Here is a 288,358-nt window from a genome sequence, read left to right as displayed (position 1 = left end):
CCACATATGACTTTGTTAAACTTTGACAAGTTTCTTATGCTCTCTTAACCTATTTTCTCAAGTATAAGTTTAGGAGACTAAGACTTACTATGGTACACTCAGTCTGTTACCTCTTGTCCAAAGAACATAGTGCAGCCTTCTTGGTCAGACATTCAAGGCCCATTCACTCTGGCACTAAGTATCTACCACCACTCCTAATACAAACTCAGTGCTGCCAGGTTACCCTATGCATAATGTCTATATCTGCATCCATGTCCCTTTTAGTTTGTGTGATGGGCACAAGAGTGGCTCTCCAAAGGTGTCAGTTCTCATTCCTGGAACCTATAAATGTGACTTGATGTGGAAAAATGGTCTTTGTAGATGTAATTAATTAAACTACAGATTTTAAAACAAGGAGCTTATCCTGTATTTTTGGAGTGGGCCCTAAATGACACCGCACCTATCCTTGGTGGAGGGAGACTATATGCAGTCACAGAGGAGAGGGCCACATGAAGAGGGAGGCAGAGATTGGAGTGATTCAGCTACAAGCCAAGGAATGCTGGCCGCCACCCCAAGCTGGAAGAAGCAGCAGTCAATTCTCCCGAGAGCCTCCAGAGGGAGCAGAGCCTGCTGGTATCAGGATTTCAACCCAGTGATGCTGATTCCAAACCCTCCAGAACTGTAAGAGAATAGATGGCTTTTGTTGTAAGCCACCAAACTGTGGCTTTTGTTATAGCAGCCATGGGAAACTAATACCATTTGGGTTTCCCCCTGAGATAAGGCTATGAGTCAAGTATCATTTTGGAAATGATACCAGGTCACTGTGAGGAAGTGGCGAACAGGGTGAGAAGAGGGGAGGCCAGTGAAGGGTGTCTGAGGGGGCGGCTGTGCTGTGGGCTGTTGCACCCAGTCTTGCCGATCATGCTGCAGAGGCTCTCACTAAGCAGAGAGATAACTGGGGTAATGTTTGCCATTAGGCAGGGGGGTCCTTGGGTCACTGGCATAGGAATGGACATTTAGGTCGGGATAGAAAATGGGAAGAGGGTATAAAGGTCCAAAGCAAGGCCCCTGTCATGGGTAAATCTTGGTAAAGAACTCAGGTAACAGGCCCAGCACAGGGGGACACTCCAGGGCAAAGGAAGACAGGTAGAACAATAAAGCAGTGACTGTGGAGGTCTGAAAGCTTTGTGTCAGGGAGGAGAGTCCAGCTAAGCGGGGAGGAATGAAGAAGAGGAGACAGGCCTTTGGCTGGCCCGCACGGCACTATTGAGAAGGGAGGGCTGGTGATTATCCAATTGATTTTCCACACATGGACCCATCAAACCCCAACTGATGGGCTGGTGGCCTTTCTCCACGATGCTCCATACTCACATATCCAAGCATCCACCTGAAATATCCACTCGTGATTTCTCCCTATTTCCCCCCTTCCCAGCTTCCCCATTTGAATAAATAATCCCACCTTCCGTCCAGTTGTTCAAGCCTAGAAGTCACACCTGACGCTTAGTTTTCTGTCACCCCATGCACTAGTTCTCCATTACTGCATAACAATGTTACTAGAGACTCCGTGGCCTGAACCACACTCACCTCTCAGAGTGTCTACGCATCGGAAACACAGACGCAGCTCCCCCTGTTTGGGCCTCTCCCAAGGCTGCAGTCAAGGTATCAGCCCAGCCGGGGGCACGTCTGGCCTCATATGGGGAAGGGTTTGGTCACCAGGGGTACTGGCAGGATTCGGTTCCTTGCCACATGGGTCTCACCGTATGGCAGCTCATAACAGAACCAGCCGCGCTGGGAGCCAATAGAGAATCAATGGCAAGACTGAAGTTATGACCTTATGTGACGTAATCTTGGAAGTGACCTCCCATTATTGCTGTCATATTGGATTGGGCAAGAGCAGGTCACAGGCCTGCCCACACTCAAGGAGTGGACATGAATACACAGGGGCATAAACACCAGGGGGCAGGGGAAGGCGCTGGGGGCCATCCTGGTGTCTGTCCGTACCCCATCACCCAGTTAATTGTTGAGTCTTGTGAAGTTGCCTACAAAATGGCTCCTGGATTTGTTCCTCATCTGTCACTGTCACAGCCACCACCCCATGGTCCTACTTGGACTATTCTCTGGTCTCCGTGGTTTCATTCTTTCCTCCCAAAGGTCTATTCCACACACATAAAGGATTATATAACTTCTTTCCCATGGTTTAAAAACCCTCCAAAAAGTTCCCACTAATGAGTGAATAAAAATGAACTTCCAACAAGACCCTACCTGACCTGGCTTGCTCACGCTTTGATTTCCTCTCATTTCACGGTCCAGCATTCAGCACACTTGGATGGCCAGGCCTCTTATGGTCCTCACTCGCCTTGAGTTAGTTCTTGCTTCGTGGACTGTTTCCTCTGCCTGAAATGCTCTTTCCCCAGTTGTAGCAAAGCTGGCTTTCTCTTGTCATTCTGACCCCAACTCAAAGGGCTTCTCCTTGAAGAGGCTTGTCCGGGGAGAAAGAGAGAAATCAAGGATAATACCCAATCAGCCGTCTGAGCTCTCCGTATCACACTGCCTGTTTAATTTTATTAAAGCCCTTATCACTCATTGTCTTTTCTATGTAACTGCATTTTTGTATTTAATAACTATCCTTCTCTTTAGAGTTTAAGCTCTAGTAGAGCAAAAAACCTTAACTTTTCTTGTTTTCTGCTATATATTTACATCACCTAAAAGCAGGCCTGACATATAACAGGCACCAGGTAACTATTGCTGAATGAATGAACAAATGGACAAATAACCAATTAATAAATAAATGAATCAAATTGCACATTCTGTTCTATGTTTGGATGTCTATGTGTCTTTACTAATGATAAAATTAGAGCCCTATTCTTGCCTTGACTTTAGTACTATGTAGACCCAGCCGGAAAACGTTTCCACCTCCATTATTTTAGGAGGATTTGCGTAGCTTCTTGATTGACCGCCACCCACTCCGTGCACCCTAACCTTCATTTGACAGCAGCTACTATCCCTGGAACAGGACACCTCCCCAGGTGGTGCTTTGTCAATGGCTCCAGGGAGCCCAGCCGCTTGAGTGAGCCCACAGAGAGAACATCTTTGTGATGCCGGAAGGGACTGAACAGCCAGGAAAGCAACGCCCAACCCAGGGAGCTCAAGGCAGGGAATTGAATGCTGCAAACTAGTGAGGAAGGTGCTAGCAGAGGGGCAATGACCAACAGGGGGCAGTGAAGGAACACAGAAATGAGCACCAATACCTGGCCACTACCACGAAGGAAGAAGGGTGTTATGGATTCAACTGTGTCCCCCCCAAAATGATAGATTGAAGTCCTAAGCCCCAGCCCTTCAGAACGTGAACTTGTCTGCAAATAAGGTTACTGTAGATGTTATTAGTTCAGATGAGGTCACAGTGGGGTAGGGAAGCCCCTACCCCAATATGACAGGAGTCCTTCTCCGAAGAGAAGAGACACAGTGACAGACACGGGAGGATGAGGCCATGCGACCATTGAGACAGGGTTGGAACGATACAGTTGCAACCAGAGGAAAGCCAAGGACTGTGGGAAAGGTAAGAGGATTCTACCCGGAGTCTCAGAGGGACCTGGGCCCTAATGACCAGAGCCTTGATCTTGGACTTCTATCCTCCAGAGCTCTGAAAGAGTACATTTCTGTTGTTGTAAGCCCCGCAGTCCTTTGTTAGCCAAGCTTTAAGAAATTCATACAAATGGGGCACTCAGAACCCAGGTTCACAGCCACCTGGGGGCAGTGGGCCCATGAGGCAGCCCAGGCAGAGCTGAGGACCACGGAGGGAGGGCCCATCTGGTGGTCACCTGGGAGCCCCGAGGAGAAGCAGCTGGTGCTGGGGGCTGGGGTCAGAGGAAGGAGAGCGGAAATACTTGGCTCGTTCCGTCCTTCCACTCTACTCTCCCCTGCCTGTGCCTCCTTTATTTTGAAACCAAGTTAAAAGCCAGTTGACATGGGAATCATAGGAATGTACTTGTCAGGGGCTGGGTGGGGAATTGATCTGAGTATAAAAGACCAAGACAGGCCCCGTAGGGGCTTGGACGCTCGGCCGGTGTGAGCAGCAGGAGCTCTGCAAGCCGGCCAAGCCGGGAAGTCCGGGGTAGCAAGCACTGCACCACCGCACGCTAACGTGGGATCGCTCACATTGTTTAAAGTGAAAAAGGTCCTAAACACAAAGACTAAGTAGTGAAAGCCACTGTGGCTGAATGACGGAAGGCGTTGCTCAAGTGATCTGGGGTCAAGAAAACCGGCCCAGGTTGGATTTTCAACAATATGGACATTTGGATTTCAGACAAAAGATTTTCTTTTTTAATGTCACTTGTTCTACCCAGTTTCAATCACGATTATGATAAGGAATTGAGACCATGGTATTAAATATGGTTATGAAGAAATAGAGAGGAAATTTAGGGCTGAAAACCTACAAAAATTTTAAAAGGAAGAGAACGAGAAGTTGCACCCAGGTAAAATCTATTACCAAAACCAAGATGGAAGAGTGAGGTGCCGGCGTGGCATTTATACTGTGCCCCTCAAGGACTGCCCGGGAGCCCTCGTCTTGCAATAAAAATTAAATCAGCATTTGTCCTGTAGTTGTTTCCAAAAAGATTTGAAATATTTATAGATTAAAACACATTAATATACCTAAAATCAAAATCCCCACCATGCTTTAAAAGAATATTTAATAATAAACTTGAGATAAAGTTTTCTTTCATGTAAAACAGAATATATTTACAGATATATTTGTGTATATAACAATTTTATATTATATACTTATATATAATATTTTTAAATTTAGGATAAAAGACTGCATACAAATCCATGCAGGGACAAAACCCTTCTTGGAACACAAAATTTAAACAATTAATTCTTGTGTAAAATGTAGTGGGCAATATCTTTAACCAATATCTTTCTTTGGCTGCTAATAAAAAGGGAGAGCATTACATGAAATGATTCATCAAAAATAACCTGCAAAAGGCTGAAATAGTGTAGTCTTTGCTTTCAAATTAGTATAGAAAGAGCACGTAAGAAATCATGCCACTGAATAACGCATGTGGCCTTAGCAAACCTGGGAGCTCCCGAGGAAGGCCTGGATGAGCGTGGGATCTTAGTCAATTCCCAAGCATTGCACCTAACATGTATGACAATTTGGCCTTGCTGACTGACCTGAGGCTGGTGTGTTATTATAAGTACGCTACTCTTGTTAGAGATAGAGATCGTTGAACAAACTTCTCAGTGCCGTGCCCAAACCACAGCAAACATGAAGTGAAAAATGGAAGCCCACATCAAGGCCTGCGAGGGTCCTGACCACTCTCGGTGGGGGTGCTGGTCACAGCACAGCACTGGCGTGGCATGGAGCAAGCAGGGCATGCAAACGCCTCTGCAGGGAAGATAAATCGCTCTGCCTCGATATTGCTTAGCTGCATAGCAAGGGAAGGGAGAAAAGACAGCCTCCACTGGTGATGGCACTCAGGAACCGAGGGCCACCAACTTCTTGGACAGAACCTTCAGACAAAAAAGGAATCTAAGCAGAAGAGGAAAAACAAATGTTAGTGGCAACTACAAATCCAGGATAACCCAAGAGAACAGGCACTGTGTAAGGAGGAGACTTTCTCCTTGGACATCCGTACCTGTCTGTCATGGAGTGTTATGGGCACTCCCCTCCCTCCGCTCCCCTGTGGGCTCCAGAGTGGATAGTGTATTTTAATGGTCAGGTGGGCATAGGGAAGCCACGTGTCTTGCCCCAAGCCACCCAACAGGCTAATTGTAGAGCTAAGGCTGGTCGCCCCAGCCTTGTAGTTTCAAGGCCTTGGGTCACTTAACTCAGTGGTCCTCAAGCTTTTTGGCACCAGGGACCGGTTTTGTGGAAGAGGTTTTTACCACAGGCCTGGGTCAGGGAGGAGGAGTCAGGAAGCAGAGCTCCAGCGGTAATGTGACAGCACCTGCGGATGGGGAGAAGGGAGGTTGGGGACCCCTGACTCTACAGCGTCAGGCTGTGGCTCTCGGAGGGCCCAGGGCTGTCTGGGTGCCTGGGCTTCCTCTGGGCCCTGAGCTCATTACCACCGTCACAAGTGACACTGTGAAAAAGCAGAGGCCACGCGGACACAGCTCCTGTTCCCCAGAGTCCTTGTGCCACTACAGCAAGTGTTTATTGCTGAGAGATGGAAGGGGGAGATCTGACCCCAAAAGCAAGTTGGACGGAGAGAGCACTGGTCGGTGTTTAATATATATTCCTGGTGTTTAATATCCAAATGCCTTATTGCATTTGTGTGTCTCTTGAGAGAACATTTTTGTGTGAAAGCTACGTAAAGGATATTCTGGCAATTTTTATGAAAACAATGAATCACAGTTGCCATCTCTTAGAGAGCTCAGATGCAGAGGCACCTCTGGGAGGGGGGAGAGGAGGGCATGCTTCCCATTTCACAAGAGAAAAACACAGCTCACTTACGGTTCCCAAAGGGAATGGAGCAAATACATCCTGAAATCTGATGACTGAGCACGGCCATAAAGTAAAGGTAATAGTAACCATACTAGGTTAGAGCTATTAAGGTTTGAGCAAAGAGGTGAATTTATCCTGCAAGTTAGTGGTAGACACATGTTTATTGAATATTTAGAGGGGAGTCCAGTGGAAAATGGTTACCCATTTTTCAGGACATCAGGGAGTTTGACAAGAAGAATCACTCCTAAGGCCCTGATGTCCTGCGCCCTTTGTGGCCACTAGGTGTGCTGCAGTTATTTTCACGAGGCTGCAAGGACAATGATGTGGGCTCAGGTGTGGGAGCCTCACCCAGGCTCCATCATGTCGGCCTGAAACCCAACCAGCCATCCACATCAGTGTACTTTTTCCATTATAAACACCAAAGCACCCTGGCTGGTGTGGCTCAGTGGATTGAGCACCGTCTTGCAAACGAAAAGGTTGCCAGTTCGGTTCCCAGTCAGAGCACATGCCTGGGTTGGGGACATACAAGAGGCAACAAATTGATGTTTCTCTCACACATCAATGCTCCTCTCCCTCCCTTTCTCTCTCCCCTCCCCTCTCTCTGAAAATAAATAAATAAAATCATTAAACATCAAAGGATTTTTTTCTTCCTTACATTCTTGGAATTTTACTAACGTAATGCTCATTAAAAAAAATCTTTTATAGTTATTCAGAAACATACAACTATGTAAGCAAGAAGAATTCTTTGAAGTGTTAAAAATGAGTAGCTGCTTAACCACATGAAGGTAAATTATCTCAAGTGATTTTTAAAATTCAGTAATTCACCCCAGTTGTCCTTAGTGAGATTAACCCTAATGGCAAAAAGAAACTGAGTACTTATTTTGTTACTAAGAATATTGACATTGTAGTTCTGAAACTAAAACCCATTAGGTAAAACAAATAAGTAATTATGTCAACATCGCTAGGATTAAGGTTTTCATCATAAGTGACTGGAGTTACAAATATAAAATCAGAGAGTAAAAATGCTTTAACTTCTATTTCAGTCTGCTACATTATATGTGTACAGAGGTTCTTTTCTCTTAAAAATGCTGATTTTTCTAGCTCTGTCTGCCAGAAGAGCCAGAGAAATGCACCCAGGGACAGCGACACCCTGGTGCCTGTACTGTCATCTCTAAGTTTCATTTCCTTTCACCAGGCTTTTTGGGGAAATGGTTGCTTCAGATCTGGTCCAGGAAATAAGCGAGATGAGCCTGGAACATCTTATCACAGAAAATGAGAAAATCTACCCCAGACCACTGAGACTATGGCAAAGGGCCTAGGATCCAACTTGAAGAGGCCATCACTCACCAAAGATGGGACAGTCTGATTTTCAAAAAGAATGATAACTGCAAAGAACCTAAGGCCATCAAACACCCTATTATTCCTGAGTCCAACATAATGCTGAAAAGGAAAAGCACCACTGGTTGCTGTTGGCAGGTGTCAGGGAACCAAGTCACTGTTCCAAAACCTGGAGAAGAGTCTAACACGTGTCCTGCTTTCCCTGTGCTCGAGGTTAGTCATACAGCTCACGAAGAAAAGTCTTTCTCAACAGCAGTATCCAGCTCAGAAATGAGAAGGATTAATATAACAATATCATTTCTCATGGTGCAGCAGTGGGAATCAGGATTGCTAAACTATTAGATGAAAAACTTTAAAATGATGGAAAGATCAATTTTTACATCACAGAAAGACAATTAGACGTGTGTGTCTCCTGATACACACTACGAATTATCCTTGCTAAAAAAAAAAAAAGGAAACTTAATCCAATAAAGTCTCCAATCTAACTGCCAGTTTTTAAGAAATATAGAAAACAGAAGAACATGTAAAATGACACCATGAGAAAAATTTATAGGAAAGGGGACCTGGTTTCTTTAATCTCATCATAAATTCAAAGAAAAATATATAGAGAAGAAATCTATAGGTTAAAAGAGACCTAAGAATTATGTCAACCAGCCCTGGCTGGTGTGGCTCAGTAGATTGAGTGCTGGTCTCTGAACCTAAAGGTTGCTGGTTTGATTTCCATTTGGGGCACATGCCTGGCCTGGGGCCAGATCCCCAGTTTGGGGTGTGTGAGAGGCAACTCATCAATGTATCTCTTGCACATAGATGTTTCTCTCCCTCTCTTTCTCCCTTCCTTCCCTTCTCTCTAAAAATAAATAAATAAAGTCTTCAAAAAAAGTTATATCAGCCAAATGCAATGTATAGCTACTGACCTTGATTCAAGTAAACCAAACATAAACACACTTTGAGATACTTTTGGAAATTTGAATAATGACTACATATTTTATGATATTAATGAATTATTACTATTTTTCAGACGTGATATTTATGTGTGACTATGTTTTAAAAGTTTTTCACTTTCAGAAATATGTGATAAAATATTTGCAAACAAAAGGATATGTGGCCAGGAACTTTCTTGAAAATAATCTAATTAGGGTGGGAGGGACTGAGGAGGTATTTACGCAACAAGATTGGCTATAAATTAATAATTATTGAAAGTAAGTGATCCATACATGAAGGTTTATTATATTATTCCCCACTTTTGTATGTGCTTAATAATTTTATAACAGAGGTAGTAACCAACATTGCTTAAATGCTTAATTTTTATCTTTATATTTTATTTTTATACTTTTAACTATATGCACATTATTTTCAGTTCCTGTCCCAATGTCTGTGGTCGTTTTATATATTCCAAATGCTATTAAGAAAAGTTTGATAACACCTCCCTGGCCTCTTTAATGATTAAACAATTGAATTGATGTGTCAGTGGCTTTTGTAAAGCCACAATGGGACAATCAAGGAGAAGATTGTTTGGGGCTACCTTCAGTTTGCAAACATAGCTTTTTAAGTAAGTGGTACCATAAAATACCTTGCTGTGTGGGTCACACTTTGTCGATATAAAATAAAATAATGAAACAACAAGCTTTAAGCTGTTGCAGCTGGGGTGGGAAGTATCTTACAGAATTATGCAGCAAGGACCATGAAACTGAGGGCTGCTGCCTCTGGTCAAGACTGTTCAGGTCCTTCTCAACCTGAAAGATGTTCTTATCCTGCTTCCCTCACGGAGTAGAGTGTGATCTGTATATGTCCTCCCCTCGCATCCATGTGCGGAGGGAGAAAGAGAAGGAAGGTCTGTTATTGTAAAGGAATGAGCCGAAGGCGAGGCCAGTGTGTCTGGGGCCCAGAGAACAAAGCCAGGAGGGGCGGGAGAGGAGACTGGGGTGAGAGGCGGGCGTGGGAGCTCATGGGAACTGTGGTCTGCAGGGAAGAGTTTGAAATTCGTCCCACATGCAATAAGAAGATATCTGCAGGGCTTTAAGTGGCGCGTGCAGGGAGCGGCGTTGCATTATTAAATGCAGCTATAAATCCACTCCGACTGCACGAAGTGAAAGGAATGAGAGTGGGGCCAGCTTGGAAGTGGCATCGGGAGCGTCCCGTTCTCACTGGACCTGATGGTGGCCGAGAGAGCTCGAGGAAACAGGGAGAAGAAGGCAGATTCGTTTTGGGGGTAGGGTTAGCAGGGCTTTTTGATGTTTTAGATGTGGAGAGTCAGGGAGAAAGCTTTCAGGGGTAGCTCCCACATTTTGTGGCATGATCAACCAGAAGGAGAATTGTGCCTGTAACTAAATGAGAACACAAGATAAGAGGCAGGAAATCATGCGTAAAAGCTCCAGGGGCCTATTATCTATCCAAGTCACAGCCACAGGACTGACGGAACAGAGCTGAGGATGTGGGACTTGGGGGGAGAAGCATCATCATCACACAATTGCACGTCTGACCACGCCGAGCAGAGCAGGAAACTGTGACAGACTGGCCGGAATTAGAGGGAGGGAGGTGGCTGGGCTTAGAACTCAACTGATGAGATCCACTCACCTGTTGAGGGTCTCAGGCTCCTAGGCACACTCGCATGGGACATGCCCCTGTGAGCTCTGCACCCTCCACACGTAGGAGCCTTCCCAACTTTCCGAGGAAGCTTTCCCAGGACGGAGTCATCCTTCCACCATTCTGGAGGCGTTGGCGCTAATTCCAACACAAGGAGGCCTGGGGAAGGCCAGAACTGGGACAGAGTTTAGGCAGGTCTTTGGCTAGTCTCCAGGAACCAAGCCAATCATTTCATCTTTTTTTAAAAGAGACCTGTTATCAAGGCAGTCACTGTGAATGATCTGGTGTACTATCCAGTAAACCTCAGAATGTTCTGGAAATCATAGTCATGTCAAGGTGGAGGAGTGCCACGCCCTCTTCAGAATCACTGGAACCTTCCTCAGCACGCACTGATGTGGCCCAGAAATCCCACCAGGACACTGTCACCCTCTCAGGTTTGGGTTTGGTGGTGAAGCTGCAAATGCGATCCGACCCCCTGGCTGCCAAAATGAGGGAAGCAGCGCAAGTCAACATCTGCTGTCAGTCCTCCAGCACCGCGAGCCTCTGACTACACTGCAGACACCGTGGCTGCCGATTGCTGGGAAATAAAACTCACAGATGGAACAGTTCACAGACACGTTAAAGGGATTTGAGGAGTCCTTGCTCTTTCTGGCTCTATTTGGCGGCCGACAGATTCTGGACCAGGACTCTGGGTTCCAGAGAATCATGTAAGATGTGCTTTAACAAACCCTGGAAGGTAAACAAGGTGATATGAGGACAAACAACACCTCCGTGCCTCATCTTCCATGCAGACTAGATCCCAGGAAGGTCTGTTCGTACCAAGCAGCGCCGAGAGCCCAGAGATGGTCAGGGCAGCGTGATCGTCACGGGTGGGGACAGTTGAAGGCAGGTCAGAAACAAGCAAGCATATCCTAGTTCTCCTTCACAAGAACCCCCCATATCCCCAGCAGCAGGAAGGATGAAAGAGAAGAGCAGGCGAACCCCCAGTATTTCTGTGCTCACCACGGGCCTGGGCACATAAGGACCCCCAGGTGGCGGGGATTCGGACTTGGGCTTTGATTAAAGTCTCTTGTTCCCAGTGGGACTTCTCTCACTCTGAAGACAATTAATTCTAAGGGACGTACCTTCTAAAACCCCATGACACAGAGGCCACAGGGACCGAGCTAGTATTGCTGGTCCAGGCCACTGTGAAGCCGGAGGGACGGTGGCTTCCTGCTGAAGGTCACATGCTGGGCTTGGCAATCAAAAGGACTGTCCTGATCATCTAGTACAAGTCTGAGTGAAGAAAGTATCAGATCGCAGAAGAAAGGGGACTTCATCCAAATGCTGCAGGAGGGACTGCCGAAGACCCCAAGCTATCTTGTCAGATGGAGGAACAGAAGCTTATTTCCTTCTCACCCAGAGATGCCAGGAAACCCGTAATCTTGTGTTTTTTTCATTCCTCACCCAAAGATGTGTTTATTGGTTTTAGAGAGAGAAAGGGAGAGAAAGAGAGAGAGAGAGAAATATCGATGTGAGAGAGATATATCCATAGGTTGCCTCCTATATGCATCCCAACTGGGAAATGCACCGCAGTGTAGGTTTGTGCCCTGACTGGGAATCAAACCTGCAACAGTTCGTGTACAGGATGATGCACCAACCAGCTGAGCCACCCGGCCAAGGCAAAACCTCTCTTCTGTCAGAGAGGATCAGTTCCGATGCTTTTCACAGATGGTGGCAATAAAGCAAGAATGGCCTTTGGTGATTAAGCCATTTCACACTCTTCTGAGTGAGATTCAGGTAAATCTGCTTACTGCTTTTTTGGGGGGTGGGGGTACATTTCCCAAGGAAGGGCCATTCTAGAAAGGCTCAAGTTATGTGCAAATACTGTGCCCGTTCTTTGTTTTTCCATCTTCTGAGGACCGCCCAAAACGGCAGCACAAGTCACCTGGGTTTTCACAAAGCAACGCGGGTGTGCTCACTTCCCTTAGGAGACACCACTCAGCATACAAGGCAGGACGGGATGACTTTTACTGAACTTTAAGAGAACTAGTTCATTTTTTAAAGTAGTTTATATTATCTTTAGTGAATGAGGAAATGAAAACTCAGTGGAAATGCTATTCTAAGTTTAACGGCCACTTTTTGGTGATGTCTGTGAAAAAGGATGAGCAGCTAGCACAGTCTGACCTCCAGGAGCAAAACTGGTCAGGAGAGATCCATGTTAACTCTGTTTTATTAGTGAAACGAACCTGGAGCTTCTTTCTGAGGCCAAATCCTTTAAGTTAAACACATACTGGAAGTAGTCTCTTCTCTTGGCTCAGGAAGTTAGGAAGATGCCCCTGAGGAGCTGAAGGCTTGCTAACGGATGGAAGGAGGCCAGGGCTTGTTGGAACTGATGGGAAAAAGGCTTCCTATAGAAAACCAAGCCTCGTCTCACTTTGCTGCTCTGTGGAGGCCCATCCCCGGGAACAAGCCAGCTCTGTGGTTCCTGACCTGGGGAGTCCCGTCCTCCCGGGGCCGGAGGAGGCGGTGAGAAGGCCAGGGTGCTACCCACACATGCGCTTTGTCGCTTAGAACCAACCGCCCAGGGAGCAGTTACCAAGCACACACCTGCGAGTTACAAGGGGACCGCTTCCTGGCACTGGGCGGTGAGCCGGCAGGGACGTCGGCTCCCCCATGTCCCCTTCGCAGGAACGCTTCGAGGTGGAAGTCGGGGCACTCTGGGAGGGTGTGCTTCACCTTGGGACTGGGCTCACAGAGTGTAATTCACCTTAGGGACGGAAGGTGTCACAAGACCCATGGAGCCTGTGAGCATGAGGAGGAAGCTCTCAGGTTATCTGCTCCCCTGGGGTCACACTCTCCCCTACAGTCTGAGAGCCTGTGACAGTGCAGGGCCTTCCCTTCCTCAGGAAGTGACGCACAACAGAGACCTTGCACCTGCTTGGTAGGACCCTGTGCTCTCTCCGAGGCAGAGGGCAATACGCACTGCGCTCAGTTCTTCTCCTAGGATGGATGGATGAGGCCCTGGTGCCAGTAGAGGGTCGGCCCTGCTCTGGGCACTGTGCCAGGTGCAGGGGCCGCACGGGGCCAGATCAGACAGCGTGGGCAGCCACACGGAGTCCTGGGAAGCAGGCAGCCTGCACTGGGACAGGGCTCTCGTCCTCCGCCAGCCCTTGGCTTCCATAGTCCTGCCATTTTGAAAGTCAAGGGCATAGAAGGCAGGCGCCAGTTTTGTTCTCTCTTTGTTGCAGTGGTAGCCCCCTGACAGCCACCCTAAGCCATGAAGGTGGGAAACTTCCACTCAGGAAAGCAAAGCCCACTTGTCACAAGTAGGTTGATAATCTGCCTCCAAGGGTGGATGGCCTCAGGGCGGGCCACGTGATGAGGACCTGGCCAGCACCGGGCGGTGGCTGAGTATCTGGGCTGCTTTTCCATGTGCTGCCTAGAGGGCCCTAGGATTAGCTTCCTGTCCCCGCACCCCGCTCCGGGGCCTGTCATGGGTGCCAGTCACCAGCTCCCACTGATTTCTCTGACCCCCTGTCTGAGTCAGTCAGCTGTGGACGGGACCCACTGAACAGAAGCAGAAAGGGCAGTGACAAAAGTTACAGAATTGCTGATGTCTTCAGAAGTCACCTGAAGCTCTCTCTGATTTTGTAAGAGGATTCCAGCAGATACATACCTTTATTTTAAGCATGGAAAAAAAAAAAATTGCAGTTCAGTATGTCATCTTATGATCTCATTTTTTTTTGCTCAGTAACACAAAATAAGGAATTAGAAAATGACCAGAAAGTGAGAGAAAATGGAGCATGCCAGAATTCACTTCCTTCACCTCCCTCGTGTGTGTCTAGTTCTTCATATTATATTTTGAAGCCCTTAGAGAGTCTAATTTCAAGAAATGCATGACAGATGGTCTCCGATCTTTAATCATTGTTTTTATTTACTTTGTTAAATATTTTTAAATACTATGGTAACATCAGGTAAATTTAGAAAATAAGATAGGAAATGATCCAAAATGCCACCTGACATGCTCTACAATGCCCAACGTCACACAGTCCTGCCCTCCTTTGTCTGCATCTCTACTGTTTTACCTAGAAACAGCTGTCGGTGATGTGTGTCTTTGTGACCACTGATTTTTTTTTTAGTTATTATAATAGATTATATTATAAAACTTCCTCTATTGCTTAATAATCATTAACTACTTCTAACGTTATTTATAGCCACATATAATTTTACATAATGGAGCAATAGCACACATCTTGGGTGTTTTGTATAGCCTACTTTTCTTTGTCAAACTGCTAACCAAGCCTCGAGTTTAGTTGTTTTTGTTCTTGACGAGCTCATTTTTATTGTACTTTTTCCATTACTATTTATGGCCCGCATACCCTCATCCACCTCCACCCACCCCCACGCCCTGCAATCACCACACTGTTGCCGGTGCCCGTGAGTTCTTTCTCCTTTTTGCTTGATCCTTCAGTCCCAGTCCACCTCCAGCGCTGCCAGCCTGCTCTCTGTCTCTGAGTCTGTCTCTATATTGCTTGTTAGATCAGTGTGTTCATTAGGTTCCATGTATGAGTGAAATTATATGATATTCGTCTTTCTCTTACTGACTTATTTCACTTAGCACAACATTCTCCAGGCGCATCCACGCTGTTGCAAAGGGTATATTTTCTTCTTTTTTACAGCTGAGTACTATTCCATTGTGTGAATGTACCACCGCTGTTTTATCCACTCATCTACTGATGGACACTTAGGTTGCTTCCAAACCTTGGCTGTTGTAAATAACACTGCAGTGAACATAGGGACGCATAAATTCTTTCAAATTAGCAGTGTGGGATTCTTCGGATAAATTCCCAGAAGTGTAATCGCTGGATCATAACACAATTTCATTTTTAATTTTTTGAGGTAACTCCATACTGCTTTCTAGGTTTAGTGTTTTTACCAATGCAGCATGAATCCTGCCTTTCTTTTCTCCAGGCTCATAAAGATTATTTGTTTGCATGCACACATACACGCGCGCGCACACACACACACACACACACACACACACACACACACGGTTTTTTTTTGGCTTTGTTTTACCAAAATGCAACCATAGGATGCCACTGTCTTTGTATCTTCTTTTCTTGCTCAGTAATAGCTCTAGTTTTTTGTGATCACTTTCTGAATATGATGGAGTGAATGCATCATAAATTATTTAACAATTTCTCTATTCATAGCTGTAAACAAAGTTTACAACTTTTAACTCTACAAACCATACCTTATATAAACATTTATTACATCTAGCCTTATGATGTTGGTACTTTTATCTCTATGGGAAACATTCCCATGAAAGGGATTGCAATTTATTTTACTTTTTAATAGATGCTGTCAGATTGCATTATAAAAAGGCTATAAATATTTACATTTCCACCAGCAAATGGGAGAGTATGATCTTCTCTTCTTTCCTGCCAGCAAAAGGCTCTTCCTTAAACATGGCATGACGGATGTCCCAAAATTGCTTGGTGTAGGAAAAAAAACCTCACATATTTGGTGACCAGCAGTGTCAGAGTAAAGTGTTCTGTGTGAAAGTAAAGGAGAAAAAAAAATTTTTTTTTTCTTCAAAACACTGACAGATACAGTTTTATTACAACTTGCCATGTGTTTTTGCTGCAAAAGAAAAGGAGAGTGAATGATGGAGGATAAAGCCCTCTGTACCACAGGATTCTAATTAGACTCGCATTAACCGTGTCGGATAAAATTGGGAAGATATTCATTTTATGAAACTAATTTTCTAATTCAAAAAATATATGCCTTCTCAGTCACTTTTCAGCATTTATGTGATCTCCTTCAATATGATTTTATAAGTTTTTAAAATGTAGGCCCTCTACCTTTCATATTAAATTTACTCCTAGCTCTATTATAAACTACTGCAATGAAAATATTTTTGCTATTTTTATTTGTAGGTTTTTATTGGTAATATAAAAGAAAGCTGTTAAATTTTGTATTTTTATCATGTATCCAGCCAACTTTTCAATTTTTCTTTCTCATTAAAGCAGCTTTTTAAAGAGAATCCTCTGGGTTTTCTAGCTATGAAATTACATTGTCAGAGAAAACAGATGCTCTGTTTCTTCTTATAAATTATTATATTGCATTGTATGACTGTGTTCACCAGAACATACAATATCATATTGGTTTATAATACAGATTTCAGGAACCCCAAGGTACTTATGACTTTAATCATTTTAGATCTTGTTTCCCCATTTAGAATATTTTCTGTTGGTTTTTTATAGGTAGGTTTTTCAAGTCACCATCAAGTGGGTACCATTTATTCTGAATTTGTTCATCATTTTTATTAAGAATGACTATTAGATTTTTCCAAGTCCCTCTTAATAATTTATTGATATGATCATATTTCCCCTTAATTTACTAGTGTTATGTTCATAGATTTTATAGTATTGAAGCATCTTTGCAATACATAAATAAATCCAAAATGACCACAGTGTATTCATCTTTAGGAAAACTGGAAATATTGAATTATATTTGCTACATGTTTATTTATAATTTTTGCTTTTTCAGTCATATATAATATTGGTTGAGATTTTTTAAATATTGGTTGAGTTTTAAGAAATGATTATCTTTGCCAGAATTTGGTGTAAAAATCATGCTAGCTTCAAAACTTTAGTCATGGCGGACTTTTATCTTGTTTTAAGGTTTAGAGTTGACAGTTTACAAAACAGTGAAATCATCTGAACTTTAAAGATGAAATGAAAGTCAGCTGTTAAAGCACCTGGATATGGACCCTTTGGTAATGACAGCTCTTTCAACACCTTTCTGAGCATTCTCTGGTGATCACTCTGTATTATGTTCACTCCTTTATCTGGGGTCAAATTTGGCAACTTCTGTTTTGTTAGAAAGTTAAGCATTTTCTCTAGATTTTAAACATTTGTTATCAATAGATTAAACAACATATTATATTAAAGTTCTTTTTAATTTTTTTTGCATCTATGTTACCTTCTGTATATTTTCCCCTCTTCTTTATTTCAACCTTTACTATAATTTTTAAAATCATACTTAAACTCATAGGGGTTTGTGTAGCATATTGGTAGTTTCACAAAACTAGTCCTTAGATTTATTTATCCTTCTGGTTTTTTGTTGTTTATTATTATTATCTTCTTTACTAATTACCTCTTTATGTTTTCTTTTGATTCATTTTATTGTTATTACTCTAATTTTCTATGATGTAGATTAAATTTTATTATTTTTAATCTTTCTCATTTAAGTTTCTAAAATTTCATCTTAGTATAGCTTATGCTATCTTTCAGTTTTGATTGCCTCTTTGTTTCAAGGTTTGTCTAAGGTTGTATTTTCTTAATTTCTAAATGTTAATTTTCTATCTCAATTTGATGATGATAATAAACATGGACTTAGATCAACTTAGAAAATAATTTTTAGTATCTACCTGAAGGGTTATGGGTTCATAAATGTCTTTGTTGTCTGTCTCTTGAGATTGATTGTGAGAGGGTTGTATTAAAATCTCCCACTAACATTTCCTTTTTATATAATTTCCCTTCTATTTCTAATAGGTTTTGCTTCATATATTAAGCTGCTCTTTTTGTGCACATAAGCATATGAGTCATGGTGTTTGCTTGGGCTGTCTGAGAAGCAGACACCAAAATGGGATTAAATACAGAAGAATGCTATTGGGGAAAACGCCTGGGAGCGAAAACGGGGAGGGAGATGGGAAAGGCTGGAGGAGGCGGCAGACCAAAACGCAGGTCCCCAGAGTCAAGGAGAGAGCGAGGAGAGGGGGAGAGAAGGTCGAGTGGACATGCTCTACACAGCCCTGCAGTCTAATGGAAAGTTCAGCGAGCCTGCCAGGAAAGAATGGGGCCGGAGCTGTCTCTCAGAGCAGCCTTGGGTCTTGCAGTCACAGGCTCACCTTGCTTCCCTGGTGCTCCGGCATTGCCTGGGAGCAGCCTCTGGGAGACCCGGCCTCATCGCAAATGGACGGATTGATTTGGAGGGCAGCAGCGCCTACTGCCAGTCAATTCTGCTCCCTGCAGTTGCGCATCAGCTAGGTGCCCTCTGATGACAATCCGTTTCATGCCCCCTTTTCAAAAAGAAGCACGTTCCACTTTTTCTAGCTGAGTGTTCTAGTATTTCTCAAACCTATTAGAGCCTAGACTTTTCTTTTTCCTGAAGAAGCATGAGCAGACTCTGGGAAACGCTCTTCTTGCTGCATGTCCTTAGGCACTGACCTTGGTCATATATAAAATATTTTACCAATGATGAGCGCGGAGACAGAGAAAGCAGTTATAGCAAGTGTGCAGCTGAACCAGAACAGAATGGAATACAAATTCAATAGACCTACACAAGTTATTTTTCTTACATATCAATTCAGTTCTAAAAGGCATTTTGAAAAGCATTTGCTCGTAAATCCAAGTGAGGAACTTTAAAATTCCTGGATACATTCCCATCAAAATGGACATGGGTCAAATTTTAGAAGCTTGAAAATCAGGCATACAGCTTTCCTGGCTGATATTTGTTCAGTGGGCAGTTAATCCCCATCCTGAGCCCTGTGGGTCCTTGAAGGTGCTCTGTTAACCCCTCAGATGTCATGCAGTCCCACGCACATGTCACTTCTCACGTTGACTTTGTGCAGATAAATGATAGTAAAGCCACTCACTGTTCGTGGCTTGTGAGAGAAGTCTCCTTGCTTTCCCTTCAAGTTCTCTAACTCTTACCTTTAGACTACTTAGTCTAATGAGCCAAAGCCTGAAATGTCTACCTAGCAGACTCTTAACACCTGATACTGAAGTTGGTCTTTCTGATACGTAAATCTCTTCTCATCTTTCCTGTTTTTGTCAGTTGCAGGGGCCTAGACTTTTCATTCATTGGTGATTCACCTTTTATCCTTGAGAATAATTCCTATTGTCAGATGATTCATCTCAGGTGTGGGTGCTGCATTTGTGACCACTTTCAAATTTTACAAGTCACTTCCTCTGTGTCCCTTGGAACTGTAAGTCTCTGGGACGATCACTTTCAATATTTCCTCAAAGGCACTTTAAAAATATTATGGGTTCAATGATGTTCTCAAAACAGTTTAGTAATAAACACAGACTAATGAACAGTGTGAAGACTGAGTCAGAAATGATTATGCGGATCATTGACATCATCTGTTGGTAGCAGTGAGACTGGAAACAATTTATTCTGGAAGAAAGTTTTGCCTACGTCTATAGAAGTTCTTTGGTTGAAAATGGTAAAGAGCATCAAGTTTATATTAAACTCTATAGCTAAAGAGGAGATTTAGGCACTGCTATGTGTCAGCTGTCTGGTACCCTCTAAGAGACAGATCCTTTAAGTGCAAATAGGCAAAAAATGGCAGCCATGGACTTTAGTCTCCTTTAAACCAGTTTTGATTGCCAGTCCTGACTAACTAGTAATCTGGGTTTTATTTCTGTTTTGATTCAGGTAGCTTTAGTCTATATCCAAAAGGTACCGATATTCTACTAATAACCTGACATTGGTGAATATGATTCCTGACTTCATTCTGTATACAAATAAGTCCCAATTTCAATCAAGTAGTGATATCTTACCTGAGGCACTTTTACTAAAAGGTTAAAGTTTTATTAATAGAAAATAAACTTAACCTGGGCACCTGGTTGTTCTAGGACCAGCATTTGGTTGGATGGCTCATAGGTGCTCCTCAAACACCTGGTGGGACTTTCCCAGGTACTTCTTAGTACTTAAATGGTGGTCCAATTTCCTTGTAGAATAGATGACATTAACCTCTAGTCTTCATACATGTGACTCAGCCTGGCACCTTTCTTTCACCACTGCTGGGATCACTTGGCCATCACCCATTGGCACCGGCCCACCTCAGTCTTCATAACAAATCTTTCCTCTAGGCAGGAGACAAGCAAGTACCTCCATTCCATGGCATTCTCATGCTGCAGAACTCGCTAACTGTGCTCTCAAAGCTGTCCTTTGACCTCACGTGTTGATTCTGATAACTGGGCCTCCCCCTGCCTGCATTGCAGTGAGCTTGCCTTGTACCACTCTGTAAAGAATGCTGTGCCCTGGCTGCTGCGGCTCTGTGGATTCAGGATCAGCCTGTGAGCCAAGTGTTGCTGGTTCGATTCCCAGTGAGGGCACATGACTAGGTTGCACATCAGGTCCCCAGTTGGGGGCGTGAGTGAGAGGCACCCAACCACACAGTGATGTTTCTCTCCCTCTTTCTCCTTTCCCCTCTCTCTAAAAAAATAAATAAATAAACAAATTAATTAATTAAAACAAACAAACAAAAAAACTCTGTAGAAAGTAAAGTCAAAAGTACCCAACTAGATCACTGAATACAATGAGTTCAGTGAAAAGGCCACCTATGGAATGGAAGAAAATATTTGCAAATCGTATATCTGATGAAGGGGTAATATCCAGCATATACAGTGATACAACGAGCAGTCCAATTATAAAATGGGTCAACGACTTGGATATGCATTTCTCGAAAGAAAATATGGCCAACCCGCCTAGGAGAAAAATCTCAATATGACTAATTATTAGGAAATGCAAATCAAAACTACACTGAGGTACTATCTTACACCCATTAGGATGACTACTATCAAAAAACAAACAAGCAAACAGAAAATAACGAGTGTCGGTGAGGACGTGGAGGACTTCGAGTCCTAGTGCGCTGCTGGTGGGAACGTAAAAGGGTTCAGCTGCCGTGGAAAACAGTATAGCAATTCCTGAAAAATTAAAACATAGCTTCATCACCATATGACCCAGCAATTCCACTCTGGGTATATATGCAAAGCAATCCAAAGTGGGAACTCGAAGAGATACAGGATTCCCTCACTTATCATGGGTATTACGTTCTAGACCCCCCAACCCCTGCAGTAGGTGAAAATCCACGAAGTAGGGACCCTACATTTATTTTAGTATTTATATGTATTTTAAGGCTTTATAAACCCTTCCCACACACTTATAAACCGTTACCAGTCTTTTATTAACCTTTCCCACTCCCTTATCAACCTTTTCCACACTTAATAAACACTACTTATGTTCTTAAACATATTCTACACTCTTAAACCTACGTAACTTTAACAACGTGCGTATACGGTACCGCAAAATCCCATGATATAGCAAAAAGTCCACGGTAAATAATTAAATATATTTTTTAAAATCTTGCAATACAGTGAGGCCATGATAAGTGAACCATGATATAGAGAGGGACTACTGTATTTGCATACCCATATTCACAGCAGCGTTATTCACAATAACCAAAAGGTGAAAGCAACCCAGATGTCCATCAGTGGATGAACAGATGTGTGGTATATACATATGATTAATATTATTCAGCTTTAAAAGAGAAGGAAATCCTGATCTGTGTTACAACATGGATGAACTTTGAAGGCATTATGCTAACTAAAATAAGCCAATCACAGAACACTTAGAAATGGTTAAGATGGTAAGTTTATGTTACATTTACTTTGCCACAACTAAGAGAGAGAGAGAGAAAAACAAAAACAAAAAGAATACCTGATTGGATCAAAAGACCTAAACAGATGTCCTAACTCTGCTCTTACTATGCATATCACTGACTTCTTTGAAATTTTACCATCTCACTGTGGAATGGGGAATCTAATTTATTCCTACTTATATCCAAGGAATATTGAGAGAGTTAAATGAGATAGTCTGTGGACCATTGCCTTGTAAACGATATAGGATTATTTTAATGTAAGATGTCAGTAGTAAAGTGTAGAGAGTTGGGGGTGTTTGGACCATCTCTAACAAGCCAATGAATGAGGAATTGGAAAGAAATGTGTAGAGTTAAAAGAATCTCAGGAATCTGCTGCATGGGATAGACATGCAATTCAAGTCAACACGTTTTACTGAGGATGTAGCCTCCATTGGGCACATCCTAGACACAGGGCACAAAAGTAGCCCTGGCCTTGGCTGAGCACATTGAAATCAATGATAAGACAAACCTCTTTATAACACCACACAGAGCAGGAGACACAGGCAGTGAGGGAGAGCGTGGGACTCCTAACCATGGCAGGCTTCTCCGAGCAAACAACATCTAATCTGAGGCTTGAACGTTGAGTAAAATTTTACCAAGGCAAGAGGAAGACAAATGTATTCCAGGAGAAAGAAAGGACTTGTGGAAAAGTACAAAGGTTAAGAGAAAGCCTAACGTGTTTGAGGAGCGAGAAAAAATTCCTCCAAAGAATTTGGGAGGGAGAAGCTAAGAGCTAACAGGAACCAGATCCCACACGGACCTGTGAGCCATAGTAAGGCATTGACTTTCAATCCAAAGTTCAATAAGAGGCCATTAAAGAGTTTTAAGTAAATAGTAACTTCATCAGATTTTCGTTTTATGAAGACCACTCAGATTGCAGAGTAGAAGAGTGTGTTAGGGTGACAGGAGGGAAGAAGCCTAGACATAGATCACTAGTAATCTGGACATGAGACATGATGGGAGAACAGCACAGGCCTTTTAGGAAGACTTGACAGGACATGGCGCTGCATTGGAAGCAGTAGGAGAAGGAACGAAAGAGGAGTCAAAGTGATAGTTTGGGCAGCTATGAAGATGGTGGTACTGTTCCCAGTGGTACCATTTCCGGAGGAAGGGCACATGGAGTGAAGGGGTCCATTTGGGACATGCTAAGTTTAAAATACCTGAGGAACATGCAGATGGGATGTCTGGGTCAGTTGAATGCACGGGTTTAAGATTGAGTCAGAAATCAGAGCCAGAGACGTAGCTGTGAAAGTCATGAACGTATGCAGGGAGGTGAAAGACATCTTTTGTAATAGAAAGTTAATAGACAATGTCTAAATTTGATCAATGAAACCCTTTCTTTATAGGATGCTATTTTGAAACCGCGACATACAAACCACAAGAAACAGCTGAGAGAGTTAAAGGTGATTCCATCCGGGGAGGGGTAATTAGGAAAGAAAAAGGTGTGGTGAGGGAAGCACTCTTATGATAAGCCTCACAGCCCTGTTTGACTTGCTAAACTGTTTCTGAGTTACTTTAATGAGAGATTAAAATTTAATTGCCATGCGATGAAATCATGGGATTGCTGATAATGAATCATAGTGGGAATCCAAAAATACCTATCCATAAGGATTCTGATTTCTAGAATAAAGCAAAGAATATAAGCCTTAGCAGTGAAGGAATAGATGACAATCTGGGAGGGTGATGAGCTGAGCCCTGGAAAGGAACAGCTGAGCAGGCTTCTGTGTTCCACACCCACATGGGGCACCAACCAGTCATTACAGATGTCCTGTTTCCAATGAAATATTGGCAGAGGAAACATTGATTTATCCCTACTTTACAAGGAAATAAACTGGCAAAGGATCTGGACTAAAGAGTATGCAGAACATAGGTCTGAAACTGGAATGTTTCCAGCTGGACTTGAAGAGCATTGTAGCTAAACGGGATAGTTGCTTGTCCAATAAGGACAAAATGAGTATCTAAGTGGAAACACTGTGCTACACTTTGGGTGGGGAAGTGCTTCTAAAGATGAATGGGTTGCAGACTGAAGAAACTTAATCTGCTGGGGACTATCTGACCTCATGGCAATGAAATAAGATGTCACAGTCAGTATATCAAGTCATTTAAGCAGAATGTCATGAGCAGTTTAGTTTGGCCTGATAGTCTCATGCGTTTTGAATGAGGAGGGTACATATACAGGGATGTGGTCTTAGATTCCTAATTGTGTAGGTCTCAAGGGAAAGAAAATGGGAAAGAATAAGGACACATTCTGTGAAGCTGAACTGATCTTTCAATGCTTGCATTGAAGGAAGGAGAGAGAAAGCTAATGTCTGGAAGACAGAAAAGGAAGAGGAACCAAGAAAGAGAGAGGACATAAAGAATGAGGATAAGTACTTTGAGACCTGAGGGTTGCTAAACCAAAGGTTACAACCCACGGAACCAGTATTAGGAAATAAATAAGCCGTCGTGCCTTGTGTATGTGGATATTTATTTCCACAAAGCGTCACAAAGCGATGTGATATAAATCAAGTCTCGCCACTGTGGAGTTGTGCGTGGGGTGGTCTGTCCACACCTTGACATTTTTACTTAGAATAAACAGGCTATAACTGGGTGCTTGCCATGTTGATGTTACTTCTGTATTTTTGTCATGATAGATATTTTTATTGGGATTTTAACTATTTGAGTTGTATTTGGAAAAACTCTTTTCACTGCTTTTTACTTAAGTAAAAATACTAGTTAATGGTGGTTTTTAGCAAAGCAGACACCATTAAAATGGTAAAACTTGAAAGGAAAACTAAAGAAAAGTTGATAACTGGTAAATCAAGATGACTTTAAAAAGAAAGAAAACATCACTGCTTGTTGGGTGGGCACCATAGTGTTGGAGACCCCGAGAACTTGAGAAAACATGTGTCTGCCCAAGAGCTGCTCTGGATTTGGGGTGAGAGAGATTTCTCTGCTGATGGGGAGGCTCAAAGAAGAGTAGCAGAAAGAAGGTCCAGCATTTAAGATTTGCCAAAAATACTGGGGCACTTGTCCTGTAGATACACATACACGGCAAGGGACACGGCAACTTTGAGAAAGGACTGCAGAGAACTTTTAAAAATCGACGTCTCATTGTACCCCTGTCACTTCAGAATAACTGAAATTATGGAGCTATTGAAAGGCATGGCCAGAGTGGCATCAGTGTACCCAAAAGGGAGAGTTCAGAAATCAATTTAAAAAAAAAACAATGAGCATGCCAATTGGGACGAATAAAGCAACAGTGAGCTAAGTAAGACAGGCCACACTGGGGACATGTTTCGTGTTGGTTTTTGTTCTGGTGTAGTGCTTTGGTTTTTCTCTGTGGTATACAGAATCTAGGAACAGAAATACATGGTCATTCGCTTCAGTAAAAATTCATATTGTATTGATAGCAGCTGAGTTCCTAGTAAGCAGTGTGCAGAGCTGCTAGGAATCTGACCTGAACCCCGTTTTATTCCTGCAGTTAAAACCTTGACGGCTTAAGGAGCATCTCTTCAATCTATAGATCCACCTTGAGGCAGCTGGGTAAGCACTAGACGAGATATTTGGGGGGACCCGCAGATTCTATCTTAGCCCCAGAAATCAGGTACATAGTTAGACTGGGGGCCCAGGAAGCTGAATGAAGGGTCCACAGCAACCGTCTCCGATCGCCTGAGAATAGGGAAGTCATTGCTCAGCTTCCCAGTGTCTTCCTTGTTCTGGCTCCCTCCATGTCTCCCCATCCCCACCCGCTCCTCTAGGAGCCCTGCTGCTGTCGCCATGGGGTGCACCTGGCCCCAGTACTCAGCAGTCTTCCTGGCAGCGGTCCTTGATGTTTCTCCCACTCCCTGAATGATGAATCAGGCCAGGAAGTAGGGAAGAGCCTTGTGGAACATTTAACTGCACGACCGGCTAAAGCAGGTCACACAGGTCAAGGGATGACTCACACTTTGGAGCACATTTCATCCCATTGGGAATATCCACACTTTCCCTGAATCCTCTGAAATAAATGGCAAAGGTTTAGAGAGTCTAAAAATAAATGTTTCCCCAGTGCAGAGTTGTCTCTAGGAGTAAAATCCCACATGGGTTTTAATTTCCTGTCTTGTAATATTTTCTAAATATATTCTTCCCTACGTCATCTCTTTGCAAGTGGCCATTAAACTTAGATTTGTGTGTAATGAAGAAACTGAGTCATAAACGATCAGGTAACATCTCCAAGGTCCCACATAAAGTAAGGAACAGGGCTGGGAATCTAGTGCTCACCTGTCTGCTTCTGTCCCTACATTTTCTAGCTACCATTCCCAGTGGCCTTGATCTGTGTCATCCATCCATCGTCTAGTAATTCTTGGCCCATGCCAGGTAAGTCAGCTTCCAATGCTGTGCTATGTTTTCGTCTCTTGAGTCTGAGGACATAACCAAAGCCTAAGTTAGATGCACTTGCCCAATCTGAGGCATTAGCTGGTCCAAACTCAGAAGTAGGAGCCAGCTGGGGACAAGTGACTATCTAGCTAAACTCCAGTCCCCTCAAAGGCAAAGACGACCTCCCCTTCCTGTATATACTCCTAGGTCAGCCCTGTGCAAAAATGTGTGCAGTTAATATTTCCATGTTTGAGATTTAGATTATTATTATTCTAACTCTTAAATTCAAATAAATTTCATTATTACTCTAATGTCAAAGAAACATATTGACTATTTTCTGAGTGGTTATCTTATTACTGAAGATGTCTGTGGGTTTTCTGAGGTGCTGCATTTCAGAATGACCACTGCCGTCACCCGGGAGGCCTGGGGTCAGTCTCTCCAAGGGCAGACACAACTTGGCCTGTAGTGCTTGGGGCCTCATGGAATTTCCAGGGGGCAGGGAGGTAAAGGGCTTCCCAAGGAAGCTCCATCTGCCAGTTGGTCTGGTTAGTAGATACCTCCCTCCAGCTTTTTTTGGCTGTCCGATTTTGGGGAAAAGGATGCCCAGAGAAAGATACAGGTTTCCACTGAACCATGGAAACCTTGGTCCCCAATACTGGCAGTTACATGTAGTTTCATATGCCAATGGAAATGCAACTGCCTCGCAGCACTACCAATAACTCTCTCCACAGGACATCACGCTGATGGATGTTCATCCAGTTGACCTTCTTTACTGCCTAGTCTCATTCAGAGCTCATAGGTGAGGGATTGGGCTCTTGAAAGACTTTTCATTGCTCTTTAAACTCTAGAACTATCACATCACATTATCACACTCTGATGGAGGACAAATACCAATAGTGACAACTGGTTACTGCTTGTGATAATAAATGTCCTGACTCTGTGATGGCCGTAAGCTGTAACTCTTTCCAGAATTCCCCTCAGCCTCACTCCAGCCCATGGCAGCATCTCTGTCATTCTGTCCCAACTTTCTGAATACAGGCCACATGTCTTCCAGGGACAGGTGCATGTCTTCAGGTTTTCACCTTTATAGGTACAACACACTATTAATACCTTTTTTGTTAAGGGGAGCTCATCTTCTTTCCTGTTGGGACAACACTGCTGGGCCCATGACCACCTCTCATGAGGACACACACTCCCGGTTACCCTTGTCTCGGGGGCCTCTGACATGGCCAGCACATGCCCCCCTTTGATTCCACACCTGGTCTGTTCAACTCCGGGTCTGTGGTTCTGATGCCAGTGCTCCCAGGACTGACCGGGTTTGCAGCCTCTCTTCCACCTTCCTGTCCTTAGATTCTGGAAGCTGACCTTGACCACTGGCTCAGGCCCTCTACCCTTGGTGCTTATGTCTCCATTTCCCATTCATGATGGATCCTCAGAAATGCATGTGAATCACACTTCAAGTGGTGTTTGGCATTATTTAAGGGGCCCTTTTATTGCGTGAAGCATCTTATTAGTGATAGGAAAGTCCTTGTACTTAGGCTTTTGTCAACTTATAGCTATATATGCAACACTGAATTTCCTTTGAGAGGAACACATCTGCATGGCTGAGTGCCTGTCACACCACAAGGGTCACACCAATGCTGATTGTCACTTGTTCCTCACTTTCTACCTCCCTGCTGGGGCCTGCACCTGTGGGCAAACCCGGCCCCAACTCTCCCAAGCCCAGCTGTCTTCTCTGTCCCACACCCGAGGCACATGGTAAATAACAGCACACTTTCCATAAGAAGAAAGATGACATTTTCGAGTTCACTGGCCAAAATTCAAGTGTGAACATTCTGAAGTGAGAAAAAAAACAGCAGAAATTTTGATTATTCCTCTTGGATTCATAAGAGTTGACAAAATAAAATAGGTTTTTTTTTTTTTTAATTTCTCCCAGCATAATTGAGGTATTACTGATCAATAACATATGTAAGTTTACATAATTGTGAAATAATTACCACAATATATGTAATATATTATAAAAGTGCTAACTAACATTACTGTAATCATATCTCAATACATATATATATCATATCATCCCATTGTATATTTTATCAGTAACATCTAAATTAAGCAGAAAAAGAAAAAAGAACCCACCCCCCAGTATAGTATTTGTCTTTTTCTTTTTGATTTAATTTACTGGGCACAATGCCTTCAAGGTCCATCCACATTGATACAAAAGCCAGGAGTGGGTTCTTTGAGGATGGGATAGCTTAGGTCAGAAGTCCTTAGCAGAGGCCAAAAGGGACAAACTTACAAGGAAGGACACTGTTTTCTTCCAGCAGATCCAGGGAGGAACAGATCTGCTCCCTAACTGAAGCAATGATGAGTCACTGCGCAGCAGGGCCATTAGCAGCCATTAGCCAGCCCTCGGTCACCAGAAAATTAGCACAGTTGTGCAATCTTCATACAGGAGAATTTACAGATTACAGCTGACAGCCAAACAGACAGATCCGGGACTGTTACTAAACAGACAAAACTTTCGGCAGCTGACTGTGACGGAGGCGTGAACCAGCAGCGTGAACGTTTACAGCAAGACACCATTAGCCATGAGCCGAACAAGACTCCTCTAAGTGACGTTTCTCTGTTTGCTCCTCATAAGAGACTTTATACGGTTACACTCACGTGCTCAGCAGACAGGTGATACTCTTAGGGTCCGATTTCATGCGGCCCCTTAAAGAAAACACTACTTCGTAATGGGGCTTTTTAAACACATATTGACCCTTCTGTGTGTCATTCCAAGGCACAGGTGACAATGGAAGAGGGGCTTGGGGACTTAACTGAGTACAGGTAGTCCCTTAAGATGAGAACAGGAGGTCTTTCAATTATGGAGAAGAAAATGTGATGAAGCCAGGCAAGGAGGTACAGGCGCTGCCCCGGCCCCTGGAAGTGTGACGCGCTGCCCGACAAGCCCCATCTCCATTTCTCTCACTCTGGTGGCCAGCTTGACCAGCACTGACCTTTTGTTGGTCCGTAGCCACTGGGCTGAGGCCAGGGAGTGTATAAGGATTCACGGGGCTTCCCTGGTCATCAGTCAGATTGGTGACCGGTCTCGCCTCTCCCTTGGTAACCGGCTCCCTCCATGGTTGGCTTCCCTGTGTGATCACCATGTCTCTGAAGCTCTAACCTGGTAGGTAACAAGGGACTTGTCTAAATCCCAGGTCTTTAATGATAGGTTCTCCTGACATCTAATTCAGTCTTACCTAGTGAAGGTATTCTGCTGAGTAGCATGGTCTCCTAGATCCCTCTGTCACTTACTGGTGGCACACAGTCACATTCTTGATCACTATTTTGAGCCTGGCATGGTCCTAGGCACTAGACGTTCTTGGTAGACTATTAGCTACACTGACAAAGTTCATGCTTTCAAGGAAATGAATTTATGCATTATCTAAGGTGGGATGGGGCTGTGGGAGATGGAAAATAAGTAAACAAAATTATACAATAATTTCTGATAGTGATAAATGCTAAGAGACCAAGAAATGCAGACTAGGGTGATAAGGGAGAGTGAGTGGAGAGCAGTGATGCGATTTCAGGGTACGGGGAGGTCAGGGAAGGTCCCTGGAGGAGGCAGCATTTACAGTGAGGCATTGTGGAAAGGAAGCCCGCTTTGTGGGGACCTGCAGGCAGCAGGAAGGGGAAGAGCAGATCACTGAGCTTGAACTGCTGGAGGAACACATGTGTGGGGTGTAGGGACAGGGGGACACATGACAGGGCATGTGAGGGTAGATGACATCAGAGGCAGGGGTCTTGGAGGCTGGGCTGAGGAGCCTGAATCTTGGTCTGCGTGCTGTGGTAGACTAGGCCATGGGGGAATTTTCTGCAGGAAAGTGACATAACTCGATCTTCCTTTTTAAAAGGTCGTCCTGCCCGCTTTCGAGGATGGTGATTACAGGAGAACAGGGATGCAGAGAGAACAGATGGGAGACGGTGTGCTGTCAAGGTAAGAAACCTGGTGGTGTGGCTTGGACTGGAATGGTGCACAGAGATGAAGAGAGGTTAACACAATGGGGATTCATCTTGGGATAAAGCAACAGGTTGTGTTGATGGGTCAGAGGGGAGCAGAGGAGAGGGGAAGGAATTAAAAACGATGCTGAGATCCTTGGGTATGCATCTCAGTGGATGATGGTAGCTTTCTCTGAGATGGGGGAGACTGAGTCAGGACTATAGAGGGAGAAGGGTCATCTGTTTCCAGGGCCATGTTATTGGTCATTCTTCTTAGGCAGCCAAGTGGGGCTCCCAGGTGGGCAGTTGAATCTGTTTATGTTTGCGGGTCAGTGGAAAACTCAGAAATGGAAATGGCTAAGTGTATAGGTTACTTTGGGCCAGGCGCTATATTAGACTATTTGTGCATCATTCATTCATTCATCCAGTCATCTCTTCACTGAGCAGTCTCTGGTCTAGGCACCGGGTTTACAGCTGTGAACAAAACAGACAGAAGTCCCTGCCCTCATGAAGCCGACATCTGAGCTGGAAGAGAAGAACAAACACACACATGATTAGAACGTATGTCATAAAAAGAGCAGGGGTGATAAAGACAGGAGTGGCGGTTGGGTTGGGGAGCACATGGGAACACAGTGGTCAGGGAGGGCATCCTTGAAGAGGCGAACACCTGGAGGCAGTGTGATGTGTCACTTGGAGAGCCGCTTCCAGAGGACCCTGCCTGGGGACACTTGGAAACAGGCCCTGGACATGAAAGGAAAAGCCACAGCTGGGCCTTCGCAGGGCTCGCTGGCTGGCTGGCCAGCTGGGCAGACAGTGTCCCCAAGGAAAAGAAAACCCAGCCAATCGTAGAGTCTGAAGCCCCCAGGCTTTCTGAGCACACTTTTCCATTCAAAGCCAGAATAACAGAAAGAAATGCGTTTGTACCTGATTTGTGTTTAAGTGTCTCCTCTCCTCCATCACAGCCAGGACTTGGAGTCTGAAGGTGACCTCGCAGGCATTCCCACCTGCACAGCTGTGTCACAGTCGGTGGCCTGAGGGGAACCTACAGGAAGGAATTAAGAGATGTGTGGGTGGAGGTGGCAGGGAAGCACTGTTCCAGGAAGGCTGAGTAGGCCTCCCAGAGCAGCCACCTGTCTGGCTTCCTGCTTGCTCTGAGCTGCACACCTGGGAACTTGTGGGGGGGTGCAGGTGGGGGTGAGTTCTCTCAGCCCCACCCTCCCAGTGGCGTTGGGCCTGCTCACCAAAGCTCTTCTTTTATCTGCTGTCAGCCCAGGGTCAAGGTGCAGCCTGTGAGTGTCACCACAGGGAGCCATCCAAGGGCTCCTGTGCACTGGACAGACTTGCTCCCTATCTGATGGTGGCTGCCGGGCTGTGACCCTTGCCGTAACTCCACCTGCAGGTGTGAGGCGCGACTCCCACAGCCCACAGATGGGTGTGCCGGGTCTCACGAGAGAAAACAGCACTGCTGTGTGTTCAGCGATACCCCCTCTGTGGGGAAAACTCCAGCAAAGAGGTAAACAAGCAACAGAGTGGGTCCCTAAACCTTTGGCTTGACTGTCTCCCTGGTCCTCTTACCCACCCTCCACTCCTGAGGCCACAGCTGCGGTGCCTGCCCTGGTAACCCCGCTGGGATCAGACAGATATCTTGCCTCAGACACTTGGCTTTGTCACCAGCCTGGCTGGTCCTGCCCACCAAGCCAGCCTGGCTCGCAGCCCGGGACTCATGTCTGCTGCTTGCTGCTTCCTGGGCAGCCTCAATTGACTGCACTAAGACTGGGCATCAACAGAGAACTTTGGGGTCAGCCTGCCTGGGTTTGATCCCGGCCCTCGTCCTTATCAGCCCTGTGACCCTGGACCACTTTCCTTCCTCATCTGTAAGATGGACAGAATAGTAGCTCCATTGGTGCTGCTGTGAGGCCTATGAGTTACTATCCTTGCAATGATCAGACCTGTACCTGCCATGCGTTAGGTGCTCAAAATTAAGTGTCATCGTTATGGCCCAGTTACCTCCTGCCTTTTATAGTGAGGTCTGTGACAACAGCAAACGTCTGTCCCGGCTGTGCCCCAACTGTGACTTTTTAATGCTAATATTTCTTATTTAAGAGTGTATATCCAAAATACTATCAGTTCAATATGATATTACTATTGCGGTAAAATAGACATAACAAAAAATGTACCATTTTAACCATCAGCCACATTCACATTGTTGTGCAACCATCACCATCAACTGTCCACAGAACGCGTTTAATCTTCCCCCCAAAATGCAGAACATGTGCTGAGTTTGGGCATCACCACGTGCCGACACCACCCTAACTTCTCCGTATCCTTTCAAGTGTCCGCTGCTGCCCAGGTGAGCATGGCATCAGGACAGTTGAAGGACGTGGACTGATGGTCTGTGAGTGGCCCATGTGTTCAAACACCGGCCTTCAGAGCAGCTACGCGCCGAACACGGTGTGACTTTTTTCACGTAGGAAATGTCCCCAGAAACTCCGCACCATGGACCTCGTAGACAGTGTTTCGGAGTTGCCATCACCAATCTGCTTTCTCACAGACGATTCCCCATGAACTGGAGCCACCATGTGAACACATTCTTCCCCAACAAACATATGCTTTCCACAGATCTTAGATCTGAGTCCTTGGACAGGCATTTTAAACTATCTGTTTTAAATATGGTTATTCAACTCCAGATCAGGAAAGCACAGTTATTTTGATGAAGCACAGAAACACTTGTTTTTGTTTCTTTCTATGCCATGTGACTATTTTAAACTCAGCTCAGGACAGAAAGCTGATGTCTGGGACCGGATTCAGAAATTGATCTCTTAATGAAATACCACCCAGGGCCTCCCTCTGGGTGCAAATCCCTGCCTCCCTCGTAGCTGGGTGCAGACTTGCTGTGGAGGCTGGGACAGATGGCTTGCCCTGGGCAGCCTGGGTCCCCTCACAGTTACAAAGAGCAGAGAACCTGCTAGTCAGTGGAGGTCAGGAATTTTAAGCAGAAAGGAAGTTCTGTGGCATTAAACCCCTGAGACTGGGGGATTATTTCTCACAGCAGCATGATCAAACTTATTCTGACTAATATAGGGTCTGATGGAAAAATTCACTGAATCACCACCGACCTCTTCCCCTCATCCACCTCTTCTAATGTCTCCCCAACCACCACCACCAGCAGCTGAGAGAGTCCTGAAAAAGCCCTGCCGGACATAACCTGACACCCTAGTCTTGCTCTTTGTTTTCCAGTTTAGAGTTGGAGATGGCATGAGTCTGCAAAGCTGACTCTTCTGAAGCTGTGATCCTCTAAGGTAATACAGTTATTAGCAGCTGTTAATGTCTGCAAGCATCTGTCTCTCGCTCGTCTTCTTGACATTCCTATGTCATTCTCATTCGACAGTTATTTTGGTGCTGAAAGGTGATTTGCTTTGTTTTTTTCAAGTCAGAGAAAATATGTTCCTATATGAGTCAATGCTCCAGTTTGGAACTCTAGGTTAGACACTTTTCCAAGGTGAAGATGTGAGCGTAGGGAGGCACTGGGATGCTATCCATTCAGAAACGAGTGAGGGAGGATCTTCTGAAAACCAGAGAGCCTCTCTCCTGAAAATGCGCAAACAGAAAAGTTGGCATTCAACTTCAGGGGGGCCACGGTCCCCATGCCCCCAGGCGACACAAGTCTGCCTGCCCTAAAGAGACCTCAAAAGGCAGAGCAGAACAATAGAACAGAAATTTTATAGAATTAGGAAAAACAAAAACAAAAACCCAAGCCCCACATTGCCACTTACTGGCCATGAAACCTGAGCCTCGTCTCCCTTTGGTGGCGAGAAATCTCTCTGAGCCTCCCCTGTCACCAGAGTGTTAGGACAGGGACGGAGCTACAAGAATGGGTGAGACTCATTCCTGCCCTCAGAAAGCCCAAGGGCTGGACAAACAAACACAGAGGAGAAGACGCCTCCTTGTCCTCGTCCTCCCCAGCCTGAACCCCAGGACACCAATGGGTAGGGGCATTGCGTTTTCAAAGGTTCTGTTTAGGGGAGTGGGAGAGGGTACAAGGGGGATAAAGGTGGTGGAAGGAGACTTGACTTTGGGTGGCGAATGCACAATACAATGTACAGGTGTTGTGTCATAGAGAATTGGACCCCTGAAACCTACATAATTTTATTAACCAATGTCACTCTCATAAATTCAAAAAATGAAATAAAAAATAAAAATAAATGTAAATTTTTTAAAAAATAAAATGAAATGAGTGGTTCCATCTGGGCACTCCCTCTGACTGTCCTGCTCCTGCACCCAAGCTGGGGACCACGCTGAGTTCACTGCGCACCCCCCACTGCTGCTCTCCTGGCTCCAGAGGAAGGCAGAGCCCACCCCACTGGGGAGCAGCCTTGTGCTCTCTCCTATCTTCTTCACACATCTCTGGGCTTGTCCCTTGGGGTCCAGCACAGGGGTTATGCCTGGGGAGCAGGAGATGTCCCCCGCCCGGGCCTAGAGGCTCACCCATGTGTTGTAGTCCCAAAGGAGCCCAACTAAAAGCATGTGGGTCTTCAGGCTCTCCCCGTTAGCCCAAGCACGGACAGTCCAGCCCCTCGGGGCATCACGAGGAAGGCAGCATTTTGGGGGGGATCATGTTTAGGTGCTGAGTCCTCTGTCCAAACAGCAACAGCACCCAAATGCCATGTGGTGCTTTAGAAACACCACCCAGAACACAGCCTAGACAGCGCCCCCGTGACCGCTGAGCTGCAAGCCCTGGAAGCAGGGGCAGGCAGTGCATCGTGGGTAAGGATGCCCAGAGCCAGTCTGACGTACCTCTCAGCCATGTGAGGAGGGCGCGAAATGAATCGTGCACAGGTGCTGTGCAAACCATAAAGACAAAACCAAGAAATTATTGTCATATTCCAACAGCGACATCAGTCACCCCAATTTACCTCAAGAGGAGTGGGTCTGGCTTGGGCGTGTGCCCTGTTCCTCTCCCGACACCTGCGTCCCTCCCAGGGCTGCAGGGCTGTTCCTCATGCAAGGGGAAATGAGTACCTACCCTTCCGTATCCTTTCCAGGCCCTTGGAGGAGTTTGCGTTTTTCTTTTCCTTGGGGAAATAAGATTCTAGGTCAGAAATTCTTCTGAATTCAAAGAACTTCCTTGGAGAGCATCTTCTTTCTCTGCTCAGGCTGAGAGCAAGCCTGAAACAACAAGCTAATGAATCAGCAGTGCTGGGTCACGTTTGGAAATTTCCCAGGAGGAGTGGGTGTTAAAGGAAGGTCTGACTTCACTGGAAGTAAATTTTTCCCCAAATGCTCTGCAATTCATTCGAAGTAATGTGTAGCTCAACTACAAGCTTTGCTCGTCTTTTCTCCGCCTCTTCATCTGCTCTTCCACTCAGGGTCCCTGGACTGCCAGGTCACATGACATAGCAACGAGTCCCATCACATCACAAACGCAGACAGCCTAATAGCCAACCACCTGCACACCAGCCCGGCCTCCCTGACTCTCACCACCTGGTCCACAGAGCCAAGAAATGTGCAGGCTCCTCCTCTCTGCCTTTTATCTTTGGAAGGGCTCCTACGGATCCCTTGGCCTCTAATTTCACAGACCAGGGGGCTCATCATTTACGTGTTTGACTTCCTACCCTCTGAAGTGTTCTTGTGCTGTGAGGAGCAGGAGCCCTGTGTCTGTGTGCCAGGCGGGAGAGCCAGGACCAGCAGTAAATAAGATCACACAGGTGCCCGAGTCTCAGACACTTCCATGTGAGCCCGCAGCCTCCTCAGCTGAGCCTCCAGTGGAATTGCAGCTTGTCTCACTCCTGTTCCGGGCAGAGGAAGCCTGAAGCTTGGGACCGTCCTGGTGGCCTTGGGCTCAGGCCTAAGCTGACAACACATGGCAGAGGCGGAGGGGAAATGGTTCGATTTTCTCATCTCATCTTGCAAAACAGGATTAAGCCTTCCCCTATCCTTTTGAAATGAGATGAGGAGACTAGGATTGATGTTATTTTGTCCCTAACCAGTGTGGCTCAGTAGGTTGGGCATTGCCCTGCAAAGCAAAAGTTCACTGGTTCGATTCCCGGTCAGGGCAGATGCCTGGGTTTTGGGTTCAGCCCCCCTCGTTGGGGTGTGTACAAGAGGCAACCAATCGATATTTCTCTCTTACATCTTCCTCTCTTTCGTTCCCTCTCCCTCTCTCTAAGAATAAATAAATTAAATTAAATACAATAGAATTCACATCAGTTTGCAAGTGAATTGTCTAGAATAGAAAGAGAAGCCGTGCACATCAGGCATTTCTGAGGGAAGGAACAGAAGACGAGTGGCTAGGAGCACAGTCTAGGGGGGCGAGAATGCCCTTCAGTGAAAAGTGATTGGGATCAAAGCCATCCTGGCTCTGCTGAGAACCTCAATAAAAGCCTAAGACCCCACCTCTGTTACATTACACATGGCACCCACTTATTAACGGATGCAATCAAAACTCTAGCACCTATGTGCGTGTCAAGCTGGAAACAGGTTTCTGTGCAAGAGATGTTATCTACCCCCAGTCTTGGGGAAGATCTAGATGGGTGAATAGAAATTCACAGTGCAGCAAGGTAAGAAGAAGAGCAAGCAAAGGGCAGAAATTTGGAGTCTTAGGAAGTGACACAACCCATTTTTCATAATTTAAAGATCTCTGAAGCCAAGAATCAATAGAATGTCCAAAGAATACGTGAGGTTAAATACATATCCTCTTACAAATGTGACTTACAGGCAGGTATTTTTCATAGATAATTACTTAGGTATTTATTAAGATACTCATGAGGTTTCTGAGGGTCAGAGTTGTACTCTGTTTCACACCATACATCATCTTCCTTTTATTCAACACTATAAACAATCCCACCCAACACCAACACAAGCATCTTTAGCCAAGGTTCTAGAACAGCATGCCATGGGCTTGTATGGGGCTTACAGGTGTGGAGCCTGAAGTGGGGAAGACAAACTGGCCACATCCCCAAACAACTTCAGATGGTCCTTTGCTCAAACCAATATGGATGATGAGCACACATTTGCCCAATGGGAGCCCAGGAATTGCTGGCCAGGCAGAGCGCTCTTCTCTCTACTACTGGTACTGTGAGCACAGCTCTGCTCAGGCATCCTGGGACACCTGCAGTGAGCACCCGATCCTCAGCCGGGGCAAGACCTCCTTCCGCAGTCCTGGATCCCCAGTGGTCGCCCCCTGGTCGCTGGCTGACGTGGCTCGTGTCTCATGGTGGCCTTCCATATTTGCTCACACTCAAGAGTACTACTGCGATCTGCACACAGACCTACAGCCTGGCCGTCGCTCATGTGTTTCCTCCTTTATCAAGTTGTGGTGAGTTGTCTCTGTAGCCCTCTGCAACTTTTTCCTGATTCAGCACAAGGGCCTCCCTTCTATCAGGTCACTTCTATCACCAAGGTGGCCCCCATTCCCTAGGCGACGCGCCTGCCCTGGACACATAGCCTAGCCGCAGGCACGCGGCTCCAGGGAAGGCTGACCCAAGAGAACAAAGGACTGAGTTTTGCTCAAGGGCTTCAGATCTAGGGTGGGATAACAAAGGTTTACAAACTAAAAAAAGACAAACTAAAATCCACCTTCACCCCACGAGGAAATGAATTGTCTTCTGTGTTGCCAGCACCCAAGTTGCTGCCCTAAGACCACGGCAGCGACGCGCTTCCTAGCAGGGGGCTTAGTTCCTCTGTCTCCTTACAGGACGGGCCCTGCGAGGTTGGGAACCACATCTTTTCAACGTTGCACCCCCAGTGCACATCATGGCGCCTGGTACCCACTGTAGGTCTAGAAATGACACTGATGTTTTTGAGTGCTGAAGGGGCTAAGCCAACTTTTTCACACTGACCGTGGTGTGTAAGTAACTGTAATACTTTCAGTTACTTAACTACGTATTCAGAAGTCTGTTACACATTGTTGATAAAACAGAATAATGTGAACAACATGATGTTAATGTCAGCCAATAGTTCCTCATTCTTCAGGAAGTAATGCTTGAACATGTTCAGGGTCATAGACTGGCTAGGACAGTTCTATTCACCAACCATTATGTCTGTCCAGAAAAAGTCCAGCCATTGTTAACATAACGAGACTGGTTTGCACAATATCAGTGTATCTTGGCAGCCAAGGAGAGTGGACTGGAATGCATATGCATGAACAATGACGACTTCACTGTACTAGTCAGTGGGGGTGGTAGATGCCATTGAGTGAGCCTGTGTACTGCGTGGCCATCACATGCAAAATAACTGAGTGAGCAGAGCAACAAATCTGCATAAAATTTTGTGTGAAGTTTGAACATTCCTCCACAGAAACTATTCAGATGATTCAGAAGGCTACAGCTATGGGCAGCTGGTGACTGGCAGCTTCATCACGACGATGCACCTGCTCATGCATCATGTCTCACGCAGAGTTTTCTGGCGAAACATCAAATCACGCAGGTGACTCATCCCAGCTACAGTCCAAATTTGATACCCTGTGACTTCTAGCTTTTCCCAAAACTAAAATCACCTTTGAAAGGGAAGAGATTTCAGACGGTTGATGAGATTCAGGAAAATACGACGGGCAGCTAGCTGATGGTGATTGAGAGAACTGTGTGAGGTCCCAAGGTGCCTACTTTGAAGGGGACTGAGGAGTCATTGTCCTGTGTACAATGTTTCTTGTATCTTGTATCTTCTTCAATATATTTCTTATATTACATTAATGGATACTTTCTGGATAGGCTTTTTATATGTGTGTGTGTGTGCACATGTGTATTCACATATAGTGGCATTTATATGCATATATATACACATGAATAATGTGATTTGAGGAATTACTGAGACAACCTCTAATAAAAGTATTTTTTCCGATTACCTCCCCCCAGCTGAAGGGTGAATGTGAGCAGTGATTCAGGAAATGGCTTTTCAGAAGTAGAGATACCATCCTGGGAAATGAGACTAGGAATGAGGGGTTTCAGAGTGGAATATAAGCCGTGACCCCTGGCCCCAGATTCCATGGGCCCAGTCAGGTCTGACAGCGAGACTGTATTTGGAGGACCCTGGAAGAAGAGGGTCACCTGTGTGGCCGCTGAGGGTCCCTGACCTCCTGCATTCATTCACCATCTGCTCCAGCCGGGCAGCCAGGCTGGGCTCCTGGCAGAAAGTGTGTGGAGTCATTAAAATCTCACACTTCAGTTTGACGAAACCTTGGTTCAAATTTCAGCTCTGCTATCCATCAGCTGGGAACTACCCTTTCTCAGACGTTTTCCCCTCATTTCTAAAATGGAGCTACTGCTCGGCCTCATAGGCTGTTGAGAGAATTAAATAACAGAAAACATGCAATACAATGCCCGCCACATAGAAAAGTGTAATCTATGGGAACTCTTATTAAAAGTTATAAGTGCAGGGAGAGGCAGGTCCTTGGAGAGAGTTGGATTCTCATTGTGAAAGGCTGAAATGGGGCAAGGCCTGGCCAGCCGCAAAATTTCAGGAGACATTCTGTATTTACTCACATTTAAGCCCCCTGGGAAGGTTCACAATGTCAGCTTCTCAGGCACTAACACCTGGGTCAGAAAGAACTTGTCTTGAGAGCTGGTTTTGCTAAAGAATTGGAAAAAGAAGTGAGAGGATGCAGGCATTCATGGGGGTGGGTGGGGGGGTGCCACAGGAAGAATCTGAAGTTACAGGATGTAAAGGGTTGCGTTGTCAGAAGAAAAAGTATGTTGCTTGTCAGCTCCTCCTGCTTCGCCATGCTGCGGCCCGGCCCGGGAGGGGCTTCTGTGCGCTGTGCCCACCCCCCAGCCCGTCCTGCCCCAGCCTCCCCTGAGAGGTGTGACCAGAAGCCCCGCAGCATGCGTTCCTCTACAGCAGACAGAAATGGTCTCTTCTTTTTCTGCGGCCCAGATGTGACTCAGATGCTTCGGTTCCCCTTCGTTCTCTTCCCCCCTGTTAAAATTAGGGTTGAATAGATGGAACTAGCCCAACTTGAAGCCCGGTCAACTTGGGAGTCAAATCTCAGGCTATTTTCTGGTGACCGTGATGAAAAACCCAAAATACACAAAAGACAGCCCTTCTCGGGGTATTTCTGATTTATCCAGAGCCAGCAAGTGGAAGACATTTATAAAAGGCAGATTTCTATGGAAAAAAAGATTTTTTTAATCATCGCTTTACCTGAAAGCCAGATTGTGTTTAGAATGTGCAAATTGGAGGCAGCTTGAGAAAGTGCTGCTGCTCACGGCTCAGGCCTTCTGAAGTGGAGAAAAAGCCCAAATATGAACCAATCGATCCGTCTGCTCTCAGGAGGTGTATCTGTCATTATCTATTATCTCGTATTGTGGCAATAAACACGCCTTGCCTACTGAAGAGGGAGGTGTGGAGTTCTGTAAACTTCCAGGAGGGTATTCACGGGGCAGTGCTTCCCAACATATGGTCCCCGAGATGATAATGCATTATCTGTGCTGCTCAGGCTTGGAAAAACACCACAAGAAACAAAATTAACTCAGTGTCTTCTCCTCACAACTTTTCGGTCTTTCATTTAAACTTAATGTACATTATTTATTATTCCTTCATTGTGATTTTCAAGGGTCAGAAGTTAATATCGATCATTTCCTAAACTTATTTGACAATAGTCTTCTTCTCTGAAAATAGCTTTCACAGATCACACATTGGGAAAGATGGCACGAAGTCATTAATTAGCTGACTGATGGTTCAGTGCATGGTTGGCTGTTGGAAATAATAAATTTGCTAACATGCTAGGATCTTTAGCCCTCAGTTCTTTGGGAGACAAAGGTCCATCAATAATTCTAGCAAAATTAAGCACCTCTTATTAGAATTAAAATATAAAACTGGCATAATATCAGCATGAAACTATATAAAATATATACAAAAGCAATTCTTGTTGTTTTGATGTGTGAAAGGGGTGAATAGGACCTGGAGATTATCAATTGAGCAGTAATTTTTCTTTATAGAAGATTTAGGGTAGAAAACTTTGAAATCCAAAAGGTAATAGCTTTCTTTATGTTGATTAATATTCATTTTCATCGAAAAGCAGAAATTCAGTGTAATATAGAAGATTTAGGGTAGAAAACTTTGAAATCCAAAAGGTAAGAGTTTTCTTTATGTTGATTAATATTCATTTTCATCAAAAATAAAAAATTCAGTGTAATATAATATATATTTCTGACCAAAGAGAGGAGTGTAGAGCTCTTTAAACTCCCAGGATGATATTCATGAAGATGATATGGTCTGAAGATTTAAAGACCCTCAGATCACCATCCTATATTGAGAAATGACACCCACCCACGCCACACCATGCTACATCAAAGATGAGAAAACAGAACCTAAACAAGCTTGCCGTTCTTTAGAGGGGCAGGAGCAAGAATTGTAAGCTCAGAACTTCTGGTTCTCATTTCACCGAAAGCAGAGTTTTTTCACCTATAGACAGCCATATCACAAGAAGTTTGAAACCTGTGAAAAGTGAGAAAATCAGAGTGTGCTTTTCAAAAGTGAGAAAACAGGGGTGTTTCTTAGTTTTCTGTTCAATGGATTACTCTCCTCCAACTTAATGGTCATTTTACTTGGCAGCCTCAGTTCCCATGCACAGGAAAGGCTGCTGCAGAAAAAAAAAGTAAATAAAAGTTGGCTCTGAAAAAAGGTCCAGATCTAGAGGTAAAGTATCTGGAGCTGGTCACACTATTTCAGCAGGGGTACATTATGTAATAGAAACATAAACACATTACTGTATAGAGAAGGGACAGATTAATTCACACATGAAATCTGAGTTTGTCTTTGATGGTTGGGTAGAATTTTTTTTTTTTTTTAATTTTCATAATTTATTTGAGCCAAACTGACAACACATGCCCAGGGAGCGAGATCTCAAATACTCTGGGGAGTAACAGTTTTCCAGGTTCTTTTTTTGTTTGTTTAAAATTTTATTTTATATTTATTTTTAGAGAGGGGGGAAGGGAGGAATAAAGAGAAGGAGAGAAACATCAATGTGAGAGAAAAACATCAATCTGTTGCCTCTCGCATGCCCCCACCTGGGGACCTGGCCCACAACCCAGGCATGTGCCCTGACTGGGAATCAAACCGGCAACCTTTCGGTTTGCAGTCTGTCACTCAATCCACTGATCCACACCAGCCAGGGTTTTGCAGGGCCTTTCATGCATGTGAAATTAAGGAGGAAACGTTTGGAAGATCACAGGAAGGTGGGAAAAACCAAGGCAGAGATTATAGGATAGTTAACAAGATTATGTGCTCTCTTGTAGGTGGTTAATTCAAAGATGTGTTAACCTAGGTGGGCAGAAACAATGGACAGCGCCCACGCAGGAAAAGATAAACCTGAAAACTTATACGCCTAGGGGGTGACCGCCTACCACAACCTGCCAAACCAGGAACCGATGCTCAAACCACCCTATGAGGTCATCTTCTCTAGAACCCCCCCTTTTTTTCCCAGCCACAATACACAGGGCAAGGCATGGGGAAAGGGTGCTGAGCTTCTGTGCCCTCTCCGGGTGCCCTCTGCCCACATACCCTCAAGTTCACCCGCCTGGAAGTCTCCGAGCCTAGTCCTTCCGAGATTTTGTAGAGGTTTTCTTACATAGGCTTTATTAAACTATTGGCTGTTGGTTATTTATCAATCCCCAGCCCTTCTGCCTTCCCAGGGGTCAGCGGGTGGGGCTGGAAGTTCCAATCCTCTAGTTACATGGTTGTCTCCCTGGAAAACAGTCCCCATCCTTAGGTGCTTTGCAGAAGTCACCTCGTTAACACAACAAGAGCCACCTTTCCCGCTCTCAACACATAGACTGTTCCAAGGATTTTAGGAGCTCTGTGCAGAAAGGGGACAAAGACCAAAAATATTTCTCATTATAATCACAATAATATACAGCCAAAGTGCATTTTTTCCCCAGAGTTTTCATTTTCCTTGGAAAATAGTTGCTGAAAAACTGTATTTCAGACCTTAGGTTAAAATACTGCTCTCGGGTCAATCCATATGTGAGCAAGGCAATATTTTTTTAATCCTGGCCCTTCCTCTATCTTGGCAGGATTTAAAGTCCTCTCTCTAAGGGACCTTTGAGGCACCGCTGGGAAGTGACAGGGCAAAGCCTAAAGAGCAAAGGCACAGAGGCACAGAGGCAAGTAAATGTCTCCAGCCTGGGGGCAGCTGATGTATTTGGGGATCAATGAGGAGCACTGGGCTCTGGCCTCCTCTGCTCTAGAAAAGACCCCTTGGGTATCTAAAAGAAAACGGTGAAATTGGGCACCAGAACCCAGTCTCTGCTGAGGGAATGAGCCTCCCGAGGTCAGACCTCTCTGGTGATGAGCCAGGTTGCACCAGAGCCTCTCCCAGGTGAGCCTTCACCAGAAGCAGCTGCCCTGGTCATGCATGGAACGACGTTCATACGTGGACCGGATGTCATTTGTAAGGGGCAGTGAGGCTGATCCCCAAGCAAGCCTCTCCCTTGTGTGCGAGAGGTCTTGAAGAACAACCCAGATTGCCCTAGATCTTTTCTATGTGGAAAAGACATGAATTATGGATTATCCCTGAATTCCTAATCACTTCACAGGACAACTCTTATGGGTATTTTGTCTGGGAAGAGAGCAGAGAAGAAATCAAGGAATGAATTTCAGTAAAGGACTTTTAGGCATTTGACTTCTGTGTAGGAGCGCTACCTTTGCATTGGCCCTCAAAATACAGCAGGTGAGCCTGCCAGCCCCAGAACAGATGCCGCTCCCCTGCCCCCCCCCCCCCCCCCCCCGGCCCTGCTGCTGGGTGCACAGCCTCCGCACAGGGCTCCCAGGTGGGGGAACTTGGCGACCAGAGTTTAGCTAATGAGCTGCGGAGCTGAGTCACAGCCCTGCATTCTCAGCCAGCACTGACTCAGGGACAGGTGGCCCCCAGGGAAGCCTGGGGCATGAGGACCACAGTTTCCTCTTTGTTCTGAGTTAGTTCAGATGACTCTACTCAGCGAGTGTTGCAGGAGTCACAGAATGTCACAGAATATCACCATCCAGCCCAGGTTCTGATGACGCTGGCTGGGAAAGGTCATCAAACGGCCACATCCTGAGGAAAGGAGTCAGGACAAGAGGGGGACATGGGCCCCGAGTCAGCACGCAGTGTGCCAGCCAAGGGGACTCTTCTGGATCTGTGAGCCAGCTTTCCCTGAGGTTTGCATCCTAGTTAGAAATGTGTTTCTGTCATGGCCCAACCAAGAGACATTGTCATCAAAAAGTCTTGCAACTAGGCCACCGGACACTTGGTTTCTTCCAGGCTTTTTTTTTTTTTTAAAGGCTGGAAAAATCAGCATATGGCTGGGACATCTGGCTGCCCCTACTGAGTCTTGGAAAACACAGCCGACCATGACGAGCTGTCCCCTGCAGTTAGAGTCACATCTCCGCCAAGACACCGCTTTCCCTTCTTGAACATCTCATGTCAAGAGCCATTTTCCAAGTAAGTCAGTGTTTCCTTGGAAACATCCACCAGACATTCCCCCAGACAGTGTCTGATTTGGGGGAACAGTGGCCTGGTGTTACCCCTGAAAGGCCTCAATGCTCCTTGGGTGACATCATATGGAGGTCTGATGAGAAGCTATTCCCATGGATTGCTCAGAGGGGGCTCCCAAAATCCACACAGGGCAGGCTCCACTGAAATGAGTGGGTCGATGTCTTCATTCATCCACTCACATGTTTTATAAGCACCTACTGTGTGCCAGGCACTGTTCTGGATGGTAGAAACTCAAAGATAAATAGAACATAGTAGGTCTGGAAACAGCTGACATCTATAGACTTTAAGAAGGGAACAATGCCTTTATAGTAAGAAAGGCATTTGATGATGCAGACCAGGGCTGGATTTGGATCATGGGAAGTACGGTACTTGTTCACTCTGTGACCAGGATAAAATACATGTTTTACAACCTAGCTTCATCCTCTTTCTGAACAAGGGGACTGGACCAGGTGACCTACTTCAATCTCCAATCTCCAGCTTGGTCCTCGGGGAAGTGGCTGCCCAGACAGGGCTTTGTCACTCTCTCAGAGGGAACTGCCAGCCCCCTGGAGCAACACTGAACGTGCAACGGGAGTGTTATGTCATCTTAGCCGTTTGGATGTGGCCCTGTCCTCTCCTTGGACAGAGGATGGAGGAGGAAGTCTCAGGGGCTTCCAGCAGTCCTGAGACACATGAAGGGTAAGCTGTTGAGAAAATGAACGAAGCTTTATTTCTGGAGCCCCCTCTGTGTGCCAGACCCCCTCCTTTAGTTTACTTACATTAACATCATGATACTCTTTCAGCGTCTTACTTCCCTCATTGTGAAAGGTAAGAAAACTGAGGTCAGAGGGGCCAAGTCTCCTGCGCAGGCTCATCCAGCTGGGAAACGGCAAAGCCTGTGAGGCTCCAGAGCTCAGCAGGGGTTCACGTCTGAGCAAATGAATGAACGAGCAATGATCCACACACAGACAGGCTTCCACCGTAGCTGCGTTTAGTGTGGGTTGGGGTACAAACCGGCATTAGGCTATTGGGTAGGAAGAGCAGATGAAGCCGGACCAAGAGCACCAGCTGATCTTGACTTTCTACAGTGGCCATGGCACTCCTGAAGGTTATGCGAGCCAGTGGGGAGGATAGGGTCACTTGCCATATGACATACTGGGTCGGAAGGAGGTGAGACTGGGGACGTTTTCAGCAGTTGTGAGTAAAGGAAAGAGGGGCAGGCAAGGAAGAAGCAGCTGGAGCTAGGTGCATCGTGGGATAATTAACGAGACTTCCTGCGTGCGTGGGGAGTACAGTGGAGAAACGGAGTAAATCTAATCCTGCAGTTACTACTTCTAGCTTACGCTTCTTAGCGCTTGAGATGAATCAAGCACCAGGACAAATACTTTACTTACTTGTCTTATCTGGCTTCTCAATAACCCCAGGAGATACGTTCTATCATTATCCCATTGTATAGATGAGAACACCGAGGCATATAGGAGTCATGTGGAACTTCTAAGTGCCGGGAGACATCTCCACCCACATGGTTTGCACCTCACCCTCAACACTTCATGAGCTAAATTCACCATTGCCCCCCAGAATCCTTAGTTTCCTTATTTTAATTAATACCCTCACATTCTTTGAGTGACTCAGGGCCACAGCTTGGAAGAGACATGGCATGTCTATTCATTTATGTATCGCATGTGCCTCTTATGAGTTAGGCACTGTGCTAAGTGCTGCAATTACAGGTCTGAAAGGTCCTGGCCCTCAAGATGTTTATGGGATGTTGGAGATCAACTTGGGAAGGTGCCTCTGTCTGGCTGGGCAGAGGAGAGGTGGGAAGACCTCCCAGGCAGGCTAGCCACTCTCTTTACTGCCTCTCTTTACCCTCCACCCCAACCCCAAAGTGTGATGAAGATGGTCCCAGAATTTTCACCTGCCCAGCTTCACCCCTAATTCCATCCCGTGAAGCAAATCCCACTAGAAGTCTAAAAACGATCTGTGGATTTTTTTTTTTTTTTTTTTTTTAAGTTCTGAGCAGTTCAGATTCTTATAAGAATGTTGTTCCTAGCAGAAACACAAATTTGATGACGAGGGAGCCTGGGCTCTAATGCCTTCGATGCTGCTATGCTGCTGGGAGACACTCATCTGTTCTTCCTTGCACACTTCCAAAAATGTAAAAGGCACAAGACAATAAAAGTATTTGAATGGCACATATGGGTTAAGCTGTGAGAGTGGGCAGGGAGAATGGGAATCCCAGAACTCTAGAAATAAGAGGAGACTACTGAGCATGGACCTTAACTCCAGCCCCTCAGCAGCCAAGAGAAAAACAGGACAGAGAAGCCTTATTTTTTCCACTTACTAAATTTAAAAAACGTTACTGTGGTAAGAACACTTAATATAATATCTACCCTCCTGACGCAGGCGTAAGTGTACAGTGCAGTACTGTTACTACAGGGACAATAGCAAGGGGTCCAGACTGGCTTGACTTGACGAAGGCAAATGTTATGATGGAAGAAAATTAAATAGAGCCCGGTGGGGCTGGGGAGAGTGAGAGGAAGTCAGTGCCGACTGGGTGGATGGACAGAGAATTGGGGCAGAACTTTGAGGGAGGGAGGAGGGGTGCCGGCTGCAGTTACCAACCATGTGAGAGAGAAAGAGCGGTAGCTGTTTTCTTGAGTAAAATTAGTCAAATTTCCCATAATATTTGGCAAGAACATTAGTAATTAATTTAATTGATGTATAAAATTTGAGGTGTCACAGAGTTTTTATTTCTTGCATTGAGATTTTGCATGAAATCTGGATCGACATATGTTTATCAGACAGGGTTCTTGGTGTTAGGTAACAGATGCTAACTTCCATTAATTAAGCATCAAAGGAGTTTAATAAAAGGACTTGGGTCCCCTCACAAAAATGCTGGGTGAGTCAGGCAACCAAACTCCCAGGAACAATGGCCTGGGACAGGCTTGATGAGAAACCATGGCTACCTTTGCCCCACTGAGCACTAGGGAAAACCACAGTTGTCACCCACTGATAGTACTTCAGCCCAAGGGTCACAACCTTACTAATCCCACTTTCACAAGCTGATGACCCAGCCTCCATGTGCACTAACAGATAGGAACCACAGGGTGCCCCTTCTCCAATGTCCAAGTGGGTGGTCTGTTCAGTGAGGCCTGCATCTCACACCTATACCTTAGCTTCCAAGAAGGAGGGAAAGATGGATTTTCTAAGTTCTTCCTTGCAAAAGCAGGGTCCGTAACACTGGATACTCCCCAAGCATAGCTTCCAGGCAGCCCACAAATGCCGAGACCCAACAGACCAGCTGGGGCCTGAAGTCTCCTGTGGAAAGTGGGGAACTAGGCAGATAGCTCTGATGCTTGCGTTAGGCCCACGGGGAGTGAGCAACCCTGGCCAAAAGCAATGGGGGACTTGTCACAACCTGAGAAAGAGCAATTTTGCTCCCCAGTGCAGCCACTGGCCTCTAAGCTTAGACCTCAGGTAAATTCTTGAAGGGGAGAACTGCGAAGTGGGGCTGAGACAGGAGAAAGAAGGATGGTGGGGAAGGGCTGGGCCCTGTGGAGCTGCCTCTCTGCTCAGGACTAATTACCAGGGAGCAGCCACCTGCCCACATTGAGGTTGAAGCCTCAGTTGCACGTTCCTACACTGCAGAAATGATTTCCATCATGGGGTACGCTGCCCGTCACTCTTCCCATCACTGAAAGCAAAGGGAGTAAGGCTCTATCCTCCTTCCTCTTCTCCCCAACTCTTTTCTCTCCATCTCTATGTGCCCAAGAACCTCATTCTTGCTTTGCAAACCCCCTCCCTCAAGAAAAAGAGAGAGAGAGAGAAAGAGAGAGAAATCACTGCCAACTTCAAAGCATTTTTCAAAGGGAAAGTCTTTCATGAAAACGTCTCTGATGAACGCAGCCAGAATGAATTACCAACTTCCTGCTCTGCCATCTTAGGGTTTTTAAGTTATTTTTTTTTTTCTATCTTGTAGCACGTTCTGGCACTTATGGAGGGCCCTCAGCTCTCCCTGCTGTAACTCAGGTGTCCCAGGCTGGAGGAGTGTGGCCAGGCCCATGTTTACTCCCTACGTCAGTCTGCCATTCATTAACCTGGGGTCAGAGTCTACTTCACTATGGATGCTCAAAAGAAGGTGATATAGATTTCAATGTTCATTCCTCATGAGGAGTTTCAAATTATGTTTTGGAAAAGGTCAGCACTTTGAGATTAGCTAGTGAACTCCTTATGATAACTCTTTTGGGAGATGCATTGTTTATCTGGATATATAAGTTTTTGGTGTGTTTATCTGAAAAGAAAGATGTCTTCATACCTAAGGTCTCTATTATCTTGGGGGGTCCATCCAACTGAAAGGGTGGGGGTGGCCAAAACCCTGGCTTCCAGCCCCAGCGCAGTATGTATGATCTCACCCCCATCCCGACCCCCCTGCACTCCCCAAGGGACCCCAGGGTGCTCAGGCTTTCTCCCACTCCCTATGTCAGATCCACTCGGAGGGAAGGATGGAAACAGGCCACGTGCACTGAGGTTTCAGGGGCTTGCAGGGGGCACAGTGCTCTGCTCCCCTCGCATATAGGGGAGGGGCAGACAGCCCTCGCATCTCTGTGTCTGCTTTCTTTGGAGTCAGGAATTATTCCGGAAGGGTGAGGCTCCTGGGCAGCTCCCTAGGGGCAAATCTGAGCAGGGCATAGAATATCACTGAGATAAATTTAAATGATGTTGAATAAATGAAGTGAACAAACTTGGGTCTCCATGCCCAGCTTCTTATCTAGCTGGTGATATGTGAGTGGGTCCTTTTTCATTGAAATTTGACAGACCCTTAGGGAAGAAGTATTTTAAAACAGCCCTTTCCCACGCTATGACGACTGCTAAGACTTTGGGGATGAACATGGGGCAAATGAGCTTGAGTCCAGCAATTAGCTAAAACTCGGAAACCAAGTAATGTGTGGCAGCGTGTGCAGCTGGGAATGACTGTCTATATGTTCATCGACTCAGTGTGCCTGCCAAGAAGTGCTCAGATCAAAGGAAATCTGAGATAGATTTTCAGAGTAGTGGAAAAGTCTTGCCAACTGTTCTGAGATTGTTGATTCTGTTTTGGTCACTCAAAAATGTATGGAATAGCAAACTAATATGTTTGTATATAAAAATTTTTACTAACAGAAAACCAGTTTCTTCCCATCCCCCATCACTAAGTGCTGAACATGACTTAAGAACATGAGGGTCCAAAAGCACATGACTGGCTGGAGTCTCAGGACGCCTCCATCCCATAACCCACAGCTGCAGGCCAGGACCGTGCAGGACAGAAACACCAAACCAGACAGGGCTGCAAAGCTGAACTCTGACCTGCTATTCCTGCCACCCACCTACAGCCTGTGGACCTGTCTGTTCTGATCCACGAACCTCTCACCTCCCACCAGTGTGTCCCTGCTGTGACTTACTCATTCTTAGACTCTCCAGTAGTTTGCTGTCACACCCTTGTACACATGTCTGCTGGCTTTTGCCCATTTATAAGCTTTCTGAGGACAGGGATCCTTTGTTACTTTTCTTTATACTACGCAAGAGCTAGCACAATGTCAACAACATTAGGCATTAACTACATGTATGTTGAATGAAAAAAGAAGTGGGTGAATCAGTTAGACAGACTGACCCTTTGTCTGTCCACACTTGTAGCTTCTGCCAAACCCACCGACGTATTAGGACTTCCAGTTCTGGCTCCAACAACCTGCCTCTCCTCTCTGCTGTCTACACCCTGGATAAACACACAGTCCTCAGCCAGAGGAAGGGTGGGACTTCAGTCACCACTTCAAAGGTGGGGAAGGTTGGGAAAGGGGGAAGGAAGGAAAAGTGGAGCAAATCTTCCAGGGTCCCCTGGCGGCCGTCAAGGTATCTACTGCTTCCTCTGGTTTGAATGCATATTACATCTCCTCCCATTACCCCCCCCCCAAAAACCCACAAAACAAAACGACATTACCATCCCTCTGAGCTCTTATGGAGGACGACTCCTTCACAAGCCTTGCTGATGCCCCAACCGGACTTCTCCCTAGCCTCCTTCCTTGGCACTCTTGGTATCTTTTTGAACCTTCATTCTAGCACTTTCTAGCACTTGTTTCAGGGCCTTAGTTGTTTGTGTTCACATCTCAGCTTCACAGCTAGAGTGCGGCGTTCCTACGGATGAGTATTTCTTTCATCTTTTTATTCCCGTAAGTGCCTAGCACAGTTGGTGCTCAATAAATATTTATGGTATTGGAGTGAGTAACTGCACAGCCTTCTGATGTGACTACTTTAAAGGACAACCCTCAGCTGAACGTTAATTTATGTGCTGTTTGTTTAAACCTTCCTTACCTGTGCACCATGGACCTGATTACCCCACGGCTGAGTTATTAAGGTTAGCCCATGCGTATTTTAAAGAATCTGAAGCATTTTAATTATTTTTGGATATTGGGTTAGATTTGCAAATGAAGTGACTCCCTTTAAAATGGCAAAAGATTTTCTGGTGGCGCTGGGAACCCAGGAGCCCTGCCTGAGCATCCGGAGCTCTCCCGCCTCCGCCGCCTCCTGCGGCAACTGCGGCCTCAACAGTGACAACGTCCTCCCCCGAGACGGCACCTTTCCTGCAGGCTTTCCACGGAGCTCTCGAAACAGCAGTTAATGCAGCTTAGACAGTAGACTCAACTGTTTACCCTGGCTCCCGATTAATTAGTTAATTGTTGAGCTAGGAAGCCATGGTTGCAGATCATTTGATCAGCACCCGGGTGACTCAGATCGGCAGCCCTGTTCTTTGGGGAAGCACAAGACCCACACATGCTGTGGCAACAGAAAGGGCTCCCAGCCAGCAGAGCCTGGCAGGGGCCTCGGCAGTGGGGTGGGGGAGGGGGCGAGGGGGGAGGTGGTCGTGAGCTCTTTAGTATAACTCCCCGCCTTGCAGTGGACAGAATGAATCACCCAAGGCCAAACAGCTTTTCCAAGGTGTGAGGAGACCGCTCTCTAACTTTGTTTAAAGACGGCTCTGTTTGTTCAATGTGTTTGAAAACGCTCAGAAGAAAGCGCTTGTCCTCTTAAAACAACCTGTGTTGACAGAAAACTAAACTGCCCGGTTCCCACAGGGCCTTGCGGAGCACCGAGAAGGGAGGGGGAGCGGCTGTCAGGCTGACTCCTCTTCCCTGTGTCCCGGCTGAGATGGGTCAGGCTCGGGGGAGCTGGGGGGGGGGGGCCTCGCGTTCTGCAGATGTGGGAGGGAGGGTGAGAGTGAACGAGAGGAGCGCCCAGCGGGCAGGGCAAGGGGCAGAGCTCTGCCTGCGGGGGTCTGTTAAAGCAGGATTGTGCTGAGTGCAAACGGGCGGAACAGAAGGCTCTGGGAAGGTCAAGGTGGGAACCCCCAGCCCTGGAGTGAACGTCAGGGGTGAGGGGGTGAATTCAAATCTTATCAGGGCATCTGTGCGCTTATAGGCACGTGCGCTTCACTCGCAATACCAGGTATTCACTATATCAAATGGATTTTAATATATTTCATGTTGACCATTTTTAAGAAGATTTTCTTTTTTAGAGAGAGGGGAAGGGAGGGAGAAAGAGAGGGAGAGAAACATCACTGTGTGGTTGCCCCTGGCAGGCCCCCACCTGGGGACCTGACCTGCAACCCAGGCATGTGCCTTGACTGAGAATCGAACCAGCGACCCTTTGGTTCACAGACTGGCACTCAATCTACTGAGCCACACCAATCAGAGTCATACTGACCATTTTAATGTTAATCATGAAGAGAAACAAGCTGTATATATTTATATATTTAATATATTTATTATTTTATATAAATGTAATTTATATATTCAATAAAATGTATTATATTTATATATAAATATATTAAATATTTATTCATTTAATATATATTTATATATGAGTATGATGTGTAATATATATTATTTGTTTCTCATAATGGTTAGGTATCTTTAGTAAGATATTAGGGCATCTGTCATCTCCTCAACATGTATTTTTTATTATTATTACTAAGTTTTTGATTATTGTTTCTACTTCTTGCCAGCATTCTGCATACAGTTCTCACTTAATTTTATTCCATTTCATTTTGTAACCAAGCAGAGAGCCCTTTCCAGTTCCTTACTCTTTGGGATCTATTTATGAACCAACATTGGGGGTGGTTATTGCTCTGGCAAGGGTGTATTGTTTTATAAATATTGTCAAACCATCTGCCTAATAGACTATTGTGTCATTTTCTAGGATATTTTCGTAGCTTGGGCACACCCGGTTGTGTTCAGGGTGGAACCTCAGGGGCCTGAGGAGGCAGGGACACTGAGGAGGACCGCCAGGGCACAGCCGCAATCACAGAGCCCGCTCTGCCACGGGCCTGGCCTCCGATAGAGTGGAGAGCCAGGCTGGTGGCAAGTGTCGCACAGGGGCAGGGGATCGGGCTTACTTGGGCTGGCACCACATCTCAGTCGTTCAAGTCAGTGAGTGGGTCAGCGCGACGTGCACTAGGAAAGGAAGGCATCCCGTCTCAGGCAGATAGCATCCACAGGGTTCTGCGTGACCAGTCCTCGGAAAGCGGGACCTCAGCCTGTGGCTGCAGTTGCCTGAGAAGCGGGGCTGGCAGGAGTTTACAGGTTCATTTTGATTCCCCCTGTATTGGAAAACTGGGGTTCCTAATCAGAAATGAGACACACAGGGTCAACAGGTCAGAAGTTTGGGTAAAGATACAACCTAGAGGGCACACACGGGCCCACAGCTTGCTTTTGGGACCCTAGACACCAGGCCCCACTCAGGTTCTAGGTCTCAACTCAATCCCTTCTGATGTCCTGGTGAGAACTGGTGAGAAATGGTGAGTGCTGGCAGGCCGGGGGCCACCATCCTATGAACAGAGCTGGGCAGCTGGAGGAGTAGAAACCCCAGAGACCCACATCACGTCTAAAGGCTCTTGCCTTTTGGCTGCCTTCAGAATCAAAACAGTACTTCCCTTGCTCGATGCAAGTTCTACACTGTATATTTCTTTAAGGGTTGTCAGTTAAATAAAGATAACAATTAGTGTTTAGTTAAAATTATGTTGTGATCTTAATGAAGGTTCTATTTTTATAGAGTACATAATAGCGGTAGAACTGCCGACTGTTATTATCTCAATGAACTGTGCCTGATGAAAACTGATTTGCTGATATGTGGGTTCATGGACAGTCCCTACCTACTGTCTCCTCACCTGGGTGAAATCATCAGCTTCTTTAGAAATGGACTTCAAAATTAAATCTATTAAGATAGCAAGTCTGAGTGTTCAGCATGCCTGTCCTTCTTTTCCCCCCCTTTTCACTCACATTTTCTTCCTGACTTCCACTTTTTCCCTCCCGTCCTTCTTTCCTTTCTTCCTTCATCCTTCCTCCCTCCCTTCTTATTTTTCTCAGCCTTCCAATGCCTCCCACAGGCTAGAGAATGACATCCCAGGGGCGATGGCTGCCTGATAAGACTGGCAGAGGCAGCGCCTCACTCAGCACGACAGGGAAAAGCACAGGCCTATGCCTCTCAGCCTGAGGCCTCAGAGAACAGGTCCCAGGAGAGCCAAGTCCTTCCGGGTGCAGGATGTGGCCAGGCAGAGAAGGCATTCTCAGCAAAGGACATGAGCAATGCGGAGGCCCGGCATGATCTCTTCCAAGAAGGGCCAAGCAGGCAAGGCCTGGGCAAACCGCAGTGAGAGGGAGCCGCTCCGGGCATCCAGCTTGTGAGCAGGCGACTTTAAAACTAGTCCTGGCGGGGCCTCCTCACCCCCTTATAGTACCTGAGTGTAAGCAATTATGATAAATAAGACCTTTTCTGTGTCACACTTACTCATAAAAGACAAAACACAAAGCTTCCACAACAGAGGACAACTTCTCTTGCATCCTGAATTTTCCTCATCTCAACAGAGGGCTCTTGAGAGGTCCCAGACAGGGGCGCAGAGGACGCTGAGCCACCCCACCTGGGAGCAAAACCAAACACGCACGTGCATTGGTAGCAAGTGCCTATCTAGTAAGGCAACCGAGTGCTGATGAGCAGCTTCTGACAACAAACAAGAGGAGCACCAGACAGGCTGGGAAGCCAGAGGAACCCTCCGGGAGCTGTGGGAACTCTCCTGGGGGAGCAGGTGAGCACCAGGTGTCTGTCCTCTCTGCTTCCATAGGGTGGGCTCTGGCCTCCCCGCAAGATCACCACCAAGTGCAACTCCCACTACACTGCCTGGGCCTGAGTTTCTGAACAGAACAAAGGGAGTCAGTAGGAAAAACAGGGTGATGGCACCCACCTGGCATCCCAGCCCAGACATGGTGCCTGCACAGAGGTGGCTTTTTCTGGACCATTTCCTGTACAACAAACCAGAGAGAGACTATGTACAGAAGGCTGCAGAGCCCTGGGAATTCTCGGGATCAGAGGTGCCAGCGAGCATCGTTGCCACCCCCGCCAACTGTACCTCCATGGGCTGAGTGGGGTCTCTATCCTGGTGCTCTGGCCTACCTGCTGGGTCACTGCAGTGTGTCCCAGAGACATCACCCAGCCCATTTCTACCCTGAACAAAGGAATCAAGAGGGATCAACAGGGAGTGACTACACATCCCTGATCTCCCAGCCCAGAGCTGCTCTACTAAGTAGGCCAGTATGCCAAATGCCTTGGGCACCCACTGCTACTGGCCTGGCAAAGCCACCTGGCACACAAATGCACAGATTGCTTCTATAAAGCCATTTTTCTAAGACTAGGAGAGACAGCTATTACATCTCATTGATATAAACAAATCTAAAAAGTCAAACAAAATGAAAAGACAGAAGAATATTTCTCAAATGACAGGACAAGAAAATCTTCAGAAAAAAATACCCTAAGTAAATGGAAATCAGTAATTTGCCTGATGAAGCATTCAAAGAAGCAAGTGGTCATAAGGATGCCAATAGCAGTTTTTTTTTTTTTTTTAAGAACTAAAACACCTAATCCTAAAATCTATATGGAACCACAAAAGACCCTAAATAGCCAAAGAAATATTGAGAAAGAACAGAGTGGGAGGTATCATACTTACAGATACCAGATGTCAAACTCTCCTACAAAGCCACAATAATCAAAATAGTATGATACTGGCATAAAAACAGATATATAGATCAACGGAATGGAATAGAGAGCCCAGAAATCGATTGTCGGCAGCCGTCTGTCTCGAGAGACGATGGTGTAGCTTCTCAAGAGTCTATCTGCACCACCGAGAATGGCTGTGCAGTCCGACTCGGGAGTGACACGGTATCTGTCTCCTCCCGTGTTGAATCGACATCTTGCGATGACGCTGGAGTGTCCTCTCCAGTGAAGCTGAAGCTACAGAGCCTGGGCAGGGTGATATGGAGGGTCTGCTGTTGCCCATGCAGCAGACCCCCCCTCTCTTCGCAGCTGAAGGGTCCAAGGGAAAGACGGAGTCGATACAGCTTGGCTTCAGGTGCGCCGCAGGAGTTGCCGGTGTTGACTACAACGTCAAACCGCCTTAGGGACTCCGGCTCCGGATTTTCTGTCGGGGTTTACTCCCTTAGCCTTTCCCCTGAAGAGGTATGCCGCAAGGCAGTGGAGGTTTTTTGGAGTCAGAGTTTTCCTTCTCTGATGTGCCCTGACTGGAAGATCGAACCAGCGACACTTAGCTCGCAGGCCGACGCTCAATCCACTGAGCTAAACCAGAAATAAACCGCTGCTTATATAGTCAATTAATATATAACAAAGGAGGTAAGGATATACAATGGGGTAAAGACACTCTCTTCAGTGAGTGATGTTGGCAAAAGTGGATAGATAATGCAAAAAAGAAAAGAAACTGGACCACTTTCTTAGCCCATGTACAAAAATAAACTAAAAATGGATTAAAAACTTAAATGTTAGACCTGAAGCCATAGAACTCTTAGCAGAAAACATAGGCATTAAACTCTTTCACATTGCTGAGTAATAAATATTTTTAGATGTATCTTTTTGAACAATTGAAAGAAATGAAAAAATAAACAAAGGGAACAACATCAAACTAAAAAGCTTTTGCACAGCAAAATAAACCATCAATAAAATAAAAAGACGACCCACTGAATGGGAGCATATATTTGGAAATGACAGATCTGATTAGGGGTTAATATCATATATGTGTATAATATCATATATATATACACACACACAACATAACACCAAAAAATAAAATAAAACCACACACACAAACAATCCAATTAAAAAGTGGGCAGGGTACCTGAGTAGACATTTCTCCCAAGAGGACATACAGATGGTCAACAGACATATTAAATGATGCTCAACATCACTAATCAGCAGGGAAACACAAAACAATGAGATGCCACCTCACACCTGTCAGAATGACTGCCATCAATAAATCCACAAACAGCCCTGACTGGTGTGGCTCAGTGGATTGAGCAGCGACCTGTGAACCAGTCAGGGCATGTGCCTGTGTTGCAAGCCAGGTCCCCAGTTGGGTGCATGTGAGAAGCAACCCATCAATGTTTCTCTTGAGCACATCCATATTTCTCCCTTTCTTCCTCCTGTCCCCTAAGAATAAATAAATAATATATTTTAAAAAATTAATCCACAAATAACAGGTGTTGACAAGGATGGGGAGAAAAGGCAGTGGGATCATAAATTAGTGCAGCCACTGTGGAAAACAGTATGAAGATTCCTCAAGAAATAAAAAAATGGAGCTACCTTATGATTAAGCAATTCTACTTCCGGGGAATTATTCAAAGAAAACAAAAACACTAATTTCAGCAGATGTATGCCAACCCTTCATTGCAGTATTACTAGTAATAGCCAAGATAAGAAAGCAACCTCGATGTCCATCAAAAGGTGGATAAATAAAGAAGATGTGGTATACATATACAATGGAATATTATTCAGCAATAAAAAGAGGCAATCTTGCCATTTGTGACAACATGGATGGAACTAGAGGCGTTATGCTAAGTGAATAAGTCAGACAGAGAAAAACAAACACCGCATGATCTCACTTATATGTGGAATCTTCAAAAACAAGATAAATGACTAAACAAACAAACAACTGAGAAAGGTGTCTGGTACATGCGGTGTACCCTGTTGACTTTGTGTATGATTAGGACAAACTGAGGCCATGACTCCTTTCCCACAGCACGCTGTAGGATTTGTGTAACCTGGACAAGTTCTTGTTTATTTTAATGTGTGGATCTTACATGCTGGGAAAGGACAGGCAGGGACTTGAAGAGTGTTCTCAGATCCAGGCATCATGGCGGTCTCCATGCCTTTAGCCCTGATGGGTCGTGTTCTGAATATCTAGATGTTAATGGCCCCTAAGACACGAGAACATCGGGAAAGCACTGAAAATGAGTAAGTCCCCATCTTTCGCCTCTCTTCATGATGTCTCCAACTCTGATTGGGTGTGAGAAGTGCTGTTGACAGGCAGGCTGTGGATTAGGAGGGAAGTGGAGAACTGTCATAATGTGGTCAAGGATGCCACCTGCAAAATCTTTGTGAGAGTTTCCACCTCTCAGTATCTGAGCTGTTGCAGTTTCTGCTCTTTTGTTGTACCTGGCTGTACCAGAAAATTAAACTTTTAGTGTCCCTTAAGTTATCCCCAAGACGCAACAGAGGTCAGGACCCCTGAAAAGACAGGAGGTTAGTACCAGTAACAAGGTTTTGGAGCAAGGGTTGCAGGCAAAGTGGTAAGAGATACACTTGCAGACAACGCTAGGCTCCAGCCCTTGAAGAAGGGTGTAGGAAAGAATGCTATTCTATCAGCATCACACTTTCCAGAATGCTAAAAATAGAAAATGGGGTTGCGGCAGGAGTGAAGAGGCTCATTTCTGGGATAACATTGCAGGGACAAAGAGGAAAGGACAGGTACTGAGACCTTAATGTAGAATGTCCTTCAATACAAATGACCCATTACTTTGGCCTAACATTTCTTCAAATTATTATGCTCACTCAAAAACCAAACCAAACCAAACCACAACAACAAAAAAAATATATAGGTTTGGTTTAATTGGCCCAATGTTTTATTTGAGGAACAAGTAGTTTTTAATAATAACCACACCATTGGTCATGGTTACATTTTCTATCCATTTTTAGAAAAATATGAATAGAATAACACAAGATAATGCAATGTTTAATGACGTCTCATCATGCTTTGGTTCTGATGCCAGGAAAGGGGTGTCGTGTTTCATGCTAAGATAGGCCCTGAATTTTGATGCCATTGCCCATGTCAGGATGGGCCAGAGCAGACTTCCGATACCAGGGGTTAATCACCGGTGGCGTAAAACAAGGCTCTGTTGCTCTCCCTTTCATTTAACTTCCTTGTTAATAGTCTGAAACTACTGTTAGATGAACTAGACACATAGCCTCTGCCATGGAAAAATGGAAACAATATTCTCCTCTACCTTCAGGTTAACCAAGGCCAAATTCAAAAGACATTAGATTCTGGTAGCTAACTTGTCACAAAGATGGCTTGGCACTAACTTTTTTTTTTTTTTTTAAGATTATTATTCAGGAGAGGCTTTGAAAATCCTGTTCGTTTTAATCAAATACCTGCCTGCAGTTGTTACGTGCTCAGTTACCTGGCGGTGGGTTGCGGCTAATCCACACGGGCGGCTCACAAGCAAGCCATTCTGCTCCACAGACATTTCACAGAAGCATTTTAAAGATTTTCCCATAGCCCTGGTAGGGACAGATTAGCAAAGCCTATTTGAACATTTTCCAGGACGATGTCATCTGAGCCGTGCTCTGCACAGTGGCACCTCGGGGCACAATCAGGCTCTTGTCCGTTTGCTGAAACAGACCCAACACGGCTTCCTGAGCAAAAGCGCGGCTTTACCTGCAGAAAGAAAGGGTAAAGGCTTGTGGGCCAGGAAACCTGAAGCCCAGAGTGGATCGTGTATACCAGGGTTGATAAGAGGTTTAGAAGTGAGAATTTTATCATGCATTTCTCAGAGGAAGAGGTTAGTATTCTCTACCAGGTATAATACCTCAAAAGTTAATCCGTCACGGCAGTAATAGAGTTCTTGATTGTAGGTGAGACCACCTGGAGCTGCACAGGCTACATAATTTGCAGGATCCAGTGCAAAATGAAAATATAACCAAAAGCAGGGCCGGCTGCCTGCCGCTCCAAAAGCCAATACATGAGAGGCAGGTGTTGCTCTAAAGGAAAGTGGTTTCTCTGCAGATGTTGGCCATCTGGAAGATGCAGGACTCACGTCTCAAAGCTTATCTCCCTGGGAAGATGTGGGGGGGGGGGGGGGGCTCATGTCTCAAAGCCCAGTTCCACCTCTTAGTGGAGGCAGAGGTTTTTTTTCAGGAGGGAGAGGGGAACAGAACAAAGAGATCAAGGGAGGGGGTTGCAAAGTTCTCTACATGCAGACAAGCATAGTCCATTCCAATAAGGCAAGTGACGGTCCGGTGTGCGTCATCCTGGTTTAATCATCCTGGCTTCACGTCATCCTGGCTTCACTTCATCCCGATTTCATGGTTGAAGGTCAGCAAATCTCCCGGAGCTGGTATGCCTGAAGGTTAGGGTCTGTATCTTCTGAAGTTAGTTCCTAGGATTTTTATGCAAACATGCTGTGCATCTACAAGCCACACATTAATCAGCATCAGCACTAGCACAGGCAATGTCAAAAGAACGGTGGGTGGGTTACCATTCTCCCTTACAATTTTCCACTGTTAAAAAAACACAAGGACTCTTGTTAAAAAATTCAGAATTTCAAGTTCTGGCCGGATGGCTCAGGTGGTTGGAGCCGGTCAGGGCATAAACCTAGAGTGTGGATTTGATCCCCTGTTAGGGCACACACAGGAAGCGACTGATGGATGTTTCTCTTTCTCTCTCTCTTTCTCCTTTCCTTTCTATCTAAAGTCAATAATAAAAAAATATCCTTTAGTGAGGATTTTTAAAAATTAGGAGTTTCAAGACAGCATCAGGAGAGCATTGTCTAGGGGCAGGGCTCTTCTAAGCCCTGGTCTTTCGCTACCACACAGGCCAAATGCCCATGAAGTGGACCCCACCTGCAGGAAGGGGGAAGAGCAAAAACAAGCGTTAATTACTAAATTCTGGGGAAAACCAACCTTGAAGAGAGAGTGAAAGAGAAGCCAGGAGAAATACTGAGATAGGAGGTCAGGGGGGCAGAAAAAGAGCGAAGGACTACAAGCATCTCAGAGGCCAAGAAAGACACGCTTCTAAACAGAAAACGACGTGAACCGTCTTCCAAGTCCTGGTACCTCCACCTCTTCCATGCATCCAACTGCTGCAGAATGTAGCCGCCTGTCTCATGTCACTAAAGGCCACAGCATAGATGGACTCAAAAGCATCTTTTGCATTTTATAGCTAAGAGGTCATCACCGACCTGATGAAAAAGTAACAGTCAGGTACCAGATTGCAATGTGCTGAGAAAGGACAGGGAGGCGAGACTGTGGAAACAGCTCCCAAGTCCTTGCTGATGAGCTGGAGGGGAAGAGATTGAAGCAGGGCAGTGCCTGGAGGGAGATGTTGAGCTGGGGGGCAGGGAGGGGTGTTTTTAAGGTAGAAGGGCCTTAAGCCTGTTTGTATGCTGAAAAAGGCCGTCAGTAGTAGACAGTGAAAGGTTGGAGGAGGGAGGAAAAGGAAAAAGAACAGAAGGTGGAGAAAGACAGAAGATTAGAAGAGAGACTCCCAGAAGGGTTGAAAGGCGTCAGCTCTGGAGCTGTGGAAGCTATTCACCTTGGAAAAAAGGCAAAATGGATATTCAAGGAAACAAAGTGTATGTTGAGGAAAACAAAGTAAGAAGGGGGGGTAGGGGGGAAGTGAATGTAGACTATGTATTTAGGACTGTGCTTACATTTTGGGAGAGGGGACTTGAGGTGGGAATTGGAATATTTTGTGTCTTTGTTCTTCCTTTATCTTCCACATGAAGTTGGAGATGAGGTCATGTGCTGAGGATAAATACTGAAATTCTTGCCTAGCAATAAAAAACCTACTTTGATTTATATAGTTCCTTTTCTCCAATCACTTCAAAGTCCTTTAGCATCTACTCTCAGGCAGCTTGTTCTGGTATTTTGATAGACCCTTTCATTGTGGCATTAATTTCTTTTCCAAGTAATTATTTCTTTATATCAAAGAAAAACTTGGAAACTTAACGACAATCAAATAGATTTTCTTTCTCTATCACTTTATAGGGCAATCATTTCAGAACATATAGAACTCAGAATCACAACATGATGTCTGGAAATATAAGACTATCAGGACAAGTGCCTTGCAATGTTAGCTTTCCTGGGAAAGAATCTTCTCTTTGAAATATAGCTCTGGATGGGGAATATGTTTTTAAATTTTACTCCCATTTACAGTTGTTTCAATTTTCTTTCTGCAGGAGGATTATATCTTAGTTCAAGTGGCAATTCATCCACCATGGTTTAATATGCTCATCAACTAAGTAAAAATTCTAATGTAAAGGCTACCCTGCCAGAATTGAGTCTTTATTATTATTAATTATTATTATTATTAATAGAACATTGTTCATAAAGCCCAGAAATATTTTCAACTTTCCAACATATTTAACATTTATTCATTCAGTACTCCAAGCCCCTTAACTGTGCTATTTTAAAGATTTATTGCCTTTACTTCTATATAGTTTACCCATTTATTATGCTTGTTATTTTTCTCCCCCACCCCATGAGAATGTAGGTTCTATGAAAGCAAGGATTCAGGTCTGTGTCCTTGACACCTAGAACCATTTCTGGCTATAATAGGTATTCAGCGAATATTTGCTGAATGAATAAATGAAAATACATGTGGAATATTTCTAACTCAATGTATCACATTAATTCACATATAGGTCTGCAGGATAATTTTCTATTCTGATTTCAGTTCTCTTTGCTTAAATGCATGGCAACCAGCCTTTTGTAAACCTTGTGTTTAGGTCTGAGTGAAGAGGTAGTTACCCCCAAGTAATTTGCTCACCTCCAAATCACAAACAGTAAAGAACAGGTTCTACTGGGAAGGGTGCTGGGTGTTTTACATTTGTGAAATTCTTTGTTTCTCATAATAGCGTTACAGGGTAATTATTGTTATTTTCATCTTGTAGAAGCAGAAACGGAAGCTCTGAAGTATTAAGTTGCCCAAAGCTAAAAAGCAAAAGCCTGAATTTGAACACAAACTTACTCCTAAATCAGAGCTCTCCCCAAAACTGTTTGAGAGTTATTCAATGACGTGTATTGTGCTGTGAAAGAAATAAACAGAACAAAACAAGATGTATTTCACCTTAAAAAAAAAAATAAAAAAGAGGGGGCGGATTTATGCCTGCAGTTTTCGTTAGTAATTCCAACATGAAAAACAAATCTATTTCCAAATTGGCAAAGTACCTAGCTCTCTTAGAGAACCGATATCTTGGCTTGGATTGAGAAAACATAAATATAGTTCAAAAATTATGAGTAATTGAGAAATAATTTCTAGATCCAAAAAAAGTCTGAGGCAAACTTCCATTTCTCCTCAACACAAGGAAGGTCACTTCTCTTTGCTTAGGGCTAAGTTCCAAAATTGATGATCCCTTTCCTTCCACCTTCTCAACAGTGATTCACACAGTTTCGCTTCCCACAGACTGGGAGGAGGTGGAGAATATGCCCGGGTAGCTATATTTTAAGTCTCTGCCCACTATCTTACCCTTTTTTCTTTTTTGGCTTTGATTTCTAAACCACCAAAACATCTGGCCGATATACTTAATATCCAGATGTTTTGGTTTCATTTACATTGCTAATTTTTTTGTGACTGAAAGTACTGGTTTAAAGGGTAAATATAGCCTAAGTGAAAGTGAGTGAAGGTTGCCAGCTGATGGAAAATGGAACTAACTGGTAATCAACAATCAACATCTGCTCCTCATTTCTCTATTGCTTCCTGGCTCAGTCAAAAATGATGTGCCTAATCTTTGAAAAAATTCCTAGAGAAGTAAAAAAAAAATCACTTGACAATCTTTATCAGCGTCACAACCATAAAGAAGCAAGGCATGGCCAGCAGCAAAAACAGGATCCATATCAGGGAAATGTCCTGAGTAGACTCACACATAGCACCATGGGGAACAAATTAAGATAAGAATTCAGGTGACAATCCTCAGAACCCTCTGTCACACTGTCTCCACTATTCACGTTTCCTTTCCAACTTATCCCATGCTCAATATAAACTTCATTAATTACCTTGATACATGCCATCGTGGGGGAGCCATAAACAAATGCCTCGCACTCCTCTTGGACAGTGACTCAAAGTGCCAATCCAGCCTTCTGGAGTCATGTTGTAACAAGAGTCTAGTCCTGGGTTCCATGGTGACCTTAATCCCTCACCATGCAGCCACATCAGACCACGTGGTAACAGAGAGTTCTGAGCTAAATCATACTTCATGCACCTCTAGACACTTGAAAGGTGATCACTAAATTGAAATATCTGTGCCCATTTCTATCAAGCGCAAGTTATCTGATTTCTGGTTGATGGGTCTCAACTCATTTTCTATACATACAATGTTTTTATAGTTATGGTCTTAGAAACATGTTTAATAGCACAAATACACCAAACTTGATGGCAAAAAGTCACAGGGAGAAAATACAAATATATGATTTTACAACTATGTCATTCATTATGTAAAACGAAAAGCTTTTATTTATGTAATCTATTTTTGTGTGTCTACAACATATAAGCAGAGAAGGGCAAAAGTCATAAATTTGTAGATTGAATGATCATAACAACACATCTGGCTAACTACCTCTTAGAAATAGAATATTACCAGCCCCTCAGAAGACCCCTCCCCTTGAGCACATGGTATATTCCTCCATTTATTTAGTTCTTATTTAATTTCTCTCAGTACTGTTGTATAGTTTCTGTGTAAAGATCTTGCACATTTTTCTTTATATTTATTACTGAGTACTTATTTGAGGGTTTTTAATGCTGACGTAAATGGTATTATTTTGTAAATTTTACTTCCCACTTACTGTTGGTATAAGAAAAACTAATTTTTAATATTGAATTTAAGATCCTTGGTAAATTCATTTATTAATTTCAATACTTTATCTGTAGATCTTTTTGGATTTCCTACATAACAATCTTGTCACCTATGAATAATGAGTGTCCCCCCCCCCCCCCACTTTGCAGTTCTTCTGTCTTTCCTTATTCCTCTGGCTAGACCATTCAGAAGAATGTTGAATAGAAGTGGTGAAAGTTGACATCTTTGTCTTCTTCTGGATCTCTGAGGGAAAGCTTTCAACATTTTACCATTAGGTAAGATGTTTCTCTGGGACTTTTCTATATAGTCATGGTTATAGATATTGATGTCATGTAAAAAGCTTCCCTGGCTTTCTGTTATTGAGAGCATTTGTATGTAACGGGAATTACTTTTTCTCTTAATGTTTGGAGGAGTTCACTTGTGGAGTCATCTGTATGGTAGTTTTTGTTTGATGAAGATTTTTAACTATGAATTTCTTTTCCTTTAGTGTCAATTTTGATAGGTTGTATTTTCATAAGAATGGGTCCAATTCAACTAAGTTGCCAAACTTAGAATTGACTAGAATAAGGTTGCTCATTATATCCTCTTTTGATATTTTAATGTCTGTAGTATATGTAGTTTTGCCTTGATATCCATTATTTGTCCTCGTCATTCTTTTATCTGTCTTTTGCTTGGGATTTATTAAATCTTATTATTCTGTCCAAAGAGTAGAATCTTGGCTTCCTGATTCTCTCTATTGTGTGTTTCTTTTCTTTTTAAGTTCTGCCCCTGTCTTTATTATTCCCTTCCTTATTCTTTCTTTGAGTATTTCTAACTCATGAGGTAGATGATTAAATGGTTTTTAGCCCCTCTTCTTTTCTAATGTTAAACCAGGTTTCCCTTTAAGCATGGATTTAATTCCATCCTGCAAGTTTTGTCTTGTAGTGATTGTATTTTACCATTTGGTTCAAAATATGTTCTATTTTCTAGTGTGATTTCTTATTGTACCAATGTGCGATATCCAGAAGTTATTGCTTAATTTTCAAATAATTGAGATTTTCTAATTTCTACAAGGTCAGAGGACACAATCTGTATGATAGTCCATTGTAATTTGTTGAGATTGCTCTGTGCCCCGACACATATTGGCTTTGGTGAATGCCCCATGAACTTGAAAAGGAAGTGCATTTTTCAGTTGTTGGGTCAGGGTTTTACACATTGGGAGGTGAAGTCTCTTAATTATGGTGTTCAGATTTTCTAAATCCTTGCAGATTTTTGTAAGTTACTGAGTGATTCTCAGCAAAGTGTTAAAATCTTAAAATCTCCCACTATGATTTCAAATTTTTCTATTTCTATTTCAGTTTTGTCAGATTTTGTTTATGAATCTTATCTTTATGTGATATAAATGTAACATTTTTATATCTTCCACATTCCTCTTTATCTTCAGTAATACTTCTTTCCTTAATGCCTGTTATGTCTAATAACACAATAGTTAATCCACCTTTCTGTGGCTTTAGTTTGCATAATTTGTTTTTCTCTACCCTTTTACTTTCAATATCTCCACTCCTTATATTTAAGATGTACTTCTTATAAGCAGGAAATATACTTTTTATCCCATCTGAATACTTTTGTCCTTTAATTGAAGCATATCATCTATTTAAATTTGATGTAATTATTCTTTTTCTGTATTTGTCCCCCTTTTTTGTTATTATTTTTTCTTTATTGTTGACTTTAGGATTAAATATATTTAATATCCCTGTCCCCATCATTTCATTGTTTTACTACTCTTGTGGTGGCTACCTAAAGATCAGAACATTTCTTCTTGATTTTTTAAATCTAACATAAATCAGTACTGTTCCTACTTCCTGGAAAATATAAAGGCCTTAGTATTTTTTAACATCTTTTACCCCATTCCATTTTATTTATATACTATTGTTTTAAAATTCTCCAGATATTTTAAACCACATAAAACATTATTATTGTTATTTTATAGTGAATATTCATTTAGACTTAGTTATTAATTTATCATTTATTTTGCTGTTCATTACTTCCCGAATCTCTGAGATGTTACATGAAATAATTTTCTTCATCTTAGAATTGCTTCTTTTAGTGTTTGTATTATTTGGACTTACTGGTCATGAATTTCCTCAATTTGTTGTTTGTCCAAAAATATGTTATCTTAATTTTTGAAGACATTTCTACTGCATAGTTTCTTTCAGCACTTTGCAAATATAATCGTTTTCCTGAGCAAATGACGGACTGAATAAAAGAGATACTGAATGTCGATTCCCAGTCAGGGCACATGACTAGGTTGCATGTCAGGTCCCCAGTTGGGGACGCGAGTGAGAGGCAACCACACAGTGATATTTCTCTCCCTCTCCTCCTTTCCCCTCTCTCTAAAAATAAAATAAATAAGCAAACAAACAAATTAAAAAAAAGAGATACTGAATGAATAAATGAATACAATAGTGAAGGGATGAGGTTATGTAGGTCACAATGAGTAATCCCACTTGGCTAGAACATAAGGAATTCAGAAGAGAGAAGGGAGGCCGAAAGCATGTGGAAATGCACACACACTCACACACACACCACAGCACACACTCAACAACAAGGTGACATATTCAATGTATTCCCCAATAAGTGTTCATTAATTTATTAAATAATTCATATTTGTAATTAGAATCTTACTACACTACATTCTGGCAATACAAAATGTACAAAATATTCTTTTAATTGTCCTCAGGGAGCTTAACATCTCGTGAGAAGTACACATTTGCTTATTTAAAAGGTAACTTTATGCTACTTTGAATCTTCCTTAAAGACCAATCACTTTCTTTGAAAAACAATAATAAATTGTTAAAGTGTGAAGGAAACAAAACAATAGAATGAAACAAAATAGTTTTTAGAAATGAAAAATAATGTGCTTTCACTTAGCTTTTAATTTTACTATGGTTTTATTTATAATAATAATTTTTACCTATACTTATCTTGAGACAATGTGGAAAAATCTGGAATATTTATGCTCAGGATATATATGTTCAATAACTAACTCACACTTACTCAGATAAACTTTAAATTGGGCAAAAATTTGCCCTGGTAGGGTGGCTCAGTTGGTTGCAGTATCATCCCCTACACCAAAAGATTGGGGGTTCGATTCTTGGTCAGGTCACATACTTATGTTGCGGGTTCAACTCCTCAGTCGGGGAGTGAATGGGACACAACCAACCGATGTTTCTCTCATATCCATGTTCCTCTCTCTTTCTCACTCCCTTTATTTCTCTCTAAAATCAATAAACATAGTTTTAAAGAACTTAGATGATACATACTGGATATATTCATGTTGAGGAGTCAGGGCATGAACATTCAGGCCAAATGCAAGGGAGTTGTGAGAAAAGCACTCCTAGAGAGAATGGATTTGGAGCAGGATTTTCTAGACAAAAAAGGACCTTGTAAATAGAGTGTTTCCTCCATCTTGTTTCCTTTCTAAGACTCTACCCTGTGAATGACTTGCTCCTGGAAGTAATGATCATCCCTGTCAAGCACTGTACAGCTGCCCCTCCATTCTCACTTGCTTCATTCACAGGTCCTTGTCTTGGTTCTCCAAGCATCGCCAGCCTTTGGCCCTATATTCTAGCTTCCCAAACCAAACCAGGCCGTTGCTTCTCTCTTTCTTATTTGTCAGCTCTTGGTATTCTCTGTTGGGTACAATTTGGCATTTGCTCTCTGGCTCCATGGACCGTGGCTGCAGCTGGTGATACACTCCTGTTCTTCTGCTTACCCACACATACTTCATGGAGAGAGGGAGTGGAAAGTGGGGACATGTGTGTGCAAAAAGCTTTTAATAACTCCATAGCTTACATATGACAAAATTAACGCTACTCCATTTTTTGCTTATCGTTTTCAAGTTTATAAAATTAATCCCTTTTTTACCAGACCCTGCTCAAAAAGTGTGTATGTCAGACTGTTATAATTCCTCTGTCAAAGATATGAAATCATAGGAAAAAACTTCAGTAAAAAAGGGCTTAAGTGATGGAGTTGTTTTCTTTATAAGTAAAAATTCATGTGAAGAAGACAGAGTAGTCTTTAAAATTAATCGTCATTGTTTTCTTCTACCCTATATTTAAGTTTTAGTGAGCTCCTACATAAGTAAAGGATAAATATCTATAAACCTTACTTCACGTTATTTAATAGCCTGGATTCGTCTGTTTTCTCTTCTCCGTGGCTTTATGGCTCTCTCAAGGCCCATAAATTACATGGTCATAATAGATCCTGCCAGAAGAAAGGGACAAAATGAGATAATTGACATCTCCCCCAATCTTAGAGCACTTGGGTTCAATTATTCTCTTCTTTAATGGACCTTTCCCCCACCCTCCCTTCCCCCAACATAAATCATATGCTCTATGCCCTTCCAGTGAGCTACAGGGAGGTCAGCTTCTGGATCTAACTCACAGTGAGCAGAAGAGCTGCCTCCCAGACTGCTGTGCACAACAGACCCATAACAGTTACCCAATTGTTGGCTCAGTGTCCCCCAGTGTCAGGTCAGACATGCTTTTCGTTCAGTGCATGTGTTGGGAAGGTGACCCCCAGGACAGATAGCATAGCACCTTTGGTATTGGTCCTTGACTGTCCTGCCAAGCACAGGTGCAACAGCACACAGACTTGGGAAGGACTATTCATTACAAGGAACTCTAATTAATTGTGTTGACTCTTGCAGCCCAATCAATGATAACCATTCTCCAAGTGGCTTGCCAAGTTCTACATAGACAATTTCAAAGCTCATGTTTCTCTCCTGAGTGTCTTATACTCGAGGGGAAAAAATAACCACTCCTTTTTTATTAGTAATGTAATGTGACTTGGCTTGTGCCCGAATTTAGTAAGGTAATTGTCTCTAACTTGAAGTCATTGATATATTAGATAGTTCCATCCATTATAATGAATTATAGCTGTTGGCCAAGGAGCACATTATTTAGAATACTCTTAAACTCAATAGTGGCTGTACCACAGAAACCCCTTAGGATACTTGAGGGCAAGCTGAGTCAGGTAGACAATTCCTTTATAATCACTTACTAATAAGCTCATATCGATGCAATGGTCCAGGGCATAATGGTTTATAGCCTGAGACATCATTGGTTGCAAAATCACACATGTTTACTGGCTGAGATCCCAGTTAACATTAAGTCACCGTAAAATGCTGGGACTAACCAAATCAGAGGTCACAAAGTTACAAAATGGCAGTTAATACTTAAAACTCATAAGGTTTCACATGAAAGTTTGTGTTTATAGCTTGTCCTTGAAAAATGAGGAGTTCTGGTAGCATTCGGCAGCATCAGCTGAGGAAAAGAAGACACCACCTTCTTCAGTCAGGCCTGGGCTCTCAGGTCATATGTCTCATTCCACTGGACACTTGAGGTTGTGATTCTTATCACTCCCTTCCTAAAGTCCAGTTACAAAGTGTGAACTTAGCTGCACAGAAACAGGAGTCCCCAAGGTGTATGGGAATGGACAGATGGGCATTAAATCTAGGACCAGGACTACTTGAATTCTATCTCAAGCTCCACCCATAGGATCTGGCCCATTGGGACCTGTTTCTTTCATGGAATTACAAAATCATGGCAATTACTTCAATCTTCTCCTCCCGCCATCACCTGTAACTACTAATTTTCCTGATGGTTAATGTCACTTTCATTCTCTGCCATAGGATTCTGTGACACTACTTTCTTTTTGTTTGTCTGTTTGTCATGCATGTTAGTCTTGTCACCTTCCAGCATAAATGCGAGCTCATGTGGGAAGTGAATGTATCATACACTTTCTTTGTAATTCCCATATTCGTCGTCGGCAGCCGTCCGTCTCGAGAGACGATGGTGTAGCTTCTTAAGAGTCTATCTGCACTGCCGAGAATGGCTGTGCAGTCCGACTCGGGAGTGACACGGTATCTGTCTCCTCCCGTGTTGAATCGACATCTTGCGATGACGCTGAAGCTACAGAGCCTGGGCAGGGTGATATGGAGGGTCTGCTGTTGCCCATGCAGCAGACCCCCCCCTCTCTTCGCAGCTGAAGGGTCCAAGGGAAAGACGGAGTCAATACAGCTTGGCTTCAGGTGCGCCGCAGGAGTTGCCGGTGTTGACTACAACGTCAAACCGCCTTAGGGACTCCGGCTCCGGATTTTCTGTCAGGGTTTACTCCCTTAGCCTTTCCCCTGAAGAGGTATGCCGCAAGGCGGCGGAGGTTTTTTGGAATCAGAGTTTTCCTTCTCTGATGTGCCCTGACTGGAAGATCGAACCAGCGACACTTCCCATATTATTTAGAACATATTACATGTTCACTATTTATTGAGCAGATCAATTGAAGACTTACTCTGCTTTCCAATGTCTTGGTTTATTCATTCACAGAAGAGAATGCTCCTTTTCAGCCTCCTGGATGTCATTTATTTTATTGAGCCTACTAGGGACACAGTGAGGGATTATTTCATAGAAATTGCTTTTTTACTGAGACCTGCTTCATACATGCAATGCATTGCATTAAACATAAAATCCTGGTACATTTCAGTAAGAAGCTCTGGCCTAAATGCTATAGAATTCTCTGCTGGCTAGAGTGAATCTGGAACATACAGGGAAATGTGATTTTTCTGTTCATATTAAAGACAGGTCAGTTGACCTGGAGGAAATAAAGTGTAATAGTGAGGGAAAGTGCCTTTCTGGATGTGCTGGTGATTTCTGTGTGGGTTGCAAGGAGCTTTTCTCAGGGAGAGAATAAGTGAGAGCAATAAAAGAATTGCTAAAATTTGGTGAAGCAGTACTTTGTACTCCTCTCTTCCCAAGCTTTAGTTCCTTCTGGGTCTAACTTGGATGGTGACTATAAACTTCGGTGTGGAGATTTATATTCTTCTGTGTTTTAACGTGTGAAGCGAAGAACTTAGACTGATTGGGAAATCTCCTCCGGTTAACCAGCTCTCTCCAAATAAGCTGGACTGTTATTATTATTAATAATAATAATTAATTATTATTATTGTCAAGTCAGTTTGGAAGCTGGTAGGAGGCATCAGTTACCATTGAGAAAACCGATTTACCGAGCCAGCAGCTGATTCAAAATGTTTCCCCTGTGTTAACTCAAGTCATTTTTCTTTTCATTTAGACCATGTAGCTTTTACTAAATTAATAAATCAAAGTTTATTTCACTTGTTAACAAGTTGGTAGTTGTCAGAGATTGGGGAGGAAATGGAGAAAGGGTACATCTTCCCTGGTTTCGTCGAAGGGACTCTAGTTACCATCCCCTTGGTCTACGGTCACATTCTAAGAAGATGCCTGTTTCTGCCTAAGTCCCTCTCATTTCTGAAAGTGAGCAAAGGGTCAGCTCAAAACAAAGGGTTCCAAAAGAGTCCGTTTTGAATCTATTCTATTCAGTAATATTAACTATTTGACTTATATCCCAGAAAAACTCACTTTGAAATTGCCTTAAAGAGAACCAAAGTCCTCATCAGCCACCCGCACTGTTTTGTGGAGCACCAGCTTGGTTAGGCCAATCAAATCCTCTTCCTTGACAAAAATCAGCCAGGTATCTCAGCTTCACGGAGACTTTCATTCTGGACTATGTTCTATACTAAAATACTAGGCCTACATGAGCTAAGTTACATAGCTATTAGGCGATCTTACACATGATAAGAAATTGACATAGAAGAGCCATACTTTCAAAATAACAATACTAGCTTAAAATTGCATAAGTGTTGTACTGGGGTACTGGCTGTAGGACCAGCCCTGCATAACCCCTGGATGGTGGAAGGAGAGCATCCTTCATTAGCTTTGCAGTGAAGAGTAAGACAGGGGAGACAGAGACTTTGGAACATGGGAATATAGGAATGTAACATGCCCTCGATAAATTGGCAACTTGGGTAAGAAAAGTACATCAAAGACAGAGGAAATGCATGTATACAATATGAAACACTTACATGCATTAATGTCAGGAAAAAACTGAGGAGTTAGAGTAGATAAGGAGCTGATACTCTGTCGGTAGTACAAGAAGTCCAAGAGAACTACAAGTGGGAACCAAGAAGTGCTGTATCCGAATGAGAACCGAATGTATACAGAGCTGCAGGCCCAGGAGAAGATGAGCTAGAGAGATGGGAGGCAGTACAGTACACACCTACAGGCATGATTTAAAGAAACGCTTTTCAGGGTTGGCAGGATTCTGTCTCTAAAAGAAATGGTGAAGGAGCGATGCTACAGCTTTTCCATCTTCCGTGAGATGAGAAGATAGGAATAGGGACTTTGACTACGATGTGAAGGGTCTGCATATCCCAGACTCGGAATGTTATTCCTTAGAGATTCTTCTCTGAACCTGTTTCCTCAGTCCATGAAAACTGAAATGTAACTCTGTTGAGAGTTAGAGGGTGGTTAATATGATTCTTCATGGTCCTTTCTAGACCAATATTTGCATACCATTTCCACAGACTTTGGGACCTTTAATTTAATTGTCAAGATATCTCCATTATGTAGGGATTTATTAGTCCCTTGTCACAGATGTGGGTACTGAATTTCTGAGAGACAAAGTTTTTCACATGGTCTTGAACCCAGTTTACTGGCTGCAGTTCTCATGTATTTTCAACTGTGTCACATTGCCCACAATATGTGAAATATGCATTTCTTTCTCTTCTTATAAGTCCTTACAGAGAACAAATAAACTGTCATGTATTTCAAGAGAGAAATTGCTTTCCAAAGGCTTCTCTCTTCATGACAGAGATAGAGGTAGCTGGAGAAAGTGGATGGGCCTCTGGTCTAGGGCAAGTGCTTTGGAGAATATTATAGTTTATTTGATTTTGGTTTTGGTTTTGTTTTTTCTCTAGCACAGTTTTGTCCTGGACCAGTCATATTCTCTATTCGTGGAGGGCATTCAGAAACAAAATACATATTGCCTATATCTTCCTGAGAGCTGTCTTCGCCTTCTCAATTTGTACTCTGTTTGTCTTTATTTTTCTTCATGTCCAAATCTAGTTACAAAGGTTCCATCTTGCTATGTGGTGTAGAGATGCTCAGTCTGGCACGGGTTGCCCTGCGCATAACAGAGTCGTGCGAACATCACCATGTCCTATTTATTCACTTGCAATTGATGTGAAGTTATTCAAACAGGTTTTTATCTTTATTTTTTTGAAGATTTTATTTATTTATTTTTAGAGAGAGGGGAAGAGGGGGAGAAAGAGAGGGAGAGAAATGTCAATGTGTGGTTGTATCTCATGCACCCCCAACTGGGGACCTGGCCTGCAACTCAGGCCTCTGGGAATCAAACCAGCAACCAGTTGGTTCACAGGTTGGTGCTCAATCCACTGAGCCACACCAGCCAGGGCCAAACAGGTTTTTAAAAATTGTCTCCACAATTATTTTATGTAATTCAAAGTTTTATACTATTGATTTTGGAGAAAAATCTGTTTAAAAGAGGCTTTGGTTTTTGGCAGAGAGAAAAGTACACCTTGAAATATAGTCTCATCATATGTATGGGGAGATTATCTGGTGGCAATTTCCCAATCTACAATATGTGGATGAATTTGCTTTCCATCCACAGCTTTCCTTTCTAATATGTATATTGCAAATATTTTAAATTAGCAATAGGCCCTTCTCTTAAAACCATATCTTACATTATTCCTATTGACATAGAACCTTTTCTGAATGCTTATATTTTGCTGCTACCCTGGCTGCCTACTGCCCCTCATTTGTTTCTAGGAAGTAGCTACTGGCCGGAACAGAAGTAAGCTGCTTCTCCTAAGTGCACAACAGCTTCTGTGCACTAATTATTTTCTCCCAGGACCATCCTCTATTCTGGATCTGGGCTTGGCCTCCAGCGAGTACAATAGCTGACCAGCAATTTAAAATGGCAGTTGACTCTTCCTAACACGACACAGGTCTATACATTGTGTCTGGACATCTATGGGGAAAAAATAATCAACAAATAATGACTATTCCTTTTTAGGATTTCATCCAAATCTGAAAATTGATCATGCTTTAATGAATTTGTTAGGAACAGAAAGTAGAAACAAATTGAATATCTTCCTCCAACCTTCCTCAGTTTGGGATCAGAGAATAATAGACAGTCTTCTCATTTTATTTTTTAGGATATTGTTCCATAATAACATGGATACCTCTTGAGAAATGGCATAGTTCATTTGCTCGGAGGAAGCTGGGTCAATAACACCATTATCTATTTATGTGGTTTTGTGGGGAAGTAAAGATCAATCGAGGTCTTTCCAGCCATGTGACTATAATGATGGTTTTCTTTTCCTGCTCTATTTATTATTTATTAAATGCCTCTTTGTGAACAACACTGTCCTCGATCTTGAATGTGATTGAATGAGAGGACTGTATGGGCCTCAGTGTAGTGATATCACCATGACAAGTTGGTTTTTACTGAAATGTGTTTAAAATTATAGACGGTGTGTCCATGAAAAACATTTTATCAGCACTATCATGTTTCAAGATAACATTTCTGAAGCCATTACATTACACTGCATTCAGTGTAATACATATCTTTATATCCTTTGGAAAGGCACCAAATTTAATTAGAAACACACAAGTTTCAGAAGGATGCTAAATGAGCAGGATTGAGCTGCAGTAAATCTCACTTCATGGGTCAACCATCTCATAAACTGTGTACATTGGATTCATTTACTGTGACTATTTCCCCAAAAGGCGGGGGGCGGAGGGTCATGGTGGTGGGTCTTCAGTGTGAAGGCTGGAAAGCTGGAGTCTCACTCCGAACATACCAGTCGTGAGCTTTCATAAACCACTGGCTGGGTCTGTCAGTTTGAGACAGAGAAATTCAGGAACTGGACAGCTTCCGGAATTGGCTGGGGTTCTTTCCCACAAGTAACTGAAGAGTTTCACATGGGAAAAGAGACATGTACGAGGTTGGTCTGAGCGCTGGTTTCCATTAGGTGCTCAGATGCTCTCGCTGAAGCCTTCATCCTCGGTCATCTTCCCACCTGCTCTGTGCAGGAAAAGAGGGAGCTTTGCGTCTTGTCCTCACTGAGATGATAGACTGGTGCATGTCTTTGACAAGTTCAACTTCACCAACTGGCAGCTGAGGTCCTGAAGGCTCTTGTTGCTGCGTCGTTTAGAAATTGCATGGGGAACTGGAGGTAGCAAAAGATGATGCACGGTCAGACCTGGAAGTCAGAGGCCGCTTGTTCAGCTTTATTAACACGCAGTGTTGGTGCTGGGGGGCGGGGGGTAGGAAGGGAAGATAGTCTCCCCTAGGTGACCTCATCAGTCACTTATGGCCTAAGGGAAGGGGAGTCCTGCTGATGCTGAGCTTATTCTTCTCTGGTGATGGCTTCCCCGGTGACAGGGGCATGTCCAGTATGTCCTCGGCATCCCGCGGAGATACAGCAGACTTCCCTGGGGCTATTTGCTCCGCCCCGTGAGCGTCTCCAGCAGGTTCTCCGTGCCTGTGTTGCCATGGTTGCTCCTGAGTGCACACAAAGTGCTAAAAATAGATTCCCAGTGAAACTTCCCAGCTGCCTAGACAAGAGTTTTCTGCTTTCTTTGTACTCCCATCCAATTGGCTCCCAGCTGATCTGCTCTGAGAAGCTGGATCTAATACAGATGCCACGCTCAGAACCAGCAGATGGGCTGGGGGTGGAGAGAGGCTTTCTAGGGTGAAGGCTGCCAGGGCAGTCAAGAGCCCGGGTTCCGTGACCTTGTCTAACCGCGTGCCTCTGGGCAAACTGGGTAATTTCTCAGGGTCTCAGTTTCTTAAAATGGAAAATGCAAAGCGCATCAAAGGAGCGTTCTAATTTTAAAAGCATGCTTATGCTTCCTGACTGTGAGTTTAAAACATCTCTGTGTGGTAGACATACTCTCACATCAACTGGGTGAGCTTCGGCGCCGATCACCATTACCTCAAATTATTACGGAAAGAAACTTAAAAACTACGCTTTGTGTGACGTGACCTTAGAATTCATGGGACAAAACTTATACACAGACACACAGACCCTGGGTTCTGTTTATGTTTTCATTCACCCACTTCTTTCTTAATTCAACACATGATGAGACTTTACTGGGCATTAGGACTTTATACAGCAAGAACTGAGCTCAGTGCTACGAAGAAAAGTAAGTGCTGAGAAGCCTTGGAAATCAAACGAAGAGAATAAAGGCTCAGGAATGAGAGGATATTAACATTAGAGGAATAAAATAAACAAATAGGTGTTTTGTAATTATAGAAGATGTTTGTGTTAACTCTTAGGTTGGAAAATAAAGTTATTCGATTCTCTACTAGTAGTAGTTCTGACATTACGTTAACTAATTTCTGAGTTATGGGAATTTTATTACCCTGCGCTATAAGAAGAAAGGTCAAAACAAAACATGGAAGAACAGGAAATGTGTTTATGAGTGCAGTAGAAATCTCACAGAGACTTTGTTATGTACCAAAAACACCTAATACACATTAAATGAGGAGAACTCGATGATTCCACCAAAATCCACTTGGTCCTCCTCAGCATGCCTCTCTGGGCAGCAGCTGCTAGAATTCTCTGGTTACAGAAAAGAAACAGAGGCAGAAAAAGGTTCACTCAGATTCTAGATCAGCAGATACTGCTTTCAGAACGCTGCGCTGTCATCTGGGTTTACATGCTCTGTTTCCTTACGTGGAGGGAGCCATCGTTTTAGACAGAGTGCAAGAGGTGCTCTTTTGTTATCCGCTGCATGTAATTTTAACACGGTAAGGCTGCAGCCTTTGTGTTCTAAAATTAACTCCCCTGAACTTGGAGGTTCTTCCTAAATTATGAAGACACAAGATAGTACAGGAATGGAGTCGTGAGGCAGTGTAAGATCACAGGCCTTAGGAAGGATGGTGCTCAGGGAGCTCAGGGGTTTGCAAGCAAATTCAGAAATAGAGGGTTCCTTAGCCACTTAGAAAGATATTCGAACAGAAGGTCATGCTTTGAAACAGGGAGGAATGGAAGCCTTCTGCCAGCTGCTGATAATGAGGCCGAGAAACGGCAGGAAAGAATGAATGCCGGCATCCACTGTGCCTCATCACCACAAATAAGCCAAGGCTTCCTCTTGGCTCAGCTGAGAACCGGAGGGGAATACCTGATTTAACTTCGGGTGCACCCAGTTTAGGAACAGGCCAGCGATTCTACGTCTGTCACTGAGCAGGTCAGGGCCAAGGCTGTAACTCAGAGGGGCCCGAGGTGTGGGCCCTGCCTGCAATAGGCAGAGCTGTGCTTGTGGGCACATGTAGATACCTTCCTTCCAAACCGCCCCTCTATGTAACTTCCGCTGTGGCATTGGGGCAGAAACGAGAGGAGGTACCAGAGGTATGATGTGAGTTTGCAGAGGTATGCAGCAGTGGGGACCTCAGCAGCACGCAAATGACCACGCGTGGTCAGTAAGTAGTTTATGTCACTGTTGGCATTGTACACTGTGATGGTGAACAAAGTGGCAGGTGGCACTAACATGACAGAGAGGGTTTAGAGAACATTCACACACAGGCATCCCTTTTTTACAGGCAAGATCCTGCTGTCAGTCTATGTTAACTAAGGTAGAATTTCTTTCTTACACTCTTAGAAGCTGGAAAGGTACTGCAGCAGTTAGAGTCACTCTGCCTCTCCGCAGCCTATGCTTCCAAAGTATTAAAACCGAGCCCACTGTTGTACCCTTAGGCCGTGGCCCAAGACCCCTCGATGAGTAAATGATGAGTTTATTTACAAAAGGGCAGCCAGTATTGTGGGAGAAACCCCTCATGTAGCTGACATTATCTTCCTAGGAAATTACAAAACCATATCAAACCCTATAAAAGTCATTTCTAATATCCCAGCTGAGGATAGGATGGATTGGAGGGGAAAGGGGTGGACATGGAAAAGCCAATAAGGAGTTTATTGCACCAGTTCTAGAGAGAGTTAGCAGGAGGCAGACCACGCTGGTGGCAGAGATAAGGAAAAGCAGAGACGTCTCACAAAGGGAGCGCAGAGGGAGCGGGAGAGCGAGCACAGGGCTACTGCCCACTGAGCTCAGCGCTGCTAGGAGGTGAGGTGGGACCCGGTCGGTGGGCAGGCGGTAGGTGTCAAGGACATTTGGTTTGGAAATGGTGGGAGGCCGGCCGACTTGAGTCAGAGGCCAATGTGAAGCTGAAATTTGGGAAGAACCTGGGCGGGCGGCAGAGAGAGATTTGGGAAATGTCTCCAAAGAGATACCTGAAGCATTTGAGGAAATACCCACATTAGTCATATGGATGTGGAGTTTTGCCAATTTTTGAAAATACTGTATATGTGGCAACAAAATCAATACGGTACTTTTTCCTGACTGGCAACACTGACCTGACTTCGCCCCTCACTCGGAGCCTCCCCGTCCCATGGGGGACCCTTGTGAGCCCACAGCCAACACTTTGATCAGCTGCCCCAGAGGCCACCCCAGCGCTGCCACAGCGGCATAAAAGCCAATGCTCGTTCTTTCTGCCCCTCTTCTGCAGGAGACACACGGGGGACCCAGGGCCTGAGGGGAGGCTCACGGAGGCCAGCGGGCCTGACCCGGCCCCTCCCTCTCTTGCCCATCCTGCCTTGCACACAGATATGGTGCCTGGAGCAGGACCGCTGTCCTGTTCCACAGAGACCACAAGCACTAGGGAAAAGGACGAGAGATTTTCAGAGGCATTTCCTGCTGGGCTGAGCCTCCAAACCAATGCCACACCCTCTACCTCCTGTCCTCCCGCTCTGCGAGCCTAGTACACCCCTGTTTGTGTAAGCCACTCCGAGTCAGGGCTCCTGCTCCGTCCAGCCAAGCACATTCCTAAGCCAGCTACTCTCCTCCCACTTTGGGGGTGTCCCCACAGGCTGTGTTCTAGTTTCCCATCATTGTGTCACAAACCACCTCAAAGCACAGTGGCTTGAGCAGCAACAACCACCATTTATTTTGCTCACAAAGCTGTAATTTGGACAGGGTGCGGTGAAGACGGTTTGTCTCTGTTCCAACTGGTGTGAGCTGGGGAGGCTCCGTAAGTGGCCGAAGAACACATTTCAAGATGGTTCATTTACACAACTCGTTTGTCTGGGCACTTGATTGGGCAAGATCGGGGTCCAAGGCCAGGGGCCTCTGTTCCCCTGTATGCAGGACTCTCTGCATCTGCCTGGGCTTCCTCACAACATGGCGGCTGGGTTCCAAGTGCGAGTCCAGCCAAGGAAGAAGGGGCAAGTGTGTGGCACTGTTACCATCTAACATTTAATGTCACATAGTACCACTTCCACCATACTCTGTGGATCAAGGTAGACACAAACACTTGCCTCGGTTCAAGGGGAGCAGACATAAACACCATCTCCTATCGGGGTGTAGCAAGGGCCTCGAGCAGATAGGAGGAAGGATATTGCTGCAGCCACCTTTGCAAAAATACAGTCTGCTAGTGGGTGTCTTATGCTATCAGCTGGTCACGCTCACTGTTACTTCTATTGTTGCGATCTAGTGATATGTGTTCACTTGTATTATAGAGAAGAATTGAGTCAATCAAAATTAGAGTATTGATTTATTGCATAAATCATGCTAAAACTTTCAAATAAGGGCAGTTTCAATGGACTCACAGGTACCCACCTTCTCTGTGAAGTATTAACCAGGTATCCCAAGACTTGTCTCGATTACCAAATGCTCTTTGGAAAGGTACAATTAAATCATAACCAGTTAAAGTTATCCTCTCTGAGGTATCAGGGTACAGGGGGCTAAGTGTGTTTTATTTGTCCCCAACCAAGCAAGAATTGAAGGAGTGTGTGTGTGTGTGTGTGTGTGTGTATGTGTGTGTGTGTTAGGGGGCTGTTTGGTGAGTAGGAAGTTTGTAATATATCTCAGGGCTACCCCACAAGAGAGCAAAAATAATGTCCTTTGATCCCAGAGAGAAGCACAATTACCATTAATAGTTCTCTTTAAGCAAAATCCTCTTGTGTCAGAAAATATAAAAGGCTACTTTGCTGGCAATTCAGCAGTCTGCTCCCATCCCTGCCCTTGTCCTGTGCTACTACAGGGCACGGAACTACATTTCCCAGGCTTCCCTGCCAGCTGCAGGCCCTAGTGGAAGATTAGAGAGGGAGATCAAGGAGAAGCCAAGGTCATCCTGCCCCTCTCTGCTTCTCTGCTGCCTGGCATCTCTGTGTCTCCCTGCGTGGCTGTCTGCTTCTGTGACAGCCTCCAAGGACCCCGCTTTCTTGGTATTCACTCTCTGGTGTCATCCCTTCCCCTTGGTACAAGCCAGCATCCTCTAATGAAGAGCACCTGGCAAGAAGGATGGGTGTCACGTCTGTGATGAGGTGACTTCTATCCTGTTCACACTCTTGCCCTGTCACCTGCTTGCTCTGATGAAGCCAGCTGCCAACTCCATGGGCAAGAAACCGAGATGACCTCTGCCCCACAGCTGTGAGAAGCTGTGTCCTGCCAGCAATCGATGACGTCAGCCTTCGGATCACAGCAGAGCCAGCCAACACTTAGATCACGGGACCTCGAGACAGCTTGAGCCTGGGGCCCCCGCCAGGCTGGGCCTGGATCTCTCCCTCACAGAAACTGGATGATAACACATGTGGTTTCAAGCCCCGGCATTTGGGGTGATTTGTTACTCAACCACAGATAACGAATACCCGTGGCTCCAGCTTCCTGCAGCAGCAGACCCTGCCTCTGATGCCTGCGGATGAGCCTGGGCCTGGGTGCTGGTGACTTGACTTATTGTCACTCCAGCCCCAGAGGTGGAAGTGGCTACCTGCTCTCACAAATTGCTACGCTGCCTCACTGTTTAGGTTTTTAGATCCCTTATCATCTGTATATGGTCTCACTTTGAATACTTCCTGTTTTTCTAGGTGAGTCCTCCCCGAAAAAGTTGCAGCTCACCAATTTGGGAAAAGGCCTCTCTTTGGTGTCCATGAGGCTTTTTCTCTTCCCGTAAAAGTCAGTCTTGAGGGTGCAGGGCTATGAGGTTTGTATCTCAGTACGAGTGAGTGCTGCAGTGTCCAGCCTAGGATTACGCAGACAGTGGCAGAAGCACAAGGTAAGACTTTCACAACTAATTTTGCATTTGTAATTGTGTGATCTTTTTCTTAAAGGGAGCACACACATTTATTTAAGCTTCATTTCCCATGAACCTGGGTCTGCTTCCTCATTCAAACACATTGGACACATACGCCAAAATCCTTCAAGGCCTGAAAACATCCCTTTAATTAGAAGAAACAAAACAAAACAAAACCCTAGAATAAATGTTTTACTGCCACTTGCCTAAAGGTCTTTTTCTCTTCTTATCACAAGGCTTCCAATTTCTGTTTTCATTTGAGTTGGTCTTAAAAAGAGGCATGCTACACCATAAAGATAAACAGGATTAACCTTTGTCGTAGAGGAGATAAACCCAGTTGCTCTAGTTGGTCGTTTTCCTTGGATGACCAAACACACAAGCCTTTGCTCAGAGACACAGGCCCATAAATCTTCTCTTACCTGTCAGGTACCAGGGCTGATTCCTGAGCATAGTCCTCCCTCCCCTTTCGGGAGAGGTCGGTCACTAATGGAAGAGGAATGAGAGTTGAAACTTCTGTGGAGAAAAGTGAAAGTCACTATAGAAAACATTTCTATAAGGCAATCGATCGTTTTATCACTGATAGACAAGGTAGGGAGTAGCTGTGACTGTTCAGAGCCCACTACCCTAAAAAATGTTCTTGCTCCAGCACCATCAGCGGGAGACTGATGCAGAGCAACATCAAGGGAGAAGCATTGAAAAGACACATGGCCACCCCAGTAAAAAGGTTTTGATTATTCTATCTTATTGACTTGAGAGAGAGAAACATTGATTTGTTGCTCCACTTATTTACACATTCATTGGTTGAGTCTTACATGTGCCCTGACTAAGGATCGAACCTGCAACTTTAGCATATCAGGGTGAAACTCCAACCAACTGAGCTCCCCAGCCAGGCCCCATAAAATTTTTTAAGGAAAAGAACATTTAAAAAAACTTAAAAACCCAACAACACGATAACAACAAAGGTTTTTGCCCGTCTCAGATCGTAGTGGGAGAGACCAGAAAACCTTTAAAATTTTCTTTCATATTTTCACATTCTGTGATTTGTGTTGACTTCATTGCTAAGAAATAGTTTCCACTCCACTCAACCGACCTTCAAAATGACATAAAAGTGACTGCAGATTCTAGTTATAACTGCCTTAATTTGTCAAAAATAGCACGTTTCAAAGAGGCAAATTCAACTCTTTTTGAATCATTGGTTTTTAGGAGCAACATCCTGCCTTCCATATGCTTTTATTGGAACAAATGCAGAGGCACACCAAATTATATTTAGAAAGTGGTGTTGTGTCAAAGAATCTATAATTGACCAGAAACCTCTCAGAGCAGAGTGGCTTCTGCTCACCTGAAGGATTGCATTTGCCCCTGCCTTTGTGAGAGACTCCTACAAGGCAAGGGAAAGAGGATCTTAGAGATTATTAATTCCCTGTCCATAGTTGGCAGACAAACAAATTGAGGTGCTCCGTGATAGAGCCAAGTCCCTAAGTCCCTAAGTCCCACAGCAAGTCTGTGGCAGGGTCAGGCTAAGCCTGGGACCACCTGGCTCACCGTTGAATGGGAGAAGCTATTGCATTTCATTGCCTGACAAATATGATAATTACATGTAAGGTGGACTTAATGGCTTCATCTTTCCTTAGAGGAAAATTTGGGACTCCAGGTAGGAGGGTCTTAATCGTCAAGTTTTTGGTAGTAGGACCTGTCTTACCTGATTGATAAATGTTCTGTCACGAAGAACAATGACCATGGAAGTGGAAATGGTCACAGGTGAATCACCGGGTTGCGACAAAGATGAATGAAGTTTTCGCATCCTCTGAGGTATCCAAACCATTCCCAAACTAGAAGTCAGATTTGCAGTCCATTTCTGTGCTTCTTTTTTGTTTGTTTGCTTTTTGTTTTAAGTAGCCTTATCTATTTTCCTACTTTCAAATGGGAGAAACATTTATTTCACAGCAGCTACAAAAGTAATATAGTATGTCCTGATATAATACCTCATTTCCTTAGGAAAGAGCCAGAAAGGCTTAGTTAGCCATGTTTTATGTTCTGAAGAAGGATGGAAAAGCAGGTTCAAGTTCTGTAGAACCTGCATCCAATAGTAGTAATGGCATCTATATCCTCTCAACTTAAATAGAATTTCCCTATACAGTTCAATAACTCTGTTAGTACAAATGCTGACTGAAAATTTCAAGTTCAAGTGATTATGCTAAGGTTTTTTTGTTTTGTTTTTTAATGAAAAAAAAATGCTTATTCAGGTTGAAATGACTGAATGGATCATATGGTATTTAAGAATTCTAAAAGGATAGAAAATTATGTCCATGCTATGTAGATGGGCTTATATTGCATTCAGAGACTTTAATATTTCCTCATATCTGTCAATTAAATTTTTCTTTCTCATCCTTGCAGTTGGAATGTAAAAATTGATGAAATAATAAAACAATTTAAAAAAAAGATGTAACCCTTAGTGAAACAACAATTTTGGATAAAAAGACCCCTTAAAATCTTTAGGTTTAAAAGTAAATGTCAATTAAGGTTCTGAAGATTTCATCTTGAAAAGTAGAAAAATTCTTTTTGCATTATCTCTAAACTGGAAAATACTTCACTGGATTTGGTTCAAAAATAACCTTGAGATGCAGTAACCTTGAGCTGAGGCCAGCAGAAAAGTTAAAATACAGGGAAATATTGCCTTTATCAGAGTTAGGGAGTGAATAGGTGAAAATCAGAGAAGTGACAGCTAAAAAAAGGATCTGAGAAAGGCATCTTAATCCAAAACAGGCTTATTCCCCACTTGCTTAATATCTAGCATTCTTTGGGGCTGACTTTCAAGCTGACTTTAGCATCATATCCCTTCTTCTTCTTCTTCTTCTTTTTTTAATCCTCACCGAAGGATATGTCCATTGATACTTTTAAGGAGAGAGGAAGGGAGAGAGAGACAGAGAGAGAGAGACATCGATGTGAGAGAGAAACATCTATTGATTGCCCCCCATATATGCGCCCCAACTGGGGATTGAACCTGCAGCCTTTTGGTGCACGGGACAACACTCCAACCAACTGAGCCATCTTGCCAGGGCTCATATCCCTTCTTGACTGCTGGGATGAATTCAAGTCCTAGCAACAACCTTATTTTTGTAAAAGAATTATTCATCTACTTGTTATCTCTTCGACTAATGACTAAGCTCTAACTTATCTCTGAAACCGCAGTGCCTAGCACAATGTTTGGCACGTACCAAGAACATCTGATGGATGAGTGGATGAATGGATGGGTGGATGAATGGAAGAAAATGAATCCGTCGTCGGCAGCCGTCCGTCTCGAGAGACGATGGTGTAGCTTCTTAAGAGTCTATCTGCACCGCCGAGAATGGTTGTGCAGTCCAACTCGGGAGTGACACGGTATCTGTCTCCTCCCGTGTTGAATCGACATCTTGCGATGACGCTGGAGTGTCCTCTCCAGTGAAGCTGAAGCTACAGAGCCTGGGCAGGGTGATATGGAGGGTCTGCTGTTGCCCATGCAGCAGACCCCCCCTCTCTTCGCAGCTGAAGGGTCCAAGGGAAAGACGGAGTCAATACAGCTTGGCTTCAGGTGCGCCGCAGGAGTTGCCGGTGTTGACTACAATGTCAAACCGCCTTAGGGACTCCGGCTCCAGATTTTCTGTGGGGTTTACTCCCTTAGCCTTTCCCCTGGAGAGGTATGCCGCAAGGCAGCGGAGGTTTTTTGGAGTCAGAGTTTTCCTTCTCTGATGTGCCCTGACTGGAAGATCGAACCAGAGACACTTAGCTCGCAGGCCGACGCTCAATCCACTGAGCCAAACCAGCCAGGGTCAAAGAAAATGAATACATAGGCATTTATCCCAGTTTATTTCACATCCTTGTCACACGCCCTGTACTTTTTTGGAGTTTGACATTCCAAACCAGTTATGAACCAGTCTCAACTATGAGATGGGCTCAGGCATTACAGCCCTCTCCCCCAAGAGGGTGTCCAGCATACAGTAAGAGTTCAGTATATACATGTTTGTTGAGTGACAAGCTACAGAGATTCTCTGATCTTTAAATGGAATGTGAGAAACCAAGATTACTGATGTTACTTTACAGAAAAGAGGCAAAACAATGTTTGGAACAAATGAACTCAGTGCTTAAACTACAGGTTTACAGTTGATACTTTCCCCTCTGGTGTTCTCTCCACCCCTCCACCCCGCTGGTGCACAGTGACTCCCCTCCATCAGAGCCTCTCTTTACACCCATGAATTGGGAGTAAAGTGCCAGCAAATTTGATTTTATTGTTCCACATGGATACCAGTCAATTTTCCAAGTGGGAATTCTAAAGACGATAATTGTACGTTGTCAGTCTTGTCTGGATAGGCCCTCGCTAGTGGTTCCCCGCTGCTAAGTCACCGAAAGCATGAAAGAATTGAAACAAGACAAGTGAAATGTAATGCAGTGTATTCTTTGAACTAACAGGACCCCCTGTTTAAAGGGTACCACTAATTTGTATACAAATATATAGACAGGCATAAACAACACAGTTACAATATTTTTCTTTGGGGTTAGGCTTTACCCAGAGAGAATATTGAGCACTAGTCAACCGAAGGTACGGTAATAAATGACCAGGCTACATATTTTAGGCACTTGACTAATGACCTTGGTCTCTGGATGTTGTATGACACCTGGGCTGCTGCTGTAAAGCTTCAGGTGTCACTTCTGTTCCTTTCCTGGAGAACACAGGCTACCAGAGCTGGTCCTCAGCAGGTGATTACTAGGCAATCAGAAACAGTCTTGACCAACACACTAACATCACAAAATCATGTCTGAGACTATGTTGCTTTGTGTTTCATTTTATATAACTTGTTTTTGGAGAGGAAACAGTCATATTCTATTATTGATGACTTGTGCTCCTGCATGGAGAAGAGGTACAGATCATGCGCATAACAGGTGACCCTAAAGCAATTGCTTTTTGTCATTAGAACAGAGTTGGAGAGGTCACTGAGTCATAATTACTTTCCCACATACACCTTCAGCACCCATCCTTCACACCTTCCCTGGTTTTCTACGGGAAATAGCTGGGTAGATAAAGGAGAGAATAGATGTAATGGAGAAATGGCCATGTTTAAAATATAGCAAGATCGTGAAGAAATTGGGGTTCTGGCCCTAAATACTCAAGAGACAGTAATTCCATTTGCATTTTCCAGGTTTTACACCCTCAGAGGTGCAAAAAACGTATGAGTATAGCCTCCCTCTGTGCTACACTCTCAGAAAATATCATGCACATATAACAGTCCTCAAAGCTCCTTGAACAGTGGCCAAGTTGCTCAGACAGATTTATCTCCATATCTTATCAAATGTGGTAAGAGAAATGAGATATAGATTGTGCCTATTACAGTAATAATGAAGACTTTGAGATGCTATCTATAAAACCTAGCAACATACACACTCAGTTTGAACATGACCACAGATTCCCCAGACTGGCTTCAGGTGTGGAGGGGCCAGGCTCAGGGGAATGGCTGGTCTTTTTTTTTTTTTTTTTTTTTTGGTTCTTGCTTCCATCTCGAGTATGGAATACCCCCTCCCTACGAGATTATCAGCTGGCTCACACATTTCTGGACAAGTTCAGGGGCTGAGTCTCTCAAGTGCACCAGACTCCTTCTGCTGGAAGCTCTGTGTTTCCACCATGTGTACCATGGCTCCTGGGCCACTGCAGCCAGTAGGAGCTGCAGCTGCCTTCACTGGTTTGATAAAGCCCCACCTGCCGGAGGCACTCTGTGAGCCTCTTTTTCCCTCCTTCTCCCAGCCCCAGGCCCCTTACAGCCCTGCCGAGGCTCCTGCCACCTCCTGCAGGGCACAGCCACAGAGGTGCTGGGGCTGTTTGCAGGTCTGTGCTAAATCTGGGGACACTCTTGCTCTGTTTGGTCACATTGTAGTAGAAGAAGACAAACACAACCTGCTACATCCTAGTGCCACACTGCATTTCAATTGATGATAGTAAAGTATGGCCCCGTTTCTCCCTACAGGTAGATGAAGACAGGTTCCAAGGTGAGTTGATAGGCATGGTAGCTGTCATTTGGTCCTGAGTGGCATGCCTCTCCTCCAGATCTGAGGTTTTCTAAGCGGCCAGGTGTGTCCTTTCCTCTGGAATGAATGGGTTCTCTGTAGTCATGTTTGACCCCCTGCAAGGGCAATAAACTGCCACTCGGTCCATCTCCCCACTTAAGAGATGCACAGCAGAGACATGTCTCGGGCAAATGGTGGGGTCTTTAACAAAAGCTATAAGGAATTCAGATGTAGGTTAGGCTTGAAGGAGTGTCTCATGGAGGATGTGATCAAAGCCTCCACATACTTTTTGCCTTTACAGGGTTTCCATTCTAGTGGGAAGGACACAGGCCACACACACACACACACACACACACACACACACACACACACTCTGGAGCATGCATGCATGCGCCTGTGAGCAGGAGGAGGTTGATGGTGGGCTGGTTCAGGGTGCCTCAAGGAGACATAGAGGTGACCTCACTGAGTGCAGGGAGCAGGAGGGCCTTCCCAAGGGAGATCTCTGAGAGCTCAAGGGTGAACAGGAGTGAGGCAGGTGAAGGCAGACAGAAAGTGAGCTTGGGGGCAGACAGAGAAGTCTGTGTGAAGGCTCAGAGGTGAAGTGGGAGGAACAGGAGGAACAGGAAGGCTTTTGGATACCAACTGGCTGGGCAAGAGGAAGCAAGGCTGGAGGCTGGGGAGCCAGGAAGGCCCAGATGGAGGATGTAAGGTTTTATCTTGGGGCCACTGGGAGCTTCAGGAAGGGTTGAAGCAAGGGAGGGAGGTGAGCAGATTTGTGGGGTGAAAGATGGCAGTGGGGTGGATGGATTAGAGAAAAGCGAGACAGGAGACAGGAAGACAGACCATTTAGGAGGCTGTTGCTACTGTCTTGGCAAGATGATGGTTCAGGAAGGATGCAGAGGAGCAGATACAGGCAAGAGATAGTTAGGAAGAAGGTAGAATTAAAAGACAGTCACTGATTGGCTGGGAGCAGACAAAAGAAGGTTGAGTTAAGGTAAAGCCCTAGGTTTCTTTTTCTTTCTTTCTTTCTTTCTTTCTTTCTTTCTTTCTTTCTTTCTTTCTTTCTTTCTTTTTTTAAGATGTTATTTATTTACATTTTTTAGAGAGAGGGGCAGGGAGGGAGAAAGAGAGGGAGAGAAACATCAATGCAAGAGAGATACATCAATCTGTTGCCTCTCGCATGACCCCAACTGGGGACCTGGCCCGCAACCCTGGCATGTGCCTTGACTGGGAATTGAACCAGTGACCTTTCAGTTTGCAGGCCAGTGCTCAATTCACTGAGCCACCCCAGCCAGGGAAAGCCCTAGGTTTCTGATGGCAGTGCCATTCCTGAAACAGTGATCATCTGAAAAGAAGGCCTTTGGGCAGGCAGGTGATGATTGAACTTTTGGGTAGATTGTGTTTGGGGTTTACTGAGTTTAAGCTGCCATTGAGGTGCCCAGGCCGAGATGGCAGGGCTGCCTACGTTGGTTCAGGGGCAAGCAGCATACAGATAGAACTGTAAACACTGGGAGGGTGAGGCTTCTTGGGAGGCGGGGAGAAGCCGGAGGTAATCCCAGCAGGTGAATGAAGACGGGGGAGGAGAAGAGGAGCTTCAAGAGGCAAGGGGAGGGCAGAGAGGCAAGAGGAGCTTCAGGGGAGGAGAGCCCCTAGAGCAATGAGAAGTGAATGTGCTAAGAAGGGCTCCGTGGTCTGCAGTGGCCAGTACTCCGCAAGATCCAGGAAGCTCACAGAGCCAGATCGTGGAAGGTCTAAACGTTAGTAAGGTGAGGGGACTCAAGGCACAAAGAAACTTACAAAGGATTTTGAGCTGGAAATTCATATACTTAAAGTAGTGTGTGTCCAGTGGTATGGAAGCCGAGGGGCAGAAGACAAGGAGCTCATTTAGGACCGTTGTCCACATGTGAAGAGAAAAACACCCAAGGGCGGGGATGGCGACAGTGGAAAGGGGACTGGTGTGCGAGGTCTTTGGGGAAACCCAGAGAGGCGCCACGCTGCATCGTGGGAGGCAGAGAAAGAGAGACGTCAAGGAGACCCCACTGTGATGTCTAGTAATCAGCAGTGACAGTACTGTTGTGACAAATGTCAAGGTGAGCAAGAGGAGGCAATCTTTGGGGGAAATGGATAGATTTGTTTCTAGACACACTGGGAGGTAGGCAACAATGTGATACAGCGTTGGCGGTTTCTGTAGGCGGAGGAAATGGTGTCTGCTGCAGGGTCTCAGCTCAGTCTCTTCTCTGCGTTTCTGGAAACAAGGAAGTAATACTTTAGAACAGTCGAAGTTCATTTTTGCAACCTCTGTACCTGATTTTACAATTTCTGGAAACACTGGACCTAGGAGACCTGAGGTGTTTTGGTTTTGTTTTATGGTGCACTTTGCCTTGCTTGCTCTTTCCACCTTAAAACATGGGCTTACTGTCTGCATATGAAAGACCAAAAGTTCAGATTTTGTGGAAAGAAGATGCTCTGTTTATTCTTGGCCTCTCTTCTCATATTTCTCTGATTGCCTCCTCACCCGCCACTCCTTCCACTTTCCTGCCTCTCTCACCCCGTTCTCTCCCCACCTACGTCTCTCCCCAAGAATGCTCAACTGTAGCTGCTCTCAGCCTCATGGCCGGCCACACACACAAATGTCAGATGAGGAAACCCAGCCCTGCTCACCCACCCAGGACCCGGGGAACAGGGACTGCCTAGTCCTGATCGGTCATTTTGGATTGAGCTCTATGTCTCCCTTATAACTCCTAACAATTTCTAAGAAACATCTGCCCCCTTACATGATGTAAATATCACATTGTAAGCATTTGTATCTTAATATTCTGGTAGTTTTTCTAGGATAGTAAGCATGTCCTCAAAAGTTAGTCTTATTTATCACTCTAACCTCAGTGTTTTGCACACCGCTAGGTGCCCAGCCCCTACCTGTTGAATGAATGAATGAATGAATGAATGCTAAACGCAGGTGGAAGAGTCTGTCTGCCCTTTTCTTTTCTCCCTATTGCTTTCAACTTTTTTTTTTCCCCTCAGAGGGTGAGCTTTTCTATCAACTTTTCAGAAAGACTTGGAGAGTAGTCACCAGTACTGTGAAATGTCTTGCACATTGAGGCTCCTTAGGGTTTAATGAACAACTAAAAATGTAACAGGAGACAGAATTAGGAAAGCAAGCGTTTGCCAAACTACAGGCAGCTCCAGATTCATGATCAATGTTAAAACAAAATTGTATGTAAAAGGTAACTATATATGTATATATGCGTATATATACATTAAGTGTGTATATATATGTACATACATATGCTTTTATTTCTGTATTAATTTCTTTACCATTTTTACCTAGCAGAGTATGTGGCGCTTCTGTGTTATTGATAGACGCCATCTAGTGGTATAGAATAGCAACCTCTCATAGATCAATTCAATTTACATGTTATTACTTCGTTTTCTTTCTTAAAAGTAGAACCAAAAACACTGGTTAAAAAAAATACTGTAAGTATCAAGTCGGAATACAATTTGGAGGATTCAGATATAAATCTCCTCTGGCAGAAGATAGGAAATGATGCAGGACTTTCTCTCTCTGCACGGTCCATCCACCCAGTCCTTGATTCACCCACCAGTCATTTCTCAAGCCCTCCCCTGCGTCAGGCTCTGTGTGAGTCCCTGCATGGAAGGGTGAGAGGCAATGGGCTGCAGGGAGGATCCACGTGTTCTCAGTCCTCCTTGAGTGCTGGCCCTGCTGCTGTGCTAAGCACTTCAGGCCCAAATCACGCAGCATCGTCACCACAGCCCTTGCAGGACGGAAACCCCCGGTTTTCAGATGAAGAAAATGGAACTTGGAGATGTAACTTGTCTATAGTCATGTGTCTAAGAAGCTTCCAAACAAGCTAGGGTTGTCTGACACCAAAGGGCTGCTAAAAAAATCCACTATTTGGGCTATCAGAGCAGGGGAAAGGTGGAAAGGTGGAAGGTGCTTTCGAATTACAGGGTGTTTTTTTTTTTTTTTTTCTCTTTTAAGTGCGGTGAAATGAATGAAACAAGAGGGTCTAAGACAGCAGTAAGGGTGATAAGTGTGTGCAGCCATTTAGCTATGGGTCTGGACTGGGGAAGGTGAAGGGTAGAAGATGTCAGTAGCTATGGCTGGGGGTTTAAATCACCAGGAAAGAAATAACCCGTCCGTCTTGGAAGATTCTTGGTGGTCCATTATCACCAAGACCACCATAAAGGATTTCTTATTTCTGAAATGTACCATTGAGAAAGCAGGAAACCATTCCTTTCGAAAGGATATTTGTCACTAATCTCTGATCGCTCCATCAACACAGCCTTTCTAAAAGATTTCCATGGTACACGTCTGGACAGCACTACAATTTTAATGCATTGCCTTTGCACTGTTCTTAGAATTGTCACCTCTGTAAAAACCCCAGTTCGGCTGTGCTGTATCTCCTTGAGGGTGGTCTCATTATTTATATGTAATAATCTTCTGCACCCCCTGAGCAGAACTGAGCACTCAGCAGTCCTCCAAATATAATGATAGAATTGATTTTTTTTTTATTAGATAGATTTCTTCTTAGGCTTCTATGGATAGTATCTGATATTTAGCACATTACTTAATAACTCTTGCATGATTCTATTGGGTTCCACTTGAAGAAGAACATGCACTTTATTTTTATCCGGACTTCTGGTATACCAGTGCCACTCAGCTTTCTCAGATGCAGCTTAACTATTTTTTTAAATTGCAACAGAACTCAGCATTTCTTATTTTACTTCACAAGACCATACCCTAACAAGTTTCTGTCCTAAGAGATTTCCATTAAAGAAAGGCAAAGCAGTGCCCATGTGCTCATCCACAGTGGAGGGCAGTCCCTCTAAGAGGACAAGAGGACCAGGCGTGGCTGCAGCACCATGTAAGTGTTGGTTATGTAAGTGAATAAGCCTGTGATTGGCCAAAGGTCATGGCTGTTTCCCACACACACACTTGGCACAGTTGGTTCCTGCGTCTTTGCCCACTGTGCTTCCTCTGGCCAGCACCGCTCTTTTCTCCTCCTTGCTAGGCAGGTTTAAGATCCCAGGCGCCATCTCTGCAATTGGCCCAAGCTTTGCCTGCTGACGTTAGCTTTCCTGCGCCGATTGGTGGTCCTGGGCACCTCTTCCTAAAGTTCAGTTCCTGATGAAATGCGCTACTCTGATGCACAGCCTTCTGGGTCCTTTGGGTCTAACGTAATGCCCTGAACAATGTATACAATCAATACATGTTCGTTCCAAATTATGAACATTCATTTGACTTCAAAGGAATACTTTTTAAAAGAGGGCTAAAAGTAGAAAAGAGAAGGAAATGAGGTGGGACTCTAAATCCTTATTTAATGTAGGGAGGCACTCAGGTTCGTTCTAGTACATGCATGTCATCTGTAAGTAGACTTATTGAAGGGTGTCAAGGAGATAAAATTCCTGTTTTGCTAAATTCGAAGGTAAATGAATACAACTACCCACCAAGGTCAGCCAACAAGCTCAAAATCTTGGAACAGGGTAGACACCTGGTATGTCTTTGAATTCTGTCTCTTTATACCTTTTAGAGAAAAAATGGGTAAGACAAATGTTGGAGTTACTTCAGAAGGAGTGGATGTGCTGAGTCAGAGTTGTAAAGAGAATTAATTAATCCCTTGAGTCTGTTTCTTTAGGAACCCCGAGAACATGATGACATTCGAGGAGAAAAAAAGGACTTTTGTGGGTAGAAAGTGAGGCTGGAAGAACAAGAGGAGAGGATGCTCTGACCTGAGGGAAGGTGAAGGAGGAATAGACCCGGGAGAGTTCACTCTAGCTTTTAGGCAAAAAACAGTTTTACACTTTAGAGTTGATATTTTTTTCTTTAAAACTTTGGTGAAATGTATATCCTTGATAGAAAAAAGGTATTTTTCAGTAAGGTATCCTAAGGCCAAAATGATACACTGATATTTAACAGTTGCTGCAATTCCAGTTTACCTTTTCCTAAGAAGGCAAGTGAGGAAGGACAAAAGCATTACATCTCATAGTATTTCTAGAATAGTCTATTTGGCAAGAAAGATCCCAAATCATTCCTAAACTCTGTCTGTTGAAAATCTCTCACAGTCTGCCATAAGACAGCCACTCTGTGGGTCTCACCCTGGGCCATATGGCCATTGTCCAACATTGACCAGGCACCACAAAGGAGCTCAGTATGTTTGCTGAGGCCCAGAACATTCTGTGGAGGGAATGACCTGGGGGCTGGGAAAGTCAGAAACTCTCATGGACTTTTAAAAAATGCTGCCAACTTTGATAGCGGCCAAAGGACCTCCAATATTTCCGTTTAGGTTTCCAAAACCCAGGAAGAGAGTGGTAAGGAGGGGCAGAAAGAAAATTGTGGCTAATGTTGTCATTGAGAGTGTCTATTTGGACTTCCTTTGAAGATCATTATGTATGGGACATTAAGGAACACACCAAAGGTGCCTATCAGACAAGGGACAATTGTAGCTTTAGCAGCAAAAGCCACCTCAGGGACAATCCAATGACCCAGGCAGTCACTGCCTTAAGAGTCAAAACCCTGGGGGAGATGTTCGTCTTTCCTTGTGGCCCCTGTGGTGGGACAATGGGAAAGACAGTAACACACGCAATTATGGGAAGTGTGAGTACTGTGATAATACGCTGTGGAGGGAAGTATGTTCCTCCATGGATATCCCTGTGGGATTCATTTCATACCTGTAGTGAACTCCTGGACAGTGGGGCCTATGCCCTATGCAGTACTTTTTTTAAAAGATTTTCATTTGTTTTTAGAGAGAGGGGAAGGGAAGGAGAAAGAGAAGGAGAGAAACATCAATGTGTGGTTTCTCTCATGCCCCCACCTGAGCCCCTGGCCTGCAACCCAGGTATGTGCCCTGATGGGGAATCGAACCTACAACATGACCTTTTGGTTCGCAGGCCAGGGCTCAATCCACTGAGCCACACCAGCCAGGGCCCTATGCAGTTTTATATCCCCTGCACCTAGCAAGTTCTGCAATATCTCAGGGTCTCCATAACTGTTGAACAAATAAGTAACAATCTTGTAAACGCTGAAAATGAGGGAAACCCATCCAAACCTAGAGAATGCAGGAATTTTGCCATATCATTGTATTGTTCTCTGACAGGTTTTTATTATACCCATTTCCACATACACCCACATATTTCACAAAGAGGTTTTAAAAATTATACAATGTGTAGAAGCTTTAGATCATGGAGGGACTGCCTCTAACGTTTCAGAATTATGTTCTAGGGCGTGTTTGTGATAGGGAAGTACAGACATTCTCTCTCCAGGAAGAATTCTGACTCTAGAAAGAGAACTGAAAACCCTGAATGCAGTCTCAGGAAGCTCAACGCGCCATAAACCCGGCTCGGGAACCCCTATGGCGGGGCTGGATGGTAAGTGAGAGGCTACCTACACCAATCTATTTCTCCTGGTAGGCTGTGAGCCCCCACTGTACCGTTTAGGCAGTCAACTCCCGTCTAGCTTAAGTCTCCTGAGATCCTTTAATCTTTCAGCAACCAATTCACATATAAAACAATTTACACGAATAGTTTCAGGTAATGCTTCCCCCTGGGTGATCAACATCTTCCAGGAAAATAGAGAAGCCGGGTGGAAAACGTTCATTTCCTCCTCGTGGGGACAGATCCAAGAGCCTTTCTCCCCGGGGCTGAGGCCTGCCAGGAGGGCGGGGTGGGCGGGCCAGGGTCGCCTCTCGCAGTCTCCCTCCTGACTCCGGAAGGTCTCGGTTCCCGAGCGTTTCTGAGCGCCGCCGCCCAGCGAACCGCAATCTCAAGTTGTATTTATGCGTTTCTCTGTGCAACCTTCCACCCCAGCCACCGGACGCAGCGGCACCGCCTGGGAGGTCCGGGTGCCCCACCCCATCCCCGGGGCTGGCACACAGTAGGGGTACCGCCTCGGTGGTTTCGGAGCGTCCCCGGGGCTGGCACACAGTGCGGGCTGCCCCTCTGCCGTCTTGTAGTGAACACGGATGCGGCGACTCGGCAGCGTTCAGGGCAGGTGCCCGCTCAGCCCCCGCGGCTGCCTGAGTCTCCTCGCCCGGCGACACTCGGGGCTTCACGGCGCGCGTGAAGGCGCGATTCTCCCAACTTCAGAGTGCAGGCCTGGCGGGGTCGCGACCGCGCAGGGGGCCACTCGGAGCCCGCTTAGGGGGTTCACTTCTCTCTGCTAGAGAGGCGGATGAGTCCCGAGTAAGACGGCTCTCCCGGTAGGCGGGCCCAGGTAGGCTGCACCCCTCTTCAGACGGCAGCTGCATCGGGGGGAAGGGGCCCGAGTCCTTAATGTTCGCACCGCTCCCGTGCACCCGGGCCTGGGAACCGCGCACCGGCTGCGCCCGGAGCCGGAGAGCCTGCGGGATGGACGGAGCCAGCGCCCAATCGCGGGGCGGGGCTGAGGGGGCCTGCAGGCGGCGGCCAATGAGAGGCCGCGGCGCGGGCCGGGGGCGGTGCCTCCGGGCCGGCGGGCGGTGGCGTCGGGAGCCGGCGCGGCAGACCGGGAGCCGGGGAAGAGTCGGCGGATCTCGAGAAGGACGCGGACGGCGGCGGCGGAGGAGGAGCTGCGCCGCGCGCCCTCCGCGGCCGGCCGCCCGCCCGAGCGCAGGCTGACAACATCAGCGCAGCCCACGGGTCCGACTGACTCCCGCTGGAGCCCGGCGCTGGCAGAGTCCGGGCCGATGGGCAGAGCGGGGCGGCGGGTGGCCAGGCTGCGGCCCCGGTAGGCGCTGCGCTCTCGAGGGCTGTAACCGGTACCGGAGCACCGCGTATCCGAGGTGCGTGTCGGGCGATCGGACGGGCTCCTGCGGGTGGTATCTTGGGGACGGGTTCGGCGGTGGACGTCCCGCGGGGCCGCTCCTGGGGGCACCTCCGGGGGCTGACGGCGGGGCGCTTATGGGGCGCGGGGGGCTCAGGCGCCGGGGTCCAGCTCGCTGACGTGCCGGCGCTCCCCAGCCGGGTGGAAGCGGAGCAGCGGAGGCTCGTTCTCTCAAAGTTGTTGATCGGCTGAAAGGTTATTTCCGTCTTGGTGACACGCACACTAATGAGACCCCCTCTGGGTGTCCGGCGACGACTCTGTGACCAACCTCCGAGAAAAGATGAAAGGTTGCGCGATGCGGTGCCGCGGCGCTCCGGGCGGGGTTGTTGCCGAACTTGCCGCGGGTGACTCGGGGGGAGGCGGTGCCCGAGCCCCCGCCGCGCCCGGCCCCCCTTGGTAGGACCCCGAGCGGCCGGCGACCCCTTGACTCGGTGCGACCTCCCTTCGGAGTTAGACCCTCTGCCGCCGCCCCAGCGTCGAGGTTCGCCGGCTCCTCGGCTCTCGGTCCCGTTCGGGTCCCCGCGCTATGGAAGCTAGTTTGACCGTGTCCTGGGAGGATCCCCACGGGCACCTACGATGAATTTTCAACCGTGCAGCAAAGCCGGAGAATCAATTCCGGTTCGTCGTCTCGGAGCGGGGGCCGAGGCTCCTCGGGAAGGAAAACAAGTTGGCATGACCCCTCTGGGAGGCATTTGTCATCATTAACCTGCTTCGGTTAAATTAATCCAGCCCGAGATGACTCCAGCGTGCGCGCTGGAAACAGCAAGTGCGCTGGTCACAGAACGGCGGCCACCGAACAGGATTTTGGTTTAACATAAAATCGCAGAGATTTTGGATTTTGCTTAGACTTAGACTTGGTTTGCATTAGGGTGGCTTTTTTTTTTTTTAAACAAAGAACCTTGGTGATTCTCATAGATTTGCTCAGTAAGTTCAAAATAGTCACTCAGATATCTCTTTTCTTTGCCTCTTTTGTCTGCAGTTTTCATTTCTAAATGTTAACACTAGATGGCTTTCTTAGGACAGGCGTTTAGTGCACTGGGCTTTTGAGGTGCCTATCTGCAATCAGGCTTAATTATTTTAGTTTTACAGTTAGTAAGGGGGGAAGACTGCAACACTTACTTTTTTGACATTGTTACTTCCCTATAAATCAATATTTAGTTATCAAAAGGTGGCCTGTTATTTCTGCTTTCCTAAAGCTGAATTTTACAAGACTACTTGGTTAACTGTTTCTAGTCACAAATTGAAGATGTCTGTTACATGTTTTGACTTATTGGAAGAATTCCAAGTTCTCTGGTGAGATTTGTAATTCTGTTGAGACAGCGTTTCCACTTGTGATGTTTACCACTGGGTTTCGTAGTTCACTGCGTGATTCGTAGGGGAATGAAAGACTTTATTCACGGGAAAGTACACTCTTTCTTGAGCTTTGGGGATGCAGATAGCATTGATCCTGGCTGAAACTTCCACTGATGCATTTTGGGAAGAGGTGTAGTTCAGTATATGTATGCATGATTGATACCCAAGATCTTTCTTTTTTCCTAGCTGATAGTCGACGTTTGGCTTTCCATTTTTAAGCACTACCCCTTTTATGAGAAGTGCAATAGCCTGCAGTTGACCATTTCAACAGCAGCAAGTTCTCAGTTATGCATTTTAAGTGCCTTTTTTCTTAAAGCAAGATCACAGCAGCCTGTCCGAATCTTGCCTAGGTAGGCAGACTTATTTATAAGCTGGAGAAATATCTTGAAGTCATTTTATAGCTGTCTTTTATTGTGCTTCTCGCTCTGCTTAAAATATAACATGTCGAATTTGTTTGTTCTAAATCAGAGCGTATTCATAAATAGCTGAAGGAAAAAAAAAACTCTAGCAAACATCTGGGAAATAGAAAATGGAATTAGTACAGCCTTTTTCAGTACCTACATGCCACCTATAGATGGGGTGAAGTGAACTTGGATAAGAACCAGTGTAAGCATTTCATCAGGAAAAGAAAGCAGGAGATAAATTGTAGGTGTGGAGGTGAAGCTGCTGATTTTCTCCAGCTTTTTATGTTTTTTAATTTTAGCTTTTCCCAGAGGGCTTTACTTTTATGGACTGTAATAGGAGAATTATCAGAGCATCATGATTTGGCAATTAAAGCTGTGTAATATGGGTTTGTAAGTCTCCCCCATCCCCCACCCCCAGGACTGAAATGGTATTTTGAAGAGTTTTTGATATTTGAGTTTAGTAAAACACCTGTCTACCTTGGGGGATCTTTTTACCTGAGGCAAAAGGAGTAATGAGTTACTCATTTTGAAAATCTACCTGTTCTTGAAAATGAGGAAACACTAGTGAGCTGCCTGAAAAGGCAATTGTCTGGTAATTGAAACTGGTTTAAAAGTAGTTTGAAAGGGATTGCACATTTACTGCACACTTTGCAAAGAACTATGTGCTTATGTGGATATAGCTTTCTCTCCCCCAGCCATAATGGTAAATGCAAGGTTGTCTTGTTTTTAGATTGGGGAAGACGTTGAGTCTTTGAATTTATGGTCTACTTACGGTGGGAGTTTAGGATTACAAATCCTTTCAAAGACATGCCGAATTTGAAGAAAATTTAGACTTCTTGTGACTGAAAAGCAAAGGTTTTTGTTTGTTTTGAACTTGCAAGAAATATGCAGTGCAGTCCTAAAGAACAGAGGAACCCATATTCCAGATTTTCTACTTCTGTTTATGGTCTCTAATTCCTTTGCAGGGTGATAGAATAGAAAGAGCACTGGGCAAGAAGGACAGGAAACTCCAGTTTTGCGACTCTGCTGCCTGTCACAAATGAGTTTGGATAAAGTATTTCCATGATGTCTTTCAGCACCAAAATTTTAGGTTTCTTTAAACATTTAAAATAAATTATTAGAGTGATGAAAATGACCGACTGAGATAATATACATTGTTTTCATGATTGTGTCTTTTCTTTCTTTGGCTTATAGTAAGCTTGTATGTGAACGTTAATGAGCATTATAGCTTACTTGGTTTACCTTGAAGTCAATGACTCAGAAATTGCTTTTCTGTTCCAATCACATTTAATTGTGACTCCTTTTAAGGGAGTGATAAGAGTGTGTTAGAAATTTAAATGCTCCAAACTTGAGATAAATTATTTTGATATTTTCTGAACTTGGTTCACCAACTTTGATTCCAAAGAATGGTTTTAGGGAGTCAGATCTAATGCACAGTAAGGATTCTGTTTCTTGAGCGATTTCACATTTAATGGAGCCCAATCCCTTGTTCCTTTTTAAATTTTTTTTCGTTTTCTTTTTCTTTTCACGTGTACATCCTTGTATAGTCAAGTTCCATGATAGGAAAGAAGAAAAGACGCAGTTGAGAAAAGTGGTGTCTGGTCACAGCGTCTCTGTACCAGAAAGTGCCTACCATGTTGTTCCTCTGCTTTTTGTTTTCATCCTCCTGTGAAATTTAAAAGCAAGTTTTAGTGATTGTCATATTTGTCAGTATTTGATGTTGCTATGTGAAAATTAACAGCAATTACTTTTAATTTCAGCCTTTCTCAGAGAGCTTTACTTTTATGGAATGCAATAGGAGAATTATCAGAGCATCATGATTTAGCAGTTAAAGTTGTGTAATAGGGGTTTGTCAGTCCTATCCCTGCCACTGCCCCCCACAACCCCAAAAGGAAGAATATGCATGCTGTTAGAGTAAAGGTCTTCTCTCAGAGAGGACATTTGTTAAAATTACCTCTACACATGTGCATGTAACCCCCCCATATGTGTGTGTGCTCGTAACCCCGTATACATGTGTGTGTGTGTGTACTCCCCATACACACATACATGTACCCACCCACATACAGACACTTTTTCCATTTGTATGGACCAGTGAAAACTTAACTAAGTACCAGGACTTGGGAGTCACTGATCAGCTCAACTAACCGTTCTTTGATGATTGGAACCCTTTATACTCATATACTGGGCAAGAGGTCTTCCAGTGATACCTGCAGATTGCCGGGAACGGGTGGAGAGTTCCACCCTTCTGATGCTTTTGACTGCCAGAAAGTGTCTGGTATCTATAGGATTGAAATCTAATTCCACCGACTTAATCGAATTCTGCTCCCTTGGTGGTCTGCAGAACAAAGCCTTCCATAGAGGTATTTCAGTTACTCATTGAACAGTACCTGTCAGAGCTGGGCAGGGCACTGAAGTGTTCTCCTACAGCCTGTGTCGAATAGCGTGTCCTTCCTGCCTTGCATGTCCCGCTTGCAGTGATGTAGTCCCAGTTCGCACTCATTTTCTGGTGGCCATGCTACTGAGGCTCAGCGAGTTTGCCCTTCACTGAACCCCCACGTCCTTCATGCCATGCTGCTGTTACAGCTAGTCTTCCCTTCCTGTGCTAGCATCATTGCTGGGCCTGACTTGTCCTGTGCTTCGTTTCGCTTTGCTTTAGCTCATTCTTCCGACTGTGTGTTTTGGAGTTTGATTCTATTATTTAGCGCCTTTGCCTGCCCTCCCACAGAAATGCTGCCTGCCCATTCGATCGGACTGTTTTTTTATGTCTTTACCTAAGTTGGTGATAAATTGTTAAACTGGCTGAACCGTGAATCATGTCTCTGGAAGCTTCCTTCTAGGTTTACAAGGAGTCACATTCCTTTGGTTATAGGTAAGTATTAACGTGCTTAATATTTTATAACTTGTCCGTATCTCCACCTCTTCCACACGGGTGCCCCATAAGACCATGTCGCTCTTCTCTTGCTGGTTCTGCCAACCATGTTATTCTAAGACAGAAATACAGTCAGATTTCTTGTGTCCCTAGTGACTAGAACCATGCTGTGCACTTGCTTGGTGATTAAGAACTATTTCATGACTCTGAACGACTAGGGTCACCCTGGGATCTGTAACCTTCTGCAAGATCTTAGGCACTGGAAGATTATGAAAAAAGTCAGAACGCTGGACTTTGCTAAACTTATTTTTGCAGGATGGTATGTCTTTATTCTGAGTTGTTGCAGATATTGGGGAAGGGAACTGTAATCTTTCCTAACTTTCCCAGTGTTTTAATTAGTTGCTGCTCTTCTCTTCCTGTTGCCCAAATAAACATTTAGCCATGGGCACCTCTCTAGCTCTGCCAAGTACTTTACTCCATATTTTTCATTTTTGCATGGTTACTAAATCTGCTGGAAGAAGCTTCCAGTTAGTTGAGCTGCTCAAGAAATCAGAGTAATCTAAAGTAGTGTTCAATTACTCTTAAGTAAAATGAGCTAAGTAAAGAGCCAATGTTAAAAATTGTTACTGTGGGAAGTTAGAACTCTTGGCTGAGTAAAAAAGGATGTATGCCAAGATAAAACTATTGTGTAGACTTTTAAGACAATTTCTGACTGTAATATTAGATTGGCCAAAAAGTTCATTTAGTTTTTTCCGTATGATGGCTCTAGCAGTGCTTAGTTGTCTTTAACTTCATTCAAAACAGTTTTGTTAGATTGTATTGTGACACCTATCATATCAGCGTGCATTTAAAACATTATCAAAATTTGTGAATTTTTGTGCAGCCATTAAATATTGAAGATGGAAAAATATATGCAAAATTTTTGGCATATTATGATTTATTGTTTCAAAAAAGGTAAAAATGCAGTTGAAATGCAAAAAGATTTGTGCAGTGTTATGGAGAAAGTGCTATGACTGATCAAAGATGTCAAAAGTACTTTGTGAAGTTTCTTGGTACTATTGACATTTTGGCGAAATAATTCTTTGCTGCGGGGCTGTCTTATGCATTAAAAGATGTTTAGCAGCACCCTTGGCCTCTACCCACTGGAAGCCCATAGCAGGAGATAGTCAACATACTGAAAATATCCAAATCAGTAGCTTTTGGTGCAAATGAAAAATGTGTCTTTTATTTTATGAAAAAAACTAAACGGGCTTTTTTGGCCAACCCAATGCTTTAGGGCACAGTAGCCTGCATCATCTGTGTGGGGGAGGGAGCAGCTCCCCTCTACCCTTGAAGGCTCTTTCGGCCAGTCTAATAATTAAATCTACAGGTGACAGATTAGCTTAACAAGAGAAAGAATAACAAAATTTAATTACATATGTACATATGGTAACCCCGCATACATGAGAGTCAGAGACAGAAAGGGAAATGATGTATCTATGATGTTCTGAAATAAGGATGAGGTGAGGCACTTTGGGGCTTTAGAGGGGAAGAAGGTCGTCCTCAAGACAATAAGAAGAACAGATTTTCAGTAATTAGAAGCTTGTCCTGCCCTATAGATAGATAAGTCATAGAAAGTTTTTTCAGGTGATAACTCTTATTATGGGCAAAGCCCCTAATTTAAATTCTTTGAAGGAGACAGGAATGGTTCTGCTGAGCCTACAGGGTCTTGATTGTCTTCAGCTCAAAATAGTCCACATGCCGGAGTGGCACCTTTGGGGGAGGCCTGTTGGGAACAGCATGTGGCTGCTCTCTCAGGCTTCTCACGATGCTTTGCTAATGCATTCGGTTCCTTGCTGAACAGTGCCTATCCCATGGTTCAGGAATAGCTCTTGTATTGAAGTTCCTGGTAAGTAATTTTAAGAAATACTTCTGATTCTTCATACAGAACAAATGCTTTGTTTCACGTGTTTAATGTAATGCCTTAATCCAAAGAACAATTATTTCCTTATAGTAGGGTCTCTGAACTTTTTCAGTGTGCGTCCTTTCTCTATAAAACCTGTATTTATCTATGTATATGTACATATATTTATATATATATGTGTGTGTGTGTGTTAGTGCATATGTACACCACATTATATGTATGTGTATACCTTTACTTTGCTGAAATTGAACATTATAAAATTATAACATTATAAATTTTAAGAAGGGTGATATTAAAAATAACTAGAAGTTGGAGTATTTTCTTTTGCACCTCGAGGGCACTTTTGTTACCCTTGAAATGTGCAGCCCCGGTTCTTCTACCCTCTCTGTTTGGAAACAATTTTTAGGATGCCAGCAAGGGTCTCATGAGGGAAGCTCGGACAGGCTATGCCCTGAATAGGCCCTGTATTTACTATATATCTTCCTTTTATGTGGGCCTATCTTCTTCCGGAATTGGTTGTGGGTTGCTTAGTTTGAGGTTTCATATTTTGGGGGGGGGTGGTATAATGTAATGGGGGATACCATTCTTCGAATGTTTCTAGTTGAACTCAGCTGTTTAGGAAGCACCGGACTCTCACACATAGCTGACACCAGATCCAGGATCAGGGTAGAAGGACACATTTTATCAGTGCAGATCAATAGGGTAGTTACGCTGGCGTGTTGTTGGCTGGAACTGGAGCCCACAACAGCCCCCCGTGCAAGGGAGGCGAGGGGTCCCAGCCTCTCTGGAGAGCCTGTGGTCTGGGAGGGCCACACCACAGCGTCTGTGCACAACAGCCGCAGGCTGAACTGCACACCCAGCCCACTCTTCCCTCCCCCCGGTGATGCTTGATTTTAATCTGTAGCACTTATCACTGCCTGCCGCTATTGTATATTGATTTTATGTGTTATCTTTGGTCTCACCTCAATAGAACAGAAGTGCCCTTTGGAAAGGGATGTTTCTGGCGTACTGTGGTACTCCCTGCACTCCCCTGGTTCTTGCCACACAACAGGCTCTTAGCAAACAAATATTTGTTAAAGGAATGATGGAGAGCCATGCTTTGCACATGGAAGCATCGTGCACCTTGGCTTGGTTGCACTAAGTAGTGTTGCCTTAAAGTTCTATTTCTGTTGTCAATGATCTAACTAAAGGACCTTTTATACCTGGTCTTATATCTTTCCTGGGTTATTTGTAATGACCTGTGATTCAACTCTGACATTGAACTGGTCAAAATGGAGAAGTCGTTTTGAAGACGGTAATAGTAACAGAGATCCCTCTGTTCCATCAGAGCCTGTATAGCCCACCAGAGGGGTAGCTCCAGGGAGACTGGGTTCCCTCGGCGGAAGTGGGGACCTAGCTTTCACAAGCAGGTGTGGGCTACACCTTCCCAGTTTTCAAAGTCTGGTCCCAACTGACAATTGCCCATCCTTGTTGGGATCAGATGGGCTTCAGTTCACTTAAAAGCCCAGGTTTTGGCTTGTTAATAAAGATGACTGTAAATGATTTCTGGGTTATACAATGTCACCTGCACTCTTATTTCTCAGCTTATTAGCCATGATAATTTGTGCAGGAAATAATGACTTTTTAAAACCCACCAGTAGTATCTAGTGCACCTTTATTGAGTCAGTACTTTTAATTTAAGGATAGCAAGGGACTTTAGAATATCACTTATGCCTTAAATAGTAACCACAGTTTTAATATTACAGATGGAAGCTTTTGTCCTTGGTATCCTAACGTAGTAATTCCTATATTACATGAATTTAGGGGGATATCCTGCTAACTCCTATTTGTGGAAATTTGTGTATTAAGATACACTATGGTGAGAGCTGTTGGCGAGAGATTAGCCTAAGTAATAGTAAAATCACCTAATTAATTGGTCAAGCTCAGTGCTTTATTTGAGAGTTATTGTAAGTCATTTTAATGGAATAACTGATCCATTTTCCTACAGTTTTAAATGATGATAGGAGTGAGGGAGGGAGGCTGATGTTTTTGACTTAGGAACAGGGTAAGGAACGTGGGAGAGATATTTCTAAAGGTAATTTAAAATCGGCTATTGTGTTGAACTTTCATTTATGTTTTTATGAGAGAGAACCTCATAAGGCAGGTGGGATTATCCCTTGACTGATGCAGAAACTAAGGTTTAACGAGAGAGACCATGTTCTCCCTTAGTTCTTAGGGTTTAAACCGCTTCTTTGCTCCAACTCTAGGGCTCTTTCTTCGTCTCCACAGCTGCCTTGTGAGGTATGGCTGGTTTCAGTGAATCATAAAAGGAATGAATGGAAGGAGGAAGGGAAGGAGGGAGGACCGAAAGAAGGTGCCTGCATATGGGAATGGTGGAATTATTCAGCTAACTGCCCCTGAAAGGTGGAAATGGCAGCCCAGGGTTGGGCTAATGAGCTTATTGTTCTGGTCTAAAATATGCCCTGTGCTCTCTGTCAGTGGATTGCCTGTCATCAATGGGAAATTTTGTCATTTGCTGTCTGTCAGTCAGTCTGCTGATTGAGTCAGATTATCTAGGCTTCCCGGGAAGTGGTGGGCTCTCCTCAGATCCTGCGGAGCACATTTCTTTAGCTCCCGAGTCCTTGCCAAGATGGAAAGAAGTACCATGAGGGGAAAACAGTTTTTATTTTGCATTTATGCTCTGCTAGATTTGCATGATCTTTGTTTAAGCCCACGGCCTGTGAGTCCCTAAAGAAGTTTCATGCATTTACATATTGAAAGGGATTCATCCACAGTACTTTACTCACCCAGAGAATAAGTGCTTATAACAAAGAAAATACCCCCCTGGCAGGTGTAGCCCCTACAGACTTTGTTCACCTTGTCATTGAATTGTAAAACATGAATAGCAACGCTGGAATTGGAACATTCATTGAAATGCTTAGCTGGCTCTGTCCCAGAATATTGTTTCCCTGTAGAGAAAGCAGGGCGATTTGTTTAAAGCTGGCAGTCAGCCAGGCGGAAGAGCTCTGACGCAGTCATGGCAGTAACTACTTTGCTCCGACTGCTAATTTTAGGGCAGTTAAATCTGGGTGATGTCTGCTGGCTGCTGTCGCCCTGCGTCTGGTCCTGTGGAGCTTTCTAAATCCATCGTCTTAGCCTGGCACCTTAACGCTCAGCTCTTCCCGAAAGGAGCGGCGGGGGCGGGGGCACGGCCCCCAAGGCGGCTCCGGGGGACGCTGCCTTTAATCGTCCTGTTTTCTTGTTATTCCTTCCACAAGCGCCCCCCCCCCATGTCCTCCCCAGCTGCAGCACCCGGGAGCTGGGGGCGGGACGGAGGGGAGTGCGACTTGAGGCCCCCACCTCTGTGGAGCAGCACAAGGACAGCATTGACAAGTTCTCTGTGCCATCCCCGCCAGCTTCAGCTGTTTGCAAACTGAACTTCCACCTTCTCCTTTCCTGGGAAATGAAAACTAAGGAGACAGCCGATACTTTTTCAAAACTAGTTGGAGCGTTATATATAGAAGAGCCCAGTAGGATCTCCTTGCTGTTGGAGGAGAGGACAGAGGTGGGCTGAGCGGTGCTTTGGTAGCAGGGAGTATGATCCAATTTTAAGATGAGGATATTTCTTCCACCTCGGGCATTCTAAGAGGCCCGAGTAAGTGTGAGGGACCTGTCGCTTCATCCCTATCCTCTCTGCCAGGTACCTGTCTGGCACCTTCAGCAAATCAACAGACTGGTAGCATTTCAGGCCTCAGAGGAACGTTCTGGTTACCCTGGAATCAGACTTCCTCCTGCTGCAGATGCAGGAATGTGAGAAGTGTTGGCACAGCCAGACCTACTGCAGGATGGAACGGGCTGCCTTCTTAGGTGGTGCGCCGTGACCCGTGTATGTAAGTGTGGTGGCTGAGCGCACGGCCAGGCCTCAGTGTGCGGGGGAAGAGACCTGTGTGCGTGAGACCCGGACGGTGGGCACCGAGTGCCCCAGGTGAAAGGCTCCATGGTCCCCGAGAGTCTGGTGGGTTTGCCTGGTCAATTATATCTCAATTTTAAAAATCAGGAGAACATTAGAGGACAAGGTAGGAGCAGAGTTGGGCCTTGGAAGGGGGTCAGGATTTGAATTTTTCTTGAGTGGCTCTTGTGTGCAGTGACATTCCTGGCTCTGTGGGGGGGGTGGGCAGCAGCAAATACAAATGAAATACCCTATGGTTCATTTGATCACAGTACTGCTGCCATCAACCAACACTGCCTAAAACCACACTCATTTTCTTGGGTAGGTGGTTACTGTCCTCCTCCTGACACCCAGGGACCCCGGCAAGCCCATTGGCACATCTGCTGTCGGGCTGGCTGAAGAGGGAAGGGGCTCCCAGGAGGGCCCGCTAAAGTCCCCAGGGGGCCTGCACCATGCCGCCCATTCCTCTGGAGAACCTAGTGACCTGACCACCCCAGCTTCAGGGGTGCTGGGACTGTCATGCAGGCGACTGTCCCTGCACTTCTGCTCCAGTACCGTGCACCAGGCTTCCCTGTTTGACAGCGGGCGCTCAGGTGTTTGCGTACAGGTGTCTGACGCTGACTGTGTGCTCTTCTGTGCAAGAGAGGGACTCAGGTTGTGGTGGTGCGTGCAGACAGGGGCGCTTCCATTCTGGAAATAGAGGGAACCTTCTAGTAACTCTTTCTCAGTTGATTTTTTTTTTAATTGGAAGCAGTGCAGCTTAGGTCTGGGTGAAGGAAGGGAGGGTCAAGTCTGATAACAATGAGAATGCAGATGGATTCTACATCTTTGAAAGAAATGTTCCTGGGGATGTGGATTAGGACATGTAGTAAAGGGCCTAGTCCCCTGTTTAAAATTCAGACTCATAATAGAAGGTGTACGAGACACTTGACAATTGGAATAATGGTGATCGTTTATTCAGGAGCTGGAGCATTCCTGGGGAGCAGACCTTTCCAGGGGCTGCAGGGTTCTCTGGCTTGCGTGCCGTTCAGAAGGGAGGTCCTGTGGCGTCCAGGGGCCAACTCCAGCTCTCGGAGGAGCAGCGATGGGTCGTGGGGCAGATCCCACTGTGATGTCCACGCCTTCCTGACGAGCTAACGTACTGCTTTCATCGAAAGAACTTTGTACAGACTTTGCCACCACTTTGAAAGACTCTTGATGTGACGTAGTGAAGTGGCCTGCTCTCTGGGCTCAGGGGACAGGGCCATGTGCTGGGAGTGCCAGAGCTGTGGAAGTGGAGAGGGACCACTGTAATTGGGCCTGGCTCTGGGTTCCCTCGACTTGTGCTGTGGGTCTGCACTGCTGATAGCACACCCGAATCTTCCAGAGAGGCACCTCCTCGCATCCTGATGTGCTGCGATTATCGCCGTATCTCCCCCAAAATGGGTGAGAGAAGACTTCCGCTCTGAGCCTCGGGACTGTCTCTGGCTTTGGGCTTAAGCTCTTATTCCTGGCTGGCGTGTGCGGGTTCTTGAATGAAGGTCTGCAAGGGAGTGAAACTTCATGCTAGGCTTGCAAATGTTCCTTTCCACTGACAAATTCAAAGCGGGGGACAAACTCCTCGTTCAAATAAGGGATCCTTCATATTTCTGAGGGTGGCAAGGCTGCTCAGGCGCATCATGGCATTTGCACCACCCAGAAGTCGTCCTCATTCCTTCTCAATTGCTGTTATCTGCTCAGGATGTGTTACAGATGGGTTCTGCTGATTTTGCTAATTTTTGCCACTCATTTAAGCGTGGAAGGATCCAAGGAATCTCCTGAGCGATAAGAACACAGCTGCTAAGGATAACAGAGAAGAGGAGCGTTTCTTGAGACTTCATTTGATTGGGAGGCAGGAGCTGGAGCTGAGCAGCTGCAGATGGGGTGTTTTCAGCTCACACTGTGACAGTGGGGGAGTTTTTTACATCTTTTTGTTTGTAGTGAACAAAAGAGCAGCGTGGAGCTTAATCAACGAGGTCAAGTGTATGTACATTCCGAGGACGGGGCGCTATCTCAACTGTAATATTACACTGAGGTGCAGGGAGGAAAACTCACCTGTGATTTATTGGTGTTTGACTCAACCCTGCATTAACATGCCTCCAAAATGTGTGTGCTTTGACTTACCAGTAATGGATAAACATTTACCTTGGCCTTTGCCCTGGTAATGCACTATCCCATCCACCCAGCCTTCATCGTTTTCTGCTTTCGCTGTTTGGTGAAGTATTCGGCAGCCCTGGCAGGGAGCGCGGGCCTGTATCACACATGATATCAAGTTAGTTTGCTGGTCGCAGGGTTTGAAGGAGGAAGGGAATGCTTCCAGAGGAGGAAAGTTTCCCAGGAGGCAAGTCTTCATGGGAAGAGGCGGAGGAGATGCTCAAGAATTGCGAATATTCTAGTGATCTTCACAGAAGTGATTTTCCACAGCACCCTCCTACTCAGTTTGTGTGTTGTCGTTGGACTCAGATAAAGGCCATGGGAAGAGCCTTGAATCCTGTGGGCGATTTGCACGTGGTTAGCTCACACCCCGTTGGCTTCTTCCCACTCCGGTGCTGGGTCTGTTCTCTGGAGTAAAAAGCACGTGGCATCTGAAAGGTCATATTCTGTGCTCCTGAAATGGAGGTGAACTGTGCTGACTTAACTGTAGAATTTTTTTGTCATTATATTTTTTGTTTCTGGAATTATAACTTGGAGGTTTCTAAAAGCCTGACTCTTCTAATCTTTTCTTTATAGTTGTATCTCTCCTTTGTTCAAAATTTTTAGTCCTTGCTGCATCCTTCTGAATGTTTAGAGTCCAACTAATTTCCAGAATTGTTGGATGATGTTCCATGTTTGACACCTTCAGAGAATGTATAGGGTTAACTCCTTGACTCCATGGTGGATGATTGCTAGAGACCACCTGTAACTCTGTTTTTTACGTTTTGTCTGGGATTTCTGCAGCCTTTACCATCAGGATAAGGGGCTTTAAAAATAGTTTTATAAGGGACTTATAACAATATTTTCAATAATTTCTCTTCTGGAAGAGAGACATTGTTAAGTTCATCCTCTCAGTACTATTTTTAAAAATGTATTTCATTAAAAAAAAACCAAACTACAAAAATAATCAAGGATTTTGCCTCCTGACCCTTCTGTAACCCCAAGTTTACTCTCTTCTTGTTGTGAGTACTATCAGTGTTAAAAATAACACAAAATAAAAAAGCTCCAACTTTTATTAGATTTAACACCTAAAATTACATTCCTGTGAATATAATCACAAAAAAATATAACATAGAAAGAAATAAAAGCATTTAAAGAATTGTGCCATTTGTTCACAGAAATCATGTATATAATAAGATTAATATAATGAGTCACATTTACCTACATAACTTTTTGTTGTTTTGCATCATAACCAAACAAAAGTTAGGCATAAAAGAGCGGTTCCGCATATTAAATGTTCATAATACAGTCAAGAGCCTGACTTTCCACCCTCCTTACTGGCATTACAGGTGGAGGACAAAATGGAAACCAGTCCCCTCCATACAGAGCAGATGCTCTCAAGTGTGTCGGGGAGGAAGGGACAAGCTCCTTATCCCATGAGACTAGGGGCCTGAGCCCACCTTCCTCTCCACACAACTTCTCCTACCCAACTCCACTCTTCTTGACGCACTGGAATCTATATAGTATATATATTTTTAAAACAATGCAACAATAGTTGTCTGGTTTTGTTGTTTTTACAGGTATTGTGGAATAAAAAAATTGCAAGAAAATTAAGTATTTAAAATGTTCTGATAAAATGGGTTTTTTTTGTTATTCTAATATATTATTGTGTACCTATTGTAAATATGAAACACTCCTATTTTGCAAGTCAAGGACACAGTTTGTACTGTTATATATAAATAAAGTTTACTGGATAAAGAAATAAAACTTCGTATGTCAGTAAAGATTTTTTTTTAATTATTTTATTTTGTTTATTTAATTTTAGAGAGAGGGGAAAGGAGAGAGAGGGAAAGAAACATTGTGTGGTTGCCTCTCACTTGTGCCCCCAACTGGGGACCTGGCCTGCAACCCAGCCATGTGCCCTGTCTGGGAATCGAACCAGTGACACTTGGTTCGCAGGCCGAAGTTCAATCCACTGAGCTACAGAGTAGTTAAAGATTTTAATGTGATAAGTGATATTAGTTTATCTTGTCAGGGTCAGGTGAATGACATACTATTTGCAGGGGATAATATGTATCTAATAGTTTCTACATTTCTTTAATTGGTCTACAAAGTTCAGTGTATTCATTTAAAACTTTTATCCACAAAGTAACTGAGTGATTGAATTCAAAATTTATCTTTGATCTGCCATTGGTGGCCCGATCTAACAATCTCTTCTGTAAAGTAATTGTATATTTGTCTTTTGATGAACAAAAGGGATTCTGGACTTTGTGTGCTTTGTGTTATGGTTAACTACTAATCATAAAATATCACAGTTGTAATACGGCCCTAAAGGACTTGATTGGTCCTGGAACTCACCAAACCAGTTCAACAACTTCCAAACTGGTCTCCTGTAGTTTGATGTGGGTGGTTATCCAGAATTGTTAGCTTGCAGAGAAAAGGAGATTAAAATTCTGGAATAGAAACCATTAGAAAAGTTTTTTGTTTTCTGTTTTTAACAGCTGCCTTTTCTTTAAAGGGTAATGTTTGACTTCAGTAAGGTGGCTCAGCATGCGGAAGGAGCTAGAAGATAGGGGGTCCTTGGGAGACTTATTTTTGTGCTGTGAATTTAAGACAGAGTAATGGGACATCAGAGTCCCTCTGCCAGGCTGGCTTGCCTGGCCCTTGGCGGTTATTTGCGGGCATCCTGCCTCTGTTGCCTGGAGGGCTGGTCAGCCACCTCCTGCACACAGACCACCTCGCATTTATAATATGTGCACGAGGATATGGGTGTGCAGCGTGTCAGGAAAACGTTTATTAAGTTAGGTCACTTGAAAACTTCAAAATGTGAGGATAATTTTTTTTAATGCGAGGAAGACGGTACAAGTGGCTGATGCTCTGCGGACAACGAGATGATGTTGAAAACGGGGCCCAGACCTGTGGGTCTGGCCCATCTCTCTGTTTTCAGTTCTTTCAGAGTGTTTTGTGGGTGTTGCAGGAGGCCTGTCCTCTGCAGCAGCCCCGCTGGACGCTTGTGCTCTGGTGAAGGATGGGGTGTGGGCAGGAAGTGGGCGCATCACCTGCTGCCCTACACCTGTACCCGCAGACTCCACACAGAGCAGCCCTGCAGTGGCACTGGGTCAGCGGTTACTAGACCTTCTGGGTTAAGATTTGCAAATTTCAGGGAAGGAGAAGGCTAATAATTGTGTGGGGATTTGGGGTTAGGCATTCACCCCGGTGAAAGAATCACATTTGGCCCGTAAGATGTATGTGTAAGCGTGCTCAGTGCACTGTTAATTATCATGTGGGAAACTGGAAAAATATTGCAGTGAGACATTAAATTATGATTTCTCATATGATCAAGTAATTTAAGTCAATTAAATATCTTGTTTTATAAGGCTATTTAATGACATGGGAAAATGTTCACAGAATATTAAATGAAGAAATTTTCTTGCTAAGCAGTATATATAATAGATCCCAATCTCATGGGGAAATTAAATGTGCATATGCATTAACAGGACAGGCATACATTAAAATTTTTACAGTGGTTATTACTTGTGGTTGTATTATGTGTAATTACCATTTTTTCTTTTGCATTTGTTTTACAGTTTTTCTAAAATGAACATATTAATTTTCTGAGAAGAAAAAGCATGGCATGAAAATATTTGAATTATATGACTCAGTTATATCTGTCCTTTAAAAACTGTTAGCCTCTTTCAAAATAGTTTCCTGGCTCAATATCGTTTAGATTATTTTATTATGTAACCTTCCTTGATTTGTTCTTCTGACTATATATATTTAACAGAAGATTTCAAGGTGAGTAATTAGCAAACATTTCTTAGGTACCTATTATGTTTAATAAATATGTTTTTGGTACATGTTCCTTACCATGAAAGCACTTATAATCTAAATATCATGTAGGTAGAGCTCCTTTGAAAATTATTTGCCTATCTTGTGTGTTAGCATTTAAATGTTATATATTTTTTAACCTTGTGCCTACTGTCTTTCATTTCAACTTGTTACATATGAAAAATACATATATATGTATAATTTAATTTAATTTCAGGAATTTACTTTTTATTATTAATATAATTTATTGGTCAGGCACTGAATGACTTCCTTTTACATACATTATTTTATTTAATCTTCACAGATACCAGTCCTTTATAATGGGGGCATCTTTCTTAGTTGGCATGAGTTAAATTATAGACTTTGGCATTTACTTTAAAAATACCATTAATGCTCTTTTTTAAGTTTGAGAGCAGAGATCCCTTGACTTATTTTTAGCACTATAATTGCTACACATATTTTTAGCAATATAATTGCTAACCTTTGATATTATGCTTTTTGACATTTACATTAAAAAATAAAAATTAGCTAATTTGTAAGTTATAAGGTCTCACAAAGACAGTTCATTCTTCTTTCACACCTGTTAATGGTTCTATTAAAATTCTGAAATGGCTTATTAAATTAAGTGCAGTGTCAAAGGCTGATTGTCTCTCTCTGAGTTGGTCTACGTGACTTATGAAGAATTATGTTGGAATAGCAACTCTGAAGTCAGCTTTTAGTATCTGTCAAATTGTAATGATTGTAGATGAAAAGCATTAATAGATCAGGCAGGCCATTCTCATGCTGTTACCCATGGTGCCTCTAAAACAGCTTCAGTGTTACGTTCTTGACGTGACTTGTGCTTGTTCACGTCACAGGCCTGAGACCCAGGTGCGTGGTCCGAGTGTGCCCTGTCCCCTGCGCTCTGCCCGCTGGACCAAAAAGCGGTGACTGAGTCTGACAGTGGGACAGCCTGTGAACACATGTGACCCATGTAAGGAGGTGTCATGTACTGTTGGAGACTCAGAATCCCATGTTTTTTCTTACACGTTTAAAATTATATTTCACTAGCCAGTGTCACTTTGGTGGAATGAATGCGAGGTTTAGAGTCACTTTTGTTTCAGCGTGTCTCCTGAGCACCTGCCGGGGTCAGGTGCTGTGGTAACCCAGTGCCTGAATCTGAGCTCTGTGTCCCCTTGGGCGAAGTGCACCTTGATATCCATATCTCTAAAAGGGACGTAAGACCCATTGTGACAGGAAGTTGGGAGATGGCCAAGGATGCTTATACAAGGGCTTTGCCTGCTCCCTGGCAAGTCAGTGCTCAGTGACCCTCATGACAATTCCTCATGTGCGTTACTGAGTTCACTGTGTACCTATATGAGGGCGCAGGGAAGGGAGGTGGCTGGAGGTGACAGGATACCGCTGCCTATGAAGGCCAGTGAGTTTTGAATGAATAAAAAATTGTTTTTAAGTCAAAACAGTAAAGAAATCAAGTTTTTAGTCTAGAGTCATACTTCTCATTAGCATAATGAGAGGCAGAAGCAAAGTTGCTTTGAAGACAGTCGGCTGGGACTCTGGGGAGAGGGCCCCGGAGGCCTCGGCACCTGCTGGGAGCCTTTGAAGGTTCTTGAGCTGTGATAAGGGAGAGGCTGGAGTTCTCTGCTTGTAGGGAATCCCACTGGTGGAGTCAGGTCAATTTGTCTCAAAGGTGCCATTCAAGAGGTGTTAAAAGACATATGAAGGTGACAAATGCAAGAGAGGCTTTTAAAAGTGGATTGTGGGTTGCATATGTATCATGTCCATTTCTGTTGAACTGCCTGAGTTTAACTTCTGGCTTTCAAAAGGTATCATTTTGCTGGATATCCTGTTTCTTAATAGGCAAAAATACGTAACTCAGATCTTTCCTATAGATTCTATTAGGGCTTGAAACAAAGATTACCTTGGTAAGACCTGCAATGTGTAGTCTTGTAGCTGTCGCTGCTGCTAGAGCAAGGCCTGAACGCCAGTGTGACCTCACTTGTCACCAGATGAGAGGTGAGTGTCCGGGCCTCACCATGTCCCCATGTCCACCAGCCCTCCGACCCCTCACTGCTGTGGTTCCTGGTCCTTTGAACCCTCTGGCTTGCCCTCAGGCCCTGTCCTTCAGACTTCAGCTCCTTTTGACCTTGATGAATACCGCTCAGCACACCCTTATCTCTGTCCCCTTGGCTTCGGCTCTCTGACTGCCTCTGGTCATTTCTTCTCTGCCATTGCTGGCCTCTTCAGCCCTGAATACCTTTGAAATGTTGGGGTTCCTTTGGTCTCTTCTTCTGCCTTCCTGAGTGGCTTCTTTTGCTACCTCTGTGTTGGTGACCCCAAATCTTTACCTTTCCGACTCTTCCCAACTGCCTGTGGCCATCTTCCTTAGATATTCTTGGCACATTTCGAAGTAAATGAGTGTGTTTTGGATCTGTTACCTTCCGCCACAAATATTTTTTATACACTCTTCTGCTACTGAGGATATGATATTACCATCAACCTAGTCTGCCAGTTAGACTAACCATATGGCTTCCTAATGCAGTCCTTACGCCACATCTGCCCACTTTGTCACCAACATCTGCCCATGCTGCTTGAGAAATGCCCCTTGAATCTGTCTTTTTCGTATCCACTGCTCCCGCTCTACCTCAGGGCATACGGCCTTTGAACTTGGAAATAACGCCCTGGCCTGTGTCCAGTATGGTAGCCACTAACCACATGTGGTGATTGAAATCTAAGTTAATTAAAATTAAATAAAAATTTAGTTCCACGGTCTCACGAGCTGCATTTCAAGTGTTCATTGGCCACGTGTGGCTGGTGGTGGCCGTAAGGGACAACACAGGCGGGACATTCCCATGGCTGTAGCAGGTTGTCGGACCTCGTGGTCTGGCCACACTCCCAGCCGCCCACCCTCTCCACCTCGTCCTTTCTATCACCGCCAGCATTTTCTCCAGGGAAGCAGTGATCAGTTGTGGCACCCACTACTTAGAAACATCTGTTGGGTGCTTGGGTGTCATCTTGGCCCCCCGGGTGGCACCAGGCCCTCACTGTCGGGCTCCTGCACTCCATCGTCTCCCTGTGCTCCACGGTCAGGACTCCGGCCCTCGCTCTCTGGTCCGTGGGTGTCCCTGTGCTCTGTCCCGCTGCACAGCCCCCCTCTGCTTGGAACGCCTGCTCGGCCGTGTCTTCTGCAGGCCTCCTGCCCTCCGCCGCCCGTCACGGCTTCCCAGCACGGGCTTGCTGTGCTGGCCTCTCCAGTGGAGAGGGTCTCTCGGGCATGGTCTGCAATGGTTTTGTACTTGTTAAAAAACCATGTACTCATTCCTATGGTGTTTTTCTTTCTTTTTCTTTCTTGCTTTTTTTTAAAAAAAGATTTCATTTACTTTTACTTAGAGAGAGGAGAAGGGAAGGAGAGAGAGGGAAAGAAACACTGATCCATTGTCTCCCACATGCCCCCAACAGGGAGCTAGCCTATAACCCAGGCATGTGCCCTGACCGGGAATCGAACCAGTGATCTTTTGGTTCGCAGGGTGGTGCTCAACCAACTGAGCCACACCAGCCAGGGCTCTTTTTCTTTATTTTTTATAAGTTCAAATGATTTATTTTGGTTACTAGGAAGCAGAAAACATTTAATATCTTATAAGATGAAAATAATATGAGGGTCGACTTGTTTGGAATAAATCTTCAACAGTATAATTTGAGAGAGTTGTTGAAAATGTAAAGAATTCAAGGAAGTTTCTCTAACTCGGCTTGAACATTTTGGCATTTGGGGGGAAAATTCTAGGTATAACAAGAGAATTTATCATTAACCTCTCTTTCTTTTTTTTCTGAATCCAGAACTATCTGCAAATGGTTCACCCCTAACAGAAATATGGCTAAGACACATAAAATGAGGAAGCCTTATGAATTCAAGGGGTTATGATTACTTATTAAAGAAGACTTTCCTGATTATTGGCTTTGGAATGAGTCCTCTGTGCAGTGCCCTGGAAGTTTTTGACTTGGATAGAATGAATTTTAAACTTGTCAATAGCGCACGATGGTAGGGTTTCAGTGAAAGGAGCCATTGGGAAAACAGGGGTGTTCATGGGTTTCCAGGAGCAATGCATGTGGGGGTGAGGATCTAGAATTTGTTCTCTGAAACTTCCCTTCACCTGTCCCCTGGACTGTGCACACAGACTCTTGGGAGCGTCTCGGCAGGGCCCTGCACCTCAGCTGGAAGACCGCACTCTAGCAGGGCTGTCTTTGTCACTGTCTGTCCCAGTGCCTGGCCTGGGGGTGGGCTGGCCTCGGGCTGGGCCACTGTCCACTCCCACGGCACCCCTCCCCTGCTTCCCTGGAGGGGCCGTCCGGGACTGCTGCTGGAACCCCCTCCTCCCTGTGGCTGTGTCTTGGGCACCACTGGTCACAGGAAGCAGGTTGCTTGCATGGTGGCTTGGGGAAGAGTGGAAGTATTTTTGTCACGAGAAACAATATGTGCTCATAGAGGCCTGCATGATTGGCTCGCTCATTATGTAACCAGTTTTCTGGGGTGGAGCAGAGGATTGTGGTGGCCTGCCCTGGCTGTGTGACTCTGGCCTGTGTGTCCTGAGGCTCCCCTTCCTTCCCGAGGTTCCTGCGGCCGTCTGCCCTGGGCTGGAGAGCTGCATGCGCTGCGCTTGGGGTCACCCTTCTGCGGCCGCCGCGGCTCGCTCAGCAATGGCCGCACTGTGTCATCCAGCAGGCGTCTCTTTAATTCACGTTGTCATCTCTTTTAGGAAATTACATGAGCAGACACTCTCAGGACAAAAAACAAAACAAAAGGCACCAGCCAACCAGAGTCAGACGGCAGGGGTTTGGTTCTCAGTCGTCCTAGCAGCTCATTTGTCCCATCTGCTCACACTCAGCTCCCGTTCACGGGGTCAGGCCTTTGCCCGGAGGAGGCGGTCTCGTCCTCGCAAGTGTGGAGTAAACAGAATAAGCTCGACGTACTTGATTGAAAATAAAAGGTAGTCTTTATTTTGGCCCTAACTGATTAGGGAAGGGAGCTGGAAAAAAAAGTTGATTTCATAATTTTTGTTTGCAGAATGAGCTTTCTTATTCTGCTTAATAGCGCGTAGCACAGATATGCAAAGAAATTGTTAATTTTTGTTTGTTTGTTTGTTTGTTTTTTGGTAACTCCTGTCACCAGCACTGCCCCTTCATTTGAAAACCCGGGGTGGGTATCCTGTCGGTACCTCCTTCCAGAGCTTAGCCTCAGGTCCTCCCTCATCCCTGGCAAGTATCCGGTGAGCCCAGTGCCTTATTTCAGGGCCTGTTTGGGGCTGACGGTGCCCCTTGGAAGGTGGTAAATGCCGGCGTGGATTTGTTGCCCAGGGTTCTGGCAAGAGCCTTGCATATTCTGATCGCTGGCGCATTCCTTGTTACAATTTTTCATCTGATAAGCCTGAGTCACACACATTCCGGAAGCTGCTTCTTATCTTGGACAGGAGATGCCTAGGTAGATATGGGTGTATTGAATGGTTTGTTGAGTACTTCTGAGCCTGCCTGTCCGCAGAGCCTCCTCTGACTGTGTCCTGGCCTTCTTCTGGCCTTGCGGTGCACTGACAGTCACTTCAGTGGAAGGCTCTGGCCTTGTCCAGACCTGAGCTACAGGACTATGCTCAGGGCCGTGGGGGGCACTGGGAAGGGCTGGTCTCAGGGCTCAGGCGAGGCAGCCCTGCTCCAGGGTCCCCACCTTTACAAACCTCTCCAAAGCCATCATGTGCTTCCTGTTGGTAAGCCACTCGGGGTGGGCACATAGGGGTGCACACCGTGGACTGGGGTTCCCAGGATAGGTAACACATTTTGATCTGATCATGTACAGAGGATGATGCAACTTCATGCAGTGGGTAAAATTTACCTTTGGCCAAAATTCTTTCTGGCAGAGCTTTGCTGAAAAGCTATCAGGGTTCTGCTGTCCTGAGTCCTTCTGCCAAGTGATGTGTCAGGTGGGGCACCAGCCACAGGAAGCGGCCACTGGGTTCTGTCCCCTGGGAGATGCACTGAGCTGCTACCGGCTTTGGTATGGGCGGCTTGGTCACAATGGTTGTGTTCCAGGTGACCACCAGCAGCTCTGTTGTCTACTTAAACAGTATGTAATCTGAATGCAGGACCCCCTGCCCCATGCTGTTCTGTTCCAGGTTTTAATGTACGTGACCAGGCGTTTTTCCCCAGTGGAGCCACTGTTTGCTAAGGGAGGTAATGATACTGGATCTGATAGATTTCAAGTTGTCAAGAAATTGCTTGGTCAGCAATTGTTGCATTAAATTTAAATGAACAGGCTAAAAAATCCCAAGGTTTTATTGGGGGGACAGTGTTACGTACTTGGGACCAGCTTGGAGTCAGAGAACAAATTTGTTTCACGGAGGCATCTCAGTGCTACTGACTTCACTGCACAAGGTCAGGCATGTTTCTGCTGCATCTGAGAGCATCACCTCGGTCCATTGTCTCAGTCTGGCTGACCAGTCTCTACACCTTCTGTCTGGATGATATTTCTGATGCCTTCTGGATGAACCAAAGGACAACAGGTGTCTTTGAGTTGGGCTCAGCTGCCTTTTAAAGGAGCTTTGACTAAACAGAGCGAGTTTGTCTTTGAGAAGCAGGCGATGAACGTGATGGGCTCCCAGCCAGGTCGAAGCTGAGGCTCACCAGGCCAGCCGTCAGCTCAGGAGCAGCCTGCAGCCCACGTGCAGGAGTTCCTGGGTGAAGGGATGGAGGCCGTCATGCAGAGAATACACATTCAGGAGGAGGAGCTTCTTTGCATGGCAGAGTGTCTTCTCAGCTGCCTCAGGCTCAGCCTGTCCAAAAGGAATTTGTGTTTGGGTTCTGGTTCCACCTCTGAAGTTTCGAGTCTCTACTGCCCCTGCATGGCCAAGAGCAGCCTCTCTTGCCTGGACCACGTGGACAGTGGTTCAGCCAACTCCCAGATAAAGTCTTGTTACTTCTTTAGGTGGAAGTCGAGGCCCCTGAGTGCCATCCTAGAAGCTTTTGTCCCTTGGCCTCTGCTGAATCCACTCTCCCCACCTTGAGCCTTCCCACCCAGGCCCTTTTCTCCTGGGCGCTGCCACCGCTGCGCGCCTGCTCTCCTTTCCACTTCATGCCTGAGTGGCCAGCTCTGTCTCCCTTCAGTTCTCAGCTCAGACTCCGGGGCTGAGAACACTTTCCTGCTGCCCCTCCCGGTTCTGGCCTCAGCCCTGTGCTCCCTGAGCCTCCCTGTCGGCCCAGCAGCATGTGTCACAGCTCCCTGTGCCAGCTGTGGAGCCACCTCCTTCCCTCCTAGGCCACGCGCTTTGGGGGACAGAGACCAAGCGACTGTCTTACTATTTGAGCCTCAGTTTCCAGCACACTTCCTAGATATACTAGGCAGTCAGCAAATAAGTTTTTGGAATGAATGAGAGAGTATGAGCATTTCTTTTCAATTGCAAGTGTGTCTAATATATTAACAGCCAACTTTCAGATAAACTAATTATGGTGCACACTCAGGTGTCCCAATGGGGGCTAGTGGATGCCATAATTGTAATTTTAGCTGCATTCACAAACTCAAGAGTATTAGGCTGCAATGTCCTTTGGAAAGTGAATGAATGGATACTGCCCCCCATTCACAGATGTTGGGGGCTCTGGGATGCCAGTAAGTAGCACCCTCTTTTCCTGCCCAAGCTTTGACAAAGTTGGAAACTACAAACAGTAAAAGTAGAAACAGAAACACTCCTTTGTTGTTGATAGGGACCAAGTTGGAAGGCTCAGCTTGTGGTGACACTCAGATGGCCCTGCTGACAGATGTCAGGGTTCAGTCATGGGGCCTGGGGGACCATGGTCTCTTCAGGTTGGTCCCTCCACCTCCTCAGGTGAAAGAATCCTGGGGCGCACTAATCCAGCCCCCCATTCCAGGAAGAAATGGGAAAGCACTTCTCAGGAGCACTGGGCTTCTTATGAACTCCCCTTCCCTTTAGTTTTAACATCAAGGACAATAAGCTGTTTCCTTTCCCAATACATAGTCCATTCTTTATACATGATTTGTTGAACTCATGTAATGAAGCACCCTACCCTTTCGCCATACGAACACAGATGTTTTAGAATATATTAGTTAACCCAAAAAAGATTAAATAGGAAATGTCTCAACAGTTTTTCTTTTTTGGAACCAATTTAAAAGGTTTCATTTTAGCATAAATATATGCAGTGAGCAAAGGATTATATTAGGGTCCTTCCTTAGTCGTGATTTGGGGCCCAGATGTACTGATTTTGTTGAGCTCTGACTTGGAGTTACTTTTAGCAACGTAGGGACAAGTGGCAAAGTGAGTTTGGAATTGGTTTCAGGTACAGGAAACACGGAGGTGGGGTGGGTTTCCCTGCAGCCATGTGAATGCTGGAAGATTCCTCTTTATGTCTGGTGCAGTTTCGTGAGGGAAGACGGTGAGAGCGAGAGGGAGTGCAGTGAGCTCCGGCGTGCGGTCTTTCCGATGGGGACCTGAAGTGAGCCCCGGGACCTGCTGGCACCTGGGCTGGTTCAAGGAAGACTTCTCTCGTCTTCCTCCTCCCCAGTCTTTGTGTCTGGCCACCACCCACACGCCATCTGCAGCTTAAACCCTGCCTTTAACTTTCCTTTAGCGGGGCACATTCTGACAGCCTCCTTAGTGAACGGAGCAGTTTGGGAGTCCACAAGGGGGTCACACTTCTTTTTCACCCATGGAACTTTCCAGATAACCGCCAGCTGTTGTGGAAGACAGTGTTCGCATTTGTTCTGACTCAGCGTTTGGTTTGCTAGTGTTTGTGGACCCATTTGATCCTCTAAACTAGTATTGGAATGACGATTTCCATTTGTTTATAATGAAACGAGGACTTTCCCTTTGACATTTTTTAAAGAAAGCTCAAATTTCTAATATCTCTAAGTCAGGTTTTCCTTTTTAAATAAAGCGCATTGATCGGAAGAAAATGGTCATTCACTGCACAGACTCTAACCCTGAGGATACATGTAAGTCTAAATGTAGTCCCTTTCCCCTTTGGAAGTTAATTTAGACAGTTTATATGAAAGGCAGGGTTCTGGAAACCCCTATCGTGCGTGCAGGAAACACAGTGGACGACTTCGCAGCCGCAGCCGTGTGAGCTGGGAGGGACGAGATTAGTGTGCCGGGAGAGAGTCCAGACCCCTGCCGCCTCGCCTTTGTGAGGAAGGTGACAGCTGACAAGTCAGGTCGCCCAGTGGCCGCGGTGACCGCCGAGCACCGAGAGTGGCGTGCTCCTGACCTTCGCCTGCCCTTGGCCCCTGTTCCCCTTCCCTGGGCGCAGAGCGGGTGTGGGGGTGGACGCGGGGTTGTTTCAGGTTGAAACTTTTTGCTACGTGGTTAGGGACCCAGACCCTTTTGTCTTTTGTGGTTTAATTTTTTTTTTTAAAGCCAGTTTATTCGAGTAAAAGGCCTTCTTCACTGCCCTGAGGCTTTGTGCTCTCGGACTGGAAATTAAATGAGACAGGTGAGTGTTCTTTGTATGAATGAAAGGGAGTAGTGACAGGAAAAGACCCTGTTGAGACCCCTCCGTCACTGCCTTCCGCTGGGGACCCCTCCAGCAGGGTGGCTTTATGCTCAGTGACAGGGCAGTTGGACCCTTGGCAGGGAGCTGATGCGGGGAGGGCAGCGCTCCAGGGGAGTCAGACATGTCACCTTCAGAACATGCGCCTCCTCTAATGTCCTTTCTTGTCTTCTCAGACTTGGCTGTACTTTGGAACCATAAGCAGGGGAGCAAAGCCACAGGTGTGGGGCCCCACCCCCAAGAGTCTGGTTCAGTTGGAATGGGTGCAGCCTGCACTTCCCCGAGCCCTCGGTGGTTCTGACCTGCGGCCTGGGCTGCGGGCCCCTCACCTGCAGGGCCACCTGCGGGACCGCCTCGCTCTCTGAGCATCAGGTTTATCGTAGTCTCCGTGATTTGGGGGACTTGTAAACTTCAAGCGGCATTAGGTAATTTCAGGAGAGATTCTGACTTAGATCTAAGAAAGAGTCTCTTAAATTCAGGAGACTCAGCCCTTAGAGCCGTTGGATTAGAAGAGACTGGAATGAGAGAGAACAGTGGAGCCTGTTGGTGTTCCTAAAGCCTTCAAGGGGTGGTGAGGAGGAGGCTGGGAAGGGAGCACTGAACTCAGCTCCCTTTGGCGCTGATCCCAGGTGTTTCTCCCAGGAAGAGAATGAATGTGGAACTTTCAGGAACAAAAGGTACGTGGCACTGTTTCTGCAGACAGAGCTCTTGGACTGTGGTTAGAAACCCGGTTCAGGGCAGAACCGCTGCCGGGTGCAGCGCTCCTGTGCTTTCGAGTCTCAGCACCGGCGCTCAGTTGTACTCACTCCCTTGCCACACAGCCCCTCCCCCACTCAGCCACTCGGTGGCCCTGGCTACATTTTCTCCCCTCTCCTTCGATTCTGTTTTATATTCTTCTGTTTACGTTATGGGCGCGTTGGAGAAGCGGTTGCCATGCTCTGTGAGTCTGCTGTCCTTGGGCTGCAGGATGCAGGACAGTGAGCTCATTGAAAGATCAGAGGGGTGAGGGGCCTGCGGCCTGGAGAAGCAGTGGGGGCTGGGACCAGTCCTGGGAGACAAGAGTCAGAGGTCGGACCCTCAGTCCAGAGGCTGGGGAGCTGCTGAGCAGGGCTGTTCCGGGGGCCTGCGGTTGCCGGGGTGGTTAGCATTGACCAGCAGGTGGACAGGACAGTGACTGCCCAGGCAAGGCCTCTGCCCCTGCTGCGTCCACAGAGGACCAACACCCCTTCAGCCAGACAGTCCAACTGTTGGCTTGCTAGGAGTCCATTTTCCTAAAGCTCATCATCCAGCTCCATGGATATTGCTTATTTCCCTTGAGGCTTTTTTTTTTTTTAATGGGGTATTTTTATTTTGCTTTCTGTGTTGCTAAGAATTTCTATCTTTTCGTTTTATTTTGACAACTAGTTGGAAAAATCTTGCCACTTTGCTAACTTTCAAGATGCCTAGCAACATTTTACAGATCGTTTGGAACGTTTCTCTCTAATCATTTTAGCGAAACCATAATAAATCATTTTATGAAAAGCGCCCTAGAGACAGCAAATCTGTTCTAAGAGTTATTCAGAATTCCTTATTCTGCAGAGCTACATTTTTAATGTAATGTGGTCTCTAGGTCAGGCCTTGAAAGGAACGCCTCTTGTTACTATCCAACGTCTGTGCAGGAATATCTCGAAAGTGGGTTGGTGTTAGCTCAGCCTGCAGGCTACACGCGCACAGTGGGGGATGTCTCCCTGCCTCGGGCCCTGTCCCAGGCCACAGCCAGGACTCATAAACATGGTCCATCATTAGGCCTGCCATGAAGCAGATGAACGTTTCTTGACTGTAAGACCGAGTTTGACCAGACAGTTGAACATTTGAAAAGCCTCTTTATGAGACAGTGGAGTATTTCACTTAGAACTTTCAGGGGAAATATCTCCTTGTTTTTCTTAAAAGTGTTCTTTTGTGTTTAAGTGTGTGATATGAGATGTAATAGTATATGCAGCCCCTGAAAAGATGTGTCTTCTGAGACGTTTTGCAGCTGGTGTTTCCTAAGTCATCTGGATTCACCTGCACGTGTCCAGCTCTACAGTTGGGCTGCTCTTAAAACTTAGAGTCTCTTGAGGTTAAGAATGAAAAGAACTGATTTTCTTCATTTCTTACAACTAATTTGGCCCCTCTTTCATTTTTTCTAGTTCTACAACAGAGAAGTGTGAAAAGTAGGACTTGAGGAGAAGGGAATTTTCATTCGAGTATAAACTGAAGTTTGACATATTAGTGCTCATGTTTATTTTATATTAAGAAATTCATCTTGTTGCTAGTTTTCTAAGGTTCTTTAAGGAAAGGTTGAAAAGGTTCTGAAAAAATAATTTTTTAAAAAATTCCAGAAGCCTTATCAGTTGACCAAGTTTTTGGTTAACAATGAACATTTCTTTTTTTTTTTTTTTTTGATGACTGAGGAAGTTTTTCTTCCTCTTCTAATGTATTAGGGCCAGTAGTTTATAGACAGCATGATAAATCAGCTTTTGTTTTTTTTCACATATAAACCAGAAGTTATTTTGATTCAAAACCAGCAGTCATAATTTATAATAGGATATGAGTATTGTGTTTTAGATGTGAACATACTCGGTGGCCACAGCCCTATCCCACAATGAAGAACCTTTGAAAAACAAGTGGCAGGTGGCCCCACTCAGCTCCCCCGGTCGAGATGTGTTCACCTCCGAGATGGAGTGAAAGTAATTGTATCTGGCAGAGAATGGAGTAGACAGACCTGTCACCCCTGCCAGTTTTTCAGTGGCTTCTATCTGTGCAGCTTCCCGTTTTAATTCAGTCAGTAAGTGTCTGCAAATGTCTGTGCTAAATATTCCTCTTGCTATCAGACTCAGGGTGTGTGTCTAAGAACGGATAATTCTGCATTCCTCTTTGCCTTCCCTTTCTCCCGTGGTTTATTTTCAGTAGTAAATCAGTGGAAATAGAGAATCAGCCATCTCTTTTTCCTGGTCCTGGTAGCTCCTTTTCAGCAGTGACACATGGGAAAGAAGAGACAGAGCCCAGGTCACTGACTCAAGAGGACGATCTCCTAGAAGCCCCCGTGGGAGTGGCCCTCAGTGGCAGGTGGTTCCTAGAGGCTCAGGTTGTTGCCATTTTAACTGTCTTTTTTTTTTTTTTTCCTTAACATATTCCTAGGATGTTAAAAATTAAAACATGAGAAATGACTTTAGGTACCGTCAAGAGGGAATCATTTGGAACAGCTCTTACCTGTCAATCATTCAAGTAGAAATAACCTCTGTTCGGTGGAAGCTTGATGGGGGTGTTTTGGCACCAGGCCCTAAAGCATTTTGCCTCATTTCCATAAGGGACAGTAGCTTCTTGACTGTCTAGACCTCCTTAGATTCTTCCCTGTCATGGCCTCATTGGGGAGACTGGAAAGAGGAAAGAAAGCGAGTCAGGGGGTTAACTGCACAAGGACCCTAAAACGAGAGAAGAGCTTCAAGACAAAGGCCAGAGGCAGACATTCTGGACAGTCACGCAGGTTACAGGTTCAGCCAGCCTCTGCCTGAGGACACAGCTGGACAGAGCCTGTCCCTATACTCTGTTGAGGGCAGTTGCCGGGGAGGGCCTCCTCGGCAGGTCCTGTGCTCCCTGCTGTCCTGGGGGTCCCCTTGGAGCTCTGAGCTCCACCCCCTCCCAGTGCCCACCAGGCCAGGCTGCCGCCCTGCACCCAGGACCCACCCAGCCAGGAGCGGCACAGACGGGGCGAGGAAGAGTGGCTGCATTACCATCCTAGTTAGCCACACATGACAGGATGGGTTCCAGTACCCCCCTGACCAGCGTGGAAAATTTCAGCACTCCTTTTTAAACCCCCTCCCTGAAATATAAACAGAATTATTTTCCAGTTTGGGCAAGGAAGTAGAGCATCACATGGGAAATATTTTTGTAATAGGCAGAGTTACTCATTTTGGGGTTGCTAAGTCTTTCCATACAAATGCACTTGACTGTTTTCTCATGGTTCCCATTTGGGCTGATACTTCACGCAGGGCGTTGGAGCGTCGGACAAGGCAGGGGAGCCATGGTGAGCAATGCCATCCCCCTACCTCCTGCCCCCCGAAAACGAACCCACACCTACACCCACCATGTTCTGACTCTTACTGGCTTGTTCACTTCATCAAGGTTTAGTACCTTTGTTTGTTCTAAACTGCACTGAGGAATCCCTTGCACAGAATAGTTCTTCCTGTTGTGCTCTCTGTTTTAAGCTGATGGATTTGAGTTCTCCCTTAAAGGGTTACTTCTCTCCCAGGTTCTTTGCCTAGTGCCTGTTAATGAAGTCACTGTTTGACACTGTGACTTTGACCTGCTGTTCTTGGAAGATGTCACGCTCGTCACTGCAGGGCCATTTTCCTGTTCTGTGGCTGTGCAGGTGCAGGAGGAAGGCAGGGATGTGTGGACCCAGTGCGGCCTGCTTGTCTAAGCCAGATTTCCCTGCAGTAGCCAGGTAGGCCTGGGTCTGAGCGAGCATCTGGTGTGAGGTCCGCTGGGTTTTCCCCCTTGTGCCAGCCCTCTTACAGAAAGAAATGTGCAGGAACTCAGCGTGTCTGTCTTCCTCCAGGGACCTTGATGTTGCTGCTTTCCCTGACTTCAGTTCCTTTCTTTCCTTCTTCTCCTCCTTCAGCTTCTAAACTTTAGCTTAATTTTTGGTTTACTTTCCCCAGACTGAAGTTGTGCACAAAAATAAATTGAGCCTTATTGAATCTCACTGCTCAAAGTGGCGGCACCATGTTTTAGAGAAACCGGGAAGAGTCGTCATGGGTGTTCTTGACATAAATTCTTGCTTGGAATAGTCTGCCTGGTAGACGTAGAGGCAGGAGGGTGTGGGGACGGGAGATGAGGATGGGTGTTGCACCCTTGGGTGTCTAGGGATCTGTTTCCCTGGTGGGGAAGGGGTCGGGAGAGGCGGTGTTCCAAAGCCAGGGCCGGCCGGCATCACTGGTTGCGGAGACATTCCACTGGCCTTCAGAGGAAGCCTGTGCTGGGAAGGGATGGGCTTTGTTTGCTGTGGGGTCTTAATCCCAGAGCGGCTGATTTTTGAGTCTCTGTGGGGGAGTCATTTAGCTGTGTGAATCTTGTTTCAGGAATTAGAAACCATTTTCCCCTTCTCTTAGGCTCATATCCTTTCCTAATGAGATTTCAAAAATTGGCCACTTATGAATGAGAGTGTACATGTGACGGCTTATCAGTCTCTTCCGGGTTCATTACATCGGATTTACAGAACTCTAGGACTCACACGGTAACGTGGCATTCACGGAGAATCGAGGGAAGATCTAAGTGGAATGCATCAGTGTCCGGAATCCAGTGGAAAACAGCTCTTTGTCCATTTAAGTGTCTGACAACTGGCTTATTTGTGAATGCTTCCTAAGACATTTTTAGAATTTAGTACCTCGCCTTAGGTTTCCACTTATTTTGATCCCTGAACAGACTCTAAAGGGTACAGAGAAGTGAGACTGGAAAAAAAATTTCTGCAGAGCTCAGCCCAGCTAAATCTCACTACAGTAATTAATTGGCAGAAATTCAATAATTCAGCGAGAAGTCTCTCAGCCAATGGTGGCAAAAGACAAGGCAGTGGATTCGGGAGCCTGTACCAGTGTCAGCGAGCTAATTGGGTGAATTTGCATATGGTGTTACCGCAGCGTCACCCCAGACTAGTCACCTGGGAAACTCATAGATTAATGGAGCCCCAGTGTTTAAATACTGGAAACATTTGTCCCTAAAGAGAAACCGCAGTACGTGTGCATTTGGCTTAATGAATTAAAGTGGAGCTGCGTTTTGCATTGTCACCTGATGACTAAGAGATTTTAGCTTCCCTGCTGCCTTATTTCATCCATGCGTTTCCCTGTGGGAGTTGCCTTCAGAAGGTTCCGTTAAGGTTGTGAATCTCAAGTGTTTCTCTCAGGACATTTTAACCCTCTTAAAGATTAGTGAGGCCTCGAGAGCTTTTCTTTATGTGGGTTATATTCATGCATACTTATCATATGAGAAATAAAACCCAGAAGGTTTTTTAAAATCATAATTAAATTAAAAATAATACTAAACCTACTACATATTAACATAAGTACCATTTCTATGAAAAAACATCATTTTTTTAGAACAAAAGAAATCTTATTGAAAGTGTGTGTTTTAACTATTACAAACATCTTTGCTATCTGGTTTAACAGACATCTGGGTTCTCATCTTTGCATCTGTGTTTGTTCGGATGTGATATGTTGTTTCAGTTACCACGTGTGAAGAAAGCCAGCTTCACACAGCCACGCAGCTGGAAAAAAGGGGATTAATTTGTTTTTAGATAATTGTGGATCTTCCTTGATCCTGCAGTAAACAAGTGCTGGTTTCCTAAAGGGTTATTGGAATGTAGGTTCTGAACTCATATCTATGAAATTTTTTTTTTATCTTTGCCTGAGGACATGTTTCCATTGCTTTTTAGAGAGAGAGGAAGGGAGAGAGAGAAATATTGATGTGAGAAAGAAGCATCGGTTGCCTCTTGCACACGACTGGACAGGGGGACGAAATCCATAGCCTCGGTGTGTGCCCTGATCAGGAATCAGACTGCAACCGTTCAATTATGGGATGACACTCCAACCAACCGAATCACAGTGGCCCGGTCTTACCTATGAACTTTCAAAACTCTGTTCCATGTATGATTTTAAGTGTCATGCATTGGTCACTTGAAAAATCTCCCAAACATTGATACATTTCATTTTATAATATCAAAAAAATTCATATCACCAATTAATTAGAAAGGTCTTTAAATATAAGGAAGTTGTGGACTTCACAGTGGATCTGGATATGTGAGTTTCAAAAGGTCTGATTTTTGCACGAAAGCTTGCATCTCATTTTATCAGTTGCTTTCCTTGAAAACAGGTCCATTCTGTCCCTGTTTTTGCCCATAAAATATCTACCAAATAGCCATGTCTGAGTAACTAGTTGTGTGTCATGCTTTTCAGCAGAAGGTGGCTTGTCCCGTCTCAGCTCCACCTCAGGTGCTTCTCCTGGCCACACCGGCGCCTTGTGCAATAGGACTCTCCGTTCCTTCCCTTAGACTGTTTAAAAAAAAAAAAAAAAAGTGTGTCCTCAAGGACAGTGATTAGATAAAGTTAATTATCTATCTTTTTATTTCGCAGCAAAGACATTGAGACCATCGTTTCATCTGCTTCCTTATTTGCAACTGCACTCGGCAGTACAGTCACTGGTACAGGGGCCATTGCGTGGCTTTGCGCCGAGCTGCCGGTGGTTTTCCATACGGTTACTTTAGAGTTACTGTACTAGCCGTGGTCTGTGCTGGTGGGGTATGAATGGAAATGGATTGGAACATGGTGCTCTGGTGGCCTGGGGCAAGTGACCTGTGGGGCGAGGGGCTGTCCCTGAGGGTGTCAGCCGCTGGTCCCCCCCCACCCCCCCAGTCTCAGTCAGTGCCTGGGCTTCCAGTATATGTTTAGCAGGCTTTTGAAAACCAAATTTACCAAGGAAATTTTTTTTTTTCCTGTATTATAAAAGTAATAAAGCTGTGACATGTGGCTGCACAGCCCCTCCCCACGCCGTCCTGTGATCTGATAATCCTCCTTAGTGGCCTGGCCCTTCTAGGTCTATTTCCTGCTCCATCAGGGTCCCTGCCACCAGCTGGGTAGCCCCACTCCAGCAGCAATGACTGTAACCTTTGTTGATTTTAGCTTAAAAAGCTGACCTGAGTTTTCCCCAACTGGGAGGTGTGTGCCCAGCAGAAAGGACAGAACTGGGCTGGTTAAGAAATCGGTTCGGCTGTGTGTGTCTCCAACTCCTGTCTTCTCAGTGTTTTTGCATCCTGACTACGTGGTGAGGCAGTTTGCTTTGTTTTCTGCGTGAAGTGTCAAAAATGTGTTCTCCCTGTGGGCTTCTAGAAGAGAAAGCTGCTTGTGCCTGGAAGAGTAGCTGGTCATTTCTATCAATGAGTTTCTTTTTTCTTAAATTTATCTGGGACTAATTGATACTTTGATGGGTTAGAACTACATGCTTTGTCTTTTTTATTTGCTTGTTTGTTATACACTTATGTTACTCAGGATGGCTGGAGTTGATGTCTTGCCCAATTTGGTGTTTCTCTTCAGCTCTCTGGTTTCATGGGCTGCTGGGAGGGGCCCCCTGGGAACCTGGACTGAATGCTCAGGTCCTCAGGTCTGGGCAGGGCTTTCCGAGCCTCTGAGATGAGTCAGGGTTCCTTCAACTGCTCTTTTCCTTAGAAATCCCCAGTCGTAGAGGCATTGCGGAGATGAGGCACTTGTCTAGATAAAATGAAAATGTCTGATAAAATATTAATAAATACGTTATTGAATGTCTGCTCCTGAAGACGGGGCTGAGAGAGATGCAGACATCTATTTTATGACTGTCTTTTTAATTGACTTCACCATGATAAAAAGACCAGAGGACCGCAGTGAAATCCAGGCCCCTGCCCCGTTCCTGTGCCCAGCTAGCGGGGCTCCCGGAGGAACAAGCCCGTGGGAGTTTCCTGGGTTAGCCAATGAAGTCAAGCTAAGTAAACGTTACCTTCGTTTCATGCTGGCCTTTGTTTTGAAATACGAATCCAACCCTATTCCCTATGTGGTTATCTTTTATTACTGTTAGTTATTATTTTAGAGGCACCAGCTTTTCCAGGCTTGCTCATCATGCTTTTCTTACTTTGAGCCTGTGAACTATTTCATTCAGCTCAGGCGTTGACGGGTGTGTGCACTCCAGAGGCTTTCCGCAGTCCCTCTAGGTGCTGTGGCTTGTGTGCTCAGTGCGGTCACCTTGGCACCCCCAGCGCTCTGCTTCCTCCTTGTTCGGCTATTAAGTTTCAGGGAACCGTGTGATCCAGGGAGGAGTCTTCCAGGACCTTCTTCCTCCTTTATTCCCTGTGTGCGGTTTCGTTGCTGTATGTCTTTATTTTTTATGGGTACAGAGAGCTTCAGGTGTGAAGCTGTTGGTTCCTTTGGAGTGGGAAGAAGTTTTGAAGGTGAGTGAAACAGGAGGGAAGGGAGAGGAGGAGAGAGGACATTGGAGGAGATTATTCTTTGATCAATTTCCATTCATGCCAGATTCCTAACCCCCGGCCTGTCTCTTTCTTTCCCCCACTTAGAAACTCTACCTCTTCCCGTGTGCGGGTATAATGAGGCCCGAGTTGTTCTTTGGTGACAGGATGGCCATGCCCATAGGTGAAGCTGTCTCCTGGGCAGGGCAGGGGATGAAGGGTCTCAGCTAGACAGTAAGCATTACCCTCTAGGAAAGCATACTTTGCTGCCTGCTCCTGTAGAATTGTCATCGAAAGGTCTATGTTGGTATTGAGAAAAGGGATAGACGTTTTCTCGACTGTAGCAGATAATTGGGATGGATAGTTATTTATGCTCTTTTATTACATTTCAAATGGTTTCACTGTATTTTCTTTCCGAAGTGCGTATCAGTTACATAAGTTAACTTTGCGTTTCTGCTTTTAGATATATAAAATAAAGATCTACATCTCAATGGAGCAGATACGTGATTGTCTAAAATCTGAGCGATGTGAAATAGTGGGCTGAAATGAAAATAGCCTTACGATTGACTAAATAATAAAAACAGGTCAGCTGGAATGATGTCCTCTTCCCCCAGACATGACAATGTAGTGATTGTATAACTGCACTGTCAGATTTATTTCTTCTCTCCTAATTGTGGTCAAGCCTGTAATTGAAAAATCTTTACCAATTTATTTTCCCTTTCCCATTTTTCTTCTGTCTGGTTTGCCCAGCTCATCATAGATTTTTATCTGGCATTTTACATGGTAATATTTAAGTATGACTCAAGAAATTCATCCAGTAATGGGCTCTGTCCCTTTCAATGTCAGAAAACAGGCACAGTATTAGTAGCCAAGTTACCAGCTGGGGCATTTCTACCTTTTGTGGACACCCGTAGTCACTTGTTTGAGTTTAGACTTTCTTACTTTATGGTTGCTATTAGTACTTGTCCTTAAAATACAGAATCTGCTCAATTTCACAAATATGTTCCATTCTTTCCTTTCAGTGATTTAATGAATACTATTTTAGATATATAACTGGATTCCTCAGTCTTAAAATGACATTGTAGCACCATTTGGTTAGAACGTTGTTCAACCTGGACTGAGAGTGCAGGATACCAGGCTGTCTGAGAACGTACCCTTCAGTCGTGGGTGCATCTAAGGTTGGACCACTGTTCTGCTCTTAGCATAACAGATACAAATCACCACGTAAAGGGATGCTCTTTTCTTATTTGTGATGTTTTGCCAGTCTACAGGGAAATGATAAAGCAAACAAACAAATGATGAGGGAGGACATTTGTCCGCTCTGCATGCCAAGGTCAGTGTCCTGTTTGTTCCTGGACAGGGGTGCTTGCGGTCGTGCATAGGAATCCACCACGTACACCTTCCTGCTGGTGAAACGGTTCCTGCTTCCCACATTAAAATTGTATCGTTATTCATCATGTTGTGCACACTGGGAAGAGGAGATGGATGTTCTACAGGCAATCTCATGACTTCTCTCTGCTCCACCCGCTACCGAAGCAAGTCTGTAAAACCACCCTTGGGTGTGTGAGTAAGAGTGGCCGAGCAGGAGCCAGAGGGCGAGGCTGGAGAGGCTGTGGTGGCGTGGTTGTCTCGGCCAAAAGTTTGGGCTTTGTGGTCACTGTGGAGCAGTGACACCCTTTCAGTTTCAATGTAGCAGGGGCGGGTTGCTTCCACGGAGTCTTCCTGATTTATCTTATTTGTGGGAAATCCTGAGACGACCCAGACTGTTTCCTAAACCACATCTAGGCCATCCCAGTAGTCATGGTAACTTAGTTATTTACAACTAAAAAATGAATGTAATAGAGAAAATTAATGTAATAGATTTATGGAAAGGGATAAAGTCTTTGAACTATTGTGCCATCATCATCAGCAAATGTTTTTGAACACAGGAAGCTGGCCTGCTCATGATTATTCATTTGGCCAACTATTTATTGATTACGTGTTATGCCTACGGCTCTGCTCATTAAGAACTCACACATGGATGGTAGCAGACATCTCCAGATGAATCCTGTGTGAGTATGAGTCTGACTGAAGCAGTGAGAGCCAAAGGCCCAAGTAGTGTCCTCTGGGAGCAAGGGAGGACAGGAGACGCTGTCTACCTAGGAGGCTTTAAGAAAAACTTTCCCCCTAGAAATATCTGGGAAAGTTTTGTGTGAGCGAAGGCCTTTGAGGCTGTGAAGGATGCTGGATACTTTGGATGTTGGGGACATCTTGATACAAGGGACAGAGGCAGGAGACTTGAGGGCATATTCATTTGGGAATGATCATTTATTGTGTCCTGTGACTCAGGTAAAAGCTGCAAAGTCATCTTATGGAATTATTTGAAGGCTGTTTTGAGATTTACGATGTATGTGCAGGTTTGAACGAGTGTATTTGTCTGGAATGTTGGTTATGAGTAAGAAAACCAACTTAGATGAACTTCAGAAAAAGGAAGGGGTTGCCCAAGTCCCTGGGTGTCTAGGAGAAGTGTGCTTTAGCCATTGGAGGAGCCAGGGGCTCACACACTGTCCGGGGGGCTCTTTCTGTCTCCGCATGTTGGCTCTGCCTCCCCTGCTTTACTGAGTGCTTCACTTCAGTCCTTTCCCTGTGTTTGGCAAGATGGCTGCCAGCCGCTCACACCCCCATCTGCGTACCCTCAGTAGAAACCAAACTTCTCTCCCCCAAGATCCCAGGAGCATCCTTGAGAACTTGTTAATGACTGTTCTTCACGTGTGTACACCCTTGAACTAGTCACTGGGGTGTGCCCTGAGCAGCCTAGTGGACGCACGACCGACCTTAAGGGTGGAAAGAGTTCCTCCAACAAGCCAGAAGAAGTGGGTGTGGGAAAGGTGTGCTGAGCAGATGGGGCTCAGTCAGCAGAAGGAGGCAGGAGAGGAAGAATGAGGCTGTTGGCCAAGGTGGGCTGAGGAGGAGGTTTGTTTGGTGTGCATGTTGAGTCGGTGGGCCACGCATGTGGCGGCGGTTGGCTGGCTGGGCACAAGAGGGACGGGTGAGGCTAGCATGGTAGCAAATAAGAGATTGATGGTAGAACGAGGCATGAAGAGGTAAGCTCACTGAGGAGGACCATGCATTAGGTTGAATCCCATGAAATCCCTGCCTTTTTAGGTAAAAAATGGCAGAATGTTGGTAGTTTTGTATGGTGCAGCCTGTTCTCTGGAAAATCCCATTTAGAAGTGCCTGTGTCCTGTGTTACTCTCACGGCCTTTAAGACTATGGAGAGCCGGTCTTTTTCTCCTTTCTTCTTCCATCCTTTCCCCTTTCCTTTTTCCCCTCTTTCGCCTCTCCTTCGGTCCTTCCCTTCTTTCTTCTTTTTGTAGAAAACATTTATCAAATGGTTTTTAAGTGCAGGGCATGGTGGGCAGAGCATGGTGGTTAGTACTGGACATGCAGCTTTGAACCAGACCTTGTCCCTGCCCTCCCAGAGTCTCGAGTGTGGGCATGAAAGACACAATCTGCTGTGTTCCCAGACTCTCTAGGTGTGACTGGCCTTTTGCATGTGGCCCTGATGCCATATTCGGTTATGTGTGTCCTGAGGAACGTCTTCTGAGGTGTGCGCTGTGCCTTTGGCGTGGCTGAGGGCTCGGGTGGGTTCCGGCTCTGCAGCCCACGGCTTCAGAACAATGCGTTGGGTATGATCGGGCTTCACAGATATGGCGAAGGAACCATAGCCGCCTGCTGGCCCAGAGTGGGGGGAGAAACAGAGATTGCTGGTGCACATTGCCAAGTTCACAGGTGCAGGGACAGAAATCAGCACTTACGACTTTGCCCCCAAAGAGACCTCTTCAGTTGGAAAGGAATTTTATTTTTAAAATAAAAAAACAAAGCCAAAATAGTAGCCTTTCTCTGATGCTGGCTTTCCCTGAATACTACCAAACCCATCCTAACAGCGGATGGAGAAACGTGCTTTTGAGCTGGATGGACTAATTTTATTCTTCTCAGTGGAAAGACAATATTTGCCTTTACTCTCTCAGAATCCCACCGCACTGGGAAAACAGCCGGCAAACCTGCTGGTAAGAACAAGAAGCCAGACCTCTGCCTGCAAATCTGGTTCTCTGACAGAGCCTCCTCTTGGAGTGTGAGGTGGCCCCTTTCCGCAGGGCACGGGGAGCAGGGAGCATCTTCCTTTCTGCTCCCCCACTCCCTGTCACAGCCCAGGGCCCCAAGCTTTGCTGCTCAGAACATGGGCCTGCTGAAAGCTCACTACATTTTTTCTCTGAAGCCAAAACAGGGCACAAGACAATAGCCAGTTTTCTCGTGTAAACCACCTGCTTAGTAGGAAGTGAAGCAAAACGCTGAAGTCCTGATGCCACTTGGAGAATTTGTGGCTTCCTTTCCTGGCAGTAAACAAAGCGGTCCTTGACAAGAGGGGACAGCCATTGTTGACAGGATGTTTGCTGTATCAGAGGAAGGAAAGTGCCTGTTACCCAGTCCTGCTCATTGTGTGCAGGTCTCAGCATCGTCCATGTACCTGCTGGAGAAGAGAAACGGACCACGGGACGTCCATGGGACACAGGCTGTTTGACCAGCAGGACTCCTAGAGACTTTTCATAAGTTGTATCGGCATTAGAGTTAGAAAAAGAGAAAGCCCCTTCAGAGAAAAGTATGGGTTCTAAAACTTGGAAAACTATGGATCCTTTAGAGAACTTGAATTTTTTAACAATTGTCCAAGTTCATGCTTGGTTTGCAAGAACTGTTTATCACTTACAGTGCACTGACTTGTCCCTCGTGGGCCTCCCCCAGTGCTTTCGGTGTGTCTGATATAATACTGCATCTGGGCCCCTGGTGGCTGTGCTCCGTGGCCAAGGCCTTCTCTCTCCCCCGGCTTGTCCATGGAAGGAACGTCCAAACCTGTAAGAGTTTTTATGAGTTTATTTGAGCCAACCTGACAACAATCACCAGGAAGCAAAATCTCAAGGATTGAGAAAATGCTCTGAAGAATGAAACTTCTGCACTGTATTTTATCCATCACAGTCAAAGGAGGAGGGCTAAGGTGATTGCATGAAATTTATTAGTGATGGATTATGGAGGCGGGAGAAAGCAAAGCGGGAAAACCTCTGGGATCAGATAAAGAGTAAAGGGAATAGATACATACTTCTTTTACATTTATCAATATAGCATAGTTAACAGTTAACAATTAGTATAATAATAATAACAATGAGGAGAATTACTTTGATATTCCAAAGGTATGTTATCAGGTGTGTTATTATAGATGCAAAAAAAAAAAAAAAAAAAAAGGACAACCAACAGGCTCAGTTAAGGTGAAGTGCTTCCCTAGGACATGACTACCTGCCACAACCTGCTTTTAGTTACAAAGTTTTCATTTCATACCATGCTGTGAGGTTACTTTGGTCTCTGGGTTTGTGAGGCCACCACGCAGGCCTCCCCTGAGCGTGTCAGGGTTAGTGTGTGGCCCCTTTTTTGTCCCCAGGGCTTACCAGCAGTTCCTACAGGAGCTGATAACTAGCAGGTGGTCAGTGAGTCTTTGCTGAGTGGATGGACACTTAGTTGGATTCAATAAGCTAATGAAGATTAAAGCCGTGCCATAAGATGCCCCATAATACATTCTTTTCTGATTAGTTCACGTTGGTAAATCTTTCTGATAAGTATTTTGGAGTCCTTTTTCATGGTGGTAAAATATACATAACAAAGTTTACCATCTTTATCATTCTTACGGGTACAGTCCAGCGGCGTTTGGTGCATTCTCATTGCGGCCCCCACCCACCATCCATCACCAGAGTGTTTTCATCTTCCCTGACAGAAACTCTGTCCCCATTAAACGCCAGCTCCCCGTGCCCCCTCCCCTAGCCTCCAGCACCCCCATTCTGCTTTCTGTCTCTATGAGTTGGACAACTCTAGGGACCTCATGTAAGTGGGATTATGCAGTACTTATGTCTGGCTTATTTTACTCAGCACGATGACTTCAAGGCTCGCGCATGTTGTAGCGTATGACAGAATTTCTTTCCTTTTTAAGGCTGAATAATATTCCGTTGTTAGATGTATAGCAATTTGTTTATACAGCCATCTGTTGATGGACACTTGGGTTATTTACACCTTTTAGCTGCTGTGAACAATGCCGCTATGAACGTGGGTGTACTTTCGGTTCTTTAGGGTCCATACCCAGAAGTGGAATCGCTGGAGCAGAATTCTGTGTCCAATTTTTTGAGAAGCTCGCCACATTATGCTTTACCTCTTTACATTCAGAACTGGCTATATTGGATGCACAAGTTATGCGAGAATTTCTTCCCCCTCCCTTTCCCCTGCACATCATCTTAAATTCAGATACAATCGCGTGATTTCTAATAGTATCTTCATCATCTGTTTCAGTGTTTCATAAAAGTAGAGACAGGTTGAAAAGGTGGGCTTTCAAAAGCCAAGCCAAGGACAGCCTTCTTCATAGGGGACCCTGTAATCTATCATCGTTTAAAGTGAACGGGGCACTGTGGATACTCTGCTGGGAGGACAGGGGTAAACGGGTTGTTGTGGACACCCTCCCTGCAGAATTTGTCCTTGTAGGAAGCAGAGTGCAGCACTTGGCCAGGATTTAGAGAAGTGTGGTGACAGCCTTTTATCCGCGCTGTGCACTGCTCGCAGCTGCGTGGCACGTCCACGTGATGTCAGGCAGGAGCGAGGCCCCATGCGCACCTCACCCCTAATCTGTTGGCAGAAGTTCTCCTAATTGCTATTTTACAAAGTGGTGGAGTGAAAAGATCACAAACTTGAATTCACACCGCTCCGTGTGACCTGCCGGTTCCCTTTGGGCAGCGGACTTGTCCTTGCGAGCGCCTGTCTCCTCCTCCAGGGGCGGAAGGGGCGGTGTTGAAGGGCTGTGAGTTTGCAAATAACATGAAATGTGTCGTTGAGTCAGTGCTGCCTCTGACGCGGACACTGCTGTCATTATTTAGAGCCGATGTGGTTTCGCAGAGGCTGTTGCCAAAGTGCATACCGCGGCACACGCACCCCAAGTCGTGGGCTCCCGCCCCCGACAGGTACCTAAGCATTATTGAGGGTCCCGAAGAGCTTTTGGTTATGCAGCTTGTCTCTCCTGATATTTATGGTATTAGAGTTAAAACTGAAAAGTTTGATAAAACTATTAATTTATGTAACATGGCAACAAGCCCTTTACATTTTATTACAAATAACACGTTTTACGAAAATCACCATTTTCCACGCCCCTCCCCCCAAATGAATGCACAGGTGTCCGTCCTCTTATGTTTGTGTGGCTCTCGTTACTCTTTGCTTTAAGAGATGTCAGCTCAGTTCTTGTCTCTTTCGTCCTATGACGTTACCCATGACATGTTACCCTCGGGAGAGAAGGAGAGGAGAAGGTAAATAATGTCTCGGTTTTCTTGTGAAAGTGGCTTTGACCTGGTGGACCCCTGGAAGGGTCTCAGGGACCTGCATCCCCTGCCCCCACACATGCTTTGAGAACTGCTGACCAAGCACCTCCTGTGATGTCTGACTGGTCGCTTTCTCCTCTTGTAGGTTCTTGCTCCTGGCTGTGTGCGTGGAACCTGCTCTTCTCCCTGAGGTAAGTATCCTTACCCGAGACAACGCTTGGGGTTCCCACTGTGTCCTATTGTTGGTCTTTTCTTTCAAGATTGTTTCTCTCCCCCCTTGGTTTAAGGTTTGAACATTTTGGTTTCTTCACTCCCCACAGCCAACATGGGTGGGCATTGCTTTAATTCGGGACTTGCTTAAGTCAGGGGCAACTAAAGGAGTTGCTGGAAGGCTCCTGTGAGCGTTCCTTAATGTGCTTAGAAGATGCGATTTTGGAAAGCGGGTTTGGACGTCTGTACATGAGTGTCCCTTAGATTAGAGAAACAGCGTGTGAGTGCAGTGGTGGGTAAAGGGCGACCCGAAGCGCTGTCCTGGGGGAGGAGTGTGGTGTGGCAGGTGTCCTGCGCTGAGGGAGGCCACTGTGAATGGGGACAGGGAGACACTTGCCTCCAGCCTTCCCAGCTCTTTCTCTGGTCTAATAATTAAATCCACGTGAGACAGATTAACAAGAGAAAGCAACCACATTTAATTACGTATGTGTGTATGGGAACCCCACGCACGTGAGAGGTTCCGAGACAGAAAGGGGACATGATGTATCTATGCCGCTCTAGGTGAAGGCTGAGGTGAGGCACCTTGGGACCTCAGAGGCGAGGAGGGTCATGGCAACGGGAAGAACAGATGTTCGGTAATTAGTAGTTTTCTCTGCCCCAGAGATAGGTCATAAATGTTATTTCTGATGATAACGCTTATTATGGGCAAAGCCCCTAATTTAAATTGTTCTAGGTAGTTAGGAGGCAGGCATTCCGCTTGAGCCTGCACAGTCTCAGTTTTCTTTGGCTCAAAATAATCCACATGCCCCAGAGGGTGGCTTGTTCTGAACCTTTCATGAGGAAGGTCATGGATGGAGTGGGCTGGAGGAGGCCCGGGCTCCCAGGATGAGGTTCAGTGGGCTCTGCCCGGGGCCCAGTGGTGTCGCCTTAAATACCTTCCCCAGACGTGGAACAAAGGCAGAGCCTGCTGCTCCCTTATTGTGTGTGCTCACAACCACTGCAGTTTCAGTAACAGGAGGAAGTACACTTTTTTAAAACCAAAAACAAAAATGGGTTATTTAATGCATACTATTTTGCTAATTGCTTTGTTCCCATCTCCCTATATATTTCGTAGAGATCTTTTCATTGTCAACATTTAGGTAGTTCCTACTTATTCCTTTTAATATAAATTACCTTTCATCGTGTGGCTATACTATATTTAACCAATCCCTTATTGGAGGACAGAGAGGTACTTGTCAGTATTTGGCTCTCATTAACCAAATGCTTGTATATACACTTATACAACTATCAGCTGAACTTTGGCTGGAAATAAATGACAAAGATTTATTCAAGGGTCTTAGGACTTGCAAATCAGAAACACAAAGTTTTCCAAGCTAGCTGGTATCATTGTGTTATAGGGCTGTGTATTTCAGCCTTCTGATTTCTGGTACGAATTTTTAACTCCATAGACATTGACTAATCAGAAAGGTCCCATTTTCACGCCTGGAATGTCTTGTTTCTCCTGTTCTTCTCTCAACTTGACCTTCAACCCTCTACCGTTTTGAAATCAAAGTAAGTATTGGCAGGGGTGCTAGGCTTTCTTACAATCCTGTCCTTTTTCCTTTTTGGCCAGTTTCATAAGGACTTGGGAACCTCTAGGGCGGCCATCATTTATCTCCATTTACTTAAATTGTTCTCAAACTGATACATTTCTCATTGTCCCACCCAAGTCTCTGAAGAAACAGTAGAGTTACAAGACCCATCTGCTTGGGAACAGCACTGGGGTGGGTGTCATTGGCTTGCTCACAGCAGCAGGGTGCCATCTGTTAAGGACATGTCTGGACTGGTGCTCATTCCCTGGCTCTGGAGTGTGGAGCTTGGGAAACGCACTGGCCTGGACAGAAAACATTTACGGGACCTCCCGTCAGTTCTCTGAGTTCGTTTTTTTGCTGCCAGCCCTCATGGAGTTTAAAGTGGGTTAACACAAATATTTTGCAGACGATGTTAGAAAACATTTCGTGTCATATCCCACTCTCAGGAAGATTTAGAAAGGTTAGGCACCTCAGGCAAATGATCTGAAAGCCTGAAGACCTCAGGGGAGGGAGCCAGGGCTCCCCTGCCCTGTGCATCCTGGAGGCTGATTTAGTTCAGTAAGTAATTACGCAGTCATTTCTGTAAGTGGAGCACTCTGTTAAGTGCCAAGGGAAACAAGATGATTAAAATGTGGCCCTTCCCTGTCAAGAGTTTATACTCTCCCGGGGAAGAAAATGTATACGCAAATCATCCTCATAAAAGATTCGATTGCTGTAGTCAGCAGGTGTACGGTTGTATTGGTGATCCGGGATGACCGTGGGCCTCTGCGCGTGCCACAATACGTGGTGTAGGCACGCAGCGCACACGGTTGTATGAAGGAACACGTTTAGACACATACCTTTTGGTGTCCTTTATCAGAGCAAAACGATATACAGGAAGATAACTTGATGGATTTGCGGATGGTCGCACCGGTCTGAGCATTTGGTGAGGTCCCCAAGGGCGAAGGGCAGGCTGAGCGAAGTCCACCACACACGCCCCCTTTCTCCTCCTGTGCCGGGGACTGCGCTGCAGGATCCATGGCCCCCTCCCGGCCTTGGAGGGCTCTCCACTTCCTGCAGCCCCTGAAGCCATCGCTTGGAGAAAGCAGGATTTGCTCCTTAATTGGACAGGTTCTGCACTCTGCTTTTTTGTGGACTGATCCATGTTGGCCAGACTCAAAAAATTTACTTTGCACTTGGATTTATTTTTCTAAATTGACATGGTAAGGTATACTTTTCTTGGTAATAATGAATTTCTTCCTTTTCCCTCACTTTTTTTTTATTTCTGTTCTTACCATTAGGTTCTATCTAGTTGCATAAATGTCATGTGCTTTCGGTTTGTTATATTACCAGTAATTTTTCCCAAAATGTAACTGATCAGCCTCACCTCTTGAGAGTGACTTTATGACTGATTGGTCTCATTTGCAATATTTTTGCAGGCCGTTTTCTCTTATTCTTAATAATTAGTGTTGCGCAATATGGCAGCGTTATTTGCTTGTGGTTTACTACATAGTACATAATATTTTAGTGCTTTACTCTCTGTTTACACTCCCAACAGATCTTTGAAGTAGCTGTTGCTAGCTACATTTTAAAAATAAGGAGACTGAGGCCCAGGGAGGTTAAATGATTTGCTCAAGGTTACATATTGAGCCTAGAGAAGCGGGCCTTTCAGACCTCACCTGTGCCCCAAGGGCAGCTGACCATAGGAGATAGCTAGGTCATCTAGGTGGTCTTACTTACAGAGATTTTGGGATGTGATCTTATTTTCTGCAGGCAGATATGAAAAGAACCAGAAAGAAGAGTTTGTACAATTATATTGATAACACCCATAAATCCATAATTGATAAACATACTGCTACAGTAAAAGACCGGATGGTATCCTAACAAAACTTGAAGAATGTGTACAAGAGGAATATGAAACAATTCTTGTGTGTTCTGATGCTCAGGTGAATGCTGAATGAATGCCCTATTTGTGGCCCGCAGCCTATCAACTTGGCCCTCGTGTCATGGATGCCGAGTTTTTTCCTGATCAGCTGAGTCTTCAACTTAAGAAGATTCTTAGTTTAAATGGTGATTCTGCATGACCTGGGCAAGGCGACTGTGACTGATGTGGAAGTCTGTACATTTTGAATTGTCATTACAAGATGTTTAAAACACAAGGCCAAACTCTGTAAGTCCTCCATGGTGTTATTTGAAAACATCCACAGTACCGTATTATAAAGATGGGATTCTGTGTATTCCCTTAGTGAGAAGCTGCTGCTAATATGTGCTCAGCCAGCAGGGTTTTTCACAAAGCACATTGTAATTTTGTAACTTAAGTCTCAGCACGCTTTGTTTTCTTTCCTTTGTTTGTTTGTTTCATTAAACACTTCTCTGGAGGGAATACCAGTGGAAGATTTCATAAAGGAAGCATTCAGGCAGGAACAATGGGTAGTGTAAAGATTTTGATTCTGAAGTCAAGTAACTGTTTTTCCTCGATAACAGCACTTTCCTTGGAAATCAGCCATGTGTCGGATAGAAGCCAAGATGGAACCATCCCATTTTGAAAGTCCATCCAAACTCACACAGCCCCTCTGCCTCACCTTGCTGCCATCCAGGAGGTTCTTGGATGTTGGGTCACTGGGTCCCTTTCGCACCTTGAGACACAACAGAAATGAAGGCATGGCGGTCACCCCTTCCATAATATTGTTTATTTAGAGAGAGAAAGGAGAGCCTGCGTGTGCAGAGAAACGTGCTACGTTTTACGTTTGATTACCTACTAGCAGACGTGACAGGTATCTAGGATCGGATTCTCTGATTCTCACCTCTGCTCAGCGGGGTGATGAGTGTAACTAGCGGTTGCGAGCCCTTCCTGTTCTCAGGCTGGCCTGTGCGAAGCCCTTGGCAGGTGCCCTCCCCTGTGACTGTCCCCTGCCCTGCAGGCTCAGGCCGTCCCAGCGCAGAGATGCCCCACGCCTGTTGGTGCCAGGGCTACAGAACTCAGTTCTAGTCGCATCTCGTGCCCTGCCAGCTCCCTTGTATTTGCAAACAAAACAAAACAACAAGAAAAACATCTGGCAGACGGGCTCAATGGCAATAGTATGATTTAGTGACGCAAACTCAAAAGAGCCTGCATTTTACATTGGACAACGGCAGGGTTTGCCATCAGGGGGTCAGATTATTAACTTGATGTAACCTCGGGCAATTGACTTAAGCTTTTCTGTGCTACAGTTTTGATATTGGCAAAGGGAGATTTTCCCCTGAATTCAATGAGGCAATGCTTTAAAACAGATCGGTTTATTTCCTTTTGATTTTGTCTGAAAAATCAACTAAAGCCTGTAAGACACCGTTGTCACTTCTCCCATCTCAGCTTTGTCCTTGACCCCACACTGAACATCCCAGGTAGAATGGTTTTTATACATATATGGGAGAAGGAAATGATAGACTACACTTGGGGATTAAAGAGTGGTACAATTTAGGTTTTAATTCTTCACATCATATGATCTTGTCTGATTCTCTTGGTAGCTGCCTATTGGGACTTGAGTTTTATTCTGTCCGGCGGTGGTTTCTAGAGCAGTGCTGGAGGCCCCTTGGTGGCCTGTCCTCTGCAGGCGCAGTCCCTGGTGATCCCGCTCCCTGCCTCTCAGCCCGGGCAGGGGACCTCACCGGGCCTCACAGCCTTTGTTGTTAGAAGCCGTGGTTCCCAGTGCTAACTACCCATCCAAGTCGTTCAAGAAGCTTTTAAAAAATACCGGTGCCTAACATTTAAAGCCTGAATTGGAAACTGAATTGCTGACATCTGTATGTTTAAATACTTCCCCAGCCCGGTCGTGATAGGCAGCGAAGGCTGAGATCTCGGCTGCAGTGTGAGGAAATCCAAGAGCACCAGGTTCAGCCGTTAGAGTACGATCATCAGCTCCAGGTCTGAGAAGGGGCGTGAGGACTGTGGACACCGCAGTCAGGTCCCCCCGCCCCGCCCCCTTTCCTGCATGGGCGGGGAGGTTGGCTGGGTGTTCCGACAAGGTGAGGAACCAGGATGGATCCAGGGAGAGAGGCGGCCATGGGGGCTTGGCCCAGCCTGCGACCTTCTGGCATCCTTTCTGTCCCTGTCTGTTGTTTGGCAGTGGAGTGTGCAGAAGTTATTTCTCAGTGTGACCTGCCTTCCCAACCATGCTATTTTTAGGCACTAACCCGCACAATAGGTTTACAAAGGGCTAACCTCTTGAGGCTGCTGGGGTTTGTCTGAGTTATAAGTCTCCAGCCTCGCAGTGCAGGCATGTAGGATTTTTCGTTTGTTTGTTTCTGCTTTAGAAAGCAGCTGACTAGCTCAAAAATACAGTGGCTTGGCAGTCTGACAGGTGATGCCAGATGTCTCCCTAGCTCTCTGCCGGTGTCCTGGCTCTCCAGGCACATCGCTTCGCAGGTGTTTGTTAGGGTGTTAATTTTTATCTCGTCTCCTTTTTCTTTTAGAATATGCTAAACTATGCATAGTTAGTCGTGCTGGGAAGAAAAGTGAACATGTGAAGCAGTTTCTTGTTCTTGAATCTGTCCTGTGTCTAAAAAGATGTGTTTTGCTTCACCGAGGGCACCTCCTTGTCCGGGCCTGCTGCACTGAACAGATCAAGCCAGTGCTAACGGTTCTTTTCACTCCGTTTAGAGTTTCCCAGGTTCATCCATTCTCAGAAGTGTGCGTCCATCCACTGGGAGGCAGAACCATGAGGCTCCTCGTAGTTGCAATGGAAAAACAGCCTCTCACTATGAAATAATGTGATACCTTAATTCGTCCACAGAACAGATTGGGTGTTATTTATGGTTCTTTTCTTCCTTCCCTGTATCTCCCTCCATTAAAATGCTTTCACAGGCAGTGTTGTAGAGTGACTGCTGTGTAGCTTTGCCTCTTTAAAATCCCCATCTTCCAAAAGATCATTCCCAAACTAATTTCGACCAGACAATTAGCCAAGTGAAGATTTTCTCCAGCAGTGCTTGGTGAGGGGATAGACTCCGGGCTTCCTTGCTGGCTTTCACGGTTGATACCGACAGCATGGGACTCCTTTCTGGTAGTGTAACAGATCGCTGCTTCTCCTTGGCATTTGCACTGCGCTGTTGGATCTGGGTTGCTCTATAAGGACAACCCTCGCCTGGCTTGGCAAGGGGAGTATGTTGGTTTCCTCTGCCTCTCATTTCTTATCAGCATTTCTCTAGGGTCCCCTGCCCTCCCAGCCCCTCGGGGGATTTGTTGCTGATCTAGGCAGCTAATCCATGTTCATGCCATAGCTTTTCTCTCGGAGTCTCTTAAAGAAGCTGGGGCAGAGGGCTGGTGCCTGGGTTGCTTGGTGAAGCCAGGCACTCCGCTGCCGTACGTCCTGGAGCTCACCCACCCACTACTGGGATGAGGACTCTGGAGTGTGAAATTAACACATCAAGTGAATTTTCGATCACGGTAGCCTTAGGCTGGTTTTTGCAAATTAAATTTTGCAGAGACTTGCCCCAGCCCCACCAAGGCGTTATTAATTTAGTACTGGTGAAGCTGAACTATTGCAAGTCTTGCTCAGTAAATTGTTCTCTGCTTGGTAAAAACTGGTGATAGTTTGGCATTCAGAAAAGATTTCCTTTTTCAGTGCACTCAGGTGGATCCATCTCTCAGCCCTGTAATCATGTTAAGTGCGCTCGCTAACCTGAGTGTGTAACAAGAATGTCTGCCTAGTCATTTACAAAAATAAATATAACCGTCATGGGAACCTGAATGGCGACCTCTTCTCAGCCCCACGTGCTCCACCTGAAGGTAGCATGGTCTGAAGGCTGCGTGTTTGCAGTCGAAACAGGGAGAGGAGTGATTTGGGCCGTCGCTGGATTCAGACTAGGACGGTATTGGAGGAGACCGCCTGGTGGCTGAGGGTCCTTCTCCCTGGATGCCAGCGTTTGCTCCAGGATTCTTTTCTTTCATGTCCCCAGTCCCTGACCAAAACTCTTTTCTTTAATTACATGTTGCCATTAATTAGGATACAGTCATATCTTGAAGACCTGGAAGCTCTTTCAAGTTTCCGTCTTACTTCTGAGCTCCCTGGGGAAGACTAGTAAGTGAAAACCCAGGGCCGCCGGCCTCCCAGGAGGGTTCTGTTTGAACAGTGCTGTTATGACTTGTCACCTTTTCCATGAAGGTTGCTTCTTTGTTTTGGCTCATTGTCCATACCAACGATGCTTTGTTGATGTGAACATAATAATTTATTTAAAAATATTCTGCCTAAATGTTGAAATGCATGACTTATCTACCGGCTGGTCACGTGGCAGCTACTGTCATGCTAGCACCGGGCGCAGGGCCTCCTGACCCTGCAGCTCGGGGCTGGCCTGCAGAGGTGTTTCACTGAGCTGACAGTTTCTATTTTTTATTTTTTGTATCTTCACTGTGCCAGCCACCTTGTGAGGCAGGGTGGGAGAACACAAGATTGAAGAGGTTTCTCCAATCTCTCGAGTCTCAGTCTAGGGAGAGCGACGAGCATGTAAACACGTGATAGTGACGTTGGGTGGCGTCCGGGGGAGCACGGGAGAGGACAGTGCCGTGGCTTCCCAGGGGCGGGCCGGGCGGGGAGACGGAGAGCAGGTGTTCTTGGGGAGCACCGAGAATCCGCAGTTCCTGTGGTGAACAGGCTTGGTGGTGGGATGCAGAGTGGCTGCCTGGAGTCACCGCTTGGGAGGGCCGAGCACGCCGCGGAGTTAGGGGAGTCAGGGGCCGGCATACGAGGGACGTTTCCGTGGGCTCCTGACTACGTCGCATTAAACACCTGCCCGCACACTCTTTGAGCCCCTTGCCTCACATTTGACAGTGATACCAGCATCGACATCATAGGGTGTCTGAGATACCATGGGTTGGCCAAAAAGTTCATTTAGTTTCTCCATTAAAAACAAAACAAAACACATTTTTCATTTTCACCAATAACTTGATTGATTTGGATATTTTGAGTATGTCAGCTTTCTCCTGAGTGGTAGAAACTTGATTGTTCTCAATTAATGTCTTGATTTGATCGCTGTCAGCTTTAACTGGCCTGCCCAACCGTGGCGCACCATCCAGCGAGGAATCTCCAGCACGAAACTTCGCAAATCACTTGTGACACATTCCGTCAGTCATAATGCCTTCTCCATGCACTGCCCAACTCTTTTTGCATTTCAGTTATGTTTTTACCATTCTTGAAATAATAAAGCATAATATGCTGAAAATGTTGCATATTTTCTTCCATCTTCAATATTAAAATGGCTTCACAAAAATTTACCAATTTTGATAAGTTTCTTTTAATGAACACTGATATGACAACTGTCACAGCACAATCTAACAAAATTTTTTCTAATGAAATTAAAGACAACTAAGCAATACTAGAGCCATCTTATGGAAATAAGCTGAATGAACTTTTTGGCCAACCCAATAGAATGCTGCCCTGGAGCCAGGCCCACGGCCGGCATTCGCCAGAGTCACATCCTCCCATCCCCGCTGCATGCCTCCTGTCTGTGGGATAGGAGTGAGACCAGTGCAAGAGACACTTTCAGCACCAGCTGCCATGGAGTTGACCAGGACTGTGCTATGCCAGCTTCTCTCCCCTTCGGTCCCGGTGCCGGTGAGCTGCCCTCTTTTTTAACATTTGCTCATCAGCTTTGACTGCTGGAGGACAGGGGAAACTTTACCTGAGTTGGGTGTAGGCCCTTCCCTCTGTTCCTCACTGCTGTCCCAGAGCTGTCCCAGTGCTGGCTGGCGTCTCTCTGGGTCCTTCTGATTTCCTGTGTCCTGTAGTTGTTGAGATTTTGGTGTCTGGGTCTGAAAAATTGAGTGAAATGGAATAAATGTTTTTAAAAAGTGTACTTGATCTTTTTCTGGGTGAATTGCCTTATGTTATTTTGCAGACCTAAGTCTGACCCTAGTGCTCCTTAACCTGGAGCCCTTCAGTTTTGTTGCTTTGGGCTACTCATAGGAGAGAGGCTAAGAGGCCTTGTTTTGCAAAGCCAAGTGCCCAGAGACTCTCACATGCCATGGAAAACAGCTCCTGGTGACACATTTCTTCTGACTTCATCTTGTCTCTGTCTCTGTTGGTTTTTCCTGGAGCACAGACTTGCTGATTTGGGTTTCCCACCTCTGAATGAAGTCTGTGAGCTATTACTTAGCTGCCTCTGAGTTGCAGGGTACCAGCCTGTGAGTGTGGCAGCATTAGAGCACATTCAGAGAATTTATCTTCACCTGCTGTACTTAACTTGTCACTGAAGGGAGGGAAGAACAAGGGAACCACTGGAATTCAGTATTGCTTTTAAAAACTGTGAATGAGATCAATTATTTGGGTATCTTTGCTTAAGCAGCAACACCCACAACAGCACCAGCAGAAAACCTGGGGCTCCAAAAAATGAAATGCATGCTGGGAAAACTGGGGGGCTGGGGGCTGTCAGCAGAACTCGGATGCTGGGAGCTCAGTTCAGTTCAGTTTGTTGCTGTTAGGGTGTGGAACAGGCAGAGGTATGAGCTTAAGCAGCAGTCCACACAGGAAACCAAGTCTCGAAGCAGCCCAGCGAGGCAGGTATTTCAGACTGAGCGCTCTCACTATCTTTGGCTCTGAGGTCATCTCTGAGGAATCTCCTGCAAGCTGCTCAGGGGCTATCACCAAGTGTCGGTGATCTTTGAATGCTGACAGTCCACTGCGTTCACTGTGGCTTGCCTTTACTTCAAAACGCTACTTAAGGCCATTGTCACAGTATCCGGGTTGCTAGGGAAGCAACTCTTTAGTTAGGACCCTTGTGAGTTAATACCCGCGATGGATGGATGACTCCCCGCAACCCACACATTTTTCTTCGATGGAGCACACAGAATGGTTTTGTTAGAAGTGCTTTTTGCGATGTCCAGGACTGAGAAGGTAGACTCCTCCCTCCCCTGCTGTGCTTTCTGTCCTTTATATCCTGTCATTTATTGGGAATTTCCAAAGACTGAGTGGGCAGGTTGGTTCTTTTTTGCATCTGTCCGTTTCCTGTGAAGCTGATGTTATGATCCAGACCTTGCGCCTTACATATGCTAATTACTAGATTACACTGAGCAGCCGCGGCTTTGTTGGGGTTGAGAAAGCTGGACTATGTATCAGCTGTCTGAATTGCCTTGGACTTGGTAATATTTCAGTGAGCCTGCGGAGCAATTTTGGGTTCTGCAGTCTGTGGCACTTGGTATGATATTCGGGACGTCGATGAGAAGTGAGCCTGGCTGTGCTCACCACGATGGGGGTGATAGGCCAGGGTGGGGCTCTGGGGCCCAGTCACCCCAGTTGTTTCTCCACCCACAACCGTGTTCCCACTCTGGCCTCCATTTTTGTGCAGGTGAATTGTGGAGTCTGGAATTCTTTTCTGTTCAATTTCAGGTGGGGAGGTAACAGAACTGCAAGGTAAATATGTTTCGCTGGGTGGTTTTATCTGTTTGAAGCCAGCGGGGCTTGTTTTCTCTGTATTGCTGAGATTAGTGGTGGGACTTAAAGGTTTGTGTTGCATCTGGTGTTAGAGTCAAAACCTCTGCCAGAATTGACTAATTATTGTCCATGAATTTGTAAACTCGGTGTGCGGTTTAACTTAATTTGCTTTCATTCCATAGGGAGTTTATTATAAGGAAACAAGCCAAATACGTCACAGAAACAAAGGGGACATTGATTTTGCTAATTACAGACACATGTATGTGGCGTGCAGACTGTCTTGTTAAGGCATTATTGTTGTTGGAAATTATTTCCTTATCGTTATTTTAATAAAAATAGTTGAACGTTTTTAGTCCGTTAGATAAAATTAAACCGACAAGAATGCCTGGGAACAGCATCCAGCTCCCGGCGACAGCTGCCAGGCCAGGCTCACCCCAGACACGCTGCACGCAGATCACATTTCTAGGAAGAAAACATGCCCACGTGTGCCACCGTGTCAAGATACGTGCACCTCACAGAAATAGTGCGCGCTGGTTAAAATAAGAATTGTTTCAGTCTTATCAGAGCAGCGATGTCTCAGCCGTCTCCTGAGGAGGAGGAAGAAAGGAAACTATTTTTAGGGAAGGGCCGTGGAAAGAGTTTGCCTGTTGAAGGCTGTGGTATTTGAGAGGTTGGATTAAAGTAAGTTTGTTAAAAATAGAACTTTAAATGTAAACATCTTATTTCATAATCCTTTCTTTGGACACAGCCTCCTGCCCGGGTCCTTCCTGGGGGAGCCCCTCTGTGTGGGGGGGGAGGGGCGGGGGGCAGTTCCGTCCCATCACTGACTGCAGACGCGCTGCAGCTTCTGTCTAGCCGACTGCCTCCCACCGCCTCCTCCTTCCCTCTGATGACGGCATTTAAATACGTTTGGTACTTGTCAACATCTGTCTCTCAGAGGCCCAAACAGCAGATCAAGACAGAAATTTAAAATAGAATACCCATTTTGGTCCTTCATAGTCATTCTGTGGGAAAAAAACAAATCTTTTCTTAGAGTGAAATTGAACCCAGTGTTGTGGGAAGATAGTGGACATTAATCGTGCCCCTTGGGTAGGTGATGAACTCCCTGAAGTCAGGGTCCCCGAGCATCGTGTCTTTCAGCACCAGCCGTGGCCTCACCAGTTGTCAGCAAGTAAATATGGAATGCGGCCATTTTCAGCCGCGGCGCCGCAAGAATTTTTAAAACGAGCAATACCTGACTATTTAATCCCTTAGATTATCCAAAAAAAAGGACAACAGCCGATACAACATTAGCTGTCTGCTGTGAATGAATCAAAATTATACCTATTTCTTTTTTTGTCAGATTGACAAAAAAATATAACATGTTTGGGTGTGCTGCAGAATTTTAGTAATTAGTTTACGTGTGCCGTGAGACAGCAGGGTTGAAAATCTCTGGCATAATGGATGCCCGAAAGAAAGAATGAACACAGGTCACCAGAAGTTGGGCTTTTGTTCTTATTCAGACAACTTTTGTCAGGCCACTCACTGACGGCTCCTGCCAGCTCCATAGTGACTGTAAGTGTGTACTAGATAGTGTAGGAATTCACAGTCTGGTAACTGAAGCAGGAAGTATTCACAAAGCACAGAAAGGATTGACTTTGAAAATGAGTTTTATGTCGAAGAGATTTAAACACATACATTTTATAAGGGGAGGACAACGTTAAGTAGGTACCCAGAAGGAAGAGGGTATAAATATTGGAGGCGGTGGGACAGCTCCTCTGTCAGAAACCTTGGTCGGCTCTCCTTAGGCAGTCTGGCCACTTCCCACCTGTCGTTGGCCTGAGACAGGACTGGCACCGGGGAGCAGGTAACTGGTATTAAATATAGGAGTGCAGCCCTGACCCGCAGGCTCGGTGGGTTGGGCATCATCCTGCAAAGTGAAGGGTCACGAGTTCGATTCTCGGTCAGGGCACATGCCTGGGTTGCGGGTTCCATCCCCAGTAGGGGGCGTGCACAAGAGGCAACTGATGGATATTTCTCTCGCTCTCTTTCTCCCTCCCTAACCCTTTCTCTAAAGAAGTAAAATAAATAAAATAAAACTAAATATAGGAGCGCATTCTCCCATTTTTCCCCCCAGCCTCTGTATTTGCTGTGGTAAGTCATCCACACGTGCATCCCTTCATTCAGCAAGTACTTACTGATGACCTCGTCTGTGTCAGATGCCGATTCCGTAAGTCGGTGAGAGCCACGAATCTCACGGCTTCGACGTCGTACTAAGAAAAACATGATGCTGTTTAAATGCATAGTAAGCATACTGTTGTTGTTAACAGTATTAATGAAAGCTCCCATTTAATCACTGCTTTCTCTTTCTCAGGCACTGGGCTTAATACTTGATAAATATTAAACCCCTCTCTGACTTAAAAACCTGTTGTTTTCAAGATAAAGTTAAAGTTCCTTGGCCTGGCTTTTAACTCTCAACTCTTCAGCCCAGAGAACAAGTCTTTCCAGTTTTTGCTTTTACTGTTCACTTAATTATGAATCATTTGCTCTGGGCACACCCGTGTGTCCCTCCTTGCCTGCCTGCGGTGCTTTGCCCTTTTCCTCTCCATTCTTTGGGGCACTCCTCACATCTCCCTCACCCTGCCCCCACCAGAGCTTTTCTTCCACGTTTCTGCAGCTCCTGCTGTGAGCACCGCTGTTCACCAGTGTTGCCAGGTGACCTTGGTTTCCATTTAGTGCTTTTAAATGCTTGCTGGCAGCTCATCCTCAGTTACTCAGGTTGTTACCCCCACCCCCGTAACACCCGCGCCCCGGCAGCTGGGGAGTCACCAGGGCTGTGCCCACACCCAGTGCTCCTTCCCACCTTTGGCGGTTAAACTTGTAAGGAACCTTAAATTACGTGGTGTTTCAGATCAAACCTTTTCACCTTATAGCTGCAGAAAGAGTTGGTTCTGTGTCATATTCAGGGGGGACGTGAGAGAAGGGATTAATTTTGTACTTGTTTGTTGGAGTGACTGTTGGATCCCAAACCCATGCATAGTGCTGTCTCCTCGATCTTCCCAATCCCACCATGTCCTTTGTCTCCCTTCCCGGAGGGGAAAGCAGGCTGGGGGCAGGGGGAGGGTACAGTGGCTGGGATGCACCCCCCCACGACCTCCCACAGCTGATAAGAGGGGTGGACAGGATTTTCACTCAGGCTTTTTCCCTCCAAGTCCTTGCCCTTTTCAGTGCCCTCACCTGTCTCCCAGTCTGCTGTCTCGTTTACTTGTTCTCAGCTGCAGTCGCTGCGTTGAACAGGTGCCTGGAGAGTTGACTTAGCGCTATCTCTTCTGTGGTGCCCCTTCTTTTTCTTCTGAAACTATCCTTGAACATTTTAAATAACATTTTTAAAAACAGTGTTTTCATGCTGGTAGAGGGATGGAGGAGAGCTTCCCAGCCCCGGACTCTGCTGTCTGCATAGGAAGATGGGGTGGGCCAGGTGGGTGGGCCAGGGCAGTGCACACTGGGGTGTCGGCGCCTTGACATGGGGCTGGCAAAGCTGCTGCCACTCCTGATTCTGACGTGAGCGGCGGGAACAGTGGCTGCCATTATTAATGCTCAGAAAGGCATAATCAGCTGTTTTTCCAAATGTTTTCCTGATTTGTGTAATGCTGTTTAACTGCTTTTCTGGTTGAAAATACTGCTGCTGTCAGGGGTATTTCTTGCCTAAATGAAGGTGCTGCACAGCCCCTGAGTTGGCGATCGCATTTGCTTAAGTTAAAGCTATCTTTTTATTGTAATTCCTATGTTGGTTTGAAAATACAGAAGGTAAAAATAACCCCACAGTGGCATAGTAATTAAGTCTGACTTGTGGTGGATGGCTGGATCAGAACGTTCATATTTAAAATACTGAGAAATGTAAATATTTGACTTGATATAATGTGACCATACATTCTTCACTGGATCGCGATTATTAAACCTTCTGTTGAGCTCTTAGACAGATGGTCTTTTGAGTAATGAACACTCCTTTCAGTACAGCAAGATGCCATTTGGTACAGTGATGAAGTGACATTATTAATAAATTTTTTATGCAACACAAAAAATCCAAAGTGAGAGAGGGTGGCTGCAGATTAGAAAAATCCTAAACTTCACCTTACGGATAGCTAGGAATGTAATGCCTCTCCAGGCATTTCAACAGCTTCCCTCTGCTTCTGCACAGGAGGGAAAAAAAGAGAGTCACTGTCACGGTTACCATCATCAAAGCGTATTCACCCGGCGTCTCTTCACCTGTGTGTCTGGGCTTCACAGTGACTGAGAGTCCGCCTTCCTCCCTGCTAGTTATCGTAATTTAGGACAAGTCATAGGGTGAGTTAGGGGCACAGAGAAGCAAAATTAAGATGATCAAGAAGAGAAAGACTATTGATCATTACTTTTGTATGTTGAACCTTGAAATGTATGTTTGATTAGCAGATTTTTCGTTAAAAAAGTACGGCTTAGCTTTTCCTTCTGTATTTGTGCCTCAGGCTGCTTCCTTCAGCCCTGAGAATTTTATACACAGAGTAGGACCTCACTGATTTGTAATCATTAGGAAACAAGTTTCCCACTGAAGTGAATTTCCCAGATAATGGAAGCTCTCACCCAATACCTTATCTGTCGTGATCATATTATAGTTTTTAAGTTCTTCCTAAGACATCTCTTATCAACTTGCCTTCTTTAGTAGTTCTCAGTAAGCCCCTACTAAGTGCTAATACTCTGATGTGGTCAGATTTTATCTTTTTTCCACAACCATGAGGATTTTGCTTTTAAATCTCTCCATTTGGGAATAAATAGAAAAAAGATAATGGGAAGAGCGAAAGGCAGGTCAAAGAGGATGGTGGTGTAAGACCAGAACTATCTGCGGTGGGTCCTTCAGACAAAGAAGGGGAGTCTTGCATGAGCTGGAAGGGACGGAGGCGTGAGGCGTGCCAGGCAGGCTGGAAATGGGGGGCGTGGGCCGGGGGTTTCCCTGGCTGCTCCTGTCACCTCTGGTGGCGTCATCGGCAGCATGGCCGCAACGTTCTCTGACTCGGGGACCCCGAGTCGTGGGGAGCACAGGCTCAGCGACATCCAGGTCCCGTGCTCCGTTTGGCATGCAGGTCCTGGCTAGTTTGAAGAAATGTTGTCTGTTCCCAGACTCTTTCCTGAAGAATGTCCTTTGGTCAGTTCTATTCAAGGATCTTCAGATTCTGTTACAGTATTTGTTCCTCTGGCCTCATGCTGGCCCTGAGAGATCCCTGAGGTTCCTGCTCCTTGATATGGTTCCCTTCTCCTCTGCCCCAGGTTTTCTGCCCCAGCTCCTGCACAGACCAGGCTTCCCCTCCCCTCCCCTCCCCTCTGGCCTTGGCACATCCTGCCTACAGTCACGCCCTTTCTTCACACCTGGCCAAGTGATGTGACTCTCCACTGCCCTGGTCTGGGAGCTGGGACCTTGTAGGGTTGTGCGTACGTCTGCTGTCACCAGATTGTGGGAGGCTAGTGTGCCCCTCCGCTAGGACACTCCTGCGGAGCTGCTACCTGCCTACCTAGGGGTGCATAGTGTTTGTTGAAATCATAAATGGATGAAGTGTATTTATTGAGCGATTATTGTTTGGGGTCATAGGAGGGCATTAGTATAGAAGGGCATTTATCCTAATAATTCTGTGAGTCTTATTAGTGTAAGAGGGTAAATGCCAAACTATACAGATATTCTGGGTTTCACACTAATTATGATCTGGAGAAAAGGCACAGGGGTACGAGGTGAAGGAGGAGGTGAATGGGGTGGTTTGTAGCCCCTGAGCATGTTCCCCGGGGAGAAGGCAGGCCCTTCAGCTGTGTCTGATCTTCATACTAAACCTTCCCCTGTGAGCCTGCTCATGAGGCAGCCAGGAGGTTTGGGAGCAGATATCCAGCTCCGCATGTGTCACAGCGTGCGGCCGGCCCTTGTGACTTCAGCGTGGCCTGACTCCTGGAGGGGTGTTCATGCTCACATTTACTCTTGTGCTCGAGTCCTCGCTGCGTAGGGCCGTTGTCTGCAACAAGTGGATAATGTCATGACTGCTGTAGAAAATGGGCTTCCTGCTCACTCTTCGGGTCAGCGTTTGAGGAGAATGCGGGTCACTCTGGGACCTCCTGTACTGTGTCAGCCCTGGTCTGGGTTGCTCCATCCGGTCTTCGCACAGACAGGTTAAGCCAGCCGCTTGCGGGAGCTGCCTGCATCTTTGTCGGCACTGCCGCCACTGCTCTGCAGGTGAGGATCTCCCGGGTCTTTAGAATTTGGGGAAAACCGCCCGAAGACTGAGGACTTTGGAAACAAGATAGGTGTTGTCTCAGTAAACACTGGGAGGGCGCCACAGGAAGTCTGTGAGTGACTGGGTTCACGCAAGGCTGGTGCTGCTTCTCCTTCCCACATCGCTCCCGTTCAGGGCTTGTATTTGTCGTCACTCTGCTCTGCCCCTCCCCACCACAGCGACCGGGGGACACATTTCAAAAACGATGGTTCTGGAAGCACATGCGTAGAACGAGACCAGAATTCTGTCCCCAGGGATTTCCTGATTGTCACACTGCAACTGCCTGGCCCAGAGGGGCTCCCATGTGGTCACCTCTCTGGGACCTGGGTACACTGATCTGTTTGTGATTTATTCCCGCTGTGTGTCCTATATGTAAAAATCTGGTTTCTTTGAAGGGAGAGCACAAGGTTGTTTGCTCCTGTGTTTATTTATTTAAAGTTTTATTTATTTGAAGAAAAGTATTGATATGGTCCAAAGCATATTCAGAAAACCTTTTTCCTCCTGCCCTCTGCCCGCCACCCGCCTCCTCTCCTCAGTGTCTCCTGCTTCTGTGCACCTGCTGGAGGTGTGTGCTGTGTACGCAAGGAGAGGCTGGTGTTCGGTGTTCGCAACACTCAGCATCGCTAAGTGGACTGGGGATGCTTCTGGACTTATTGACGTGAAAAGCAAGCGGATTTGGAAAATGGCATTCGTTGACCATTCTACTGGGTAGACCAGGCGCTCCTCCCCAGGCAGAATGCCACCCTCTGTAGAGATGACCTTGGAACCTGATACCCCAACAAAAAACAACCAAACGCCTCAAGTTCAGAAAACCTGTCTTGACTAACCTGAATTTTTATTCCCTTCTTCTCCACTTCCTCAGAAACTGATTCTCTGAAGGAAAGTTCCAGTATGTTTTTCCTCCTGCCCCTGCCTCCCTGCCACGTGTCCTGTGCTGGCAGCTCACTTGTCCTCTGACAAGCTGGCCCGCAACAGACCTGGCTCTTCACAACTGGTCTCTGAGTTTGAGGACAGATGCCCCATCTTACACTTTTCTGTCCCCACATTTTAAGGTAGGGTGATTTTAGGGTAAATAGGAGTTCATCAGTAGGTCATTTTGGAAGGACTGGTATTTGAATTCTGGCCTCTTATCTTTCCCATCCTGGAGATGACTCTTCTGAGTCACCCTCAGGATCCTCCTTCTGTAACATCTCTAGTCCCCTACTCCATAATTTGCTTCCTCTTCCCATTGCGCTCTGCCCTGCACCCAGCCTCACGTTCATCCATTTGTTCAATAACTAGTGCAGACCCTTTGTGATATTTTTATGTGTCACCTTAGCTAGGCTGTAAATCCAGCTGTCGGCTCAAGTCCTCTAGTCTCAGCTTTGCTGAGTAGGAACTCTGTAGGTGTGACTCATACCTACCGTCAGTTGATATGAAGTAACAGATGATCCAGTTGGGCTTTGTCTGATCAGTTGAAAGGCTTAAAGAGCAGAACTGAAGTTGCCCGGAGGGAGAAGTTCTGTCTGTGGAGACCAGCCTTGGTTTTTGTCTGAGTTTCTAGCCTGTCCTGCGGACTTCAGACTTGCCACTTGCTGCACTTGTGTAAACCAAGTCTTGCCTTCTTCCTCCCTCTCCTTCCTCCCTCCCCTCCTCTTCCTGCTACCTACACACACATGCGCACACATGCATGCACACACATTCTCTCTCTACTGGTTCTGTTTCCCTGGTAGAACCCTGCTAGAGACAGCATTTTAAGAAATATCCAGTCTCATGAGCCAAGTGTCGCTGGTTCGATTCCCAGTCAGGGCACATGACTAGGTTGCACATCAGGTCCCCAGTTGGGGGACACCAGTGAGAGGCAACCACACAGTGATGTTTCTCTCCCTCTCTTTCTCCTTTCCCCTCTCTCTAAAAATAAAAAAACAAACAAATAAATAAATTACTTAGAAAAGAAAAAAAGAAATATCCAGTCTCAGTCTCTTCTTGATGGACAGTCTCCACCGACTCCCCACTGCCTACAGACACACAACGCTGATGTGAAATTCTAAGTCCTCAACCACCCGGCCTTAACTCCCTCTGCCTCTTCTGCTGCTCCTGAGAACGCTGGTCCTCTGTGTTGTGGCCGTCCATGCCCGTCCATTCCCTGGGGCTCTCCTGACTTCTCCATCTTTCCTCTTCTTTGCTACCCTTCCTGCATCCTGCCCCTTCCACCACCTGGCGAACGTGCTCTTCCGTAGGATCCATGTAGGTTTCCCTTGGGAGAAGCCCCACCTCTCCCAGGGGCCGGTTTCCTCTGGCTACTTCCACAGCTCTGGGCAGCTCTCACTTTCATGTGACATTGACGCCAACATTTTTAACTCTTCGCATGCCTCCTTCCTTCCGTAGACTGCACACTGCTTTTGGAGCTGGGCTTTGGTCTCCAGGATGCCCGGTGCCTCCCATGGTCCTGAGCCTGAGTGAGCCTCAGCGCTGTGTTGTGGGCGCACCGCTCTGTGCAGTTCCATGGGGCTGGGGTCCGTTGTCCACGCAGAGGAGGTGAAAGCACGTCCTCGTCACCCCGGGCCCCTCTTTCAGAGCCCACGCCGGGTTCTCTGGACCAGGTGCTACCGGTCTGCATCATTGACTGCTGGCTGGGCAGCGCGCCTGTGACGTCTTTTACTCGGTGGAAGTGGGAGGTTCATGAAGTGTATTGACTCTTACAAAAGAGGAGCGAGCCCTAAAAACTCTTCTGTAAAATGTATGAAAAATGATAGTCAACAAGGGTGGAGTTTTAGTTCCCTTCTCAGCTCAGCGGAAGGGACATTTTTATATGCAGAAGTAAGATTATGTTTTATATCCAGCTGGCTACCAATAGCCTGGAAATGCCAAATGCCTTTTTCGAGTCTTCAGTTAGGATGCAGTTTATGTGTCTAAATCACTCCAGCTTCCGTTAAGCTCAAGATTTAAACAGGGCTGTGGGTCTCCTGGAAGCCAAATATGGCTTTTTCATGTTCGTGATCTGAGTCATGTAGACAGAGTTCCCCTTGTCGTTATGACGGTAGCATGGTTGCTGGTTGTGCTTCTGTCAGTGACACCAAGAGAAGAAGGGACGCGCCTGGAAATAAATAATTTACGTTCTGAAGTGCTGTCTGGCATGTTTGCTTTGCAACCTTAGCTCTTAAAGGAAGCCAGAAGGACTTATGGAAAGGAGTTATAGATCTTTATTTACTGCCATGGAAGGAAGTCATCGATACATTAATGTAAAAAGTAGGTTGTAGAATAATATTGTACCTGTAGTACAGCATAATATTGTGTCCATTACTGTTAAGTTATAAACATTTTATTATATTTGAATTAGGAAACTGAAGGCCATTTATATACACACACACGTAACACATATATGTACACACACACATATATTAAACTCTTAGTTAAGAAAACGTTTTCCTTTTTCTTGACAGTTTGATTTTTTTTTTTAAATTCTCATGCTGTCAGGCTTCTTGTAGCGCTTTCTACAAATGGATAGACCTTGTTTCAATGTGCGGTTGGCTCCTCCGAGCTTCTGTAACCGTCTCATTAGCTTGGCTAATTTTGCTCAGGAAGGAGAGGTCTGAAAAGGAGCCAACAAGTCTGTGCTGGGCCTGTCCTGTTCCTGTCCTGGTGACAAACGTGCCAGTCCTGATAACGCCTGGAAAAAAGCATTCCTCTGTGCTGCTGTTCACTGCAGAGGGCTGGGGGGAAGGCAGCCTGTTTGAGGAGCTGTTGTGATTGAGATAAGAGCAGAATGAGGACATTTTAGGCACGTTCTGGTGCTTATTCCTCTTTTCCTGTGAGAAGGCTCGGTGCTGCTGTGCTGGCCTTTAAATAATGAAATGGGAGGCGGAGGGGCGGGGTGTTCCCAGCAGGCTGGTTTATTCTTTTCTTCTGTGGACCATCACATTTCCTAACGACTTTGATCAAACGCGTGTCATGGATGTTAGAGTAGATATAATCCTTAAGAGGTGTAGTTCATTTTTGTCATTTACGTACTTTTATATTAGAAAGTCTATACAATCATTAAATTATATAAAGCATTCCTTGTGCCCCAAGATGTCTCCGAACATAGAGCATGTCAGTGTCTATTCAGAGTTTAAGAGGATAAAAATTCAATTTTTATATCAGAACAAAGGAAGGTTTTTTTTTTGGGGGGGGGCGGTTGTTCCATAAATGCGTGTGTATGCTTTTCTGTATACCTCTATGTGTATGCCCATACTGAAGATGTTTGTTATGAAAATATTAATGGTGGTGGTAGAAATTCCAGTCCTCTGAAATACTGATTCTTTATAATAAAAAATTTTCAGCACTGGCCAGGTGGTTCAGTTGGTTGGAGCATCATCTCATGAACCAAAATGTTGCAGGTTCGATCCCTGGTCGGGGCACGTACCTAGGCTGCGTGTTCGATTGGAGGTCGGGGTGCATGCGGGAGGCAACCTGTCAATTTTCTCTCTCGCACGTTGAGGTTTCGCTCTCTCTTATTCTCTTTCTCTCTGAAATCAACAAAACATACCCTTGGGTGGGGATTAACTTTTTTTTTTCAGTAAATCATTCAAGTTATGTTTACTTACAGTGTGTTTCTGTCACTAGTTAGGTAGATGAGAGGTGAACACGGGAAGGCTCTCATGGTGTTGCTGTGTCTCTGTTCCCCTCACGTATCCGGCTGTGTGACCACAGGGCTTTGGACACAGGCGACCTGCTAGCTCTTGACAGAGCCACCCCACAGGGAGGGATGCTACCAGTACAGGGCGAACCTCCTGAAGGACCACAAGTCATACAGTTACTTGAGATTGCTCAAGGATTTTCTGAAAACTTAGCTGTTTTGCTGTAGCTGATGAACCTGGCAGGTGGCAAAGCCTGAGTCTTGTCCTCTGCAAATACCAGTGTGTCCACACAGAGCACGGTCTAATCACAGCCCCAGGTGGTCTCATGCACTTGGAGGGTAGGAGAGGAGGGTGTGAGAGCGCAGGCCATGGGCGGCGGTTCCTCAGGGCCTCCGCTGTCTCCCTGGAGACGAGGTGGGTGTATGCGGACCGCCAGCTCTCTGCTCTGTCATTTACAAGCTCTGTGATCTTAGCTACAGTTTCCTCATCTGGTTAAAGCCTGTTTCTTCCGTCTGCACAAATGACGTTAATTCTCATTGCACTGGATTGTTGGGATAATTAAAGGAGATAATGCAAATGCAGACGCCTTCCCAGTGCCCAGCCCACAACAGACCTGGGGTTAACTAGTTTCTTCATCCCTGTTTGGGGTTTGGCCTGAGTTCTTTTGACTTGGTATCTGGCTTCTTTGGCATGAAGTCAGGTGGGTTGGGGGCAGGCAGTGGGGGGCCCTGATTGCTAAGCTGAGAATGTGGCATTTTTATTCCGTGGCAGAGGGAAAGGTCTAAAGGTCCTGAAGGGTACGATCAGATGTGTGCTTCCTGAAGGTCATTCTGGTACCACATTTACAATTAGAGTTGGATGCATTTGAGAACTTTATGACAATAATTACACACCATGTGTAAGAGACCTTCTTTAAAGGTGTACGTGGGTTTCAGTGAATCATCATATGATTGGACCTATCAGACGGGAGTAATTCCTGGTCGTTGAAATCCCACCTTGCCTAGCACAGCAAAGGAGCAGCTCCGCCTGGAGGCCGCAGACTGAACGAGATGCTAACTGGGCAGTGTCTCTGGTAGGTGGGGTATCTTTGAAATGATCTTATTTCCGATTAACTACTAAATGAAATTCGCCCTTTTCAAGCAGTGAAAAGATTACTGTAGCCCAGAGAGACTTCCCCAAGGTTCCCTAGGTGGTAGGAGTCCAGCGCTATTTATATTTTTCATAATGATAACTTCCAGTTATGACATCTTTAATTACAAATGCTAAATATTCAGAGGGCATTTTTATATATCAGATATGGTGTGATAAAAAAAGAAACAAAAATATTTTGTGTCTTCTGTTATGAGTTTGGGGAGGTGTTTTTAAAAAATAATATACAGAGAAAGAGGGAGGGAGAGAGAGGGAGAGAGATGTCAGGCTCAGCTAAAGACCTAACATTCTTTCCCATCCCATTTGCTTTCTGTGAATCTGTAGGATCAGCCCCGAGGGTCTGGGGATGGATGTTTTCCTGGACACAACAAAACCGGGCTTCTGAAAGTGTCAGTGTGATTTCCTGTCACAGTTTTGTTAAAATACCAATATAAAGCATCAAGCAAGCCCATAAAGTTGATGGGAGATACAGTTTAAATTTAACTGAACACTTCTATTGTATGAGAGTTATTATATTGTGTTGACATTATCTTAACTTACAGGTGGAGGTATCAGCAAGAAAATCATTTAGGTTTGTTCAACATCAATAACCTGAAGTTATAGGAGAAAAAAGAAATCGGTCGGATCGTATTTGTTAAAGAAAGCCTTCTTGGTTGGCACTTGGGCCCTAGAATGCAGGAAACCCGTAGAACCTGCTGTTGAGGGTTTTACATCGCCCTTATTTCACATGTATTTCGTTAAGTGTGTCTAGTGGACACTTGAGCTGTTTTCCTGCTGAAAACATGAAATTATTAATAAGTGGCAATGCTAGAGATAAACTCTTTAAGAAGCGGTGCTTTCATGCGTCAGTGTCAGGCGCCTGGTGAAAGTGGTCACAGTTGCTAATACTGTTCCAGTCAGATTTAAAATTCCGTCACCATGCAGCCCCCAGTGGATGCCTGTCCCTCCTTCCCTCCCCTCCTCTTCCTGCCCGCCTCTCCCCCCTCACTGGCCTGAGTTCTTCCTTTTTTCTCTCCTGTTTCCCTTTGCATCTCCCTGCTTCCCCCTCCTTTGCTGTCCCTCCTTTCTTCATTTTCCTGCTCCTCTCCCCCAGAGACACCGCTGGCTGCTCAGTCCTCACACTTCGTTCTCAACCCACTGAGAGCCCTCTGCCTGCGGCTTTCTGTCCCGGGGGAGTGGGCACTGGGAAGCAGGCAGTGCCTAGCAAAGCAGCACAGTCCAAGGGGTGGAAGGAGGCTCCAGGGAGCTTAGACTCGGACTTGAAGGTGCCAGTGCAGTGCTGTGGCTTTCATAACTGGTGCTTTTGATTTGACCTTGTAAGTGGGAGAGGAAAGAGCCTGGTGCTCCCAAGCGCAGCCTTGGCCTCGGGGCCAGGTCACTTCCTGGGACAGTGGGCACCAGGCAGTGCAGGGCCTTCTGGTCTAAGCAAAAGTGAGACTCTCATCCACGCTTCATCAGTTAGCTCAGAAACTGGCGGAATCAAGCTCACAGGAACCAGCTCTGGGGTGCCAGGTCGCTGGGGCCTTCTGACGAAAGAGCTGGGTCCTCAGGCTCCGGGCAGACAGGTGTAGCTGTGGACAGCCAGGTTCTGCTTCCAAAAGGCTGGGGGAGGGGTTTGCAGGGGGGGAAAACTGTTCCCATTCAGTCCATTTTCAGCTACATAAGTGGAGCCGGATCCTTCTGCTTGCTGGCAGATCGGAGTCGAGTACACTGATGCTGAGCAGGGATCTCTAAGCTTACAGTCTAAGGCAGGGCCACTGTGCCCAGATCTGCACGGGGAACACAGAATAGGCTGAAAAGTTTCTTCTAAAAGAAGCAGAAAGGGTAATCTCTTCCCAGCTCTTTAACCATCCTTGTAAAAGCGGCTTTCACAGCTCTGTCTGATTAGGGAAGCCACTTGCCTTTTACCCCAAATATAAAATGAGGAAGTTAAACTAAGTGATTCTGATTATTCTGGCCTGACCTTTTACATTTGGAAGTCCTGGGAAGGACTCATTCCTTGGAACCCCTCCTGCCTTGGCTCAGGAGTTAGTCACCAGGAACCATAGATAAGACTCCCAGATAGGACCTGGCCCGAGGCCTTCAGCTGTCGGATTAGCCTTTTACAGACATGTTCACAGACAAGTGGAGGAGCTGGGACTGCAAACTGAAGATGCGCGTGCCTGCCTGCGCTTCAGTTTGCTAGACCAGGAGACTGAGACCGGAAGGAGAGGTGGGCTCAGATTGGGGTGCCCCAAGAACAGTTTTAGGGTGCCTTGAAAGTAAGGAAGGTAAGAACTTGCATCCCAGGAATATTCCTCAGCTAGTCTGAGTAGGCAACAAAAATGGGGAAAAGAACATGTTATTCTGTGTACCTGCAGATTTAGATGCCAAGGTCAAACTTTGTTTTTCTCTCTACCGGTGGGTCAGCCCACCTGCTATCACCTTCTTGGTGGACTAGTGAGTGGCCCTATAAGTCAGGGGAGAGTCTAAGCCCTCTGTCTGAAATGTAGGCAGCACCTGTATACCTTCTTATAACCAGGAAGCTTTATGGGGATGTTACCTCATTGCGAGTCAGGGAGCATCTGTGTGTACATGGGAACTGTAAAGAAAGGCCTGGTGTTACTTTTGTTCTTTTAATGTCACTCTGGTGTTTTGTTGGTTTAGATACAGACTTGAGTATGTAAAATTATTGCCTAATTCCATTGATCAAAAGTGGGATCTGTTCCAAGAAATGGGACATTTTATCACTGTAAAGTGCTTGTTCCCACCAAGTAAACACACAATTAAATTAAATGTAAACATTTTAAGCCATTAGACCTCCCAAGTATTTGGACACCTAAGAATTTGGTTTTTAATCTGTCAATCTATGTCACCTCAACTATTCCTCCTGTGTATCATCTTAAGTTATTTATTTTTTAGGCAGAAGAGCTTTTTATTTATTTCTTTTATAGTAAAATCATTTGCAGAAATATTATAGTTATGAGTGAAGAAGGAACTTACAGACTTCTGTCTATGTCTACCATCTACCTAGATAACTCCTTCCCCAGTCTGTGCACAGATTTTTATTGGTGTTGTGGGCTCTCTTTTAGTTCAATTAAATGGCTTATTTATGTTGTAGCCCGATTCCTCTTAGGTTTGATTTTTCTTTAGTCCCTGGGCTTCCATGACAGGAGTGGAAACACTGTTTGAAGCAGAGCGAGAGAAAAGGGGCTCTTCACAAGCAGTGACAGGAGAGGCAGGGAGAGCATTTGTTCCGTCCCTCGGAAAGAACTAGAACCTGGCCTTGAGCATCTCCACACCCCTGGGTGTTAAATTGGGTTCCCTGTCTCCCTTGCAGAGTCTTTTGTATGCAAAAGCCATCCACATGCATAAGACGTTGGTGGGAGACACCCAGACAGGAGCTGACGTGATAGCACTTCTTCGATGACGGCAATCTTTTCACATGTGTCCTGCTCCTGCTGCTCAGATCTCAGGCTTATGCTCTGACTCTGACCGAGTGGGCAGAGTCCTCTCCACCGCGGTCCTTGTAGGTTCTCAACAGCTGTTGCAGACAGAGCGTGTGTGTCCTCGGCCTTGACCTTGGCTGCTCTCAGACACTGGGCTGTGAGCATCAGAGAATTCTCTCCTTAATTACAGAACACGTCCTGAAAGAGAAAGTCACTCGAGACTCCAGTATTTATAACTTTGACTGAACATTAAATCGCTTTTATGTGGAGTATGCCTCACTTCTTTTTCTGTTTTAATATGCATAAAATTAGTAACCCTGATAAAGATAACTGATAACATTTTTTATTGTTGCTTTTCAACATTTATGGTGCACACTTCACAGAGTAACTTGCTAAAAGAAATGTCATGATGTGCGGTGCAGAATTTCTCACTACTGGGTAAGTGCTAGTGAGCGTAATGAGTGCCATTCAGCAGCATTGGGACAGTTCCATGGTGTACGTCCACGTTCAAGAGGCAAAGTCAAATGTGGTATCTTCAGATGGGTAGCAATTTATGTAAGTCATATAGTAAAAAGAAAGCCTGGCAGAAGATTTTATTTCAGTAACCTGGGGGAAAATTTGTAACTGAAGAATATTCTACAGAATGGTATTTTTTATTTTGCTTAGTAATTTTGGTTTTGCAGTAAAACCTTGGTGCCAATGAAGAGCACTAAAATCCCGGCTTCTGCTTGTTTCATGTATCCGACCAAAGACGTGTTACAGCCCAACCAGGGGAATGTGCGAAGAGATTTATAATGGAAATGCTGATTCAGTCTGAGCCGAAGCCAAACATTTATGAGGGAAAATTAGATTAAACAGGAGATGTTTACAGAGACTGTAAATGGTGACAACTTAAAACACACACACACACACACACACACACACACACACACACGTGGTGTATTTTTCCCAGCATTATGCATGCTTTCTCTGCAGATTAGAACCTGGCTTCTTAATGGTTCAGCCACTTTCTAAATTCCTTTCTTTGGACCGTTGGACCCCAAACCCACTGCTTGGAGTCTGGTGACTGGGGACTATATCTTGATCATTACTGTGGGGTCAAAACCTGATGTCAGCAGAAGTAATTCTGCCTCATCGTATTATAGTATATCGATGAGTGTAAATTGCCACTTTTGATAGTGAGTATAAAGCTATCAGTTACAACTGATTTATCCCATTTGTCAAAGCCTACAGGTACTCTGTGCAACTAATTTATTTTCATATACTATTCAAATAGGGGAGGGAAGTGCTCGAGTTGTGAGAAAGTGCATGGTAGAGGGGGGTACATTGAGGGGCTGGATGTAAATGCTACAACAGTGTCTTCTGAACGCCCCAGCACCACCAGACTCTGCCTGGCTGCGGTGGGCAGGACCCGTCCACGGTGCTGAGAGCCGAGCCTAATGCCGGCAGCCAGCTCAGTGGGAATGCTGGGTGCTTATCAGATATGGCATTTGCACATACCTTCTCCCATTCCAAGTTGCCTTTTCACGCCGCTCTGTTGATAGTGCCCTTCGATGCACAGGTTTTGGTTTGGTTGAAGTCCAACTTAACTATTCTTGCTTCTGTTGCCTGTGCTGTTGGTATCATATCCAGTCAGTCATCACCAAATCCAGCGTCGTGACGCTGTTGCCTTATGTTTTCTTCTGTGAATGTTTTAGTTGTAGCTCTTACATTGAGATCTACTTGGTCTGTTTTAAGTTAATTTTTATATATGGTGAGAGGTAAGGGTCCAGCTTTATTCTTTTGCATGTGAATATCCAGTGGTCCTACTACCATTTGTTGATAAGATTATCCTTTCCATCTTGAAGAGTCATGGCATCTTTGTTGGAGAACATTTGACCACATACATGAGCATTTATTTCCTGGGCTCTATTCTAACCTGTTGGCCTATGTGTCTGTCTATATACAAGGGCCACACTGTTTCCTTTACTAGAGCTTTATAGTAGCTTGTGAAATTGGAACATGTGAAAGGCCTCCAGCTTTGTTCTTCTTTTCAAGATTCTTTTGGCTATTTGAGTGCCCTTGAGATTCCTTGAATTTTAGAATGGATTTTCCTCCTTTCACAAAGGGTGTTATTGGGGTTTTGGTAGGGATTGCCGTGTATATGCAGATCACTTCTGGTTGAAGCAATCTTAACAACACTAAGTCTTCCAGGCCACGAACATGGGATGTCTTTCCATTTATCTGAGTCTAACACTTTTTAATACATATTCCTAGACGGCAGGAGCACAGATTCGGGTATGGCCGGGCAGACTCTTGCCATGCCACTTAGCACATCGTTCGACTTCTAGATGAACCTCTGAGGTCTCGGCTGCGGCCTCCTCTTCCAGTGGAAGTTGTGTGAGTGTTAGTATATCCGGTGCGTCGGGGTCGAGCAGAGTGTGTGACCTTGTTCTCTCCCCTTCGTGCCCACTTCAGACATCCATATGTGCGCCAGCTTCACCCTCTGACTGAAGCCATGTTATGTCTGTTTCCTCTCCTGTTTTTAGACTGAACTCTGCCCCCAGGACACCTCCTCTGGCTTAAAACCTGGTCCCTACTTTCTCATTCAGTTTACCCACCTCACACTCGGACTAGAGCTTCTGGCCAGTGGTCACTACAACCCAGCTTCGCAGGAACCCTTGACCCAGAACTCTTTATTCTGCGTGCCTGGGCCCCAGGGCTCCAGCACAGGGAGAAGTGTGTCCTTAGGGGGTGCGGTCATAGGACCACGGGGTAGCCCCGCTTTGGAATTACTGGTTTAATTACACCGCATGCTTGTGTAATGTTGTATGTTTCCCAAAGTGCTTTTTGACCCCGTGGGTCTCTACGATGAATCAACACCAGAAACACCTGAGACTTGTTAAAAACAGTCTGGGGGCCCCACACCCAATCTCGTGAGCAAGAATTCCTGGGCGAGTAGCTAAGGGATTTGTGTTTCTAACAAACTCTCCTCGGCCAGTTTTCCAGCAGCTGGCCTAGCAGTGGTCCTCGACCAGGCTTCTAGGACGCCTGACTCACCCGCCCCCCCCCCCGCCAGTCTGGAATTTTGTATTCAAAATCTGCAGGCCAGCCCTGGACACGGCTGATGGCAGAAGAGAATTGCACCCAACAGGCAGGGCTGTCTTGCCCCCAGTCTCATCTTCTTGTTTTCTTCTCCGGGAACTTGACCTCCAAAGTCCTCTTCAGCAAGGGGATTTTAAGGATGGTCTCAGTAGAATGGAACTGCATTTGAGAAGGGCCTTAAGTGCCATATTGGGGTGGGGGGGAGAAGTTTTACTTTAAATTGGGGATAATAGTAATTCCTGCCACACAAAGTTATTGGCGTTAATACTTGAAAACTACTTAGAAAGTGCCTGGTACCTAGAAAATGACCATTAAGTGTTACAATTTAAGGTATATCTCGACAGCCCAGCAAACCCAGGCTACTGTCACTACAATAGAAACTTCTAGTGTTTGGACTTTATTCAGTGGTTTCTAGAGCATTCTCAATTTCAGATTTCATGTATTTTCTTCAAAACTAAGTAAAAAACATAGTGAGTTGATAAGTTGCCTGGGATTCAGCCCTTGAAAGGGAGCAGAAGATATTTCAGTACTCGAGAAAGGGGAGACGAGGATTTTAGCATCATTCATTTGACTCGATCTCTCACCTGTTAGAGCTGGATTCAGAAAACAGAAGCTTCTCATCCAGTTGTGCACGAGCATCACCTTTGAAAGCTCTGGGCCAGGGCTCACTCTGGTCATCGCTCGGGACCAGAATCTCACGGGGCTAACTCCAGGAATCTAGGTATAAGTATCTTTCAGGTAATTCTGGAAATTGGGAACCACCGGTCAGAGCTACCCCCAACTTGTTCTTAGAAAGGATTATTGACCTTTTGGCTCAGGTTTTAAGAAACCTTCCTAGTTGTGCTGCATCTTCTCGGAGGGATGCACCTGTGCTTCAAGAAAAACTAGGTGGCTGAGGTATGAAGGGAACTAACTATAAGTGCAAGCAGAATAAATGGAGTTTCCTTGCCCCGGGCAGGATGAAAGCTCTGGTTCTGCAGGAGAGCAGACAGGCGGAGCAGGTTGGTTCACCCCCAGGGCAGAGGGTCAACAGGAGTTCCGTCTGCATCACAGTGAGACTCCTGCTGAAGTCTGGGAGCCAGCAGCCTCTCCCCAGCCCTCGGGGGAGGGGGGGTGAAGGGAGTCTTAGTGCTGCATATGACACACTGCCTGCCACAGGCCAGGTGCCTTCCAGAGCAGGACACAGACCTCGGATGGCTTGCGCTTTCTTGCCTTCTGTTGGTCCAAGTCTGCAACACCTATTTTTTTTTTTTTTTTGCCCACGAGAGAAAAAGTAACATTTGCAAGCCTTTTCTCCTTATAGGCGACAAAAGAGAAAGGAATTGTGGTGTCTTCTGCACCCTTGTGGTAACGTGCCCTTCAGTCCAGTTTTGTAGATAGGTGGGCTTTTAGTTTTAGGGCACGGAAGGGAAGGTGCGCAGCCTCGAAATGTTATTTTAGCCCCTGAGCCCAGAGCACAGCAGGAAATCCTTGGGGAGGGACACTGTTTTGGCTACGTTGCCCCCCAGCATCCCTGAGCCCTCGGTCATCAAGTTCACTTTACCCAAAAGCTTTATTGGTCTCCTGCAAGCCAAGAGCCCATCCTTCTGTGCCCAGCTCGGCACTTAATGGGTAAGTGTTGGTCGCATGGATGGATGTGACATAGACCACGATATAGTCGAGGAACAGAAAGTACTTTCAAGGTGAAGTTTTGGGGTAAAACAAGAGTGAGTGAGAGGGAGAAGGAGCCAAGAGATGATCGATTTTGTCACTTGTAATGGAACAGGAAAGGCTTCCCTCACCAGCGGACCTGTGTAGTAAGCAAGGGCGCGGTGTGGGAGCACACAGGGGGGGTTGTACAGACACTCTTGGCCAAGTGAGATGTGTGTGAACCAAAACCGATCCTTTGCGTTAATACCACGTTGAAATAAAAAGGAAAAAGAACAGTGAGCATCTTGGGACCTCAGTAGGAAATCCATTTTGCTCCTAACTTGTCATGTGACCTTAGGCAAATCGCTTCACTTCTGGGCTTACAAAGTCAGGGTGTCAGAATAATTCTCTATCTCCCTTAAGATCTAATGTTGTGATTGTGAGTCTAAGTGGGTGATTAATACTCAAAACACTAGACAGTGTTCTCTGGTGCAAGGAAAGAAAGGATGTTTTTGTTTGAGGCAAAACCAAAGGATCAGTGAAGATGCTATCGTTAGTGGTGGTGCGGAAGTTTTGATGTTATTCGGCGTATTCTGGCTGGGATAGTGTCCAGTTGGCTCTGCTGGTCAAGCGCTTGAGATGCTCTTGGGATGTTTGAATAACTAGCAGGAGCCAACGGGGCTCAGAGTACTTGATTTGAGCTCTCAAAATCAAGTATTTGATTATGAACTGGGCATCTGAGGAGATCGCTCTGGTCATGCTGGGCTGGAGGAGCTGCTGCCTTCTTCAAGGCCCATATCCAAATTCATTCTCAGTCTGGTGCTCACATGGGCAAAGAAGCAGGTGCTGCCATTGAAGGAGGAGCCCAGAGAGACATGGCGATGTGGCCCTGCTTCCTACTCACACGGGGACCCTCAGACTGGCCCACTCTGGAGGGCGGGGCAGGCCTGAAAGCATACTCCTTCCCCTCCTGCCTGCCTTCTGGCCCTCCTTCCTCCCTCCCTCCCTTCCTTCCTTCCTTCCTTCCTTCCGTGTGTGCCCTCACCTTCTGCGTTCCTCCAAACTGCCTTTTCCTTAGGGCTGGAAACAGTGGAGATGGCTATTTTCCTTTGTGCTCGAATTTAGCAGATTTGTATTAGTGTGGCTTGTTTTGACTGACAAAGTCCTTAATTTTGTTTTGTTTTCATTCCTGATATTTAAAGGCCACATGTAAATGTGAGAAGCTGCCCATTACTATAGAAAGAATGAAGCAGCCTGGGTTCTACTCCTGTCTCTTGATTCATAGTCATTTGATTGAAGGCAAGTTACTTAATGTCCTAAGGTTTGTTTTTTGTTTTTTCCCTTAAATGGGAGAGCAGGCTCTCTCTTGTTTCTTCAGAGGTTTTCCTAGGATCCAATGAACATAAAATATTTTTGGAAATAGTAAATCCCTAAGTAAATGTAATATACTAATGTGCACATTTTGTGGGGAAGGACACGTTATTAGTGAAAGAAGTGCTTTGAGTCTGCTGGCTGACACATGAGATCCCTTTTTTGTGATTGAGTTTCTGTTGATCATAACTGCAGTTTCTGCATCTCTTTTTATTAACCTAGAAGTAAAAAGTAATGATTTCCTGTAACTATAATTTTTATATGGAAACTGGGTTCTTACTGATTTTGTGTGTGTGTGTATGTCGTAATAAAATAGTAGTGACTGTGTTAGGTGATCATTCTTCTACTTTTTTTCTTCAGGCAAAGACCTTTGGTGTTGGGAACTTAAAAAAATAAGCCAAGTTGATTAGTGTGCCTTTGTTACCGAGAGTGATTTCACTTCCCTTTCACACACAGCACTCAGTCCATACTTTGGAAATCCTGAAGGAGGTCCGTTGAGGAAGACTTTGCATCTTTGTGTGCTGGCTGCGTTCTCTCTGGCCAGTGAAACAAAACGCACCCCTGGAAGCGAATGCCTTGCTAAGGAAGCGCGTTGCGGGGGGAATTCCTGAGCACCATTCTAACGGGAGTCCTGAATTTGGGTCTGGAGGAAGCTTTGTTTTCTGGAGTGCTGAGTGTGCTTGTCTATGGCTGGCCCCCACAGCGAGCACTATTGTGGGCAAACGCAGACTGTGAAAAGCATGAACAAAGCCCTGCTCTGTCCCAATTGCTGGGTCAGCTGACCCCAGGGTCCATGCCCAAGCTTCCTGTTTTCTCTTAGGATGGGTTCATTACCAGACAGAGGGGAGAATTTGGCCTAGACTCAGTGGTGGCCATTAAATCAAGTGATTATAACCTTCTCACCCACGAGATCATTCGTTTACTGGGGTCCCTGCCTTCTGGGAAGCTAGGTTGTCCTCTGTCGGCGACAGTCCCCAGTAGGTTGCTGCCTCTCTGATTCTGTCTGGGTTGCTCAGCCCCTGGCAGCCAGGCCTGCAGCAGGACAGAGCAGCAGCCTTCACTGTCCTCGCTGCAGGGATCCGGGGACCACACTCCTGGTGTTGGGTTGCAGCTGCCGGCTCAGCGGAGGATATTAATGTCCACTCATGGCTTCTGTCTCTTGCGGGGGCAGAGTCGGGGGCCTGCAGGGACAGGTGGGACTCTCTGCCCCGTCCACCTTTTGAGAATCAGCCCAACTTCAGGATCATCGAGTCCAGGCAGGACAAATTCAGGTGCCTATACATAGATTCTAAAATCAAAAGAACCTTCCAGCAGTGGGGTAGGGACACCATAGTCGAGGGTCCCCGGTTCCCATGCGCATGCCGTACAGGGACAAGCTTGGGGGCCAGGTCTGCTTTTTCCTGCATCTCAGTGGAGCTGTGGACCCTTCTTCAGAAGCTTAGAAGTACAAGGTCAGTCTAAAACCCAGTAGCAACATTTTACACAGATAATAGGCAGTAATGTTCATGTCCTCGGAGGTTTGCCAGCAACGTGGCCAATTTTACTTCCTGACCCACCTTGCTCTCTGGGCTTCTGATTCCTCCCTTTTTTAGTTTGCTGAGGTGGAAAGAACATTAGTAGAGAATTCCAGAAGTAGATGGGAGCAAACCACATAGTCCATCCGGGTTTCCTCACGCTTGCTTACCAAACGGGAACCTACTCACCGTCCGCATTTGCGTGGTGTTGACTGCCCTAGAGCGCCTCTGTGCGCTTCCTCACCAGGTTCCACAGCACCTGCCTCGGGTGCCAGGCAGACAGGAGCCTCATCCTGCAGATGGAACGAATCTCAGTGAGGGCGTGCGTGTCCTCGGAGGGGGACACACCTCTCTTCGCTCTGAAGCCGTGTGCTTTCCACTCACTGCTGCCTTGCAGTGCCCAAGGTCACAGGAGGTGCAAGGCCCAGGGCAGTCTATGCTAACCTGAGGCATTATTCTAATGCAAGTAATCTGCAGTGTATGGGAATGAAGGCCAGTGCTTTTGTGAAATCCTGCTATAAAAAAACATAATTTCTCCATTAATCAACAGCAGTATTCACTTTCATGGGTAGGTATCTGAGCTTCAAAGGAAGGGGAGGAACCTAATTCACTCATTTCGTATAAAGAAGGGCAATTTGCTCTGTGTAATTTAAATGCGTTGGTTTTACAAAGCATTATTTTCAAAATATTTTTTATTTATTGAATTTAAAGTGTTTTTATACGTGTGTGGATTTACAAGTTCATATATAGTTATGTAATTTGGATTCTTCAGAAGAATACAGAGAAATTAAGCAAAAAGCACCCAGAGGCCTACCTGTGGTACATAACCATTATTATAACATGAGGGTATTTCTTTGTAGTACTTTTATGTCTGTAGATTTTAAACAAAGTATTTGGCTCCTTTCACGTAATATTCTCATATTAATGTACATTCTTCAAAGAAGCATTGTGTTAATATTTCCATATGCCATATTTACCAGATGCATCGTATTTGCGCCTGGTCCCTGGCTATTAAGACTCTTTCAAGTCCATTCTTGTAGTGCTGGAGTGAATAATTTCTATGTAAGTTTCCCCCCACATCTCTTATTTCTTAGGTAGCTTTTTCAGTTACACAAGTATTGAGTCAAATAACTTGTGTTGGGTGTCTTTATTGGTGTCCGCAAGGAGGTGCTGTGTGCAGCACTTGGGGGTATCCACTCCCCAGACCCTCAGCGGCACGGAGCATGTACGTGTGTGCACGTGGATCGCTTCATAATGTGCTAGTCACGGTGGGATCCTATTCCCTTACCTTCATGTCTTTTATTACTTGTTACGCATGTGCATATCTTACCCAGCTGAGCTTGGAGGATTAGGAGGCTCTGTCATTCATCTTTAATGCCCCCCCAGGCCCCCGCGTCCAGTACAGAGCAGAGCAGAACTGAATACACTTAGTTCCTAGACTCACAAAAGGTTTTTTGTATCAGATAATAAACCTCATAAAGCTGTTCCACAAAATTCCGTCTCCTGTGACTCCAATAAACACAAGAACAATGGGAAAATGGCTTTGAGTGTGTGTGATTAGTGGATGAAGTTGTTATATATTTGCTGCTAAGATTACTAGTTTTAGGTACTCAAATGCTGCACCGTCCTGCTGCAGGATTGGCAGGTTTCCTTTGGTGCCCTTTGTGCTCGGCAGGAAGGAAACTTCTCCAGATTTGATGGCTTTTGGTTTACATGTTGCGTTTTCACAGAGCCCATGTGGACGGTAGTTGCTGTGTGTGTTTAGTCCTGTTTTCAACGGTGTTGACTGGTTTTAGTTTTGTGTTTCCACTGTGGATTCAGTGCTCGATAGGGTGAGTGAGAGGGTTCCTCCCTTTGAGGTAAGCAGCAGGAGGGATCCGCAAGGGTGGTTTTTATGCTCTGCATGCCAGGTTTGTATTAAAATTGCTCAGGTTCCAACCTTCTTGGTCACCTGATGTCACCACACCTTTATCTCAATAATAGAACGGATTATTTTCTATGATTTTGAAATGAAAATAACCAAAGTACAATCCCAGTTGGTTGGCACGAAATAGAAATTCTTTCTTCTTTTGCTGTGTTTTCCTAAGACACAAATGCCTCAGCTTCAATTATTAATTGGAGCGTCTGACTTCCTACAGCGTCATCTGCAATTCCAGGCCACGTTGCTGAGAAATGCAATAACTAATAACCTCCTGAGGGAAAGAGGTGCAGGGCTCTCTCTTTTTATCCCTTTCTGATTTAAAAGATGTCATGGGAACAGTCAATACCCACAGCTGTTCTTCTGTCCTCTTGAAAGAAATTCCATGATCAGAATATCCCATTTAACAAAATAGCTCTTTGTTTATTCTACTTTTGACATACAAATGGATGGATGGATGGATGGATGGATGGATGGTTGGATGCATGAAAGAAGCTTACTACCAGGAGTTGGTTTCTGTTTTTTATTGACATGGAAAGTTAAAAACTCCAGAATAATCTCGTTATAATACAATGAAGTTCCTACACTAATTTAAATAGAAGCTGTTGCTGGGAAGAGAGCAGCGCCTGACTGCTGATTGGTTTGGGCATATCCTTCACCTTCTGAAAGCGTCTGTTGCTTCTTACAAAATCAGCGTAACTGTTGCCAGCCAGTTATTGTTTCGCTTTACTATTATTCTTCTTGCATAAATCAGTTAGCAGTTACGACATTGTATTTTGTAAACATGATTGAGCTCCTTACAGATAGTTATTATGTATCTTACTCGTTTTAATTGCTCAATTTTAAGTCAGTTAACCAGTGAATAGTTATTCATATATGAGCAAATTTTACACATTCATAAATCAAAAATTTTAGCTAATATTTTTAGAACTTTTTATATAGGAAACAGGAAATAAACACTTTGTATCTGAATCTCATTGGATCTTTAAAAATAGGTACAAGTGTTGCAACTTTACAGATAGGAACTGAGGCTCAAAAAGAAGTCACTTTGCTACAGGCTCAGCTAGCACATGGCAGAGCCTGCGCCTTCGCCAAGTTCCCAGGCCAAGATGCGTCTGTGCCTTCACGGTACTTAGGGTTTAGAGGAGGGCAGCGACAAGTAATGGGCTGGTGTAAAACAGGAGGGGGTGTGTATTTCTTTTACAACATATGGCAAGAAGAAAGGTGCGGGATGCTCCGGGGACCCAATGAAGATAACTTGGCAGCAGCACTAAGATCGGAGAAGAACCCGATGCCTGAAAGCACCTGTTAGCAAGGTAGGAAAAAGAAGTTGTGAAGGCCGTCCCGTGGGGCAGCCGGTGCAATCCCCTCGCAGATGAGAATGAAGGGGGGCGCAGAGCCGGCGTGCAGTGCCCCAGCAGCCCCTCTGGACCAAATCACGAGTGACCTGTGCTCCCTGGAGGAAAATGGGGCAGCGTTGCAGGGTTTTACGATAATCTAGGAAAAAATAAGATAGTGAATCTAGCTGTGGTGGCAGCAGTTGCACTAGCAAGGTCTGCATGGCTTTGAGAACGCTCCGGAGGTCAAGTGGACCAGCCTTGGACTGGATGTGGACTGTGAGGGGACCATGGTCCCACTCTCCTGAGCTGTGGGGGAAGATTGGGTGCAGAGAGGGTGGGCAGAGGACAGAAGCGACCCTAGCCTGGCAGTGTTGTGTAGGAGACATCTCTGGGCTGGTGGATAGATTGCAGAGCTACCAGCACAGAGGTGGCCTATGAAACGAGTAGAATCACACAAGGAAATGCAGGGAATTAAAGGACAATGTAGCCTGCAGTAAGCCCTGAGGATGATCAGCATTTACACAAGACCAGAGGAGGAGCAAGCAAGGAAGCCAGAGAGAATCAAGAGTCCTTGTGGCCCTGGCTGGCTTGCTCAGTTGGTTGTAGTATCGTCCCAATATGCCAAGGTTGCGGGTTTGATCCCCAGTCAAGGTACAGACAAGAATTAACCCCTGAATGTATAGATAAGTGGAACAACAAGTTGATGTTTCTCTCTCTCTTTCTAAAATCAATAAAAAAATTAAAAAATAAATTTTAAAAAGAAGATTGTTCCAGGCATGTGTGATGATAATATGTTGACTCAGTGCTTTGGGGGACTTTGGTTTGCAACCATGTCGGTTTAGATGGCTGGATGTCAGTCAGTCATGAGTGCCAACTAAGTGCCAGGCTCGACTGTAGGGGCTTTGGCACGAGCAGTGAACGGGACAGACCAGGACCTACTCCCATGGAGCTCACGCCTAACAGACCTTTGATTTAGTCCTTCTATTCACCATGGATTATAATTTACTATAGAGTCATAATATGGGGTTCTCATGGAGTCTGAATCCTCAGGCACTTTTTACTAGGGTTCCTGCTCTACTCTGATGAAAAAAAAAATCGTTAACCACACCCAGGGGATCAGCTTTTGTAGGGACTTTCAAAATTCTTCCAAGTAGCAATGTGAAATACTTTAAGAAATTGTCTAACACCAATGTGAATATTCCACCAAGAAAAGATTTTATGTTCCTTCAGAAATCATAGGTCACCCTTGTGTTATAAAACCCAAAAGAGGAGGATATTTGCTTTTTTATATTCTCATGCCCCCAAATATTATCTTTGTTACTGCCCCAATGTTTAATTCAAGATAAATGCCTAAGAACTAATATTTATGTCTGAATCTACCAAAAGTTTAGCACTCAGTATTGTGATTATTATTGAACATCTATATCCATTTATGGTCATTGTTACTAGGCATAGCCCATTTATCAAGTGGTCTCATATTTAGGAGTTTGCAGTGATATGAATGTGAGTTAATGGATTGTTTTATAGTTATTTAGCCATAACATCACTTAATGCCAGGCTGAATGTACTGAACTTAGTGATTTTATGTAAATGATTTCATGTGATCAGACCCTGAGCGGGAGCACTCTTCAGCTCTGCCACCACCCTCCTGGCCACAGAGACCGTGCAAGTGGGATGTTTTGTTCCTCTTTTTATCCCCTGCCCAACTATACATGTTAGTATTAGAGCGGATGGGATGTGAGTATGAAAAAGAAGCATTTTTACGGTAGTTACACTTTATTATAAATCTGCCATATAATTGTAACCATTTTTTTCCCTTGAATGGGGCTCATAATTGGTGCATTTTGTGGTTTTTCAATCCATTTGCTACAGCTGCAGTTCTGATCAGTGGCTCAATTATAACTATAATATTGGTCTTAAAGACTCACTAATGACTCATGGAAAACTTTGAAAACATTCTATTTAAAGACAATTATGCTTAAATATCACATTTTCTCCATTTCTGTGCTATCCTTTAAAAATTACTACCAAGGCCATTAACATGAGAACAAATTATTCTTCCAAGCTCTAAAATTCTTTAATTTTTATTTGACTTCCCAGTTGGTTGCCGTATGCCCTAGCCAGTCCTCACTCAAGGTCACCCCACTACTTGTGAAGTCACAGGTTCACATGTCATTTTTCTAAGGGGTCCACAGAGTACTGGTGACAATTATTGATTTCTCCTGGGAAGCAAGAGCCATAGAATTTGATGAAATGTAAGAATAATTAGAAACTATGAACTTAAAGAAAGGAAGAAAGCTGTAGAAATATGCTAGAGATCTGTTTTAATAAGCAATCGTTGTACAGTGAAGAGCTTTGTATCTTCTCCCGCCCGGCAGATGGGGAACTATCTGGGGATGCTCCTGTTTAGGCGTCACTGCAGGTTAGTCTGTTCTCTTTTGTCTTTTATTTTAAAAAAAGACTTCCCAGTGAGGTGAAAATTTTCTTTCTTTTTTATTGAGACATAATTGACATATAATACTATCTTAGTTTCAGGTGTGCAACATAATGATTCGATATTTGTATATATTGTGTAATGATCACAATAAGACTAGTTAGCATCCATCACCAGACACAGTTGCACTTTTCTTGTGACGAGACCTTTTAAGATCTACCCTCTTAACTGTCAAATATGCAAGACAGTGTTATTCACTGTCGTCGCCGTGCCGTGCGTTACATCCCCAGAGCTTATTATTTGATAACTGGAAGTGTGTGCCTTTTGCCCTCCTTCACTCTTTTCGCCCACCCCCAACCCCTGCCTCTGACAACCACCAGTCTGTTCTCTCTCTGTATGAATTCATTTTTAAACACAAATATGAACAGTGTTTGTGTTTCCCTATCTGACACATATCACTTAGCATAATGTAGTCTATTCATTCTCTTTATAAAGTCCTCAGGAAGGAATTAAATGACTCTTCCATTTTCTTTAATGTTCAATTTTTTAAACCATGCTAAGTTAGCAGTGTGAATTAATTTAGTCATGAAATTATTAAGTAAATAGTTTAAGATCCTCCTAGGTAGAATTAAGGCACATGTGAGGGGTTCCCCAGAGAAGTTCAGGATACCATTACCAGAAGAAAGGAGACTGGATCCCAAACAGGAGACAATCAGTGGCTGTCCGCTAGAGCTGTTGTTCATATCACACAGAAAAATTTAAAAATTGTAGCAAAGAATTCTCAGAAGATTTCTTCGGGAAAACATTCTGTGTGCACTGAGTTTGCTATAGCTTTCATGGTTTTTGGCAAGCCTAATAATAAAATTCAGCATACGTTAATCTATTTTTAATGACTTCTGTTATTTGTTTTATAAAAATCATGCTTATTTTTTGACAGCATATTGGTACTTTCCATCTCTGTAAGAGATCTGTGGAAGAAGGGTTTTGTATTTTTAATATTGTCCAGTGAACAGTGATAAAGTTAGAAACGTCAAGGGATGTAGAAGCTTAGAAGATAGCTTTTCAAATATGAATCTGAACCCAGTGACCTCTGATATTATCATGGTTAGTTTTTCCAGAATTGATAGTTCAGTGTATTTGGCCTTGCTAATCCCAGTTTAAGTTTCTGTGCTTTATGCCTCTCCTGGCAGGTGGCTTAACCCCAGTGCTTCCTTGTGGGATACAGTGAACGGGACGTGCTGTCGGATGTGCTGGCTGGCTCAGCTCTGGTGGCCGTGGGGCTGGGCCGGGGTAGCAGAGCCTCAGCTGTGTCCGTGCCCTTGGCAGCTGCATGCTTTGACTGGCATGTGCTGTGTGACTCTTGGTATTTACAGTGAGCACCACGACCCAGGAAAGGAAGGAAGGGGACTGCATCCTAAAATTGTTCCATAGTGATCGGTCTCTTAAATAGGATAAAGGAGTTTCAAAGTCGTGGCTGAAGTAGCTCTTCGCCTTTCCTGTGTGTATTACTCGTTTTTTTACTGTGTTTGATCTGCACATGAGAGTCCATGAGTGTGGAAGTGTGGAGGGCCGGCTGCGTGCATTCTGTGTAGGGGACTCGAGTATGATGGATTCCGGTGCCGGGGCGGGGGGTGGTGGGTACCTGGGACCTACTTAAGTTTTGGGGGAGTCAGAAGTTACATGTGGGTTTTCAACTGTTGGGGGGTTAGGTACTCCTAACCTCCATATTGTTCAAGGAATTATTTAAAAATAATTCGTAGTTAAAATATCTTATTTTAGTCTCCTTTATATGTGGTCATGTCTCCTTTCTCACTTTTAAACTTGCATAATATTATCCTTTCTTTCTTTTTCTTTTTCAGGCTTGGAAAGGAATACATCTTTTTTGTTTTTGTTTTTGTTTTACTCTTTTTTAAAAAACCACCTTTTGGGTCTGCCTGCTCCTTCTACTTTTCTCCCCGCCCAAACCTCTCCATTCCATTACTTCCCACTTTCTCACTCATTCCTTCTCCCCTGGTTTCTTCTCTCCTGGTTTCTTTTGGCGCATTGTGTTGTTCTTCTCTAATTTCTTCAAGGACTTAGTTCCTGATTCTATTTCTAGAAGTCACACAGTTCAGTAGTTTGGCATGGGTCTTCTTCCTATAACAGGATACTTACAAATTAATAGTATGTAACTGAAAATGAGTATCTTATTAGTGCGAATTGAGAATTCACATAGCTGTCTGCTAACCGTTAGAAGTCATCCTTATGCGTCCAGCTTTTGTTGAGTGTTGTGTAAGCAGCAGTGATCCGTAGAACTTCCGGGTTATGTAGGAGCCTAGTGCCGCAAGTCAGATACCATTTCAGCAGAGAGACGTTGGGTAAGAATTGTATTCATATTAGTTGTCATTTCTCAGTCTCCAGGAAACGATTTGATAGGGGCCTCAATTGTATAGGCACTAACTGTAATGCAGAATCACCTGTGGTCCTTTTCTGCACAGTCATTCTCCGTGTAACAGGCGTGACACAGGCGTCGCTTCTCTTGCTGAGAGCCACAGTCAGACTCTGGTCTGTTCTGTGCACGGGAACAGCTGATTGCGGTACCCTCTTTGTTTGCCACGCCCTAAAATACCATCGTGTTCCCTCAGTTACAAAGCTGCCCTGGGAACGGGTAGTATGCGGTCATGTCCGGACTGATGTGTTTCCGGCAGGGGGGAGCAAGCTGCCACCAGAAGACACTCCCTGCTCTCCTGAGAGACCACCTCGTGTTCCTCTCACAGCCTCAAGAGGCCACTGGAAGGAGTTCTTACACGGTTTAGCTGGTTGGAATTTTAACATTTTCTAACTGAACTGCAGTTATTATTTATGATTTGGTGACTACTGAGGGAGATCAGCTATATTAGACTTTTATTACCATTTTTCTTTTCAGGAGTAGAGCTGTTCTTTCATTCTTGTGCCAACAAGTAAGATTCCCAGACTGCCGTGAGCTGGGAAAACATATAGTGGAAAATACTTTTGTCTCATTAAATATAGAATAAATTGAAAGAATTATTTGTAATTAACCAGGAGAGTTGGTGCCAACCTCAGAGGTAAACTGTGGTATTTAAACTCTACCCCTGTTTGACCCTGCACGTTTGGCAAGTGGCGAGAGGCACAGTGTGCTGTGCACTGTGCTCATTCAGACACCAAATTCTTAAGGACCCCTGCTCACTTTATGGAGACCTCTGTGAGTTTATTACAAGAACACATTCTGAAGACTCATTTGTTAACACCTGATATTGACCATTTTGCTGATGGACATTTTGAGTTTATCTGTGTAAAAAGAAAATATGGTAATTCTCAAGCAATTGCACGCCTATTGTGTTACTCTTAAACTAACTAATTGAAATGTTGCGTGACTTCCTAGTTTACGCCAGGCCACGTCAGTAGATAACGTGATACAGAGACGAAGGCATAGTTCCCGGCTTAGTGGGGCTCGAAGTCAATAGTGGAGGAGACTGCTGGGTAAACGACAAATTTAGACAAGGGGCCGTGGGACACAGAGGAAGTGCTCTGTTCAGAGGTGGGCTGAGGGTGGCAGACACGCGTGCTGGGCGAGGCTCTGGGAGAGGGTCCTGGACCGTGCGTTGTGAATTCCAGCCAGCCGAGGGGAGCGGTGAGGAGGGCGTTCCTGCAGGAGGAGCAGCGGTGCAGAGACGTGAAACTTCATGATGTTGGGGGAATCAGAAGTGGGCAGGAGGAGGGGAGAAGGACAGGTCAGAAACCATATGTGGAATGTGTTGAACTTGAGCTATAATTACTGTTAATGGCTATTTTCTTCTTTTAAATTCAGGTGAAGGAAGTACTCTTGGCCAGATGTCTTAAGGAATACTTTTGAAAAGGACGGAGGTGTGCAGAATCATTACAACTGAGAGGCAAGTTGGTTTTGGAGGAACCATACTCTGAAGATGTTGTTTTTGGTTAACGAGAGAAAATACAACTATCGAAGAAGGCTTTATATTTTCATTTAATATTGTGTTGTAAATGACAATGTAACTGGATTTACGGGAGCCTTGCTGCTGAGACGTGGAGCTCCTAACCTTGGCAGACATGAGTGACCCGAGGCAGTCGCAAGAGGAGAAGCACAAGCTCAGCAGGGCCTCTTCAAAGTTCAAGGACCCTCCCAGAATCATGCAGTCCAATGATTATTTTGCTCGAAAATTTAAAGCCATTAATGGTGGCATGGGACCCGCCACTTCTTTAAATGCCTCAAATGCCAGTGAGAGTGGTGTTCCGGCTAATGGTACCCCAGCTGTGCCCAAGATGGGTGTGAGAGCCAGGGTGTCTGAGTGGCCTCCTAAAAAGGACTGCTCCAAGGAGCTGACCTGCAAGGGGTTGTGGGAAAGCCGGTCTCAGACCAGTTACGACAGTGTGACGTCCATTATGCACAATGGGCAAAATGACCAGAGCGACGGTCAGCAGGAGGAGCAGCTCGATCTCGACTTTGAGGAGGCAAAATACACTCTCGGAGACATCTTTGTTCACTCTCCTCAAAGAGGACTTCACCCCATAAGACAGAGAAGCAATAGCGACGTCACCATCAGCGACATTGACACTGAGGACGTCTTAGACCAAAATGCCGTGAACCCCAACACGGGGGCCGCACTGCACCGGGAATATGGGAGCACGTCCTCCATTGACCGGCAGGGCCTGTCGGGTGAGAACTTTCTTGCAATGCTCAGAGGGTACCGAGTAGAGAATTATGACCACAAGGTGATGGCCCCTTTTGGGTTCCCAGAGTTTTTCTCCTGCGACCCTGCCATCTCACCCAGCCTTCACGCAGCAGCACAGATTTCTCGAGGAGAGTTTGTCCGCATCTCAGGATTAGATTACGTGGACAGCGCCTTCCTCATGGGGAGAGACCGGGACAAGCCTTTCAAACGGAGGCTCAAGTCGGAGTCGGTGGAAACATCCCTCTTCCGCAAGCTGCGAACTGTTAAAAGCGAACATGAGACATTCAGGTTCACGTCTGATCTGGAAGATGGTCGTCTCGAGCGGGGCATTCGCCCTTGGAATTATCAGCGGTGTTTTGCACATTATGACGTCCAGAGCATCTTGTTCAATATCAACGAAGCCATGGCTACGAGGGCTAACGTGGGGAAGAGGAAGAACATGACCACTGGGGCCTCTGCAGCATCCCAGACTCAGATGCCCGCGGGCCAGACGGGCAACTGTGAGTCCCCCCTGGGGAGCAAGGAGGACCTCAACTCCAAGGAGAACCTGGACGCCGATGAGGGGGACGGGAAAAGTAATGACCTCGTCCTGAGTTGCCCTTACTTCAGAAATGAGATAGGAGGGGAAGGGGACAGGAGGATCGCCCTGTCGAGGGCCAATTCGTCATCTTTCAGCTCCGGGGAGAGTTGTTCCTTTGAGTCATCTCTCAGCTCTCACTGCACGAACGCAGGCGTGTCTGTCTTGGAAGTGCCCCGGGAGAGCCAGCCGGTCCACAGGGAGAAAGTGAAGCGCTACATCATCGAGCACATCGACCTGGGGGCCTACTACTACCGCAAGTTCTTCTTCGGGAAAGGTAAGGAAGCCCCACCTGTGCGCCTGCCTGGGTCCCAGCGTGACCTCGAGGGCCAGTGTAAGCGCTGCTTGGTGACACAGCGCCCTCCTCGTCCCCCCCAAGGCCACCGTCCAGGGGCTGGTGCTCTGCCGTGGCCCCTCCATCACTTGAGACTGTTTCCTTCTTTAGAAACCCCCAGTTTCCTTCCTTTGCTGGTTTATAATCCCCAGTGTGGAAATGCCTTCTTCCTTTCTTTCTCTCGGCCAGTTTGTGAGCGTCACCCAGTGTCAGACGGGATGTAGGGTTACGCTGGTTAACTCTGGTCCTAGCTAATTCCTCTGGGTAATCTCTTCACTGTTTACAGTGGGCAGTTCTGTGGGTTTTTCCCTCTAGTCTTTCCTGTACCTTTTCCTACACCTTTGCTCTGTCTTTTCAATTGTGTGTCTTCATCACTTCTCCTGCTTTTTTGTATGTGTTAGTGTTAAATGAATCTTGGTGGAAAGAATGCATAATTAGTGTGATAGACAGATATAGTTTTCCTTTAGTATTTGGTGTGATTTGAGAAATTTTTTAATCATTTGTAAAATACATTACATTTAGTTTTATTTGTATTTTCAGGCTTGAAGGCTGCATTTCTCAGAAGTCATAGAGTTAAAGCCTCACAATGTATCACAGTTTAAATCTTTTGAACAAGTGTCCTCAGTCGTCCTGGGGTGAGGAGAACGCATTCTGTTCGAGACCCAGCCAAACACGCAGCTCAGGGCAGCTTCCATTGCCTTTTTGGAGGCGCATCCTGCGTCCTTTGCCCCTTCCTCACAGGACAGTGTTCTTTCCACGGCTATATGTTTCTGTGCTTAGTCCTCCCCTGGTCCCAGGTGTCACCGTGGAGCACCTGGTGGCTGGTGTGATCCCCTGCCTCAGCACCTCTCCTCCTCCTGTGCCCTCACCAGGAAGCTCTCCTGGTACGCATAGAGATGCTTGCAAGATGCCTGCACTTTGAATTTACCGAGTATTGGTTCCTACCTTTCCAAGGCTGTGTGCAACCTTTGACTGCAGTTGTGTCTTTTGGGGGGGTTAGGTTGGGGTATAACTCCGACCTCAGGAGGTCATGCCATCCACCTCATGCTTTGCCCCATGGATTACAGGCTTAAAAGCATTTTGTTTTTCAGATAAATGCAATTACTGAATGAATAGTTTTCCCTCCGTTTTGCATCAACTCAGATTTAACCAGTCACCCATCATCATCATAATATGAAATCATGTAAGTCAGCGGAATGATTCTGATGTTGGATGGGCATATAGCTGAATGAACTGGTGCTTGCATTGTGGTTTGAGTTGTTTTCCTCTTCTCATAACTGATGACAGAATGGGACTGAAGTAATTTTATCAGCAGGTCTCGGTTCCCCACTCGTGAGTCCCCTGCATCCCCCACCTCAGCCCTGGCTTCTGGTGTATCAGTATTGCCACGTGCATTCTGTCCTTCCAGCCAGTGTGCTCCAAGAACCTGGGCCCCTCCTTCAGTCTGTGCTGGGCAGTGATACGTGGCCCACGGGACTGTTCCCCCAGGGGACAGCGCAGGGTAAAACACTGCTCACGCGTGGTCTCTGGGTGGGAGTTAGTTATTTTTGGAAAGGGGGATCACGGAGAGACATTGGCCTCCCAGTTGAGGGTTTGCTTTTGTTTTTGTTTTTTAAATTGATGAGGCCATGCCTGTCAGTGCTAGCAATAAAACAGTCCCTTAGGGTTATTATGCCCCGAGATCTCTGGCTGGCTGAGCTTCGTAGTTTGTGATCTACCCTTTAACATATCAGAACTTAAACACTGTAGATGCGTGTGTATGTGTGCCTGCCTCTTTATACAAATACTCGGTGCCAGCATCTCCTTCCTGCTCTCTTGCTTGTCTTCGTGTGTGATGTGTGCACTAAGCACGTATGGGATGGAAAAGGGGTGTGTACGGCACCCAGGGTCACCGCCGTTTGATCCATTGATGTCCTCAGGGTCTGTCCCATGAGATGACTGTAGGTCGGCTGCTAGATTCTATTCGTTCCCTTCCTGGTAGTTGCAGAGAATCGTCTGTGAGTGGTTTATTTACTCCACGTTTTCTGATTTGCTACTTAGGATTTTCCAAGGCATGGAAACGACATCATCAAACACGTGAGGTTTGAATATGACATAACAGAGGCTCCTCCTTAGAGCCTGAGAACAGACGCCCTGTGGGTGAATTGTGGGAGGATGCACACATGTGGTGTCGCCGGTCAGGGGCACTGGCGCGCTCTGTGGGTCTGGGCGCAAGGCAGACAGCTGGCTCCTAGACTTTTCCCAAGGCCTGCACAGTGAGGGCGTGCGGCAGTGACCCCTGAGGTCACTTAGCCAGCAGAGTCCTTTGATCCTGTGCTGGGGAAGGTGCTGTGGTGCCCGCTCATGGGATCTGGGGAGGGTGGGGCGGCCAGGAAGAGGCAGAAGCAGCCGCACACAGCCCCGCCCCTCTGCTCTCCCCCTGCAGCGTGAACTGTGCCCGCTTTCTCCTATATTTAGCTCTTCCCCTGTGGGCCTGTGGGCCTTCAAAATGAAATTGGCTTCAGAAGCACCTGCCACTGTGCTCACGGTCTCTGCAGAGCCACAAGGACTGAAGGCAGAGGCAGCAGCCCGGATCCCTGAGGTCAGGTGGCCGAAGCCTGTGGTGTGGGAGAGGAGACAGCACCCACTCACACCCTGGCCGCAAGCACTTGACTTGCAAACACAGCACAGGTTGCGGGAGCATCAGTGGCTTCAAAGCAGAGGCCCTGGGCAGTTGGGCACAGGTAGGGTATTTGTGCAGGTAGCGTTTTCTTTCCGTTTCTACTTTCCCTTTGCTCTGTCTTTCTCTTTGGAAGGAGGCAATCAGGGAATCTTTTGATACTTCCAGAATGCCTTTGTTTTGTGTGGAACTTCATTTTCAAGAGCATTAAATGGCTTCCATTTGCTGGGAAATGCATAAAGTACGGAGCCATTATAACCCGGTTCCTCTTTACAGGGTAGTTAAAATGACATCGCTGTTCTTCATGGCCAGGTGTGTTCCAATGACACAAAGGACGTGAGCAGGGGTGTGGTTCGCCACAGAAACCACATGGCAGCGTCACTTGTCCAGGCAGGTTCACTGGTGGCCTTCAGTGAAGCGACTTGTAGAGAGCATGGTGCTCCTCGCTGAGGCCGGCCGGGCCTGGGAGGGCGGTGGGCACTCTGCACCGTGCTGCTGTTTCCCTGATGGGACTCCAGGCGAAACTGCGCGTCCTTCTCTGAGCTTCCCGTCTGGGAGCCAGGCGTGCGAGGGCCTCGCCCTAGGCAGGGGCCCTGCCGTACGAGGCTGTGGTGTCCACTGCGCACAGCAGCGGGCCTAGCCTTTCAGAACTCCTTAGCACTCCGAGCCACTGAGAGCTGTGGGCCAGCGGCGGGCTGTCCCCAGCATGGCCGGAGCCGGAACTTCACAGGACAGCTAAGAGATGCTGTGGCTTCCGAGGGTGACAGCGTCATGTACTTTTTAGGAAGTAGTGACTTTCTCAGGAGTTCAAAACTGTTCTGCGCCTTAGTTCAGGTCACACAGACAGGAAGAGCTCCAGAAGGCAAAGTAAATAATCCTGGGTTAAGCGAGGTCCAGCCGGAGGGAAGAGTAGAGGTATGCCTCTTTGGTGACTTGGGTGACGTGAACAGGGGCTAATTCCTGCGCGCCTTTGGGAGCATGGTTTCACAAGAGCCGCTCTGCCGGCAGGAGAACACATGTCTCCCTGAAGGGGGGGGCAAAATACTGAAATGGACAATAGACCTTTTTTGCTTATAATTTTTAAATGGCATATTGGTGTTATACGATCATTATCGGAAAAGAGGTTAGAGAGCAAAAAAATAAAAAAATAAAATTCCCCTCCCCCATGAGAGAACCAGCATGAACAGCTTCCTCTTGATCCTTGGAGGCTTTTCCTGATGCAGACAGCGTTATGGGAATGCAGCCTCCTGCGGCTCCTGCTTTGCAGCTTGTCTGCCTGCGTGGTCATCTCCCATGTCATGTGTGGAGCACATCGGTGTCTTGAGAGCCATTAATGATCAATGATCATGATGCGCCCGGGGGGCTCGGGGGGTGCCAGGCACTCGCCAACCGTGGTCTGGGCAGAAGAGGGAGAAACCTGCCGACGTGACAAGGGGCAGTGATAGAGGGACGTACATTTCTTACCCCCTTGGATACAGGACACCTGAGAAATTACTCGCGTTGAATAGATTAGTGACCGTTCATTTTAACTGACGAATCTTTACTTGAAAAGTGAATTATTATAAAAATATTTTAACTTCAAAAAGTGTGGAAAATTATAAAAATGTAAGTCATAGCCTCCCCCTTCTCTAGTAGAATGTGGGCAGTGCGTAGTGACTCACCTCTGAAGGCTGGCGTCTGGAAAGGGGGGCAGTAACCACAGTGGAAAGTCTGCCAGCACTGCCCTGGGCAGGTGGGCAAGGTCAGCGGCAACAGCTCTCAGTCACATGGGTAATCTGGACCCTTGATATGATGGAAATGGCCTCTTTGTGGTCCTCCTCTCCAAGCCCAGAGCCCCAGTCTGATTAGGAAAGCACATCAGACAAATCCCAGCTGAGGGGCATTTAAATCCCTGGTCTGTCCTCAAAACAGTCAAGGTTGTCAAAACAAGAGGAGTCTGAGACCCTGGCACACTATGGAGGAGTCTAAGGAGACGTGAGGACTGAATGTCATGTGCTGTCCTGATGTAATCCTGGGAGGGAAGCAGGACGTGAGGGAAAAACTAAGAAAATCCGAATAAAGGATGGACTTCGGTTAATGATAGTGTGTCAGGACTGGTTTATTGATTGAACAGATGTGCAAAGTAATGTATGATGTTAGCAACTAGGAAACTGAGTGAAGCGTAGGGAGAAACTTGCCTGTCTTTGCAGCTTTTTCTATAAATCAACAATTAAAAATAGTTTTAAGAAGATTTTAATGTTGAAATTGTCGTGATTATTTAAAACGAGAATCTTTAAAGTAGCAAAGCAGGTTTTCATGTTACTTTATTAGACTGCCACTGGGTTCCTGTGAGCAGCTGGCTCCGCTGTGTTCAAAGAGAATAAAATTGATGAAATGTCAGTCTCACACTGTCCTTCCTGTACACGTCCTGTCCTGTCCTGAGTATTCTTCTCACGCTTTCCTTAAGGAGCAGGGGAATGGTTAAGCTTCGGAGTTTACTTTGTCTTCTCTTCATGGACATGCACGAAGGTATTCCCTTAGCGTTTCCCCAGGTACCTGCAGGGGGAGGTGGGGGCTGCGAGACACTGCCTGGGACAACCTTGGTTCTCGGGTTCCCCAGTGTTCGCGGGCCTCTCTGAAGAAGGCCTGAATGCCTAACCCATTTTTTCTTGGGCTTTTCTATTAACAAGTCCAAGAACAGAAACAGGAACCTCTTAGAATCCCTTGTAGAGGAGCTGAATTGGTTTTACCGGTGGGCTGTGGAGCGTGCAGGGAAAAGACGGTCTTGCTTCCCCAGTTCCCTCCCCTCTGCCTGCTGCCTCAGGGGTCCTGTGTGTATGGCTCCTCCATGCTCCTGTGGCTTTTCTTTCTTCTCGGTTTCCTGCCAAAAGAATGTGCCAGCATCGATCTTCCTATCTTACTGTCACACGATTTCTAGGATCCAAGCAGGTTGGAATTCTTTGGGGGAAGATCGAAACTTTCCAGAGTGGACCGGGTCTCACACAGGAGACGCCTTAGCCACACCACAGTGTAGGGTACAAGACTGGCCTTTCCAGGGTCCACTTCTGACCCCAGTGCCAGCCAGGGCTTGGGGCCCTTCCTGGTCTGTGCTCAGGCCCGGCACCATCACTGGTACCTCCCAAGAGTGAGACCCTCTGTAGGAGCCACTGCACCTCCAGGACATCTTGGCAGAGCCTCTTTGTTGTAGAAATCTTCAAGTTTAACTTTTTTTTTTTTAAGTACCATCTTACTTAGTTCTGTGTAAACTCACCCTTTCTCCAATGGCAATCGTGTTATTAGTATTTCGACTAAAGAGTACCGTTTGTACATACATCTGCTAAATGAACAAGGACAAAGGAAGGGTTCTTCCAGAGATTGTGCGGCAGCCCTCTCACCTTTCTTGATACCAGCTTGCTGCTGTGTGGCCAGGGGGCTGTCTTGCCACCAGTGGGCAGGAGTGTCCACTGTCCTCATTGTGGCTGGAGGCCTGTGACTGGCAGGAGAGGCAGCCTCCCTTTGGGTAACACGCACAGACTGCTCTGAAGTGGGGCTCCTGGGTGCACATCCGAGCTCAGTTAGGGGCAAGTCCCAGGACTTCTTTGTGCCTCAGTTAACCATGTACAGAATGGGATCGTGATGAGAATCCCTCCTCTGAGGGACTCAGAACAGTGAGCCTGTCACAGAGCTTGCAGCCTCTGGTCCCCAAGTGGTTCTGAAATAAATGCGTAAGAATTTGCTCTCTCACTTGGCTCTCTCAAGAAACGTTGTCCACACCACGGGCCAGCATCCGAAGGGCAGTGCTTTGTTTTAATGGTGAGAAGATGAAGAGACAGAAGGAGAGTGAACCATGTGGCAGCCTGGGCCCCGGGGAGCGGTGTCTGTGAAGGGCACCCCGGGCCAATCACGTTCACTTCAGTTTCACTCGTGGGACAGCTGTGAGCGGGGGCACCTTCCATAGCCAGTGACCCCGCTGCTGAGCATGCGTGGCCGCGGTGCTTTCAATTTCATGCCTGGTGGCTTCTTTGGTTTTTCTTCTGGTTTTATACAGTGACTGAAGAAAATTAATAGGGCGTTGGACACTATTAAATTCACACGGGTGAACTGAGTACCAGCTAACAATAGTACTATTCTAAGATGCAAATTCCTCCCTCCGCAGACATGATTGCCTCAGTCTTAACCCCTCTGCTTGGCCAGTCTCGCCTCCACAGACAGAGCTCCCATTGAAGTCCGGGGGCCCTTAGAAGGGGGGCTCTGCCCAGCTGCACGTGACATCCAGCCTGGCGGGTGTTTGTCGTATCCGCTCCGTGTGGCCGGAGGTGGGAAACCCCCACTGCTGGCTCTCTGGCCTGTCCGCCGCGAAGGGAGTCATGGTCCCTGCCCCCCCCCCCCCCAAAAGCATTTCAGGAGCTAGTACAGGACTGTAGGCTCCAGGAACCAAAGCTCTGCCACTTCCCGAGGAAGAAGAATCGACACTGATATTCTGGTACAGTTCAGTGTGGCAGGCAGTGAACCGAGAAAACTTCCTTGCGTTTTGCTACTGGGAGAGTAAGTTGGGAGTCAGCTTACTCGGGGCACCCAGAAACTTGGCAAACGCTACCTCCCTTGTGCTTATGAGATCCCACATTGGTTTCACTATTTGTCCCACTGAAGAAATGAGGTGAACGCTGGACAGCTACCCCCTTAGTCATGCCACCGCCCAGCTTTTCTGCAGGGACCTTTCTTGCTCTCCTGGTATCTTGCTCTGCTCCCCTCTTCCGGCCAAGAACACTGAAATTGAGGGGTTATTGAAGGAAGCCTTTGATAGTTAGTTGCCTTCCTTCTCCAGACTTTCACTTTTTATTCAAGTGTTTCTTAAAATTGTGTCTTTGAAGGTACAGTCTGTATATTCAGGACAGATCTGTTGTCTTATCTTTTAGTTTTGTTCCTCTTACTGTTCATCAATTGCGTATTATAATTTAAACCTTTACTTGAATCTCATCGCCCCTGCGTTGCTTTCCATGAGCGTTCTAGAGGCAACCGCTCAGGTGTGTGTCCTCACCCTGCCACACCGGACTGTCGCCTTGAGCAGCCATTTCACCTCCCAGCATCTGTAAGGTGCGCATAGTAACCATAGTAACCGTAGCTCCCTTGTAGGCAGGGCGGGGATGAGTGAAGTTACGGAAGGTGTGTTTAATATGCTTATTCTCACTGTAATGCGAAGTTTTTAAAACTTCGTTAATATTTTGGTTAAAGTTGGCCCAAGGAGTCTTCGCGTGGCAAAAATGCATCATTTTCCCCACTGTGGTCACTTCGGTACTTTAATCAGTGAACCATCAGCACGGAGTTTGATGTTTCTGGGGGTCACGTGCTGACTGACTCAGTGTTGCCACCTGCAGAGGTCTGTCCTGGTGTTTTAGTGATGCGCTCATTGTCGTCGGTCACTTTTCCTTTGTTGACTCCTGGAGAGCCATGACAGGGGTGCAGTTTGAACACAGACACACTGTTGCTGGGAAGGAAAGGCCAAAGGAGGTACATTTCAGGCGAGAGTTTAGAGAGCAGCACCTGGAGCCGGAGGAGGTGGAACCCAGACAGGCCTGGCGCTGACAATGAAATGATCCACTTGCTATTGACAGAACAAAGTTCAAACTACATTTTATGGAAAACTAGCCAGAAAGCTTCTGCTGTGCACGCTAACTAAGCCGAGGCCTCTGGGGTGCAGGTGCACAGTCTGGCTTTGGGGGACCTGATGGTGCTCTGTGCCCACCGTGCTCACACCCGTGAGGAATGACAGCGATGACAAGAAGCAGAGCCGTGTGTAGGGGCCTCCCTTTGCACACCTGCCCCCAGGAGGCCCTGCAGAGGTGGAGCCTCACCTCTTCAGTTCATTGCTGCTGAACCTGATCAATCTGCCTTCCGTCTTATTTCAGGCCCGGGAGCCTGCCTGTGGGCCACGGTCCCATGGAGCCTTTTCCCCTTCCCAGTGAAGTTGTTTTCTTTCTGTACTGCACAGCCAGATGCAGCACGGAAGCTCATCTCATTTCCTGCGCCGCAGCCCCTTTAACCAAGACTTCTCCCTTTGCCGTCTTGTATTTGCATGATGGGAGGATTGTCATTTAGTTTTTCCGCAGCTTTCATTGTGCCAAGGAAGAATTTTTACTTGATTCGTCCTTGAAGCGGTTTTATGGAAATCATGGACTTGGGTAACAACAGGTTCCGGTGGGGGAGGGGGGTCAATGCCGGACAGACAACTCTCCAATGCAGTGGGCAGACTGGTTGGTCCTGGAGGGGACCTGGTGTGCCACTTGGAAAAGTTCACTTGGCCCCCTGCTGGAGGCTCTGGGATGGGGGCATCCCCTGTTTGTACGTTTGTGAAAGCTAGAAGGCAGGTTACCTTACGCAGCAGAGACTGTGGTTCCTTCAGAAACACATCCAGGTAACCTGCTGCTTTCCATAGGGAGATGGGAAGCATGGAAGGGTCCCTAAGAAAACCTATGAGGCCACAGAGCTAGCAGGTCCAAAGGCATGACGCTTGTAAGTCTCAGACACTCCATCCACACGTGTGTGTCTGTGAGACAGTGAGAAACTTACAGGTGAGTGTGGGGCTGCGTTGGAGGGGTGGGCATAAAGGAAAACATTTTTCACTAATTTACCTGGCGTCTTCAGTGAAAAGATAATGTACAAATTTTGGGTTCTTCAGTTTCTTAAAAATTATAGTTCCTGATGGGAGGTACTTAGTCGTCGGTCGTCGGCAGCCGTCCGTCTCGAGAGACGATGGTGTAGCTTCTTAAGAGTCTATCTGCACCGCCGAGAATGGTTGTGCAGTCCGACTCGGGAGTGACACGGTATCTGTCTCCTCCCGTGTTGAATCGACATCTTGCGATGACACTGGAGTGTCCTCTCCAGTGAAGCTGAAGCTACAGAGCCTGGGCAGGGTGATATGGAGGGTCTGCTGTTGCCCATGCAGCAGACCCCCCCTCTCTTCGCAGCTGAAGGGTCCAAGGGAAAGACGGAGTCAATACAGCTTGGCTTCAGGTGCGCCGCAGGAGTTGCCGGTGTTGACTACAACGTCAAACCGCCTTAGGGACTCCGGCTCCGGATTTTCTGTCGGGGTTTACTCCCTTAGCCTTTCCCCTGAAGAGGTATGCCGCAAGGCAGCGGAGGTTTTTTGGAGTCAGAGTTTTCCTTCTCTGATGTGCCCTGACTGGAAGATCGAACCAGCGACACTTAGCTCGCAGGCCGACGCTCAATCCACTGAGCCAAACCAGCCAGGGCTAAGGTACTTAGTGAAATGTCATATTTGCCACTGCTTTCTTAAAAAGACAACCATGCATCTGATGTAAGCTCTAGATGATTATAGCTCAGTGTTTTGAGGTTGAACGGGGGACAGTCCTTCAGGCTGAGGTTCGGTCTGTGTTAGACTGTCAGGCTCCATATCATAATGCTCTGTAGTGATGTTTATTTTACAAACACTCCTTTTTGCTATTGATTTAGTTTTTTGTGAGTAACATGCCTCCTTTCAACTATAATGCCTCTCTCGGGTTAATGATGATGACTATATCATGTATATTATATTTGGGGGTGGGGTGGGATGCTGAGGTTAAGAAAGCTTGTGTAACTTACCCAAGGTGAAGCAGATGAGACGTAGCGAAGCCCAGATTCACAAACCGATAATCAGGCGTATTGGTGTTACAGATATTTAAGAGTCAGTGAGTCTGGGACTGCTAGTCAGATGTGGCAAGTTGCAGACACGGGTTATCTCTCCACCTTCCAGAATATGATGCAAAATGATAATGAGTAAAAAGAGGGGTAAAAGCCACAAAGGCAGAGAGAACTGGGCAGAGGCAGCTGGAGGCAAGGTGACCAAGGCGGGTGCAGAGCAAGATGGTGTTGCGGACGGGAGAATGCCACCCACCCAGTGCTGGTGGTGCTGTGAGGTGGGGACAGGCATCAACAGCTGGGCAGTCCATGTCAGGGACCCAGGGACCTCTGAAGAAAGGCTGGGGTGAAAAAAGGGGATGGCTCAATGTTCGAGAAGGCCGATCCTCTCCCTGTCCCTTCCAGCCAGTGTGCTCCCTGTCTCCCACCCGGGTGGACACCTGCAGATGTGTTCAGGAGATGCTGAACAGCAGCACAGCTCAGTGCAGGAGCAGAACACCCATTTACCCAGGACTAGATGCCATGTTCCCGTATCTGGGCTAAATACCTCCAGACGGGGAATGAAAGAACAATCCCTGGGGACACCGACCCGCTCAAAGGAAATAGACCTGCCGTTACTGACAGCTGCGGTTCCCCAAGAAAAAGTTGAGTCTGCCTGAACCTTACGTGAAGTAGGCTTTAAAGCAAGATGGATCATTACAGATAAAGAGTCCTAACGACAAAAGGATCAGTTCTCAAAAGGTACCATTTACATTATCATGAACTGTCAAGTACCTGGAACTAAATCTACAGAAAGAAGTGAATAATCCCTACAGAGAGCTCCCAACATCACCAAGAGCCACTAACCCCCAAATTAACTGGGGCAACGTGCCGCGGTCCTGGGTAGAATGTTCAGTGTGTAGAAGAACTCGGGGGAACGTTTTGTGGGAACAGAATGAAGAAAGAGGAAGGATGAGCAGGGGCTGCTGTTTCCTGAGCCACGCAGAAGAGCCTGCTGCTTTAAAGCTGTGCATGTATGTTTCTGTGTTAAAGTGGAGGCTGTGGGCTGTGTGGCATTGCTGTGGCTGCTACGGGGCATTTTTCTTCCAGATTTTTGATTCGATAGTGGATAATTGCAGTCCTTGCATGCTGCCTCGCACTTATTTCTATCACAGGACTTAGCATGTGTGGTTCTTGTCTTTTTCCTGTACTGTGTCCCCTACAGGACTAAAATTTTTTGAAGCAGGCACTGTGTCTTGTTTGATGTTATATCCCCAGCGTTTGTCACTCTCTGGCACATGGCTGAAACATATGCCATATGCTTAGTAGTTGAATGAATGAATGAATAAGTGAATGGGTGAATGAATGAAGTGTGATAGGCTGAGTACTGGCCCCCAAGGGTCTCGGTACTGATCCCTGGAACCCGCGTGTGTTACTTTATGTAGCAAAACCAACTTGGCAGATGTGATTTGAGTTAAGGATCTTGAGATGGGGAGATTATGCTGGGTTTTCTGGGTGGGACCAAAATGCAACCATAAGTGTCCAGGCAAGAGGTGGGCAGAGGGAGATTGGACGTAAAAGCATGAAATGTGACCCCTGAAGCAAGGCCTAGGTTTTGGCTTTGAGGACGGAAAGGGGCTCCGTGAGCCAAGGGAGTGAATGGCAGTAGCCCTACAAGCTGAAGGCAAGGGAACAGATTTTGCCCTGGAGCCTCCCAAGGAAGTGGAGTCTGGCTGGCACCGTGATTTTGGCCCATTGAACTGGCTCTGGACTTCCAGCCTCCGTAGTGTTAGACAGTAAATGGGTATTATCTTAAGTCCCAGGTTTGTAGTCATCTGTTATAGCAGCGTTAGGAAACTAAGACCATGTGTGACTTCTAACAGGTGTATATGATTGCATTTTTATAAATATTTCAAGGAAGAACATTGTCCCTGTCACTGAGGGCAATGCCTGCGGCATTTCTGGGCCCCAAGGCCCCTCACCCCATCTTGTCCATTTTCCAGAGTGAAATGTTTTGTCTCCTTGTCCTTATTTTGCTCTAAGACTTTTACTTTTGAGTAAAGGGAGCCTACTTTACTTCAGTAACTCAGGAACAATTTATTAAGTACCTGTCATGTATTAGATACTGGAATACTAGGCCATGGGGCATCCCAAGTGGAAGGACTCAGCCCCGCCTGCTGTGGGGCAGATGGTTCACTGAGGTTCAGTGAGGGGGAGTAGCTTGGTGGAAATGGTATCCGAATTGAGTGTTCGGCGATAAGAAGGTCAAATGAAGAAAAGTGAAGGATGGGCCAGGCGGAGGGCCAAATGCCTGTGAGTCAGGAGATTTAGGAGGAGAAGCAAGTGGCCTACACATTAAGATTTTTAGTTGTCAGGTATTAAAATTAATGATGTGATTCACTTATGTCGGCTCTCCATTTTATCATCAAAAGGGGTTTTGTTTATTTGTTCACTCTTCTTTAAAATAGTTGGCAGCTTTTTTGATTTATGTCACAGGGCTTATCAAATACCTGAACATTTTTGCAGCCGACTCCTTGAAGTGGCTTCTAAGGAGGCAGCTTTGCCTGGTGACTGGCTGAGCCTCAGTGCACTCTGCATGTTTTCCTTAGTGCGTCTGGCTTCTGCAAAATAAATCGTGAAGGTAAAAAATGAAGCTCTTGTCAGGGCAGCTACTAACTGCAACTAGGAAAGTTCTAAACTGATTAGTTTTAAGTTTAAAGGTGCAGTTTCCACAGATCTAGTATAATCTTCATGGCTGTGGTTACTGTGCCAACTTGGAGAAATAATAAAATGATAATGTACCCGGTAGTCGGACATAGACAATTAACTTTTAGTCTCTGTTTCCACTGAATATTTTTTAACTCTGGATTACAGCCACAAATAACTGCTTCTGGGTTAGCAGCAATCCTAGGGGGTTTTGGTACATTTAGCTTCACTGGAGTTTTTTGCGGTCGACCAGTTAGCCTGGCTGCTGTCAGTAGTACACAGTTGACCTGTGGGATGGGCGCCAAAGTCATGCTCAGTAATCCATTGCTCAGCCCCTGCATATTGACTTGCTGCTTGAGCCCTGACCGGCTCTCAGGGAAGTCTTGTCGGCCCGAACCTCACCTGGTGGCAGGGAGTGATGCAGTGAGCCACCTGCCTTTCAGGACTAGCGTCCGTTAGTGGCTTTGGGTGAAGTTTGCTCTCAGGCATGTAGGTGCTCTTTTCCTCTGTCAAATTCACCCTGTTTTCTGTTTTCTGGTGACATTTATTATTCCTTCAGGAATTATTGTGGCAGAAAATGTTCACATAGCCCAGTGTCTTTGGAATATCTGTGGTTTTCTTCAAGCTTATAAATGTTTGATATATTGTGTTTCTTCTTAACTGAAAACGATGAGTCAGGAAAGATTGGCCAAAACCAGTTAGGTGACATTCAAAAGGTGTAAGTGGTTTTGGATCTACAGTGATAAAAAATGATGTTATATGCATGCACCTCAGAGGATTGACCTGGCGGCTGGTCCTTAAGAAATGAACGAACACCACCAGGGGTTTGCTTCCCACGTCTGGGTGGGTGGTGGGTGTGGCTGACAGCTGCCAACAATAGGTCAGCTGTGTGGGTACCTGAGTGGGAAATTGCACCCTCTGTGTGGGCCACACCACATCAGAGTGATTACACTGGGGTCCTTTCAGAAGACAACACTGAACAAGTTGGGTTGAGTGAATCGTTTTCACTCTTATTAGCACAGTTCCCACCGTCCAGAGTGGTCGCTCACAAAGTAATGAGCTTCCTGTCCTTGCCAGAGTCAGGCTAGAACATCAGTGTCAGGAGTGGGGATTCCTTCTGGACAGTGTCCCCATGTGGAAACAGTGCCTGGCATGGAACTTACGAAGTACCAATGAGGGACTTGCGACCGCCTCTTAGGAAGAGTGTCCTCGGGGCTCCTGTGTGGATGGCAGGAGGGCTGCACAGATGCATCGTGCATGAGGTTGTGTGACTTGTGATGTTCTGTGAGAGACCACTTACCTGGCAACATAGCGAACCAGGTTACAACATTCTCATACAGTTTGATCTCAGCCACTTAATGACCTTCTTGTATTTTTTCTCTGTGGCTAAAATTTTGCTTTAAACTGTTAGGTGCTTTAGTGACATTGTAATGTAAGGGTGATATTTGCCACCCACTGGTCGCCCAGATTGATCTGGCTGGTCTGAGTGGCTGGTTAGGTCACCTACGGTGCCCTTACTCAGTCACAGAAGGTGACCTCCCAGCGGGAGGAAGAGTTCAACAGCAGTTCTTCATGTAACTAGGTTTCTCTTTGACAGTTTCCGAGATGGCAACACACTGTCTCCCAGGATGCTCTTCCCATAATCCCGAAGTCTCAGCCTCAGGGCGGGCAGTAGGGCAAGGTCCTGCTGCTCAGGACCTGGTGAAAGCGGAACCAGAGGAAGGAGTAGTGGAAAAGGACGTGGAAAAGCACAGAGGATTTGGGGGTGTTGTGTGCCCAGGGCCCTTGGTTATTTCTTCAGATTCAGTGCACAAGCTGAGATGCCCATCCTGCTCGCGGCCCCTCTCCTTGACACCCCTGCTCCACTCCCTTGCAGAGCACCAGAACTACTTTGGGATAGACGAGAACCTCGGTCCTGTGGCCGTCAGCATCCGGAGGGAGAAGGTGGAAGACGCCAAGGAGAAAGAAGGGTCGCAGTACAACTACCGGGTGGCTTTCAGGACGAGCGAGGTAATGGGCTGCCCTGTGGTCACTGTCCTGGACTGAGCCTTGGACGTTACACTTTAGGTCGTTTCAGATTGTGTTTATCTTTTAATGTTAATTATCACAACATGTCAGATTATTGCAAGGGCTACCCCTTTTTGTTCCAAATAAAAAATTTGAAAACCTGCCATGGAAATCAAAGGCAATGTTGTCACTGCCACCTGCACAGATAGAAAGGATAAGGGCGCATGGTTTTCGGGGCTGAGAGGATGCACATGAACTCTGCAGTTCATGTCTGAATTTAAAAACGAATTTGAACTCTCATGCAGAGTATCAGCTGGTCCACAGTGGGGGAGTTTGCCTCGTGTTTTTGACAGTATAGTAGCCCCGTCTACCCCCGCTTCACTCCACCAGCACCCAGGCTGGTTTCTTGCTTGTCTTGCGCTGAGTGATGAGTGAGATTGTTATCCAAATGGCACGACAGGAGTAGCCGCGTGGGTAGAGATGGTGATTTATTATATGAAGAATTAGATCTGGCCTGCACTTTGGGTTTTTTTCTCTTGACTCTTTTTAATTAGAGGGGACTATACTTGGCAAGCATTCCAGAACAATCGACTGGCAGACCAGACAGAGAAGACGGAGCCCTCTGCCCAACACCGGCAGTGCTCACGAGCCTGCGCCCTTCTGTGCGTCCTGCCTGGTTGAGGGTACTCTGTAGATCTGGGCTCTGGCTGGACGGATACGAGAGAAAGCCCCTCTCTTAAAGTCACAGCTCTTAAATCAGAGACCCACGCTATCCATTTCAGTAGCCACTGGCCACATGTGGCTGTTTAAATTCAAAGTAAGTAAGTGAAGTTTAAAAGTTAGTTCCTCAGTCCTGCTAGTCACAGGTCAAGTATTCAGTGGCCACATGTGGCCGTGGCCCCATAGGAGCCAGTGCAGGACAACAATGTCCCAGCGCTGCAGAAGGTTGCGTGGACAGTGTGTCACCGGGCGCACTGCAGATGCCAGGCGTGCCTGTCACCAAGCCACCACAGCTGCTAGCCTCTCTCCCTCAGAGTCAGAGGAGGGACTGGAACAGGCCCTGGATACGCAGGGCTGGGGTTGCTTCTCTCGCCCCATGAGAGCCGAGGCATGTGTCACCATAGCGTTCCCTGCCGTCATGACATGTTTGAAGACATATCCCAAATCATGAGGCAGACTTCAGTGACAGTCTGCTCAGCGCTGAGTCACCTGCCGTGGGTGTCACTGGCTCTCCCCATTCAGCTTCAGGGATTGTCAGCACAGTAAGGTAGACAGAAGAGAAAGGAACGGAAGGAAAGAATAAGATGTAGAGAAATGGGGAAACAGGAAAGAAAAGGGGCATCTGGGAGGACAGTGGTGATGGCGAGGCCCAGCCTCAGGTCCCAGAGCTGTAGGAACGTCTGGCTCCCACAGCAGCATGGCACCAGTCTGACCCCGCCAGTCAGCCCCGCCTCGCTGCCCACTCGGAAGAGAGGCTCACCGCCCTTCCCGCCTCTGTGACTATTAACCAAACTCTCCCCTTCTGCCCCTGCAGCTTACCACACTGAGAGGAGCAGTTCTGGAAGACGCCATCCCCTCCACCGCGCGGCACGGCACCGCGCGGGGCCTGCCTCTCAAGGAGGTCCTGGAATACGTCATCCCCGAGCTGAGCATCGCGTGCCTGCGCCAGGCGGCCGGCTCGCCCAAGGTCCCGGAGCAGCTGCTCAAGCTCGATGAGCAAGGGGTGCGTGTGTGGGGGACTAACGTCCAGGTCCCTGCTTCTCGGTGCCGTGGTGTCTTCCCATCCACCTTCCTCTTAAGATCATTGGCTTCTCGTGCCTTGAAGCATGTTCTCCCTGGTTTTCCCAAATACTCCTTTTTATGAGTTAAGACACATGATGCCTTTACTGTGTGGTACACCTGCTGAGTTGTGCCTTGCGTGGCTTTTACCAAGGTTTGGTATGTCCCAGCGAGCGAGAGCACGTCTAACTTGTGATGCTTAGGGGTCAGTGGGATTGTTTTTCCAGGGTTTAAAAAACACACATTTGCTCTTTTTCCTGAACTAATATTTGTTCTCGTCTGCTGTGGGCATCAGGCTCACAGGTGGAGGTGAACCGCATGCAGTGGGAAGGCTGAAGCTGACTCAGGCCCAGTCCCCAGCCCACAGGGACAGTGAGGCCTGGGGCACAATGACCTTTGCAAGGCAGAATGTGGTACAGAATCTGGGAGAGGTACAGATGCAGAGAGTACTTTGGGAAAGAAGAAATCTGGCAGGACAAGTCTCCTGAAGGAGGTGGCATTGTCACTGGGCCTTGAGACTTGGGTAGAATTCCAGGAGGGAGATAAGAGCAGTTGGCTCTTCTAGACTGTGACTTGCTTCTTTACAAGGACAGGACACACATAGGGAGGTGGAGAGTTTTTTTAAAAAAACTAAGTGTATTGAGTTAGAGCTCGTCGGACCCGGAATGGTAGGCGCAGGTGTGTGTGTGTGATTGAGCAGGCGACCAGGGGCCGGGAAGGTTTTCCAGGGGAGGAGACGTACCCAGAGCTGGACTCCAGGAAGGTGATTCTGGCAGGAGGAAGTGGACAGGCTGCTGACAGCAGACTGACGGTGGCCTGGAGCTGAGCTGTATGTCTCTCGACATTGTGCAGGAGAGAATGAACGATGGACAGACAGGCTTGGGATGGTGGCCCAGGAAATGGAAAGGGGTCCCCTAAATTTCACATGCAGGATGACTTGTAGGGGAAACTGGGCGGTGGGTGTTCAAGTGCATGCAACTTATTTTAAATTAGTGGATTTGTTTGTACTTGTTTTAAAATCTAAAGATAGAGGTGCTTTATATTTCTAGAATTTCCCAAGGAAAATTCTTTTGCTTGTTTTTGAGGGACCGTGAGGCATCGCTTGGTTGACCCAGTAATACTAGCTGCAGTATCCAGGTGGACTGTTTGATACTCACTCGGCTGGAATTCTGTTGTGAAAATGGTGAACTTGTCATTGGTCTAACAGCTTAACACTGCACATTATTAGTCAAAGGAAGCAGGCTCCCTAACACTCCGAATGAATGTTGTCCAGATCTTTCTGTCTCAAGAATGAAGGCTGATGTATTAGAAACATGTGAACCAAACCAAAACCCTAGATGAGAGCAGTTGAATTCTAAGATTGTGTGATTCACAGAATAGTTTTACCATGATCGTTGATGGTCAAGTGTGCAGGACATAGGAAATGCCACGAAACAGCTGAGGAAACATGTTTTCATGGAGGGAGAGCCAACCAGTTCAAATATTGATGAGAAGGACAGCCTTCATTGTCACATCACGGGAGTGTCCATGAGGAGAACCTGCTACCCACGTGCTAGTTCTCTGTCCCTTGGCGTTTCTGGGACACGCTGGTTCTCGCTTTAAACCATGTTCCTGTACTTAGAGCAGGTGCCTGCAGACGAGGTGCCTTGTCCCCTCTGGCTGCTGTGGAGAAGTCCCCAGGTGGCCCATTTCCCCCAGCCTGAATCCTGAAGTCCTCAAGGCCCCGAGAGATGTGATGGCAGCTACAAGCAGCTGTCTCCTTGCAAAATGAAGCAGGTGTTTGGGATGCCTATGTGGCAGAACAGGACCGGAAGCTAAGCCAGGCAATTTTTAAAAATAAAGCGTTTTAGGTACTTTCCGTGAACACCAATTTACAATCTGATGTCAAGGAGTTCACTTGGAGTGTTGGGTTCTGCTTTTAGGCAAACCAGTTGATGCGTTGTGTCCTCTTTGTAGTTCATGTGTTTCTCCTTTTGAAACTGTGTTTGTTTGCTTTGCTATGCGTCTCAATGGTGTAGAACATGGCAATTTTAACTTTCCATAACTTAGTGGTATCTAATTCCCATATTACATGCAGAAAATATTTCTGTTCATTTCTAAAAGAGATTGGGTAGCTTTTTTAACGTAACAGATTCTAACGGATCCTTAAAAGTCCCCACTAACCTGTCCGGGGCTTTGAGAGTTTATTGTAGGTAATGCTGGTTTTGTTCACTTTACTACCAGTCAATCTGCCCAGAGAGGGGTGGGCCAATCTTGTGTTACTGTTGTTAATAGTTTTTACTACTATTAGAGTATTTAAAGGGTATATTGTCAGTTATGCTTTCTTGGAATTTGTCGCTGATAGATCTGCTCTGTACAGGACATGGCATTTTTGCAGTGGGAGATTTAACAGGTACTGAGATCAGCTATTTCATTCTTTAAATCGGTAAGATGTTTTGAGCAGGAAGACTCTGTGCAATGGAGAATTATAAAGAAAGTAATTGTTTAGCAGAACTTGGAAAGTTTTGTTACTTTATATCAGTTCTTCTCTCAACTTACAAAATCCCATTTTTAATTAAGACTGTGCTAATTTATATAACAGGTAAGTGCATAAAACAATATACATTGGCTTTGTAAAAATAATTTAGATCAATTTTGACAACTCGTCATCTTACAATATGGCATCTTTGGTAGAAAGAGTATGTTGTTCTCAAGGCCAACTGTCCCCATCCCTCGTTCTCTCACCCGACACGTATGTTTGCTCACATACCAGGTTTGCTTCACGGGAAGTCCGGGAGACTGAGTACTTAGAGCATGTAGGTTGGCTTGGGAGAATACAGAGCAGGGGCTTTATTTTGAAAGCAATGCTGAGACTGTGTTTTCTGTCCCTTGATTTAAATTACAAAAATTTAATCAATAATAATAAAGCTCCTGGCCTTGGGAACGGAGCAGGCAGCTTTCTTCCTGTCCCAGGGAACCCAGGAGAGGTGTGCGGGGTGGTCTGTCTGTCTGAGCGCTGCATCTGCACGCCAGCTCGCGGCACTGAGCTGCCACAGTGCAGACGCCCGAGGGCCAGCCTGCTCCACCCCAGGGACGGAGAGGGACCTAAAGGCTGCGGAGGCACAACCTTGTTCTGGGAGCCTGGGATTTTAGGGCCTGGGCGCTGGAGTCTGTCCCTTGCTCTGTGTAGAGAGGATGTGCCGGCTCTCCAATGCGCCACGGGAGGACCAGGGCTTGATGTTACATTTTGACTGTGTTCACAAGGTTTGTAAGAGACTTGGGTGAGAGGTGTCTTTTCACTAGTTTTGTTCTGTTGTTTCGGGGGAGTTTCCACCATTCTGGTGAACCAGCCATGGCTGTTTATTCTCAGTCACAGGTTTCAGGTATGGCCTCCTTACCTTGCACAATGGAGCGTGCCTGTCAGCAGTTAACCTGTGTGGTGCTCATGTTATGTGTACGTGCGCATGCATGACGTGTGTGCATGCACATGCAATGTGGGTGCACTCGTGTATGAGTGCTTGTGTGTGCATGTGTGTATGCATGTGTATGTGTGTATATGTGTAGAACAGGGTGTTTTCACTGGAGCCAGAGCTCTGGCCACTGTCATAGGACCCTCTGGGGTTTGAAATCGACTTTAGCCACATCCCCTCATTCCCGTGGGCCCAGTAGCTTCTTAGATGGAAGCCAGTCCTGTTCACAGTTAGAATCTAGACACAGGGTGGTGTACCCGGAGGCTGGGAGGAAAGGCTGTGAAGGGGAAAGCACTGCCGTCAGCAGAGAAGTCCAGGTGTCCCAGGTCTGCAGGTACAGGTGTCCTTTGAACGACACAGGGGATGGGGGGTGGGGAGGGCCGCAGTCTTTCATGCAGTCAAACCTGCCTGTAGTATCTGACTCCCCCAGGACTTAACTGCTAATAGCCCGCTGTTGATTGGACGCCTGAGCAATAACACAAACAGTCAAATAACATGTAGTTCATAGTTGCATGTATTATATATTATATTCTTACAATAAAGTAAGCTAGGGAAAAGAAAATGTTATTAAAATCATAAGGAAGATACATTCACAGTATTTACTGAAAAACGTCTCAAGCCTTTCCAATCCATGTTGTCCAAGTGTCAGCTGCATTCGGCCTTTTCCTGAACGAGAGTCCACGGGAATATCAGGTACACAAGACACAGAGAGGTTGTTCCCGTCTGCTGTGGGCTCTGCTCACCCCGCCGGAGGCCACACCAGCCCAAACCCTGCGGCCGCAGGCAGCCCTGCTCTGGGCCTTTCCCCCCAACCAGGGGCTGTGAGAAGAGGGAGGGTTTCCTGCAGAGATGCAGGCTAGGCTGGGACAAGCTGCAGATGTGGCCAGGTGGGCATCGGAGGAGGGTGGCACATGGCACTGAGTGTGCTCCGGGGTGCACAGCAGGTAGAGGGGCCAAGGATGGGCAGACAGGGATGGCAGCACAGGACAGAGTGAGCCCCGAGGATGGAGTGGTGGTATGGTCCAGCTCACTGCTGGGGCAGAGGAAGCAGGGTGCGCTGGGATGCAGGGACATCGGCCCGCGGGGTGTTGGGGCCAGCGCTGCTCATTCCACAGCACTTCTGGAAGATGCTCCTGAAGGCCAGGGCTGGATCGCTGGAGGAAGCCGAAATCCTCTTCTGGTAGCAAGAGGCGTGTGAGCTGGCGTGACGCAAGGGCGTGGAGCAGGCATGCCATGGCCACCCCACGGGATTGGCATGGAGTGTGACAGTTGCTCAGGTCCTCGGCATCCATGGGGACACCTGCTAAATCACGTTTCCCTAATGGACTAGAAGGTCCTGAGATGTCTTCTGAGTCCCTCAGGAGCGATTCACGTCTATAATGAAATAATTTTTGTTAACTGAATATTTCTTTAAGGTGATGGTCCATTTGACTAAGTGTGGTACCTCATTTATTTGGATGATTGAGTTGATCAGAAACATTTATTCCTCAGTCACTGAATGAATGGAAATGTTTTTCTTGGCTCAGTGCAGGTCTCAATACCAGGTATTAAACAGCTCGTGCACAGCATGTTGTATCCACACACGCAGGGTGCGAGTGCAATCTTCGCTGAGGGGCGGAGGAGCTTGTCGCTCAGTAGGAGCCAAGGCCGGTGTGTGGCCCACCACGCCATGGGCCCATCATCTCAGGTGGCTCGTCAGGCAGGCTGTAAGCAGGCGAGGCTTCCTTCTCTGCCCCACCCCCGGAGCACTTAGTCAGGTCAGACGTATTCAGAGTACTGTCCTGCTGCACTCTGAATTTATTCTAGCACATTGAGCTATCTCCTGCAGTCGCTCAGATTCCCCAAGTAGGTGTCTCCCTGACTTTCTTGGAGTGTATGTTGTCATTAGATGATGTGGATGAGACTGCTTTGCTCACTCCGCCACTCAAGGGAAATGAGCATCACTGTGCCTTATTTTACTGATATAGTCAGCTCTGAATTTTGATCAAAGGCTCTATTTTATGGCTTGATAATAAAAGTGAACCACGTTATGGATTGATGCCTTGAGGGAATTGGCGATGTCTGATAATCTGTCAGTTTTTGAGGCTCAGATTGCTGCTAGTAAGATTAAGTGCTCCGATTTCATGAGTGAGAAGTGGTTCCTCTTTGGGGAAAATCAGAAAGCTCTCCAGGCGGATCGAGTTTCTCCCAGCCTTGAGAGAAAGCCGTCCCACGCGTCCAGCATGATATGGGATTGTCTGAGATAGAATTTCAGCAGGAACTCTTCAATTGCTATTAAAATTCTTTATGGCCCATTGTATATTTAGCAGATGTTTTCTTTTCAAGATAGTCAAAAATGTAGGAATGACTGTAATTGTACAGCTAAAGTCACTTTTATGGAAACAAAACATTATTCTGTTTATATACATATATCACAATGTCCATCGGGATTCTTGCCTTACCGGACCTTCATTTGATTTGTTTTTTCATTGCAGTGTTTCACATTTTATATTTATATGATGTTCAAATAACAACAAAAAGAGAACATTAGGAACCAGAGCGGGAAAGCTTTTAAAAGTCTGGGGCCTTTTTTCTTCCTGACTTGGAAGGTGATGCTTACTACCCTATGGCGGGTGTGAGGTTAAGTATTCCCACCATGACATTTTTGAGGAGACGCTTGGACTTACCTCTTCATTTTAGAACCCTAGCAAATTGCACATGACCACCCTGTACGTCTAGTTCTTAGGATTTCTGCCATTTCTCCCGTGGTGTATCAAAGTTTCTGGGTTTGTTACATGTTCAGAGCCATTTGTACAATGACAGTCGCTGCGTCTTTTGCCGGTTTGCTTACGGGAACTGCGCTGGCCTGCTCTTCTGAGAACTGCGTTCTGAGCTTCTGTTGCTTCAGGTTTCCTGGAAGTTAGCTTGTCTGATGCTCCTTGACAAGTAATTTCACTGCTTCCCCATTTCAGCTGAGCTTCCAGCACAAGATCGGGATCCTCTACTGCAAAGCGGGCCAGGGCACGGAGGAGGAGATGTATAACAACGAGACGGCAGGACCGGCGTTTGAAGAATTCCTTGACCTTCTGGGCCAGCGGGTGCGGCTGAAAGGGTTCAGTAAATACCGGGCGCAGCTGGACAATAAAAGTAAGCTTCACACTCGTGTGCAGTGGCTCTCCCACGGCGGGCATGCGCAGAAATCCAATCAAGCGACCACAGCCCTCCTGTTCGTGGCCCCAGAAGCTGCTGAGCCAGCTTATTTGGGATCAAGTTTAGATTTCCTCAGATGAGTGTAGGAAGTACTTTCCTCAAGAGGCATGTTTCACATGAGCTCAAAGGTCAGTTCGTCTTCCTTTGTGACACTGCCGGCAAGGGAGTCCCCAGTGCTTTGTGGAGAGTCTTTTAATATTTCCTTCTTTCTTTTAACCTTGCCTCTTTCATTGCACCCTTGTTCCAGTTTACCAAGGACGGGCACTGCCTTCTTTTCTAAAAGACAAAGTGCTAACCACATTCACTCATGCCATGCGCTCGGGCAGAACTGGTTCATTTCTGCTTTCACAATGAACTCAGGACTTGGAGCCGTGAGGCGCTGTCTCCTTCAAGGACCTTAGTCACGGCACCTCAGGCTCCAGCTTGTGACTGGCGGATCCAAGATGCAGGCTTTCTGTCCACCTAGTGTGCGAATTTGTCTTGTATCTTCATTTAGAAAATCCTATTCCTCGTGGTCCTCATACATTCTAAATGTTCTACCTCTGTTCTTGTGCTATTATGGAGTCACAGTCAGTTCCTAAGCTCCCAGGCAGAGTAATTTTGTATGTTTTGGGGAATTCTGCTTATGATCAAGCAATGCATTGCTTGTTCTTTTAATGAGAGAAGAGCAGATAGAGTCTGAAGTTGGAGGGTCTGGGAAGGTGTCCAGCCCACGTCTGGTAGAGATGGAGAAGCGGGAGCGTCGGTGTGTGGCCGAGCTGGCGTTGGAACCAAGATACTCATGGCTCCCGCCCTCGGTGCCCACTCAGCTTGGGACAGTCATTAGTGCTCACACATAGCAGGGCGGTGTGCCAGGCCTTCGTGCGCTTGTCACCTGTTGTGGGTCTGAAAGCTGTACTGAGAGGACAGGTGGAAGGGCCCGGAGACGGTGCCGGCTCACGTGTGGAGCCACTGGCCCGGGTGGGAGTTGGACTGTTACGTTGAAGGCTGTCACTCATGCCTCAGATGCGTAAAGATACTGAAATAATTTATGGCACCTACTGTCAATAGCCACAGCTTTTGAAAGTTCAGTGAGACCTTTTCTGATTTTTCTTCTTTTTTTTCCCCTTGGCAAACTCCTCTTACCTACAAGCCACCCTCTACCCCTTAGAGGTGCTGGCGTGCTGCCCTGAGGGATGTCCTTCCTGGAAAGCTACCCTTATCAAGTGTGCCTCTCATCTCTCTTCAGTGGCATGGACTAAGGACATTTTAAGAACTTATTATCTGTACAGCCTATCGAACTACAATATAGATAATGCAAATATTTCCTATGTTTAGAATTAACATCAGCGTTGCATCTTTATGACCTTGGAGACATCCATTCTAATCACCTTAGTTCAGGGACATTATAACATAAAAATGAGATTGTGGCGTGTGGATTTCCAATAATGCATTCTGTGAGATGCAGAGAGGTCTAAGGCATTCCTTTAGTGGAAAGGAGGTTTCTAAGAATTCTGTTTCATGGAATAATCAAATAAAAATTGTCTTTCACAGAATGTGAAACAATACCTTAAATTCAAGAGAATTGTGTTCCAGTTTTAACTTCTGTCAAATCTGGGCCTCGTTTTCTTCATAAGGGAAATTCACAGCATTTGGTCTAGAGTATTTGGGATGTTTCTTTCAGCTTTAAAATGGGGTGGTTGTTTCTCTCGTAAGTACACACTGAAATGGGGCAGGGCCTGAGCAGGCATGAGCTGCTGAGCTGCTCTGCTAACCAGGGTGCAGGAGGCCCAGGCGTGGGCAGAGCCTTCGGTCTGGGTGCGGAGAACGGTTGTGCCTGATGCCACCACGGTGCCCTGTGTCTCCTTGTGAGCAGAAACACGTGACCAGCCCCGAAGAAGCTCCTCAGTTGCCTCCTCCATCACGATGCTGCTGTTTGAGATGAAAACTTCCAGATTCCATCTTTTAGCCCTGCTTGGGATAGACGAGTAGGACCACATTTTTTCAGTGTTTTTTACTTCCCAAAATGCAGTTTTCTTCTCTTATTGTAATTTCCTGAATCTAAAATCTACTGACTAGACTAAGTACCTGTCAGGATTTCTCTTACTGAATTTTAAGCATCCTAATCACAGCGCTGTGATGAGCCTTGAATGCACTGAGCTGTCATCCTCTGACATCCAGTGTCCGGCCACTCAGTCCTTCGTGGACAGATGTGGTCATCACATTCTCAGGTGCGTGGTTGCTTACTTCCAAAGCCACGTGCCCTGTCCAGGTCCTGAGCCAACACAATTAAGATGGAATGTCACTTTGTAAGAAATTTTATGAGAAATAACAAATATGCATTTAATGAATAGTTGAAAGAGAAAATCCCTTTATTTGGGGACTAGTTAATAATACAACCTGTTAGATGCACATCCTCTCTGACCATCTCAACGTGATTTACCAGTATCCACATGCAAACATTTCAGGTACTCCCCATGTTTATGAAATTGCCTCTGTGAGTACCTTTTCAAAGTATGCAAAACTATATATTTATTCTAGAGGGTTTTCAGGACTATTTGTAAGTCAGTTATAAATATTGGAAATAAAAACAAACTGCAGGGTTCAGAAAGGCCCTGCAAAGGTCAACTGTTTTAATGTTTTTAAGGTAAAAATACACATTTTTAGGTTTTTTTAAAAAAGGTTAATCCAAGATGACTACTTAGAGTTTACCCAGCAAATACAATGGAATAAAATTTGTTTGAAATGATATTGAACAGTATTGTCTCTTGTTTTTTTAAAGGTAGAAAAAGAAACCTATATATAATATAGGTCAAGGATTGAGAAAGGCAGTCCTGAATTCTCTTTGTATCTTAATTTATATTTATCGTTTTGTCTTTATTCATCTGTATGCAAAATGTTTCAAAACTACATCCTAAAATTATTACTTAAATGTTTAGAGTTACCACATTGGTTTGGGTGTCTGATACACTCAGTCTAAGGTAATACAGATGGGTTTTGAATCACAAAGAATCATTCTGCTTTTCAAAAGATGAATTGCTGAACGAATAACAGGGTTCATATGTCATAGTTTTCAGCATGTGCCAGTTCATAATGTACAGTAAGAAATTACATTCAGTCTTTGTGGACTTAATCCTGGGATAGCATTATTGCATTGCCTGCTGAAAACAGGAGAAAATTCATTACATCATTCAGGGAAAGAGATCTTTAACATTGCTCTCATCTCTATACTAAGTCAATCCTGTTTCGCTTTCTGGGTTCTAAGAATTAACCCAGGCTCCTAGGGCTGGGGCAGGAAGAGCAGCTGGTTAGCTCATGTCCTCAGATAATTGCTCCCAGACCTGCACCCGCCACTCCTCCCACTTCTTTCCTCCTCTGCTGACCTGCACTCCGCGTGGCAGAAGCACCTCACCCTTGGGGGCTCCCCTAAGTCCGGCGGCAAGAGGGTAGAAGGGGGAACCATGAGTCGGGAGGAGGCCTGTGGGTGAGGGCAGGCAAGGCCGTGGGTGTGGGTTGGAGCCATAGAAACAGGACGTAGTGAGATGGCAGGGGGACCTCAGGACACCGGTGGGTTACAGTCGAGTGGTGTGTTTTTTTCACCTGAATAGACTTTTGTAATAAGGACGTTCTAAGTGTTAAATGGCCCATTTTGCTAACTTGTTTCTGTGATTATCTTCGTCTCTAGCTGACTCGACAGGAACTCACTCCCTCTACACCACGTACAAAGATTATGAGCTCATGTTCCACGTGTCCACCATGCTGCCCCACATGCCCAACAATAGACAGCAGGTATGTGCCCCCCCGCCCCGCTCCAGCCGCTGCCCCTTCACAGCTCAGACCAAAGCTGAGGTCAGCCCGTCAGGGGACTCGTGCAGGTAGAATTTCCAAAGAATCACTGGCTTTTTTTTTTTTCCCCCGTAAAAGGCATTGATAATCTTTGACTAATCATTTGGAAATATTTGGGCTTAAAGGGAATATTTTTGCACTTTTTCCTTATACAACTTAGAAACTCTTCCATACTCACCTTTATTTCTTGCTAGGTAATATCCCAAGAGAAACCAAAGTCAACTGTTAATTATCGAAAGGCCAGTGTGCAGCCTGAACTTCGGTTTCTGCATGTGGGTAGATGAGTTATTTACAGAACATACTACAAGGAAGGATCTTATAAGTCATTCATGGTGTGGCTGAATTGTAGGGGTTTGACTGTATTGGGGTTAAATCGGGAGTTAAAACAAAGTTTGTTTTCATGCTTAGGAAACCTGGTTCTCCTGATGTCACTTAGCCACACTCTTTGGCTCTAAATGTATTAAATCACCAAGGACCACATCAGAATTGCTCAGGAGTTACTTGCTGGATGAATGAAACTTAAGTGTCACAGAGAATTTTTTTTTTTATGGCTCTGTTATAGTCGTCCCAATTCCCCGTTGCTCCCCCCTGCCCCGCCCACCCCACCCCCACCCCCCGCTTCCCCAGTCAGTCCCCACCCCGCTGTCCATGTCCGTAGGTCATTCATACATGTTCCTTGACTATACCCTTCCCCTTCTTTCCCCCTTTCCCCCTCTCCCCCATCCCCTCTGGTTTCTGTGAAATTCAATGAAGACGGACAAAACACACATTTTTCCAAAGAGAAGGCCACGTGCCTTGCCCCCACCACTGGTTGTAAGGAGCACCTCAGGTCCTGCGGCCAGGTGGGAAGGCAGGCCTCCAATGCCACACCTGACTCCTCGCTTCAGGGGCGGCTTCGCTTTCCATTTTTCTTCTCATGCTGATTGCTAGATCGATTTCCTTGCTGTTTTCTGAATACTTGACCTCACCCCTGCCCTTCCTGGATTTTCTGCATAGTCATCTAGTCCTGTACCTAATCAGCGTTCTTCTCACTACCCCCAGAAGTTTAATCTTTTAATCACATAACTGTTTTTTTTTATGAGATGGAGTAATAATCACTAGATCACATGTTTGTATTTATATGTTTTAATCTGAAAGACTTCTAGTTCTTAAACAGGTAATTTTGAGTAATGCCCAGGAGATTCACTAGATATGAAGAAGCTGACTTCATGCTAGTGCCTCGTCCCCAGATGCTCCTGAATCATTCAGTAATAAACCTGTGTGAGTTGTCACTCAGATTGGGCTTTCTCGGGCCAAGAGCATCTGTCAGCACATTAGCAGAAAGAGAGCCAGTGCCCTGTGACTTCAGTCGTCAGTGTTCAAACCACAGCCCTCAGCTCCCTACTTGCCGGAGTTGTGGGGCTCCACACTAGACTGGCCCCGTCATTTCCCAGGTGGCAACCTCTGCGACTTGGAAGTCTGCTTGACGTTACTGTCACTGGAACTCAAAACTGGCTTCTGCACCCCCTTTGTTGTACGGAAATTAAAATCTGTGGGCTTATGAGTTCTCCGTACCTGTCCCTCTCTTTTATTTATTTATTTATTTATTTATTTACTTATTTATTTTTGGTGCAACGATCCTTGAAAAGTCCTACATGTGAAAATGTGTATGAAGAGATGGCAGATGGGGAGTAGAGGGGTGGACGGGTGTTAAACTTCCCAAACTGGAGATTTAAATACACAGCACAAAGCTAGTAGCTAAGATTCAATTCGTGAATTTGGGCAAAATTTTCTAGGCTTTAGTTTTCTTTGTTCCTGAAGACAGAGACTTTTATCTCTTTTTCTGCCAAATTGTCCCTAAACACCTAGATTGATACAACATGGTAAGCAGTCTGTAAGCATTTGTGGAATTTATTATTAAACCTTCCTCAGATGGTAATTAGAATTAGGTGGGTTAATACATATAAGCACTTAAAATTGTGGTTGGCATAGAGCGTGCTCAGTAAGTTTTAGTAGTTACTGTTATTTTATAATTTACTAGATAGATAGCATAAGTATTTTAGGTGACTTAATTTTTATTTTATTTTCCTGTTCCCAATCCAAAAATCTATTATTTAAAACTAAGGCCTGAATAGTTTAAAAAGCACAGGACTGATTTATCAATAATTTCATAAAATTACTTTTACTTTGACATTTGTTTTGCTAACCATGAGCTATCATCAGACTATTCTGTTCATGGATAGATGATGCCACTGTACAGTCTTGGAGCATGTACTTTCCAAGTTTGTTAAGGATTCTGCTGACTCACTCCGTCTCTCACCCACCCCGCCCATGCCCACAAATTACATTAATACCAAACGGCCAGCTGGGTTCATGACTGCATTTGGAGGCCCCAGAATTTAGCACCGTTAACTGGCCTACACATGAATTATGCCTGTAACTTTGGCGTCATTAACACAGTGGCATTTGTGACTATTTAACCGGTCCAGACTCGTCCACATCAGATATGATTTCTTATGTTTGTTCTTGTAATAAATCAAGCTGAAAGCTGATTCCAAGATGTACTGGAAGTCTTGAGAGAATTCACTACAGCAAAGGCAGTTCAATCTTTGGAATGTCTGACGCTCGCAGAGAAAGCCTAGCCAGGCCAGGGAGTGATAAGGAGCTCCTCTTGGAGCGCGTTCCCTCTGCAGTCATCCCCCGGGTCTCGGGGCCTGTTGTCTCCCCTGGGTGCTTCCCTTCTGCTTGTCTGGTAGACAGATCATAGTGAAATAGTCAGGGTGTTATCAGTGGAAAGAACTCCACAGACTAGCTCCAGACTTCACTTTGGCAGAGAAACCTTTCCTTCAAACGAAGTACATAAAACAGATGAAGGAAGCATGGTGCCTGGCACTTGGTCATTTGTTTTAATGCATGCGTGAAGGGAGAGGCGCTCTGCTTGGGGGGGGGGGGGGTACTGAGCCCCACGGAGATCCCTAAGCAGCAAGACCAAGCCTGTAGGTTTCCGAGGTTCCATCTGAAGAATACTGGTCTTAGCCTAGTGATGGGCTTGACGTCAGAAGAGAGTAAAGAGACACAGCCTGTGAGGCTTGAGCCCCTTCTCCATGTAACTCAGACAGCTGGTCGACCCCTGCCCTGCGAGGTGTGTGTACCTACTCCTCTGAGTCCCTAACTGGTATAGCTAAGGAGCTGTTCAATACTGGAGGGATCTCTCTCCTGAGGTGCCATACGAGCAGGCCTGGTTGCGCTTGGGTGCACTTATAATGTGGGATATTTTGAAAAAATAAAGTGCTTATTCATCTTCCCATCATTTGCTTTATTCCCAGGCCCTGAGTAGGAATATACACTTATACCTGATAATAAGAAATTTTACTTAGAATAACAGTTGGTATTGCCCAGTATCAGAAGAGAGACATTTGTAGCTTTATAATCCTATTATCTTCACCTTGTCATAAATATCAGAAATCCACATCTTGGTTTATTTTTATTTCTCCATTTGCAAAATAGTCCACCTTACTTACCTGTTTTGTACCTTTACTCTTGCTACTAGTAAAATATTTTGTATTTTACATGATATTTAATATTAAGTATTTAAAGTAATATTTTATATTGGTTCTATGAAAATGATAAGTCAGTGAAGAATCCTAGAAGCAGCAATTAAATTTGATCAGATCTCTTCGTGGATCTGAGCTACATGATTGACCAGCGTTCGGTTTTTCCGGGGAGCAGGAGGGCAAGGCTTTCTCTCCATGTAGATCTTGTTTATTCATGTGGTAAGGTATGTAGGTTTCCCTGTCCTTCTTACTATTCATATTGCTGTTCTGTGTTCACTTTGTCCCTGTCTTTCCACAGGAAACGAGATATCTCTTAAAATCAAAGCAAAATTCCTAACCACTGGTAATAGTGGAGTATAGAGTATGTGAGGGGTGTGTTGTGTGTGTGTTCACGTGTGGGCATATACATTTGTGTTTGTTGTGTGCACATGCATAACATTAGGAAAGTCTGTGTAAAGAGGGAGGAGCTTCCCAGGCAGGGGTCAGCAGGTGCAGAGTGGCTGTGGCAGAACCACGCCGGTGTGTCGGAGGGCAGGTGGCCGTAGAGACTGGGAGGCAGTTCGGTCAGAGAGGCAGGAGGAGCTGTGGGCAGCCCTTGTTCCTCTGGACTGGACTTCAGGTTCCAACTCAGGGACCAGGGTCCAGGACTTGGGATTGTTTTCTTATGGCGATGCATTTGACTTTTGCTCAGTTCTGAACTCATCCCTTTGAATTTCAGAACCTGTAGTCATGACATGATGCCGTTTTCTCTTTGAAATCATGCTCATTTTCATGTATTTGCTTCTTATCAGGACAAGCAACTCTCTGGAGCTGCCTTCTCCAGTTTCCGATTCAGCTTCTGACTCTCAGACACTCCTGAACCACATCCCGGCTGCTTCTTTCATATTGTGCAGCCTGCTGCGCTGTCCCCTCCAGAATTAGGTGCAGACTGCTTTTTCCCTTCTATCTTGCTAGGTTCTCAAACATTAACGAATGCATGTGTTTGCATAGATCTGCCTGGGTCACCTTCTTGCCACGCTGACCCACGTGTGGCTACCTGAGAGCTTTTGGTTTTCCCTTGCACCGTTTCACAGCCAGTCCTGTGGAGCCCTGACCTTTGTTTAGGGAATGGAGAACAAACCCTGAAAGGCTGCCATGGAATTGGGTGAAGAATCCCATTTTCACTCTCCTTGTCATAACAAGAGCTTATTTCTGTTTCACAGCTTGAGTCAAGTGTTACAAATTCTGTAGAACTCACTATGTAAATCTGTCTAATGAAGTATTTATTAACTCACTCTTGCAGTTGAAGACACTGAGTTGGTTCTCCTGGCGCCAAAGAAGTGTTATGATTTCCAAGTGTCTAGGAGGGAGAAGTCAACCCCAGTGGGTGTCATTTCCTAATTCCTAATTCCCAAGCAAATAGTGCCTGGAAATCAGGGCCTGCCTCCCTGGTCTGCGGGGTTGACACACCTTTCCCCTTCCATTTCCAGACTCTCATTATACAGAGTATCATTGACCAGTTAGGGGGAAAAAAAACACAGTACTAGCCACAAAAGAAAACATTTGCCTTTTATAACAAGTTCTAGAAATTACTTATTTAAATGCTTCATAAGATCTTAGGAAACAGTGAATAATGTTTTGGTTAACTTTCCAGACGTAATATTTCTTTAGTCTGTAATCAAATTCAAGCATCCTGTTAACGGGCAAGGTGTTAATTTTTCTTGTTTTATTCTCCTACAAGGAGTTTTAGATTTTAGTTTCCTGAGGACTCTCCTTGCTCCCTACCCCCCCACCCCACCCTCACACTTTATTTTTTTCTGCCAAGTGCATGTTGTGACCATGTTTAAAAATGAACTAGACTTTTAAAAACATTTTGGGCCCACTTTACGAAGCACAAGAATCAGCTTAGAAAGGGACGGAGCGGGTTGACTGTTGTCAAGGTAACTGGTCTTCAAGTTCCCTTCAGTTCCCTGTGCTTTAAATATACTTGTGGTAAAGTGTGGAAGCGGACCGGCCTTCCCTCGGGAGGAGGAGAAAATGGGCAGGAAGAGCTGTCTTGTTTGCCGTTCCAGTAGTCACACCAAGGAAGCCCGGGCTAAGGAGCTTGCGCCTGCCCGGCACCTATAATTGAGAGTGTCTGTCACAGTGAAGTGTGGACAGTAACCCAGGTCGGGGGGCCTATCACGGCCACCGGGGCCTCCGCCTTCTGTTGGTTAATCTGAGAATTTCTGTGTTTCAAGGCTGTTGAATCAAGTACAGTGTAAGCTATTGTGTTCCACGTTCACCAACTATGTTTAACACAATGCTGGGTATTTTTGCTATTTTTTAAAACTTTTCATTTGTTCCTGAATTTCCCTTGTCCTGTTCCAATACATATGCATCATGTATTTCAGTTATTGGGGAACCGAGGGAAGAGAATCTCAGCCCAATATAATTTTTTAGCTTTTCTATTGATGTTTGTTTTAGATACTTATCTTTGCTTCTCTTTTCTTTTCTCCATATGAAATATTTTTCGTGGTTAACATCTGTGTCCACTATAGTAGGGGTAAGTAGTAACACAGTGAACATGGTCCAGTTCGTTACTGATTTTTTACATGCATCTGAAATGACATTTTACTTAACTATCTAGCAAAATTTTTAAAAATACAGATGACTCATTGGCTTTGTATTAATATAGATGAATGTATGTTTCAAAACTTCCCCGACAGTGAGATGAGTTTCATGTGTTTATAGCTTTCACCATGGGGATTTAATGGGATCTTTCATTTTATATGACTCAGCCATTTAATTGGCACAGAGAGAACTTGGGGAGAAGGGACGTCTCATCGCCACTGTTCCAGCCCCTTAATTGTGCTTAGTCTCAAGTCAGGGGCCTTACAGTGAAACCCTTTTAGGACCTGCGTTTAAAAGTTTTAGAAGTTGAATTTAATGCTCTTTACAGTGAGTGATGTGTGTTCCGTAGGTGCCAAATAAATTGAAGAGCAAGTTTGTTGTCTTTGTTATTGCTGGTAAAGAGATTTACTATGTGAGATGACCCCCTTCACACAGTGACGTTGCCACTTACGCAAGGATTGTGGGATCTGTTCAAACGGAAGATCACAGCTGAGAGCACAGACCTGGTGGCTTTCCTTGCGTGAACTTTCAGTGCCCTGTGTACGGATCTATCAGCATGTGTTCCGAGGCGGTCACAATTTCAGGGCCCAGGGTATGCAGCTGTGACTGTAGCTTTCCATCCTTTGTTTATTCACTTAACAAAAGTGCATTGGGAGTCTGCTGCATCCTGGACAGGCATTAGAAACTGGGAAATCAAAAGGCAGTGAGACACGGTCCCCGCCCTCAGGAAGATCAGAGCCTGATGTAGAAATAAGCCGACAGTTGGAATATTCTGAGCACAATCACTGATGTCGTAGAGGGAGGCCTGGGTGTGGGGGTGCAGCACCAGCCTGGGCTTGCTCAGGCCGTTCCTTTCAGGTGAGAGGCCGGAGTTGTCTAGGAGAAACTTGGGGGGCAGGGGGCACTCTTGGTAAACACTGAAGTAAAGGTGTTGAATGTTCAAATGTTACTGCTCTGGGTCCTTCTTTCCTGCCACATTTGTAACTTACAAGATTATATACTATTGGGTTTTCCAGCTGTAAATCTGGTGGAATTCTGTGTTTCTGAATTACATTTCAAATACCAGATGTGAATACATTAGCCACCCCTGTAAGAGTGTTGTGTATTTTTGTTGCAGAAATGTACGTTATGTGGGCGCACAAGACACAGGCCCTCACCCACGCCACAGTGCGGGACTTCTGGCAAGTCCGTCCCCTCCTTTAAGTTAAGGAGCATAAATCATAAAATTCCTTAAAGCGTTTTGAGCTCTAACATTCTGTTATTTTAGGCTAAAAAAGACAAAGAGGAGAGAGCATGCAAGTTGAAAGAGATAGGCTTAGATTTAGGCTTTTCTTTCCTCAGGCCTTTGGAGGCAGCCTGCTTTGCTCTTCCTGGGTCATGTTCAGGAGCACCAGCTGCCCAGGGAGACTCGGCTTTCCTAAATAGCCTCTTTCAATCGAAAGATGAGTGAATCACATGTATTTACATATTTTGTTTTCACCGAAAACCTTGTTTGTAACTCTGTGTGTCTGTATTCACTGTCTTGACTGCAGCTTCTGAGGAAAAGGCATATAGGAAATGACATCGTGACCATTGTCTTCCAAGAGCCTGGAGCACTTCCTTTCACTCCAAAGAGTATCCGGTCCCACTTTCAACACGTCTTTGTCATCGTCAGAGTGCATAACCCATGCACGGAAAGCGTGTGTTACAGGTGAGTCGCTCTTCCCTGACTTCGCGTCCTCCCTGGTTTATTTCAGCAGAACCTTGCCCTGGATATTTTTTGTTTTCCAGTTGTTATTTTTTAACCCCACGATTACCTTTTGTTTCCTAATTATATTGCCCACTCTCTTCACTCAGGTACTTTCTGTGAGAAATAATTGCCTTTTTCTCATTTTTGAAAAAAAAATGAAATGCCGAGCAGTTCGGAATCATAAATTATACAGTTCCTCTATTTTCCTCTTAAAAACTTCCTCCAGCCCCTGCCAGAAGCAAAAGTTAATTGTTCCCAGGCTCGGAGGTAGATGATGGGGCCATTTCAGTTCTTCTTGAGCAGAAGACGTGTTCGTGGAGGTAAAACTCTGCTCCTCCTCTCAGCTCCTGGAAACGCTCAGCCCTGCCGGCCAGCCGGACCGAGGAGCTCACGCTGGCCTTGGTGACTTCCAGCAGCACCCGCATACCTCACAGCGCGTCCCTCACAAACCCCAGGCCACTTCCGACAAGGCCTGCTTTTCTTCTTTCCTCCTGAGAAAGAGGAAACAGCTGCCCCTGAAAGATCTTCCGTGGGGTTCTGGGAAAAGAGTGGGTCTTCGACCTGAGGCGTTGGTGCTTTGCTCGAATTATTTTATTTTTCAGAGCCTTTGATTCTTTCTCTTAAACGTGTGGGGATAATAGTACCTACTTCAGTGTGTAGTTATGAAGAATAAAGAGCAGAAATTATGCAGAGCCACTGTAGGGTCCCGGGCACTTGTCAGGCTATTTCCTTTAATATCTTCACACAGTCGTGGCCAGTTTGCTGCTGACAGGGCCTGGGTGGGGCACACAGCATGGGCGTGAGAGTATGGTGGTGGCTGGAGGCCAAAGAGCGTGGCCTTCTGAAGACAGAGAAGCCAGCCTGTGTGTCACATGTCTCCGGTCGACAGCCCCAGCCCGGGCCCAGCCCCTCTTAAAAGATCATGGTCTATAAACTTTGAGTTCTTAGCCTGCATGTTGCCTCACATCACCTGGGTAAATTCAGCAACTCGCTGGCCCCGCTGTGGAGCGTTCAAGTGCAGTAGGCCTGGGCAGCTGCCTGCCTTCTTCCGAGGTGATTTTTATACATATCTGAGTAAAACACCACTGGCCTAATGCTCAGATCCACTCACTAATGCTAAAAAGGAAGGGAGGGTGGAAAGGAGGGAGGGAGGGAAAGAAAGAGAAAAACTAATATCTATTCTGTATAAACGTGATGCTTAAATAGACAATGTGGGTACCAAATGGTAAATTGGGTTATTCTTCTGAGATCTCACCCTAAGAATGGTAATTATGAGGAATAATCTTAAATGAACATTTTTAATGGATTGGAAATGTAAGCATAAGGCTGTGTTATCGGTTCGGTTCGGCAGCCGTCCGTCTCGAGAGACGATGGTGTAGCTTCTTAAGAGTCTATCTGCACCGCCGAGAATGGCTGTGCAGTCCGACTCGGGAGTGACATGGTATCTGTCTCCTCCCGTGTTGAATCGACATCTGGAGTGTCCTCTCCAGTGAAGCTGAAGCTACAGAGCCTGGGCAGGGTGATATGGAGGGTCTGCTGTTGCCCATGCAGCAGACCCCCCCTCTCTTCGCAGCTGAAGGGTCCAAGGGAAAGACGGAGTCAATACAGCTTGGCTTCAGGTGCGCCGCAGGAGTTGCCGGTGTTGACTACAACGTCAAACCGCCTTAGGGACTCCGGCTCCGGATTTTCTGTCGGGGTTTACTCCCTTAGCCTTTCCCCTGAAGAGGTATGCCGCAAGGCAGCGGAGGTTTTTTGGAGTCAGAGTTTTCCTTCTCTGAAGGCTGTGTTATATTTGCTTTTATTTCATTGGCTGCTCTTTTTAGGTCAAGTAATTTAAATTACTTTCTATCTTTAGTTTATGCTTATATCACAAGGGGATTCATTAGCACAAAAACATCCTAAAGATATGTAAAATCTATTTATGTTTGTTTCGTTCAGGTTTTCTGGTTTAAAGTACTAGAGAGGGGTGTTTTTGGCATAGGTCTTACTTATAAACAGAAGGGATTGTGTTCTGTTTCCTATGACAGAAAGTGGTGTGCAGATCACTCAGAGGTGCACTCACTGGTTTTTTAAAAACCACATTGCTGTCACTGAATGATCGTTGACCAGTAAGTTCAAATGTCAAGTCAGTAGACAAATGTAAAGTCAATAGAGTACTTCAGGTTTTGGAATGGCCTCATAAACATCCCTGTTGATCATGCTGAAAATGAGTATTCCTCAGGGAGAAAATGCTAACCTTCTGTACTACTGTAGCCAAATCAATTCCATAATATTTTATGAAGTCATATCCACTTTGTCATGTGAAATAAGATTACAGTGTCCAGATTTGCCCAAATTTTCCAAAAGTGCCTTATAGGTCTGTTTTATATGCTAGTCCTCAAAAAACACCAGTGGCAAAATAAAATTCATTAAAATAATTCCCAAGGGAGAGATAATATATAGTCCAGGTCTCCTGTTTTCTAAATTGCAATGTCTTAGTCCATGATGCGGTCTAAAGAAGACTGGGTGGACCCCACACCGCTCAGGCAAAGCCTCCCACTGTTCCTCTCGTGAGCTCCGTGCAGGCTGAGGCAGGGAGTCTGGCTGAGGAGGCCCTGCGGTGCCATTGGGTACAGCTCCGTTGTTCCGATGGCTGGTGGGTTGCCATGACCTCCCCGCATGAACACGGTGCTGCCCAGCAAGTGTGCATGTGTGGAAGAGATGCTCTCCCCTCGCGCAGGTGGTCTCCGAGGCATCCCGCATGGGTGCAGGATCCTCACCGAAGTAAAGCAGAGTCCACGGGAACCAAGAGACAGAGGAGCAGGCGACATCCCCAGAGCTCCACGTAACGTGATTTTAGCCTGAAATTGGAAAAGCAGATGCAACTGATCGCCTGTTTCTTGATATAAAATGGTTTAATTTTATCAGTTGCAGCCGCCGCAGAGCTGACTTGCAGGGATTTGTGTGTACATGTACTTTCTGAGAAAAACTCGTAGTGAAACACATCCCTCACCACCTGAGTGAGTCAGCGCCTTGCTGTACGGGCTTGGTAGCTGCCAGTTACGAGTGAAGGGATAATCTACAAAGAGTGATGACTCCACTTTGGAAAACTCAATATGTGGCCCCTCCTGACAAAAATAGGATGACAGTGTTAACTCGATGGTTAAAATGATAGTTTGTAACAATACCGATGACAGTAGTTTGGATCATTAGTATCTTTGCATGCATTATTTTGGTGGATCCTCGCTGTGGGCTTTTGAGGATGGCACTGTTTTGACCTCCATTTTACAGATGAGGTCACTGAGGCACCGACGGGTTAAGTAATTATCTCAGAGTCTCTGAGCAGTGGAGCTGGGGGCAGCAGACACCGGCGTCGGCCCTTCGCCACCGTGGCTGTTGAAATCCTGCTACTGTGCATGAGAAGGAATGCGCATCTTTGAGTTGTTGCTTTCGGGGGAGCGGTCCTGCATCTGAGTCATCAACAGTTAGCAAGTTCTTGGGGAGAAATCAGTTCTGAGAATTATTCTTGTTTCCACCCGTTGGGAATTACCTAAATCAAACAAAAGAATATTCCTTTTGGAAGAATGAGGGATTATGTAAATTTTGTAACATGGGATCTGTAACTGATCCCCTTCCGCAGAGTATGGCAGAAATCACAGAGCAGCCATGCCTGACTTCTGCTGCTTTTCTTGTGCGGCTCTGGTCTCAGGTGCACAGGATTGCCACCTATCGAGCAGGCCTGTATCACACCCGCAGAGGGGACGCCAGTTAGATACGAGGGTCAGTAATTGGGAACAGTGGGAACTGTTTGGGGGCATGCAGCTTTGGCTTCAAGTGCATACAAGCCACAGTTGGGGCTTGAAATCCACAGAGCTAAGTGCAAAAAAGACATCATGCAAGGTGTCAGTGGGATTTGGCCTCCGCCGCTCTGAGGGGTGACCACAGAGACCGATCGCTGGTGCATTAGGCCCTGTTTGGGAGGGCAGGTTCCCAGGCGCAGAGAGGCCATTGAGCTTGTTGACAAGGAGAGGAGAAGCACCGAGGTGAGGTCAGACTAATCACATCCCGACAGGCAGCTTTGGGACAGTGCTCTGGGCGTTCCCATGCGAGGACACATTGAGTCCTACTCTGTATAGAACGCTTTTAGGGCCCTCCTCTGAGGACATGAGCCAAGTCCCTCACAGCACACTCTGGCATGGTGCATGTACACCATCGTGAATGACGTTGGTGTATCTGGCCAATAGGAGGCGACCCTTCCCTCCCGTTCATCCTGACTAAGCACCCCCTCCAGTCCCCGGTGTTGCTGCTCAGTTCCCAGAAAGTGACTCACTCGACTGCAGAGAGTGCAGGTTAAAGCAAAATCGAGAGGTGTCTGGGGACCAGGATCTTTTTAGAGTCTAACCTACCACATTCCAGATCATGGATTCATACCTGGCAACCAATTTGGACAGAATGTTCTCATGCCTTAATTCCTCTTTTCCAGGATTTTCGACATCATGAAAATGAAACCTAGGTTGCTTCCTTCGTCTATCCCAGCAAAGAAAAGAGCCCCCTGGGTAGATGTGGGACTAGGACGGGTTCTTGGTCTTCAGTTGGGCAGTGGATGCTGTGGGCTTCACTCACTCACTCACTCACTCACTCAGTCACTCCAGTCTTTTCTTTGTTAATTTAGTGATTAACTCTTTGTAGTTGATCTTATTCCAAAAAGGATTTGAGACAACTGAAACATCTGTTAGATGAAAGGGAGCATCACTGGTTCTGAGATATTAAGGTAGTTGTTAGTATCTCTGTCCATTCGATTTTTCCCAGTCCTTGGAGTCTCTTAAAACTACTCCCACAAAATACTCATTTACATTTTCAAAATGTCTTCAAGTGAGTATTTCCTTAACAGGTGACACTTTGGAATTTTGACGCTATAAGTATGACCGTTGTGTCCAATGCTAGTGACATCCCAGTCAGCCACCAGGGCTAACCTCACTTCTGTTGGCAGCGTCACTGTCATTCTCAGCAAGGACGAGCCCCAGAGTTAGTGCCAGCCTGCGGGAACTCTGCGTGTCCCGTTCCGTGATGGATCCATTACCCACCCCCTCCACCCCATCTCAGTCAGCTCAGGCTACCGTGACAGCTACCACAGATCAGGTGGTTTACACAACAGTCTCTTGTTCTCACAGTTCTGGAGTCTGGAATGCCCAGATTCAGGGTGTTGGCAGGTTTGGTTTTTCCCAAAGCCTCTCTCCTTGTCTGGCAGACGGTGTCGTCCCCCTGTGTCCTCATGTGTGCTCTCCTCTGTGCAGGCGTGTCCCTGGTGTCTCTGAATGTCCACGTCTTCTATAAGGACACCAGTTAGATTGGATTAAGGCCTACCCTCATGGCCTCATTTTGACTTCATCTCATTCCCAGGCATGGGGGGTTAGAACTTCATACAAATTTCAAAAGGGCACAATTCAGCCCACAGCACACCTTATGTAGTAGGTTTGAAAAGTTTTCCTTAAAATAAATAAATTAAAAGATGGTATCAGAAATTAAGATAGCAAGTAGCTAGCAAACAGATGGCTCAGCTGGCAGTGTGTGTGTGTGTGTGTGTGTGTGTGTGTGTGTCAGATTCTGAAGGCGAGTATTATAACATCACAGCTCATCTGTTTGTTTGTTTTTTTACTTTTTTCTTCCTCAGTGTTGGAGTTTCGAGGTCAAAAGATGTGCCACCATTTGGCCCACCAATTCCCAAAGGCGTAACTTTTCCAAAGTCAGCAGTGTTTCGGGACTTCCTTTTAGCCAAAGTAATCAATGCAGAAAACGCAGCCCATAAGTCGGAAAAGTTCCGAGCAATGGCCACGCGGACGAGGCAAGAGTACTTGAAAGACCTGGCGGAGAACTTTGTCACGACTGCCACTGTGGATACCTCTGTGAAGTTCAGCTTCATTACGCTGGGCGCAAAGAAAAAGGAGAAGGTCAAGCCGAGGAAGGACGCCCACCTGTTCAGCGTCGGGGCGATCATGTGGCACGTGGTCGCGCGGGACTTCGGCCAGTCTGCTGACATTGAATGTCTGCTTGGGGTTTCCAATGAGTTCATCATGCTGATTGAAAAGGATTCCAAGAACGTGGTCTTTAACTGTTCCTGCAGGGATGTCATTGGCTGGACCTCTGGACTAATGAATATCAAGGTTTTTTATGAAAGAGGAGAGTGCATCCTTCTGTCCTCTGTGGATAACTGTTCTGAAGACGTCAGGGAAATTGTCCAGCGACTGGGAGTAAGTACACGTTTTATGTTCCTGCCGTCCTGAGGCCTTCAGTCCCACTTTCCTGTTAGCTTTCACTGTGGAAACGCCACCGAGATTATGGTGCCTAGGGAATGAATTACTACTCCTTATGGAGCCAGAGCTTAATTTTAGATACTGTGTTGTTGCTGAATACACGAATGGCAGAGGAGCACCCATTAGAAATTGATTGGAAGGGAAAAGTGAAGCCAACTTTCAACAGGGAACAGCGGGATCTATTTTTATAGTATTCGGAGGGAAAACAGGAAAATTGTCTAGCTGGTATGTCGGTGCAGATGGATGTGTCATTGCTGTCCCAGAGGGAATGCAGTGGGGACAGAACTGCTGTTGGCCACACGACTGAGTCCGTGCTCTTTGCAGCTGCAGTTCTGCACATGTCATGCAGCCACCGGGTTAAATATGTTATTAATCTTCCAGCCACCGTTTCTTAAGGATGTTCTATAGAATCACCTGTTAAGTTAAACACACACAAAAATAAGTCACAAAAGATTTTTTTAAAATGTTTTCTTTAGTATAAAACCCCTAAATAAAATGTTGATGGATTTAGCAGTTATAGTTCTACTCCTAATTTTAATACAAGAATATACCAATTTTAGATTGAATACATACAACAGACTTATAAGAATAAATCAGATATAAGAACAAAATACTTTTTAGCAAAAGAATTACTTGTGTAAATCATCCCCCAAGGGGATGTATTTTCATTAATTAGAAATGATTTTGTCAATTAGGGATCATGAAAAAAGAAACTACACCCATTTCCTGTCCCTGTCCTCCCACCAAATATAAATCTCCCCTCTGTTATTCAAAATCATATACTAGAGACAATATACGCAAGTCAGTGCCTGCTAGCCCTGGAGAAATCATTTCCTTATTTGCGGACGCTATTTACAGGAAAAGGCCTCCTGTGCTGAGCAGCAGTGTCGGCTGTGTGTGCACAAACCTCGATGATGGAGCACATGATTAGTTTATATACCTGGAGAATTGAGTTATCCCCTGCAGCCTCAGGACTCACTGTGCTTGTGGGAATATTGCAACTACTTCTTTTTAGGAGAGCCACCAAGCCACCATAATCCGTGCTTCCAAAAATGCAGCACAGACAAACGCCTCTTCACCAGCCACCGAAACACACGTCCTGGAGGCTCTTACCCAGCCTCTGTTCCGTGGTCCCCGTCCTACCACTTTCCTGCAAAGTGACTGACCGTGTGGCCAATGGGGCTCAGGTGCCTGATGTCTGGAATATGTTTGAGGAGATATGTGCTGTGCCTGGGATGGCTTGCAGCAGGAGATGTTGGGAACCAGTCCCCTGAAGGCTTGAGGACGGGGTGGTCCTTGTGGCGATGTTGGGAATGACAGACGTCAGCCCAGTGTGCTTCCTCTGGTGGTGGGAAGTGAAGTGGAAGGTGTCTGTTCCTCAGGTAAAGGCAGGAAGGAAGTGAAAATGTAGCCCAGAGGGACAGGCAGGCCGGCTGCTGGGGTGCGTGCCCTGTGCCGTCACGCCGGGCCCCTCTCAGAAGGGCCCAGCTTGGTTCAGGGCCCTCCCATTGCTGTCCTGAAATTCTGAACAACTTTTGACTTCAGACCCTGCGTTAGCATTTTGCCCCAGGCCACACAAGTCAGACAGCCAGACCTGGGTGTGTGGATAGGAAGCCACCACTTTCGTGTGATAATAGAGTCCAAGTGAGGATGTGAGGCACTCCAGATAAATGGAGAATGGGACCCATCAGCCTTTGCGAACGTTGAGGAACAAGAAATAGCAAGAAAGGCAGGGAGGTGGCAGGTGGTTGGAGGGAACCAGCCGAGAGACAGGAGCGGAGAGACAGGGTGGGTGTGGCTCCGGAGAAGCTCGCCCTTTGCTCTCAGTCTGACAGGCGGCTGTCCAATCTCAACTGGAAATTGTGTGACTATTGGAAAGAAGGACATGCCCTGTGTCCTCTTTGGTAGGGGAGCTTAGTTAGAACAAAGTTGAAAAAAAAAGTAACTGAAAATTTTATTCAGGTTGTACATATTACAAAGGTACTTTTTCAACAGTTTTAAATTAGGTCATAACTTTAGAAACTTCAATCTTTCAAAATGTCACCAGCAACTGAAACCAGTGTTCTCTTTCCCCAAACTGGCATGTGTGTCTGTGAGGAGCTGGTGGCACTGTGTGCCCCATGGTGGTCGCCGTGGACACCCCCGCCACGGCACAGTGGTGAGACACTGAGCCAGCCCCAGGCCCACAGCTGTTCCCACGGTCAGAGCTCACAGGAGTCTGTGTATTCAGAGCGCGCTTCACAGAAATGGAGCTTTCATTTCCCTGAAGCCTTACCCATGACCTCTGTGCGTTAGGGATATGGGGCACGACCCCTCCCAACTTTATTTCCCGCAAAGAAGTGGTGCCGTACCCCAGTGGTATTTAATGAACTGCTGTGTTCCTTCCTGTGCGTGGAAGCTGCTCTCAGGAAGCACTTCTGAGGGTGGCCTTAACCAGTTCTTGGTGCTGTAGTGCATGGAGGGGGGTGCAAACCCCTTCTTTCATGCCCCTTTGTACTCTTGGGAAAGAAGAGCCCCAGAGCTGCTGCAGCTTGGGGCTGCCTCTGGCCCCCACCGGTGGCCCAATGGCAGAGCACACTGGCCTGGTAGCAGGTGCCAAGGAGCCTGTCCGGCCACAGTGAAGCTGAATTGTCCAGCAAGGGTGGCCAGTCCCCAAGAGAGGGGTCCTAGAGGCTGGCCAGTGTGTCCCCAGGGTCGGTGCATGGCAAGCACTTGCTGGTTCCTGACGTTCTGGCCTCTGCTGCCACCCGTCCTGGGGGAACGTCGCTCAGCCTTAGCTTGGAAGTGCTCTGGGCCGTATTGAAGTTGAATAAAGTTGTCTGATAGGTTTTAATGTGTGACGGGTGAAACTTGTCGTGGTTTCGAAAGAGTCTTTTTTTTCCGTTGGCACGGTGCATCTGGAACGATGCACTTCATGCTTACACGTCAGGACAGCCACCTGAGACAGGAGGGGCGGGGTTGTCAGAGCCAGCCCCTCCTACGCTCACAAGCTCTAGGTCAGGGGCCCCTGAGAAAAAGCAGGACGCCCATATCAGGAATGGGTTTGCTTTTGGAAAATGAAACCACTGTTTAGCTTGTTATTTCTTTTGCATCTGATGCCACGGTCAATATGGTGAACTCTGGACTGAAGTGTGTCCTGTCACTGGGACAGTTCAAGGGAAGGGAGGGGAGGCTGAGGGAGAGAAGCAGCCACAGAGGCCTGTGTGTCCGCCTCTGACACGGGGACCCCACAGCGATGTCGCTAACAGTCTCCTGTCCCCTCAGATAGTGACCAGAGGCTGTGAGACCGTGGAGATGACCCTGCGGAGGAACGGACTGGGCCAGCTCGGCTTCCACGTGAATTTCGAAGGCATCGTTGCCGATGTGGAGCCTTTCGGCTTTGCCTGGAAGGCTGGCCTGCGGCAGGGCAGTCGCCTTGTGGAGATCTGCAAGGTGGCCGTGGCCACGCTGACCCACGAGCAGATGATTGACCTGCTGCGGACGTCCGTGACCGTGAAGGTGGTCATCATCCAGCCCCACGAGGACGGCTCGCCCCGGAGGTAAGGCATGGCAGGGCCTGCCTGCCCCTGCAGGTCCTCAGGAAACACGGTCAAGGACATCCTCACCAAAGTTGCTTGGCCATCACCCGTGAGAGCAATTTAAAAAGAGCCCTAAAAAGTACTTAGTGTATAGGACATGATAAATTGTCACTTTCTAAGCAATTTAATAGGACAGTGACCACATAGAAGCTGAGATATTATCCACTAAGCTGCAGAGCAGCTGCTTGGTTCACCCGGGCCAGTGCAACTGTGTCCGAGGGGAAATATCTCCGTCATAGTTCAGCCTTTAGAAGGTTCAGTACTTGTCTGTGCATTGCAAGAATTCCTTCCATTACGTGAGGTCATTGATTATGAGCAGGGTGTTTAAGAGATCAAAACCTGAATGTCTGAAGCAATACCAGGACATCAGATGTACTCACTGTGATGACCACTGCATTCTGGTTGAGCGGGTGTGGGACATCCTGACGAGCTGTCATGGGAAGCATAAGAAAAGAAGTGGCTGGACTTGCAAAGTTCAGAGCTGGGTGGGTGGAGGGTGGGAACAAGAGTGGAATGAGAAAGTGGCACTATTCCATTGTTAATAGAAAAGACTCACGCTCGGCATCAAGAAAATTTTAGGCCACCAAGAAGAGAATGCTACTTCATGGAGAACAAGCCATCCGCCTGGCTCTGGCCCACCTTTGTGCTGCACTGTCTGGTAGTATCTGGAGCACATTCTCTCTCCATCCCGGAAGTGCCTGCAGGCGCCTTCAGAGCTCTGGCTTTGGAGAGAGAAAGTGTGCTCAGAATCCAGACCTTACCTGTGTGATGGTGGGTAGTTCACATGCTCTCCAAGCCTCACTTACCATCTGTAAAATGGGATTATAGTATCACCCACCTCCTGCTGTTCTTATGAAGATTAAATAAGATGCAGGCTAAATAACACCTTCTGGCATCATCAGCACCCAGAGTTTAGTTAAAAACACTTTGCTTGCCCTGACCTGGATGGCTTAGTTGGTTGGACATCATCCTGCAAAGCAAAAGGTCACTTTGATTTCCAGTCAAGACACATGCCTAGGTTGTGGGTTTGGTCCTCTCTCTGTCTCCTGCCCTTCCCCTCTCTCTAAAAAATAAATATAAATCAATAAGTAAAAACCACTTTACGATATTCATTTGAATTTTTCATGCTCTAAGAGAAGATTTTCGCTCAAAGGTAAGAAGATACCATTTCTGTTTCTGAATTTCTTTAGTGGTAATTGAGGCCTTTCTTTCTCCAACTCCTGTCCTCTGCCTGTAAAACCAGCCCCATCCCCTGCGATGGTGTCTCCCTTATCTGTACCATCCACAGCAGGAGCCACGAGCCACACGCGACTGTTGCACACTTGAAATGTGGCTAGTGCGACTTAGGAGATGAATTTCTCGTTTTTATTAATTAATTAAGGTTTAATTACCCACGTGGGGGAGGAACAAACTTTCCTCTACCCTCAAGATTCTTCTGGCTGGTCTAATAGTCAAAGAGACTTAAGACAGATGAGCAACAGAAAATAATCAAATTTAATACATACATATGTAGGGGCACCCCGTGTGCATGAGGCTCAGAGACAGGAAGGAGATTCTTGTCCAGACTCTGTCCTGCTAAATCCATTTGCTCTCCCAAGAATCACAGATAGTGGCATGAGTACAAAGAAATCGAAAACAAACACTACTTTATTTAAAATGAGACTTGGAAATAATAGCAGGCAAGCCCTTTAGCTCTTTGTAGCAAAAATACTGTAAGTAAAAGTCTTTTAAAATAAATTTTAATCCAGTTCTTAGAAATTTTTTCATATAGTAAGATTCTTTCTGTCCTTTGCTAGAGTTAAAGACTTAGAAATCTTACGGTGAAAAATCAAGTCCTTTTCTCTCTCTTAGAGGCTGATTACCACCGTAGAACTAGACAAAAATGTCACCATGCTGTCCCTGTGGGTTAAAAACATTTTTCTCCCATTTATAGTTTTGGCCTACAGGAAGACATTTTTAAAGCTTTCAAGAGATCTGGTTAATAAAAATGTTAAAGTTATCATTACATTTGGTATTTAAAGCATATGATTTTAAAAGGTAGAATTTCCTACGAAATACTGAATATTTTTAACTAAAATAAACAAACTGCCATTTAAAAGTTTTGGCTGTTATTTTTATTTTATTTTATTTTTTTTTACCCGAGGACATTTTTAACTGTCTTGGCCTGTGCGTAATTCTTTCTTTGTGTTAATGCAAATTCTCTTATTAAAACTATTCCAGATATTTGGAGCTTTTGCCTTTGTTTCCCAGGAGTCTCATAATGTGATTCCCTGATGATGCAGACTTTTCTCTTGATTTATCTAGACTAAGTGTTTTATGTATTTTAACTTGAGCCAGGATTAGAATTAGCTGTTTGCCTGGTAATAATCCCCCCAAAGGGACACGCCCATCCATCCACAGTTCTGCAAGTTTTGAAGGTTTTAAGCCTAGCATGTATCGTTTAAAATTCTTTCAATTCAGTCTTCCAACAGTTGTACAAATTTGAATTTGTACATTAAGTCCACATTGTTAGTTAGGGATTCGCACTGCCTGGACAACCCCCCAGCCGTACCCCACTAAAGTCATGCTGTCCTCAGGGTTCAGGACCAGCAGTTACCCTAGGCTGCCCTCCAGGTGTACAGCGTCACCCATGCTCTGACGGTTCTGCCTTTACTAGATTTTGTAAGAAACTGGAGAGGGGCCTTAAAGGGCAAGTGGGTAGCATTTGACTCATTTTTAAAATGAAAATACAAACCTTTTCAATGAAACGTTGCTTAGCACTGTCAGTCCTGTAGCAAAATATACCAACAAGCCTCAAGCTAGAGCTCCACCCGTCTCGGCTCTTGGTACTTGTCAGGGAGGGGCAAGAAGAAAACTTTCATTTACATGGACATGTGTGTATAATTTTTAAAAAGTTGTCTTTAATGTAAGAGCCATGAGTTCTGCCAGAACGGCCCAATTAATGGCTTGCAAGGTATTTCATTCTTCATAAACATTGTGAATAATGGAGGGAAAATGCTTCAGTGCAATTCTGCCATTTATCAGCTTGATTTTTGTCCAACAGGATATCAGTGAGAAATAATTCGCCTCGGACCCCATCTGCTGCTGTCAGCGGTGGGCAAGGCCCGTCATTTAATAGACGCCCTCCTGGTTGTCCAAGGGTCAGGTGTTTGCGTATGACTCAGAAGCTGCTGGTCTAAATGAAGTCTTTAGTTGGGAAAGTATTTACATTGAATCAAAAGCTACCCTGTGTTTTAAAGTCTTGTTACCGAGCCTCAGGTTGATGATCATTCAGCTGTCCCTCAGCTTGAAAGAAAGGCAAAGTCGTTTTTCGATTTCCTTGTGGAGTCCCAGAGAACACCAGGCCGGGAGGGACCCCTTTGGGGATGCTTATTAAGTGATTTCTTGCTGGGATTGGATCTGGAGTGGATTCGTGTGGATTGGGAATGAGTGGCAAGAAGCAGTTTGGGAATCAGCGCTCGTCAGTGGAAGTGCGGTTTACAGGGAAGGAGGGCATTCCCCCAGCAGACAGTCTCTGTGCCAAGGTGGAGGAGAGTGGCTGAAGCCGTTTAATTAACCTTGGCTTTGTGAGGGCTGGGGTGGCCCAGCCCCCAGCCTTCAAAGGTGACTGACATTCTATCAGTGTCATCTTAAAGAAAGCAAATCAACTTAAAAGGCTGATATAAAGGAAATAACAACTCATCAGAATTATGCATGAGTTGTTATGCAATGTGAGTGATTTAGTAAATATGTCCAATAAAAATGGAAATGAAATTCCTTGCTGGGTGCATCTGTTTTATGTGATTTTTCATACTCTGTTGACATGACATATTTTTCTATATAATGCAGCACAGTGGAAATTACCTCATGCTGTCATGAATCTAGATTGTGGTTCTCTCATCCTTCTCTAAAACTGAAGCTTTACATTCTTGTCTGCTCTTTCGCTGCCTGTTGCCTGACCATTCAACTCCCTGAAATACACAGAGGAGCACATGAAAATCGGAACAGAAAGGAGAACTCACTTTCGTTAGAGTAGCAGAGTGTGTGTGTGTGTGTGTGTGTGTGTGTGTGTGTGTGTGTGTGTAGATGGGGAGTGAAAACCTGGGCTGAAGTGAAGTTTCAGATTAGAGTTCCAATTTATTCATATGGATAAAAAAACTAGTTATGTCTGGTATTGTCTTACGGGCCCTGAAAAAAATAATAGAACTTAGATTTTTTAAGTAACTGAATCATCCTCACTGTATTGAGTTCCTGCACAGTGATGCTTAGATGATTCTCTTGCTCCTTAAAGTAAGAACATTGGATTCCAGAACAGATGTTAGGTCGGTTACCGCACATTTACTCATTCATTCGTTCATTCACAGCATGTGCCCAAAACTGCGCTGGCGCCAGGGTTAAACTGAACAGGACAGACCTAATCTTTACTTCCATGGGCTCCTTTCTGTCTCCCTAACATTCTGAAATGCAGTCTTTTCCATTCATATTTTTGCTGTTTATAAGCAGTTTTCTCAAACTGTAGCAACAGCTTACCACTTGATAATGTGTCTCAGGAAGCACACTCAGCCCCTCCAGTCACCGCTCAGTAGTTCAGTGTCCACACTGTTTTGCATTTGTTGCTGGCGCTGTGACGGGAATGCAGGGGTGGCAGTACAGCACGAGTCTTCTGTTACCTCGGCAAAGGGACCTGTCCCGTGGGAGGGGACAGCCAGCGATGTTCTCCTGCTGGGAAGTCTCATCCAAAATCAGGCACCTGAGAGCTATTGAGACTCTCCTGGGTTTAACTTCGCAGTATATAATGCAAGAAAATGTTGTCTGGTCTCAAGCTTTCTAAGAAAGGAAGGAAGTGGCTGGCTTTGTGAAGAACTTGCTGAGCCTTTAAGTCCAGGGCTGTGCCGGGCACCACCCAGTGGGTAGACCCTCAGTGAGGAAGGGAAGCATGGATTGGAAGCTGATGGATGGTTCAGTTCCAGGTCGCCTCGCTGCCTGCCTGCTGCATGTGACACACACCTTCTCAATTCAAGTTCTTAGTCAAGGGGTTTGGTCAAGTGGGTGTATGGTCTGATGTCTCTGTCTGTCTATAGTCTAGCTGTCTTTCTATTTCTGTGAATGTGTAGAAAAGCGAATGAGTACTTCATTCCGTACCTGTGTCGTGTATCACAATGCCCTAACCTTTCCACTAAGCTATACTATGTGGTTATCTCCCTGTTGCAAGCTTTTGATTTTTTATGCAACAAAAGGAGTTTGTGATTCAAGTGAATGAGCTTCAATTACCGCTGTCACCTTGTTGGATGATTTGGAAAGAATCTTTAGCTCTTAGCAGGCTATTAGCATAACAGACGTAAAATGATTAAAATATCAGTGATTGCTTTAATCCCTAGGGCTATAAAGGTTGGTTTTTCTTTTTTTTTTTCAAAGTGCATAATATAAAAGAAGCAGGTAGTTCTTTTCAGGGGCTCTATTCGCCTTTGTTTCCAAAGATTTTTTTAGCATCTAGTGGAAAATATAGCATATGTGGGCCACATTAACTGTTCTTTGATGGTTTTCTAAGGAGAGGGCCAAGGGCACTGAGCTAGGAGTCAGGTGTCCCAGGTTCCAGTGTAAGCCTGTCTCTGATTAGCTGCGTCATCTTTCCAACCTCTCTGAGCCCTCTCTGAAAGTTGGACATGCCCTGGATCCTCCCTCAGAGGTTTCTGGGACGTGGAAAACAGTCAAGTGCCCTGCAGGGTGAGTGGCAGGTTAGAGTCAAGGAGAGCATTGGGGTAAGTTGTAAGGCTTTTTGTTTGATTACTGGGTTTAGTTAAAGATTCTCTACAACGCAGCCAAGTTAAAGTAAAACCAACAGGCCCTTTCAGAGTACAATAAATGCAGGTTGTAATTACGTGATTACGCGTGGCTGTGTGGTCCGTGGCGTACCCGGTCCCGCAGGTCCAGCTCATTTGTTCAAATGCCTTTCTTTTTTTTCTTTTTCTTTTCTTTCTTTCTTTATTTATTTATTTATTTATTTATTTTTGAGAACATGTCTTGTTAACTTTCTCAGTTCTCTAGGTTTTTGGTTTTGTTTTGCTACTCTTCAAAAGAATTATCACTATTTGTTACCCCCTGGGACTCACCCCCTTGAAGCAGCATAAAGATGTGTGTCCTACCTTTATGTAAGATGCGAAGAATAAAGGGACAGGCCGACTGTGTGCTGCTGTATCGGTGAATGTACGTGGGGGAAGGTTACAGCTACAACTGTCTGCAATTCTGATTGTTACATCAAGTCAAACTTCACAGTTCCGTCCTCTGTCAATATGTGTGATCTCATTACATACGATGCTGCTGCTCACTGTGGACAGAGGAGGCTGATGGGAACTTCTGTGGAAGTTCATGTGCCTTCCCCTGCTTGATATTGGTGTCCTGTGCCTTACAGAAGCAGAGAGTAATTTCTCTTTGTAACTAACCTCTTCCTTGTGAAGCCGTCACTTCAGGGAGCTCACGTGTTTCATATACCTGTGCTGTTCCTGCTTCACCTGCAGGAGGAGAAACGGGGGTCCAATGAGATTGTCCCATTTCTGAGCTGTGTGTTGACAGGTCTGGGTTTTGAGCCCAGAGCCCACTCTGTCCTGAACAGGTGGTTGATGGAGTAGAGAAAACTGTACAGCTTGGCTGGGCTCCCCAGTGCCATCCCGGTGGTCAGGCTGTGGAGGGAGGGGAGACCCCGCAGCCTCTACTTTCAAGTGCCCCTAAGTATTGATGGTAAATGGAGGGTTCTTCTAGAAACTAGAGATGTTGTTGGAGGGACGGGGCCTCGATGGGTAGATGCCAACTTGCTGGGTGTCTCTGAAGTTAAGGGTGCACAGGTACAGTGCTTTGTTCACCGTGACTAGGTGCCTGTCAGCTGTGAACCAGAGTGGACACCACCTCTCTGCTGGCCTTGCCCAGAAGCGGTAACAGCTGTGGACCGCAGATGTACTGCTGGGCGGCCCTGCATTGGGCAGCAGGATGCTGCTGCATGTGGGGAGCGTCCCTCTACAGGAATAAGCCATCCTGGGAAGCCCACAGCGCTAAGTGCAGAAGGACACGCAGTATCATTTTTCAGAATAAAGCAGTCAAATGTAAAGTCCTCTGAGGGCTCCAACTAATGGAAACACTTGTCATTCTTACAGTTTTGTCATGTTGCATTTTAACCAGCACATTTTCTATGACCTTTTTGGTCAACAGAATGTTCTGCCTTCCAGGATACACTACCAGGAGTGATTAGACTCAGAAAGTTTCTGGCTAGACGAACAGCATTAAAAATTATATTTATTTTTAACCCTGCAGCTGAGCTTTTATGGATCTCTATGTAGCATTCATGCTAATTAGAGGCATAAGTAATTGGCATGTTCCTTTGTTATCGAGCAAAGAGGAGCTGGGTCGGCTTCCATGTAAGTGATCCTGCAGCCTTATCTGATGTCTCGCGTGTCCCCTTCTGGCAGGCCCTCTGAAAAATGTGCCTGAAGCTAGAAATGCAGCTTAATCCATCAGTGAGTGGAAAGGAAGCCGAGGGCGTTTATTATGAGACCTGAATCTGTGCATGAATGCAGGAAAGCAAGACGCAGGCCTTTTCTTCAGAAATATTTCATTTACACACAAGCCGCTTTTTCGAAAGTGTCTTTTGTGCTGGGTCTCGTTGCATTTGGTCAGTTTGGGTTTCCGCTGGCCTTGACTTACTGGTGAGAAACATTTGCCGGGTGAGCTGGGATCGTGTCCCGTGCTGGGACCACCCACGGGGAGAGAGGAGTGTGCAAGGGTAGGCCCCAATGCCTGGCTGGGGCGCCCTGTGGCGTGGGGACCTCTGCAGACTGGCCAGTCATTCCAGTTTTATACCTTTCCCATTTCCCTAAAAATCTGTTGAATTTTCTATTTGCATTTTACGAGGAATTTCTCATTCATATGCAGCAAAACTAAGGTTGACCAGGCTCGATATGTAATTAGTAATATGTCTGTGGCATCTTAGTCCCAGAAATAAAAAAGGAAATATTCAGTTTATAAGAGTAGTGGCTGTAAAAGTGTCCCATTATAACAAAATTAGTTTTGGTTTAAAAATAAAGCTCTTCTTTTGGGAATAGCTGATATTTATTAGGGCCAAAGAATGCCAGTTCTTAGGATTTAAAAGGTCGTTTGTACAAGAGACTGGAAGTAGAAGGATCCCACCCTGATCCTCCTCAACCGAAGGCATTACACACATCCTGTAGCTCTCTCTCAATATTATCCACAGTTATGCACTGATGGAGCGTTCTTCTTCCAAGATTCAAGCTGAATTACAGCTTATTAAAGACCACAGCCTACGAGCATAAATTAAGTGCACCGCACAGCCCCGCCATCTGTCTTCTCTTTCTTTGTTCTTCCTTTTAAACCAAACCTAATAAACTTGAAACCCAGGCAAGCACTGGAAATGCAAGTTGCCCTTTGGGTCACAAGGTGCAACATTCACGTCCCTTTCATTCAAAATGTAAATCCAGGACCTCTCACAGTAGAGGTTCGATGACAAATTCCCTGACCTGGACCGTTCAGGCCACGGCCCATTGAGACGCCCGCAGCCCAGGGGTCACTTGAACAACCAGCGACTTGAGCAGAGCATAAGGGCAGAAGACATAGTAGCTTTTCTTGATGTTTTGGTATTTACTGTAATAGCCCATCATTATGATTTCTAATTAGGTCGTCGGTCACGTGGATGAATCAGTAGTACCAGGGCATGTGGTATCTGGTTAAATAGAGAAACCCTTGGAAACAATAAAAGTCCATGAGTAAACATTGTAGAGCTTTGGCATTTCTCTCTCTCTCTCTCTCTCTCCCTCCCTCCCTCTCTCTCTCTCTCTCTCTCTTTCTCTCTCTCTCACGCACAAAATACACACACACACACACAATTGAATGTAAATCTGGACTTACTAAATTTGGCCAGTAATTTAACTAACACATTCCATAAATCCAGAATAATTTAAACTTGCTTGGGTAAGAGAAATGAATTTTGCTTTGGGGAAAGAGGCGTTGAAAGATAAGAACTTCACTAACAAATAGATCATCCCTCTGTAAATACACATAGTATCTCTTAAGCATAGTTTGTCCGGCCCATCCTTCTTCTCGTCTCCAAGGGTAGCACCAGTATCGCTTTGGCTTCCTAAGCCAAAAATCGGGACATTGTTTTTATTTCTGCTTGTCTGGCCATCCCAAGCTCCAAGTACTGTTGATTTCAGAGGAGAAATTATTTCTCCATTGCTATTAAGAAGAATTGAGCTGTTCTGTGTACCAGAGCTCTATCCTTCCCCCACCCCAACCTCTTCACCCACTGCCCCAGAAGCTTAGGCTCTGCAGTTTAACTAGGGATCTCAATTTCAGAATGATGCATCTTGATACAGATCTTTTTTCATTCATTTTGCTGAGCGCTCTGTGGACATTTTATTCTGCTGTTACATATCTTTTAGTTCTGGAAATTATCTTGGATTACTGCTTAATAATTTTCTCCCCACCTTTTCCTTTCTCTCATCATCCTGGTACCCCTGTTAGGTGGGTGTTAGACTTTTTGGATTGAACTTTAATTTTCTTATGTTTGCTGTCCTGTAACATTTTGGGAGAGTTACTCAGTATACCTTCCAGGTCTCACTGGCTCTTTTATTTATCATATTTTTAAATTTTAGAAGTTTCTTCTCCTTCTCTGAGGATACGGTTGGTTGGTGATCGGGGAGCTTACAGCTGCCTGTGCTTTTTCTAGAGAAAGATCATCCTCTGCCTCTGTGGGAGGCTGGGATGCCAACGCCAGGTTTGGAGAAGTGAATCCCGGGCCTCGTTTACCGGGGAGAATTTACTAACTTCTGCTTTCAGCTGAGCACTGCCCTGTGCCCCGTGGCGGGGTTCCCGGGATCACTGCTCCTGCCCCCAGAGGTGGGGGGTCACTGCCTGGCCGGGCCAGCTCCTTGTGGGCCCCAGGGGCAGACTTCTTTCTTCACCTTTTTCTTAAGAGCGCCTCCCTTAAGCCTCATCTTTCACTTTCTCCTTCCGTAGGACCTGTGTGTCCAGGGCGCGGGCCTGCTTCTCCTTGCCTTTCCCTCTGCACACCCCCGGGCCGGCCTGCCTCCGCTCTGCTAAGCCGTCGCGCGTCTTCCAGTCCCCTTCCACCCTCCTGCGCCGGGTTTCCGTGGCTGCCAAATATTAACAGTCGAGTTTGTTTCTGTTGATTGTGCCCTTTGCTCTCTGGTCGTGATTTTGAAAAGAGACTGAAAAGCTTTACTCTGCCATCTGCTTTTTAGAGAGCAGTACCTTACCCTGGTGATGTCTCAAATGCTAGAATGGCTTTGATGTTGACTGGAATGTCTCGGGAGAGGCGCTGGCTTTGGGTGCTTACTGCCTTGTCATTGTGGTAAATGGGGATGATCTGCCCTGATGCTTGTATCTGAAGCTTTCCCGGTTACCCTCTGTCCCTGCCGGACTGGACCAGTTAGCTCGCAGACTGACATGGGTCAGTTAACCATGCTGATTGCTCTGTGCAATCAGTGGGAAACTTGAGGGAGGTCTGACTTAAATCCTACTTTTAGTCTAAGGGTCTGATGTCCTTGGCTGGTCATTTGAGCACATGGGAGCGCACATAGAACATGACCTTGGGGAGCTGTAACACCAGTTTAAGAGAGTGACTGTGGTGACTGAAAACCACTCGGGTTTTCCCTTGATTGTGACAGTTTTCACTAATTTTGTTTTTCACTTTGTTCAGATTCAATAGAAAAGGTGATATGTGTCTCTGATTCCTGATTATATAATTGCCACTTAAAATATCTGGGCAGATTAATATGAGGCAATTTAAAACTATTGAAGTTTGTTTTATCCTCTTTTGGGAAAGGGGAGAGAAACATTGATTGGTTGCCTCCTCATATGCATTCCCATCTGGGGATCAAACCGCAGCCTGGGTCTGCACCCTGACTGTTATTCAGGCCCACAACCCTTCTGTCCTCAGGACGACCCTCCAGCCAACTGAGCCACACTGGCCAGGGCTAAACTATTAAAGCCTTTTATCACCCATGTTCATTGCGCACAATTCCACGTATGCAGGTGGGTTAAAGATAAATCCAGGTCTGCCCGAGAAGTTTGCAGACTACCTGGAGAGACACGACATACGCATGAGATGCCTAACGGCAATAACCGTCCATCAGGAGAGCCCCAGCATATCCTGAGTCCCCCTGGACCGGACCGTAAACAGCCCAGGTCACCAGAAGCCTGGGAAGGACTGCTGTGTGCACTTGCTGGTTTGCGTCCCAAAGGCTCGCCGAGGGACGCCTGAAGTCCAGCCCCTCCTCTGCCCACGGGCCTGTGCCTCCCCTTAGGGCACAGTGCTGACAGCAGATGGCTCGCTGCTGGCCTGTCCTCAAATCTAGGGAAGAAGTGGGGTTTTAGCTGAGTCTCGGGCCATATTGGGAAGTGTGATTGTCAGGACGGGGACACAGGGCACAGACAGTGGGGGACGACAAGATATGCAGGCGCTGTGGGGGGGCCAGACTGCTGAATTTTCTAGCAGCCATGTGAAACTGTTTTATTTAAAAACAGGTGAAATTATTTTTAATCATATTTTGTTTAACTTAATATCTCAAATATTATCATTTCAACAGTCAATAAATATTAAAAGTTATTAGTGAGATGGTTCATACTATTTTTTCCATTAGGTCTCTGAAATCCAGGGTGCATTTTACACTTACAGTCAGTGCTAGATGGGACATTTTCATCCAAACACTTGCTGTGTTTAGATTTCATAAAACTCACGGTTGGAAAAGCAGGCCCACACCCCCTCGTTATTCCAGCCATACTGAGAGAGAAAGGCATCAGGTGTGAGGTCCGAAGGGGGACTTGGACCTCGGTTGCCACTCTCCTCAGCTGCCCTGCTCCGTGTCACGGGCTCGCCATCGCATTGCCCGGGCGGCCGTGTTGGCCACGCAGCTCTAGAGGGAGCGTGAGGTATGTGGACGTTTCCAGGAAGGGGGATCTCAGGGGCATTTGTAATACGGGGCGACGGACAGAGAAGCCGGCGACCATCTGCCACCCCCAGTTTTACACGGCGTCAGACGTGGCCCAGTGCTTTGGTCACTGAGCGGACTGGCCTCCTGGAAGGCCGCCATGACCAGAGGCTTCTGTGAATAGCAAGGCTCCAGGGCAGAAGGAAGCTCTGTCCCTGTTAAGTTCTTTTTTGCAGCTTGATTGAGTATGGCAGATACACAGGGTGTGTGCGTGTACGATGTGTGCAGCTGAGTTTTGTCACATGTGGTGCAGTCACCACAAACAAGACGACCCACGTTTCCATTGTCCCTGGGAATGGCTTGCTTAAGTTTGGAGCGTGTCACTGCCAGGGTCCTTGGGCAGGAACGTGGTGGCAGGAGTTTCGCCTGGCTCTGCCGGTCCCTTTGAACAAGGCGTTTAGTGGCCCTGATTGCTCTCCGCTGAGCTGTCATCTCCAGGATGTGCTTATGTTATTTGACAACCTGCCGGGCCCTGGAGGCCCCATGTGCCAGGTGTCACCCCTCTTAGTTCCTCAGTGGGGCGCCGGGGCAGGAGCTCCATGCCCGGTATTTCAGCATTCAGGTCACCACACAGCCGTGTCCCCCTCATGGGGGAAGCGCAGCAGTAGGCTGAGGACACAGAGAGAACCCCTTTGCGTCCCGAGCTCAGTGAGTGGAGGCAGGAGAGGAGCCGGAGAGTCAGGCACGCGGTTACTGTCGGTGCGCCGCTCCCTGGATGGGACACCCCCGCCCTGGGGTCTGCGAGCCCTGACGAGCACACGCGGCCCCGCAGGAGCCCTGCCCGCGGCTGCAGCCTCCCCTCTCACCGTCTCTCCTTGGCTCCACAGGGGGTGTTCGGAGCTCTGCCGGATTCCCATGGTGGAGTACAAACTGGACAGCGAGGGCACCCCCTGCGAGTACAAGACCCCCTTCCGGAGGAACACCACGTGGCACCGGGTGCCCACGCCGGCCCTGCAGCCGCTGCCCAGAGCCTCCCCCGCGCCCGGCACGCCCGACCGGCTGCAGTGCCAGCAGCTGCTCCAGCAGGCCCAGGCCGCCATCCCGCGCAGCACCTCCTTCGACCGCAAGCTGCCCGAGGGCACCAGGTACAGCGGCACCGCGACTTCGGACGGCGGGGACAGGCTTGGCTTTGGGCTGCGTGGGTTCTGAGCGCGTTGGCAAGCAGGGCTGGGGCAGGTCCCAGACGCAGGGGCGCTTGGAGCTGCCCTGCTGCTGGCCCTGCGATGTCCTGTCTCTATTTTGAACACCTGCAGTTACATACACACAATATCGTATGTGTTGTATGTCAGCTGGAGCTGAAAAATAAATTCTAAAGAAAGTGAAGGTCCTAACCACAGCCTTCACCCACCATCCGTCACCCACCGCCCGTGACCCACCTGGTCAGCTCAGTCTCTAAACCGTCTTGGGAAAGACCCCAAGCAACTGTTGTGCAAGACCCTCTAGATTCATGTGAATAGGTCTGGGTATAAATAAAACTGCCAAATCGATGATTAAATCCCATCATCCTAATGGGGGCAGTGTTTTAAGAGGTCCTAGATCATTGGCATTTCTTCACTTTTCCCTTATTTTAAGCAAAGTGAGTTGAGTTTAAAATGACTTTTTCAGTGGGAATGCACTGACAGCTGAAGCCACGGCATTAGAAGCTGGCGAGCATTTTTCAGTGCATAATTTGCGTAGGTTGTTCTGACTGAACAAATCCGTGAACTGGCTTGGGTCTTGTTGACCCCACATGCTTTGGCTCCGCTTGCACGTGACCTGTGACTGCAGAGACACCAGCTTGTCCTCAGAGCAGCCCTGCGAGCTCTGGTCCCACCGTCGCGAGCACGGGCGCTGGGCCTGCACGCTGACGCTTCGTTACCCTGAGCTTGTGGCTGCCCGTCCTCCCCAAGCTCCAGTTTGCTCTCCTGAGAAGCAAACTCAGTAACAGCAGAGACCTCTGCGGGGCCTCACGAGCCTTGAATCAGTCAGTATGTGTAAACTGCTTAGAACCGTTCCTGGCCCATAGTAAGCCTCTGCAGCTTTTCATGGTAATTAGTTGATAAATAAAACCATGGGTCTTCCTCTGCTTTCTCCCATTGTTCTTTCCAGAATGAATGCAGGGAAGGTGTTACTTTAACTTGACATTAAGTCATCTTGGCTCTGGGTGCCCTCACTCAAACGTCTGTTGAGTTTATAAACTCCCCATATTCACAGAAGTGCACCCAGGTAGCCCAGGTGAAAGAGGTGACGGCTGGCAGGGAAGGCGTCTGCAGGACCTCCCTTAATAAAGTAGAAATTAGTAAAGTATAGGAAAGAACCAGGAGGGTTCTTATAGCAAATGACAAGCTCGCCTTCACCAAGTATATTCTCATGATTATTACTCATTTGTGTGTATCTGAAATAAACAGACTAAATGAGATTGCATTCAATAGATGTGTGAAAATACATGTTCCTGCCAAATTTAGGGTTTTCTCTCTGCATAGGTTTTAAATACGAAATCAAAATGTGTCACGTTAAGTTTTGTACACCAGCTAGTAGTGATGTTTTCACAACTGTGTTCCTGGGGGTTGTGTGGCTGTTTTTCCGCATTTCACCGAGTTGCGGTCTGCACAGTGACCCTTCAGATGTGAGGGCTTGTTCCAGCCACGTCTTCTGTGTGATCAGGTGCCAGCCATAAGCCACCTGAGGTCTCACGGCATCACCAAGTCTTCATTTACATGTCCACGCTTTCTGCTGTTCCACCTTGCAACATGTATCTTCCTCGTGAATGGAAATTCATTTGTAAAACAAGCCAGGTGAAGACGTTGGCACCGCAGGGAGCTCAGTGCCCTGTTAATGATTCTAGTCCCCGTTGCAGAAGTTCGCCCAGCAACCAGTCATCCTCCAGCGACCCTGGACCTGGCGGGAGCGGGCCCTGGAGACCGCAAGTGGGCTATGACGGGTATGCTCACCCCCAGCTTCTGCTGGGCCCTGGGGGAGGGGGGGCGTTTGAGGGGCTGCGTGGCTGCATGAGCCTGTTGGGGATGTAAAGATGTCAGGTGGCCTTCTGGGGAGTCTGTCGAGGCCAGAAAACTCGTTGTTTCTGTCTAGGTAGCTGGTGCTTGTTTGTCGGTATTCTCGGCTTGTCTGCTCTTTCTTTGGGATAAGGAAAGTCTTTGAGCATGTAAAAATTAAGGACTTGGGGACTCTCTGGGGAGTGCCCTAGGGAGTGTCCCCTCACTTAAATTGCTGATGAGGAATAAATTCACAGCCTCTCTTGGAAGTGCTTTTTCTCTGAAACAGAGCCCAGAGGCAGAGAAGGCGGGTTTAGCCTTCGGCACCTCTTCTTTCTGGTAGAAAAGGGTAGAAGGCTGCCTCCCATGGGGGCTGAGGACTAGTCCTTGTAGTGTCTTTTCACCTGGAGCCCAGGTGCCAGCAGGTCAGGTAGAGCCCGAGGACACCTGGGGACACAGAGACGCTGAACTGGCGGTGCACTAACTCAGGGAAACAGTTCCACACCTGGGGGAAGACAGCGGAGGCGAGGCCCTGTGCCCCGCAGGCGAGGGTGGGCTGCCCCTCGGCTGTGTGTCCTGCTGCTTCTCAGCCAAGGCTCTCCTCTGCTTGGGAAGGGGTCGGGTGTGCGGATTTGGGGAGAATGGCCAAGTCAGACGGGGAAGGGATTCTGTCACCAGAGGGAAGTGTTTGTCCCTGGAGCCCTCTTTCCTACCAGCTGGGGCTCAGAAGTAGATTTGTTCAGTCTGAGTTATGTGCCCCATTCCTTAAATGATAGATGGAGTTCTTAAAAGTTACACAGAAATATATTTTTCTCAGCAGAACTGTTGCATTTTTAAAGGAGAGGAGAGTTTTTTGTATTGATGGAGAAACCATTCCTGGCTTTTTATGCAAACCAGGATCTGTAGCTGGGATTCTATAAATGAGAATCACTTTATAATAAAGTTTCCTGAGGTTTATTTCTTTTGTAAATTTATATTGCCATATTTGGGGTTTTCATAAATAAAGTCCACCTAGAGGTAGCCTAGAGCCAATCAATCTTATTTTCCTTTCTTACAACATGTAACGTAAAGAAGTATCAGTGGCATGTATTCTGGGCACAAGAAAAATGAAAGCGGTGGTCTCCTTTCTAGCTTGTTGGGGACAGGTGTCCTGATCTTGGACAGGCCTTTTACTTGCTTGTGTCAGTGGCCTTTCTTCATCTGTAAAAACTGCCATCCAGGTGCCTCCGCTGACTCAGTGGGGAAACTAGAGCCACGACTCCAGATGCTTGAAGCTTCTCTGACGGGGCTGGGTCAGCAGACACTGCACACCCGCCACGGATGGGCTCCCCTCGGGGGCCCGTGTGGAAGCCGGCACACTGGGACGCGCAGGCGGGACGGCGGTGGTGGGCTGGGCTCAGCTCTGTGTTCTTTCCAGGTGCCAGTCTCCCCTGCTGCTCGAGCACCAGGGCCCAGGGCCGCTGGAGTGTGAAGGAGCCAGGGAGCGGGAGGACATCGCGGACGGGAGCAGGCACCTGGGTAATGCGGAGCCCCGTGGTCAGCCCCCCATCCCCGCCCCCCTTCCCCTCCCTCTCCTGTTCCATCGCTCGTTCACTCAGCCCACGTTTGGGTTCTGCCACGTGCCATGTGTCAGCCCCTCCCCTGATGTCACTGGGGACATGGTCACGCAGGCAATGGTGCCTGTGGAAATGGACCATTATTACCTTTTTGGTGAGTGTCCTACCCACTCCTACGACAGCCCCGCTGTAAGACCAGAAAGTCCTCAAACCGGGATCCTATTTATTGTTACCATGTCATTTGTTCAGCTCCTGTGTTTCTTTGCTCTTTTGTTACCCGTAGAAATTAGATACTCAGCTCTTCTCTCTTTATGTGACAGAAACCAAATGGCATGGCCCACCCTCCAAAGTCCTGAGTTCCTACAAAGAGCGAGGCCTGCAGAAGGAAGGAACGTGCAAAGATTCCCCTAACAAGCTGTCTCACGTAAGTCCTTTCTTGGTGCGCGGGCACCACGTAGCCATGCTGATGCCTTCTCAGCTTTGTTGCCGGGGCAATCCGCAGCGTGTGCTTGGCCTGGCAGGCCTCTGAGAGCCAAGCGCAAAAAAGAAACAGAAAGTCAAGGACTCGTCTCTCCTTGATTTATGAACAGCTTCAAGGGCAAGGTCACAGAGTAAATCACGGCAAAGCCATGAGCGCACTCTCCGCCTTTGACCCTGATGCCCAGCAGTGATCGTTACTAGATCGTGTTCCTGGTGCAGCCCGTTACGTGTCTGGTTGGGGACACTGCCCGCAGCTGGCTGGTCTCTGCACACACAGTTACCGAAGGGTCCTGACAGCCATGGCAGCTGATGCGCACGGGGCAATGTGTGTGCTTCCAGCCACAGCCCTGAGGGTGAGTCTCACAGGTGACCAGCTCCGTGAAACAAAAGTCGCAGTTGAGCATGAAAACGTGGATTGTTGGTTGTTGACAAGCAAGGCCAACATTTTTCAGTAGCTTAGTTTTTTTAATTGGCAGGTGAAGAGATGTTACTGGCTCCTGGGTTGAGTGTGTCGTGCCTCTTTGTTGCACACATATGACTGTCCCCTCTCTGTGTGTCTGGGTCCTGTCTGAGTCAGCTTTACAGTATCTGTTTAATTCCATTTTTACAAATCTCTTAGTGGGAGTAGATGTAAGAATATCAATGTATGATAAAAAGGTCAGGGATTTGCTTAAAGATCTGATCATTCTGAGTGAAAGAAGGATCAGAGCCTGACTCGATTCCACAGCCTTTGCTGACGCTCCAGGTCTTGTTCGTGTCCCCAGACTGTGCAGAGGGCCCATGTGAGCACCTCCTTAGGGGGGGACACTTCCTCTGTCCTCCGCATAGTTTGTCTCCCAGGGACCCCAAAGCCCTCCTATCTCCTCTGCAGAGAGCCCGCCTCGGTGCTTGCTCGTGCCCGCACAGGGATGGTTCCGTGGGTCCGCGATTAATCGTGTGAACTCTGCGTCACAGCGCAGAGAGGGGCGCGGGACGGCAGCGTCCTCCCCCTGTGGCTCAGACCGGCTCTTCCGCCTGCACCCAGGGCCAGCACTGTCATTTGTCATAGAAGCATTTTCTCGATAAAAGGGTGCTCTCCTCCTTTTATTAATTTTCCGTGTGCTGTCCCAGTTTATTAGTCTGAGTTGATTATTTTCTGGTCAGTGACACCGTGGCAATACTTTCATGCTTTGTGCGCAAATAATGAACAAAGACTTGAAAAGATTCCCATTTACCGTAAGATGAATTGTGGGAGGAATTAGGAATCAGAGACCAGGACATTTTTCTCCAAGTAAATTCCATCATTGGCTCACTTAGAAGAGTGCGTAGAGAGGGTTGCAGTGGGGCCATCTCGTCTGTAGCTGTGCTGGGTGAGCGTCATCGTCTTCATGAAGGAGCCAAGGGCAGGCTCGCCTCGGACACAGTGCAGGTTCGGTTCCGATCGTGGCAGCGAAGCAGGTATCGGTACAGCAGGTCTGCCAGATCTGTGGTTTCCCAGGGGATGTCCAAGTTATGTCCAAAAAAAGAATAGCGTGCGTGCCTTCATTAAAATATACTTTATTGCACAGTACTGCTGACCGTCATCCGAGCCTGCGGGAAAGAGGGCCCTGATAGACTGGCTGACGGTTGCAGAAAATGCAGTGTCTGCAGCGCGGCGGAGCGCAGCGGGTGTACACGGGCCTCGTCTGAAGCCCCCCGTTTCTCTCTGCCCCCCAGATCGGGGACAAAAGCTGCTCCAGCCACTCCAGCAGCAACACGCTGTCCAGCAACACCTCCAGCAACAGCGACGACAAGCACTTCGGGTCTGGGGACCTGATGGACCCGGAGCTGCTGGGGCTGACCTACCTGAAAGGGGCCTCCACCGACAGCGGCATCGACACGACCCCGTGCCTGCCCCCCGCGGGCCTGGGCCCCGTGCACCTGGTGGGCGGCAGGGCCTTGATCCACAGTCGGGCCGAGCAGTGGGCGGACTCCGCCGACATCTCGGGGCCTGAGGACGAGCAGGCGAAGATGTACGTGGTCCACAGCTACGCCGCTGCTGGCAGCATGGGCGACCTCAGCGAGATCTCTTCTCACTCCAGGTGAGCGGCCGCCGCTCCGCTGACCAGCACTTGCTGAGGCCCCCGGGGCGCCCTGGTCTGCGGGTGGGGGTGGGGGCCTGAGGTTCGATGTCAGCTGTTTGCCCAACTGTCTGCCCGCTTGTTTGTGCTGTTATTTTCCTTCCTCTGAATTTGAGAGAAAATGAAATGGAGCTATTACTTGCTCTAGTCATCCTTCTTATCTCTCTCCCCCAACTCAATCTGTTGTCCCTGAATTTTATAAGTGGTGGCTCTCGGGTTATAGTGACGGTCCTTGAAAAGGCAGGGGTGGCCTCTGCGGGGCCCGTGCGTAGCCCTGAAGAAAGGCCGTGCCGGCCGGTTCTCTGTACCAAAGGCCCCTCACAGGGGGAAGCCCTGCAGTCTTCTGTACGACAGTGTCTGCGCACATCCACAGGTCAACTTTTCAAAAATAAAGACCAGCCAAATGTAAAGGAATGATATTCAGGCTGTCGATGTTTAACATGTAGTCATGAGTAGTTTTTAACTATTTGACATATGTTTGTACAATGATTTTTAAACTCATAATTTGTGCTTCCTGCCTTCAAAGATTAGCCAAAGTAATACATATTCCAGTTTGGCTGTGGACAGACTTTAACTGGTGCCCACCAGCTACCGCGGTCCTTGTCCTCCTGGCCGTGGCCTTCCCTGATTCAGCTCCGAGCTCCCCCCGACCTTTCCCCAGAAGCCGACTCAGCGCTGGAAGGGCCGATCCCGGGAGTGTCCCCAGATCCTTCGGCCTGGCGGGAGCCGTTCCCCACCGGGGAAGGTGTTCAGGCCGGGTTCACAGTGCGGGCCTGTGCTCCCCAGCTCTCCCTTTCACACAGTGTCTTAGTATCATTTAAGGGCATTTAGGTGACAAGTGAAAGAAAACCGCCCTCATTGGTTCACACAACAAGGTAGTATTTTGGCTCATGTAGCTGCAAAGTCCAGAACTGTCGAGGTTCTGCTGGGCCCAGCAGCTCAGGTAATGTCACCCAAAATTGGGTCCCTCTATCCATAGGTTCCACATGACAGCCCCTGAGATCTTGGCACCCCCCTCTCGGTTAGAAATGGCCTTGTCCCCTGCAGGCCTCCCATGCTCATGCTCCTCTGCCACAGGAGGAGAATGTGGTTCTTTCCTCGTTCCTGCGGGGCCCCGCAACTTCTCTCATGTCCTTGGCTGTGCTCACTGTGCTTAGGGGGTACCATTCTTTAAGGCAGGCGGGGCCCTCTGCTGTGGCTGGGTGCTTAGTCCCCCAAATCGTGCTGCTGAAGAAAGCCACTTCCCCAGAAGACAGCCGGGGTGTTGTTTCTCCAGGAGAAGGGGGAGCAGATGCCAGAGCATGGAGGAAGCGGGGGCCTAGGAGATGGAGACCATTTTCAAAATAGACATCCCTACTCCTTTTCAGTTCTCTCTAGTTATATGACTTAACATATGTTTAGCAATAAGTAACTAAATTAATACAGAAGTGTTATTACTGACTTTGGTTTCCTGAATGATTTCTATCTTAATTTCAGGGCGAGTAGAATATTGGCCGTACCATAAAACCGTCTTGGAATTTTGTGACCTTCTAATGTCTTGTTCAGAGTTTAGAAGACGTGTAAAGCTGCTGATTCCGTGAAACCTTGTTAGACAGATGGTATTTGGTATTAATTACTATTAAGGAAAATTTCTGTGGGAACTGCTCTCAGAGCACATTCATTTATAAATAGCGGTAGGGATATTTATAGGGATTAAAGTAGACTTTCTTGAATACCTTACCCATTCGTGAACTGAAGAGCTTAGACTATTAGAAAGGATATAAAAGTACTAGATAGAATTTCTGATTGATCTCACTTTTTCCACCACTTCAAATGAATCTGTGCAAACTGCCGTGGAAATGACAAGTGTTGAGTGAGTGGATCCTTTGCTACCTGGTGTCTTTTTCTTGCAGTTCATAGTTGATGGTGACTTTGAAGCCACATTTCAACTTGCATTGTGGGCTTCTGTACGAAATTCAGTCATGAAATTGAATCTTTTGAACACTTCCTTCTGTCTGTCTCCTACCTGTGCAAGAGGGCTAGAGAATTTTAAATACATGTTTAATATTTAAATGTTTTTAATGATTAAATACATGAATATTTAACATTTAAAATAATGTTTGAAATATGTGTGAAAGGAACTTTGCTCATTAGAGTACCAGGGACCAGCCTATCAAAGTTGAACTGAGATTCTGCAAATTATGAATGTGAGGGCCAGACTGGGGGCATGTGTGTCCGCGATGGTGACTGTCATCAGCCCATTGTTTCCTTGATGTCTCAGTTCAGGCTAGGGCCCACCGCTCACGGTCTGCGTGGTCCTAGAGTGGCCTCAAGTAGCAGAAGAGCAGAGTTGACCCTTTCAGGCTGGACGCCAGTGCTGACCACCTGGCTGCCGTGCCTACAACCCGAGCGCTGTGTTCCTGTCCCACGTTTTAGTCTCTTCCTAGCCCTCAGCCCCCCTGAAATCATGTGTGCCTACGGCGCCCCCTGTGCGTGGCGGGCACTGAGTGTTGGTAGGATGGAGGAAGGAACAATAGAGGGGCGCTTGCGAGTGCTTGTTGACTGGGCTCAGAACCTAGCTCCCAGGCAGCCTGGGGCGGTGGGAGGCCCGTGGAGCAGCTCCTCCCAGTTCAGTGGCCAAGCCCAGAGCAACCGCCGCGCCCTCTCAGTCCTTCAGTCCTGCTCCCCCAATGCCCCCGACCCCACAGCAGCACCTCCCCTCTCCAGCCCCCACACACCCGTCACTTCCCATCAGCCATCCAGGAAGAAACGGGTAGGAAAGTGTAAGTAGGGTGTGACTCCAGGACCGTGCTGAGGAGGAGAAAGGAGGACTTAAAACTAAGAATTTTGGGGTTGGGGGGACAGTACAGGAATCATCCATTCAGTAGGACACACGCATGTCTGGCCTGCTTTTTTCTACTGCTCAGTTCCTTTAATTCAGGAACTCCATTTTTTCCTGCTGTGAGGCCAGGGCATGTAGAGAAGAGCTCGGGACACAAAGCGGTGTTCACAGAAGCCTAACCAGGGCTTGGCAGAGGGACATAGACCAGCTGCAGGGGGGAAACAGGAAGGCAATTCATGTTCCAGGTTCTTCTGTAGACGGCTCATGTGGCGACCTGTTTTTTGTCATTATTCCTGTCATCGTACCCTTTTCTTAGTGCAAGTGACTGGAACTTGGCCGTGAAACTCTAAAGTAAGAACTTTAGAAGGAAGGCATTCACGGAAAGCTGGTTGCCAACATCTAGAATGTTTACCAGCTTCAGAGAAAATGTTTATAATGATGCTGTTGCTACTAAACACAGATTTTTGCCATATTGCTCATCAAATGGAGTCCGTTGATGTATTCTTAGAGTTTACTTTTAAAATATTTTACAATCGGGGGTAAAGATATTTAATCAACTCTGAGTTACAAAGCTATCTTTTATAGAAACACACACGGAACAAATGCATAGGGTCTGTGACCATGCCTTCATTATTCACAACACGTTCCCAGAAAACGGTCCGTTGGGTCATTTCAGGGGGCAGATACGAGTAGCTTATGCAGCATATTCACTAGACGGACCTTGGGTTCCCCAGACTTAACCATGGGCCGTCTCGGGGACCATCAGAGCCTTCGAAATGCATGTGCCCATGGTGGCGAAAGGCAGTGCCCAGTTCTTCATGGTCCAAATGGGGGGACGGAAGCCGTGAGCGTTGCGGGGACAGTTGAGCAGTTGGCATCTGGGCTGCATATGGGACAATAGCACCAGTGCCTAGTGGTCACTCTGTGGGAGGCTGTTGCTCTTCCTGGGAACCATGCACTGAAATACAGGAGTGTGATGTCATAAGGTTTGCGACTAATTCCCAAATGGTTCGAAGGGGCACATACATAGGGACAGGAGTAATGCAGGTGCCGCAAGATAGTAACACGTAGTGAACCTAGAGAAAGGGAATGTGGATGTTATTCTGCTGCTTTGTTACCTTTCTGTGGATCTGACATTTTTTTAAATAAGAAGCTTAGGGAAGAGGGCGTAGGCCTTCAGACCCCATTGCCCAGACGTGGAGTTCTCGTGCTAGGAGTCACCCGCTGGTGACTCCGGTGGCCGCCGCTGAGGAGCTGTTAAGATCAGGTAACCTGTTCCCAGGTGCACAGGTGCAGGCGTCCATGTAGGGGAACACTTGGGAGCAGGATTGCCAGGTCAGAGGCTGGGCAGGCGCACACCTTCACAGGTGATGCCCAGACTGCCTTCTACTGTCCACACACTCTCCACTCCGCCAGCGGGAGGAGGGGAGCCTGTTCTCCAGGTCACGGCCGACACTGGACCTTCTTTATCAGATGTCCCCATTTTTGCGCATCTGGTGCATGTCGTGGCCTTCTCGGCTTGCACTGGCATTTCCCTGCTGGCAGCTGAGGTTGCGCACCTTCCCTGGTGTTTACTCGCCATCTGACTTACTCAATTTTGCAGCATCCGTTTAAATGCGCTGCCCCTTTTCTGTTCGATGTCGCCTGCCGTGTGTTTAACACCCTCCTGCCCCGGACGCACAGCTTGCACTTCAGCATCCTTAGCCCGTGAGATCGAGGGTGTAGCATGGGGTGTGTGGAGGAACCGCGTCTCCACCTCCCACTGCCCAGCTTTACCGACAGGACAGGAACAAAGCGCGGCTCTGTGTCCGGTGGCGTGCAGCGCTGCTGAGCTCCGATTGTATTGCAGCTTCTGTCTCTCTTTCTCCTCAGCGGCTCACACCATTCGGGGAGCCCTTCGGCTCACTGTTCTAAAAATACTGGGTCTCTGGACACGTCCAAAGTCTACATCGTGTCTCACAGCGGCGGCCCGCCGGTCCCTGGGTCCATGTCCAAGCCCTACCACAGACAAGGGGCAGTGAGCAAATACGTCATCGGCTGGAAGAAGTCGGAAGGCAGCCCACCGCCTGAGGAGCCCGAAGGGACTGAATGTCAGGGGTAAGGTGGCCAGCAGGTCTTCTCGGGCAGCTTTGTGTGATACATCTTGGGGACCTATTAAGCAAACATATTTCTCCTCCAACAGAACGTATTTTCTAAAGAAGAATAATCTAGAAACATGTTTGTAAAACTCTTTGAATGTTGGCATTTGTATTTCTCTTTAAGTCTTCTCTTACCTTATATTTTGCACATCAAATTAAAGGAAATTTCTGCTCATTGTACTTGTATTCAGAAAGGTGCTCCAGTAGAAAAGTCATGGTAATGAGCTATGGATGGTGTCAGCATCGAATCTGTGAATAAACAAGTTCAAGGACAATTTTAATTCCACAGAGTCCATGTGTGTTTTCTTACAGTTGCTATTTCAGCAACATCTGAAAAGAGAAAGTATTTTACCCAGTTTCAACATGACAGTGCTTTTTCCTTCAGTGGTTAGGGTTAGTCGGGGGCAGGAAGGGAGAGGTGTTTTCTAGGTTTGAAAAAAGAAAAGACCAAAAATACTGATAACTTACTGTATATCATGTATGAAAACTATGCTGATAACTTATTGAAGAGAGAGAATAGTTAGAAATCACATTTCAAGATTGAAGAGCAAGGCTGGTCAGTCCCAGGTAGCTGTTGGTTTGCTTATTTTTTAAAGGACAGTGTTAAAAACAAACCCACATGCACTGAATTATGAGGACCTTGTGTGTTCTGGGTCTGTGCGCACAGACAGTGTCACCAGGAGTGGGGGTGCCCAGGACTGCCATGACTTCCAGAGAACTCACTAGATTTTAAACTTGGTTAATAAACTAATATCACTTATTTTCACTTGAAAAATGATCTACTTCTTAAATATGGCCAACACTGATATTGCCTTTTAAAGTTAAAAAAAAAAAATTGAATATGGAATCTTTGGGTTAAAATAACCAGTCATGTCAATAATCGAAATAATTTGTTTAGAAAGTAATTTTATAGTAATAACTACACTTTATAGTAATAACTATACTTTTTAAAAGGAGAATGTTCTAAAGATAATGTTGGTATTTCTGTCTAATCGAGTCTTCTGCGTGCTTCCCTAGAAATCCATCTCCAGCCTTTTAAGTTCTAGGAAATATTTGTAAAAGCATTTTGCATGTTGCTGTGAGCCTTGGGCTCTCTCTGGAAGAGTCAGGAAAGGGGGAAGCAGCCCACTTGGCCATTTTCACTTGAGCCCCCACAGTGCGTGCACGTGAGCACCCTGGGTTGATGACACCGATCTCAGAGAGGCCGCGCCAGAGTGCGTGAGAAGGGGGTTTGCATCGCCAGGCGGCAAAGCACTAACTTCCTGGCATCACAGGAGCATAGTGTTGGGATTTGAACCCGGGCCTCCCAGCCTCAGGCCAGGTCTCTTCGCCGCTGCATTGGGCTCAGCCTGGCAGGCGTGGCAGGTGTGCCCAGGCCTCGTCTAGCAAGAAAAGTGCTTCTAAAATCAAAAGGCAGAAGAGGTACCTATGTAACCCACGCAGTCTACAGGACTGCCCCAGCTAGATTTGAAATTTTGTCAAACACTTAACAAATCACTGGAATATATGCTTAGAAAAAATTATAGTGTTTATACCACTGTGAGTTAGAGAATATCACTGTCTCATTGAACACAAAATATAAAATCGGTGTGCCCTACAGAAGTTTCTCATAACTGAAATGGACAGTTATTTTTAAAATCATTGATTTTTTTTTTTTTTTGTAACATAACCTCCTATTTTAAAATGCAGCCAACAAGAGCTACACGTTGATCCAAGTAGCCCTGAGCATGTGCCTCAGCGCTGCAGGGTGGGTCCGGTCTTCTCCTCTGCGGTTCTCACCGTCCCCGCAAAGCCCTTCAGGTCACTGTGGCAAAAATAGTGGGTCTCCAGATACGTCCCTCCTTTGTGGTCAACATGGGGCGAACTGCACAAGTCCATTTGTATGCAAATTTTTTCAATGTATTTTCTCTTCCTCATGATTTATTTAATAAGGTTTATTTTCTCTAGCTTATTTTATTATAAGAATGCAATATATAATACATATAACATGCAAAATATATGTCACTTGACTATTTAAGTCAACAGGAGGCTAGTAGTAAAGTTTTGTGGGGGGTCAAAAGTTATACACAGATTCTGACGCATGGAGGGTTGGCTCCCGTGATCCCTGCGTTATTCACGGGTTGCCTGCATAGGTATTAGATTTTATCCGGGCAGCTACTGGTGGGACCTGGGTTTTAACTTGCATCTCTCCCAAAGCACCTGGCAGGGGCCACTTTGCGTCTGCTTGGAAGCCCCCTGCAGCTCACCACCCTGTGGCTCCCTCCGTGGCTCTGTGCGGAGCTCCCAGGCCATCTCTTGGGTCACCCACATCTTCAGTCACGCTCCACACAATTTCCAAAGCTGCGCTCCACAGCCACTGTCTGCCAGTGGGGCAGGTGCCTCCAGGTCGGAGACGTGCAGGGAACCCCACCTGCCTCAGGAACAAGGCAGAAGCCACAGGCGCTTCCCGAGAAATCCCTGTTAGTTCTGAGCGTGTCTCTCGGAGTTCGCTATTCTGATAATTTCCCAGGGAGCTGTCGGCCACTCTGTATCAAGATAGCCTTGCTCCTGAACTAGAGTCATCTCAGTGACACACAGCAGCATCACACAGGTCACCCTCTGCTGCCGGCTGCCCTGGGCCCGGGTCCCTAGAGCCTGTGTTGTAGGTCATGTGGCCGGCATGCTCCTGACTGACCCTGCTCAGTCACTTGGTCTGCAGGCATGGTGGGTTGCTCAGATTGCGTTTGCAGAGCGAACCTTTTAGAAATGACCCCCCAGTTTTCTCCCTGGAAAAGAGCTGAGAACAGAAATTCAGCTAGATTGTCTTTTGTTGTCCATAAATACATTTTTATATACTGGTAATTAAAAGAGACAGCTGCTTTATTTATCCAAACAGCTTTGCAAAATTGCCGATAATAAAACATGCTTGGCACATGCCTGAATCAATTACTCTTAAACTTCATGCTCCCTTGGGGCCTCTCTGCGGTCATTCCCGGAGATGCGGGGTGTGGCTGTCTCAAGTTTCTGGGAGGCACAGGGGTTCCCTCAAAAGAGCAGGATCATCTGATGAATTATTGAAGCTGTTTTCTGGCACAGAGAGGAAAGGAGAAGCATGGCCTTATGTTAAAAGCTGGCTGTATTTTCTCTCATTCGGGGCTTTGGGATCTGATTTGTTTCTGAATTATTCAGAAATCTAGCTTTGCAGTTGAACTCATTTTACATACAGACCTGGAGATGTGGAACGAATGCAGCAGAAGTGAACAGACTAAACAGTTAAGAGTTATGCGTTAATGTGTATGCCGTTGTTGAGACTGGTTACAGGACCCTTGATTCTTAATGCTGGGAGCCCTTTACAAATGGGCTGGCCACTCCTTCTCACCCTCCTCCCGCTTTGTTCCGACAGGCTGTATGGCGAGATGGAGCTTCTGTGCACAGCAGCTCAGCATCCGACAGTGGTGGGCGATGCTGTCTCAGAAGCTCAACATGTTCTGTCAAAAGAAGACTCTGTGAAACTGATGCTACCGGACAGTCCCCTGGCAGAGGAGGGCAGAAGAAAGGTTGGTGGCTTCTGTGGGCCTCTGAAGTTTCTAGAAACACTGAAGGAATCTCTGAATTAGAGACCTGAGGGTTCCCAGAGCACCTCTGCTTGTGTTATTATCTGTCTTTCATGCTCCTACCAACAGCTCGAGGCCCAGCTTGCCATTTCAGGTGTGTGTTCTATTAATACACAAAGCAAGCCTGGGAGGTTAGGAAGGGCTGCTGTCTAACATGGACTGAAGAAGCTGGAGTCTGAGTGTCCTGGCCTCAAATCTCTGCTCCAACAGCGATCAGCTGTGTGACTTCGTACCAGTGATTGGACCTCCTGGCCCAGTGTCCTTTGTACAAGGGAGATAGCCATCAATGTCCTGCAGAGTTGTAAGAAAGATAAGAAGTGAGGTGGGCAGAGCCTCACATGCTCCCTGGACATAACAGATGGTCAGAAATAGTAGCTGTGAAAATTCACACCACCTGACTTTTGCTCCCGGAGCTCCACCCTCTGCTCCCGGTTCTTCTTCTTAGATATAATCCTGTTCCAGAGGAGCAGGGGTTCTATCTGTTGCCTGCCACGCATCCTACATAGGATAGAACTTGGCCCCGACCATGCTGGCTAAAACCACGCAGCAGTCTTATACGCCAACCTCGTGTCCAAGGCACACAACTTCATTCACAATGAAACAGTCCCTGCTAGCGTTGGGATTAGTGTCATTATTATTACAGTCTCTAAAACCACTCTGTTAAATACTTCAATGGAATTTAGCCCAGTCTCCTCTTTTTGCAAGTAACTGAAACCCCAAATGGTGAAAGGTGACGTTCACGTAAACATTGGGTGGAATCCAGATCTTCTCCCTTCTAATCCAGCGCTCTCTCTTATGCAAAGAAAAAAGACAAAAAATCCAACATGCCACATTGAGTGGGATTGGGGTGAACACCAAGTCCCCGGCTTCTGCCTCCCCTGTAATAAAATTATTCTACAATTAACCTAATTGTGTTTCAGAGTAACACTCTAATTAGACACCACCTCAAAGCTGCTTTAATCTGCTGTGCCTGTAATCTTGTTGCAAGGCACCTGCTGGTCCTCTGTGAAGTGGGTTCCCAGAAGAAGAGTCTTCTTTTTAACTTGTATCAAGTCGGGTATGAGGTACACAGAGTACAAGTAGCTTTTATTTTTAATAGGAATCAACTTCTGCTTGACACTTGTGGGTTTTTCTCTTCTAAGACAAATCACCTTTTCATGGTATAAGTTTACCGTTGTAGTCCGTACGCATTCCAGCGCTCACTCATCAGTGGGACAGACCTGACAGAATGGAAAGAACACATACAATAGGAATATTTTTAGCCATCTTGCTGCGTTCACAAATGTAAATAGCAATTTTTATATTTGACGCAAACATTCTGGCTTTTCCTACTGTTCATGTAAAAGGAGTGTGGTTTCATGTGCAGAAGTAGTTGGAAATTCAGGTTTTATTTCATTTTTCTTGAGTTATTGACTACTTGCTTCTTCAGTAAGAATTTTCCTTACCCTATACATATTTAAATACACAATTATGTTAATTGTTCCTTTAAATCTGGTTATGCGATTACTATAATTAAGTTTTCAACAATTGTAATAGACTTTTGTAAGTGATACGTTAAAGTAGACAATGATATTGGGTTGGCCAAGAAGTTTGTTTGTTTGTTTGTTTGTTTCCCCCTAAGATGGCTCTAGTAGCACTTAGTTGTCTTTAACTTTATTAGAAACAACTTTATTAAATTGTATTGTGACAGCTGTCGTATCAATGTGCATTTAAAAATAAACTTACCAAACTGGTGAATTTTTGTGTAGCCATTTTAATATTGAAGAATATACAACATTTTCAGCATATTATTCTTTACTATTTCAAGAAAGGTAAAAACACAACTGAAACACACAAAACAACATTTGTGCAGCGTATGGAGAAGGTGCTGTGACTCATCAAACGTGTCAAAAGTGGTTTGCAAAGCTTCATGCTGGAGATGTCTTGCTGGACAATGCTTCACAGTCCCATAGACCAGTTGAAATTGATAGGGATCAAATCGAGACATTAATTGAGAACAATCCATGTGAGACCATGCAGGAGATAGCCGACATATTAAAATATCCAAATCAGGTTATTGGTGAAAATGAAAAGCATGTCTTTTATTTTACTGAAAAACACTAAATGAACTTCTTTGCCAGCCCAATATGTTACCTGACCGATTCCGTTTTCCTTGAACCTGTTGGCAGAGCCTAGAAAGCGCCAGTCTTCCAACTTAGCTTTATTACTGTTTAGTTTGGATTGAGCCTTCCATGTGGGGGGTTGGTACAGAAATCGCCTAATATTAAAATGTAGTCATTTCAAATTAAAATCAAACAGCTCCCTGTGTGGTTTTAAATAAGTGTTCCCTGAAACGACAACCTTCTCCCTTTCCGGGAGCTGCCACTGCTCGGAGGTTGTGGGGGTTCCATTTAACGTTTCAGAATTAATGAAGCTGTGCACGTCTCAGCCGTGGTCATACTGCACAGAGTGTCACAGGAGGAAGACACTCCAGTCCAGCCAGTGCAGCGAAGGCCTGCGCCTTTGCCTGGGTGACCCGCCGTCACCAGGCCATGCAGACCCGCGGACGAGTCACACGAAGTCCAGGCGTTCAGCTACGTAATGTCTGTTTTCTCCCCGTGTCCCCCCCTAGTTTTCCTTCTACGGCAACCTGTCCCCGCGGCGCTCGCTGTACCGCACCCTCTCCGACGAGAGCGTCTGCAGCAACCGGAGGGGCTCGTCCTTCGGCAGCTCCCGGAGCTCCGCCCTGGACCAGGCGCTGCCCAACGACATCCTGTTCAGCAGCACCCCGCCCCAGCGCAGCACGCTGCCCCCCAGGACGCAGCCCGCGCCCGGCATGGCCGGCCTGCGCAGTGAGTGTGGGGCGGCGCTCCGGGGCCGGATTGTCTCCTGTGGGTTTGGGGAGGCGGGTGTTTTTGAAACTATGCCATTTGCTGGTGTGTTTCTTTCTTTTTTAAAAAAGTACAATAAAAGCCCCAAAGTAGACATTCTTTTAAAAGTTAAGCAGTACTACTTATTTGAAGAAAATTAGAAAGCACGTATTAAAACATTTGTACCAAGTGAAATAGTGACCTTGATGCCATATCTCAGCTATTACATGGAGAGTAAAATATCTAAAACCTGATTTCATAAAGAGAAAACTGTGGCGCTCAGCGTGGGGGCAGGTTTTCTGTGAGCAGCAAGCAAGGAGGACAGTTTGGTGTTCTCTCCGTCTGTTTGTCCCTCTTGGACCCTCAGTGCCTGGCTGTGTGCAGGGTGGCAGGCGGGCATTAGGTGACCTGGGTCGTGGACCCGACTTCCACCCCAGCGGGGGCCCGGCCGTGTGCTCCCCACTTAGGTTCTGCGTCTGCTCCACTCCCGTGTGCCGCTCACCGGCTGCCGGGGCGCTTCCTGGGTGATGTAGTCCTTAACCCCTAAAACACTCAGCTTCTTCCTCATGTCCGTCACTTATCCACATGTCAGTGTTTAATGGCTTTTATTACATCAGCTTTATTTATTTATTTCTTTTTACAATCACTTTCTACTGCGCAGAAAGAATGGGGAATTAACCAGTGTCAGGTTTTTTTAACATTTCATCATAGAAAGTAGTATCTTTAAAACGAATTTGAACTTTATAACGCACATAAAGGCCCTGGGTAAATGAAATAAAAGTTCTAACAATGTTTCTGATGTTTAACATAATTGGAAATGAACCATCTCTCATAAAATTCTTAATCTGTTTCTTTAAGTGACTTAATATCCTGCCTATTTTAAAGGGTTCATTTGCCTAAATTGGAGAAACCTTTAAATTTCTTCTTGGTAACCAGGTCAAACAGACATGTTCTAATACCCTAATGTAAATACTTTCCCTTTTTAGTAAATAGGTAACTTTAATGTCCTCTTAAAATCTTTTGTAAAACCAATAAAACTCTTTTTAGTAAATAGGTAACTTTAATGTCCTCTTAAAATCTTTTGTAAAACCAGTAAAACTCTTATTTTCTTACAAATGTTATTGTTTTTATTTCAGATGCTTGAAGTGTGATGTGAAATTTATGGCATATATATCATGTACTTCTTACATTCTACCCTTTATTTGTTTCATGTGAATGATACAGATCTTCTTTTTAGCTTTACTTTTTTTCAATAGACTTTTTTTAGAGGATGTTTAGGTTCACAGCCAAATTGAGCAGAAAACACGGAGTTTCCCGCGTACCCCCATCCACGCACAGGCACAGCCTCCCCGATTATCAGCGTCCATCACCAGAGTGGGCCATGTCATGAGCCTGCCCTGAGACATCATGGTCACCAAAGGCCACGGTTCACCTTCGGGCTCCTTCTTGGGGTTGTACGTTCTGAGGTATCCCGCAGAGCATTTTCACTACCCTAGAAACCCTTGTGTTTCACCTCTTCACCCCTCCCCCGCCCCTGAGCCCCAGGCAACCACTGATCTTTTTACTGTCTCCATAGTTTTGCTTTTTCTGGAACATCATATAATATGAGTCATGCAGCATATAGCTTTTTCTGATTGGCTACATTTTTTTTTTTTTTCCTGATCAGCTTCTTTCCTTTAGCAGTATTCATTTAAGTTTCCTGTGTCTTTTCATGGCTCAATAGCTCACTTCTTTTTAGTGCAGAATAATACTCCATGGTCTGGATGGACCACAGTTTGTTAGGCCATTTACCCACTGAAGGACCTCATCCCCCTTTAGCATGTTCCCCGGATGAAGGCTCAGCTTGGAAGCAGGCAGCATGCACCATTTTCACTGGTACTTCACTGTCTGAGTTTAACCTGCTGACTCACCTCCACCATTCGCGTCCCTAGGAAGCGCAGTCAGTGTGCCTCGCCATCCGCTGTTCTCAAATGAAACCTCTGATTGGGCACTGTGACTCCTCTGATTCATATACTTCACTAATGACTCAGAAAAAGTTCTCTAGGTTGGATACATGAAATGGCAAAATGTCAGTCAGGGAGCTGGAAGTAATTCCTGTTGATGTGTCTTTCCCCAGATTGCCCTGGTGAGGCTCAGCCTCTAGGGTCTGGCTGTCCTCGGGGCAGGGGGCGGGAGGGATGCTCAGCCTCCCACGGTCCCCCGTGTGCCTGGACTCAACACCGACCTTAGTCCTGCTTCCGTGGTTTCTGGTCATGCAGCAGAGGCTCTGTGAGAAGATGTCACTCAGAGTAGTTCACGGCCAGAAAGTGGGGCTCAGAAAGTTGAAACGTGTGTGCTGGTCCCCCGCAGACGTCTGTGCATGAGAACGAGGGACATTTGGGGTTGCCCAGTCGTTTCTTTCAGTTCCTCTGGGACTTTGCTGTGCCCTAGAGCTTGGAGCTTGGGTTGGTTCTGTTGCGTCTTCTCACACTGGATGGTTAAATAGCTACACAGCTGAATCAGGCAGAACACTCAAAGGCACACAGGTTCTTCTTTTCAAGTTTAAAACTCACTCATGCCTAGGAAGCATCTGATCTTCAGAGAGAGAATCTTTCACTAGTATAGATTCACTCAGGTCTTGTTCCCAACTTGGAGTAAGGAGAGTACAGAGGGACAGTGAGCAGGTCCTTCTGTCACAGTGACAGGGGGGGACCTCGGCGCCACACCTCTTCCATGTGACTCACAGTCCCGGGCTTTGGTGTCAGGTATTTTTAGATTTTAATGTCCCAAATTTGAACCTGTCTGGAATCTCTGTTCTCAGGAGATGAAGATCTTAATCCAGCCTTGGGAGACAGATCTTAACATGCACATTTGGGGTAGGATTCATGTCATGACTCATATGCATTTCCTGTGGCGTCACAGAAACGGGCCGTATCATCATTATGTCTTCAACTTGCAGGCATAAAACTATGATCTGGACGAACAATTGAAAATAATTCTGAGGTGGTTCTGCTTGGCGTTCAGGGCCTTTGCCTTCATTACTGGTAGATTTCAGAATAAAATTCCTTCAGTGGCCCAGACAGAAAAAGAAATGGGGAGGGGCCCTTTGGACACAGGTTCACAGGCCAGAAAAGCAGTGACAGCGAAAAGCAGGCCATGTCCTTTCCCTCCTTGACCTTGGGCACTGGCTTCATTCGGTCCCAAGCATCGGCAGGTTCCATTCACAGCATGTTTAGAGAACTCCTGATTTTTCATGGAAGGGGAATCGGAACTCTCCCGGGAACGGTGGAAATCTTCCAGTGAAGACAGTCTAACAAGAGTTCTTAAGTTTCAAAAAATAAAAACAGAGAATTAGCTTACATGTGGTCCCAAATGCTGTAGCTTAGACCTCGGCACCTCATAAGGTTGCCCTTTGAAGTCGGGGGCGGGAGGTGGAGTTTCAGAATAAATAAAAGAAATTAATATTTTTCTTGTAATTTAGCGCTCACACAAGACGCTGCAGGCCCCAGGTGTAGACTTGGTGTGATCAGCAGGAGAGTAACCCTCCTTACAGAGGGTCCACAGCCGTTATGACAACAGTCAAGTCAGACTCTAAAAAGGCGGTCACTGTGATTTCGGGTTTGGGATAAACAGACCCGAAACCACAGGGTCAGTGTCCTGGGCCGAGGGCAGTGAGGCTGGACACTAGCGAGCTCTCAGAATCACGCGTCACTTTCTTTTCTGAATTGGCCAGAAGAACAGCGTGGTTTCCTGGGTGCTGCTGACCGCAGCCTGGGAGAGCTGGCCTTGCTACTTTGATTCCTAAGGCACGCAGTGCCTTTTCTCCCCGGTCTGTGAGCTCAGGCAGCATCGGTGTGAGCCTCTCCAGACCCCGGCAGACCAGCACCTGCTTGTTGACCAGCTCCTCGAGGCAGAACCTGTGTCTGTGATCATCCTGTCCCTTGTACAAACATCGCAGCTGGTGGTGCCTACAGAATAGCAGGTGCTCAGTGAGCCACGTGCGGGTGTGGCCAGGGATGCTGTTCGTGGTACCTAATGTCAGTTACAGGGATTTTGATGGTTTGAAGTCTCAGACCAAAAAAAAACCAAAGAGATGGTAATTTTTATCTAATTAAATTATTTTCCAAGCAATGGGTGGGGGGTGGGGGTAGATGCTTTTCATTGTGATAATTCAGAGAGGAATTCAGGCAGCTCTTCCTTCGGTTGCGATGACTATCACTGACGGTAGGGCCCTCCTGCTTCCGGAAGGACGAAGGATTTAGGCTTCGCCCTGTGTGTCCTCAGAGCTTTTCTCTCAGACTGTGCTCCTCACCAAGCAGCTCCTGCTCCTTCCCGTCTCAGCGACTGTCAGCCCCACAGACAGGTCTTGCCCAGATGTGCCGTCAGCCTCCTTGGTCACGTCACCCTGGTCTGTTTTCTTTGGAAGACTTGACACTGCTTGAGTGTTCTTGGTTCTGTGTCTGTTGCCTCTTTGCCTGTCGCTTGCAACGTGAGCTGCAGGAGGGGGAGGGCACTGTCTTCAGTATCAACTGCAGCTCCGTCGGTCACTAGGCATCTCGTAGTCACTTAATGCGTCCTACACAGATAGTGAGTGGGCAGTGCTCCCGATGAACTTAAGAGGAAAGGCTCCCTTCTACGAATCCCCTTCGCCAGCTCCGTAGAGTCAGATGAACATGAAAGTCTTGGTCACGATTGGGGGTGGGGGATGGGGGCTAAGAGTTTGTAATAGAGAAAAAACATCACAGACTGTAGTCCCTCCTCTTTTCCCATTAAAGTGGGAAGAGGTTAGAACACCTGGAGCTCATGAAACGTAAATCCTGAGACCTCCCTGTCCCAGGGCCATCGGGGCCACTTGGCACGTGGTCTCCGCGTGACTCGTGTACAGGGCTGCGAGCAGAGACCTGCGGGGCTGGTGAGCCTGCCCTGCAGTGTGGGCAGCTGGGGTTCCCATCCCCTGCTCCCAGCTCTCTGCTGGCTGACTTCTAAGTGAGTCTGCAGACCGTGACTTTTTTACAAACCCCTGATTTTACAGCTGCGTCTCTTGGGCACATAGTCTGTCCTTGTGGGAGTGGGGGGCGTGGGCAGAAGTTCTTTAACAAGAAGCTCGCAGCCAGCGTCCTCTGCTGCCATCTGACTGACTGGTTCTGTTTCCTTTAGATGAGTTCTGGTTCTCCGACGGGTCCTTATCGGATAAGTCCAAGTGCGCAGATCCTGGCCTGATGCCCCTTCCGGACACGGGTACAGGGCTAGACTGGTCCCACCTCGTGGATGCTGCTCGGGCGTTTGAAGGTAAAAACTCGTGGCCTCCGGGCTGGGGTGGCAGCTTGGGGACCGTGTCTGCTCTTGGGTTGTCTCGGTCAATGTTTTGGACACTTTCACATCTTTGAGGATGAAAATGAGCAGGAAGGGCTTCAGCTGTGACCTAAGGACACTTTCCTAGAGAGACTGGGTCACTTAGTGAAATGGCCAGAGGGTCCACACCCGAATTCCACTTCAGGGACCAGCTGCCACGGGGGCAAGTTCCTTTTCCGCTCTGACCTCCATTTCCTTACTTCGATGCAGAGGTGAATATTTAGGGTGCACACTGTGTCCTTCCTCCCAGGGAAGTGAGGTGACAGAGGAGCGGAGGCCCTTCAGAGGTCGCAGCTCCTGGTGCAGCAGGGTGAGTGGGCCGGGGGCTGGTGGCTTGGTGTGGACACAACGTTGGCCTCCTCTGCTCGACCCCAGCGAGCCTCCGCATCTGGGCCTCAGCCTCCTGCTCTGCCCGCGGTCGGGAGGGTGGCCATGCTGGCTGCTCTGCCGGTGTTGCTGCTGGGATGTTAGAAGGTTGGAGTTGCTCCTTTTTCCTGCTCACACGCAAAGGTCAACAAACAAAGGGCGTCCCAGGGCCTCACCTTGGGGGGAGGGTCAGCCCCTGACCCAGGATGGTGCCTTTGCCACTTGCCGCTGAATTCTTCCACGAGCCCAGCTTCTGCTCCCAGGGGAGGCAGGGAGGAGTTCAGCAGGGACCTGGGAGAGGCTCTGTGCTTCTGGGAGCAGCAGTGCCCGTGGGTGGACTCACCTCCTTCACCTTGGGTAGCTCGGCCCCGTCACCTGTGAAGTCCGGGGCTTCAGGAGGTGAAACCATATTCTCTCCCAGGGAAGGCAGGTGCACTTTGACCTCGGGCTGCTGTGGCAGGTGAAGGTTTGCTGCATTCCCTGCCCCTCCCCCTCACAGACTTACCCTGCTGGGGGCCCTGCAGTGGCTTTGTGCTAACCATTAATTGCTCTTGGCGCCTCTGGTCCTAAGCTTGGGGCGGGGGTGGGGGAGTGAAATGCACTCTCCAGCAAATTCAGACACCAGGGCCATTTAGCTCTGTTGACAGGTAGAGAGAAGCTGTTAGGACGTCTCTGCAGAATGAGCGGGCTCTGCCTGCTCCCTTAATGGAAGCAGAGAGGCTGCTTTGGGGTTCATGGCCTTCCTTCTCGGGTGTCCCCGGAGTCGGGTGTGAGTTGTACAAACCCCAGGCCCAGGGCTCCTTCTCACCTCGCTTGCCAGCCCCGCAGGGCAGGAACGCTGTCTTTACCTCTGTGCAGAGCGACCCTGCAGCAGGTAATGGCATTTTTTCTGGCACGTTCTTTACACACTGTGTTCTCTTGCTGCCCCCCAGGAGCACCGAGGAGCATCTGTTCCGTCCAGGGCTGTGCCCCACAACACGCACACACTGAAATTCTGCACAGTACTTGCCACATTGAGTTCTGCTTTATTCCTGTCTCTTCTTACTAGGTGATGAGCTTCTCAAGTGAAGGCTGCTGGTTTCATTTATCTTTCCTCACCAAGCACGTGGCAAGAGAACGAATGAGCAGGGCTAGTCCAGGAGTAGGTAGGCATCGGACACACAGGTGCCCTGCAGCCTTGAGCCATCCCGTCTCAGCATAAGCTTTGACCTCTGCGGTCCCTTTGCATTTTGTGTTCATTTTTTAGATTTAAAACCACATTTATCAGCTACCGCTGGATCCCCCATCATTTGTGTCTATGCTTGGTTCCCTTCCTCCCCTCCAGAATAAACTCTCTGCTACAAAGTGGGTCCTTTCGGGGAGCTGGGGCTTGGGGGGTGAGTGAGAGGTAGAGAGAGCAAAATGGCCCACGAAGCAGCGACGGAAGGGTCAGTCCCAGGATTCTGGTTATAATCGCTGCTTTCCTGGCGGGACTTGGGCCTGTGGACAAGTCAGCATCCCGATGTTCACCCTCGGGCCAACGCTGCACAGTCAGCAGTAATCACTCATGGAAGCCGCTTCATTGCTCTCTCTGAAACGAAGACCATTGCCCCCAGCCCTGCAATGCTTCTGTCCCTCCTAACCCTCCAGTCCTGTCCGTCAGAGAGATTCCTGAGCTGAAGCAGGCATGGAGGTGGGACTTTGCACCCTCAGAAAAAGTAGGGGCAAGCGCAGCGTGGAGTTCCCACTGGACCGAGCCTGTGGGATTCTGCTCGCCATGGCTTTGGTTGCCTGACATTCCTGAAATTTCCAGATGATGTTTATAGAAAATACAGAGTGAGTTTATGTCATATTTTAAAATTTCAATAATTTTCGGTGCTACTCTGCAGGACAGCATGACACTTTGAGACAGTAGTCAGCTCCAGAACATTCCATTGAGACTTGGCAGCTGCAGACCCTCGGCTAATCAGATGTCCTGAGCCAGTGCACTGTGGCTGGCAGACGTGGCGGTGACTGGGTGTGAGCGGTCGCCTTAGCACTACTGGGAGAAATGTCCTCACCTCCAGGACCCAGTCACCCTCTCGTGATGACGTGGCTTTTTTGTGCCAGCTCTCACAGCCATTTCTGAGCTAGACTGAACTTCACAGAGAAAAAAGGAAAGATAGTCTGCATGGGTATCGGCCTTATTGGGGAGATCACTTCGTAAGGTGTATAAATCTCTCATCACTATGTTGTATACCTGCAACTAATATAATATTGTATGTCAACTATAATTGAAAAACTTAAAAAAAGAAAGAAAAATCTAAAAAATCCCCATGAGTTTGTTAAATTATTAAAAACTCAAAAATTCAGTTTAAGATGCTTAACTGAATTCGGACCCCTCTGGAAAAACGCCGAGCCCGTACTGTGACGTAACCAGTCAGCACATCTGTGAACAGGCTGCAAAGCATGGGCCGTCTCTGCCTCCTGAATTGAGATAATGGTCTCCAGAGAGTCCAGCCACGCAGTTCCTCTCCAGCAGACGTGCCTCCCCCAACTGATGGGCCTCACTTAGGCCACATGTTTCGGCTTGCGATGTAGTCACTTTTATACCAGAGCCAAAATTGACACCAGACACGTGAGGTTAAGAAGGTAGGTTTTATCGCTCCATTCAAGAATAGAGCAGGGCACCCAGTGTATCTGCCCTGGTGATGGCGGCCTAAAGATGCTTAAACTCTGTTGGTGTAGAGAACACACAGCTGCGGTATTCTCAGCTCGGGGTTCTCAGGCTTCCTGGGCGTGCGAGTTCAGTGCCACCCTCAGAGGGAGGAGCGTTTCCAGGCCGCACAAGGCAGTGGAAAAAGGATGAAATAAGAAACATAAACTTCAGAACATTTTAAACAGTACTGTGATAACTGTGTTAGGAAGAATTAAGGAACATAATAAGAATCATTTTTTCATGAGTGATGATGAAATGAAAAATATGCTACCTATTAAAATCTTTTGACTGCGGCCAGAGAGTAGTCCTAAATCAAAGAGGTATTGTTTCAGAAACACTTAAAATTAACTGTACTTCAAAAAGATTATGCAAAAGTGGTGAGTGAAAACAAAATAGAAAAGAAATCAAATAATTTTTTTAAACTGGCAATTGAAATTTAAAAATCAATGAATAATTTTTTTGAATGTTAATAAATCAATGTAAATTTGTTCAAAAAATGAAAAGTACAAGGGAACAATATGAGCAATAAGGAAGTAAATTAGCATTAAGTCATACATAGGAGATTAAAAATTAAGGAATGTCAAGCATCTGTATAGGAACAAATCTGATAAGATCGTTGGACACTTTGCAACAAAGCGGGGAGGGAGCACAGACAAAGGTGGGCCAAGTGTGGGGGAAAGGCAAAAGTTCTCCAAGAATATCCCTAAATCCCCAATGTCACCTGAAACGGAGTGCACAGGTCACTGTTTTGCAAAGGTTCGAAGAATAATGATGCCCTTGTATAAATTTTTCCTTAAATATAGAAACAGCCTTATTATATAATAGGATTATCTTCTGGTAACATACGCACAAAAAATCGTAAGACAGTTTTGGTCATTAATATGGGTGTGAGAGAGCTTAAATGAAGTTCAGTGGTACATTAAAAAGATTAGTCATTGTTATTGGCAAGAGTTTAGCTACTTTAATAAAAGAAAAACGTTTAATTATAAGTTACAGTAGATGAAGTAATTAAAAGTTCTATCAATTTCATAAAAAAGGTGTATCTAATTAGAATCTATTTCTAATAAAAATTAGGTTTGAGAGATGCCTTTAAAGCTTAACAAAGGAAATCTCTATTCCAAATAGTCACATAATAATTAATAGAAAAAATGTTTATAAACAGACCCCTTAAATCCAGAAAGCAAACAAGGGTGTCATTGGAGACCATGTCCTGTCATTGTATACTGGAATCCTTGACATTTACACAAGCAATGCAAAGAAAAAAGGAAGAAATTTTGGAGGTAAATAAATAGATATGGATATGCTTCTATATCTAGAAAATAAGAAAGGTCAAAAGGAAATTATTAGAGACATAAAGTAACTAGGTAAGATAGTTTAAAATTATATATATGTATTAAAGATTTTATTTACTTTTAAAGAGAGGGGAAGGAAGGGGTAAAGAGAGGGAAAAAACATCAGTGTGTGGTTGCCTCTTGTGTACCCCCAACTGGGGACCTGGCCTACAACCCAGGCATGCGCCCTGACTGGGAATTGAACTGGTGACCCTTTGGTTCTCAGGCCGGTACTCAATTCACTGAGCTACACCAGCCAGGGCTAAAAAGTATTTTTATAAGCATTATTTCAAGACATTGTTAATTTTTTCATTTATTTGTGTATAACAAACCAGCCCCAAACTGGTGGCTGAAAACAGCAAAGGTGTGTTAAGTCCCATGGCTCTGAGTTGGGTGGGCTCCACTGAATGGTTGAGCTCCCTGTGGTATCAGCTGGGCTCACGTACCTCTGTATCTGGATGGCTGGAGTCTGGCTGGACTCCTGTCTCCGGCAGGTAATCATACTTCTTCACATGTGGCTTTAGGAATGAATCAGGAGAGCAAAAGCAGAAGCTACATCATTTCTCAAGATGCAACTTGAATATCATACCCACTACATTTTATTGGACAAAGCAGGTCACAAGGCCGGTAGATCCCAGGGGTGGCTTGTGCCCACAGCCATCTCTCTCAAGACAGTCTTCCACTACAACAGTAATAAAGGACACCTCGGATACATCAGCAAGATCAAATCATGAAGCCTTTGGGAATTAAGCTATCTTAGAGTGAGAAAACTCAAAGGAACACTTCAATAACTGAAAAGTTTTAATATATAGAAAGATAGGAATGGCCGGAAATCTCATAGTAAAGATGATAGTCCTTCCTGAATTAATTTGTAGATCTGTGCAATTTCGATTCAGATATTCTTCATTGCATCCATTTGGAAAATAGATGAACAGTGTTCAATAAACAAGTCTATTATAAATCAGTAGTCAAAATAGCACAATAATGATTCAAAAATATAAGTGAGTCTTTTTTAAAAAAAGTGAAGAGCCCAGACCAAAGTGTGAATATACTTAAGAATTCAATGGGAATGCAAGTTGTACTCTGGATTTAGGAATTAGAAAAGTCAGTTCTAGAAAAAGTAAAGAAAGGAAGATGACCGTTTTGGAAGCATGGTGATGCTTTAATTATGCAGTAATGAGAAAACACAAAATAAAATATTTAAATATTTAGAACTTTTATGGGCCTGAAAGAGAACATTAAAATAAAAATGGAAATATAGGAATATGGGGAAAGATTTGTAATAAATGCAGTGGATAAAACCAGGGTACCTCAAGCGAATGAAGGACCTTAACCAGCAAAAGCACCGAACTCGTCACAAACAAATGACCGCGACATGGGGGTGCAGCATCCACAGGAGAGGAATCATGACCATAACTAAGTCCATGAAAAACGTTCAACCACACACATCAAGTTTAACAATAATGAGCTACCAACTCACCCCTTTTGAATATGAAAAATGATTCAACAGCTCTGGGAAGCTGGTATCATTATAAAGACTATAAAATGATTCATCTTTTTGTTCAAGCAAGATGGCAACATGTAGCTAGACAAAAAATGTACCCACCCTTTTACCAGAAATCTAATTTCTGAAAACTTGCTTCCTGGAAATTATGCAAAAGAAGGAAAAAAAGCTTCCAAGAGTGAAATGCCGTATACAGCATTATTCAAATTTAGTTAAGAAGTGAACAGATAGATAACCAACTCCTACCCCCAAAACTGATGTCAGAGCACTGAGAGCACCTCCAGAGCTTGGAGGGAGAGGGAGTGTGTGAGGCGTGCTGGGCTCTGCCCCTCGCCGAGCTCCTGGCTCCTGGCCTGGAGGAGAATCGGGTGGAGTCCCAGTTCCGGTCTGTTCTAATGTCCACGGGTCTTCTGTTCGGTGGGGTAAGGTGTGACCCTTCGCACATCAGAACACCTAAATGAAATTGATAATCTGTGTGATACAATACAGTCGTCACTTTGTCACCCGCATAGAGCGTGTCATTTTTATTTTTTTGTTAGGTTGACGGATGTCAGGTGCAGGTGTTGTGAGTGATACCCACTCAGGGTCCCACCCTCGGGTATGGCCATGGGAAAATGCCCCGCCGGAAGAGCAGGCTGGGGCCGGCAGCGACACAGGGAGGGCAAGCGGAGTCTCTTGAAAAGTTTCTAGGATGGAAAGTAGTTCTCCTTTAGCCACCTGCCGGAAGCAGGCAGCCACTGTGTTCTCCAGCACTTGCTGAACTGGTGATGTTTTGACTGAAAATGGGCTTACAAGGTAAAATTACAGACGGGTGACTGGAGACTGGATTTCGGGTCTCACAGGCCACGGAGGTCAGCTCTTTGTCCTTGGAGGCGTGGGTGCCGCCTCCCGTAGGCGTGGGTATGTGTGTGTACGCCAGACACGGGCCGAGTTAACGACTCACTTGTCAGGTGCCACGGCAGGACTGAAATAGTCCACGTAAGTGTATTTTCTGAAAAAATCGAATTTATACTTCAAACTTGTCCTACATGCCCTTGGTTTCTTAGAGCATAATAAGCATAAGTTGTTATGATCAGAATGTTTTCAGTTCTGGGGCTTCAGCTTACAGTCGATAAAGTGGTTGCAGTTACCGATACTTAACTACTGATGAAGTTACTCTGATATGTGTGTGTTGTGTGCACAGAAGCATAAAAGTGTGACATCGTGTGTAACTCCTAAGGTAAAAATAATTTGTTAAGAAAAGAGAAAAGAAGAAATGAGACAGCTACTTAGATGGTAAATGCAAAGTTAATTTAATAAAGTAAACTGACTTATCTCAAAAGCAAGAAAGTTGTTTTAGGTCAAGAACAATGGTTACATGTAAATGAAGAATAATCCCAGCGCGTGCTTGCTTTATTGCGCAGACTCAGATTCAGGACCGTTATCTCTCTACGTTCATCAGCGGCTGCGGGAGGCCTACACCAAAGTATTTTACATTTAAAGCGCAGTGTAACCTTTATTTTCCTTTCCTGGTAGTCATTTAAGTCAGTTTTCTACAGTTTGATAAGCACAGCTGTCAGAATCAGAGCCTTTATTTTCCTAAAGGTGGTTAAAAGCCCCAGCTTTGCTTTACTTTGCGGGAGCGGCAAAGACGCACCAGGACAGCCTTGTTTGCGGAAATGGGCTTAGCCTCGTGGGGCCTGAGGCTGGCAGGTCCTACCCGGCACGGCACGTGTGTCCTCCGAGGCCACGCCCTGGGCAGCCTGACCGCGTGTTCAGAGCCCTCGCCCCGCAGGCCCGGCTCGGCCTGGCACTGGTCACCCTCACGGCGCTCCCCAGCCCGGCGGCCTTCCCGGGACAATTTGCAGGCCGCTGCTTTGCCGCCTCAGCTCTGGATTGACATGAAATTGCCTATTGACTGTGCTTCCTCTTTTTAATGCTAAATGCGCTCAAATAAGAAACTTGACATTAAACCAGGTTTTTAAAAGTCTATTTAAAGGGATTGATTGTTTCCTGTGTAAGCCGCGCGTGCGGTCCCTCCTTAGTCAGACAGACTTGCACAGAAGGCTGGGACTGGATCCGCGCAGAGCGTGGGCGGCAGTCTCTCTGCTGTGCTGACTGTTCACGCAAGGTTCACGCACCCGCGCCTCCCTTCCTTACAGTTTTGTCTGTGCCGTTTGGTTCCATGTCAGTAATTACTTAGTTACGGAATATTTATCATCCCGGAAATAAGCTGTGGCGAAATAAAGCTTCCACTGGACACTGTCACTGAGATTAGCTGTTTGACGGAGGAGTTTCATGCCTGTTCCCAGTCAAGCCACGTTCTGTTTGCAGTTCAGCCTCCCAAGCTTTTCAGATCCAGAGTGAAATCACATTGCTGACAGAACTCTCTTTTTGGCTTCTTGCCTCCTGACCCCAGGACCCGGTTTCCCCCCGAGGAACGTTTGAATAACTGCCAGTAGCAAGTTCTGTTCATGTCAGATATGCGGGTATTTTATCAAGTTAGGTAAAAATAGATGAAGTAGGCAAAGGCATTCTTATTCAGATATTTATGCTGGACCATCAGACTCAAATACATTAGAAAGATAGAAGCTATGTGAGTTATCACCGGGTTGCATAAAATATGGATGAGGCCATGGAACTCTTAAACGTGAGAAATCACTTTATCTTCTTTTGACATTTTTTTCCCCAATAGTTAAATTCACTGTGGAATAAAAATACATCTGCTGTTGATTTTTGTTTAAGTGTGAGGTGTTCCTTCTTTGGGGCCACCACAGAGCAGAGGGCTACCATGTATGTTGTGGCCGCCGAGGCCCCGCTCAGCCCTTGTAGAGCTGCTCGCCCTCGGTCAACACGTCCATCATTCCTGCCCCATCTCTGCTGTCCCATCCTGTCCCGTGTAGAAGTAGCCAATGACCGTATAATTTTATTAATCTTAATTACAAATTATCGCCTCGTCTGCAAAAACCAAACCGGGAGCAGCATTGCCTCAGGGATGTCTAGTTACAGAACGTTGGTCACGTTGTAGGAGATAGGAAGTGTGCAGGACATCCCTCAAGCTTTGCAGAAGTGTCGGGTGAGGGACACCTGCGTACCTGTCAGAGGGGTGGCTCAGGAACACGGGGTGCGAGGCTGGACGACTTCCTCTGCGATCCATCACCCCGGCGAGACCCGGCCGCTGCTGGGCACTTCCAGCTCAGTGCCCGTTCCAGCCCGGCTTCCCCTGGGAGCTCCTGGCTGCCTGCGCCACCGCCGTCACCGCCGCCACCACCCTTCCCAGTGAACAGGGAGCGTGTGACCCTCCACAAACCAGACAGGCAGGTACTTCATTAGACAACGTGTCCAGCAGCCAGAGGGAAATGGGGGGGGGGGGGTTCAGTTAAGAACAGAGCGCCTCTGACAGGGACCCCATGCAGTTTCTCAGCCATTAATCAAATCATATGAAAAAGACGCCAGCATGTAATACACCGCTTTGTCCCTTGGATCCCAACTGTAGAAGCAAATGCCTGCTCAGGCACGAGGGACAGAGAAGCTGGGAGTGGGGGCTGTGGATAATTAGCGAGTCCTTGCTCTCGCCTCCACCTCATTCAAACGCAGGACGTTTCTCTGCGTGCCAGTCAGCATTTCTGGACCAGTGTTCGACCCCCAGAGCTGGGCCAGCCTGGTGCCAGTTTAGAAGGATATTTTATTCCCTTTCCTGCCTAGTGCTCGCATCATCGACTGGAGTTTCTGGTACCAGGAATAGAAGTGGCCCTGTGCTCAGGGCAGTCACACTGGTCACGGTTACTGCTGGGCCTCAGGCTTCCTCTGCAGGTTTCTAGTGACATTACGTAGCTAATCTATCGTCTCCACTGTCTTCACATTCATGGCGTGGGCTACTTAAGCAAACCCACGGTGCTCACGCAGTCTGTGTGCGAGTGTGTTACACACCCCTTATCTCTGTTGTGCCCAAGAGCCATGCATCCAGCCAGGACCATTACACATGAAATGCATAATCTAACCACACTGCTTGGCCCTGCATAACATTGGCTCTCTGCTACTCCTGGTGTGGCAGGACACATACACGTACAGATACGTCCACACACACAAGGGCACACTAGCTGGATTTCACAGGACCCGGTTATTGGAGCCTTACGTGGGCCCCGAAGGCTCTCAAGTGCACAGAGATTACTGTTCATAGGAAAATTCTAAATCTTATTCCAGGTGTTGATTCAGACGAAGAACTGGGTCTGCTCTATCACCACACGTCCTATCTAGGTGATTGTCTGGGCTGATCACGGGCTCTCGGTAGTCTGTAACCTTTTCTTTATATTTGATGTGTCTGCACGTCTGCATGGTTACTCGCGCTCGGAGGGTTGGGTGTGCCCAGGGGAGGTGTCTCAAGGATGCTCCCTGGTTTGGGGGGAACGTGAGGAGAGGTCGTCTCCTTGGTCCTGTGAATCCACTGAGTCACCGGCCGCCAGCACTAGTCCCTGCGCCAGCAGCCACTTTGGCACCTGTCGGGATGTGAAAAGAAGAAAGCACGTTGGCTCCAGCCCACCCAGTGTCTGCTGACCATCCTGGCTGTGCTGTGCATGTGCCATGCAGCCCGGAGGGACAGCCCATGAAGTGCTTTCTCATTGTCAGCAGCTTGCCTGAGTCTGCTTCTCTTGGTCTCATTAACTGATTTGGGGTAAGGGGAGGTTTTATGTAATTGCGAAGTTCATTTCCACAAAGGACTATTACATTGCCATGGAGTTATTCCTAACCTCCCTCCTGTGCCTCTCCCTCCACAGACCAGAGAGTGGCATCCTTCTGCACCCTGCCCCTCATGCAGCATGCACAGGGCTTGCACGGGGCCCAGGAGCTGCCTCTGTGTGTCGATCCGGGTGGCAGCAAGGACTTCATGGACGCAGCTGGGTACGTGAGCCCTGTGGGTCCCCTGCCTTTCTCTGTCCCGAGCCCCAGTGATTAACAGGGGTAAGCTAACTGCAGGCAGCCAGAGACCATGGCCACCGGGGGCTTCTCTGGACCTTCAGACCCCAGGGAAGCCAGAGACCATGACCACAGAGGGCTCCCTGGTCCTTCAGAACCCAGAGGAGGGTCAGGGTGGGACTGACCCGCTCCTCCCTTGCTAGGGTGGACAGGGCTTAGTGCAACTGCTCTGCTCCATGGTGGGTCCCACCCACCAAGATATGCAGGCCGTGCCTGTGGTATGAGGCTTCCCTGCAGAGTGGGGGCCTGGGGTCTGCATCTGCCGCCTAATTTCTATGACAGGACCAAACAGGGACACCTCACCGATCAGCCTTCCACCTGCCGGGCTGAGCATGCTGATCTGGCAAGAACACGCTTCCTCCCAGAACCCTGGTCCTTGACATGGCCTCACACCTTCCCCTGAATGTGTCAAAACGGGCCACATCCCCCCCATGCTCCTGACATGCTTATCAAGCCCACAGACTATACGTTCTTTACCTGTATTACTCATCCCTAATTCCAGCTTGTCTGTGAACTTGAGTAACCAGTTAACTTGTGCATTCACCTTGGTAATGACAAAGGAAGGCAGATTGGGGAAATTGAGTCTATATTTGGTTCCCAGAACTTCATTCTGGTCTGTATAGTCTCCACGACATTTATTGAGATAATCTATCTTTTGTTTTCTTACCAACATATGTGCCTAGAGAGATTCTGAAACCCATTTAAATCAGTAGAGATGGGGGTAGGGGAGCTTTTCTGCCAAAGTAACTATATGCCCACTCTCCAAATCTGATGTATTATTATTTATTTTCTTACTGGGCTCTAAGCACATGAAATGATTTTAGAGTGAAAATCTAGGAACAGAAATACTGAGTGATGTGTCTTGACATCAGAGCTCTGGATCTCTAATTCTGTCCTCATCCGTAGGGAGCGGTCCCCATCAACGCTGACGGGCAAAGTCAATCAGCTGGAGCTGATTCTTCGGCAGCTGCAGACTGACCTGCGGAAGGTAACGCAATCCACCTGTTAGAAGGCCGTAGTCAGAACTCTTCCTATTACACAACCAGCACCCATACCTACTAGAAATAAAAACGAGGATAGCCACCGTCATCCAAACCCAACAACAAACAGAAAGGAGACCCACGTTCTCCATCTGTTGTTGGGCCTGCAGCTAACCCTTTAACATTGTAGGGGACACGAGGCTTCACTAAGGGGAGCCCTCAGGGCGGCCAGACCTCAGAGTGAGGCGCACATGCAGCAGGCCGCTCGGTTTCCGCCCACGAGGGTGAGCGGACCTAAGGGGAGTTCCTTGTGGCCAGAAAGCCTGGTGTTCCCAAGCTGCTGACTCCCGAGGCCCCTCGCCCCCTCCAAACCCTGCTCTGCACATCAGCCTGCGTGTGTCAGGCGCAGAAGTGAGAGGACTCCACACACATCTGCTGGCTGGGTCCCCAGCACTGTGGGTGGAGTGGCGGGTGGGGAGGGGAGCTGCCGCAGGAAGGGCTTTCTCATTGTGGTCGTTTTGTTAAAAAGGAGAAATCCCAGCAGGTGCAGATGATGATGGAAAAGGTCTAGTTGGGAAGGAAATTACGGTGAGGATGCAGTGGGAGGGGAAGGCCCGGTCCAGAACACAGGGAGGGAGCTGGCCTTGGCCAGAGTGGGGACAGTTCCTATGAAGTTAGAGTGGAGCATTGCATGTGTGTACACATGCGTCTGTGCAGCTGTGCACACACCCCCACACCCATGTAGTCCAGACAGAGGTAGGTTGGCATAGTTCTCTGGTCATTGCTTTTCTCCATCCCAAGCTCGATGGTAGGGAGGAATGTTTAAGGATAGAGAATAAGGTGTTGATAGAGGCTACAGGGACTGGGTATATTTGGTGGGTTTGCCAAGCAAGGTCAAAGGGGCATTTGAATTTTCAGCCTGCATTAGTGATGTCTTTCAGCAGAGTTCTCTGTTTTTCTCCAGCCAATGGTCCCAGTCCGCCTGGTAGGAAGGGGAGGTTTCCCAGGACACAGACTTTCCAGAGCTAGTTCTGGGACAGTCCCGGGCACGCTGGCACGGCCAGCCACCCTGTCAGCAGCTGCATGTGTAGGCCGGTTGGAGAGTTGAAATTGGCCAATATTAGCATTTAGATGGGAAATTAAAACAAGGAGCAAGAGACAAGAAGTAGAGAGAGGACTCCATGCGAAGCTCGAGGAAGGGTGCCACCGAGCCGCTGACGCGTCCTTGTGTGCCCTCACAGGAGAAGCAGGACAAGGCGGTCCTGCAGGCGGAGGTGCAGCACCTGCGGCAGGACAACAGGAGGCTGCAGGAGGAGTCGCAGACAGCCACCGCCCAGCTGCGCAAGTTCACCGAGTGGTTCTTCAGCACCATTGACAAGAAGTCCTAGCCAGGCCATCCCCGGCAGGGGGGCCGCTGGGAAGGGGCTGACGTGCGGTTTCAGCCAGACTTTTAGCCAGTTGCGAAGTCTTTGCTGTCCCACCGTGTCTAGCACCACGCCCCCGTGGCGGGAGGGGACCATGTCCTTCCTCGGGGGCGTCGTGAACGCGGAGGGATCGCCAGTGTGAAGGTGAATGTAACTCCCGTGTCGAGATGAATGTAACCCCGGTGTCAGCTTAGCCCTCTTCTTGTAGATGCTACTAAGCAGTGCTCCGCTGAAGGGTTTTATTTCCTAGATTTCAGCTGCCCTGGTAGAGACATTAAGGCAGTGCGCCATCGCTCGGGCTTTAGAAGTGTAAAGTAAACACAAAACAAATAATCAGACATATACTTTAATGTAAAGGTGCTCTATTTTTTTGGATGTACAGTAGCTTTATCTCCACAGCCACGTTATAGCAATAAGCAGAAGGCACAGTCAGGAGTCGGGAGTCAGGAGAGCCGTGTGGGGGAGCAGAAGGCACCGTCGTGTTTAACTCTGGTTCGAGTGCGGTTACTTTAGAGGCTTATTTATTCACAGGAGCAGACCGTGCCTGAATATTAACAGTGTTCTGATATAAAAAAAGAACAAAAGATACTCACGCCTTGTAAATGGCTCCCTAAGTAGTCCCTTCAGTGTCCGTCCACGTTTGTATAGTTAACGCTCTGCTGCGGAGCCAAGGAGGCCTGCTCACTAGCTGGAAGGCGCGTGCGTGCTGGGAGCCAGCGGGTCACGTGTGCAATGCCAAATTACCTGTGTACAGAGGCTTTGACGAAGTGTCCTGTATTTAACACCCTTATTTAAGCTTATTTAACCTTAATTGTTAATTTTATAAACTCGATGGGACCCGCACTAGGATGGGAGAGGTGCGGGAGCCGCACGCTCCGAGGGGCGGGCTTTCCCGGACCAGAGCGGGACGCAGGGCAGGAATGCTGCCGTAACACCTGGATGCTGCTAGAGACGAGGTCTTCGTATTGCTTTCCCATTTTTAACTGTTCTTTTTGAACTGAACGTACATTTTGCTTTTTTAATAAATGTTTAAAAGAGTCCACATAAGTAATGGTGTTGTCAGGTGAACGTAGACTTTTATGACCTGATCGTATGTGAATTTATTTGGGGTTCTTTGGGGTCTTTATTGAACACTGCTTAGCCGCCTTACACAATCTCAAACTGACTTGAAGAGTAACTAGTATTTATTCATAGCTGTCCGCACCAGACATTGTTCCCTGAACTTTCCATCCACCTCATTTAATCCTAACAATATCCTCACTGGATACTGGTGGGGATACCCATTTCACAGCCTGGTAAACTGAGTCCCAAGGTAAGTGATTTAGCCTTCTGTTGTTTTAAAATTAGAATCTTATTCAACAGAGAATTTGGTATTACTTACAAGACAATACATACACTAAAATTGTAGTTTGAAAAATCACCAGGAAGGGCTAAACCATAACCTCAAATCAAACATAGGACAGAACAAAGACACAGAACGTGGGCCAACGTGGGAAGGGAGCCACAGTCAGGTGCGAAGTCCTCACCTCCTGAGGACCGGAGCCGGGTCAGGAATTCCGAGCAAGCCCGGGGACTCCTGTGGTTTGCCCTGAAAAGGGTTCCTCTGGGGAGGCAGCGCAAGGCTTCGTAAGGCTGTTTCTTGGAAAGGTGCAGGCGCATCCCCAAAATGCACTCTGTGGTGGGGTTCCTCGGAGTCGGGGCAGCTGGGGCCGGTGGCTTTCACCCTCCCCGCCCTTTCCTTCCCATCACTGCATGCCAGGCCCTGCACTCGGAGCGGAAGAGACAGCAGTGACCAAGACCTGCCAGGCCCACCGTCTAACACAGGGACACAGACGTAAGGACCTTCCAGTATGTGAAAGGCAGGACAGAAGAGGCCTTGGACGGGCTCCGTTAAGTAGTTGCATCACAGTGACATTGATGGAGCAGTTTCTGTTGGCAGGGGCTGCTCTGAGGCTGCTGCTGGCCCAGGGCCACCCCACGGGCCAGCTGCTGTGCTCACTCCCTCTGAGGACAAGCGACTGAGATGCAGACAGTGCGCTCAGGGACCGCTGTGCATCAGAGACTCGCCATGGCAGGGGAGCCGGCCCGGGAAGCTGGGGGAAAATGTATAGGAGAAGCACCCAAGGGTCAGAGGCTGCAGAAAGACAGGCTGGGTTGGGAGAGACAGGTAAGAGCCAGCTCGTGAGAGACCTACAGGCCACAGCGCTGTCTGCCTTTCACTCTAAGTGGGAAGGGAGCTGCCGAAACAGGAAAGCAGCGTGATAGGACCTGTACTTGAAAAGAATCATTCTGACTTCCAAAGGAGAAAGGATCGGTGAAGATGGGCATCTGCAAACCTCTCTGCACAGGGCATAGTAAATATTTTGGGAGTCACATACTGTCTCTTGCCTATTTTTAACTTATGATTTACTACCTTTGAAGCTGGAAGAACCATTCTTGGCTTGCAGGCCACCTGCGGGCATCATCGAACAGCCTCTGATATGAAAGTGGAAAAACAAGACCATCAGGTGAGAGACGGCAGACGACCATGAGGTGAAGAAGATGGAGGGGCGAGGGTGGGTCACACTGAAAACTTACTGGTCGCCCTGGCCGCTGAGGCTCAGTTGGAGCCTTGTCCTGTATACCAGAAGGCTGTGCTTTTGATTCCCTGTCAGGGCGCAGACCAAAGTTGCCAGTTCAGTCCCTGCTCGAGGTGCGTACGGGAGGCACCCAATCAGTGTTTCTCTCTCACGTCAACATTCCTCCTTCCCTCTCTCTCTCTCTCTCCCCGCCTTCCCCTTTCTCTGAAATCAATAAGAACATGTCCTCAGGTGAGGATTTTTTAGATCATATTTGTAGGTAGAACCCATAGGACTGCAGTTGGTTTGATTCTCAGGTGAGCCCTGAGCTTGGGAGACGCGGCGGAACAGCATGTTCACCAGGCAGGGTTCCATGAGTCATTCTGGCCGCAGATGGAAGCCTGCCACAGTCGCTCACGTTCCCTACAGGGCCTGGGAGCGGCTCTTCCGTGTTGGTCAGAGCGCAGAACAATGGAATCTGACCCAAATTTGGGAGGATGGAGAGCCCTCCCCCTTACTCATGCAGACAGACCTGTGCGTGAAATCAGAGGTTTTGTTTTTAAGAAATACTTCTCAGCACTAGCAAAACGATAAATCACCTCCCCCGTCAGTCTCCAAAGTGCCTTGCCAAAGAGCACAGCCAGGTGGCTCTGGCCTGGGCAGCTTTCTCTCAGACGGACGTTTCCAGGCAGCACCACGCCGTAGAAAAACCCTGTCACGCTCCCACATCGCAGGGGCCGCGCTGCCTGCCATCCTGGCCCACGCCGCTGGCTACAAACACACCCATAACAACTGAGCACGTTGGCTCTGTAAGGGCGTAGTGCCTACAAACTAAACACTGGGATGTATCCAGTAACAATCATTATTTGTCTTTTAGGGAAATGTCAAGCAGTTTTTGTCCAACCATCTAGTGATCTGTTCTGACAAAGTCAGTTCATATACAAGAGGCTTCTATCCTGCTATTCTCTGTCAGGGAGCATGTTGATCATCAAAAGAGTAAGTTAACTTTGGGGGAGGGCGTACAATACAGTCCTGCCTTTGCTGATACCACAATTTATCTCTTGAAATGGCAGGAGTCTGATGTGCTGCTAGTCCATTAAAATACACAATTTGATTACATATCATTAATAAAGTGTCTTCATCAGACCTGTGAAGCCATAAGCCATTGTGTCTTGTCCATAGAACTAAAAATCAAAGGGATACCTATAAAAAACAGACTAACGCTCTTGGTGGATTCTTCACAAAGAACTAGAGCTGTGGTCAGTAATGGATTACTTGAATATTAAAACCACTTGCTTCTTCTGTAAAATATCTGCCTGAGAAACCTGGAACTCCAATTTAAAGAGAAAACAGACATACAATTGAGACTGACCGACCAAGGAATTCTCTCATTACCAAAGAGGAAGGTATGTCCCCAAAGACAAGCCACCACCCGTGGCAAAGCCATCCTCTGCTGTGGCGGTCACCGCAGAATGCGTCCGTGTGAACCCGTCTAAGAGACGAAGGCCACCCCTTTTAGTCCCAACTTTCAAATCAGGCCAGTGTTCTTTAGAATTTCCTGGTTGGAGTGGGAGGAGGTGATGGTTTTTCCTGGTGCTTTGCTTTCACTGATTAGTAAGAAACGGTAAGTTCCAACTGTAGATTTTGTACTTAAATTTAAAACCATTCCCCTGCATCAGGGCACACAATCAGGCATACCACTTACGAGCAGGAAAGAAAGGAGGCTTGACTGGGTTTAATTCAACACAAGGTTAGACGCAGGGAGGAGGTCAATGTGCGTGCATTTGATCCACCAAAGGAAAATGGGAAGAAGCCTGCCGAGATCCAAGGAAAGCATTAAGTTTCTGACCTCTGACCTCCAAATTAACCCAAAGACCAGGCTTCTTGACTGTGAATCATAGGAATTAGGCACAAAGAAAACCTATGAATTTTATAAAAGATTTAAAGGAGCATCAACTGCAAAGGTGAAATTCTTATATTTTAACATATAAGATCTGGGGACTTAAAAGTTTCTTTTTAAAATGTCTTTAAAACCCCCTCCACTTCAACTGAATATAAGAAAATGGATTGCCCCCTTAAATCCTTACAGTCAAAGTTTTGATACCATGATTAGCATCTGCAGACTGAAGGGCACTGCCCTCCGCTTCCCCTCCCTGATGGCAGAGACCTGCCTGACATCTGCAGGACAGCTTGGTTTGGCAGAAGAGCAAGTGAGAAATAATCAGCCCCCTTGGACATGCAGATGTCCTCTGGGGCTAAATCAGCTGGTTGTTAGAGGACATCATGAAGGGTTAGACAACCAGTGTCCTGGACACCCAGACCCATCCGTCAGGCACCGGCGTCAGGCGCTCCACCAGCCCCCTGGGGAAGGAAGGCTGTGTGCCGAGGGGGATTCAGGGTGGGGGTATTCCAGTGAATTGCCTGCCTGGCCTAACCCGTCCCTGGCTCCGGCAATAGCCATAAACACACACCTACAGGTGGAGACAGCAGACCCTCGAGGAGTCTCCTCCATTTCTCCATGTGACATAAATTGCCCCTGGGCAGCAGGGTCTCGCCCCTCTTCCCCACGACCATAATCACTGGTAGCAAACCAAGCAGGATGCAGCTGAACGTGCCATTACATTAGAATAATTAAACATGGAGCTCCATGCCATTCTAGGTCCTGATTAAACACCTCGTAGAAGTCATTACCAAGCCCCAACTGGGCCGAGGGCTTTCCAAACAGATGAAAACCCACAACCCTGCTGCCACAGATAGGAGACTGTAGACAGGCATTGAGAAAACGATACGGCAGCGCTGCTCCGGAGCGGAAGAGGCACTTCCTGAAGCGGGCCAGAGAAGTCAGGCTGAACCCCTCAGCTCCCGCCTGGCCCGTTTTTGTTGTTATTCTTACACTATCTGAAGGCCGTTGTTCAGCCAGGAACATCCTAAAACCACAGCGTTTCTGAGTGGGGCGAGGGGAGCGAATAGAGGGAGGCTTGGTGGTGGCCCACTTACCAAGGCTGGCACGGGTGGGCCGCCCTGCTTCTAGTTCCATTGTCAAGATGAGCTCTGAAACGGAGTGTTTCTCCCTAAAGCAGATTTGTATATACTGTCCTTTCAAAGCAAGAGCCCCTTACGTGATTTGCCCTGATTTGTAAAACTGAACTGAACTTGGCTTCCCTAATTACTGCTGTTTCTTTGTTTGCATGGAGATTATTCCTGCCAATGACACGTACTTCCAACTGTGATGTTCTGTTTAAAAACTATCCGATAATGTAGCCGTGTATGGAAAGATGTCTGCCACAATTCTACCTTCACTTGTCATCGAACCAACTTGGGTGCATGAGCTTGGTTCTACTGTAGAAATACGTGCTATTAATGGATGTGAACATTGAACTTACAGATGCACACTTTATTCACAAAGTCTTTGCCAATATATATGACCATTTTCGATATTCTTGCTTGAAAATTTTGACTTATCCAGCCCTCCTGCCATAAATAACCTTTGGCTCTTATAGAAACCTGTCCTCGTCAATCTTCTCTGAGAGATCTTCGTACCTGGCCTTGTTCCCTCCTCGTGGCGCACCTTGTGGTGAACTGTATTGTAAATGGAGACGATGGCCCTGACTGGTGTGGCTCAGCAGGTTGGGTGTCCGCAGAGCGAAAGGCCGCTGATTCAATTCCCAATCAGAACACGTGCCTGGGTTGTGGGTTCATTCCCCAATCAGGACGCATACAAGAGGCAGCCGATCAATGTTTCTCTCTCACACCAATGCTTCTCTCCCTCCCTTTCTCCCTCCCTCTCTCTCTCTCTGAAAAAATATAAATGAAATCTTTAAAAAAATAAAAAGATTGAGAAGGGACAAGTTTTGGTGAGAACACAGAAATTGGAACTCCTGTGCTTTGTTGTGTTAAATGATGCAGCCACTGTGGGAAACAGTATGGCAGGTCCTCAAAAAAATTAAACATAGCATTACCATATGATCCAGCAATTCCATTTCTGGTCACTACCCAAAATAATTGAAATCAGAGACTCAGATATTTGCACAGTAGCATCATTCACAGTAGCCAAAAGGGGGAAGCAACTCCAGTGCCCATGAATGGATGAATGGATAAACAAAATGTGATCCATCCATACAATGGAATTTTATTCAACCCTAAAAAGGAAGGAAATTCGGACACAGTATACCACGTGGATGAAACTTGGAGACATTATGCTGAGTGAAATAAGCTATCACAAAAGGCTAAGTACTGTATGGCTCCATTCACAGGTGGTCCCGAGAGTGGTCACATTCACAGAGACAGGACCAGTGGTGGCCAAGGGCCAGGGTCGGGGGAGGGGCGAGCACCGGCGGTTTAATGGGCATTGAGTTTCAGTTTGGGAAGATGGAAACTGTTCTGTGGTGGATGGTGGTGATGGCTGCACACAGCGTGAATGTGCGTAATGCCGTATAGCTACTCACTTAAAATGGTGAAGATACGCATTTCACCACAATTGAAAATAAATAATTTCTTTGAAAAGGAGAGGGATGGGGCCTTGAATGAGTTAGGTTGTGGGGACTTGAGATGGACAAGCACAGAGAAACCAGGAAGGTTAATCTCACCCAAAATAGACACTTGTTGGAACAAGTACAGGAAGAACCAAATGCCACTAAAGTGCGCTTTGGATGTTAAAGAGCAGCCAGACTTTGATCGATGGCCGTAGATTCAGAGAGAAGAGACATCACTCCAAGAAGCTCCGCTCGGGAGGCCCGCAAGAGAAGCAATGGGGAGAAGAAGGCCTCTCTGAAGAGTGATTAATTTGGTAATTAATGCATAGAAGAGGAGGGAAGAGGGATTCTGAAATGTTTGCTCCAGGCCCGATGTTTTAACAGCTTGCGGCATCTGGTAGGATAGTGAGGTTGGATGGGCTACACAGATCAGATGCCAGTGCAGCAGGGAAAAAGGTAATCGATGAACAGCTCTGGGGGCTGAGGGGTCAGCAGCCCGGAAACCATGGGCAAGAAAAGGCTTGGAAAGAAGAAATGGGCCGTGAGGAGAAGGGAGGAAGGAGAACCACAGAGCTGGAAGGGCCCGGCCCCTCACTTCATCGAGGAGAAGACTAAATCTTCGACAGACTGAGGGCTGGGAGATGCGGGCAGGCCGTGTCTATGACATGTCCTGCGATGAGGGCGCCCTGTGGCCGTATCAAAAGGAAATGTTGTTTGTGAATTTAGGGCACTGTGGTGCTTCGGATAAGGATATCTTCATTTACTCAAAGATTTGTTTCATCCTGGTCAAGTTAGGACCATGAAGACTTGAGAAGCAAAAATAAGAAAGCATGGCGATGCCTTTGAGATGAACGATTATTGGGGAAACTCAAATTTTTCTATGCTTCCTTTAATCAAAACCCCTACCCTGTTGGACGTGCTTCCAGCCTGGCTTCCACAGTCACCTCCAGCCCAGCCATCGAACACCTGAGCACATCCGGGCACAGATGTCCACAGGGCGGTTTTTGGGCTCTCCATCGCCTCCCTGCTCCGCACTAAGGAGGAAGAGCCAGCCCCGCCCTGCACACAGCTGCCAGACCAGCAGGGAAAGCAGATGGAATCTGTGCCCGTGGAGGACTTGGGTCAGGTCCCGCCTGGCCCCACTTGCACGTAGAACCTCCTGGGACTGGACGCTGACTCACGAGCGAGGACCTTTACCTGGGAACGTCGAGGTTAACCAGTGCCGTCAGCAGTTTTCTAAAGGCTAATGAAGACAAGATGTCTGCGGGTGTTTTCAGAGAACATTTGGGCTCCTGAGGGGCCACGCTTGCTTTTGGGGAGCTGGGAAATGTCCGCTGGGGCTGACTGCTGCAGGGATGGAGGGTAGAGTTCACCAGGTGCTCCTTCAATGGCCTCAGCAGGGAGCACCAGCCGATGGACTGGTCCCACGGTCTTGGCTGGCGCCACCGCCCAGGGTGCAAATCACATCTGGAAATAAGGGGTCAGTTACCTTAGATGGTTGCCTGGACAGGATATAAAACCTCCCCGCCGGCACCAGTTTCCTGTCCCTGCGGCCCTTCACCGAAGGCGTGTGCACGTCGAGATCAGAAGGGGCAGAGCCTGCCTCAGGAGGAGGACGACGGAGAAGCCCTGCCCTGGGAGCTTGCTGCTCTCAGCTGGGTTGCCACCAGGGTGGCAGCTGGCAGAAGCCAGGTAGCCACAGCCTGTACTTTCTAAGGGTGACAGTGGGGCCTAGAACATACTGTCCAGGATCAGAAAACCCTAGGAAAGAAATCTCATTTCTCAGCAGGATCTAGGAACCAGATAATTAATGGAGAGGATTCTCAAGTGCAGTTTTAGTGCTTTGTTCCCAGACTGACCTGAATGGGCAGTATCCCACTGTGACAGAACTCCTAACCTCCGCCATGATGACACCCCCTTCCCCCTCCCGTCCCCTCTTCCTCCCCTCCCCATTCTCCCCGCCAGCCCCAGCCGCAGCTCCCTCTCACTCACCCGGACCCTGTTATGAACACCTGCTGTGCAGCAGACTCCGCCGGGCATTGGGGGTACAGCCGGGGTCCATCCCTAAGGAGGTGGTGATCCATGGGAGAGATGACGTCATCAGCAGAGACACACGAGTCACCAAGAGGAGGTGACAGCACATCCCCGGTCCTCACCCCGCCCTCACGGAGTCCTTGCTTCAGCTCCCACCGCATCCCTTGGAGCAGAGCAGGGACCAGGCACTGTCCGGGCAGGACAGGAAAAACGAGAGGCAGTAACGCCACCTTACACCGTGGGCGCCAGACAGACAATGTGGGGGTCAGTTTTGTGAAGACTTTGCTCTGTGCACCAAGGGGATGGACGAACATGTCTCCTTTCACACCCACGGAGCTGCACAGCCAGCGTGGCGGAAACCGCACCCTCGGGCACGCGGTCCTGAGTCAGCCGCCTGTGTGTCCCCTGGGGCTCGTTCAGCATCGGCAGCAGAAACGCGGGGACACAGGAAACATTGTTACATGGGAACCCCAGGCAGCAGAATGGCACAGCATCAGTGCCCCTGGCCCCCCACCCCTGGGCACCCCCAGCCCCTGCCCTGCCTGGGCCACCAGGGCCAGGTGGGACGAGGGGAGGCGGGGCCTAGGGAGGCACCGGGAGACTTGGGTGGTGGGTCCTCCCTCCCCGTCCTCCTGGAACATCCAGCTCTTTGGTGGAGATGCAGACCCAGGCTCCCTGTGAGCCTCAGACTCACAGTGGCCTGGGCGTCCACGGAGCCACGAACTCAGGTGCCAAGGAGCCCGACCTGAGCTTTCCCAGCCAGGGGCCAGCCAGCTCGTTTTAAGGGATGCCAGCAGCCTCCCTTGCCAAAGTAAACGCCTGCAGTGAAAGCATTTGCTCCCCTCTCCGAGTTTTAAATTTTTAAACCCGGCAGAAACAGAAGCAATCCGAGGCCCGTGCCTGGCCCCTGCAGGTGTCCAGAAGCGGTTGCCCAGCCCGAGTCCCTCTGGAGGCCAGGGAACAGCTGGCAGGCTGCTCCCGCTTGTGCTGCTTCAGGGGAGACCATGCAGGGGTGCGCACCACACCTTAGTCTGCGCCAGAGCTGCTGAATCATAATCGACAAGCGCGGGGCTGGGACTCCGAGCCTCCGAAATGCAATCGTCCCTCCA

The 288,358-nt window shown here is 46.4% G+C and overlaps 1 protein-coding gene across 1 annotated transcript; it reads left to right on the top strand.

Moving 5' to 3' along the window:
• The first annotated feature begins 96,065 nt into the window (after positions 1 to 96,065).
• SIPA1L2 (signal induced proliferation associated 1 like 2) lies at positions 96,066 to 278,758 on the top strand. Its single transcript, XM_090263474.1, has 23 exons — positions 96,066 to 96,316; positions 138,850 to 138,895; positions 182,399 to 184,132; positions 199,024 to 199,157; positions 200,689 to 200,877; positions 207,334 to 207,508; positions 211,236 to 211,339; positions 219,054 to 219,211; positions 224,901 to 225,477; positions 228,805 to 229,079; positions 241,939 to 242,196; positions 243,948 to 244,031; positions 245,501 to 245,601; positions 245,960 to 246,063; positions 247,815 to 248,179; positions 252,912 to 253,136; positions 256,560 to 256,713; positions 259,382 to 259,601; positions 264,756 to 264,887; positions 275,011 to 275,064; positions 275,583 to 275,706; positions 276,688 to 276,769; positions 278,003 to 278,758. Exons 3-23 carry the CDS (start codon positions 182,656 to 182,658, stop codon positions 278,147 to 278,149), a joined length of 5,139 nt encoding a protein of 1,712 aa, XP_090119600.1. The 5' UTR covers positions 96,066 to 96,316; positions 138,850 to 138,895; positions 182,399 to 182,655; the 3' UTR covers positions 278,150 to 278,758.
• The last annotated feature ends 9,600 nt before the right edge of the window (positions 278,759 to 288,358 follow it).

The sequence above is a fragment of the Furipterus horrens genome, unplaced genomic scaffold (assembly GCF_987537825.1).
Source record: "Furipterus horrens unplaced genomic scaffold, mFurHor1.1.pri manual_scaffold_15, whole genome shotgun sequence".
Taxonomy (NCBI): Eukaryota; Metazoa; Chordata; class Mammalia; order Chiroptera; family Furipteridae; genus Furipterus; species Furipterus horrens.
This window is presented reverse-complemented; position numbering and strand designations above follow the sequence as displayed.

Bases quoted from the DNA above. Each gene is read 5' to 3' on its own strand.
- SIPA1L2 (XM_090263474.1), top strand. From the start codon at position 182,656: ATGAGTGACCCGAGGCAGTCGCAAGAGGAGAAGCACAAGCTCAGCAGG. The intron at 256,714-259,381 runs GTTGGTGGCTTC...GTCCCCCCCTAG, and splicing joins CAGAGGAGGGCAGAAGAAAG to TTTTCCTTCTACGGCAACCT. The intron at 275,065-275,582 runs GTGATTGTCTGG...CTCCCTCCACAG, and splicing joins TCACCACACGTCCTATCTAG to ACCAGAGAGTGGCATCCTTC.